This window comes from Lemur catta, chromosome 5 (genome assembly GCF_020740605.2).
Source record: "Lemur catta isolate mLemCat1 chromosome 5, mLemCat1.pri, whole genome shotgun sequence".
NCBI lineage: Eukaryota > Metazoa > Chordata > Mammalia > Primates > Lemuridae > Lemur > Lemur catta.
This window is the reverse complement of record NC_059132.1, coordinates 61,590,029-61,822,139: the sequence shown is the minus strand read 5'-3', so window position 1 is coordinate 61,822,139 and position 232,111 is coordinate 61,590,029. Positions and strand designations below refer to the sequence as shown.

Here is a 232,111-nt window from a genome sequence, read left to right as displayed (position 1 = left end):
TTATCTGTAAAGAGTAACTAGCTTATTATGTATCAATCAGGAAAAAACCCTTTTCTTCTGACCCTAGTAAAGTAATACTAAAAACAGGAGAAAATAACAAATAACGAGCCTTCTCAACTTCTCTAGAGGCAGAGTAGAGACTGGTGAAAAGGAGACAAGAGGAGGAATCAAGCTGAAGAGTAGAAAGTTAAATTAGAAACCAGGGAAAAGCTACTGTGACTAAGATGTAAGCATAAGGTGGGTATATACAGGAAAATAACAGGCATATCCCTACACAGCATTTCTGGATCACTCTCAGACTATCTCATTTTTCTTAAAGAGGTATGTATGCTAGCTGCATGGTACCCTACAGCACAGCAAAAAGCACATAGCAACACTGGTTTCACTTGGGTAATAATTATTGGCAGCTCAACTTACATGAATATTTTTAATTAAAAGGAAGGTTATTTTTAGGGGACCAGAAATTACTTAGCTATATTCCGTTATGAGTTGATAAGTCTAGGTGTGGAACAAACTCTGATGATATGTGACACTGTTTTAGTAAAGGTATGTTTTTCTCAGTACCGGATCTTTTCATTAGACGGATGCATACTTTCATATTGCTATCACCATATAAAATCTTGTGTTTAAACATGATCATTATTTACCTCAAGATTTATGTTTTTCTCAATGCCTGAACATCCCAGATAGCAAGCACCAGGCAGAGAAGGTTAAACTTAAAACCTATAAAGTCAAAGGCAAATTTTCAAGTTTATAGGATATTTAGCAATACTAACCCCATTGTCAAAAACAACGTAAATCATACTCCCACTGTTAAAGGTCAACCTATATAGCAAATATGTAAAAACCTGATGTACAGGAAAAAGAAATATTTGACAATCTAATGTATTATCCCAATAGGTGGACTAAATTTTCATTCTACTGAGTATTAACTATGTAGTTCTAAAGCATTGATTCCAAAATGCTTAATTAAAATGGAAATACTTTGTAGGGTTTTAATTTCTCATTAACACAAATCTGAGCATAACTTTAACTCAAATTTATCTTTATTTCAAGATTATCAGAAGACGTTTACATACTTGCATTTTCTGTCTATCTGCATATGTAACAACTTTCTTCAAGGTTTCAAAATCACAGTTTTATGCCTTTGTATCACAGACCTAAGAGACTAGAATGACTTGAAAATAGCTCAAGAACAAAACTCAGATCTCTGGAGTCTGCATTCCATGCACCATTAGATCACTTCTGTATACTAATGAAAGTGAATCCTAAATTCAAAGTGTGAATTTAATATTTCAATTCCAAAAAATAAAGCTGTGTACAACTCTTGGAATAACTCACTAAAATAAATAGTTTAATATAAAATTTGCTATTTATCAGTCTGTTTATCAAGAATAAAGCTTAGTGTTAATAGCATCCTTAAATGACATTTGTTCTGCCCACATTTCTTACAGGCCTTCCAACGACAGTCTCTGTTATACCTGACATGTCCAACAGGGGATATGTCTCTTACTTGCTCACATAACCCACTGTTTGGTCTTTTATCACCTTACCTTCAAATAGTAGTTACTGTGCTCAGTCTATTATTTTAGTTCAAAATTTAAAACCAATGAACTTCATATTTTTTTGGAATAGGCTGTTTTATCATTTATAAGTTTAATGTCAGAAGCATCCTGCAATCACAAAGCAGAACTAGCTGACATTCTGAAATCATACTTGATCTACAAATTTTATAAACTACTAGTTAATTCCCATTATCAGACTTCTGAGGTAGTTACATCATTTTCCCTTTATTAATAGACATGATTCACCAAAAAAATTATTTTACCCAAGTTTATAAACTAAGTAACAAGAAAAAATGACCACAGTTCTATCCTATGCCTGATCTTAGCTATCAAATTTTGCCTTCTGGGATTCTAATTCTTCATACATTACAGTTAAGGAGTATTTATTACCTTTATTGCAGTGATAACAGAAGACCAAAAATAGCAGAATATTCTGAGGTGTGTCAAAGTATTATCAAAGATAGTCTTGAAAATCATCAGAGATTCATAAAGCTCAGCAGTGCTATATATTTACATTCCACCAACCAAATCACAGGGCACATTCCTGACCCACCGTGCGCTGTGCAGAGGCTGCTCTGTGCTCCAGGTCTAGCCCACTTAGTTTCATGCCATTCTGTTCTCCAGCTTCCCTCCAGTGGCTTCTCATAACCATACTGTGAGTGGGGAAAAGTTTACTTGTAACTTCATGTGGTTTCTTTCAGATCAGCTACTGGAATAACATTATTCCTATCGCCAAACCAGCTGGAAAACGAACCCCTAAACTTCCTCATACAACATCACATTAAGGTAACTGGGTATCCTCAACATCCACAGGGTAGGCATATTTATCCTTTCATTACCACTACACTTGTCATGCAAGAGCTGCTCTGGGCACTCTAGAATCTTCCATGCATGCTAGGTTGGGTGGCAAGTTTAACTAACAGCCTAGTGCGTAACTGTATTGAACCTCCAGAAAATATTAAAAAGGTAGGTAAGATGTTAAGATAGCAGCTTTCACACTTACAATTACACAAATCTGATTGTGAAAACAAAAAGGCATCACAATTCTATCATTTATCTACCTTCTTGTTTTAGGAAGCCCATCTGTCAACTTTTGAAGTATAGCATAAAGATTAGCTAAGCAATATACATTTTCCTTTTTTGAAGGGCTTGGTCTCAAATCTGCACTAAAAATCATCAAATGAACAAAGCAGCTATAAAACAGTAACCAAATGGAAATACTTCCAAAGGCTCTAATTATAGCCAAGCAAAGAAAAATAGTTTCAGGAGTTAAGAAAGTGAAATCTTGATGAACTGCAATCCATGTAATGCTGACATTATCATTTTTTATTCACCTAATATATAAAAGGGGGCAAATACAAAAATAGAAGGTTACATCAAGGATTGATTTTTAAAGCACAAACTTCCAGAGTTCGTTTTAAGGTTAATAAATATACATATAATGCTAGCTTTTCAGTCACCTGAGATCAGGAAATTCACATGGACATGATTCCCTGTACTAATGAAGAACTATGGCTACCTATGTATCAAGTTCCTAGGCTTCATTCAGCATAAAACTGTACTTTTCTTGATATATGTAAATTAAATCTATGCAACAGTCCGTTCTTGTGTTAATCTCTCCACACCTTACATCATGTCTATAAAAACAGCAATTAAAGTTTTGACTACCATAAAAAATCTTCAGTATCCACTGGGTCGTTGCTAACGGCTTGTTAGGATACTTCTGCTTGATCCAAGTCCATCTGGTCTAAGGCTGTTTTTTAATTCCATGCTTCTATCTCCCAGAAGGGTCTTTTTAGGTAAAGAGGCCATCTAAATAAAGCAGGAAAATTAATTTCAGTTTGCATCTTTCTTAAAAGAAAAGCTAGAGTAAAATGATATCTTAGGTAACTACGTAGTGGAGGACTGTAAGTAGTATCAGTGTCTTAAATACTTATTCCAGGGATGTCTTCTTTAAGAACAAAGGAAAAGGAGATAAACTTTATATCTTTTCTCATGAGAGTACTATATAAATCTTTCTTACATGTTAATTTGGTTATGACAAAAACTTATACCAGAATTACTAACAGATGTTTAAATGTATAATGTTTGTCAGTGTTCTACACAAAATATATCATATTTCTAACTTATTAGCACTGTGCTAATAATAGCTTTATACATATTTCTCATTTTATTCTCCCAATAACCCTCTGAAGCAGGTAGTATTGACTTAATTGACAGATGGGGAAACTGAGGGAAGTTTAGAGAAATTAACCAACTTGTGACAGATCAAAGAGTCTGTGACAACTTGAGCCCAGGCTGTCTAACTTTAGAGCCATAGACTATGACCCTTCTGCAATGCTGCTGTGAACCACATCCTTCTTACCACGGGAGGCCACGGAGCTAGCTGTCGCCCAAGGAATGAAAGCAAGCGTCTCCAGATGAGTCCACTTCCCATGAACATAATTCCTGTAATCAGCCAAAACACTCTGTGGTCCTAAAAGAGAATGCAGAGTTAATTACAATCACAAAAGGCTGGGCTCCTTAGACAGAAAATTTCCTGAACTGTTATTGCCCCAGAGTTTAAAAGAAGCCTTATATTGTTTGTACAGCTCTTTCCTATAGAAAGGAACTAAGAACAAGTGCCTCAATAGCACCCAGGGATGAAGAGTTAAAGAATAAATCAGAAGGGAAACATGATTTTAAAAGTTAAATATCTAATCATCTATAAGCCAAACATAACTGCTTTTACTTTGTCTTTCTTTCAAATCTTTGTTTATATGCTTATGAATTTTAATAGTCATAATCATAGAGGACACACAATTTAAGGTCTTTGCTTATAGCCACAGCTCCTAGATGGTGAGCTGAGATGCCCTGGGCACCACAGCACCCCAAAATATTTTAAATCTTCAAGGGAAACAACAAAAGAATCTATAACATAGTAAGAGAAACTTCTGGCCTAGGGATACTGTGAAAAAATTACTAAGACACCAAGGGCATCGTGAACCATGAAAGTTTGGGAACTTCAGACTTACAGTAAACATTTTTCCTCACCATCATTTTCAGAACGTCAGAACGGTAATCTTCTGCAACGCAGTTTTTATTTAATGCATTATTGCACAGAATTATAGAATTTAAATTTAATCTCTCACAGAAAAGGAATCTGACCTACAGCTATGCCGTTAGTTGGTTATCATACATGGACTGATTAGCTCCAGTCATTGAGAGCTCACTTTCCCCAAGATAGCCTGTTACACAATTGATCAGCTATCACTGATGGAAATTCATGTCATTTACTGAGCAGAACTTTGCCTCCTTTTAAAAATGAAGTTAGATATTAGACATAAGAAATTAGGAAGGTGTCAACATGAGTTATTTTTGGATGGTGAACACATTTCCAGTTATCCAAAATGGGGATCCTAATTAAGTAAAAATTCTATTTAAATAAGGTTTGTTAGCTACCTAAGGAGCTATATAAAAAAAGAAAAAATATTTTTAAAAATATGATTTGACATACAAGGTTATTGTTGTTCTTCACGGTAGATAGGTTATGTAGCTCCCTACAAATCAAAACTCTGGGAATGTCACATGTGATAAAATTGAAAGGTAAGCTAAGTCAGAGGCAAACCAAGCTTAAAATACCATGTGCAATGAAACATATACAGCACATAGTGTGAGACCTCAGGGACAGCGGTCCCCAACCTTTTTAGCACCAGGGACTGGTTTCATGGAAGACAATTTTTCCATGGACTGGGATGGGGTGGGGTGGGGTGGGGTACTGGGGGTGGGTACAGGAGGGTGATGTGGAGCTTCGGCAGTGATGGGCAGCTCATTTCCTAACAGGCCATGGACTGGTACCAGACCAAGGCCCGGGGGTTGCAGACCGTAGCTCTAAGAAATCCTAGAAAGGGACAAGCTTCTCAGAGTCAGAAATTTAAAATGCTTCCTCTGCTACGGACATGCCCTGCAATACTGAGGGAAAGTGCCTTGTCGAGTGTTTAACTTTTTTCACTCTTGGGACCCTGTATCTCCCCCACTGTTTATCTATATCACCTAGAAATAGTTTGTCTAGCCTAGAACATCTGGATGTGCCAAAGGCTACAAAAGCACTAAAAGCTGATGGGGACATATGAAAAGTACCCAGCAGCCAGTATGAAAGGGATGATTTGAGCATCAAAATATTATTAGTAATAGATTATATAACTCACTGACTAAAACAAGACTCCATGAATCCATACTGATATAAATGAATAAATAAGTAGGAGAGAAGGCAACACTCTACAATACAATGTCAACTAATAAAGGTAGATGTGATAGAATTAGAAAATCACCATTTGGTAACCATCATAGTAATATTTGATTCAAGCATGAATTAATTTTGGATCACTTAGTGGATACTAAAACTAGAGAGTACTAATTTGATGAATAACAGGATTTTTACATAATCTCAAAGTATCTCCTTATAGAATGCTTAATTCCAAGAAAAAAAGAGTAACTTTACAGGAGAGAAAATTGGAAGACAAAATGTTAGCCAAATATAACCAAGGATAGTATTGCCAGTAATGGGACAAATGGACAACACGTGTCTCCTGATGGGATTCACTGTAAAGAACGTGCTGACAAAACGCATACCTAGAATGTAACGGTGAACATTACTGAGGGTCAAATAACTGACCTGTATTCTTTGTGCATGTCAAGGCCTTGAAAGACAAAGATTGAAGAACTGCCCTAGATGAAAGGAGACTGAGGAGACAAGACAACTATATGCAACATGTGATCTAAGATTTTCTTTCTGATAAACAGCACTACTGAGACAAGTGGCAAAATCTGAATAGAGTCTATTCTAATCTATAGATTGGAAAATAGTGTTTCAATGTTAACTTCCTGATTTTGATAACTGCACTATGGTTACATAAGAGAATGCCCATGTTTTTAGGAAATACATACTAAAACATGTCAGGGTAAAGGGGTGTGACATTTGCTCTTACTCTCAAATAGTTTAGAAAATAAAGTATATCTATATAGAAGATAAAGCAAATGTGACAAAATGTTGATGTTTGAAGAATCTGGTTAAAGGCTATATGGGAATTTTTTGACTATTTCTGGAATCTTTCTACAAGTCTGAAGTTATCTTAAAAATAACAAATTTAAAATTTTTCCTACCTTAGACTCACCATTATAAATATTAATAACTATATGAGAATAAAGACATTTGATGTCCATGGATTTAATGAAACTTGTAATTATTCTTCAGGACACCTGAAGATGTGTCATTTGTATTCTGACGAGGCACTGATCTGAATCTTGTTCACTCAGCTTCTAAGCCGGCCTAGCTCACCACCAACCACTCGTACCTCATTACAAATGGGTTGCTCTGTGTCTAGCATTACACATGTTGCAACTACCAGAAAGGAATTAAAAAAAAAAAAAAAATCCCTCCCCCTGTTTTGGAAAAAATAGGCAATTAAGTGAGAGAAAAATACTAGAGTACATGTAAAATAGCGTTAGTTTGTAGACTGTACTTAAAAATGATTCTTAAAAATAATCTGGAAGAAAGGAACTTGTACAAAAAGTCCTGTAGTCACATTTGGGTAATTTGTAAAGGTCTTTGGATTTATCTTTTGAGAATGTCAAGGCTTGGACTATATTGCACAAGATATTCTGGTTACTTCTGAACTTTCCAATGGTCTAAATTCAGACTCAAACCTCCAATGGATTCCCAGCACACTTAAACTAAATCCAAAGCCTTACAATGCTCTATACAATTGATACCATTTCATACTTGTCAGTCTTTGTAACCTCTTTTTCTACCATTCCACCTGACACATTCTCTTCTCAACACTCTGGCCTTCTTGCTATTCCATGAACAAGCTCAGATCATTCCTGCTCAGTCTCTGTATCTGTGGTTCCCTGCACTTGGAACACCTTCTCCTAGATCTCCCTACCTTCTCTTTTCATTCAAGTTTCTCTACCCAGATGTCATCTCCTTAGAATCACCTTCCTTGCCTGCCCCATGCCTAAAAGGCCCCCTGTCCCACCATCTAACATTTTCTATCTCCTTACCTGGCTTTATTTTTCTTTGTGGCACTTATCACTTAATGTACTGTATATGTTTTTTATCTCTCTCCTCTACTATAATGTAACCTTCACAAGAGCAGGGACTAAAGCAGTGCTTGATATATAACAGGCACTAAAAAACATTTGGGAGATGAATAAAAAATGTATTGCATTTTTCATTTACATTTTATCATTTATTAAAAATGACTAATACTGTCTTTGCCTCAAGGACCTTATGATCTTTTGTAGACTTTGAACAAGTAATTGAAATTTGAGGAATGTCACAGATGGAAAGCACAGAATTATTTGGGTACATACAATACAAACAAGGGAGTAATTTTTTTTAAATTAATTAATTAATTTTAGAAGGGAGTAATTTTAGTTGGCCAAGTTGGGGATATAAGTAGTGAAAGGACCCCTAAGTTGAGACCTAAGATAAGTAGGTGTTAACTAGGCAAAAAAAGGCGGGGAGCAGGCGTGGAAGCAGCGTGTCTGAAAAGGAACACTGAGGGAGCAACTGACAAGAGCGGCTGTGGACCAGATGGACATGCAGGAGCCGTAGGCCAGGAAAAGCTGCATAGGCCAAGGAGTTTGGTTCTTAAGGCAAATTAAAAGCCACTTAATAGTTGTATGCAGAAGAGTGACATGATAATCAGGTTTACAGATTTTAAAGACAGCTTTTTAAAAGCTCACAGTGGTCCTGATGAGATGATGTGGGCGACAGCCAGAACGAAAGCAGGCCTGCTAACGTAATTAGGACACAGAATCCAGTGCCAGAGCAGGCCAAATGCACGCTCAGTTTCATTTCTAGAAATCTTACGATAAGATATTCTCTGAAAATATAGTCAGTCAGCCCTCCGTATCAGTGGGTTCCATATCTGTGGATACAGAGGGCCAACTGTACTACACCATTTTATATCATACACTTGAGCATCCACACGGATTTTGGTATCTGCAGGGATCGTGGAATCAGTCTAACCCCCCTTGGATACTGAGAGACAACTGTACCACAAAGGCTACGGTGATGTGAAAAACTCCAGGAGCTCAGTGTTATATTGCCAGGTACATTGCTAGACAAGAATTAAAAAATAAAAACCCCTCATTAACACTGCTTCACAGTGTGACACTGTTTTATCAAAACTTTCCCATTTGTAGTTACGTTTTGGGAAACAAAGTAACCTAGGCTATATTTATATCTATGTTATAACATGGTCCAACAATACTGCCTGAATTGTGAGTTATATCTTATTTCACTGTGAGACTATACAGGTTATTAGACTTATTTTTTAAACGATTAAAAAATTAATCTTTAAAACATTAAAAAATAACCCCTAAGTTAGAGAAGTAATACATTCTCACCTCTTCAAGAGAAGATTCCAAATTCATTCCAAAAGCAACTCCCATTAGTCCAAAGAGTGAAAGAGAAAAGGTTCCCATGGTCAGCTGTAGGTTCAACCTCATCATAACATTACGGTGGCTGAAATGAACACATACTCGGATCAAAAGGGCCCACTAACTATACCATATACAGCCAATTCACTAAATCATCTATTAAACACCACATGGATTACGTAATGTACTCCTTCCTCTTCCAAAAATAGAAAAACCCACACACTTTCATGTTGTAGTTATAGATGGTATAATTCCTTCCAAAATGTCATTCCTTAAAAGCTTCATTATTTTATAAAGAAAATACTTATTATTTTATATAATGCTTTCTTACCTGTCCAGATTGATGAAAATAATACTTTGTGAATCATCAATCAGTACCCTAAGCTCCCGAGCTGCATTGGAAAGATCTTCGGCCAATCGGTAGTAGTTTTCCAACAGCAACTCCATCTCTTCTGCATGGTCAATCCCAGTACTGCTCTTTTCACTTCAATTCAAAGAGTTAACACAATTAACACGCCCCCAATGTGTGCATCATATATTTAGTACCAAAAACTTTCTAAATTAGTATATAATATTCAGCCACCAGTGGAAAACCTAGCCCTTGCCTTTTCTATTGTTGTGACTGAGGCCAATCTACAAGTAGCAATGCCAAATGATTGTGAACACACTACGCAGATAAGTAGAGGATAGAGACTAGTTAGCTTCACTGTATCCCATGGCCCCAATCCAAGAGACTCTCATGCAAATATGTGCTACCAGTTATAGGAAAATCCAGATGTGTGAATGCCTATGATTAGTGCAAATCCCAAACCACCATCAGGTAGAGCAAAACCAAAAATTAAAAACTGATACAGGCTGGCTGCGGTGGCTCACTCCTGTAATCCTAGCACTCTGGGAGGCCTAGGCAGGTGGATTTTTTGAGCTCAGGAGTTCAAGACCAGCCTAAGCAAGAGCGAGACCCCTGTCTCTACTAAAAATAGAAAGAAATTATATGGACAGTTAAAATATATATAGAAAAATTAGCCGGACATGGTGGCGCATGCCTGTGGTCCCAGCTACTCGGGAGGCTGAGGCAGGAGGATTGCTTGAGCCCAGGAGTTTGAGGTTGCTGTGAGCTAGGCTGATGCCACGGCACTCTAGCCCGGGCAACAGAGCAAGACTCTGTCTCAAAAAATAAAAAAAAAAAAAAAAATAAAATTGACACAAAGAGCATTTCCTTTCCAAGGTGCATATATGGCATTTCCATATATGAAGAAAGATGTTTTTGAACGATGTCTATAGTTACTTTGTTCCCCTTTATTTATACTCCCCACCCTACCAACGAGGAAGAGAAGGGGGAATGAAGCACCACGTAAAAGGTACTTATATCATCAAACATATTAGAGACAGATTGGCTAACGCAAAGTGAAAAAGAGTTTCTGCTACTATATCTGTTATCTACCAAACATTACATAGCCCTTTTTATCTAAATATTTCCTTATTAGAATATAAAGAACCCATTTTTCAAAGTGCTTTAAAAAAATCCGTACAGACTGTGGAAACTATACTCATTACAAAGATGTCTGTATTAACTTCTGATACTGCTCTATAAAGAAAAACAAAATATTTCCATCTGTATTCACCCCACCTTTCCCATCCCCCATGTGATTTCTCTCCCTCTCCCATACTCTACTCCTTAAGTACGTTATTTCGGTAGATGTGTGTGCCAATTTGGTTATCTTATTCTTGAAGATAAAGAATTGTAGTTGTTTGTTTATCTTTATATTCATCACATTCCAGCACAGTGTTGGGTATGCAGCATGCACACAATATATCCTCATTAAATTGAATTAGATGCAATACTGCACAGGAAAAAGGTGAAACATCTGAGGATGAAAAATGCTTACATTCTCTATTCTAGAAAAATGTTCTCTATGAAAAATCATCCCGAGGAAGAAAAGACAGAAGATTCACCCTGAGGAAATAAATGACAAAGCATGACTATATACTTACAAGACTTGTGGGTCACTCCATTTTGACAGACAGAGCTCTTCTAGTAACTCTTCTTCATCCAAGATCTCCAAAATTGACTCTTTGAAAATTTTAATATCTGTTTCTAACTCTGATAAACTGTAAGAACAGTTACACAGAAATGATCAATAGTATAAACTTATAAAAACATTTCACTGTAAGAATAGTGTCTTTTTAGGGTATCTTATCATAAAAATTAAGATATTTTTCTTAAATTCTGGAATGCATTATGATTTTAAAGAACAACATGGACTTCGGACAGACAGAAAAGTGGATTTAAATTTTGATCTGCCATTTACTAGCTATATAAGTTTAGGCAAGTTACTGAAACCACAATTTTCTCACCTTCAAAATGAGTACCATATCAACTACTGAACTGGGTTGCTAAAAGGATGGGATGAGATTACATATGTAAAAAAGCCTTACACAGCATTTCATGCAAAATATCTTTTTAATGAAGGTTAGACTGTGTGCCCTTTTTAGATCAACTTCTCATGTAGGCTACTTTCCTACTTTAAAAAGTTATAAAACACAAAATCTTAATACAAATTAAAATCAAATATGGCAATGAAGGCACTTAGTGTAATCATGGAGTAGAAAATGTCATTACCATTAGCAAGATTAGTTAGTATTTTTAAATACAAGTAATAATCGCACTAATTTTATGTCTGAATTTATGCTAAATATTTCACTGTTAAGACTGAGAGAATGTTAAGATATTTGTCTCTAATGCCCAACTTGGTACCTCATCCGTATTTACCTTTTGCCATTTTGCAGTAAGATGTGCAGTTTGCTTCTGTCTACAGAAGAGTGTTTGGGATCCACTAAAGCTTCCAGTGTCTCAAGGATCAGTGGCTGCAAAGTGCTAAGTTTCCCCTGAAGGGTGCTGATCTAGATAACAACATGACCTTTCATAAGAATTAAAACAATCTTTTTAGAATACTCAGTATCAGTGAACCCTCTGATTAAATACAGAAATCTGTAATAGCTAGACATCCTGGTAACATTTAAGAACATGGTCAATACTGGAATGTCTACTCTACATGTTCAAAAACTACATCTCCTGGGTTCAAAGAACTATGCATACTGTCATCACTAGGCTCAGATTTGGTTGGCAAGGAATTAACCCTCATAAAAGTCTTCCCCCTACAGACATTTATTATGAAAGGAATGGGTGGATTAATTAAAATAAATCTGCCATTCCATGGTTAAACACAAACTAATACCTCTATGTTCTTCATAAACAGAATATAGTTCAAAATTCCTATTAATACAAAGCTCTTTTGAAAACTAAAACATAACTTGGAATAAAAAATAAATCAGTGTAAGTCAAAAAGTATACTTACTATTCTCGTTAACAAAAGCATGATTTGATATTTAGCAGGTATGCACTGATATAGCCATAAATAAATAGTGAAACACTTCCACACCAGTTGGCAAACAGCTTAATACTAACTGAATTAAGTAGTAAAATTAATGATATAAATTCCAGCATATACTGTTTATCTCGGAGGCACAATGACTGTGAGGATGATTTTTTAAATTTGGGAATTGCAAGTCCAGAGTCTCGGTGCCTCTCCTGACATTACGTGTTTCTTGTATGGAGGAGATGATTCCAGGTTCAGAAATCCTTGGGTGGGAAGGAAGACTGGACAGCCAAACTGAAGCAGCCTACATTTTTTTCAGTATCTAAGAGACACACCAAATCCTCTGCCCAGCAAGGTGTGAACTCAGGTAGTAGATGGGGCAGCTGCTTAGAGTCACAGGTCATTTGTGAGGCATATCTACCCATGGTAAATCATGGTTCCTCAAGTAGGTTTGGGGAGCTTTCATTTGAAAACTTATCTCTTCTCTTTTTGGAGGGTGGCAGGCCTTGCTAATGTATAGTGTTCTTTCAGAAGGAAATCTTCCTGGGTCCCCATTTAATGGCAAGAAGAACATCTATCCCAGCCAGCAGACAACCTGAGCTCCCTTCTCCATTTGCCCCATGGCCAATCTCTTGGCAGGAGACCATGCTAGGCCAGCCCCTCTCCTTCTCTTCCTGCTCCCTTATTAAGAGCCCTGCCTTTCCCCTAATAGCATGAGCTCCTGCTCCTGAAAGCTTATCCGGCCTGTGCAGCCTGTCACTGACCATTGTTTACATCTTTTCTTTCCCTCTTCTGCTTTTTCCCTGCTTAACAACTGGGCTCCCACCACTCATCATTTCATTGACTGGTACTAGCTGGTGCTGTTGCCTCATTAACTTAAGCAGGGAATGTAGCCATCTACTCCAACAGAGCAAGGCAGACAAAAGGGAAGCTTACCAGGATCACCCAAACCCCCACCCACCTCATGTCCTCTCCTTCCACTCTGGCTGGTATGCTCCTAGCACCAACTCTTGCATGCAGCCAGTTCCTCAACAGTACTATCCTGACTAATAATGGGAAGAAAAGATAATGAAAGATTTGTGGGGTCCAGGAAAGCAGTTAACCACCCTTGTTCAGGGCCTGAAGGATCCCCAGACATCTATTCACTATCAATTTAATGTAGGAGTCATTGGAAGGATTGTGTGTGGTTCCTATGCCAATCTAGGCCTAAAACAGAACCATCATTTACCTGCCTCAAACAAACAAATGAAAGAATGATTTGATGAATGATTTAATACATTTATCACATATAAAGCACTTTTATATAGTTTAGAGAATAAAATGGATTGCATTTATAATTTTTTCATTTCTATATCAATTTATATATTTAGGACGTTCAGTCTTTTGAATTATCACTTCTCAATATAGTTATAAAACTGTGTAAAGTGTAGCCAACTTGCCATGTGCTTCATTGACTGCCATAACATGACCCTTAAGAAACTCTATGTATACCTAGAGTCTCTAGTTCTATTTGATTGGGTCATAAAATTTATAAACTAAGTACTTTCTCCATATAGCATCCTTAGAGATGTTTTTGTTTAGGGGAAAGGATGTGGTCCGGGAAAGTGCCACTGAAACAATACCAACTTGTTTTCCTACTCAATAGCATTTCAAAACCAGAATAAACTGAAGAAGCTAAATAAAAACAGACTTACCCAATATTGCAGGAGTGCTTCTATAGCTCTAAACTCAAAAGGTAAAGGGTATGTGACAAGTTGACCCTCTCCAGACAACTGTGAAGGGAGTTCCCGGAACAGCCATTGCTCTAAGTTTAAATTACGATAATCTAGTATCAGAAGACACTCTGGAGTTATCACAGCTTTCAAATACTGTAAAAAAAAAAAAAAAACAAACCCACAAATATATAAATATATATGTATACACACACGCAAGTTGTAGAGCTGTAAGAAAAAACAACATTCATAAAATAGGACTTAACACTTCACTAATTTTGGATTAAGACTAACTGAAATTAATGTTCATTTGGTTTTTCAAAAAAAAAAAAAAAAAAAAATCAAGGCATATCTTTTTCCAAAAGAAAGGAGACCTAAAATATATATAAGTCTTGATGCTGCTCACTCAATAGAATTGGATTTATTCACACAAATTATATATTTATTAAGAATTCCAGGGTAATCATTAAAAAAAAAACAGAAATAAAGGAAGAAGATAAGGTCTTCTTAAAAGTCAGGTATTAAGTAGACTTTTAGAAAAGATTTAATTATAATTAGTTTGGATCAAATGAAAAAGCTTCCTTTTTAAAACACCACCAAAACATATTAAGCTAATCTGAAATTAAAAAGATGAAACATAGCCTTACCTGCTCTAATTTAGGAGAATATAAAATTAGAAATTTTTCTAAAGACAAAGACTGGCATCTTTTATGTTAAAAGTATATAAACTAGCCACTTTGTTAAGGATATAGAAATTAGAGATGATTTTCTATGTTTAAATTTTCCATTATAAACATTTTTATACAGAAAAGATGAAAGATTGCACAGTGAACACCATATACCCACCATTTGGATTATATAATTAACACTCTGCTAAATTTGCTTTATCACGCGTACCTGTCTCTCTTTCTGTCAAAAAGATACTATCTTGAAAGATGCTAGCTACTGATAAAAAGAATAAAGAATGTTTTCTGGAGAAAAATCACTTGGAGAAGATTGTGTCCATTTTTGATGAAATATTTTTACTTATCTTTTTTTTTCCTAGAGATGGGGGTCTATGTTGTTCAGGCTGGTGGCTAACCCCTGCTCTTAACAGCAATCCTTCCACCTCAGCCTCCTGAGTAGCTGGGACTATATGGGCACATGCCACAGTGCCCAGCTCATTTTTTATTATTTTGACTAACCCTAGGTAAATGGACAAAACCCTGTCATTGAAGACTTTTTGAAGAGGGCAAGTCCCGTGCCCCCTGCAGGGCCAATATCACTGAGACGTATGTCTCCTCATCTATTTCTGAACCCTAAGCTTTAGCCCACCAACATAACTGATATCCATAGTAACTCTGAATTACTAAGGAAAATCAAATTATATTTTGTGTGCTCTGAGTAGGCATGGGAAAATATATTTTAAAAAGCTTTCTGTAAAAATAAAAATTAAGGTTATAAAATTTAATGGCTATTCCTGAGCTACTTGGAAAACCAGAATATGTTCTAGATAACTCAGGTTTTACTATACAAATAACTGCATATAATTGGAAATATATCTATTATAAATTCAGATTCTCTCTTACAATTACTGAAACTGGAGATTAAGTTCAAGTAGACAGAGTGAAGACAGTCAAAACTTTCCCAACATAAAACAGAGCAGTGTTACATCTGCTGAACATATGTATATAATCCACGTAAAGTGAGTCCTACTCATAACAACATATTAAGTTGAAAAATATCCTTTGTTTCATGTAGGTATTTGTATTCCAAAATTACTTTTAACCTAGATACTGACAGAGATAGTTATGAAGTAACCTTTATAAGATTGTACTGGAGAAACAGATGAAAATAAAATCCTTTACCTCCATTCTCACGATAATCCTATTGTTTCTGGTCGTGATACTCATTACATGCTGAAATCTTAAATCTCTGGCTTGAAGACCTAACTCTTGGTATAACTCAGTTTTCTTCCTTTCTATAAAAGAAATAAAGAGTAGGCTAAACTAATAAATTTGAGTTTAGATTTTTATATCTGAACAGTTCCCACACTACCATCAAGATAATTTTCTATTACTACCAGAAACAAAAGCTAAAATGTGTCTTTTTAATACCCATTTTTGCCTCAAAAACATAAGCTAAATCCGGTCAAACTAATGATTTTCTTCTTTTACGCATACTTCATAAATTTCTCAGTACTTATAAGTCCCTTGGGCCTAATATAAAAACCACAACTATGCATCATTAGAACCTATAATATCCATTTCTAGCTCCACGATAGGTCATCTTTCTTGAATGTGAATTATACAGAATTACATTTCCTATTTTTTCTCACTACATCATCTCCAGTATTTTAAATCTATGAACAAATTTGATTTACTTTGCTTTTTAACTAATACAAAATGACAAAGTCAGTTCTCACGTGAGATTCTCCTCCCTGAAACACTTATTACCTGAGAATGCACAACAGATGAAAGTCAAGAAATTATACTGATTAGAGTATCTGTAATTGCATACACCTGTGACAGAGCTGTGCGTAGAACAATCTTTTGAAGGCGATATCAAACAAAAAACACCCAAAATATTCCACTAGGATTTCAGTAATGGCACGAATAGGATCATGTGGCTCTAAGTGGAGATCTGAAACTCACATCTGAAGTTACACAGTGCAAACAATACCTAGTTTCATTTTTAAAAGTAGCTATTCACAGACAGCAACCAGCAGCAGACTTCCATGTGATTGCCACCAGTGACCAGTCCCTCGTCTTTCATCACCAATTGCAATGTCAGTGGTATTATGTGATTCTGCCTTAAGCATGCTTCAGGAGAACAAATATGAGGAGGGCAAGGGAGAGACTATAAGAAACAAAAGAGAAAAGAGTGTGTGTGTGTCTCTGTGCTCTAGCTCTATGCCAGCATCTGCTCTCCAAAATATCGCTTTAATATTCTGTTAGAGTGAAGTGTCTCCTGCCAGAAGAAAGCAATTCTGGGAGAATACGCACAGTCTGAGTATTGCCAGTTCCAATTAGGACTGATAGACAAATGCTGAAGAAAGATCTCCTTCAACACACCTGTATACACAAAGAATATTCTATTCAAAACACTACAATTTCTTGATTTCCATCAGATTCACTCATTCACTGTTTACAAAAGTGATTTGGAATAAAGATACTCACCAAAAGAAGTAACATTTCCCTTTTTGTCAAATTTTGTCTGAAGATAGAGAATAAAAAAAATTATTATTTGCTCTCAAATTAGTATACTCTTTATGATATTACAAGTAATATCCCCCAAATACTGAAATGCAGATATAAACCATAACTGACTTTCCTTAGGTTAAATCTAGTTATAAGTTAAGGGTTTTAGAAAAAAATCCCCTTTCCTTTGCTAAGACAAATCTGACCTTGGTTTAACTTTCTATCTTGGCTCTCCTAGAAATCTGATAAAAGAGTATCAGTCATGTTACAGTGGAAACATTGCTTATGGTAACAATGACCACTGACCGGTAGACTGCACTGGACTGGAAGAATGTGAACGAATTACAGATACCAGGTGGAAAGCAATAGCACTGCTCTTTCCTGAGAGTGGTGGCTCTTCTAGTTGGCCATGTTCGTCACGGAGGCCCTGGGAGCTGTGTCTCTGAGATGGTTACAAAGGATACGGGCACTACGGAGCATGGGGAATTATAAGCCAAGGTGGATCTCACACCCACTTAAGAATCTGTTTTGCACCTGAGCTGCCACTTAGGGGCCAGAGAAGCCCCTGGATGGCTGCAAGGACTTCTTTTGAAGAGGAAACACCTGATGCTCCCCTGCTGATTTTCCTGTCCTTTATCCTTCTGAGTAGACTAGAACCAAGGGTGGCCTGTCTCATGAATCTAAATATCTACATGAAGCTAAGAAGTCTCTCTGGGAGGCCTTGCAGAAACAATAAAGATTTACAGAACCTCTTTAATAAATCATTACGTTCTGAGCTATACTAATTACTATGAAATACACATTTTCAGAAAGATACTATGAAATACACATTTTCAGAAAGACACACTCTAAGATTACAGACTGGCTTTTATCCTTAAATTTATCTTACATATACATAAACACACTGCAGAAAATGTCAAAGATATGCAAAACTATTTTAATCACCAGAAATGACAAATTATAGAGAAAAGCATGTTAATATTTCACTGAATGTCCTTCCAAACTTTCCTATAAAACATGATGCACACATTGCTTTGCAGTTTCTTCTCCACTTCCAACTTAGCAACATATGCTGAATATTTTTGCATCTCAATATTTATCTGTACCATTTCCTCTTTAATGGGATTTTTAAAATTTTTTTAAAAAGATACAAACTGTAATTTTTTAAATGTTTACTTTGTAACCAGCTTACTTTCTAAACTCATTTTATCAAATAGCAAACTGAATTCCTGAAGTGTTCTTGGTAGATAACTATTTCGTCCACAAAGAACTTTCACTATTTAACATCTGACTTTGTATTCTTAACTGGCCAACTCTTCCAGAACAATGAATAACAGTAATAACTTTTACCTGCAATTGTGGGAGTTATCTAGTTCTGTATAGTTTATAAAGAAAAGCTCTTATGTTAACAAGCCTAAATAATCATAATAATAATGGCTAATTGGATGCTTAGTATATGTGAGGCACTATTTTAAAGGTCTACATATATGAGTTAATTTAATCCTCATAACAATTGCATAAGGTAGATTATCCTCAGTTTACAGAGGAGAAAACTAAGGCACAAAGATGTTGTCATAACTTGTCCAAGTCTACCTAGTCAACAGTGAGAGGCAGAGCCGAGAATGGAATTTAGGAAGACTGGCTCAGAGCAAACACACTTATCTTTTAATCAAACCTTTTCTTCTTGAAAAGATTAAAAACCTATAAAAAAAAAAGTTGCAAGAATATTACAACAAATTCCTACATAACTTTCACCTAGTTACCTTTGTTAACATTTTGCCCCAATGGCTTTCTCTCTCTTAAAAATGTGTTTGTGGCATGTGTTATTTTATTCTTTCATTTTCTGAACCATTTCAAAGAAAATTGCAGAGATTATGATCCTTCAAGGTATGCACTTTTTTTTTTTTTTAAAAAGAGAGTGGGTCTCGCTCTGTCACCCAGGCTGGAGTGCAGTGGTGCGTTTACAGCTCACTGTAGCCCCCAACTACTGGGTTCAAGCAATCCTCCTCCCTCAGCCTCCTGAGTAGCTAGGACTACAGGTGCAAGCCACCATGCCAGGCTAATTTGTTTTTATTTATTTTTTTGTAAAGATGGGGTCTTGCTAGGTTGCTCAGGCTGGTCTCAGCCTCCTAAAATGCAGAGATTATAGGCATGAGCCACCATGTCCCGCCAACAAGCACTCTTAAATACTACTCTGTGCTACCTTCAAGATACTTCTGCATATTATCTTGCAGAACACAGCTTCAAGCCCTTTATGGCTAATAGACTTCAAATATACTCACGGGGGAAATCTTGAGTGTTCCAGGAGGAATCACTAAACTGATCTGAATAACCTGTTCTAGTATTAAAAAGAGAACTCCAAAGTTGTTAAGCAAAGTTTGAAGAGCACAGTTAAGCAAATCTAGCAAGCACTCAGGTCATTGGCTAGGCACACACAGACAACATGACACATAACTATAATGATTCATTATAAAACTAAAAATAAGTAATATCTTGGCCAATAGCCCAACTCAATAAACTTAAATATGGGAATCACTTTCTGTAAGTTATCATACTTACCACAGTAAATACTGGGGATACACTGGCTAAAGTGGCTTGAGAGACATCATTAGTTCTAAACCGGTGTATTTCACCTGAAGAATGGATTCAGAGAATTCCTTTTAATCATATAATTGGTTTTCACATAGAGCTAAGATACAACTCCCATAGTACATGGAGGCCTTCAGACTATTTTACTACTTTTTGAGCTTTTTCCCTATAGGAAAAAGAAAAAATACTCTTATTAATTTTAATATTTGTGTATGATTATCTTAGGCTTGGCAGGGAATGATTTTTAAAATGGCTCAGGCAAGGAATTAAAATAATTTATGGATCCCGATTACCCTTTTCCCTTTCTAATTAGTATAGATACCTCAGAGATGTATGAACAAATGTATGATACAGTGCTCTAGATTTAAAAAAAAAAGTCTGGTCTTCCCTTTTGCATGATTTAAATGGCTCTTCATGCACATTATATTGGTAGATATACTTTAGAAAACACAGGTCCTAAGTACCACTTGAGCTTTCAGCATGCCAATATCATAACTGACTTACAAATTATGAAACCTACACATTTTACTTCTTTTCTACATACATACTTTATAGTGAATACTTTTATTAAATACCCCACTGAACTGGAATGTGGACAACAGCAAACTGGAAGGCAAATCTTTATCTGAAAATTAGTCTATTTAAAACACATGATTAAATTGAGTTGTGGTGGGCACTTAGGTATAATCAAGTAAATTTAATGACTGACAAATGTTACTGCTTTATGTTTGCAAAGCAATCATGCTGACTAGAGACTGTGTAGAAAATTCTCGTTTCTGATCTTATTCTTTCCTATTACATACATGCAATGATTCACATAATTTGTTAATATCTGAAGTTTTTTCTTTCCCTTTTACAAAACACACACTATTGCTATAAAAGTAATATGGATAAAGGTAAAAAGCATTTAAGTAATCAGTCACAGAGTTTAACCAGGATTGAGATTCTTAATTTCAATGCTTGTCCTAAAAGGATCCCCCTAGCTTGCTGAAACTGGGTTCCCAAGCATTATCAAAGGAGGGAACATGGGACGTAACCCAATTTGGAAAGGCTCTCTGAACTGGGAAAGTGTGGGGCAGAAGGTGGTGATGAGGACTGACTTTGGGACGCTTTTTGAGAGTACAACTGAGAAAATGTATTTGAAGGCTAGTGCTGTATTTTTCATAAAGTCATGTATTTTTTGTTTCCGAGCAATATTTGCACTCACATTTGTTAAAATCTTATCAACATGCTTCAACATTTGGTGAAAAAACAAATAACAGCAACTCAGGTTCCTTTTTTCCCACCACTCTGATCTCTCTAGCTATTTACTTGCACAGTACTGTATTTGAAAATAAAAGTAGCTCATTCTCAGAGGCAACTCTCACCATGTGGTCCCAAAGTCTTCAGCCTCCTTTCTAGGTGCGTCCCCACCCTCTGAGTGTAAATGTGTTCGTGAAGAAGAAACAGAAGACAGGGAAGAAAAATTAATACTTATAAAAACATCCCAATCTTGATTTCGGAACTATTATAAACAAGGATGAAACTCTTAAAAGAAAAAAAAAAAACTCCTCACAAGAGGACCTAGGTACGTGTTAACTAACGCCACTTGTGCACACTGCAGACGGTTCCTGTTATCGCTACTAATCTGCAGCAAAGGCGGTGGAGGAGAAGACGGAGGGCCGAGCGGCCCGGACGCTGGCAGGGCACAGAGCACCGCCACGTTCTGACCGGTGGGACGCAGGCCCGGCCCGCCGACTGTGCGAGTTGACAAGACGCCCAAGGACCGACGGGGAGGCCGAGATCCGTGGAGGGCGCGGGGCACGCACAGCCGCGCCGGGCCGGACGGTCGGGGCGGGGACCTCAGGTCACTGCAAGACCGGCGTCCTGGGGCTGCGGGGAGGGCCGTACCTGCCACACGGAGCCGGTGGGGCCCGCACAGGGGCACAGCCGGGCTCCTCCCGAGTAGGTCGGCAGCGCGGCCGCCGGCAGCAACGGGACACGCCGCAGAAGTCAGGTCCAAGGCCAGAGCACACACAGTCCGCCGGGGAAGTCTCGTCGTGCGGGGCAGAAGCCAGGGCAAGCTCCGCAGGCATTCCATGGCGCTGGAGCGAGGAGCAAGCAGCAGCCAGATCCCAGGCCTTCATGCCAGACGGCGGCTGCTCAGCAGCTCCACTAGAGCCGCTCTACCGTCCGACCTGAGGCAGCCGTGTACTGGGCATGCGCGGAGCGCGGCGCACCACGCCGCGCCTGCGTGCTATTTCCCACGCATGCTCGGAAGGTGACCTTGGGCGCTCCTCTTGAATGCGGCGGCCCCTGGAAGTTTGAGTTCTGTACGTGTGCCTGTAAAGTGGGGGCGGGCCCGGAGACAGGTGGGGCTCGTTCTCTGCACTAAGTGAGCTGTCCGGTGTAGGCTCTTAGGTCCTTGGAGTGTTATGGCTTTGCAGTTTCTCAAGCACTTTCATACATATAAAACATGCAATTTGAAAGTGAGGAAGTTAAGACCATTCTCAAATCACTTAATTTAAGTTTAATGTGGTGTAAGGGCCAAGAGGGAAAACTTTCCTTTCCGCCCTATGAAATTTGCTGGAATGAACTAACAATAGATGAGTAGGAGAAAATGGCATACAAAATTTACTTAACATATCTAGGGGAAAAATCACAGGAGAGTGATTATCCAATAACCCAATAAGGTCCAGATGTTAATATGCCCTTCTTTGTTGGGTAGAGGGAGATGGGAGTATGAATGGACCCCAAAACCACACGGGTTTGTAAATGATTCTCTTTGGATGCTGAATGAGACCAAAGGATAAACAGTAGCTTGTGAACAAGCTATGAAACTTCACTGTGAGCAAGGATTGTCTTATTATGCAGATAAAATCTCCCAGGTAATTTCTTGGAGCTGCCCTCAGAAGTAGAGATGAAAAGTCTATCTGGGCATGGTGATTACTTTTAGTCTATTCTCTTTTCTGGTGGCTATTTTTTTCTGGTTATTTAATGTAATTCCTAGAAAAGGAGTTTAAGACAATTGCATTTCTTTGGGAAATAAGTTTCCTCAATCAGATAAGGAAATTCCAGAGACAGCCCCTCCTGGTGCTTGGGGAAAGTAAGAGGATCAGAGAGACAATTGGGCAGGGGAAGTCAGAGAGAGAGAGACCTTGGTTTTGAGGATTATTTCTGAGACCCTTTTAATTTCCTTTAATTCAAAGTTGTCAGCCTGCCAAAAGCACCAAATGTTGAGGTATCATTGTTTGAACCCTTAACAGTGACAAAAATAATCAACTGTCATATGGAATGATGTATTAAACTTTTGCTAGTGAAGAATGAGGAACATAGACACACAAGATTTATATTTCATATTTAATAAAATGTAAAATAGCATCAATTGAAGGTACCATTATTTTATGTACCACCAAGAAAGAAAAAAAACACAGATAAACTATGCTTTCTAAATATGTCAATTGTAAGACACATCTCAATTTCACTCTTTAAAATATGAAAACAGTGAGTCTTGGAATTGATTAAATATGGTATTATGTATATTTGTAAAATGTGAGTTAATGGATTTATTGTCCCTTCCAAGGTAGTAAGGCAAGGGCAGACACAAGTTTCACAGATTGCCATTCAATCTGTACATATGAACATGAAATTAAGGAGGTACAGAAAGAACCATTTATTTTGCAGGTCTTAAGACTAGGAGTGGAGTAGGAGAAAAGAAGACAAAGAGAAGGCTTGACAGAAGAGAGGATATTTGACTTAGGCATTGAAGGGAAAAGAAAACTTCAAGCATTGCTTCTAGAGGGTTGAAGTCTGGAAAGAGTTATGAATATAGAGAACATGGCTGGTAGATTTTTCATTTTACTAAAGCTTTAATGATGAGATAAATCTTTGAAAAGAAGGAAAACTCTGAAACCTGTTCAGATGTATGGCCTTGTAATTAATGGCAAGGATTTGAAGTTTAATCTGAGAAGGGTTGGGGGGGACTTTGAGTAGAGAGGTAATGAGCAGGGAGGTAATACTCTGATTAAATTTAAATGATTCATTCTATAGGCTTTGGAGAGAGTATACAGAGGCAAGTATGGAAGTAGAGAGATCGTGGTGATGGTTTGGGCTAAAGTGGAGATGATGGAGAAGGGAAGATAAGATGGACTTGGTGCTATATATTGAAAGCTGAGTTGACAAGATTTGCAGATGGGATATAAGAGAAAGAGAGGCATAGATGTTGACTCCAAAATGTTCAGCCTGAACAGCTAGGCAATAGGGGTGCTATTTACTGAGACAGAGAAATCTGGAGAGGAGCAGTTTGGAATTGAAAACAGACTTCGACATGGCATTTGTTTTGGGACATGTTAAATTTGAGAGATTTACTAGACAGATATTTAAAATAGTTGCCAAGTAAACAGTTTGGAGTTCAAGGGAGATGTTGGAGCTAAATATATACATTTGAGACAGCATATAATATTTAAAGCCATAAAATTGGATAAGATCTCCTACGGGCCTATTCCTAGCACTTTGGAGGCCAAGGCAAGAGGATTGATTGCTTGAGGCCAGAAGTTCAAGACTGGCCTAAGCAACATAATAAGATCCCATCTCTACAAAAAATAGGAAAATTAGCTGGGCATGGTGGTGCATGCCTGTAATTCCAGCTACTTGAGAGACTGAGGCATGCGGATCACTCAAGCCCAGGAGCTTGGAAGTTGCAGTGAGCTATGATGCTGCTGCTGCACTCTTGCCTGGGCAACACAGCAAGACCCAGTCTCAGAAAAACAAAACAAAATGAAACAAAACCTAAAAGATCTCCTAGAAAGTAAGTCAGGCAACAAAGAGAAAAAGTCCTGTGATTGAACTCTAGATCCTTTAGCATTTGATGGTTAAGATGAGATGGATCCAGCAGAAGAATATGAGGAGTGGCCAGGAAGGAGAAATAACATCAGAGAGAGTGGGATCCTAGAAACCAAGTGAAGAAAGTATTTTGTTGGGGCTCAGAAACTGCTACCCCAAAATATGGCATTTTGATATGCTGAACTGAAGAAGAAGCGTCAAGGTCTCTCTGACTTCCCTTCCCCCACTGACACTCCTAAAGATGAAACTGAAGTTCCTTCATTTGCCTAAGATCCAGATCCACCAAAGAAGCAATTGTTTTTACTTTCCCTCCCTGTAAGACCAAAAATGTAACCACACTTCCCTAAATCCTTTCACAATATAATGTACAAATTAACCTCTGTTCCTGGATCCATTCATTCTCGCTAGTAATCCTTTATTGCCCCTCAACAGAATTCCTCTTCTCCCCTCTCCCATAACCTGTTTTGCCGGGATAGTATATAAGCTTCTGAACCGTGTTGTGGCAGGGGGATGGGGTGGCGAATGTGGGGTGGGGGGGTGAGTAATCCCTCTGTGGTTTTCCCTGTGTACACGTTAATAAAATTTGTATCTCTTCTCCAATTAATGTGCCTTTTGTGAGTTGATTTTTGGGGGAATCTTCAGAGTGAAGGGGGAGTTTCTCTTGGCCCTTATAGTTTCAAGAATGAGGAAGTGATAAATGTTAAATGTTACCAGTGGGTAAGATGAGAGAGAAGAATTGCCCATATTGGACATGACAGTGTGGAACTTACCAGTGATCTTCATAGGAGTAGCTTTAGCACTTGGATCATTGTTTTGCTTTTCATCCCAAGCCATGACAGGATCCCAGAAAATTTCTGCACCTACATAACAATTTAGCTTTAACATTCCTTAATTGCTTTCTTTCCTTACCTCTTTAGCTCCATGGCACATCAGTTACCTAATGTTACCCTCACACTCTGGATTGTGTTTTCATCCAAAACTGTTTCACCTCAAAAATATTATGGTACCAATAACCCACTCTGACCATAGGCTTACAGCTTTATACCCACTATGATTATATTCTTCCATCAGACCCTTCCTGGCTGCTCTTCTATCCAGCCAGGATTATATAACTGATCATCTGAGACCACTATGACTAGGACTTGGGACATGTAAGACTCATGGGGTGTAATCATAGAAGCCACTTTGTTTTTGTCCTTTGCAGTCCCTTTAATCCTGCTGAGTGGGGCTAGTCCTTTTCCTGCCCCTTGAAAACTTGGGTAGTTTCCATGTCTTTTCTGGTCCCTCAGTCCTGTGTTCTACTCCAGTGTCAATTCAGTGATTTAAAATGTCCAGTCCATATGCTAATTTCAATTCAGTTTTATAATGTAAGACCCAATATAGGAATCAACACTGCTATCTTCATTTAAAGGAAAGATTTGGCTCCTCTCTCCTTGTTGGGTTTGGAGGCAAATGGGAATTTTTGGTGCAGGTGGAGATTCTGCACCAGCTGTCCCCCATCCTTCCTGCCCCCTTTCTTACTCCGTGGCCGCTGTTTCTGACTCTGCTGGGGGAGTGAGGCAAACCACGATGAACTAGAGTTTTCACTGGAAAATGTCATCATGATGTCTGGGCAGGGCAGATTTTGAAGCTGACTCTCCCCTGTGGGCGAGTTCTATGGAGGACTCCCCCTTGCCTGCCCCAGGCCCACCGGGTTGCCATTCCCTTGGTAAAGGCAATGTCCCGCCTCATCATTTTGAGCTCTGCCCCTTCATGCCTTTAACTCTGCCTGACACACTGCTCTTCTGGGCAGGATCCTTTCTAAGACAACCCCAGGCTGATATTCCTACTGTCACATCTGCACGACAGGAATCATGAGCCTTTAGAGGAATGTGGTTACTTCCCAGTGCAAAGCTGCTCTTGCTTGCTCAAGTGTGAGTCTGAGAACGCTTCAAGCTCTTGGAATGGTCTTAAGAAGCTCCTCTCACCAGACTTCAAGTGAGTGGGCAAGCACTTCCCCCTACCCCTTCTGCTTGTTAGTGACAGGGGTTGGGGGAGGGGACTCAGACGACATAGTTTTTTCCACATTTTCCACATAATATCTGTCCCAAGTCTTCAGTCTTTTAAGCCTTTTATATTTCCCATCTGGGTGAGAGATCCAAGAGTTGTGTAATGTCTTCTCAGGTGAATTTCCTTTGGGATTTGCATCTGATACATCTGGCAACTGACTTTGATGCCTAATATCCTTTTTGGCACCTCAGTGGAAGCACCTACATTCCTTAACACCCTTGATTCTTTTGCACTTTTTTTTTTCCACCTACAGCTGCAGTATCTTTTGCAGTTCTTTTATTGATTTGTTAATGTAGTCATTTATTCCACAAATCTTCTTTGAAAATAAACTATATGCCAAATGTTATTCTGGGTTCTAGGGATAGAAGAGTGAATGAAACAAAGCGTCTGTCTGTAGTGGGTTGAACAGGGGCCCCCCAAATATATGTCCACCCAGAACCTCAGAATGTGACCTTATTTGGAAGTTGAGTCTTTGCAAATTTAATTAGTTAAGGATCTCAAGATGAAATCATCCTGGTTTTATAGTGGGTTCTAAATCCAAAGACTAATGTGTTTATCAGAGAAAGGAGAGGGAGATTTGGCCATTTGGACACAGAGAGATATACACCATGTAAAGACAAAGGCAGAAATTGGAGTTTTGCTGCTGCAAGCCAAGGAACACTAGAAGCCCCCAGAAGCTGGAAAAGGCAAGGAAGAATTCTCCGATAGAGCCTTTGGAGGGAGTGTGGCCCTGCCAACAACTTGATTTTGGTCTTTTGGCCTCCAGATCCATGAGAGAATAAAGTTCTGTTGTTTTAAACCACTCATTATGTGGTGCTTTGTTATGGCAGCCCTAGGAAAGTAAGACACTGCTTTCATGTAGCTTAAATTCTAGTTAATTGGGGCCCCTACAAATTCATAGCTCCAGCTCTGCCCTCAATACTGCCTGCCAATTATTTTCAACCCCCTCTTATTTTCCCCTAATATCACCTTTAAATCTTTACTAGTATCCTCAAACCCCTTTTTCCAGCCAAACTCTATTCTTTTTTTAGTAGATAATGTATTCTTCTGTTACTTAAGATACAAAATAATTTTACAGTGTTGAGAAATACAATGGTATAAATCAAAAGCAAATAAGACACATTATAGGTTCATGTTTTCTTCCAGCTTAACTCACTCTAAATTTTGGCTTTTATGGTTCTTTAATATTTGCCTTCAGAATTCAAATCAAAGCCTTCTTTCCTCAAATTCTGAGCTTTTAGAAGTAAATGCTCTTCCTTTGGGACCTCAGCTGGTTTTCTTGAAAGTATTCATGCATTCTGGTCCTTCTCCATTCTTTTAACCAATATATGCTAAGCACTGTATTTGGCTCTGGGAACATAGAAAAGAAACAAATGGTACTTAGCCTCAGGGAGCTTATATGTCAGGGACAGACATTAAAAACATGATTATATGGATAATTGTTTAATTTCACGTGTGATGAGTGCTATGAAAGAATAGTTCAGGATTTGTAACGACTTATAAGAGGTGAACCTAACATGGGAGGCCAGGGAAAGCCTCTCTTAGGAAGTGACACTTAGGCTGAGACAAAAAGGATGAATGAACATTAGTTGGATGAAGAGGAGAGGCTAAGAAAAATTTCCAGCCAGGGGAGAAAATGTGTGGGAAGACTAGTGTTTTTGGTGCTTTGGAAGAACTATCAGAGGTGGCTGTGCTCGGAGCAGGGTAGGTGAGGAGTTGGAGGGATTCTCAATGAAGTGGGAGAGGTAGGTCATGCTGGGTTTTGTCGGCCACGGTAAGGAATTTTGATTTTATTCTTTGAGAAATAGGAAACTCTTGAAGGGGCAAAGATTCTATTCTTTATTTTATTTTTACTTATTATTTATTGGTTTTTTTTTTTTTTTCTTTTTTGAGACAGAGTCTCACTCTGTTGCCCAGGCTAGGGTGCTGTGGTGTCAGCCTAGCTCACAGCAACCTCAAACTCCTGGGCTCAAGCAATCCTCCTGCTTCAGCCTCTCGAGTAGCTGGGACTACAATGCCCGGCTAATTTTGTGTTTCTATTTTTAGTTGCCTGGCTAATTTTTTCAATTTTTAGTAGAGATGGGCTCTTGCTCAGGCTGGTCTTGAACTCCTGACCTCAAGTGATCCTCCCGCCTCTGCCTCCCAGAGCGCTAGGATTATAGGCATGAGCCACCACACCTGGCCCTATTGTTATTATTTTTTGAGACAGGACCTTGATATGTTGCCCAGGCTGGTCTCAGACTACTGAGCTCAAGTGATCCTCCTGCTCAGGCTCCCAAATAACTGTGATCACAGGCTCATGCCACTGTGCCCAGCTATTCTCATTTTTAAATGATCACTCTGGCCTGCTTTTGGAGACTGGATTGTAGAGGGGCAAGAGTGGGAGCAGAAAGACCATTGGAAGGCTGTGGCAGCTAGCAACCATGAAAGATTTGACAGGGCTTGGACTAGGGCAGGTTCAATGGATATGGCAAAAATAGACTAAAGAGATATTTAGGAATTAGAGTGGGTAGGAAGAAGATATATTCATTTGCTAGGGCTACCATAATGTAATACCACAGACTGGGTGGCTTAAACAACAGAATTTATTTTCTCATAGCTCTGGAGGCTACAAGTCCAAGATCAAGGTGCTGATGGGTTTGGCTTCTTCTGAGGCCTCTCTTTTTGGCTTGCAGATGGCCACCTTCTCACTGTGTCCACAAAAAGTCTTTCCTATACATGTATTTCTGGTGTTTCTCTGTGTCCTAATCTCCTCTTAATGACACCAGTCAGATTGGATTAGGGTCCATTCTAACAGCTGTATTTTAGGTTAATCATGTCTTTGAAAGTCCTATCTCTAAATATAATCACATTGAGATACTGGAGGTTAGGGCTTCAGTTAGGGCTTTTTAGGGGGATACAATTCAAACCCATGATTCTGGCAGGAGCAAGACAGTGAATCATGATGCTATGTGCTGAATTAGGGAATCCTGGAGGAAGAAATGGTTTAGAAGGAAGATTGGGAGTTCTATTTTGAGCATGTTGAGTTTGAGGTTGCCAAGTAAATATCCAACGGAATAAACAGTTCAATGCATTGGTCTGGACCTGGGCAGAAAGTCTAGGCTAGATATATAATGTGGGGGTTTTGGAATCTGGCTAACAAGGGAGGCAATGGGTGTGCAGGAGTTGCCTAGGGAGAGCAAGAGAGAGAGGAGAAAAGGGCCCACAACACAGTCTGCAAGGCACCAACCAACACCGCTGTGGGGCAGGACAGGGCAGCTGAGGAGACTGATGAGGGCAGGTTCTTTGTTCTTAGCACGTACCTGCCTAAATAGCAGTGACCTCAAATAAAATAGTGAAGTCACCCTGAAACCACACCACTTTTGGGTATGTTAGTGGAGTGGTAACGGTCAGGCTGGTGAGGTGAGGGCTGGAAGTTAATATAGCTCTAATTTTCTTTAAGCTCCATGAGGAAACAACCTATAGGTTTCCTTAACAGAAACCAATGCAGACCCTCAGGGTTGCTGTGGGAGGAGGGTTCTCTGTGATGGGTTTACAAGTCTGGCCTCATGGTCCCTCTACTGTTTCCCTTGGGACTTTCTCCTTCCCTCCCCTCCCCTGCCCTCCCCTCCCCTCCCCTCCTCTCCTCTCCTCTCCTTTCCTTTTCTTTCTTTTGTCTTGCTTTCTCACCCAGACTGGAATGCAGTGGCAGCATCATAGCTCATTGTAGCCTCGTACTTTTGGGCTCAAGCAATCCTTTTGCCTCAGCCTCCTGAGTAACTGGGACTACTACAGGTGTGCGCCACCACACCCAGTTTTTTTTTTTTTAATTTTTTATCTTGCTATGTTGTCCAGGCTGGTCTCTACCTCTTGTCATCAAGTGGTCCTCCCACCTCAGCCTCCCAGAGTGCTGAGATTACGTATGTGAGCCACCGTGCCCAGCCTCTCTTGTGGCTTTCTGACTGCTGTTATCACCAGTCTGAATTTGGGGAGGTTCTACTTTTTTTAAAGTTCTGGCTTGGGCCAGATTATTTATTGAATTTATAATTATACACCAAGCACTGTGTGAAGAATTGCAAGTAGAAAACTGGAGAAACAAAGTCAGCACAATTTGTCTTACGGTTTTACTTTTCCATACTTATGCATCTTAATTGCTAGGTTTCCTCAGAGCAGTAGTTTTCAACTTTTGGTATAAACATTAAGGACTCCTTGTATTATTTTTTCCAAAGGATCTATAAATTTCTACCATGTTACATCAGATGAAATGAACTTCTATGTAATAGTGTCTACACTGAGTTTTTCATTTTAAGTGAGCCTAAAATATTTTATTGTAGATAACTGTTTCATTGTTATTAGATCATATTTGAAATGTTGAATATAGCTTTCAGACTCTTTTTATTTTCATAGAGCCTAAGGATTCAGGGATCCCAGGCTGGGGATCTTGGTCCTGAAAGAATTGCTTTTCCTCAGTTGCTGGAGGGATGACAATGTTGCAGTTCATCTGTTCTTCCTTTACTCCTCTTGCTCTCAAAGGAATTTTTGCTAGCAGGCATGTTTTCTAATGAAAATATTCAGACCCACCTGGAGTTAATTTAAGCAATTTCACTTTCCTCATATTTCTCTAAAGGACAAGAATATGTATCTGAATTTTTATCTCATAGTGGCTATCAACTAAAACACCCAAATATATTTTCTATTTTGAGAAAGAATGACTAACCATTGTAAGTGTATCATAAGACAAAATATATAACCTAAAAGAATGTAATCAGACATAAGACTCAGTTCATAAGAATCGTTCTTCCTAAATTTCTGATTTTATTGCTGGAATTTTAGTGAAAATGTTGCTTTTGCATTTAATAAATACCATTTATAAAGTTTAAAGTTTCGCACAGATCTGGTGTCCAAAAAAAAAAAAGTTTAAAGTTTATACATTGCACATGAAAAGTATTGTAGAATATTCTTTTCTTTGCAGCATAATAGAATGTCAAAGAAAGAATATTCTTATATCAGGGTTTCTCAACTTCACCTCTATTGACATTTTGGCCCAGATGATTCTTTGCTGGGCATGAGAGGTGTTCTGTGCATCGTAGAATGTTTAACAGTATCTCTGATCTTTACTCACTAGGTCACAGTAGCAGCCCTCCCAGGAGTTGTGACAAATATGTTTCCAGACATTGCCACTGTTGTCTGAGGAGCAAAATCACTCCTGACTGAGAACCACTGTGTTTTATATAATAAAAAGGAGAAGAATACACAAACCCCCAAGCCATTTTTTTTCCTTTTAGAATAGGTAGCCCTTTAAATGTTCATAAACATTTTTTTCATATATGGTAGACGTTAAAATTTGCAAAACTAATGTTACCAGACTTCAGCACTGAGTTAAATTTTATTTTTCTTTGTTTTTGTGACTTAAAAATGCATTCTGATATGTTTATGTCCATTATGTATATCCATTATCCCAAACTGAAAATTTAGCTTTTTGAATTATTTTCCTGTTTAAACAAAGCACCCACAGTGGTAAGCGGGCTTCTCTGGGGTCTCATGGGACCCATCCATGAGCCATCCAAGGATTCTAAGAGAAAGCTTTTCCCATGTTTGAAGTTTTTAAGGAGTTTGGCCACAAGAGGGAGCACTATTCCTATGTTTGCTTATTTATGATTAACTTTTTTTTCCCCAAAATATTAACAGGGTATAAATGTTTTAGGTTACATGGATCGCCTTCATAATGCTTGAGTCCAGGCTGATAATGTGATGCCTCCAGATTTGTTCTTTTTGCTTAAGATTTCTTTGGCTATTTGGGCTCTTTTCTGGTTCCAAAAGAAGTATAGAGTTTATTTTTCCTAGATCTGTGAAGTATGACTTTGGTATTAATAGTTTGATGGGGATTGCAATGAATTTATAAATCACTTTGGGTAGTATGATCATTTTAATAATGTTGAGTCTATTCATCACCCATGAGAATGATATGTTTTTTCATTAATTTGAATCCTCTGCAAGTTCTTTGCTCAGAGTTTCATAGTTCTCCTTGTATAAATCTTTCGCCTCCTTGGTTAAGCATATTCCTAGGCATTTTATTTTCTTTGTAGCTATTATGAATGGTATTGAGTCTTTGATTTGACTCTCAGCTTGACTGTTATTAGTATATAGAAAAGCTACTGATTCATGTGCATTGATTTTGTATCCTGAGACTTTGCTGAATTTATTTATCAATTCCAGGAGATTCTTGGTGGAATCTTTGGGGTTTTCTAGATACAAGATCCTATCGTCAAGGAAGAGTGATAGTTTGACCTCCTCTTTCCCAATTTGGATACCCTTAATATTCTTCTTTTGCCTGATTGCTATGGCTAGGACTTCCAGCATTACATTGAATAGAAGTGGTGACAGTGGGCATCCTTGTCTTGTTCCAATTCTTAGGGGGAATGCTTTCAACTTCTCCCTATTCAGTATGATGTTGGCTGTGGGTTTGTCATATATGGCTTTTATAATTCTGAGATCTCTTCCTTCTATGTCTAGTTTGTTGAGAATTTTTATCATAAAAGGGTGCTGGATTTTGTTGAAAGCTTTTTCAGCATCTATTGAGATGATCATATGGTCTTTGTTTTTGCTTGTGTTTATGTGATGAATCACATTTATTGATTTATGTATATTGAACCATCCTTACATCCCTAGGATGAAGGCCACCTGGTTATGGTGGATTCTTTTTTTGATGTGCTTTTTAATTCAGTTTGCTAGTATTTCATTCAGGATTTTTGCTTTATATTCATAAGGAATATTGGTCTATAGTTTTCTTTTTCTGTTATGTCCTTTCCTGGCTTTGGTATCAAGGTGATAATGGCTTTATAGAATGAGTTAGGGAGGATTCCCTCCTTCTCAATATTATGGAATAATTTCCATATTATGGATACCAGGTTTTCTTTGTAGGTCTGAAAGAATTCAGCTGTGAATCCATCTGGTCCAAGGCTTTTTTTTTTTTTTTTTTTTTTTTGTGGGGTAGGTTTTTTTTTATTACTGTTTGGATCTCACTGTTTGTTCTTGGTCTGCTCAGGAGTTCTATTTCTTCCTGTTTGTTTTGTGTTTCCAGGCACTTGTCCATTTTCTCTATGTTCTCTAAATTATGTGCATAGAGATTTATGTAGTATTCATGGATGATGTTTTGTATTTCTGTTGTATTGGCTGTAATATCACCTTTTTCATTTCTTTTCTTTCTTTCTTTCTTTTTTTTTTTTTTTTTGAGACAGGGTCTCACTCTGTTGCCTGGGATAGAGTGCAGTGTCATCATCATAGCTCACCACAACCTCACACTCCTGGGCTCAAGTGAACCTGCTGCCTCAGTCTCCAAAGTAGCTGGGACTGCAGGCATGTGCCACCACGCCCCACCAATTTCTCTATTTTTTGTAGAGATGGTGTCTCGCTTTTGCTCAGACTGACCTTTTTCATTTCTGATTGAGCTTATTTGGGTCCTTTGTCTTCCGTTTTTGGTTAATCTAGCAAGAGGTCTATCAATTTTGTTTATCTTTTCAAAGAACCAACTTTTTGTTTTGTTAATCCTTTGTATTTTTTTTTCCCAAGTGATTTAGTGCTGCTCTGACCTTCATGATTACTTTTTTTTTGCTGGCTTTGGGTTTGGTTTGTTCTTCCTTTTCTAGTTCCTTGAGGTATGACATGAGGTTGTTAATTTGTGATCTTTCTGTCTTTTTGATGTAGGCAATGATTAACTTTTAATACATGCTTGTCAGAAAGTTAAATGATACAGGGAATTCCTATCTAAAAATCAGAAAGACAACTAGACTATACATCAATAATCTGACCATATCTCCATTCTTATAATCTAAGCTCATGCTACCTGCCACTGCATTTCTTTTTTTTTTTCCTCCAGTTATAATTTTGGAAATCAGTAGCGTGAGCACCTGGAGATGAAAGATTGCTGCATCACAGAGCTGGTTTAAAGAATTTCTCAGAATAAACATGTTAAAACTAACATCTTCTACTTTGAAGAAAACACACGCTGTATGGTGACAGATGATAATTGGTGCAGCCTGTATATAGTATAGACAGGTATACTGAGAAGATGTTAAATACAGGACAGCATTTTTTAAAATAAGTGTTTAATCTCTGTCAAAATATTTTGAGATTTTTGCTTGTGAAGATAGTAGACTTTAACAAGTATACATCTGTATGCTTTAACAAATAAATCTAGCTGGGTATAGTGGTACATGACTATAATTCCAGCACTTTGGGAGGCCAAGACAAAAGGATTGCTTGAGCCCAGGGCAACATAGCAAGACCCTGTCCTTACAAAAAAATTTAAAATTGACTGGGCGTGTTGGCACATACCTGTAGTCCTAGCCACTCAGGAAGCTGAGGCAGAAGGATGGCTTAAGCCTGGGAGTGACAGGTTGCAGTGAGCTATAATCATGCACTGGACTCTTACCTGGACAACAGAGTGAGACCTTGTCTCAAAAATAAATAAATAAATAAATAAATAAATAAATAAAAATAAATCTACCTACACTTCATACTATAATATGCTTGAATTGGCTGTAGATAACAGCCAAGAATGATACAGCAAAGATGATGAGAAATGACCTTAAAGTAATTTAGATTGGAGAGATAGAGGTAAGTGGAGAAAAACTTTGTATGACATGGTGTACCATTTATTAAATTGCACCATTTTATACATTTAGAAACCCAGTTCATCATAGGATGTGCTACTATGCTTTCTACTCCCTTCTGCCAACACAATGTGAAGTCAGGTCCAGGTATGTCTTACCTAAGATGATGTGAGAAGAATTTAATTTTGCTTTTCTGGGAAGGTTGGAAATGGTTCTGGACTTACCCGGTTGACCAGAAATGGCAGTGAAGTTTTTAAACTGATAGAGATGTATCTGTACATTTTAATATAACCCTGATGTTTATGAAAAAGTCTCATAGTATCCAAACTTCAATACTGGATGGCAGAACTTAAGCTAACCAGAAAATGCAAAGAATGGGTTTCAGGTTTAGCTGATGGACAGTTAGCCCAATCCCATGTTTGCTTCGACCCCTTTTGTTGGGAATGTTTCTAAACTATATTATTCTTTTCTATAACCATAAACTAAACAGTGTTTCTTTGTAATCTGGACTGTTTCTAAATGTAATTGCTTATTTGTTAATACCCTAGAACTAGTTCTTATACCAGGTAAACTTACTTTTAGTTTCCATAATACCTTAAAATCAAAATTGGCTGATATGAGGACAGTCCCCAACTTTTATGATGGTTCAACTTAACAATTTCTCAACTTTACAATGGTGTGAAAGCAATATGTATTCAGTAGAAACCACACTTCAAGTACTCATACAACCATTCTGTTTTTCATTTTCAGTATGGTATTCAATAAGTTACATGCGATATTCAACATTTTATTATAAAATGAGATTTGTGTTAGATGATTTTGCCCAACTGTAGGCTAGTGCAAGTTTTCTGAGCATGTTTAAGGTAGGCTAGGCTAAACTGTGATGTTTGATAGGTTAGATATATTAAATGCATTTTCAACTTATGACTCTTTCAACTTGCAATGGGTTTATTGGGATTTAACTCCATCATATGTTGAAAAGTATCTGTAAAGGAAGATGACTGGATCTTGAGAAGGCAACCACCAGCTTTGCTTCCTCCTCTACTGGGAAATCTAGTCATTTCAGAGGTTGGGAAATGATAGTAGCAACTAGGGCATAGGGTAATTAGGGAAGACCAAGTGGTGGCAGACTCCACTTGTACATACATGTAAAACTGTAGGTGAGATTTGTCAGTATTTACTCTGCAGACTGGAATGACATTACTTCTTACAATCTAAGATGCCTGTGATTACAAGATGTGCCATTACTTTATGTGCCCTCAACAAAGTAAAACATTTTCTAATTAAATGATGACATAATACTTTCTTATCACATGGATTTTCAATAATTGTATACTTACTGAAATTCCTTCCTTCCTTTTCTTTTCTTTTCTTTTCCTTTCTTTTCTTTTCTTTTCTTTTCTTTTTTTCTTTTCTTTCATTTTTGGAGACAGAGTCTTGCTCTGCCCCTCAGCTAGAGTGCAATGGTGTCATCATAGCTCACTGAAACCTCAAATTCCTGGACTCAGGCCATCTTCCTGCCTCAGCCTCCTGAGTAGCTGGGACTACAGGCACACACCACCATGCCCTGCTAATGTTTCCATTTTTTTGTAGAGATTGTGTCTCTCTATGTTGTTCAGGCTTGTCTTGAGCTCCAGACCTCAAGCCATCCTCCTGCCTTGGCTTCCCAAATTGCTGGGATTGCATTCATGGACCACCATGCTTAGCCTGAAAGTATTCTTTTAGATTTGTTTAGACATAGATTTTTTAATCATAAAACATTCTTGTACATTAATGAGAGAATATAAGCAAAATATTGGTTAAGGCATTCCTAAAACTTCTTGTTTCAATACTAAATCATGGTATAATCTTAAAGAAATTCATTTTAAAGTCAATTAAACATAACATATGAGATACTAACCATGCATATATCCCAGCTAAAGTGGTGACAGTGTGAACAATGTGACCAAGTTCTCACATGTTCATGCGATACACCTATGCTGTGACTACCACCTGGCCAAGACAGTTAATTGTAAGACTTCATTGCCTGTCAGGTACATCCTGGCTTCAGAGATTTAAAGATGTGAAAAAAAATGTGCATCTTGGAATAAATGAAATGTGGTGACTTGTTTCTTCCTTCCTCTTCTCCTTCTTATGGTTTGAATAAATTCCTGACATTATTTACTTTGCCATTTGTCTCTTTCAGATTAAAATTGAGTTAATCATGGTTAAAAATCAATCAGGCAGGGTTCAGGGTGTGTTGAGTTTTTATTAGGTAAGATTTTACTGCATTTTAACTTAAGTGTTCTTAAAACCTTTTTATTTATTCACATAGATGCTTTAAAATGTGCTTTTCAAATCTACACCCAGTATGGTCTTACTACATTCTCTGAAAATGTTGAGAAATGATCGAAAATGTTATAAAAGCGGGGAGTTGAAAATGGTATATTGCACAATCACTAAAACTTCTGTAGTTAGTTTATAATTAAGGTAGAGCTCAATCTATGTGAGTAGAAAATATTAGGGTGGTCATGGTCTTATTGACTGACATAAATCTCTTAAATTAGAATTTTCAAACTTGAATGACACTAGAATATCATAGTTCATTAAAACAACTCTTTCCATTAATTCCAGAAACTGGACTCCAGTTAACTAATAACTTCTGTATCAGTGACATAATTTCCTGCTAAATTGTTATTTTGTAATGGTTAACTTTTTCTCTTAGTTGTTCACAGCAGGGGATAGTTTTCTTTCATCAGTCTGCTATTCATTATAATTCACTGTGACTTCAGACATTTTACCCTATAATAAAATAAAAACCTTCCGGATACGAAGAGATAGTACTGTTTCACCTCAGTAATTGTCAGTGAACTAAGAAAAATCCTTGAAAGTTACTAACTAAAAAACTGATAGTCCAAACTGGACTATCCCAGCAGCAGTCTTTTGATAATGATAGAGTTAGACTCATGGCCATTAAGCACAATTGTTGGTGTTAAAGGACAGTGAGAGTCTTTTGAAATTAAACAATAAAAAGAGCATTATGTTCTGAGGTTGAGTAGAATTAAGGTCAGTGGAGAAAGTTAGTCTGTTGGTAGGTAGTGTGAAAATATGAAAGAAGCCCTTGGAATATTTAAGGCGGGGCAAATCTAGTTTTCATTTCATTGTGCTGTTGCTCAAAACCTGAATTATAAAAGGATTAGCACAGTGTATCACAGTTAACAACAATAAAAAAAATCAGCAACCTCAGGTATGCATTACTGTAATTTTCATTTTTAAAAAATTTATTTATTTTTTAAAAACTCTATCCAGAGCACAATTTCACTTTAAAGAAATATAATAATTTGGATAGGCAGCAAGCCAAATCATAGACCTAGAGTATCTTGAATTCTTTAGGGGAAAAATAGACATTGACTGCTTGATATACTTTGGCTTTATTTTTTTAAACACCACTTCTGACTAATATAAGTGAGATATCTATACCTGTTTACTTAATGATTATGCATATACATAATTAGGAGCTAAGAGATACAAAAACTTAGTTTGATGCAGTAACTAGTACTTAATATCATTCCTGATATATTTACCAGAGTTTGTAGAGTCAAGCAGAAGAAAAAGAGTAACAATCTTGATTCCTAATCTAAGAGAGCCTTGCTCCTGTTAAGAGTGACAAAGACAATTTAATTGTAAGTGAAGGGAATGGAGAATTGCCTGAAGTGTTGAAAGGATTTTGGGCTTAGGTTGCCTAGTTTCCTGAGAGTTTTTTTCTCCCTATGGCTGGACTGTTAAAATCACCATGGAAGAGAAATCACTTTGCTAAATCACTTTGTTAGCTTTTCTGAAATATCAAAGTATCACAACAAACTCCTGGTGAGAGAGAGTATATTGTGCCACAAATAGAATTGCTCAAAGAAAAGTTTTAATATTGCATCTACTTCTACAGGCATGAAAAGTCAGTAAAGCAGGGTCTTCTACCTCCTATTGAGGCAGACATCATTTAGAAAGCCAGTCTCTTTTTTAGATTCCACATATAAGTGAGATCATACAGTATTTGTCTGTGTCTGGCTTTTGCAGTGATGAGATGAGCAAGTTCTGGGGATCTAACGCATAGCATGGTGACTATAGTTAATACTGTATGGTGGATTTGAAATTTGCTATGAGAATAGATTTTAAGTGTTCTCACCACACATACAAAGAATGGTAACTATGTGAGGCGATGGATGTGTTAATTTGATTGTGCAATTATTTCCCAATGAATATGTGTATCAGATCATCACATTGCACGCCTTAAATATATACATTTTCTATTTGTCAGTTATACCTCAGTAAAGCTGAGGGCGTGGGGGAAGAACAAGCCAAAGCCAAGTTCTTTGCTCTGGTCCTCACTTACCATAATGGGTCAATTCTCATGGGGTTCTGGTTTTCTGTAACTATAGTGTATACTTTATTCTTCAGTTTCCAGAAATTGGAGCATATGGGAACAAAACAAATTTGTGATACAAATTATGTACACTGCTAACACATACACTGAAACATATCAGAGTGAATGAATTGATGATCACTCTAGTCCTGCCTCCTGCCACATACCCCTCTGGTAGGTAGCTCATGCGACTGAACTCTCACCTAAAGTCTCCTTGAGACATCTGACGTTGGACATTTCTTCATTCACCACAAGCTTGAAACGCATCTTCAGTCCATTCAAGATCTGTAGATCTATCCACTTCCACAGAAAAGAAGTAAATGGAAATAACTAATAAATGTAAACTAGACGCTCTTTAGAACAAACCATGTGCAAAATGAAGAGGTGATGATTGGCTAGAATTGGCACTTCCAGAATTACAAATAATGGATGTTAGAGACTGACTTGTGTCCTCCCCCAACATTCATATGTTGACATCCTAACCTCCAGTATCTCAGAATGTGATTGAGATTTGGAAATAGAGTCTTTAAAGAGGTATTAACTTAAAATGAGGTTATTAGGGACTGGGTACAGTGGCCCATGCCTATAATCCCAGCACTTTGGGAGGCTAAGATGGGAGGATCACTTGAGCCCAGGAGTTCAAGACCAGCCTGGGCAGCATAGCAAGACCCCATCTATAAAAAAAAAAATAAAAAAAAATTAGCTAGACAGGATGGTGTGTGCCTGTAGTTCTAGCTACTCAGGAGGAGGAAGCAATTTAAGATCAATTTTGAGATCATCCTTGTGAAATAGATGCACATTTTTACTTAGTTAAGAGATTTAAACAGTTTGATAAATGCATTGTAATGTGTAGGCATGTTAAAATATAATGTATCTCTGGTCAGCAATTTTCTTAATTTCTCTCCTTCAGTAAAAGTCTATCACTACCAATAAATATCGAGCAAGTCAGTTTCAGAGGTCAAATTCTGTAAAAAGTTCTGAAAAAAGGACCCGCAGCCAGGTACAGTGGCTGAAGCTTATCATCCCAGCACTTTGGGAGGCCAGTGGGGGAGGATTGCTGGAGACCAAGAGTTCAAGACCAGCCTGGGCAGCATATCAAGACCCCATCTCTGCAATGAAAAAAAAATTAGGCGAGTGTGGTGGTGCATATTTATAGTCCCAGATACTGGAAAGACTGAGGCAGGAGGATCCTTTGGGCCCAGCAGTTCCAAGCTGCAGTGAGCTATGATTGCATCACTGCACTCCAGCCTGGACAACAGAATGAGACCCTGAGATCCTGTCTGTAAACAAAACAAACAAACAAACAAAAAGATATTCTGGCATCTGGAATATTTAATGTTTAATTTTTGGTCACGTTCACATGCTATATGTTATAAGAAAAGGAACAATCCTTCCAAGAGTAAAGTTCTGTTCCTAACTGACCTGTGGCAGCTACATGGTCCATCTGACATGTTTATTGACTCAAGTGAATTTGACTGTGGTTGAAAACCTCAGGCAATTTTTTCTTTCTTGCTGTGAAATAATTGTCTAGAGACAGGAGAATCCTCCAGGTGGCTAGTTAAATGCCTCCAGAAGGCCTGGGGCATTGATGAATCCCTCTGAGAATTTCTGTAGTTTACAAATGGCCTTCTTGGTCAAAGAATCTCATTAATCAGATCCCCCAGAATGGCTTCTCCAAAGTGGTGTGTTTGTGAAGGGAATTGTAAAGCAGATGTATTGCTGCACCTCAGCTTTTCTGGGTGAAACTCTCTAGTGCAGAGAGTGTCTCATCTTTAAAAAAACGCATATTAATATTTAAAATAGTTTCTAACTTGCATTATTAGGATCTATTAATTTTTTTGCACATCCCTCCCTCCCTCTCTCTCACATCTCAAACTCCTATATTTTCAGGATGGGGTAAAATAAGACAAAATCAATAAGCACACCTTGCCAGGCTCTTGCTTCTGTATGAAAAGTAAATGTGTATCCCATCCCCTCCCCCCAAAACTCCCCCAGTTATTTCTAGAAGTTCCAAGGGAACAGGCTCTTAAGACTGCACAGCTTCTACATTTTCCTCATTCTCTGCTCTAGTTCCTTTTGGTGCTGTTTCCGACTGAGGTCTCTGCTGCTTGTGCAGCCAGGTGCCGGCTCCTGGACACCTTTACTGCTGTGGGGTGACGCTGTCCCCTGCTGGGGACCATGCTGTGGTGCCACGCTAGAATCCTCAGGGCCCTGGGGGCCCTGCCAAGGTGACTCTGCTCCCCGCACCAGAATGAATACCTCTCGCCTCCCCCTCCCACTTCCACGTTATATTTTACACACAGGACAAAAGAAGGGCTGTTTGTGCTCAGTGCCTTACAGAATTTATTTTGAATACTTATTTCAGGTTTTCCTTATAGCCACATCCAATCCTCCATGAGTTAAAGGAGATCGGAAGCTGGCCAATGTGATGCTTCGTTTGAGACGGCTCTTGCATGGTCTAGGCTCTGTACCTGAGACCAGTTTTATTCTCTGACTTCTTTTTACTTCAGGAGGAGTATTTTTTCAGGAGATGCCTTAGTTCCCCATAAAAATATTCCTGCTGGGTCCACGTAACGGTCTGTCAGGCAAGCTCAGGCATGAGTCTCATACAGCTGAGACTCAAGCGGGGACCCACCCTCCCTCCCGTTCTTCTTTCCTTCCTTCTTTCTCCCTCACTCCTTCTCCCCTGCTCCCCTTCATATATCTCTCGTTTTACACACACACACACACACACACACACACACACACACACACACACACACACACACGTGGTATTCATTCATTCGCTGAGCGCCACCTGCCCGCCAGGCACTGCTCTAAGCACTGCAGATAGAGCAGCGACACGATAGACAACGACGTCCCACTTCCCTGGACATCGTGGAGAGTGATAAATGCTGGGACCAGGACATACAACAGGGTGCTGTGACAGACGGTGACCAGGGGCTGATTTATGTGGGTGATGAGGGAAGGCCTTTCTGATGAGGCAAACATTGAGCTGAGATCCGAATGACAAGAAAGATCCCATTACATAAAAAGCTGGCATTCAAGCCTCCCATGCAGAGAAAATAGCAGTATTGATACTTTATTTATAGTATATGTCATAATCTACCTCTGAGAGCTCCTCTTGCCCCTAAAGATATAAGGAGTGGGGTTTTGAAGAGAACCCATGCCTGGCTGGCTCGTTCCACTCACCCAGAGGTGACATTGGAGCCCATCTGAGCAGGACCCCATGCGAGTGACCCTGTCTCACAGGCTCTCAGCTGCGGGGATCTCCGCAGGTCCCTCTCGGGACACAGCCACATGCCCAAGTCACCACGTACTCTAATGGGGCCTCTGGGCGTATGGTTTTCAGGGTTTCTCACCCCCCTCCACAGGGAGGGGAGCTTCAGGGAAATCCCAGGCCAGGTGCAGAGTCACCGCTGAGAAGAGGGTGGTGGGAAGCTCACATTCCCTTTACGCCCGGGGAATTCCAGATCCCACACAATTACGCTCCAGAAGATGAAGAGCAGGGATTTCCCTGTTCACCACAGGACCTCTCTGATGGAGCAGGAGTGTGACACCCGTCCCTCCCCATGGGTGTCTCAGCCACAGCCACAGGCCTCCTCGCTGGCTCCTGGGTCGGAGACCACTCTTCGCCTTTGGGATCCTCTCAGGAGTGTCCCTCCAGATTGTCCTCGCTCATCTTCTGTCTCTCACTAGGACTCCTTTGATTTCCTCTCCGTCTCTTGACTCTCTCACACTCAGTCAATGCTTAAGGCCCAGCTCAAGACCCACCTCCTCCGGCTGGCCCTTCCTTCAAGTGCTAGGATTACAGGTGTGATCCACTGCGACTGGCCATTTTTCTTTATTTTTAAACGTAATATATTTTCCATTTATTACTTATTCATGAAATAATTATTTAGGACTTACTATATGCCAGCCTCTGTGCTAGGCACTGGTAGGATGCTGTTGAATAAAATAGACACAATCCCTTCCCTTAGTGAATTTATACATATAAACATGTAACAAAGATTAAATATACATAAAAATTTATAATTAAATATATAATCATACAAAAATTTATAATTACAATTGACAAAACCCAGGGAGGAAAAATATGTAACCTGAGGGAGGCTTATCCTGATTTGGGCAGTGGGGTTAGAAAAGGTTTCCTGAGAAAATGACATTTATCTATTTTTTATTTTTTAATTAATTTTCATTTATTTTTTCCCACCCTCTCCCATGGGAAGTGACATTTAAGTTGGGACTTGAAGTATCGGTTGGAGGGAGCCAAATAAATGTCTATGGGGAATATAGGGCCACAAAGTATTAATATATCCAAAGGGATATTCAAGGAAGTTGAAGGAGAAGTCTGGTTTTTTTTTTTGGAAGGGCATGATAGTTTATTTTTAAAAATTGTACCACATTGATCATGACGTGAAAAGACATGATAATGGCTTTTCTCTGGGGTATTAGCATTGCAGCATTTTTGTATACTGAAATGTTTCAATAGGACCAAGAACATTAGAGAATAAAGATCTTAGATGAAAATGAACACTAATAATTCTGGTGTCCTCCCCCACAGAATTTAAACCCCTTATGAGGCAGTGGCATTGTAATGTTCCATACTTACGAAGAATGAAAGTTCTTTTAGAAATAGGCAGCATGAACTTATACTTCTTTACCCTTTCATCTTTAGTTTTTATACTTTAAGTTATGACCACCCTGGTTAAAGTACAATCATACAAGACACCTCAGATAATTTCCATGCTACCAATGCACAAGTTCAGTGATTTTACTTTAAAAAAACAAAATGGAACCACCATCAAAATAAAGAGGCTGGATGAGAAGAGATGGGAATGGAGGCAAAAACAGCAGTATATTCAGGGCTTTGTGATCAATGTTGATGATACTGGATTTCCATTTTCAGAAAAGTTATGAGCATTTGAAGAGTTTTAAGCTAAAAAGTGAAATGAATAGATTTTTTTTTCAACGATCTTTCAGGCTGGCTTTTCTGTAGAGAATGGAGAGTAGGGAGGTAAAACTGAAGACAGGGTGACCTTTTGAGGGGATGATGATACCCTGAATTCAAAAAAGTGGCAATGGGTTTGGAGATAAGCGAATGCATTTAAGAACTATCTGAGAGGTAGAATTGATAGAACTTGGTGACTGGCTGAAGAACGCTTATAAACCCAGATGTGATGTAGTCTGGTTTTAGTATAGTGTTATATCAAAATAATTATTATTTCATCAGAAATGTATCAATTAAAAGCATTTCAGAGATTTATTCAGGCTCTTGAGGAAACATCAAATGCCTTGGTGGTATTATTATTGTTATTTTTTGAGACAGGGTCTTGCTCTGTTACCTAGGCTAGAGAGCAGTGGTGAGATCATAGCTCACTGTAGCGTTGAACTCGTGGGCTCAAGTGATCCTCCTGCCTGAGCCAAGTAGCTGGGACTACAGGAGCACGCTACCATACCTGGCTAATTTTTAAGAAAGTTTTTGTAGAGACAGGGTCTTATTATGTTGCTCAGGCTGGTCTTGAACTCTTGGCTTCAAACAACCCTCCTGCCTCAGTCTCCCAAAGTGCTAAGATTACAGGCATGAGCCACCATGCCCAGCTGGTGGTATTATTTTTAATGCACAGCAAAACTTCTTTAAGAATGCTCTTTGGCCATCTCTTCCATTCTCAATGCCTTTCACATACGTAGGAAGAAGCTTAAAAACAAAACTCTCTCTTCCTTTCCTCTGTGTGTTCTCAGATGTTCCCCAGCCTCCATCTGAAGTGGATCCTCATTCCACCGCAGCTGTTCATGATCAGGGTTTATCTAACATTCCTAGCTTCTTAAAACCTTCTTCCTTTGCTCAGTGTTGGGATTCTGTACAAGAGAGGAGAGCTCCAAAACCAATTCAGCAAGCAAAAAGAGGAGGACAAGAGACTGCAAATACACGACTACTTCTGTTGTTTTTCTGCAGCAGTTAAATGTGTTCTGTGAGGAAGAAAAATGTGTATGTTCCAGCTTTGAGCAAATGAGGGTCCGTTTGTGGAGATAGGGAACATAGGAAAAGAGGTTTTGAGAAAAACATGAGATCATGTGAATGTCTTGAGTCTAGGCTGCCTTTTAGATAGTCAGAGAAGCTATCCAGGGAAACAGTGTGCTGGGAGCTACCTTGTACTGGCTTGTTACAAGTCAATTGTGAGAGTCAACTGTTAAATTTTCAGAAATTTTAAATGTGGTCATTTTTAAAAATTCTGTAAGCATATAATTAAATAGATTGCATTGAAAACAAAGATAATAAATACTCAAAACTCATCCTTGCCTACATTTTACTACTGTCTGTGCTCTGAAAGTTATGTCTATTGCATCTGTTGGTGGTAATGCCATACAATGGCTTGCTACTGTGCAGTTCTTGCCTTCAGTGATGTCAGACTGGTAGCTGAAAATTGGCCATATTTGGAATAAACTACAGAGATTGTCAAATGCTATGAATCAAGACCCTCCCTTTTCCTCTGAGAGCCAGTTGTTAAACATTTATCACCACATCATGTCTAAGAGGCAGCTGGATAAATGAATTCACGCTCAGGAGACATCTAGGCTGGAGACACCATTGTAGGAGGCATTAGAATATAGATGCAGGTTGGTCCGAGTGCAGTGGTGTTTACAACTAATTGATCACAACCAGTTACAGATTCCTTTGTTCCTTCTCCACTCCCACTGCTTCACTTGACTAGCCTAAACAAAAAGGAAAAAGAAAAAAAGAAAATAGATGCAGGGTGGCTTCATGGGCTGGCGACAGGGTCCCACACCTGGAAGGATGCTGTGCTTGGTTTAATGCTCTGCTGTCGCCATCTTGAAATTCTTAATTTTTGAACAAGGGCCACGCGTTTTCATTTTGCACTGGGGTAGTATAAGATCATAGGGAGTTTTAGGCTGTTTTTGGTTGCTTCATTTATTGCCTTCCATTCCTCAAACCAGGTATTCTGTCTTACTTATCTGGTAGCACATTTTCATAGATATTTTACCCACCTATCCCTCAATCTGTATATTCTCCACAACCAGCATACAGAATTTCCCTCTTCTATTAGGTCATTAAATATGAAATGTTCGATTTTGAATCAAAAGTTTAATTTATTGTATCTCAAACAAAAAGCAGTACAATTAATCAAAGTATATGTCTAAACTATCAACATACTATCACTACATCTTAATGGTAGCTGTTTATGCCAGCAGCAAAGAAGCCTGGAGAGCAAGTGACAATGAAATCACAAAAGGTGTTCCTCACAGCTTGTTGTGAATTAAATATTATTTTCATGTAAGAAGTGGTCCAAAGCCTGGAAGAAGTGTTAGTCAGTTGGTGTAAGTTCTGGTGAATATGGTGGATGACAGAGAGTTTCCAAGCCCAGTCTTTGTAGTTTGAGCAGCGTTGTTTGTGTGACATGTGATTGAGCATTGTCTTGCAAGAGAATTGGCCTGTCTCTATTGACTAACCTTGGCTGTTTAATCACAAGCATCCTCATCAATTCATCCAACTGGTTGCAGTAGACATCCACTGTAATGGATTGACTGGGTTTCATGAAGCTGTACTGGATAATACCAGTGCTGGACCACCAAACAGTCACCATTAGCTTTTTTTGATGAATATTTGGTTTGGGACTGTGTTTCAGCACTTTATCTGATAATTGTGCAGAATGCTTGTGATTGTCAAAAAGAATCTATTTTTTATCACACGTAACAATATGTTGTAGAAATGGTTTGCCTTTATGTTGTGACAGCAAAGAAAGGTAAGCTTCGAAACGATTTCTCTTTTGATGTTTGTTTAATTTATATAGTACCCATCTACCCAGCTTCTTTACCTTGTCGATTTGTTTTAAATGGTCTAATATTGTTAGACTAGTAACATCAAATCTTGTCGTTACTTTATGCATAGGTTGAGATGAATTTGCTTCCCCTACAGTTTTTAGTTTATCATTATCCACCTTGGTTTCAGGTTGTCCATGTGGCTTGTTTTCAAGATTAAAATTACCAGAACAGAACTTTTTAAATGATTGGTGTACTGTATGTTCATTAGTCACATCCTTTCCAAACACTTTGTTGATATTTTGAGCTGTCTGTGTTGTATTGGTTTTATGATGGAACTCATATTTAAAAATAATACAGATTTTTGACTTATCTATGGTTGTACAAAAATTGTTCAAAAAATTTGCAAGATAATCACAAGTCAAAACGTGTGTTTGAAAGAATTAGGATGTACCTTTATAGTGAAAATAAAACAAGAAATGTCACAGGTATTAACTGTCAAACTTAGTACTTAAGGAAATCAGACAAGTATTTAATAACCCAATATTTTTTTTCTCCTTGTATTTCTTTCTTCTCTTTGGTCTTCTTCTGAAAACTGTTAACTTTCAAGGCATTAATGTATTATATGACTTTGATAAGAATGTTTCTGCCCCGATTGCAATACCCCACACATTAGCTTTCATGTTGTTTATGACACAGTGATTAAGGTGGTTCTGGAATAAGACAGCACTGGGTTTGAACTCGTGTGTGACCTGAAGTAACTTTCTTTGGTTTCTCTGCGCTTCAGTTTCCTCACCTGAACAAAGAATGCTTACCTCTGAAGGTTATTGTGAACATTACATTAGATAATCTACATAAATGCCTAACATGATGCCTCGTACATGGCTATGTGTTCAATTAATGGTACCTATTATTTTTATTCATATATGATGAATTATGAATTCCTAGGCACCCAGTAATGGAATTTGGACCTGACACATAGTAGCAAGGTCTTCAGAGGAATAAAGGGAACATTGGCAGAGATAAACTGCAAGATTTCAACTTTTTAGAGAATTTTCCCAGTCCCACAGTATGTATGTTCCACGCTGAGTTGGACAAAGCAACCTTTTTACTGAGGTTCTTAATATTCTCCTCTCCCCTATCTTGCTTCATACACTGAGCTAATAATCTACACAAATAGCCTGGACGTGGGCTCTTGGACACAGCCAGTCAGTTACCCATTTAACCTTGTGTCACTGACACGCTCACCACCCCACCACCCCGCGTAAAGCTAGGTTATCCTCTTCGCTGCTGTAACCCCAACGCCTAGCACAGCGCCTGGCACACAGTAGGCGTCCATTTATTGAATGACCGCGTGATAATACCACCTAGGCTTCCCCTTCACCCCGCAAGCCCCTCACTTCCTCCGCGCCTCTGCGGGAGGGAGGCAGCCAGCGCGGCCCCCGGGAGCCAGGCGCGCGCCCGGCCTAGTTCGCGGACTCGGCTGGCTGCGCGAGGCTGCGGTTGCTATGGAAACGGTGGGAAATAACAACTCCGTTCCCCACGGGGGAGGGAGGCCCACAGAGGTAACGGCAGCGGGAGGAACAGCGCTAGCGACGCGCTGCCCCCGCCCTCCGTCGCCGCCACTCCCCCGCCTGCCCGCAAGTGTCGGTAGGTACCACCGCGGCGGGCGCCTCCCCAGGGACCCTCCGACTGCCCCGACCCCCCGGGGCGCTATTGCGCGCCACTGCCGGGTGTGGTCAAATGACGCCCACCCGAGCTTCGCCACCTGGCGGCGCCGGTCATCGGGGAGGGGGCGAGGGGTCCCGGACACGCAACTCCAGCCAGGAACTTAATTGCTTTTAATTTGGGAGCAAGCGGGAGATTGCGAGGTAAGGGTGCAAGAAGGCAGAAAAGAAAATAAAGCTGTTTGGAAAGAGTAGCACAGGTAGGACGTTAGAAATTGGGTTTCACCCCATTTATAGTGTGTGTGTGTGTGTGTGTGTGTGTGTGTGTGTGTGTGTGTGTGTCCTCGGTCTCGTTCCCTCCTGTCCTAACTCAGCTTGCCCGGCGCGGCTCCTGCTCCGAGGTGGCACGCTTTGATTTTGCAGGTGGCCTGTGAAGCAGGCGTCGCGCGCGCACTGCGAGCGCTGATTGGCCGTGCGGACCGCGGTGAAGTGCTTGAACCTCCGCCCTGAGCCCCGCAGCCTACAGTGTCTCCGCGGGGGGACGCCAGGCGCACGGCCGTTACTTCTCTCTTCCCCGCGGATCTGTTAGTTTCCCATTCGTTTCAGGAGGCGATCCCGCGCTGTGTGTGCGGCGAGGCCGCCCGGGTAGCGGAGGTGCGTCCCCCCGAGAGGCCAGCTGGGGCAGCGTCCCGCGGGGAAGATGAGCGGCACCGGCGCCAGGTCCAGCCACCTGTCTCAGCCGGTCGTCAAGAGCGTGCTGGTGTACCGCAACGGGGACCCCTTCTTCGCGGGGCGCCGCGTCGTCTTCCAGGAGAAGAAGGTGTCCAGCTTCGACGTCTTCCTGAAGGAGGTGACAGGCGGCGTTCAGGCGCCCTTTGGGGCGGTCAGGAACATCTACACCCCCAGGACTGGCCACCGCATCCGGAAGCTAGACCAGATCCAGAGCGGGGGCAACTACGTGGCTGGAGGCCAGGAAGCCTTCAAGAAACTCAAGTGAGTCGGTCTGCCCCCTGCGCCCACCACGCCAGGGCGCACTGCGCCGTGTGGCTGCTATGACGAAATTCGGGACCCCCGGCCCGCCCACACCTCGGCGGGCTGAGGGGCTGCGACTTGGCGGCGTGACACCTCTCAAACTCCTGTTGCACTTGGGGACAGAGGTTGACCCTGTTACTGGAGAAGGAATTTCACTTGGGTAACAGTAGGAACAAACTTAAATTTGCGCATAAACAACAGAGATCTTTAAAAAAGTATCCATGCAAGGTTAGTGGCCAAACCGATACTTTTGCATTTTCTGTTTGGCTTTTTTTCTTTCCTCTCCCCCACCCTTTACTTTTTTCTTGGAACCCATCCTTTTAGTTTAAATGAGGATTTCTTAAAAATCCCTTCCAAGGTTTGAACACCATATTGTCACCAGAAGAGAAATTTGCCTGCCTTCTCCCATCCCCCCACTGTTTAATTTCTTTCAATCTTCCATTTCGAGTGAATTGACCGCACCCAGTTTTGTGACCCTACTCCCACCCCCTGCATGTTTATGCTATTCGCATAATGCTTAGAAAAGTTTCTTGGCTGACTATATTTGTCTACATGTCGTCTCCAGCAGCGTGATGGTTAGACCTTCAAGGGCAGGGGTCCTTATCCCCAGCTCCTGGAGGGGAGCTCACTCTCGGTAGATGTCTCGTGATCTAGCAAACTGGGCTTAGGTCTGTGAAGGGAACAAAGATGAACAAGACATGATCCTTGTCTTTAGGATCTTCCAGTCTAACAGGAGAAAGACTATGTGCACATCGATAATTTTAAGACAAAGTACAAAGGGATATGTGTCATTAGAGAAATAATTAAAGTTATGTGGGAGTTGAGAGTTGGTGGGTGGGCATTATATAACAGGTAGAACTTTATATTCTAGTTTTTTTTTACAACTTTATTGAGATACATTTCACTTAACATCAATGGTTTTCACTATATTCACAGAGTTTGCAGCCGTCACTACAAAGTAATTTCAGAACATTTCTATCCCCCCCAAATCCTATACTTCCAAGTTCCCCCTTCCCTCATCATCTGGTAACCACTAATCTATTGTCTCTATGAATTTGTTTATTCTGGAAATTTTATATAAGTGGAATCATACAATTCATGGCTTTTTGTGTCTGGCTTATTTCACTTACTGTAATGTTTTCAAGGTTCATCCAATTAGCATGCATCAGGATTTCATTCTTCCTATTATTGAGTAATATTCCATGATATACCACATTTTGCTTATCCATTAACAGTTGATGAATATTTGGGCTGTTTTCCTTTTTGGCCATTATGAATAATGCTTCTATGAATATTTGTGTTCAAGTTTTCATTTCTCTTGGGTAGATACCTAGGAGTGAAATTGCGGCATCATGTATTCCATAGTTTAATAGAACATTTTAATTGAAATTCATCTTGGTCCCCAGGATAGCCAAAAAAAAGAAAAAAAAAAGAAAAAAAGAAAAAGAAAAATCCTTACCATAATCTAAGCTTGTGAATTCACAAGCATAATTGAATTATTAATAATTAAAATTCAAATCCAGTTTTTAACTGTGTAGAAGTAATTTTCAAAGTTATCATTAAAGTTCTTTAACATCATCCTTCTCCTAAGTTTGTTTAAATTGAGTTCTAGGTGTACTATTTTTGTCAGTCTTTCTCTGCAAGGTGAGGGATACATTTGGATTTATTTTTCCCTTCCCTGAAACCTTCCTTAAGTATGTTTTGTTTAACTTCATAGAAAAGAGCTAAATGAAACTGTGTGTTCAAAAGAAATTTAGAACTTAAAACCAGGAGATGAGATTGAGCTGTTTATTAGTTCTGTGTCTTTGGGCAATTCACTTGACTTAGCTCGTCAGTTTCCCAATACAGAACCATTCCTCACAAGGGTGTTGTAAAATGTAAACGCTATAGATGTGAATGTGCAAACACCAAAGTGTTACCTAAATGTAAGGCATTTCTACAACCAGTTCCTTTTATTATATAATTTGTTTATTTTTTTATTAAGTGATTTCTACATACTATAAAAGAATTTCATGGGAATGGAAATCTGGTTTAGAATCTATGAACAGTTGAAAACTGTAGACTCACTTTAGTAATTCATGTTATCTTTTGTTTATTTGGCCCTAGAAACTCATAAGATAAAAAGATACAGCTGCAAGCCAAATAGAAAGTGCACTTCAAATCACTCTTTATAAATAAGAGATTTGCATAGTTATTTTTGCTTTTAATTAATACACAAAGAAACCCCTGAGTTTGTTATAACAGTGTCCATGGTTACTTTTTTGTGCTGACAGATGATTAATTTATTTTATTTGTGTTAAAGTAGTAGTATCTATGAGTTATAATGATAGAAGCCAAGAGTATCTAAATGCTGAATGTATTTGAAGCTCAGCACCTATAAGTTTCTATAACAATTGAAGCAACTGACAGAACAAAAGAAAGCCCAGAACGTATTGAAGGTAATTCATGGGCTTTCACTTAGATCCTAAATGATGCGGAGAAAGATGGCAAAATATTTTTCAAATGGAACTGATAAAATTCCTGCTTGAATTGCTTTCACTTAGATTTTTCTAATATTGTTGAAATGATAACTAAACTGCAGGTAGCTATTAAACCTTAATTTTATAGCAGAGAATTCTGGTGATTATTTTTCCCCAAAACTTCCCTTGTGCATTTTTGGAAGTTGACTCTACTACATTAATATTGTAGATCTGAGATCACTTTCCTGCACATGACAGTTAGAATATTTTGGTATTAAGTAAAAACTCAGATTCCTGCAGATTCACAGAAAACTCTTTTATTGCCAAGACAGAGGGAATATTTGTATTATCATACGTAACTACAGTTTATATAGGGAAATACATGATAGTTTCTAGAGGTATCAATTAACTAAAGTATTCCATCCCTCCAAAATAAACAACAATAAAAACATTTCAATAGCCAAAATTAACTGTAATGTAAACTTTTTTTTTTTTAGCAACTTAGCAATTATAGTAGTTGATGTAAAGGATCTAGCTATCTATTATTATAAATTAAATGCTACATTTTTACTTTTTTATACTAAAATGTTTATCTAGCACCTTGTATGTATGAAGCACAGCTTAGGGACCATTTAAAACTGGAACCAGATCACAGTGATGGACTTATAACTTGAAGTTGACAAAGGTATAAAGGTTTCAGGTTATGCTTATGCAACAGCTAAAGAATGATCACTACTAGTTAAGATCTGTAGCAAATAGTAATGAAATAATAGGCATCTCCAGAGGTTAACTAATCCACCCATCTGTCTATTAGCTGAACCAATATCTAAACCATTCCACATGGTTGAGCATTTCTGTGTCATTAAAGTGCTCTCTTGGAGAAAATGATTTCCCAGCTTTTCCTGGTTGTTACTCTATTGCATGCTGCCAATACCTCCTTTAACCTAAAGTCTGTGATTAATGAAATTCTTATGAACTCTTTTAATCAAATTCATATAAGAATTAGAAATACAGTATATAAACTAAGTAGTTAACTATTAGAAAGGGAAATTAATTCCTTAATAAAAGTATGTACTTCTAAGACTTCTGTTCCCTTGAAGTTTAGGGTAGACAGGTGTCAGCTCTGGTTGGCACCACTGCAAACAGTTCTACTATAATTGCTTTTAATTGGTAGCTATTGATTTTTGCTTTAAAATTAAATATTTCCTTTGACTTGCTTTACTTTTTAATGATTTTTAAAAAGGAATTTGCTGGCTTAAAACCTGTAAAAGCAAGCCTTATTGTTTTTTTTTTTTTTTCCTCAGTTACTTGGACATAGGAGAAGTCAAGAAAAGACCAATGGACATTGTTAATACAGAGGTAATGCAAATATTAGTTTGAAGGTTCAAATAAATAACAGTAAATAACAGTGCCCTTTTTTTTGTTTCTTATGGTGTGTCTTAGAGATTTGGATGGCATTCTACTTACAACAGATGAATTCTCTAATGTATGTAAATAGGACATTATATGTTTTAAGGCAAAGATAATCCTTTCTTGGGATCACTGTCAGAAATGAGGAGACTGAGTCCCCCTGACTCCCACCATCCTTGGAAAAATTGTCTTCCATGAAAGTTAGCAGCGGGGCAATGGGCAAGTGAGCAAAGCTTCATGTGTATTTATAGCCATTCCCCATCGCTCGCATCACTGCCTGAGCTTCACCTACCTCCACCCCTCGTCCCCTGTGGAAAAATTGTCTTCCATGAAACCGGTCCCTGGTGCCAAAAAAGTTGGTGACCACTGTCTAAGATATGCAGGATTAGACACAACATGTTCTTCTTTTCTCATTTTCTAGCTAGGTGTTCTGTGGTTGAAAATGTTCGCTGTTAGGTTAGAAGATTCTGAGCATTGTTATATAAGTCTTTACCAAAACTACATCCCCCATCCTAACTTCCATCTGATAGCTCAGGGTTTGAAATAGCCAGGATCACCCTGACTGCCCCTGAGGCTTTCAAAGGAGATGAATAGATGCCATGTTGGACTTTCTGTGACGTCAGTAAAACACCTCCATTTTAACTTGTATCAAAATTTACTTGAGCATAGTCAGCAAAAGCTTGCATGAAGATCGGAGACAAGTCTTGTGAAAATAGATATTCAGACTACCACATTCCACATAGCTTCTGAAACCCAAGTGGAATTTTCAGGTATTCTGTAGGATGTATTCCTTAGTTTGTGGATGAAAAGGTAGATTAAAAACAGAGTTGAGACAATATGTGTATATATATATACATATATATACATATATGTGTGTGTGTGTGTGTGTATATATATATAAACAAAAACCAAAGTTGGGGCAACAGCCTTAAATGTCCCAGTGAGACAGGGGAAATTGTACTTAGACCCAGACTGGGACTCTGTTCACCACCCCAGGCTGCCCTTCTTCCCGTTTGGACCCCACTTAAACAAGTGCTTCCAATGGGTGAGTCCTGTCAGTGAAGAAATGGCTCACAGGAAAAGTAGCTTTTCTTACTTACAGTCCAGAGCCCCAGAGAGACTCTCCTCAACTCTCACCATTTCCTCTCACTTTGTGTTTGCCCAACAGGAGCAAATAGGTCCTTCTAGGAGGTTAAATTCATTATTCAAATAATCTGTGGAAAGAGGTGCTCTTCCTAGACATTATTTAAAATAATTAGTATTTTTGTTTGGATTTTGGATTTTCAATGTGTGTTACATTGATTATTTATGAAGCTGATAGGCTTTATGGCTTAAAGTAGACAAAGGTATACATTTTTCAGGTTGTGTTTATGTAACAGCTAAACAATGACCACCAGTTGATATCTGTAATAAAGGATTAGTTCTGGTTATGATTTTGTCTGAAGGATACACACCTGCTTGAAGTATGCTATCTTGCATGAAATTGGTGACAGAACCTGGATTTCTACACTAGAATTTGATATGTGTGAATTCCTAAAAACTGTGAGCACAGTATATTTACTCTGGATTCTGGTTCTTTGATGAAGACATTGTCCCTACTAAACTGCAACAGGTGTGCAAAAAATTTATTGAATATGCTTTTTTTTTTCTTAAGGGATTTTAATAACAGAAGCATTCACAAGGGCTCTAGTTCATTTAATTTGCTAATTGTGCTTCCGTTTTGGGGACAGTAACCATTGTTTTCTCTTTGGGCCTATGCACGAGCCACATGCACAGGTTCTGATTTGTGAACGTGCATCTCACACGTGAGAAACCTACCTGTTACCTCCAAATAGAAGACTGCATCTCTTCCAGCCTGTGTGCTATTGGCGACTGCCTTCCCCTTACTCCTTTCCTCTTACTGCCCCATGGTAGACTTTCATTTCTTCTCAGTCCTTCCCCACAAAGCCTTTCAAAGGGGATGAAAAGAAAGCAGAACTTTTGGAATGCAAAGGAGATGGGAGGAGGTGATGAGAAACTGCCTGTCCATGCTCTTCCATGTGTCCCCCACCCACCCTTGCCCGACTTTCCCACTTACTCCCTTGAGTCCTTTCTCCCACTCTGTCTTATTAGCATTTCCTCCCAGGCTGGACAAGCAGTGTGTTCACATGCCCAGTTCGGAAAGACCCTTCTCCCCAAAATGTACACCATGGCCTTCACCGCAAAGCCTGCTTTCTGCAAGGGGAGCTTGTACTTTCATTGCCAGAAAGGGAGTTTTGGGTTCCTGGCATCCCAAAAAGGAACTCTGAAAGGATTTTCTCATGGAAATATCACCTTGGCTATGAGTTCTACGGTCTTATTATTGGTGTTTTAGGTAGAGCACAAGTGGAAAAGGCTTTTGTAGGCTGCATTGAGAACCTGACTATTGTGTGTGTTATTCTTACTATGGGGGAACTACCTCTTTCTTTACCACAACTGGTTTATAATCAAACTTTTGGAATTCAACAAGTTCATAAGTTGGAGGACTATCTGTGCTCAAAATTTGAATAGACACTGACCTTTCACAAAAATTATAGATTCTAATTTCTTGGTCTAAGCTGAGGACTTCCTTTCAACATTAGTGTTCACTGAGAAAAGATTGCACACCTTGTTAAGTGCTCTTGGTGACTGGTATTCTTTGGAAATATGATTGTATATAAGGGAGGACATCAGAGAATAGAGAATTATTTTTGAAGTGGATTCAAAGCATGCATATATCAAATTAGAGGTTTAGAGTTGTTTCAAGGGGAAGTTTCAGTACTGTAGTAGCACACAAAAAAATTTATTCAAAGATGTGTCATCAAGGATGAGTAAAATTACATATTCACCAAAATTTGGGGCATTTCTCTCAAATCGTAAGTGATTCCATACATTTTGAGTTTTCAGTGATGGACCTGCATAATAAAAGCCACCATACCAGTATACACAATTCAGTTTTCAAAATTGCTTAAAGTATATTAATTCTAATTATTCCCCATACATTTTACTATAAGAAGACCTTTGGATTTGGATGGGCTTATGCAGAACCTGTAGCATTCCACTTCTTTCCCCTTCCTCAGAGCACCTCACCCAAGTCCATGGTATGATCTGCTTGCTCTTTAGAAAGTTAATAATTTGGACAAGATGGTACCCACTTGCTGACTGTAGGTCATGGTAACTAGAATGTGCACATCACCTTAACATTTGAAATTCTTTTGTGGTTGGTGTCATTTCTTTTCTGTTCCTTGAGACTTACCTTTGAAGAGACACTGCCAGGTCAGCTGGTGCCATTCCTCTTCCTCTTTGTGGCCCTGTCCCGGGAACAGGGAATGGCAGAGCTATAATGGGCCTCTTCCACTAACCTGAAAAAAGCACAGGGTCTCATTTGGTGGCAGGAGGAAATTGGGGGTGGTGGGAGAAAAAGGGAGAGAAGAAAAAAGAGGAATAAGGTGACTGTTGTGGTGGTTTGCACCTGCTTCAAAGTCAGGCCACTGTGCGGGCTCAGAGCAGACCGCCCCGTCTCTGCACACAGGCCCTGCTTCCCCACTATCTAGATAAAGAGGTCTCCCAGACTGCCCGTGTGCTCTGGCCTCCGCTCCTCCATTCTGGATAGCTGTATTTTCATCTTTCTTCCCATTTTCCCTGTGTCAGTGGTGGTTTTAATGAAGACAGTTTTCTTAGCTTCTGACCTTGGCAGCTCATCTCCTTACTTATGATTTCCCAGCCCTCTCTTTGCTTCCTCCTCTCCCTCCTCTCAGCCTGGTTGCAGATCTCATTCTGTGCTTCCGTATTCTAAGCTGCCTTACCAGCTCCTTTCCTTCCTCCTTCTCTTAGCAATCTGTGGGAGTCCCCTGTCCTCATGCATCGGAGACCTCTGCTCCTGCAGGTGTGATACATTTACCAGCCCTCACTCTTTACTCTTTGGCTCTTACCCTTTGGCCTTATGTGACTGCTGCTTCCTTTCTTCTTGTTTTTCTGCCATATCCACTTTGCTTCCATGTGATTCAATGCTTATACTGGGCAGTAGGGTGGGCAGAGTAAGCAAAGTAAGCAGGACACGCATGACCTCTCACCTCCAGGAATTTCTAGTCTTGCTGAAAAGACAGATAGATGAACATCTCTATATCATGTAATAAGTGATTCGATTAGTAGATACAGTTTGTGTTGAACTGCTTAGTTCAAGTGCTTCTGGCTTTATCATGTTTCAGTGAAGCCATTTGTAGACCCTCCCAATGGAAGCCTCCTTCTGGTTTGACTTAGAGCTGTATGTAGGTCTTGCTGTTCATTCCAGATCATGTTAATAAGGTTTACTAATTTATTGAAGAATCAATGAAAATAAAGCCTACATTTGTAAATTCTTCCAACAGTAATTGAAGCCCTTCCCCAATCTTTTATTTTATACCTTCCCACTACCTCTCTAATATGACTCCTAAGTAAGAAGCATTCTTTTAAGGAAGCCAGTTCACATCAGTGACCATGGTGATTCCAAGGCGTCTATGACCTTGCTAAGGTTCTATGAAGAGTTTCCTGCTAAAGGACAACTGGCTGTATTTCACTTTTCTTTCATACTTTCTTGTTTCACCTTTTTTCAGAATTGAGCTGTGTGTATGTATGTGTATGTATGTATGGGTGTGTGTATATGTATGTTATATGTGTTTGAACAAGAGTGAGAAAGACAAAAGTGTTTATGTCAACATGTAAAATATTAGTCTAATGAAAAATATCTATTAATAACCTTAATCAGCTCTAATAAAAAGCTGAAAGATGGGCAATTTTAATTTGGCCTTTAACATGTATCATGGCATTTGTTGCATCTCCTCTTTGGCATTTAAACATGATTTTAGGAAATTTAGTATTTGTGAAATTGGCAGACAAGGATATTAGAGCATGTATAATTTCTTATTCTAGTAATAAGCTGTTCTAAACAAAGGGATAAATATAATAAACATTTAGAAAATAATTATCAACCTTTTAAGAAAAAAATAGAAAAAGTATCTAATAAAATAGTCAAATTACTAATGAAATGTGTATCTTTAAAAATACCACATATTTGTCTTTCTGTGGCTGACTTATTTCACTTAGTATAATGTCCTCCAGGTTTATCTATGTTGTTGCAGATGGCAGAATTTCCCTTATTTTTATGGCTGAATAGCATGTGCTCGCTTATATATGGAATCTAAAAAAGTCAAACTCATGGGAGTAGAGAGTAGAATGTTGGTTGCCAGGGACTAGGGGTGGGGATGGAGTAGGGAATGGGGAGATGTTTGTGAGAGTATAAAGTTAGACAGCAGAGATAAGTTCTGGAGATCTGTTGTACAGCATGTTGGCCATAGATCTGTGGTCCCCAGCCCCCAAGCCGTGACTGAGACCAGTCTGTGGCCTTTTAGGAACTGGGCCACACAGCAGGAGGTGAGCGGCAGGCTAGCAAGTGAAGCTTCATCTGTATCTACAGCCATTCCCCATCCCTTGCATTTCACCGCATAAGCTCAGCCTCCTGTCAGCTCAGCAGCAGCATTAGATTCTCATAGGATCACAAACCCTACTGTAAACTGCACATGCGAGGGATCTAGGTTGCACGCTCCTTATGAGAATCTAATGCCTAATGATCTGAGATGGAGCTGAGGCGGAGATGCTAGTGCTGGGGAGTGGTTGCAAATACAGATGAGCATTAGCAGAGAGGTTTGACTGCACAATAAATGTAATGTGCTTGAATCATCCTAAACCATCCCCGCAATCTGTGGAAAAATTGTCTTCCATGAAACCAGTCTCTGGTGTCAAAAAAGGTTGGGGACCGCTGCTATAGATAACAATAACATATTATATATTTGAAAATTGCTAAAAGAGTAGATTTTAAATGTTGTCACCACAAAAAAGTGATAAATATGTGAATAGCTTGATTTAATCATTTCACAATGTATACATATATCATAACATAATATTTTACCCCATAAATCTATATAATTTTCATTTGTCAATTAAAATTAAAAATACCGCTTAATTGAAGTGTCAACTATTCTCAATAAAAAATTTCATATAAGTTCCTGCTAAAATAGAGTCCTTTTGGAAACTCCAACAGCAAAACCCATTGAACAGAAAAGAGCTTGTTATTCCTATATTGAATATAGAAAGATGAAATTTTAGGAATAAATATTACAGCAAATCATTTGAAGTTCTGCCAAGGTATATCAAGCTTTTGGTTGATGGTAGTTTAAATACCTGTGTATATGCTAGAAAATCAATATTTAGATTAACATTTTAGGATGATTGCTTATATATATATATTTCTTTTTGTTCCCTATCATCCTGAACCAGAATAATTGTTGGAATGAGCTTGTTGAGTTTTCTGGTGAAGTCAGAGGAACTATTCTTGATGGAATAGTATGGTTATTTCCATATAATAGGAATAATAGGAAAACATGACCAGATAAATAGCAGTGTCTAGCCATGGAAGACAGATAAACTATGCTCAATTTTTTATTGAATGCTGCTCATGTATGATTTTACGTGTTCTTGAGAATGTTTACCATGAGCCTACTGAATGCCAGCCAGTGGTGAGATTCTCACCATACGGATATAGAAATACGCTTAACACATGCCAGCTAGAAGTTACAACAAGGTAATTGTTGTAGGAGGACTCTGGAAAGAATTTTTTTTTTTTTTTTTTTTTGAGACAGAGTGTCACTTTGTTGCCCGGGCTAGAGTGAGTGCCGTGGCATCAGCCTAGCTCACAGCAACCTCAGACTCCTGGGCTTAAGCGATCCTACTGCCTCAGCCTCCCGAGTAGCTGGGACTACAGGCATGAGCCACCATGCCCGGCTAATTTTTTTGTATATATATTTTTAGTTGGCCAGATAATTTCTTTCTATTTTTAGTAGAGACGGGGTCTCACTCTTGCTCAGGCTGGTCTCGAACTCCTGACCTCGAGCGGTCCACCCGCCTCGGCCTCCCAGAGCTAGGATTACAGGCGTGAGCCACCGCGCCCGGCCTAGAAAGAATTTTAAAAAGTGACATATATGGAAAAGAGGCCGAGTGCAGTGGCTCACACCTGTAATCCTAGCACTCTGGGAGGCTGAGGCAGGAGGATCACTTGAGGCCAGGAATTCGAGACATGGAAAAGAATAAAAAGATTGGAAAGTCATATCTGATATTGTTAACTCAAAGGAAGAAAATTATTTAGACCCAACTAATAACTGGCTTCAATGCTTATAAAAATATGGTGATTAGCTCTTCTCTGACATTGCTGGGTAACAAGATGGCAGAATCAAAATTAAGGTATGGTCGGAAGCTTGGAGAATTTAGGTCAGATTGAAAGAAAACTTATTTTTCAGAAAAATTAGAGAAGACTACTAACAACTTATTGAAAGAAAGTGTGATATCTCTTTTCTATCTATTTTTACATAGAAATACATTCTTCTGACTCACACATTTCAGTTGTATGCCAAGATGGTGGAGATGAATTGAGATTGATTTAAATTTCAAAATGCCTTTTAATCTAAGGTGTTGTGGGTCAGAGCCTTCCTGTAGAATCCTGGAGGTAGTGCTGCCCAACTGTCTCACTCCTTCATGGAGCAGGCAGCATGCAGGGAAAAACTGCTGGACTGACTGGCAGCAATCCTTGTTGGTAGCTCCTGTCATTTCTCAAGTTTCAGAGCGTTCTTCAATGTAGATAAGCATGTGGTGCTGTGATTTCCTGGCACTTCCAGTCAGAATTTTTTTTTAAAGTACTATAACTTGTAGCCACACCACGAAGGGAAAAAGTTTGGAGAACGTTCCTGTTTTGGAGGGTGGTTTCTGTATTTAGAATGGAAGATAGCATAGCACTCTGGACAAACATTTCAATCCGAAGAGATGTTTCCATTTTTCCCCACGATTGTATGTCCAGAAAAGAAAACCCCAGAGAGTGATGTGTTAAAGGAATAAGGGAGGTGAAACCCAGGGTAATCAGTTATAAGAAACCATTATATGAAGTCATCTGTGATAATACTTTCATGTTTGATTAGGATATAGAAACTTAGGTTAGATACTTTACATTTTATTTCTCTATAATTTAGAACAAATTTTGTGTGTGTGTGTGTGTGTGCGCACGCATGTGTGTATGTGCACCCGTGCACATGTGATCTTAAATATTTAACTTTTGGAGGAAGTATTTTTGGATTGTGGGAAACTTTGTTTCAGAGATGCAGAGTGGCACACAGCAGCAATAAATCTTTGAAGTTTCCCTGGTGGGGTAGTATGGTGAGAACACTGTGCCAATGAGGCCAAGGACTTGGGTTGGATCCCACGGGTCTCTTAGATCTGCTAGGTCCCTGACTCCATACTGTTCCCCAAAGAGCCAGCTGTCCTCTCAAGTGTGGTGCTGGTTAAAGGTTGTGAAAAAGTGTGTGAGTAACTCAGCTCTCATGTAGAGCTATGCTGGGAAAACAACTGAAAAGGTCCATGCTTCAAAAGTAGGAGCCTAATAGTCTTATCTTTATGTGCAAAATAAAACAAGTACCAGTGTATATGAGAACAGATGGATGGAGGCATTTTTTTTTAGAGGTAGGGCTCTTTATTTGCACTTGGTTGATTTCAGCATGAAGTATGGAGGTGGTGTGCCCTAGTGTCTAGCTTGGTCAACAATGAAAATTCCCATCTGTCACTGTGAAAGACTCCTTTATAAGCAGCTGGCCAGATCATGCTCAGATGTCATCCCATGATTACATAGTTTGGATGTTTGGTTTGTTGAAATAAGGTTGATTTCAGCCCACCTGTTAGCTGGAGGCAGAACTAAGTAGTGACTGATTGTGGGAGAGAGGCAACTACATTGACTTGCTATGTTTGCAGTGTCTAATATTTAACCTGGAACATTTCTCTCTAGGAAATTTCTAATGGCAGTCTATGCTGCTTTGTATTTTTTCCCCCTTTTCTAGCAGTAAGTATTTTTGAGTTTCAAAGATCTATGAACCTCCATGGCCATCTTTGCTATTTCAAATTATCCAGCCTTATGTAACTGGGCTGCCAACTTTTAGAAATTTTTATAAAATAATCCATCTCATATTACTCAAGTTGCATCTTATAAATTATATTCTAAATGATAAAACTCCATATTTGTGACCTGTTTTTCTAGAAGCAAGCATATAACTCAATTTCTAGGACCACAGATTTTGCATTAGCTAGTACAAGATCTTCCACAACTGCTTTTTAAAAACTGGATTAAAAAAAAAATGAAAATGTCAACTAAAACATATTTTTTTTACTATAGCAAAGAAAATTCTTTTTGTATGGCTTTTGCAGATGTATAGCTTGTTTCTCATGAATGCTCAATAGACTAATATAATTTAGTCAAATAGTGTATGCAAATTGGATTAAACTGCCTTTCCCCTAGCCTGTATTCCTAATCAGATTGCTATTCCCTTGTGTTAGTTCTATTTTAATTATTTTATCAATAATATTGATTAACTTGGGCTCTCCTTACCTATTAGTCTACAGCACAGATACTCGGGCATTTATGTAATGTAGGCAATGTGATTTGTCTCTGAGATTTTTCAGCATTTTAACTTAGTGACTTTTTAAATTTATTCCTAAACTTGGTTCCCCTTCTTTCTTCCCCAATTCACTTCCTTATGTATAACCACATTGATATTATAATTTCTCTGTTTAGGAATTCCCTTTGTTCTATCTTATGTTATCAAGTTAGTAAAGTTGTGTGCATCAAATTTGATGTCAAGAGAACCTAACACTCACTATAAATGTATTCATTCATAGAAAGACAATCTTGGTTAGATGTCTGCATTTTAATATGTAGCAGTGTTAGCTTAGCTTGTGTGTCCCAGATACCATGTAATTGCTCAGAGTACACAGACAGAATTATAAAATCATAATGACACTCTCCTAGTACTCCATCTAAATGATCCTAAAGGATTATAAAGATGGCTTTTCTGGCAGAGTCTGGAGAAGAGGAGTCTGCAGATGAATTGCTATATGTCTTTGTGATTATTTTAAACCTCCTTTCATGGGGGAAGATTTGGAGCCTCAGGGAATGACACTAATCACAAATGTATGGCTCTTCTTTTTTGGTCGTAAAAAATTAACATCACAAATTTTTTCATCAAAAAAAAAAAAATGTTTCAAGTACCTTTTCCATGCCAGGCATCATGCCAGTTAGATTTCCAATGATGAGGAAGCCAGACAAGGCCCCCGACTTCCCGAAGCTGGCTGTCTAGTGGAGAAGGCAGAGCTGTCCACAAGCTGTCCTAAGGAAGTGTGCTGTGTGGGGGGACACAGAAGGCACAGGCTGCTGGAGGGGTGGCTACCCTAGGCCAGGGAATCCTCTAAAGCTTCCTGGAAGGAGTGATATGTAAGTTGAACCTACAGGGAGTGAATAGATGTTAGCCAGGCAAACGGAGGGAAGAAGAGTGTTCCAGGTAAGGGAGGCAGCACGTGCGAACGCATGTCTGCAGCTGGGGTAGTGCCGCGCACATCCGAGAAACGGGCACATGTTCTGTTTGGCTGAAGCGTGGGAAGAGGTTGCGATCGAAGGGTGGGCTGGAGATAGGTGAGAGATGAGGCTTGTGTAGTAGAAAGGTACCAACCTTAAGGGTTTTTAAAAGGAATTTTGACTGTTTGGAAGATATGGAAGGGGTTTCAGTGGGGAATTGCCGGAGTCCCTCTTGTCGCCACAGCAAGGTTGGAGGCCGGGAGACCACGTGATGGAGATGAATGGGGTACTCTTGATAGGAGAGGCTGTGGGGATGGTAAAAGGATCGGATCTGCTAGACAGAACTTAGTGATTGGTTTGATGTGGGGGGTGAGGAAGAGCGATTAGTTGGATGATTCATAGGTTTCTGGCCTGGGCCACTGGGTAAATGGCATTCCCCTTCATGAAAGCAGGGGACACAGTTTGTTTGTGTTTTTGATAACAGTGACAATCAGAAATATTTGAAATGTGAACTGTTTGAACATTGAGGCAGCCCAAATATTGCAAGATAAACAAAACCAAAACCGACTGTGAGTGTGTGTGTGTGTGTGTGTGTATGGGTGTGTATTTATTTCTTTAATATGTGTTTAGTATTGTTCTAAGCACTTTACAAAGATTATCTATTTTAATCCTCACAACAACCTTATGAAGTAGGGATTGTTATTATTCACATTTTACAGGGGAGGAAATTGATGACTAAGACATGGTCCTGCAGAGCTCACGGTTAGGAGGGACTGCATGTTAATATATTGTGTGTTAGTGCATTTCCTACTAAATTAACAAAATTTAATTAAAGATGATCATTCAGTGTCTTTTTGCTCTTGAAAGAGTAAAGAAAGGGTTTTTAAAAAATTTATCAGACCTTGATTTGATGATGATAAGGAGAATATATATATATATGAATGACAAAAATTAGGAAGTGAATCCAGAAAAGGGGCACAATTTTCTTTTAATTTCCTTAATATTCTTCTTTGATAAGTCACTGTAAGTCAAAAAATCTTGCCTGGAATTATTTTAACTGTATTCTCAATTGACAATTTTTTTTTTTTTTGCCTTTGCTAATATTCCCTATAGGACAGGATATTTATGTTGAATGTTTCCAATACAGTGCTTGAAATGGCTTTGGCAGATCTGCTTGTAAAAAACTCCCACAGGAAACCCAAAATATTTTTACATGGAAATTTACTACAGAGTGTGAAGAGATCGGAGACACAGATATTGAGGCAAGAACCAATGATTGAATTGTTAAATTTTTAAAATGTTCACCGTGCTACTATCAAAGGGCCATTTCCTTTCTTTCTTTCTTTCTCTTTGTTTTCTTTTCTTTTTTTTTTTTATGACATATTAGTTGCTAGCAGCCAATTGGTTTCTTTAGCTCTTCTGGCCAGATGTTTTCAATAACATCTACCAAGTTGCCAGGCAAACAAAGCAATTTGAAGGATTGGAGGAAGATAATGGGGAAGAGCATCATGTGTTGGAGACAAACTATTATTTTTCCTCCAAGATCTCTTTTTTCATCTGAAATACAGAAATAATAATACCTTCTTTAAAGAATTATCGTGAGGATTAGGAACATGTAGATATATGTTAAGCTCCTAGCACTGTGCCTGATACACATTTAGAACTCAGTGAATGGAAATTATGTCAGTTGCTGCTGGGGTTAATAAAAGCCATGTGAATTGAGTGGCTTCTGAGTGGAATAAGACAGGGGTCACTGACATCATACTGACTGCTTTACCAAAAGGAGAAAATGTAAATGTAAGTGCTTGATCACTACAAAACCCTCTACGGAGGCTAGGTGGTACTTATTATTTCTGACTGGGGCGATCATAGAGCAGATGCTTGATAAAGGGTTGAGATCATTATTATATGAATACATGGAAAGAGAAATACTTCAGCAAATAAAGTAGAACAAGTTTATTGACTTCAGTGTGTGACTAGATCTTGGAGTTGTTCTTCAAATATTGAGGGTTTACATAATTTCACAAAGATTAAGATATACAGTGAAAAACATGCATGTGAATTAACCAGGACTTTAGCAGTAAGCAAAAGAAAATGTCAATGGCTTATTTTAGCAGAAAAGGAATTTTTGAAAATATCTGATGGGGCTGGAGAACTAAGCCCAGAGAATAAGCAGTTGTAAGGGAGTGAAGGCAGTGAGAATCAGATCACATTATATCACAGGACCAGGCCATTAAAGACAGTCCTGTCACCACCACTGAGCAATGGAGACATTCAGCTTGTTGAACCACTGCTCCAGACATTTGACAGTGGATGTTTCAGACGCTTCCTCCAGAAAGTGGACTTTGTTGCTGTTGATAGCACCATTCTTACCTTCTTTGCTTTGTTGGACCATCAGCCCTGGTGTAAAAGCCCTGGGTGGGACCACTGGGCCAAGAAAAGGTCTTGTTCTGATGGGTTAAGCTACAAAGGGCCTGATCAAGTGAATGTCTGGCCTTTTACCTTCTGTGAGTGGTGGTGGGATCTGTTTCCCTTCAAGATTCATACGGTGGGAATTCCGTTCAAATAGAAAATCCTTCCTCTTCTACTATGCATTGTTCTTCCCTTCTTACCTTTAATTAGTACTTCTTCTGCTTGGGATTCTTAACTAGTGGAATGGCCCAAATTTTTGTTCTAAAGGAATCTGAGCTCTTGATAGTATTGTCTGTATAATATTGCTGGAATCTTCCATTAATTTTATTATTTTTAAAAATCTATGAATCATGTTTACATATAAAATAGAAAATATACTTAAAGTTTATAGAACAAACAATAAAATTAACATCTATGTACTCCATCCAGCTTAAGAGATAGAACAGAACAAATACAGTTACAGTTGCATATGTCTTTCCTCAGTCCCATTTCTTGTTTCCTCCTAATATGTAAACACTATCTTGAACTTTATATTTATTATCCCTTTATCTTTCTTTATAGTTTTATCACATATATATGTAATCCAAAACAATATATAGTTAAGTTTGGAACTTCATGTAAATAGAATCATATGCTAACATTCTTTTGCAGTTTGCTTTTTTGCTTAACATAATGTGGTGTTGTGGGGAGCAGTGGTTCCCTCATTCTCCTTGCAGCACTCTGCTCAATTTTATGAACACCATACTGTTTATTCATTCACTAATTGATGGACAGTTGAATTATTTCCCATCATCCCTCCTTTCTTTTAGTATTAACAATACTGTGTGATTCTAATATATATACACACATACATACACATACACAGACACACTCCCCTGTGGATGAAAGCAATTTATCTGTCTAAGTGGGAACTGGTGTCTCCTAAGGGCCAGTGTTTGGTCATTCCTCAGTGGGCTGGGTATTTCATTCCCTACAGGCCACATCATATTTCTGGGGTGAATGGCTGCAGGTCTCTTTGAAACGATTTTGAGGAAGACTCAAAATATTTATCTGTGCAATTATTGTAGCATCCTCCTGCAAGGTTACCAGGCCTCCCCGTCAGTTTTGGGGGCTGTCAGGTTTGGTAATTGATTGTGGGGTTGAGACAACTGATAGTTTAAATCAAGCTTCTATTTACAAGATTGGAGATTTTTTGTTATGCAAATCAAGTAGTAAGTTGTACAACCCTTTTAATCCTAGAAATTCCATAATTTAGTCTCCATCACATCAGTTCATTGTGGTTACCACATTGGCTCTGCTGTCTCTTGTGGTTACTCTGCCTGCCTCATCCCTGGAGAATAAGTGCTGCCTTTTCTCTTCTACCACCCAGGATGCTGATACCTCATTGAAATCAGAAAGCCCATTTCAAATGCAGCATCTTCCACCAGCATGTCTGGTCTTAGGAGAAAAACCACTAGAGCACTTTCAGAGTTGGAGCAACATTCCTCACCAATGTGTTTCTCAAGGCCTTGTTGTGAAGGGATTGGGTTTGGGATCCTCACTTGAGTCATGTAGATAGGAGATTAGTGTGTAGAGTGCCCATGACAAGTCTGCTCCAAGATTTCTATCTCCTTCAGTCTTTGGATCCCTTCCTCTAAGTCAGTTGTTCATTTACCGTATACAGGCAGTAAATATCTTAGGCTTTGCAGGCTGTTTGGTCGCTGTTATAACTACTCAGCTCTGCTGCTGTAGCATGAAAGCAACTATACACAATTTGTGAGTTGAATGGGTGTAGCTTTATTGGAAACTTTATTGGAAAACAGAAGGCAGGCAGAATTTGGCTCATGGGCCATAGTTTGCCAACCTCTGCTCTGAATTACATTGAAGAAAATCTGGCATCTTAACCTCATTTAATCAGGCCATGAGTAAGTCCCAGTTTTAATCAACTAGCTAAGCAAAAATTTAGGGCTATTCTTAGCTATCCAAGATAGCATATTGTGTCTAGAATATGCAGTAAGTGTACCCATGGTGATAAAAGAATGATACTTTATCCAGTGTTAGTTCCAACTAAAGTTAAGATATTACCAGGAACTATGGAATTATTAAAAAAATTCCACTAAACATGCTTCAAAATTATTGTACTCCAGTTAGCAATACCTACAAAATAGAAGCTTGTTTTATTTGCAAGAGGTATCTTCCCTGCCCTTGGCTTTCCTTCCATATTCCTTCTCAGATACTGGTACCACTATCCATTCAGTTTTAACTCATAAACCTCCCTCATCCTCACTGTTTAATTGATTACCTCCATCAGTTATAACTCCTAAGTATTTTTGAAATACTGCCATCATGATTCAAGCTACTGTAATACCTTGCCTGATTTTCCACAGTAGTCTCCTACTCTTGTCTTCTGGCATCCATTCTGCTTCTGCATTCTCTCTTCTGTTTTATTTCAGCCAGAGTATGGAAACACAAATCTAGTCCTGTTACCAGTGAGATTAAAACTCTTCAGTGATTTCCCATTACTCTTAGCATAAAAATAAGTGCCTTAACTTAGCCTGCAAGGCCTTACATCAATGTTTTTAAGGTTCAAATCATGACTCTTTAATACACTGAAAATCAATTTAATTAGTTGTGACAAACATATACAAATATAAAATAGAAGATATCAGACTGCACAGTAGGTAACGAGGATAAGTACTGTTTTGTGAAACTGATTTTGATTAAGATTGTGTGTGTGTGTGTGTGTGTATTGGGTTTCAACATAAGATATATTCTTCGCTTTGAGTTTTGGTCAGCAGAAGTCTGAAAGTTACTGTTTTTTTTTTTTTGAAATTAAAAGCAACATTTAACAAAACTTTTTACATCATTTGTAAATAACTGGTAGAACATAACACCACAAAATACAGTATTACAAAGAACTTAATACTTATAGGAATAAAAATATCTGCAGTCTGAAAGTGAAGCCTCAGTCCTTGTGCATCTGGCCACTCTGAGAATCACCCAGAGCTGGGAAGACTTCTCCTTCCACTTGGTGTAGTATTGCACGACAAGCAAGCTGCAGTCCAGAACTCCAGAACCTTGATCAGAAGCATCTGGTCTTGGTAGTGGCAGATGCAGGCACAAGATACTTTGTTTCAGGAAGGAAAATGTGGCATCAAGTGAACTTTTACAAAACTATCCTTCCAGTTAAAAAGGCCCTTCAGCACAAGTATGCTGTAGCTTAACCTTTAAAAGAAGCAAAAGATGCTGAAGAAACACTTGCAGGTCCAAGATATTTGAATAAAATAACCTAATTCACAGTTTCAAAAGTACCAGTGGCACAGACACTCTTCCCACCCCCATCCCTGGCCCTTCTCCATGATCAAGTCTCTAGCTTGAGGCGGGAAGCTTGGACAGTTTTTATTGTTTTTGCTGTGTGTTTCCCAGCTAGATTGTTTGTGGCTGTCTGAGACTTTTCTTCAATCAGGCTGTCTTTAGACCCGTTTCTTCTCTGATGAACGGTGGAGCCACCGGAACCCTGAGCGTCCGAGGAACGGGTCACCGGAAGTGGTGGGACAAGTTCCGTTTTTGAATTCACTTCCGAGAGGACCGAGCGCTCCCCGTCTGAGCAGTGGGAGCGGCGGTGCTGGCGGTAACTGCGTGGCGAGTGCGAATGCCGGATGCGGACCGGGTCGCTTGAGTCTCTATTTTAGTGTAAGGAGTCTCTCTTTATTGTTCTTCTGACAATCCAGATGGATCTACAAGTTCCTTTTGAATATGCTTCCATAACTCTTCTTTTGCTTGGATGTCAGGGCTTCTCGAGCGGGATCTGTGTCTGGACCGCCTGTTGTTGGGGTCCTACCTGTTCTGATGTCTTCATACCCTTCATACTCTTCCTACACTTCCTTTTGCTCTATTTTTTCTGAACTTGCTACTCTCCATCAAGAAATGGAGTCTGTTTCCCCTCTCTGAGAACCTGCATGGGACTTTGGACTGCTTGGAAGATCGGAATGCAGTGGAAGTGACACTGCATGACCTCTGGTCTTCCTTCTGTCCATGGTGCACCCCGTGCTACCTCTTATCTCAGGGCCTTTGCACATGGCTGTTCTCTGAGTTTGGAACCTTCTCCCCCCTTCTTCCCTCTGCCTTTTTTGCTCATACTTACCCCAGCTCAAGTGTCATTTCCTCAGGGCAGCCCTCCCTGACCTTCCTGAGTAGGTCAGTCCCCCACTATTGGTACACGTCAGGCCTGTCTCCTTTGCAATACATGCTACAGCTGAATTTTTACCTTTGTAGGGTTGCGCAGTTGAATGAAGTCTGTCTCTCCCCCTAGATTGTAAACTTCAAGAGGTCAGGTGTCATGCCTGTTAATACTCATCTTTGTACCACCCGGCATCAAGCACAGTAATCATGCCACTTTCCAGCCATATATGAAAATGGCTATAGTCAGTTTTTTTTTTTTTTTGAGACATAGTCTCACTCTGTTGCCCAGGCTAGAGGGCCGTGGCATCAGCCTAGCTCACAGCAACCTCAAACTCCTGGGCTCAAGCCATCCTCCTGCCTCAGCCTCCCGAGTAGCTGGGACTACAGGTGTGTGCCACCATGCCTGGCTAATTTTTTCTATATATATTTTTAGTTGTCCAGCTAATTTATTTCTATTTTTTAGTAGAAATGGGGATCTCGCTCTTGCTCAGGCTGGTCTCGAACTCCTGAGCTCAAACGATCTGCCCACCTCGGCCTCCCAGAGTGCTAGGATTACAGGCGTGAGCCACCGTGCTCGGCTATAGTCAGTTTTTGCTTTAAATACTACTGTTCTATTATGTTTTATGTTGTTTCAATTTTTTGACAACAAGGTGTTTCAGTTATTAAAGCTTCATAATAAATCATCCCAAAACTTAGCATAAAACAATGATTTATTTTGCTCATGGATCCTGTGTGTCAGGAATTCAGGGAGGGCACAGCAGAGATGGCTTTTCTCTGCTTCACGGTGTGTGGAGCCTTAACTGAAGACTTGACGGCTGCATGCTGGAGTCATCTGAGGGTCGCTACACATGCAGGAGGGGTAACTAATGTCAGCTGTCAGCTGGCAGCCTTCACCTGCCTTTTCCATGTGGTCTGTCCTTGTAGGCTGGATTTTTCTTCCTCACAGAATGGTGGTGGGGTTCCAAGGAATGGGGGGCGGTGGAGGGAGAGAGGCAGAAGGGTGGGGGATGGATACTTGGACACCGTGCAGCACTACTTCCGTTGCATTCTGTTCTTCCAGGCAGTCCAAAGTCCCATCCAGGTTTTCAGGGAGGGGAAATAGACTCCATATCTTGAAGGAGAATGACAAGATTCTAAAAAAGGAGGTGAGCCAGAAATATTGCTTTGGCCGTTTTTGGAAAATACAGTCTACCACGCAGGGAATGTGTTTCAATCACAGCAGTTAGATATTTAGTTATTGCATGCCTTCAGATGTCAGTGTGTTTGATGGTTACTTTGTGAGTTAGCACATTAGCACACAGGCTCTCTTCCTTTCCATATTCTTATTTTTTAGCCTCCATTAATGAAGAACTGATTTTTCCCCTAATTGCTTCCAGAATTAAATACACTTTTAAAGAAATGGTTGTACAACTTTTTTATTCCAATCTATAAATAATTTATCATTCTTGGTTTTCTGGTTGCTGAGGAAGCACCACTTTCTTTTGGGAAATTTTTCCTGTGGAGTATTGCCAATACAAAAAAAGAAAAAAGAACATGAAGGGGCTATTTAATTTCATCTCTTGAAATATAATTTGTCACCAGAACTGACTAGAAATATATTATTACCTGTAGAATTTAACCTGATAAATTTGAACATTCACAGGGAGATAATCTAAAAAAGTGACTTTATATAATTATAAGAAATATTTAAAATCATTTAGACATTTATAAATATATCTGAATATTTCTGATGAGATCCAAATATAGATATAAAAATAGAGGTTAATTCTAAATATAATTATTTGATAACTTTTATGCTTTGTGATTGTTATCAAATAAAGGATTAGATTAAAAATATTATCATTAAAAAAATAAAATGAAAACATAAAAAAACTACCATTTTATGTATAATAAAAGGAAATAGGGTTCTAATAAAAGGAAATAGGTTTCTAATAAAAGGAAATAGGGTTTCCTGTAGCCAATTTTTAAAGCCTGTCTTGCTAAAAATACTTGGGGCTCATGTGAAAGAATAAAATCTATCCTGTCTAAGTGGAAGACATGAGATAGAGAATTCACTAGTCATTTGGCAAAAGTAATCTCTGCCTCCTTCAAATAGGATAGATGATGTGTATGATTTAAAAGTTAATACAATTTAAAATCTTCATATATTTAGTAAAAGTACAACTACAAGTAAGAATCTCTCAGTTTCATTTGTTATTTAAACCATATAAAGAGATTTTTTCCTAATTGATCTGAAGCATATTTTATTTTTGAAAAGCAGATACCTGTCAACAGTTATTTAAAGAAATTTATAGACTTCACATGGAATTGCAAAATAATCTCTTCTCGTCTTCCAGTTAGGAAAGATTTTATAGAATGGGTGAGATTTCGGTAGCTGTTTGGTTAATGATGGAAAATATATGGAAAAGCTGGGAACAAAGGAAAGTAAGTATGTATTTTTATCGTACTGGAAGGAACAGGGAAAGAGCATCCAATTTTTTTTTTTTTAAGAGACACGGTCTTGCTCTGTCTGGAGTGCAGTGGCATGATCATAGCTCATTGCAGCCTTGAACTCCTGGACTCAAGTGATCCTCCTGCCTCAGCCTCCTGAGTAGGTGGGACTACAGGCCTGAGCCACCATGCCTGGCTAATTTTTCTTAGTTTTTGTGGATATGGGGTCTTGCTGTGTTGCTCAGGCTGGTCATAAATTCCTGGCCTTACGTGATCCACTCACCTCGGTAGCTCATGCCTGTCATCCCATACTTCCTTTTATTCCAATATTCCTTTTCTCCCCCAATATTGTTGTTTTAGAGAAAATGTCCGAGCTACTTTCCATTGTAATTCATTTAAATGATGAAAATATCTGGTTTCTAAAATTGCAACTTAAGCCTTTTTGGAATACAACCAGGTACCTCTGTAATGGGTAGGAGTTCATCACAGGATCGAAAACTATGATTATACCATGGCTTAGCCTTCTCTTATTCAGATTGAATGGTGGCAGTTTAAAGCATCATTCCTGGTAGATCTTGTTCCCTGCCTCTCAGTTGCTGTGGCTCTCTAGTTTTTCCTCTCCAAATCCTCTCTGTCCATTTTGAGTTGTGGGGTCTTATGTGCACACAGTAATCTCGAAAGAGGTGGAACAGTGTTGAATGGAGAAGATAGTCTGTTTTACACATTAGCAAAGCAAATTTACAAGAGAAAAATTCTCAAAGTGTTCTTTGTGGTGGTCCATTTTTAAAAGGCCAAGTTTTCAGAGAGTTTTGGAGGCCAAATTCCTCCTCCTTTTGAAGCTAGACGGAATGACTTTTTAGTGCAAGGTTGCCCAACCAATACTGTTTGTACAAGGTGACCCTTTCCTTTGATTTATTATTCTACTCCCCCTGGGGGTGAAGATTGCAATTTATCTTTTGATGCATATGGCAGGTTTTAGAGTCTTTGGAACAGTATGTCTAGAAGTTACATTCAGCCCAGGGTTGTTTGGTAGTTGGTAACCTGGAAACCTAATTGCAATAACCAAGACATCCAAACACAGTTATTCTTCTGAGTGCTCATAATGAAAGTAATACCAGGAGGGATCAGCCAGGAATTGGCTAGACAGCCTGTGCAAACAAGGCTGGCTTCTAGTTTATGATCATTGCTAATTAGGGTACAGTAATTCTGAAGCATGTTTAGTGGAATTTAAAAATAAAATAATAATTCCACAATCCCTGGTAATGAGCTGACCGAAGATGTTAGTGGAGACTAACACTGGAGGAAATATTCTTTTTCATTTGAAGGGTAAAGTAGCTGTTTCTTCTCTGTATCCAAGAATGTATACTGTAAGAAACTTGCTTTCATAAATAAATATGTTTCTCACACTCCAAGTATTTCATATTATGTAAGTACTACAACTAAATGGAAAGGGACACAGTGTGGAAATTTGAACTTCTCCCTGCCTGTCTCTCCCCTTTTTAAAATTCATTCATGTCTTCATTTTGGTATTATAAAAATAAATGCTGATAGAATAGAAGGTAGTGCAGGAAAGACTCAATGTTTCGTGTAGAACTGATTTTGTGTCATCTCATGGATTCCTTGCATTATTTGTATTGAATGTAATTAAGGCACAAAGTAAGCTAGGCGTCTTGTTGGAAAACTTAGATTAATCTTGGAAATAGGTAGGTTGGTTCCAATTTTAGGGTGATGGAAGGACTCCTCCAATTCCTCATTCTGTTTGGACCATTGGATGGCTAATGTTAAGTTGTTGGCCAAGTTGTCTGTCTTGTATCCTTAGTTCCAAGTTATCACTATTCTTTCTTACCTTAGCTTTATAATTTTGGGATTGCAAGATGAAAATGAGGAGTTGAAATGAAGTAGAAATGTAGTGGCATTTTTTTTCCAACTAATTTTTGAATAAATTTAAGTTGATAAAAGAGATTTAATGGAGCTTGTTTTTCATCTTAATATTGATACTTTATGCTCAGGAAAACAAACAAACAAACAAAACAAGCAAATGATAAAGACTTTCCAGGAAGTCTATCCTCATGCAAAGTGAATGAGGGTAAATATTCCTCTTCAACTGTGTTATTTATTGTTTTGTATATGTCTCCCTGCTTACTACACAGCAACTAACATTTTGGGGACTAAGCTTATTCAGCTTGAATTCTCTCTCTAAACTTTAATTTATGTGCTTTCATTAGTAGGGAATTTCCATCTGTTTTTACTTGAATGCTTCAGTTTAGCATTGTCTATCATTGAGAGATAGCATGGCACAGTGGAAAGGGCATGAATTTTTGGAACAAAATAGACCTGAATTTAAATTCTGATTCTGGAACTTAAAGTATAATTTCCTCATTAGAAACTGGAAAAAAGTAGCATCTGTCTTAGAGCTGTAGTTATCAAGAAATATTAAGTGAATATCACGTATCAGATGCTGAACTATGTGCTTTGGACAAAAAATGAGAAATATGTGGCTCTTGCTTTCCAGGAAGAGCTTGTTGTCCAGCCAGAACTACAGATCTGCATACAAATAACAAGTAGTCAAATTGGGCAATTGCACCACAGTGTCTAAGTCTGATGTTGGTAAGCTTACCAAAGTGAATGCAATGAATATTATATGATAAGGGAATCAGGGAAAGGACACATCTGAGAGGAGCTGGATTTTGAAAAATCAGTAGTTCAGTAGACACTGGGGTTGGGTTAGGAAGGCCAGAAGCAAGGACATACAAGCATAAAATTTCATAGCAGCATTGGCTACTAGTCAATACACCTTTGGGGTATGATTGGCCATGCTCCTGGGTTTGGTCCTCAAAAACTTGACAGAAATGGGCTTTGGCTATAACAACCCCCAAAAGCAGTGATTTTCAACTCTTGGGAAATTCAAACTATACAAACTCCCCCTCTGTCCAAAGATACTCAGATATAAGTTATGGCCTCAATTAGTTGAATTCATAAGCATTACATTTTCAGATGCCCAAAGCCTAGCCAATTTGATGTCCATTACTTTACAGAAATCTAAACTCTTTATTACCTGGAGATTTAATAACTGTAAAAGTAAATCTACACAAGGGAATCCACTTTAAAATCCTCAGTTGTCAACAACTCAATGCCTGTAGGCAAGGGATTTAGAATTACCTGTGGCCTGAGTAGGATAGCTTGCCAAGTTTCTGTATATGCGGAGATGTATGCCCTTGGAGAAAGTATTCCTCTTTGGTTCTTGGCAAATAAGATTTGTTAGACATCTTTTAATGCAGGAACTATTGATGTTAATTGTCAGGGAATTTATACATCACTCAGAAAGTAGTCTATATTTTCTTCCTTGGAAATGGAAGAACATTAATCTAGACCTCATTTGTGTTTGCCATCTTTGCCATCTGTTGGAGAGTAACACATGTTGGAGGCCAAAGTGTACATCAAGCTAAATATCTATTAAGCAGGGATTAATAAGCAAAGGGAAAGAATACTAAACACATTCAGGAGACTTTTAGAAAATTCTTTAAAGAATATTCATTTTGTTTACTAGTAACACCCTGTATCTTCATTATAAGTTATAATGATCAGAGATTGACTAGACTTCACTACTTACATATGTGAAATTCAGACATGTGTGCTGTCAGTAGCCAAAGACCCTGAAGATATTGGAAGAAATTAGTTTCAAATAGGTAGAATTAACAAAGTGTCAATAGGAATTAAGACAAAATGCTTATGATGTAAAGGAGAAAGATCTCAGCGTTTATAGGCGAAAGTCCTGGGCTGGGTTGTCTTATGGCCTCAGTTTCCTCAACTGTGAATAGGTACAACAACAATACCTGGTCTAACCTAGGTTTCCTTGTAATTCAGTTCAACTCATCAAACACAAGCTGTCCAGTCGGTTGTAGCTCTGATAGTCCAGGAACCCTGACTAACTTGTTCATGGCCGTATGGAAGGATCCAGAGATGTTGCTGTTATTGTCTGCAGTGTGCCAGGTACTGAGCTGTGCTGAAGGAATGAGAATGTGATACAACACAGACCCCGGGCATGCAGAGTCAACTGTCTAGGGAGACAGTAGTCAACAAATACTATAACCAGGCCAGGCGCGGTGGCTCACGCCTGAAATCCTAGCACTCTGGGAGGCCAGGGTGGGAGGATTGTTTGAGCTCAGGAGTTCGAGACCAGCCCCAGCAAGAGCGAGACCCCATCTCTACTATAAATAGAAAGAAATTAGCCAAACAACTAAAAATAGAAAAAAATTAGCCGGGCATGGTGGCACGTGCCCATAGTCCCAGCTATTCGGGAGGCTGAAGCAGGAGGGGCGCTTGAGCCCAGGACTTTGAGGTTGCAGCGAGCTAAGACGATGCTACTGCGCTCTACCTGGGTGACAGAGCAAGACTCTGTCTCAAAAAACAAAACCAAAAACAACAACATGGGAGTGGGGAAGGGAGGCCTGAAATAATAGCAAGTAAATATTATGGTAGTAAGAATAGGGAGATTGTGAGAATGATAAACAGCTTTTAGTCCTTTTACTTTTATTTAAGAACCAGTGACATGGTAAAAGAAATGTGACTCATTTCCCATTTACATGTATAATATTTGTTTTTTTTTAAAAAAAAATAGGCCTTGATATTGTACTAAGGAATGACCCTGCTATGTAGGTTGAGATGTGAGTGTGATGATGAAGAAGAGAGAATGAGAAAAATGTTCTGGATTTTCTCTGGTATTTAATTTTAAAAAATAATAAAAATCCACTACACCTGCCTTGAAATTACAGAAAATTTTGTGGAACACATTTGTTGAAAACTTCTGGACTAAGAGCATGGTGCTAATATAACTGAAATCTTTGATTCTTCTCTGAGGAACCACCTCACAGAAATGGGGCACCATATCTCCCTTGTAATAATCTTCAGGATGTAGGGACGTGTAGTCTCTTAGAGTAGAGGACAAAACCCTCCCTGTCTTTGCTGGTGGGAGTCAAGATCTAAGTTAGTCTTCCAAGGTGGACAGTTGATTGAGACTTCAGGCCTCTCAGATTTCCTCCATAGGGCATAATATACTACATTCCATGCCGATTTTTCCATCACTGGGAGGACTTCATGATTTACTTATTTACTGATGTAAAAACTGCTCCTGGAGTAATGAAAGATAGTGGCCTGCAAGTGACTGCCTTTATTTGAGAAGAACCAAAGCAAAATGTGAGGAAGTGAACACCTTGCTCCCTCAGTCCTAGATAGAATATTTGACCACATGGCTCTGGAGATTCTGATTTTAGACTATTCCAAGTGGCAAGGTCCCCTGCAGGGGCCCCCTGATGCTAAGGCTTTCCCTGTGGGAGGCAGTTTGGGAGTAACACAAACATGGCCTTACTTACTTGCATTGACATGAAGTCCATTCTACCAGCTATTGTGCTGTCTTTGATGCAGTTGAAATATTTTAGGTGCCAAAGTGCTATTGCTTCTTAAGGAGCTACCTTCACCCAAACAATCCAGGTAGAGAAGGAAACAAAATATGAAAAAGGTAGGAAAAAGCAGGAAAACCTTAATTTTCTCACTAACAAACAGTGACAAACGAGCCACACAATATCATAAACTTTTTTGGGGTGGGGAGGACAGGCCTTAATGGCTCAAATGCAGATTTTATTTCTCTGTGTGTTTTCCTTAAAACAATTGTACTCCCATTCATTTTCTCTTCTTAGGTACATGTATTTAATTCAGGTAGGCTGGAGATAAGCTCACAGTGGACTAATTAGACAAGGAGGTGGTCACTGGGCCGCTGACAGTCTCGAACTATTACTTTTTGAGAATTTCTGATACTTTTAATTGAGAAAAAAACTCACTGAACCTTGAACATCAACATCAGGTGCTTAGACTTCCTAGATGGTGCAGTTTTGATGTGGAGGTGAGGTTCTTTTGACCTAGTTCTACCCTCAGGGAATGCAAATATTTTTCCAATTGAGCTAGGTTCACTGGTTAACAACAAGCCATTGTTTCTTATTGTTCTGAGCTAGTAAGCTTGGTACGTGAAAAAAGACCCCCCTCCCTTTACATATTAATGACAAAACCCATGACCAATCTTCAGGAGATAACTGCTTTCTCTGTTGTAGTGGTGCAAGAAATAATTACTTTAGTGTTAAACTGAGCTTCAGTATTTTTTTGTTCTTTTCAACTTGCCTGTTGGCTTAACAAAGCAATACAGGGTCAAGTTTCTTTGAAACTAAACCGAAACCCACATGACAGATGTGCTTAAGTTTAATCTAGTTATAAATGGAGACTATTGTTGGTTGACTGTTTGTTACATTGTAAATGCAGAGTTGTGCTTGAGTACTGGGAAAAGACAGAGTAAGGGAGGTGAAGACAGGGGAAGAAGGCCTCTTATGTAGTAGATCTTTATGTACATTAAGAGGTATTAAACATTGCATTTGTTTAACTTTTTCTTTAGAAATAATTTTAGAAAATTTGCCAAACCGTACAGAGAATTCCTTGTATGTCTTACCTCACCCAGCTTTCTCTATTAATGTTAGGTCCCGAGCTGAGGGAGAGACACTCGAAGCCTCATGTGTAGCAAAATGCTGTTTACTCGAGCATCTGGGTGCAGATGGGTGGAGGCCAAAAAAAGTGTCCACGAGAGAAAAGGGGAGAGCCTTGGGTTTTACAGAGGGTTTTTCCGACGGCAGTGAGCAACTGGGCCAGAACAGCTGTTGTAATAAATTCTCTTCAAACAACCGGGAAGGATAAGCATTGTGTTTATCAGGAGGGATAAGGAAAGTAAGTTCCCTTCTTACTTTCCTTTCCATTCCTTTATCATCCTATAGGTCTGGCAAAGGCTACATGCCTAATACACCCCTAGGAAGGGGAGAGTGGTGGGTTTTGTAGGAGGTTTGGATGGAAGTTTGGGGAGGGTGAATTCTTTAAGCCTAACAGTTAACATTTTACATAATCATAACATAGTTACTGAAACTAGGAAATGAAAATTGATACAATTACCTAATCTACAGGCTTTGCTAGAATTTTGCCAGTTTTCCCACTAATGCCTTTTTTCTGGCCCAGCATCCAGTCCAGGATCCCACATTTGTTTTAGTTATCACGTATTCTTTTCCTGGTCTTTCATGACCTTGACAATTTTGAAGGTCAGTTATTTTGTAGAATGTCCTTCAGTTTGGGTTTGCCTGATGTTTTCTTGTGACTGGGTTGAGATTATTCATTTTGGAGGGGCAAGAATAAGGAAACGATGTTGTGCCCTGCTCATCGCATTGTATCAGAAGATATTGTTGGGGAAACATAATTAAAACAAAATCTTTTCCCAGTACAAAAATCCCTCCACAAAAGATAATAGAGGAAGAAAACACTTTATTATTGAATAAGCATTAAACCAGAATATGATGCCCATTACAGGCAATCTGCTAAGAGATTGCAAAGACAGAAATCTCACTCTTTTAAATAAACAAGGGGATGCAATCCATTACATTCATGTTTTCAAGATAAACAATAACTAGTGCTCAAGTAAGAAGACTTGCCAGCACCATTTGTCACACATAATTCATTCTAACTGTACCTGGCAATTGGGGTGACTATCCGTATTAGCTAATTGGCTTTATCCAGAGACTTCTCATATCATATGAGAGGAGGTGGTTTTACAACTTGGAGGAAAATGCCCACCGAGGTTAGTTAGGTTCCTGCCTACCAAAGTTAGGATGCTGTCTTCCCACAGAAACTGGCAAATGCAGGTGCTCTTTCCCTGGTTGTTTACGTTTCAAAGAGATAACTCCTAGATACGTGGATAAGGCATCTCCATCTCTGGGTCATAAGGTTGACAAAAGGTCTATCTAGTGTTTAAAAGGATTATACATATTTCAAAAAGAGGAGAAAGTACTTATAATTTCTAGTTTTCTAAAGTAAATGCTCTGAAAAAAGGAGGGGAAGAAAAGCTCTTACTTTCACCAGGGAGAATTAAGTCTCTTATTTTAATTTATATCTATCGTTACAGTATGTGGTGCTGATCCGTCAGTATTATTGGTGATAGTAACTTTGATCTCTTGGTTAGCAAGTTCATATTTTTTTTTTTTTTTTTTGAGACAGAGTCTCGCTCTGTTGCCCGGGCTAGAGTGAGTGCCGTGGCATCAGCCTGGCTCACAGCAACCTCAGACTCCTGGGCTTAAGCGATCCTACTGCCTCAGCCTCCCGAGTAGCTGGGACTACAGGCATGAGCCACCATGCCTGGCTAATTTTTTGTATATATATTTTTAGTTGGCCAGATAATTTCTTTCTATCTTTAGTAGAGACGGGGTCTCACTCTTGCTCAGGCTGGTCTCGAACTCCTGACCTTGAGCAATCCACCCGCCTCGGCCTCCCAGAGCTAGGATTACAGGCGTGAGCCACCGCGCCCGGCCCATATTTTTAATAGTGTAATTTTAGGCTGGGCGCGGTGGCTCATGCCTGTCCTAGCACTCTGGGAAACTGAGGCAGGAGGATCGTTTGAGGTCAGGAGTTTGAGACCAGCCTGAGCAAGAGCAAGACCCCCGTCTCTACTAAAAATAGAGAAAATTAGCCTGGTGTAGTGGTGCGTGCCTGTAGTCCCAGCTACTTGGGAGGCTGAGGCAGGAGGATTGCTTGAGAACAGAAGTTTGAGGTTGCTGTGAGGTAGACTGATACCACGGCACTCTAGCCTGGGCAGTAGAGGGAGACTTTGTCTCAAAAAAGCCAAAAAAGTTTAATTTTAAAAGCTTTTATTTTTGTTCAAGACAACTTGCATTTTAGTAACACTTTAGTATGTTTGGATAATGTGAGAACTTGAAGAGATTATTGAAATGTAGTGTGTCCTCTCCTCATAGCTGAGCAGACAGATTCCCCCGGATTGGTGAAGTGACATGTCTCAGGTAACATGGTGAGGAGTTGAGCTTCTTGGGCTAGAAGTTGACTCCTAGTCCGGTGCTCCTGAATAAGCTGTGCTGCCTTATTCATTCCTTTGCCCATTTGCTGTCTGTCATCCTTACACTCACCCCCCACTTCAGCTCAGTGAGAGTAGGGACCCCATCTACCCTCTTTTGTTCTGAATCCTCAGCACACAGCATAAAGCCAGCACATTGTGGGTGAAAAACCAATATTTGCTAAAAATGTTAGCTTCCTTTCCCTTGGTGGGTTAATAGCTTTCTTAGCATTTATGAAAGATTGACTATAGATCATGTACAGTTGGCACATTCTTCAGTGGGAATCCTGGGGGCTAAAATGACTTATGTCTATGCAAGTGGAAGCTGCACTTTCCCACATGGGCTGCCCCCTGCATACTCCGGGTTGCTCACTTTCATCTTGGTGCTCTGCATTCTTAATGGAAAATTTACATTCCACTGCCCGGTTTGGTTTGGTAACCAAAAGCCCACTGGGGAAAAATAAAACAAAACAAAAAAATGACAGTGGTGAAAATAGTAAGTATTGTGTTGTAAGTGAGGAAGGGATACAAAAGAAAAGACAAACAATTAAAGAATACTTTTTTTTTTCAATGCTTGGTTAGTAGCAGTTCCCGTAACTTCTCCTGAGAGTTCTCTTGGGTTAATCAGTTATTTTTTAACTTTATGGGGGTCATATTATTCTCTGCAGCATAGCATTAGGAAAACCCATGTACACTTACTTATGAATGCCTTAACAAGTATTCAAGTACTGTTTAGTTTTCCTATAAGATAAAGTGCCTGATGCGAATAATTATTTTTAGAATGAAGTTAATAAACTTGAGGTTTAACATTATATGTTCAGAATGCTTTGGATTATCTGATCTTTTAAAATATTCCTCAGAATGCAATAAAGAGAAAACTAAATCAGAATGTCAGTAGGTTAAATATTTGCGATATGTTGGGAAATTGATTTGATGGATCAAAATTTGCTGAAAAGACTAAGCAATGTGAACATTTATTTAAAGCTTACAATTAAGAGTTTTCCAAGGAAGGAATTACTTATGATGGGTGTCTTATCTTCTGGGTCACTTTTAGGCAAAAAAGAAGTCTTTTACCTTGCTATATTTTAAATAACCATATCACTTGTTTGTTTGTTAATTTGTTTTGAATTTTTTTCCTGCGTCAATGAATGCAGGCATTCATTTAGAAAAGGGTTCAAAAAGCAAACATGCAGACTGATGCTATGGTGTTCATTATTGGCAGGAAAATAACCCTCTGAATAAGAAATGACAATCCATACTTGACAGATGAACCCTAACCTTCCTCTGGGAATCAGCCCCTAGACTGGGTACAAAAACATGGGGACCAGTAGAGAACCTGGGCAGAGATGAGTGGTTTCATCAGCTTATAGAAACTAATTGGACCCTTCTGGGAATGTTCTAAACAGCTTGTTCATTATAATCAGAGACATCTTCTATAACTAGATTCTCACTGGTTAGAATGGTTTGAGTTTTTAAAATATTATTGTTTAACAATGCCATGAAAATATTCTTTCTAAAATATTTCATTGGCTGGCCTGATTTTGCTGCCATGCCTGGAGACTGGAATATATAGCAGTTTTCAGGGTTAACAAGTTTCAATTTTCATTTCACTGGGGTTGTACATAAATTATACTGATAGAGTCACATATCTATAAGAATACTTAGTGTGTGTGTGTGAGTGTGTGTGTGTGTGTATATATATACATATGTGTATATATATATATATATATATATATATATATATATATATATAAAGAATCACGTAAAGAATATTTGACAGGTAGTAGCCAAGGGGAGAGAAACTTGAGTGGATTTGAGAAGGTATTGGGATCATTGAATAAAAGTGATCTAGATGTCCAGTGTATATAAATAGTTGCATATGTTCAGTTACATGCAATTCAAGAAAGATCTTATTTAAATGGGAACAAATATGTGTCTGCTAGTGGCCAGTTTCTGTCGTGAGCAGCATTAGCAGGCTGCAAGGCACAGCAGGAGGCGTCCTGGGCTGGAAATCAGAAGTGGATTCATGTGACAGCTTCTTTGCTTATGGTGTGATCTTGAAAGGCGGAGAGGCTCATCTTTTCCCATCTATACAATTAGAATAATCCGGCCGGGTGCGGTGGCTCACGCCTGTAATCCTAGCCCTCTGGGAGGCCGAGGCGGGTGGATTGCTCGAGGTCAGGAGTTTGAGACCAGCCTGAGCAAGACCCCGTCTCTACTGAAAATAGAAATAAATTATCTAGCCAACTAAAAATATATATAGAAAAAATTAGCCGGGCATGGTGGCGCATGCCTGTAGTCCCAGCTACTTGAGAGGCTGAGGCAGTAGGATCGCTTAAGCCCAGGAGTTTGAGGTTGCTGTGAGCTAGGCTGATGCCACGGCACTCACTCTAGCTGGGCAACAGAGCTAGACTCTGTCTCAAAAAAAAAAAAAAAAAAACAATTAGAATAATCCCAGCTCATAAGGTTATTTTGAGGAACAAATGTGAATATGAATGAAAACATTTTGTAAATTCTGTTGTGTTTTACAATTGTAAATTTGAAAGTAATTACCTAAGAAGGATATTGTGAAAAATCGAAGTACCATGTGGAAAATGTTTGATACAGTTCTGGACATGATATATGGTCAATCAGCTCAATCACAATCATCTCTGCATTTGACTTTGTTTATTTCCCTTGATAATGGGTTCTATTTTCCCCTTTACTTACATGTTTTGTAGCTTTTGTTTTATACTCATCATTTTGTATGAAATTTTGTATAACATTTGTAGAAATAGAAAGTGGATAATATTTGCTCCCCCCTTTGAAAGTACCCCACCCCCATCAGGCTGTTAGGGAAAGAGGCTGATCTCATCGTATAATCCATAGTTGAGCTGGGTATAGGCTGGGTTTGCAGCTTTAGTTAGTTTCAGTTCACCACTGGTTTTAGACTCTTAGAGGATGAAATTGTTGGGTTTGGCAGTCTTGTTCTGTGTTCTTGGTTCTTGGTGTGCTCTTGGCTGAAGAATGACCGGACACACCTACGTAAGGCAAGCACAAGGTGAAATTTATTGAGGGGGAGCAAGAACAAGAGCAAGATAATAGGTTTACAGAGCAAGATACACACACCACAGATCATGACTGGACCCCTTGTCGTAGCAAAAGAGACCTTGGTTATGGTTTAGGTCTTGTTTTATAGTGTGGGGATTGGACCCACCTTGTGGCTCAGACATCACCATGGAACCACGTTGATGGGACAGTTGGGAGTTATATTACTTGAGTCTTACTGCGCATGCAGATCTCCCATGAGCCTCTCTGAAAGCTCATTGTTCTAGGGCGCTTTTCAGACTCCATTGTACCTATGCTGCTTGGCCCATGGGCTAGAGTTCTCTGCATTCCTGGCACGCTAAGTTCTGATTGGCAGATTCATGGGGTGTTCCCTCCTCTCCCGGTATAGCAATCACCTACCTTGTCCCCAGGAGGGGCCAGAGGTCCCTAGTTGTCTACCTAACAAAATCAGGGCTTGCTCTCTCTCCAGCAGGACTTGGGGTTAATACTGATGTGATTTAGAAATCTCTCTCCACAGTTCAGTCCAGCTGTTAGCTGTTTACACCACTGAAGAGTCTTTCTGTTATCTCACCCCACCCCAAGTTTTCCACACCATGGCATTTCTTTCTCTGCTCTTTTGCCCAGCACTTAGCTTTTGTTACACTTCTGTGCACTTGAAGAAGATGCCATGGGGAAGACTTCATGGGTGGTAAGGACTTTCTCTACATCTTGGTCTTCTCTGTCTTGCTGACTAACCCAGGCTGTTTATGAAGGTTTGTTCCTCTGCCTTCTATGGCCCTAGGGAGGAAAGCAGCTGCAGATTTCTTCTCACTCACAAAGGGTTCATTCCTCTCTGGAATTTAGTTCACCTGCGCTTCTTTGCATCTTTAGCTCTTTAATGGGTTTCTGAAAACTATGATATTTAGCTTATCTCCTAGTTTTGTTGTTAGGGTGAAAGCAACAGTTTCTGACAATCTACTTTCTAACCAGAAGTGGAACTACCTCTTAGTTATCTTTTAGTGTGTCCACTATTCTTTTGGAAACATTGATTGTTGTTCTCAACTCTTAAATGTCTCTTTCAGTCCATGCATCTGGAGTATTACCGTGATAAATAGCTTCATTCCTTAAAGTTTAGGAAATATTCCCAGTATGAAATACCCTCTGACAGAGGCACTCTCCACTGTCAGTTATGAGAGGTACCATGGAGAACAGGCATGCTCAGTCTGGTAGATCAGACCATCACTACTCATCAGTCATCTTAGCCAATCTTTCTTCAATTTAAAAAATAGTGATATTGTAAAAAAATGAATGATTAGTTAAAAAAATCTCTTTAGAACAATCTATAGTTTGAATGTGTCTGGTATATTGACTCTTATATAAATTACTTTTTACTCTAGTGTCTTTTAAAAATGTTTGGCCCTTCTCATTTATCTAAAAGTGATGAAAATTGATTAAATATTTTGTAAAGGACTTTGCTCTTTGATGCTGTGTGCTGTTCTTTAAGTGGCAACAAAGTTTCCTCAAAGATTATCATTTTGAGAATGCGTTTTTTCTTAAATTCATACAATAAGGAAAATAGAATCGAAGCCTCTTTGTTTAGGTTGGTCTGTGTTTTACAAATAACTTCAGTGCATTTTTTTCTCTAAATGGATAAATTTATCTCATGGACAGTCACAATAATCTGATGTATTTTTTTAAAAGTTGTTGAAAATTGAGCTTTTAAATTGCATAATCAGTTATTACAAGAGGTCAGTGGTTATTAGATTCTTGTGATGTGTAACAGCATTGTTTCTTCACATCATTAGACTCAGTTTGATTTTCCTGGCCCCGGGTTTCAAGAAGGGGGTGCTGAGATTTGAGGCAGATGGATTCTTCAAAGCTTTGGTCCCCAACTCCAGGGCTATGGACCAGTATGGGTCTGTGGCCTGTTAGGAACCGGGCCACACAGCAGGAGGTGAGCAGTAGGAGACCCATTGAAGCTTCATCAGTATTTACAGCCCCTCCCCATCACTGGCATCACAGCATAAGCTCCACCTCCTGTCAGATCAGCCACAGCATTGGATTCTCATAGGAGCGTGAACCCTACTGTAAACTGCACATGCGAGGGATCTAGGTTGCTCACTCATTGTGAGAATCTAATGTCTGATGATCAAATGTGGAGCTGAGGTGGTGATGCTAGCGCTGGAGAGTGGCTGCAAATACAGATTATCGTTAGCAGAGACGTTTGACTGCACCATAAATGTAATGTGCTTGAATCATCCTAAAACACCATTGTCCACCCCTGATCCATGGAAAAATTGTCTTCCATGAAACTGGTCCCTGGTGCCAAAAAGGTTGGGGACTGCAGCTCCAAAGCATTCAGTGTAACAGCCCTAGGGAATGATACTGCCACTTCATTAATTAGTTCATGGACCATCCCTTTGGGCTACTTTAGCAGGATTATTCCATTTTTACAGGTCAAGAAATTTAGATATGATGTATTGAATTGATTCATGTACAAATTTTAAGGCAATCAGTGTTGGAATTCAGAATTTCAGACATTTAGTCAGCTACTCAACTACCAACTTTGATCTTGTTATTCTAAATATGTATTTTTAAAGCACCAATTTTAGTTTCAGACAGTTTATATTTCATAGCAGACAGATTCATGCTGATTTTAACTTAGATGTTGACCCAGTTGTGATATTGACCTACTAAATGTCATGTGGATTTGTGAACTGAAACTACTTACTTAGACTTACAGGTTCACATGAAGCATTTTATTTTTGTATAACCATCTGTGACATAAACATAGTCTAAATAAGACATCAGAGACAGAGTGATATATTGGAAAGAGCATGTGATTTGTATCCGAAGACTGGACTAGGTTCATGGCTCACCCCATTCTAACACGGTGAGCATGATTAAGTCACTTTTGCCACCTTTGACTTGGGAAATACTTCCAAGAATAATTTGGTCTATCTATCTACCTAATCTCCACTCAGAGGGTAGAAATGAGGGTTCTGCCAGCATCTTCAGCCTGTCTCCAGAATGACCCCTCTCTCTAATATGTGAGACTAACCTACTTCTCAATATCCTAATAAACTGGATTTTCCAAGACTGTGTTGAACCCAGCGCAGAATCAAGGCAAGAGGTCAGTCATCAGCATGTCTTACTATTACTCGGTGGTGATACCCTCACCAAGTGACTAAAGCCAACTGGGAGCATTAACTCTGCTGGCTCCAAAATGAAAGTTTGAGTTTTGCGTTGAAAACTTTTCATTTGATTTGGTTTCATTAACAGATGGCACAGTTAACACTGGTCAGCCCGCTCCCTCGTGAGACCCGTCCCCAGGTACATGGGGGTCTGAGTGGGAGTACCTCATACTCCATCCCTAGGGGTCCATCCCTTCGTAACTAGGTGTGTTGATACTTAACATTAGTCTCGTACTTGAAATACTGCTTATTTTCAAAGGTCAAGGGAAAGTGTGTGGGCTAATAAGAAAATTGATAAAATTAAAATAAATTGTAATTTATTATTGTATTTTCCATTATCAAAAGCTGTACTGTCTCAAGATTACCACTAATTGACCAACATTTTATCCCTGATTAGGGCTCTGGAAAAACTCCCCTTGTATGCAGTTAATTTCATTTAACTTTTTTTTGTGTGTGTGATTTATTATTTAAAATGCCAATTAGAAAAATGCATTTTAAATGAAACCTGTTTTTTTTTTTTTTCCAAAAAGTGCTAATTGTTTCATACATGGTCTTTCTTTCTTTTTTTTTTTTTATAATTCAGGTATATTTTAATACTTGAAGTAGTTTTTCAGATTATTTTATTAGTATATCTGAAAGTAATAATTTAGTTATTTTAATTATAGTAACTTAAAGAAATACATATTTAAGATTAGTCTTCAATTCATGATTAATCATGAACATTTGGGGACTATTTTTGCTGTGCTGAATGAAGAAAACAACCATTATTCAAAACAGATGGTTTGATTTCATTCAAGCAACAACTTCTATACTCAAAATAGAGTTATATAATTATTTTAACAATCGTATGTTTTTATGAATTTCTATATATTGTTTACAGCTATCTATGATCTAAAGCAAAATAGCATAATTTAGACAACTCAAAAAGATTGTAAAAGTTATTTGTTTATATAACTTATTTACTTTCACCTTTAATTCAACAATTCAACGAGGTGTTTGAACCATTGAGGTGAGTATGGTAAGGCAGATATACATTGTAACAATAGCATCGGAGTGTGAAGCATGTACTTAGTGCATTGCTAAGTGATATAGAGGTTAACCAAAAAGTAACAGCAGGAACAGGCAATTAAAAACCAAATAAATAAAATATATAATATGTCACATGGTGATAAATGCTAGGAGAAAAAACAAAATGAGGCAGGGAGGGGCAATAGAGAACCAGGGATGTGGGCAGCAGCTTTCAGGCCAATGGTCAGGGAGGCAGTATAGTTATGTTTAAGAGGTGGAGAGGCTTTTGAGAAGAAGAAACTGTTAGTAGAGATGTAGAATCATAAAAAGGCCTCTCCTTCACATGGGCAAAAACTCATTTGCAGTCAAATCATTCCAAGAATTAAGAGTAAGCAAAGCATGCTTCAAGAAGGATTTTCAGTCATCCAAGGACATTATGAAGCACAGCCCTGGCCTCAAAACTGCATTCCTTGTATGTAAATCTATTTTCTTATGCCATACTATGAACTAAATAAATCAGGAGACTCTTGGGATTGATCAAGAATAAGCTTACAATAAATTCTGTTAAACTAAAAAAATTGCTTACCCTTTGTTTCAGCCAATTCCCAATTCTAATAATTTATTCTGCAGATATATTTACATAGTTACGCAAATATGTATTTGCAAGGAGATCCATCATGGCATTATTTGCAATAGGCAACGTTGGGAAACAATCAAAAGGGCCATTTAGGGACAGGTTAAATAAATTATGGCACTTTTCCTGGAATGGAATATAGACAGCTGGTATAAAAAATAATGCAACTCTCACTCTAAGTACCAATTTGAAACAATCTCCAGGATACATTATTAAATTTAAAAAAAGCAAGGTGCTGAAGCAGGCTTTCAGTTGTGTTTAAAAATTATATGCATATGATATCTATATAAGATAATATGCATATGATATCTATATAAGATAATATGCATATGCAGAGAGACTATCTTTGAAGAATTTTGCTAACTCTGGTTGCAGCTTGGTGGTTACGGAATAGGAGTGGGAATGACACTTTCCTTTTACTACATGCCCCTTTTAATCAGTTGAATTTTGTCCAGGTATATACATCACCTGTTAAACATTTTTTAAAATGTCCACATCACTGTAAATGTCAGTGTTAAGATCAAGAACCTATGGGTTTAAAATGGTAAAAGCTGTTTTTATTAAATTTTTAAAATTTTACTCTAGGCAGGTGTGGTGGCTCATGCCTGTAATATTAGCACTCTGGCAGGCCAAGGCAAGAGGATTGCTTGAACTAAGGAGTTTGAGACCAGCCTGAGCAAGAGCAAGACCCCATCTCTACAAAAAATGAAAAAATTATCCAGGTGTCGTGGAGCGTACCTGTAGTCCTAGCTACTTGGGAGGCTGAGGCAAGAGGATCACTTGAGCCCAGGAGTTTGAGGTTGCAGTGAGCTATGAGGATACCACTGCACTCTAGCCAGGGTGACAGAGTGAGACTGTCTCAGAAGAAAAAATAATTTAAATTAAAAAAATAAATTTTACTCTAAATTGGAGTATCTTTTAAATTTCAATAAGCATTTATTGTGCAACTAGCAGGCATTGCCAAGTACTGTTTTAGGCACTGGAGATTCACAGCAAAATTCTGCCTTCTTGTTTCTCTCAAAGATGGTATAATTTTACAGAGGAGAGAGTTCCATACATGATTTAGAGCTAATATTTGATTTCTAAAATTACCAGCAGAGTGCATAGCAAATAGAGGTTCATTGGTGTAGGTTCACTAAAAACTGCCCCTTATTATGTGTGATTTTAGGCAAATTAATTAATTAAGCTCCAGCTTCATCATGTAGAATGGGGCTATAGTAATGATACTTCAGGGCATTGTTTTGATGATTAAAAGATATACAAAACATGTAAATTACTTAGTACAACACCTGCCATGAAATATAGTGCAATATATGTTAGCTTTTTTTTTTTTTAAATCAGTTCCCTTTACTTATACATTTTCCTTTCAGATCATATGGGGAAAAACTCTAAAAACTAAAGTGCTATTATCAATACTATAGTGGCAGTGGCAGTTTGAGACAGAAAGCTAAAGAAGAATGAGCAGGGAAGGATTGGTGATAACTGAGCTGGGGCTTGAAGAGCAGGTGGAATTCCAGCTGATAGAGAAGTGGGGAGGGCCTTCTAGACAAAGGGGCATGGTGAGCAAAGGCAAGGAGCGGATGCAGGGGTGTTTTGGGAATGGAGAGAGTAGCTGGTTCCCTGGCAGTGCAGCATGGGGGTCTGGGCAGAAGGAGTGTTGGGAGCTGAGGGCACCCAGTCAGCAGTGCTTGGTCTTTGGGGTTCTTGCCAGCCATACTTAAGAGCTGGGCTTTATCTTCCAGTGCTCAGTGTGGAAACCAGATGGCAGAGGACTGAAGAGAGAGTAGAGCTGGAGGAAGTAGGAATATGAATAATAAAGAGAGAGATGGGGGAAGGTGTACTCAAGAGGGCCATGGGTCCATGGAGAAATTGAAGACACCAGATGGAGGTGGAGGGTCTTAGAATTAATGGAACAAGTAGAGACAGGAGGGGGCAAAATCAAGATGGGGGATTGGCTTTGTAAAGGGATACAGACCTGAGACAGGCAGAAAAGGAGAAGTGGTGAAGATACAGATGAGGTGGGCTGTGGAGGGGAGGAAGGTTGAGGGGCTTCGTGCCTATTGGCTTTTATTTCCTTGAAGTTTGGACGCCGATGAAATGATCTGCTGAGAGTGTGTGTGTGGCTGGAGTGGGACTTCAGTGCTTAGCATGAGAGGCAAGGATTTTGACTATCCGTGGTAGGAAATGGAAAAAGGAATTGATTTGGGGGGAGTGGAGGGCTGGCTGAGCAGCACTGAGGGCCACCTGATGCCAAAATCCAGTCTCAGGCGAAGGCTCCCCACGGGACCGTGTGTGGTTCTAACAACAGCCTGGACCCTGGAAGCGAAAGAAGAGGGGAAGGGGATCAGACCGACCACATGCAAGGGCTGCGGAGACTGAGGGTGGCCGTGTGCGTGTGCCTGACGGACAGGGGAGGAAGTGAGGCCCTGAAACAGTGGACGAGGTCAGTCTTAAGAGGGTAGGGTGGGCTCAGGCGGTGGGGGTCATGGGATCAGAAAGCAGGTGCAAGGAGAACGGGAGAGGAGAGATGACAAAGCACAGTGTGCTGTGCCGCAGGCGAGGGCACTTCAGAGCTTGGGATTTTATAGGATTATTTTATTGTTATTTTTCAGCAAGCCTTTAAAAATTGCCTTAACATTTTTATAATAGTCCACAGTTTCTGTTTTGGGTCCAGATCATGAGCGGTACGCCCAGGGCTTAAGGGGAATTTTTCTTTTCTTGAGAACTTTGTTATGGGCATGTGATATTGGCAGAGGGTGGGCTCAGACTGTATATACAAGTGGGGGAAAAAAGCAACGGTTTTTACAAAGGCACAGCAAGTCTCAGCCTGTTCCTTGGAAACCTGTAGATTTTCCTCATAGGGGAAAAAAAAAAGCTAATATAAGCTTAGTGGTTTATATTTTGTTCTTTGCTTTTAAAGGTGAAACCAGTAATCCACAGCAAGATCAATGTGTCAGCTCGCTTTAGAAAACCGCTTCAGGAACCCCGCACTATCTTGTAAGTTGGACCGCTTTACATTTCAAGTTAAAATTGGCTTGATGGTTTCCTCTGTGTGTGGAATTTGTTGCGTGGTTTTAAAGGCATAACAGTTTCAAATGGTTTGGCTCCTTTTTTTCCAGCTTGATTGCAAATGGAGACCTCATCAACCCAGCTTCTCGCCTCCTCATCCCCAGAAAAGCCCTGACTCAGTGGGATCATGTACTGCAGATGATCACGGAAAAAATAACTCTGAGGAGCGGGGCTGTCCACAGGTATGGAAAAGCGAGCTTCCTGCGAGCTGGTGGGTTCTGGAATTGTTGGAGACATTCCCAGGAGGCTTCGGAGTCACTGGTCCCTAGATCTGAATTTTGGCTCACTACCTAGGCTTTGTATGCCTCAGTATTTTTTTTATCTGTAGACTGGATATATAATAGTACTTACCTCATAGGGTTGTTTTAAGGACCGAAGTAATACACATAAAGAGCTTAAAACAGTCATTGGCACACAGTAGCACATCAGCAAATATGAACTATTTTTATTCTTTTGGTTTAGAGTAAATAGGCAAGCATCAACGTTGCTTTAGTTGAGAAGGACTTTTTTTGAGTGAGTCAGCTTCTTAATGAATTGTCCTCCTCCCACCCAGGAGATGTTTATGATTATTTGATTGTCCAAACTATTTGGCTAGGGTAAAAAATCAGATACCTGGAACTGTTTAGTGGGATTAAGGAGGAGGCCGGTTAGAGAGAACAATTTAGTGGTGTTGTCTAAATGTAAGAAATCAAAAGTGTATTTTTTAGGTTCTGTAACTTAAGTGAAGATTAAAATAATGCTGTTAAAATGGGAAGCCTATGAAATTATCCCTTGATAGAAACTGACTTATTTATTTTCCTTTAAGTGGAAGAATTACAAATAATATATACATGTGCACGACATATTAAGAGTGTATATGTGTGTATACACACACACACAGACACAAATATGTGAAATCCAATCAAGAGTTTTCTGCTAGATACCTACATTTACCCCAGTCTCTCTGATACACTGCACTGTAGAATACACTCTTCCTTTCAAGTTCTTATGTTTTGTATATATATGTATAAACACACATGATAAAATAAGTTCTCAAATGATTAACTATTATGTCTTTCAGTTTAATGTATGAACAGATTAATGTATATATATTTACATATATTAATATAGTTTCATAGCCATTGAGATTCTAAATATAATTAGATGTTTTAATTGAAAGTAACACTTTTACATGTAGCAAAAAAAATCCAAAGAGGGTATAAATAAAAAGTGTTCCTCCCACCTTAGGCACCCCTGTCCCTTTCCCTACTACTTTTCTACATCATTCCAGAAATATTCTGTGGATATGCAAGCACATATCATATATCTTTTATTTTTTAAAAAACATAAATGGGAACACATACACATGTATAAATAAATAAATATGCACACACCCCACTTGCTTTTTGCCTGTAACAAATATTAGAGATTATTCTTGCCAGCACAAATAGGTCTATTTTATTATTTTTAGTGACTACAAAGTATTCCATTTTATGGGTATATCCTAATTTATTTTAACAGTCTCCTTTTGATGAAAATTTAGGTCATTTCCCATCTTTTGCTATTACATACATATGTCTTTGTATATAAGCAGAGTTTATCAGGGGACTGAATTCTAGGAGTTGAATTGCTGTGTTAAGTGGCAAATGCATTTAAAATTTTGGTAGATACTGCCAGTTGTCTTCCGAAGAGTTATACTAGTTTAAACTCTCACCAAAAGTTCATGATAGGGCCTGTTTTCCACGCTTTTATCTATATTGTAAAGCTAATAGAACTTTTTGTCTTTTCATTCATGTTAATAATAGTATTTCATTGTTCCTTGATATTTTATTTATGTGATATATGACATCTATTGATTATGTCTTAAGTGCCAGTCATTATTCTGACTGCTTTATAGTTTTTATTTAATTCACTCAGGGTCCCTATGAAGTAAGTAGTGTTATTATTTTCTTTTAATAGATATGGTATGTGACACACAGAGGGGAAAGTTACTTGCCCAGAGGTTATGCAGATTCTGAGTGGCAGAGCTGGGAATCAAGCCTAGGAGGCAGTCTGGCTCCAGAGCCTGTGCTCTTAACTACTAAGCTGCTCCCTAAATAAATGCCATATATTTATATTTCATCATATATGAACTATCTGTCTTGGCCTTTGCACATTTGTCTTATTGATTTATAGGCACTCTTTACATATTGGGGAAATTGCCTTTTCTGATGTGAGGTTTAAGTATGTTTCCAGTTTGCATTTTCTTTACATACAAAACTCTTGAATTTTGATGCAAATTTTCAACCTTCCTTTATGATCATTAAGTTTTATGAGTAGCTTAGGTCTTCCTCAATCCAAGATTATAAAAATATTCTCCCATGTTTTTGCTTTGTACTTTTTAATTTTATTTAAACCTGTGATTTTTCTGGATTTTAATTTGGTGTCAGAAGTGAAGTCAGATTTGAATAATTACATATTTTTTTTAGATGTATAGCTTTGACTTTTGACTTACACATAAATGTAAACCCACCCAATAAATAATATAAAGCACAGAAATATATATATAGATAATTTTATGCCCAGATTACCTATTCATACATATATTAACATCAATAAATTCACACAGAGAAATAAATGTATGCAAGTACAAATACAGAAGTGAAAATTTGGTCATGTCACCCATACACTTGAATACTTACAGAAATTTGATTCTTAATGTAATGCCAGATATAAATGAGTTTTGGTTGCTGCTCACATGGGACATATCCACTTAACAGAACATTATTAAGTCTTATGGTTGGACCCTTCCTATGCATCAATATATTTACATATAAAAAATCCCATAAAAATATATTTGACTGTGTTTCTTGTATTTGTAGCAAAAGAGGAAAGTAGATCAACAAGAGTTATATTAAAAGAGGCTAAAATCATGGGTTAAAATTTATTCAGTACCCTTTACCTACCCGCAGAGGAACCTAGTCAAATCCTATCTGTTTCCAGAGTCCACAGCTCTGCTGCCTTTTAGTTTCTAGCTGCAAAAGTTAACTCCTGATTCAGATCTAACTATTTTGCAAGAAAATGAAAGAAGAATGTCTGAGTCTAGGCCAGTGGTTCTCAACCAGGTGTGATTTTGCCCGTTGGGGACATTTGGCAGTCTGGAGCCATTTTTAGTAGTCACAACTGGGGACGGGGGTGGCCATTACTACCATCTAGTGGGTAGAGGCCAACGGTGCCACTAAACATCTTACAGTGTGCAAGGCAGCCTCCCCACCTCTCCAACAAGGAATTATTTGGTCCAAAATATCGATTGTGCCACTGTTCAGAAACCCTGGTCTAGATCAAAGCAGAAAAAACCAAAAATCTGGGGTAAGTGTTGATATTTAGACTTGTGAAAGTACAATGTTATAAAGAAAGAATTTGGTAACTGTATTCTAACTAAAAACAAATACGTTTCAAGAGTTGTGGTGGCTATTTTCATTGTACTTCGTGGCTCTATATAATATGGCTGTTTACATAATCAGTAAACAAGTCCACAGGTCAATGGATATCTTTTTTTCTTTGCCTTTGCAAATGTCACTAGCCTTTATTATAATAAGAAGACTGAGAAATTTTTTTGATGATCTTGAAATCCTTCTAGTTTCTAACTCTTGTTTATAACCTTCAAAAATACGCACTTTCTGGTTTGATTTTCTAATAGTCTGTTTTTTGCCTGTTATTTAAAAAAAAAATTCTATGGACACTTTAAATCATCTGGTAAAATCATCACTGTTCTTTTACTGAGTAACATATTAATTGTTGTTTGTAGCAGCAGTTTTACAGTAAAGGAAAGTTCTTGTGAAACCCCTTGATTCTGGGAAGATATAATGTTCACTCTCTTGCTTATGAGGGATGGAAAAAAAAGACAGAAGCACGAATGCTATGCAGTTCTGCATCATTAACACTAGGAATGGGTTCTTTTACCTCCTGCCCTCTCACCCCATTTTTCCCTGACCCAGTTCTGTGTGCATTGAGATGCACTGCTTTGGCTGAGGGCTGTTCTTACAGAGTGTGATCAGAAGCGCAAACAAAAAGTACTAGCAAAATATAAACAGAAGAATCAAACTTCAGTGGAAGCTGAGGTTTATTTAAAGCACCAGGTTCTGCACACTTTTTCTCCTCTAAAATCTTAATATGGCAACAACAGGGGATCTTTATGCTCTATCATCAGGCTTGTTGGGAGGAAACCCTGTACAGCTAGATAGTCATGGTATCTCCCATATGACAGTGGCATTTAGTGGAATCTAATGACTTTGAGGCACTTATAATTCAATCAATGAGAATAGTAACAAAATGAGCCAAATTAAGAACAGACTGTTTTTATTTACTTTATAGTTTTAAGCAGTTCTTTAAATGCTTGTTAAAATTCTAATTGTTAAAATAGGTTGGCATTCATATTTTCACAGACTTTATACTTTAGAAGGAAAACTTGTTGAGAGTGGAGCAGAGTTGGAGAATGGGCAGTTTTATGTGGCTGTCGGCAGAGATAGGTTTAAGAAATTGCCTTATAGTGAATTACTTTTTGACAAGTCAACAATGAGAAGGCCTTTTGGGTAAGTCTTCATCCTCATTTACTCACTTCTCATGCTTTAGTTATCACTTAAAATCCTGTTGGGTCTTTCGCTGACCACCATTATATTTTATGTAATTGATAATCTTATTTATCACTTAGAATGGAAAGTGCATATGATATGCATTGATCTTTGTTTTTATTGCCATGATAGGAGATTGAGAACTATTGCACAAAAATATAATTTGGGGGAATTTATGAAAGACTATGTAGTATTTTTTTTTTGACCATGCACCAAACTTAATAGTAAATACAAAGATTTATTCTTGTGAAGAAGATACAGGGCAATGAACTTTTCTATAGCAAATATTATTAGAAGTTTTAGTGTCTTAACAGTTGCTAGACCAAATAAGTTTTCAGTTGGTTTGGATAGAAATATCCAAGAGTATTAAAAGCAACTGTAATATTTTACAAGCCTTTTAATAACAACTGTAAAATAGAAAAACAATATAATTGCACTTATGCAAATAAGTAGAGAGGCTGGGTGTACCATTAATACATGCAAGATTTTAAGGATTATACTGTTAATTACCCAGAATGCACTGTGAGCAGTTTTTCTCTATGAAGTGTCATATATTTGCTCACGATGCTTTATTTCAGCGAGGAAGATGCGCTGCAGAGACAGTCACGAAGAGCTCTGGCCCAGATGCAGGACCTCTCAGCTTGCTCATGGTGCCTGTGGAGCCATCTCTGTTGCTTTTCACAGAGATTCTGCGACCACTTTGATGTTGGAAACTGACTTTTTGTGGTTGTCCTCTGCAGAGTTAAAGCAGAATGTCACCAATGTGTTTTTCATTAATTCATAATTCGTGTGGCTCGATGGAGAGGCTGGCTGAGAGTCTCTAAATGAGTAATAGATGAAATGGAATTTCAGGGGTGGGGTTTGAACTCTGCAAGAGCACGTGGTTTTCTAGCACTTTAGAATTATTTGCCAGCTGACTTACTGCTAAACATCCTTACCCATCCATGAAATCAAATCCTTTAGCAATCTCTGCTAAGCAACACTGCATTAACCTGCTGTGAGCTACAGTGTGTACTTGATGGTAATAAGAAAACCGTGACTCACATTGGCTTTTCTCATATAAATTAGTAAAATTTACCTTTATATGTAATGTGTCCTCCTGTTTTTGGAGAAGTTCAGTTGGGTTTCAAGACAAATCTTTCCCTAAAAATACAGACATCTGTGAAACAACTTACTCTTATAGTCTGCAAGAATTTTTTATTCTTTGGTGATAATGATTGGTTTAAAAACTTCCTGAATGTGAATGCCAGTGTTTTGCCATTCTGGTTTCCTATTAGAGGTAGACATAATAAAAATCACGGAAATTTATTGTTTTTAACTCAATCTGGCAAAGTCATTACTCAGATTGGGAAATGATTTTTTTGAAATGCAAATAGGAAATTTTGGGATTTGGATAAAAATGTTATAAAAATTAGAGTGGTACTACAAGTCAGTATTAATTAAAATAGTGGGAAACATTAAAAATCTTTTGGAGTGGAATTTGGAAATTTTGTGGGTTAGTCTTTGTGAAATTGAAAAAATATATAGTACCTTTTTTGAAACACAGATGTCAGTAAATAGTTGACTTCCAGGGAGAGATGACAAGTTGGGATGACAATTATCTTGCATTATATATTATTTGTAGATAATGTTCAAATTTCTAAATTACAATTTGTTTCCACAGTCAGAAAGCTTCTTCACTACCTCCTATTGTAGGATCCAGAAAGTCTAAAGGGAGTGTAAGTATCAGATGCTTTCCTCATTAATGTTCTATATTTTTATCTGATACAGAGAGACTGTCCTTTGGGTTTCAATTAAGTTCAAAGACATAAAACTTAGTCGCCTTGTGGTATATAAGCAATTATGTGAAACAACACTAGAATTTTAATATTACAATTAAGGTACTAAAAGAGAGCTAACATTTATAGAAAGTAGACTTCAAAATGTTTTTCCTTGTATGTATACCTGATATAATTTATATCACATTTAAAATTTGGGCTATAAAACTATAGTTTTATGTATTATATAATTCTTATACAAACCACTATATTAGGTCACATCAATGGTATGTTCAGTCTTGTGTTCTATCTCTGACAAAAACTAAAAGGGAAGTTTTGGTAAGAAAATGGTAATCCTCAGTTATATGCATCTAAAAGATTGAGAATCATTCCAAATATTTATTTATTCATTTTTATTTTATTATTTTTAATTGGGTCCCCTGGCTGAGGCTCCTGCTGTTGCTCCCGTTCCAAATCTTTAGTTCCTCATCAGAATATTTTCCATCTATCATTCATTCATTATTTGTTAATTCAGTAAACATTTATTAAATACCTATTCTGTGGGAACTGTGGCAAGCATTTAATAGGTAATTACTTTCTTGTTTTTGTTTGTTTTTGAGACAGACTCTTGCTCTGTTGCCCAGGTTAGAGTGCCGTGGCATCAGCCTAGCTCACAGCAACCTCAAACTCCTGGGCTCATGTGATTCTCCTACCTCAGCCTCCCGAGTAGCTGGGACTACAGACGTTCACCGTCATGCCTGCCTAATTTTTCTATTTTTAGTAGGGGTCTCGCTCTTGCTCAGGTTTGGAACTCCTGAGCTCAGGCAATCCTCCTGCCTTGACTTCCCAGAGTGCTAGGAGTGAGCCACTGTGCCTGGCCATGGTAATTTCTTAACCTACTTGTGTATTTAGTCTGTACTCCCTTATAGGGATGAAGTTCATGTCCTGCTGGAGTATTGCTTTGGCAGGTCTTTCTGGCTGAGGCTTCTCTTTCTTTTCTTTCAATTGAATTGCTTGTCAAGTTAGATCAGAACTGGTTTGACATCCCCCACCCACACCCCGAGCTAACTAAATGACACTCTTATTTTGGTGTTTTGTAAAATAAGTGATTGCTGGGCAATGATACTGTCTCCTAATGATTTAGATTTCCCTCCCCCCACCTTTTTTTGGTTATATCATGTGAAATTCTTGGAAAAAAGAAAAGTAATTTGTGTGGATGAGTAGTACTGAATTCAGCATAACAAAGACATTTATTAACCACTGATTCATTTAGACTCTAGTACTATTTTTGGCAGAGCTGTTGGCCTCAAGCAACTTACAGTCTAATTGAAATCAAGAAGATAGCTCGAACAGGTAACACACAAGCTAAAGCTGAAACCTTATCTGTGGTAAGATTAGTAAATGTCAGAGAGAGCTAAGGAATCAATGTAAACGGCAGGAGTTCACAGCGCAAGTTGAATTTGAGCTGTGCCTTTGAAAACTCTTTAAGGTTCAAGTCAAGGTAGATAAAGGGAAAGGGATTTCCGATGAAAGGGACAGCGAGGAAGGGAGCAGACACAGGCATGTGGAGAAATAATTGCGCTGGTTGATACGTAGTGAACACTCGAGGCTCAATACTTTGCCAAGCTCTTTACAGGAAAGATTTATTTAATCCTAATCCCTTAAGGCAGGTACCTTTGTGATCTGCATTTAAAAAGGAAATGAGGACCAGGAAGTGCAAAGAGTAGAAGTAACACATGCAAAGGCTCCTGGCCTGTGTGGCCCGCGTGGAGCTCCTGCACCTGACCTCCAGGGACAGTGAGTCCCTTGGGCTGCCCGGAACAGAGGGTCTTGGTCCATCGTAGCGTGGAGGGTGAAGTGCCTGAAATGGTAGGTGCTGGCAGTTCTTATACGACCTCGAACACCAGAATGAAAAGTCTAGTCTTTATCCTTGAGTAGACGGCAGCCCGTGATGGCTACTGAAAGGTGAAAATGTTCATCCCAGTCCATTTTAGGAATGGCAGATCTTTTATGTGGAGAAAGACTTCACACAGTGATAGGCCATAGATAGGTTGTCGGCTATGAAGCAGTTGCAATCGCCTTGGTATAAAGTGATAAGAGCCTATGCTAGGGAGGTGGCAGGAGGTGGTGATTGGATACATGGGGTTAACAGAGAGGTAGGAGCCGAAGATAAGTGCAGGTTTTTGAGCCTGGATGTCTGAGAAAATGGTAGTTCTATGGCCAATAAGAGGGCAGTCAGAGGTAATAAGGACCTGCTTAATATGTTAAGTCAGAGGTATTATTAGGAAATGTAGTTGAAACTGTGCATCAAGCAGTTGTAAATGGCAACACTTGAGGCCTGATGAATACATCAGGGCTAAAGTTGTAGATTTGACCATCCATGTAACCATCTTAGTCAAAGAGCAGAGGTAGCGTCACTGTGGTGCCCCTAGCACGGAGCAGGCCTCCTGGGTGCCGTCGAGTGAGAGACGAGGCGAGAGGTAGCAGAGAGAAAGAGAGAGAGAGAGAGAGACCTACTGTGCAGTGAGAACCATGGGGGGGGGGCCCAGGCTTGAGGCAACCCACCTTCACAGGTGTGTGGAGGGAGAGGAGTGAGCAGAATATTTCAGTAGGTGGAAAATACATTTCAGCCACTATTAAGCTAAAGAAAACCCATGAATTGAGGGCTTGGAAATTGTATTTTGTTCTCTTGTTTTTCCTAAGGACGTTGTAGCAGAATTCCTCCTGCATACCATGCAAATATTAGCCTGTTGATTCTCACACTATAGCTGGAGGGATGATGGTTAAACAGAGACCCGGTATAATTGAATAACTGACCTCAGGTCACAGGGAAGGTCAATGTCAGAACCAAGATCATGACTCAACTCTTTGCATTCACAATTACTGAACTTTGGAATTATGTGTTTACTATTCTGAAATTTGGAAATCTAAATTTTTCATTAAAAATGTGTCATGAGTTTCCTGCTTTAAAATGCATGTGCTAGTACACATATGCAGTTTTCTTTCTCGCCTGCTTGTTTGGAAGATTTTTAGAATCTGTGCTGTGAATGCTGATTCATCTAGATGATTGGACTTTCCTTGTGTCTGGCATGGTACTGAGCCCCCGGGAGACAGCGATAAGCAAAAAGGCTTGATACTCTGATGCTCATGGTTTACTTGAGGAACAAAGGTTAAACAAATCAATATATAATTAGAAAGTATGATAAAAATTAAAGAAAAGTACAGAGTGCTGTGAGAGACAATAAAAGGAGAACAAATTTAGATAGGTGTGTCAGGAGTGGCCTCCTTGAAAAGTCAGCTTTAAGCGGAGACTCAAAGTTATCAAACATATTTTCATGTTATGACTTAGAAAAATAAAATAACAGAGTTTGTCCCTCTTTCCACAGTGTTGCCACAATGCTCTATATTCATCCACTCAGTGTGTCTTTATTGAGCACTTACTGAGTGCCAGGAACTCGTCTAGGCACCAAGTAAGTGCGCAGTGGTGAATAGACAGAGAAGGACCCGGATCTCCTGGAGTTTTTGTTCTTGTGCGTGTGTGTGTGTGTGTGTGTGTGTGTGTGTGTGCGTGTGTGCAGGTGGCGGGAAGAGTGGGATTAGACAGACAATCGAATTGTAAACAAGTGGCGGGAAGAGTGGGATTAGACAGACAATCGAATTGTAAACAAATATGCAATAATGTCAGATGGTGGTAAGTGCTGTGGGGAAAGTAAAATGTGGCAGGGCACACATTTGTGTAAAACTCTCTGAGACTGAAACCGTGATGATGTAAAGGAGCCAGTTATGCAGGGCTGAGGGGGGGCTGGGGGTGGGGAAGGAGCACCCGAGGCAGAGCAAAGGAAGTCACACACGCCCTTAGTAAAGAGCCTGGCCCATGAGGAGGGCAGAAAGAAGGCCCGGGTGGTCGGAGCTGAGACTGGAGAGGCAGGCAGGGCCCAACCGTGCAGGCCATGCAGGGAGTTTGGATTTTATTTCTCAGTGGGGCACCACTGGAGGGTTTTAAGGAGGAAATGATGTCGTTTGATTTACATTTTGAAAAGATCATCCCGGCTGTGGGATCTATAGAAGAGTGGGTTAGGGCAAGAATAGAAGCAGGAGACAGTGGGATGGCTGCAGTCCAGGTATGTGATGCAGGTGATTTGGATAGGTGGCCGCAGGGAGGAGAGTGTCTGTTAGAATCTTCTTCGAGTATGTTGTTGTTGATTGGTTCATTCATCCAACACCTATTTATTGAGTGCATATTATGTCCTGGGCACTGTTTTGGTTCTTCTATGTCCACATATTCCAAAATACTAAATGCACGGAAGTTACATTCTAGAGGAAGAGATAGACACATACACAATATATTTGATAGCAATCAGGGATAAGCTTGAAGAAAAATATATCAAGATATGGGAAGAGAAAGTGAGAAAGGGAGTTATTTCAGCTGGGTGATCTGGGAGGGCTCTTTTAGGAGGTTACATCTGAGCAGAGAAGAATAAGCCCTGGCACTGTGGCTGGTGCCTGACGGGTTCTCACTGTACCTGCTTAGGGGGTGTGCAAATGCCTGGCAGTGAGCTGCACAGAGATGACATCCTATGCTGGTAAATCTAAAGTCACAAGCTTGATTTTTAACAAAAGGATTAATTTACTCCTTTCCATTAATTAATTGATTCCCTGGAGAATGCCTGAATTTTATAGATCATTAGCTGCCCGGGATGGAGAGGAGGGGGTGTGAGTGAAGGGGCTGTGTGGGGAGGGCTTAGTTTCCAGCTTCAGAAACTACTGCCTGATCCACCGGGAAAGTGTCCTGAACTCGTGATGCAAATCAAAGGGAACACAGAACTAGAGTTTTAGAAATTTGTTTTTCCCACACAGCTTTCTAGGAATTGTTCTACTGTACAAAGAAGGGAGTGTGGGTGGGGGCCTGATAGAACTGGAAGAAAAAGAAACATGAGTGAGAGAAAGCTGCGTAGTCTGCACAGGGACCCCTGCTGCAGCATCAGCGAGGCAGCACAGCCTCACCCTGTGGGGGCAGGGGTGGGTAGCCAGGGCCTCTGGGGGACGAGCAGACCCTTTCTGAATAGCCAGGGGAATGGCTTGTGCAGAGCAGGACAGTGCCAGCAGCAACCACTTCTGTAGGCTCACTGTGGGCAGAATCACAGACATTAGCAAGTTGAGAATAATTTTAAGTTGTGATTCTGGCCTTGAAAACGAAAGGAAGATATAAGTGAGTTACCTTAAGTTCTACTGAGCTCAAAAAATAAACCTACCAGTGGAAGGCTGCCTTCTAGCTTCCAGGTGACACCACGTAGAATGAAAGCACCCTCTAGTGGAAAAGATATAAAATTAGAGAAATATTTGAAAGTTAAAGACTAAATGATGTTTTGTGTCCTTATAACCATTTAGCCAATGCATCTTGTGATTAGTAGTTTATAGGATCAAATATTATGACTTTTAAGGTTTTGATTAAAAAAAACTGTATGATTATCCAATTATTACGAAGTCGCTGTGAAGCAAGTTGTAAACATATTAAGATAATTTCCTCATACTCCCAGAACTCCATTTTGCCATGGGGGAAACTGAGTCCAGTGTGGGTAAAAGGGCTTCTCCCTCTTGCCATCACCGGGTATGCAAATGGGAGAAAAGTCAGCTGGAGTCTCCATCTGGGCCCTGCTCATGGCGTTTCACGGGTGCACGGCTGAAATACACACATTGTGATGGCCGCTCAGTTAGGCAAGGCTCCCACAAAATTACTGTAAACTTGGTATTTCCGTGGTCTGTATGTTTCTGGCACATTTTCATGGGGGCTGGAAATGGGCTTATTAGGGTAATGAAAGAAACCTGAATTAGTTAGCTCCTGTTGGAAAAAGCTTAGGGAACTGTTGACAAAAATCCCGATCTTGGTAGAGTGAGGAGTGATTAAGGGCTGTGTTTCCTTTCTTTGAGCCAGAGGTTTGCTCTTCTTGTTGGAGAGGCTGAAATGCACGTGAGGCAAGAGGCAGACAGTGGTTGAAGCATGGCACGGGGGCTAGTTTCTTTGTAGAAGCTGTAAAATTAGGCTGCTTCTTGATTCCTTCCCCTATGAGATAAAGCCGTAATTTGCTACTTCTGGAATGTCTGTTTCAGGGAACCAAACTATATAATAGATGTTTCTGGTGCCTCGGGCATTAGAAAGCTTTAGTGTAGTAAGAAAATCAGACCTTGAGAAAGTTAATTCTTTATATATAAAATGGTGAAAATAATACTTATCCATAAATGTGGTAAATACTTGTGTTAATGTGCATATAACACATAAAAGGTACTCAATTCTATTGTTCTGTGTACTGACATAGCTGTATGAGATGGCAGAACTCCCCTGTCTCCTATGCCCTGCAAATAGCAATGACTATCTGTCCACTTATTCAAGTTACAAGTCATGTGTGGAAGCCTTGGGAAAAAAAAAGATGATCCCTTCATCTTTCCCTCTTTGTCACTAACCATATATAATCCATATAATTATGTAAAACAAGTATATAAATTATGTAAGTATATAATCTATATTATACAATTTACATTATGTAATTTATTTTCATTTTTTTAAGAGACAGGGTCTTTCTGTGTTGCCCAGGCTAGTCTTGAACTCTTGAGCTCAAGCAATCCTCCTGCCACAGCTTCCTGAGTAGCTAAGATTATAGGTGCATGCCACCATGCCTGGCTATTTTGATATTATTAACACTTTAGATGAATCAGCCTTTCTTTCTTTTTTAAAAAGAAAAGCACACATTTTTCTTTTTTAAAAGGAAAAGCATGTAAACTAATTTCATTTTTTTTTTTTTTTTTTTGAGACAGAGTCTTGCTCGGTTGCCCAGGCTGGAGTACTTAGCTCACTGCAACCTCAAACTCCTAGTCTCCAGTGATCCTCCTGCCTCAGCCTCCTGAGTAGCTGGGACTAGAGGTGCACACCACCATGCCTGGCTAATTTTTCTATATATTTTTTTTTTATAGAGACAGGGGTCTTGCTGTGTTGCTCAGGCTGGCCTTGAACTCTTGGCTTCAAGAAATCCTCCCACCTTGGCCTCCCAAAGTGCTGAGGTTACAGGTGTGAGCCATCACACCCAACCTATTTTTCAATTATCTAATTACAAAGCAATTATTATTTTTCCTCTTAGTTTAGTTTACTTTTTACTCACAAACTGCCTGGAGATTAGTTATTATTGGGTAATTGAATATATGAGTGAGTGTCAATTGCCAAATATATGTGCTGTGTAGTTATTTGAATCAAGTTTTCCTTAATGCTCCAAAATTACCCTTTCAAGTGCCCTTGTCAGAAATGTGATATGTCAGAACTTTCCTGTATATTCAACAAGAAAGGACATTTTTAAAATTATATTAATCCATAGGCACTCTGGAGTGGGGATGATCCTTCTCTCTTGTTATACTCCTTTTGTGAGGAATCCTTTCCCAACGAGCTGGAAAAAATGATCTTGCTGAACTCTAGAATTTCTCATTCATTTGGTTTCATTCTAGTCCTAGCAAGTTCAGCAGCATCTCTGAACAGTCTAGTAGGCTTGCTAACTGCTTGTGAAGGGTTGCTCCTTTTATTCAAAGCTTTTACAATTTTAAAATCTTGGGGTGAAAAAACTCCCTTGAAAATAAACTGGAATATGAGACTTGGCTGATGGTTTTGGAATCCCCACTATAATCATATCTATTTCCTTTGCCAGACAGTGTATGGCAGAACTTAATATTCTTAAGAAAGAATCAGTGGAGAAAAGAAAAGGAAAAACCTCTGGTTGCAGTTACTGCAATAATTAAATGGAAACTGTATGTTTAAATTGCAGTTGGAATAGGTAATTAAATTACACAAAAAGTGTTATAGATTTGGACAAGTTTTCATACTGTTAATAAATCTATGCATAATTCATTTTCTTGTAGGCTATGATAAAATAGCATAAATAACTTCATTTGTAAGGCTGTGAATCTTTCTATTCCTAATTGGGTGATGGCTAAAACCATTTAGATGCTTCCGGATGACTGAATATGTAAATGTTTAAAATGAACAGTTATAATAGTTTTCTAGGCAGATTTGTTTGTTTAATATTACTGCATTTATTTTCAGACAGTAGCATAGTACAGATGTTGCATAGAGATTACATCTAATATGGTGTGCATTTGATACAATTTTAAAGAAAAAGACATTAACTCTGCTCTTGGAGAAAGCACTCTGATACTTATTAAGCAAACACTATATGTCAGGCACTGTATTAGTCCTGTTATACACTTTCCCATTTCATCCTTATGATACATCTAAAGGCAGGTGCATTGATCCCATTCAAATGATGAGAAAACTGAGGCTTAAAGAAATTAGGAGTTAGCCTATGTTCCCATGGATGGTTAGTGGCAGAGCAGTAGCTGAACTAGGTATTTTGGGTCTCTAAAATGTACATTCTTTCCGCTACCTGCAGCCTCACTTACCTCTCAGGTAAGTTTAGCACCTGAGCATCTGAGAGCTAAGACTGCCTTAGGAAGAGGGAGTGTCTTGCGGTAGCAGTGGCCAAGCAGCAGCTGAGTATCAGCACAGCTGTTCCTGGCAGCAGCCACCCCTGTAGGGGCTATCACGTGGCTACCCAGGAGCTGTACTGGGGCAGTGACACCAAAACTCAACCTCACTCTCGTACTTAGGAGCCCACTTTTGGCAGCTGCAAGGTGTTCGTTGTGAGAGGCATGTGGGGACCAGAGGCAGCCACTGAAGGCATGATTGCCCGTGGCTGCCTTGCATGGATAGGGAGCAAGCACGCTGTGCAGCACCCTCGGAAATGAAGGGTCCTGAGCTGCTGTGGCTGCGTGCGGCTCTTGGAGACCATGGAGGTCTCTAAGACCTTAATGTTGGAGGATTTCTACAAGCACGGGGTATGTCTACTTGTATGATGATATCCATTCCTTCACAGGGACATCCAGTAATAGGTACGAAAGCATTCCTAGATTAACTGATCAAACTCGGGGCACTCACCATTCCTCATCCAGTAGACACCTGCGCATTCTTCGGAAAGGTGCAGGAGTGAGAGGGCAGGGAAGGCGGTGGATTTACAGTGGTTCCAGAGGCTGCTGTCTGCTCCTGAATGGCTGTGGGACTTACCCTCTAAGCCTCCCTTGCTCCTGTATACAGCGCGGTGGTAACGGTACCTGTCTCACAGGGCTAGCCTGAGGGTTGAGTGAAATACAGTTTTATAGAACACCTGCTGCATATTAAATACCCAACCATTGTTAGCTATTGTTTTTATTCTCCTTCGTCTGCTAGACCCTTCTTCTGCCTCTAGAAAAATAAATTTGGAGTTAACGTGGGTGTTAAGATGGACAGTCGCAGAATCAGTGTGATACATCCCCCGGCCCTGCCTGTTTAGTACCTTTCTTTAGTTACTGACATGTATTTACTGGGAATCCCTTGGGAATTCATTAGCCAATAAAAGGGCCTTTTGCCATTTAGGGAAATGATCGCCAATCTAAGTCAACTGTTGGATCCAGCGACAACTCATCTCCTCAGCCCCTCAAGAGGAAAGGGAAAAAAGAAGAAGCAAATTCAGAAAAACAGACAAAAGTGAAACAAAATGTAAAGTTAAAGAGTTCTCAACAAGCAATTCCAAATAGTGGTAAGTTTGTTATTACTATTATGTTGCTATTACTAATGATCATCATCTTAAGACTGTGATACAATTTTAATTCTTGAATAGATCTGTTTTTTATGCTGGACCTACAGAAGATACTGCTTATTGTCATATATGAGAGTTTTCGAAGAAGACTTTTTGTGTATGAGAGATGCCACTGTTTTTCATGCTCAGTTTCTATTTGTGATTAGTTGTTGTGTTATGAGTGCACTTGTTTTGAGATCAAATATTTTTTGTCATGGTCTTATATAAAAGGTAAAATTTGCCACCCTCTGCCCCTACTGAGAGTGTTTGATTAACATTTTTACCAACTACTCTTTCTATCGGTCTGTCTCGTTCGCATGTCTGTAACACTTGTCCTCACTCATTATGATTCACAGATCACCTTTCCTGAAAAGACGTTTTGTTAATTTTACTGCTATCCAAGAGAACACTAAACACACACAAAACTTTACCAGTAAACAATAACATATGCACCAAAATTAGTTAGGTGGTTTTATCTTGCCCTACCAGGTGAGAAATGGTATAAAATAAAAAATTTAAATTTACGTTAGTTCAAGATTTCATTAGTATGAGACATAAGCGTGGTGAACTAAGGAATATGCAATGAAAATTGTGAACTTCCACACTAGGTTTTTGTGGAGAGGATTGGGTTTTGGTTTCATTCCAAGCATGTTCTCAGAGGCGAGTGATGCTGCGGGCAGGGAAGCTTGGCTGGGAAGCAGACCACTGCAGTGACTCTCCCTCCTCCTACCCTGGGATCCACCCTCACACCCCACCAGTGGGATGGGAAGGTGTCCGCGGAGAGGATGGGTGGGATCAGGTTTCAGATTTGCGGGCAGAGCTCCTTCTTCCACCTGGGAGCTCCAGCTTATTTCAGAGTGGATATGAAGAGTCACATTAGAATTACAGCTAATGTGGGCTTCACAGCTAAGGAGACAGCATGAACTCCTGTGAGGGTTTAGAGGAAGCTGCACAGGTGATTAAAGAGTCAGAAGAAAGGTGTGTGAGAGTAGGTTAAAAGAACAGGCTAAATGGATGAATCAAATCCACAGAGAAGGAGTGGAAGGGGTCTAAATCATCAAACATTTCAATGATGGAAATTAGCTGGAAATCAGGAGTCCTAGGTTCTTGTCCCAGTTCTGCTGTTGACCTTGGGGCAACTCACTTAACTTTTTTGGGTCTCCTTATCCATCTGCAAACTATGGGTTCACATTAAGATTTATTTTTAAAGTCTTGCTTATCTTTAAATTTGTACGATCCTTTTCAGTGACCAGGAGACAAGGGGGCCGGGGTGAAATAGTCAGCCAATGTTCATTAAGTTCTCCTTAGGTGATAGGCACCAAATAAAAGAAGGTGGCCTGGAAGAACATGCCATATCTCCAACATTAAAAAGAAGAGAGACTTTATTTTAATTAATACATACTAGATTGTGAAGCCCCCAAAGCCTTGGGCTATGTCTTACAAATTTTTTTTTTTATCTCAAATAACTGGCATGGGTATGATAGATGAGAGGCATTTAATAGATGCTGAATGAATGAATGATGGAAGGTAAAAAATAGTTAAGTCTATGATACTTTAAAACCCACTAAACAAAAGGACCCATTTTAAACTTTTCATCAACTATTTTTGATTAAAGGGCTTTATAAGAGGTTATTTGCATCGTTTCTGTGAGGCTCTTATCAGTTTACAGAAATTCCAATTTCTACTTCAAGTATATTTTTTAAAAGTCTTTGGATTTAATAGACATCCCTTGGAAGAAAGGGAATGACCGTCCTTTCAGGTTATCTCATTTGTAGAAACTTGGGAACATAAAAGGCTATGTCAACATATCCCTCGTTCAAAGAAAAGTAACCTTTGTTAAAAAGTTGGATAGTTGGTATTTTTGCTTTTGTAGAAATTCACAAATGGTTTTCAACAACAGTTGTGTCTGTGGGCATAAAAATAACAGAAACATATTTAACATTGAAGCAAGTCATTTTAAAAATGCTAGGAGAAGGTAAAAAGCCCTCAGCTGTTCTTTCCTTGTCTTTAGAGAATACTGCAGTTGTTTTAGATAATTGCCCATTTTATGTGTATCTTTTCCAATGTGGTTTTATAATGTGCAGATTATAGGTTTTTAAATTGCTGGATCTCATTGTTACGTGAAACAACTTCTGGTTGCCTTTTAAATGAAAGTTTTAGGGACTGAATTTTTTTTTCCCTCAGTAAGAGGCTTGTACCACTGATCCAGATGCATATTTAAGAATTTAGATGAAGCATTTTTATCTTTTTGTCTTGATAGAAAGAGTATATAACCTGGAATATGAATCATGGCTTCCAAAAGCAACTTTATTCAGGAAAAATGGAAAAAGATTTTATGCAGTTCACTGGATTAAACTGTCCCTTGATAAGTGTAAGCATATTAGCTCAAATCCATACTATTGAAAATTGAGCTATTTCTTCTTAATGGATCTCCCTGCAGATGTCTTTGGCTATCAAAATTTTCCAGAGTATAATATCAAAATTCTCTTTTTGAGTTACTCCTTAATTCAGACTTCATATTCATTTATTGCTGAAGTTTCTTTTTTACTTTAATGTCATCTATTTTAGTAATCAGAGCCAAGCATGTGTTTTTGGATACTCATGTCTCAAGGGGTCTCTTATTCTTTAGAAAGGTAAAAACAATAAGGCTTTGAAGCAAAATCAAAGTGAAGGGTGTGACGACTCAAGATAATTAAAAAATGCAAGAATTTGGTTTTAGAGACAAAATCTACATAGATTTTTCTACTGAAAATATGTTTTAAATCTAATGTTACATAAGCTATTCAGTTTTATTTTAAAGTTAAATTTTAGGATTGGGGTGAATATTTATAATTATTTTCCAGCATATGTTAAATTGTGCAAATGTTTGATCTACTGTTCTTTATCTATATATTGTTCTCATCTTAATTAGAAAAAAGAGACGTCAAGGGCTATCTTGACTTTTTTATAATTAAGATTGTATTTAATATCTACACATTTTGTCCTTTTTTATTGCTGATATTTACTGATGTTCGGGTATCACTTGCTGTATGAATGAGCAGTGCTGTTATCAGTCTGTAGATGGCAACCTGGGTCTAATTTTATTTCCTTTTCCTTTTTTTTCTTTCTTTTTTTCCCCCCTTTGACTCTGTTTCTCTCTGTAATAGTAATGCTTAATAATTCAAACACAGCATTGACATATTTCTTCAGGGAAACAAATCCCATTTTCTTTTGGTAGCCAAGATGCAAAGTAAGATTGGTTGGTGATTGATGAAGCTGGGTGTGAAATGCATTTTTAGTGCTGCATTTAAATACCAGCTTAACTGGCCACCACGTGTTTTTGTTACACTTTCCACTTGAGTTGCAGTGCCTTGAGATATGTTTTAGATGCTAGTAACTAGCTGAATTCTCGACTACGATCAAAACAGTAGTGACGGTTGTTTTGAAATAGCATTTTGGACGATTGGTGATATTCACTGGTATTATTAATATTTGGTATGTGAAAATATTTAGTGCATTTAGAACCCTTGGAACACAATATAGTGAATTTAGGGCTCCTTAGAAACATTGGAAAGGCTGCAGAGAATGTATTAACAGCTTGGTCTCTATGACAATGATTTATGTTGTATTGGTAATTATAAGTACTATTAAAAGGCAAAGTATTGAAATGTAAGCAGAAATGAGGGCCGTCTTTGGAAGGACGTGGTTCTTTTTCCACGTGCATGAGCGGACATGGTTGTGCTCACACACACATGGGCCAGTTTCCTTCTTGATGCAGTTTCAGGCTTATTCCCCATGTCATTTTGTGATAGTTCCCAAGGAACTTGTGATATTTCCACTCCTGATGACTGACTGGGAGCAGGTGCAGTGCCGGCAGAAGGATGTCTGAATGTTATGACCTTGTTGGGTGACTGCCCTTGAGCAGTCATGCTCTTGAATTTCCTAATAGCTACAACCTGCACGTGGTTCGCCTTCATTGCCCCAAACATGAAGCATTACTGCAATCCATCCGGAGAGTCACAGGACACTGAAATTTGAGATTCTTTGGATCAGCCATGAACCAGTTCAGGCACTTGCATGGTTCCCAGTCACAGGAGACTCTGACGATAAAACTGGAAGCACATCAGGAAAATGTGCTCTCCCAAGACTCACCCTCTAAGGGGTATCTCATACAGGAAGAAAGTATGCAAGAAGGCACCAAGATGCATTCACAAAGTGGCGCACTGGTTTTGTTTAATAAACCGAGGTAAGATTTATGATTCATTGGTGTCTCTTGTCACCACACTCACCTTATGACAGGGAAATACAGGTTTCCTATTTCATCGTTGATCACAACTTCTCAACTCAATGACAATGTGTACTGTGGGCTATGGGTCAGATTTTATAATATTACATCAAGTACTAGTGTGATAAAAATTTGTAAGACCAGCATTTTTTCACGCCTTGATGATCCACTTATTGGAATGACATATTGTGCAACAAAATTCTAGTACAGCAAGAGGTTTTATTAATTTCTTGAAGGTTTGTTGTGGAAATCAAATTCTATTTATTAATAAAAGTTAGTTTCAGAATGCATACTTTGCTATCTACTTCAGTACTGAGAGATTGAAAAATTAAAGGCTGGCTGAATACCAGGAAGATGTGTATCTCAGTTTGAGTGGAGTACAATACTAGCCCTTTTTAGAAAAGGATTCTTTTCATATCCTGCCCTCTTACGTACTTTGTTCATTGTACAGAGAAGCATGGTGAGAGAAGCATTCTTTTTACAGCTGATGTAGGGCTGAGGCCTCTGCAGTAAATTCCTTTGGGGTTATTTTTTATGTAGCCCAGGGTTGGGGTGTGAAGATGCTTTTTGTTTGTGTGATATTGAATTATATAGATATTTCCAAAACTCTGGAAGATTTTATTCTAGAAATTCATTTTAAATAGGTACTTTTGGTACTCAGATTACATTTTCCATACAGCATCCCATAAAATTCTACATAAGCCATAATTCATCTTAATTTATTGCATTGTACTGATGATGCCATGTAAGAACCTACTGTGTGCAGTAACATTTATACTAGGAAAATGAATGAAGAGCTCCATTTCAGATTGCCAAGAACTCATGTTACTCTTCCGCTGAGGGATGTAGAACTGCCCTAGGTCAAATTACCGGTGTAGGCTGAGCCTTGAGGTCAGGGATGCTACTGGGTTTGGGTGTGAGGAGGAATGCAGAGGTGGAGGGGCCAGACCAGGAGCTCCAGGGTGGGGACACTGAGGGGCGGGCCGAGGTTCTTTAGCTGATGTGATGCTCTGCAGGAGGATTGTGTTGGCGCAGTCTCATCTTCATTTCCACCTCCCCCCCCCCCAGCTCCAGGGTTTGTCTTGGTAGTCTTCCTTTTCAGAGATGCCATTAATACCCATTACTCTAAGCAGAGTCTCTTTGCTCCTTGCCCCACCAAGGGCCCCAGTAGTTTCATAGTCTTTCCTTAATTCTGCTGCCCCCAATGTCAGGTCCGTAGCTTTCTGTAGCTTACTGGAGACGAAATATGGATCCACACCACTGGTGAGTCTCTGGCACACCACAGACTGAACCTGAAATTGGGTCACCCTGGGCATTTCATCCTGGGATCTGAGGGAGGGCCCAGACTGAGGCTTGGTTGGGCAAGGGTCTGATGCCATGGGGTTTGTGAGGTGCTCATCATAGGGGGTGACAGGGTGGAGGAGGAAGACCTTGCCATGGGGTTTATTATCCTTCTCCCTCCCCAGCTTGCTCTTTCCTCTGTCAGGCCTGGGGTGACATAAAACCTGGATGGAGCCTGGTCCATTAAAGTATCAGCTGCTTCTCAGCCATCATTCACACGCAGAGGACACTGATGGACTTTCAGCAGAGTGTCTAGGACTCTGTTAGTGTTTGTTGAGAAAGTGTGTGTGCATGTGTGCGTGTGTGTGCGTGCGTGTGTGTGCGTGCGTGTGTGTGTGTGTGTGTGTGTGCGCGCGCCTATGTTGGTCAATTACACTTATATTGTGGTAACAGTTGAAATTAAGGGCTACAAATTGCAAGCACTGAGCAATGGCACAATGCTGATACCCATGCTTTAGAACATCTCAATGCTAAATTTTAATCTGATATTTCATAAGCTTCATTTACAAATCCTTAGAACAAACAGCATTTCCCTAGCTTTGCAAATGGGGAGGAAAGAGGAGAAACCAGTTCACCCAGAGCCAAAAGATCTATCAATGATTAGTGATTTCTGGAAATGGCTGGCTCTTAGCCAGCCAGGCAGGAGGACGTGCCTGTGATTGTTTGTAGGGGTCTGGGTGCAGGAGTGAGGGAGTGTATGTGCTTTGACCTGTCTGCCTTTAGTGATAAAAATGTTGATGTGTCACAGGAGACCCTGAAGCTTAGCTGAGAGATCTGGGGACTTCCTGTTTTTCTCCTCTTCCATTTTTCAATATTTTATATTCCCTTTTTAAATGGGGATAACTGATTGGAGCCCTTTCTGTTTTGTAGGTGGTAGGAGTTAGGTATTACTCTTAGCAGTCTGGTGTAATAACGGGTCTTCTCTGCTCTCATCCATCCCTGGCAGGGACCGAGTCTGTCTTCAGCCTTCAGACCCACTTTTCCAGGATTTGGGAACTTTGAAGAAGGTGGATATTTTTGAGGCTGACCCCTAGTTTATTTATCAAATGACCAAATCCTATTTTTTTTTTTACAGTTATTTGAATGTCCTAGGACTTAAACTCTTACAACCCAAGCCCGTCTCTGCGTCTCAGTTTCCTTCCCTGTGTTTCATGATTAGACTTATGAACCCCACTCCCTTTCCTAGGTCACCACTTTCATTTTTCAGTAAATATTTATTGAGTGCTCACTGTGTACCACACACTCCGCTAATCACCAGGGTAACTCCATTTTCTCTCCTTTGTTCTGTTAATAATTGCCCAACACTTACAAATTTTCTAAGAATATTCATAATTATATCTTTAGCAAGAAATTTTCCTTGGTGAAGTAGGAGCCATTTACCTTCTCCATTTCAATGACCAGACTCCATTCGCCATTCCTAGATACCAAAACGTGTTTTATGTTGTAAGCATCGACATTCTTTGCCTTGCTGATATAAGTCATTTCTTAGTCCTCTGTATCAATTTTGTCCGCGTGGTAAGTAGCAGCACACTACGCGAGAACAAAGGCATTTCTGCTTAGATGTGTGTCTGGGACAATTACTACATACTACTTGGTACCACAAGACAGGGAAGGGACATTTCCCCATTCACATAATATCCTGAAACTGCTTTGAAGACTGTGGCCTATTTTATATATGAACTCTATTTTTATTGTTCTCTGTTGCCCTAGTTGTTTTCAAAATAAGATATAACCTTTATTGAAAATCACCATGCTGTGTACTATCACAGTGGAGACAAAGATAAAGATAAACTATCTGTAAAGTACTTTTGAGCATCATAGGTTTAAAGCTACCCATTTATTCTTATTTTATACAGTTGGATGATAATACCAAATTGCTTCTGTGAAATTGGGAAAGATTTCATTACCTTTAACATGACATAATAAAATCCTCTTTTCACTGGGAGACAGGCCCCCTCTGCCCACTTTACAAAATATGAAGATGTGTGTGTCACCTTGGACTGACTGTAGCTGGCTTTCTCCTAGGCCTTGTGTTGCTTAATGGTAAAGGGGCCAACAAAAGGGGGAGGTCATTTTATGAATGGTACTTGCATGTGTGAGAAACAAGAGGCCTCCACCCAGATCACTGAGCACAGTTCTTAAGGCCTTGGACGGGCAGGCTGGGACCTACACTGCTTCGCAGCCCTTTGGGATCGAGCGCAGCCTCTGGATGGTCTTGAGGTGAAGACTCTGACCCAGGGAACTACTGTCATTTCCTACAGTGGGTCCCATGAACAGTAGTTTCATGTACTTTTAATAGATGCTTCTAGTAAGGAGAGTTCCATGTCTAAATATAAATTTGGGAACTGTTAGATTATAAAAACTTAAGCCATTTTCTTTGCTGCAGGATCTCTCAGAATCTCTAATATGGAAATAGTCCATGGATCCCTGATACTGAGGAATGTCTGGTGGGATTTTTGTTCTCTAGAGCTGTGGGCCCCAACCGCTGCGCCCAGGACTAGTACTGGTCCATGGCCAGTTAGGAACCAGGCTGCACAGCAGGAGGTGAGGGCAGGCAAGCAGGTGAAGTGTCCTGTGTATTTATAGCGGCTCCCCATTGCTCGCATTTCACTGCATAAGCTCCACCTCCTGTCAGAGCAGCAGCGGCATTAGATGCTCATAGGAATGTGAACCCTACTGTAAACTGCGCATGGGAGGGGTCTAGGTTGCACCCTCCTTATGGGAATCTAATATCTGACGACCTGAGTTGGAGCTGAGACGGCGATGCCAGCACTGGGGAGTGGCTACAAATACAAATTATCATTAGCAGAGAGGTTCGGTTGTACAATAAATGTAATGCACTTGAATCATCCTGAAACCATCCCTCCCACCCCTGGTCCATGGAAAAATTGTCTTCCATGAAACCATTCCCTGGTGCCAAAAAGGTTGGGGACTGCTGTTCTAGAACACAACTTGAGAAGCATCAGGGTACTCAGAAACACAAAGGGTTTCCACATGTTACCTGACGATTGTGGGGCATGGGGAATTTCTGACTAAAGTTAAGTGAGACGCTTTCTTTTTGTGTGGTTCTAATCAGATCAGTAGCTAACATGAACAGCTAACATTTTCTAGGTGCTTGCTGTGTGCCAGGAACTAGACTTTGAGTATATAATCTCATTAATCTTCACAGTATCCCTATGAAGTAGGTGTTGTTATTATCCGTATTCCCATTTTACTGATAAGGCAACTACAGCACTGAAGGGTTAAGTTTGCCTGTGGTCAAGCAAGCAGCAAACAGTGGAAACCTGTGTAGACCTACGTGAACTCAAACCCAGCCAGTGTGATTCTGGATCCTGTGGTTTTCAGGGCTATAGTCTACTGTCCCATTGATCCACAAACAGTACATTAATTCATGATGGTGTGTGCACATAGGGACCAATAATCATGTTTATTAGGGATGAGGAAAATAAAAGAAAATTGACAGCATGCATTTGAGAGCCCCTATGTTCACGTAAATTGAAGAATTATAGCAAGAGGCCAGGCCACTGTTTATTTTCTACTCTGCCTCATTAAATTCATGTTCCTTTAATGGTTGTAAATGAACTTAATAAGATTTTGAGACAGTGGGAGAGAAGGTAGAATAAGATAGGAGATCCAGGGTCAAGGTGAGGAAAACCTCTTGGGTCCTGCCTTGGGTCTGGCACCTCTTCTACTGAGTAGGCTTTCTTTACACTTTTTAATCATACCACACCACACACACGTACACACACACCACACAAACACACTCACACACATACTACACTCAAAATACAAACACATACATGCACCTCCCACACCACCAACCACTGCCACTCTTAAAAACATCTTATTTAGCACCTTGTCTTCCTCTAGGTTGAATTTGTATATAGAGACCACACAGCCATTGGCAGATAGACATATATGTACAATTTGAATTGTTAAGTTTTAAATTATCAGAGCAAGATTACACAGCATTCTCTCATGCTTGGTTAATGGCTGAATCAAGTCCTTTCTAAAAAGAACCACAAAAATGGCCGAGCACAGTGGCTTAAAACCTGTAATCCCAACACTTTGGGAGGCCAAGGTGGGAGGATTGCTTGAGCCCAGGAGATTGAGACCAGTTTGGGCAACACAGTGAGACAAATAATTTAAGAAATCAGGTACTTGGGGAGGCTGAGGCAGGAGGACTGCTTGAGCTCAGAATTTAGAGGTTGCAGTGAGCTGTGATTGTGCCACTGCACTCCAGCCTGGGTGACCTAGTGAGACCCCCACCTCTACAAAAAAATTAAAAACATTAACCAGGCGTGGTGGTGCATTCCTGTAGTCCCAGCTACTTGGAAGGCTGAGGTGAGAGGATCACCTGACCCCAGGAGTGCAAGGCTGCAGTGAGCATAATTGCACTACTATACTCCAGCCTGGGCAACAGAATGAGACTCAGTCTCAAAAAAGCAAGCAACCACAAAAATGGATCTCTTTTGTATAGGCCATCTTGAGAGGCAGGATCTGGAGCATGGAGCTGTTGATGCTGCCATGTTACAAAATACACAGGGCAGAACTGCCTGGCTATTAATTAATGAAGCTCATCAATGTCATTAATTGTTTTCTTGGAACCTTCTCTTGTACAGGAGCCCTCAGATCTTTGGTTCCAGTCTGCAAAGGTTGCTCTCTAGGCTTGTAGCACATACATTGTCTTAAATTACCTTTCACCATCATTCTGGGAATTCCTTTTGTTTCTCTTCTGTGTAGATCCTGTCTCCAGGGTCTTTTGTCCACCTATTTCTTTGCTGAATCCATTTTGGCAGAATATAGTCTCCAGTAGTTTCTAGATGATGGCTAGAGAGATGACCATTATTTTTTGAGACTCAGCCAGTCTAAAAATGTCTTCATCATACTCTCACATTTAATTTTTAGTTTGGATAGACATAGAATTCTTGGTTGGAGATACTTTTTGCTTGGATTTATTTATTTATTTATTTATTGGAGACAGAGCCTTGCTCTGAGAATGTTGAATAGATTCATATTGGTATGTAGAGAGGATAATGAGAGAGAAAAGTGAAAATGTAATAAAAGTAATAACATTAGTTTTTGGTGTCTACTTATAGCACTTTACATATATTACAAATCTTCATATTTCTCAAAGAATCCTACCAGGTAGATATTGTTTTAGTGATTTTATAGATCAAGAAAGAGAGGATCAGAGAGCTTAACTGACTTGCTGATGGTTGCAAAGATTATAAATGATGGGGATACAATCCAAGTCCAAGTTTGGATGGTCCCATGGTCTGTGTCTTTAAAACAATTTCATCAGGCTGTCTTAGTGGTAAGGGCTAAAATTTCAACTGTGAGCTTCAGAAAGCCCTGGAAGGGAATGATAATGCCCTTGAATTTTGGAGATAGAGCTGATGATAGATTGTGTGGATTGTGAATGAGAAAGGAATTTTCTGGAGGTATGAAATCTAGATAAGTAGATAAGGAAAGGAATCATGATGGGCTCAACAGTCTTTGACAGTTGAGACAATGACAGAGAGGAAAGGACAAATTTGGGAAATATGTAGGAGACCGAATATAACCTAAGATCCTGTGGGAAGGCATAAGAGAGTATGGGGTCCTTACAAGGGAACACTGAGTATTTTGGCCTGGGTAACAAGGGAGACAGGTGGTTGGTGCCATTAACTCCCCGTGAGTGCATCCATGAGTAGAGAAAGACTGTACATGTTGAGCTAAAGGGACCTATATGGAGTCCAGTGGAGCTGTACTTGGATCAGCTGGAATTATGAGTCTGGAGAAAGACTCTCCTTGCAGGTGTAGGTCTGTGGGTCACCAGCCAATAGGTTTGAGTTGAAGCTGAGGTGAAGGAGAAGCTTCCATAGGGAGAGCCCATAGACTAGGAAGGGAAGGATCAACCCTGACCCTTAAGGAGCAAGTATAGGAACAGGATGCAAAGAGGTAGAAATTAAAAATATCTGAATAGCCTTATGCTTCTAATCACATCACTTGTTTTATAGAACAAACACCAAGAGGCAGGTATTAATAGTACTTAATATTTCCATTTGACAGATCGGAAGACTAAAGTGCAGAAAGGTCTAGTATCTTGCAGTCAGCTACACGCCAGAGGCATTTAATAAATGGCAGCCGTTTATTTTCCAAGGTGTCACAGCAAGTGACCCAAGGCCCTTTGCCCCCCAAGTTTGGAGTTTTCCCCATGACTTTAGTGACGTTAATCAGTAGTTGCCTGTAGCTTAAATGTGCTGGACTGATTCTGCGTACATTTGAATAAAGCTACAACCAAACACAGGGCACCAAATGTGTGCATAATGTCAGTAAAAGTAAAAAAACATTAACATCTCAGATCAAAAACAGAGGTGGAGTCATTCTGTAGAATAGTTGAACATCAAAAAACAATAGCAAGAGAATTGATTTAAAATGTATTTAATGAGGGACATGGAGAGATGATAGCTGAGGATTCTAAATTACTTTTTTCTGTATAAGGTGAAAATTTTGCAATCTTAAAATGAATGACTATTCCTCTCTAACTGTAATACTACCAAAAAGATCCAATTAAAAGAATAGACAGTTCCCATGTCAGACTAGACCAATAACGTATTAGGAGCAAAAGGGAACAATGGCTGTTTTTATTAAAGAAAAGAATTCTATCACTCACCATTCACTGGTATCAGAGTTCTCAGTAATTCAGTCCCATTTTGGAATAAGTGGTGTGGGCTGTCATTATTCTGGGAGACAAGAAGAGTAGCCTCCTGGGACAGAAACTTAAAAAGAGCCAGTGAGCATCATCGCTGACAAATGGTCTCCTTATTTTCTCTGGCCCTTTTTGCACCGGCACATTTGAGATTTTTTTCCCCATTTTCCATTTGGGAAGGTTTCCTAACTAAAGCAGAGTTCCAGATCTGATTAGAACAGCACTCTGTAACTTTTAGGTGGATGAGTTCACCTCTTAGGAATTTTTATTTTCTGAGCAAGCTGCAGACAGAAGAGACAGAGGAATAACATTGCTTTGGTAGCTAGATGGATATAAGGCAGCTGTTCAACTGTGAAGCAACTTGCTTGTTTAATTTTTAGAAATTAGTTGGGAGAATAATCAAATTCTCTCTAGACTTTAGTCCCAGGTTCACCCTGAGGTTATAATTTAGAAGCACGATTATGGTTATTTAGCATTTTTATAATAAGGGAGTATTAATGAAAATGAATGAGAAAACACTTTTCTAAAGTAGAAAGTGCCAGAAGAGGCTATTGGTGAATAACAGTTATCTGTGAAAGGAGATATGAGTTAGTTTGGACTGGTCTCCAAGTCAGAGATGAGAAACTTTAGTGCCAGAAATGAGAGAGCCAGAGATGAGAGGTGGGATCACTTATTATTGATTCAAGGTTCCCAGGTAGCTGCTTCATAGCTTTTCTCCCTCTCCCTTCCAAGACTTGGTTGCCACGCTAGTCTGAGGCCAAAAGCTGAAGAAGCCTCTTGGAAGAAAGCTAAGGGAGTTAGAGAAGGTCAGTAGGAATAGAAAGGACTAGAAAGAGAGAGAGAGAAGAAATAGTTCGGCTGGGCAAACAGAATCATTTCCTGTTCTAATAAAAATTTTAAAAACTAAAAATCACCTTAAGCATTCATTCTCTTTCATGCTGGTTAGCTTCTAGGTTAATCTGTTTACTCCCAAGTTCCACCGCATTTTATCGGCGGCATGGAGAGTACTCTCCTCAGAGGAGAGGCATGAAAATGGGAAAGAAACCTGTGGTTTGTTTTCTTCTCATGAAGCTTAAAATTGAGTTGGAGACACAGAAGTACTTCTACGTCAATGCGGGATATGGCAAGTAGCAGAATAGAGTATCTGAAAAAGGCTTTGAGGACACAGGGGAAAGAGGTTAAATCTTACGGCTGAGGCTGGGAATTATTTATTTGAGAGGGGAAGTTCTGGGCATAGAATTTGGAAAACAAAGAAAGAAAGAAAAGAAAATTAGGACCGATTTCAGCATTTAAATCTCAATGCATTTTAAACCAAGAGTAGTTAAATGCTAATTAACCCTTCAAATTAGAAAAGTAATTTAATTTAATGTGAGCAGGAAAGGGGATCGTTCAGAAATTTGTTTATTGGACAATATAGAATTTCTAGCTTTTAAAAAAATTTTTGGTGTTGAGGATGCTTTTCCTTGATGGCTTAACTTCATAATGTTATTTTCGTATCCTTTCTCAAATTAGCTCAAAAGTGTTTGGGCACTCTTCTAAAAATCATAATAATGACAGTGAACATCACCATTTAAAGGCCACTGCTTATAAAATAATAAAAATTGTCACTTTTCCTTAAAGTGATCAATAGACTTTTATGTTTCATCATTATGTATCCTTCATTAAAATGCCCTTGACACCTTCTCAACAACCTCTTTCTAGATCTGACTTAGAAATTTGTTTTTAGGCTTAATCACTTTTCTTAGGTAAAAGCTCACATTTCTGACTACTTGAAATTTCTACCTTGATTTCTCACATGCCCCCTGTGTGAATACTTAAAAAAAAATATTCTCCAAGCCCTGGGTTCCCCCGTATACTCAGTTTTTTCCGCGTATGCCCTATTTCCATTTTATCACCCAGCTAGAAATCTGAGAGTGCCCCATGTGGGTGGGGAGGGGGCAGAGGAGAGCAGTTCACAGCTTCTGTGTTGCAGCGATCACTTGGGACACTAGCAGTCCCTGTTTTCTTCCTTCCTAATTCTCTCCATGTCACTCCTTACACCATTTTAATCCTGTTAACTTCAGAGTCAGTCTAGACTTTTCCACGTCCCTCATTCAGAGCTCAATCAGAGCTAATTTTCCTTGATTTTACCTTGGCAGAGTCTCTTGAATCCAGCCCTTCCTGGTCATCCCTGGATTAAGCTCCTTTTTCATGTAGACCCTGCTGAGACCTCTCCCCATCTGTCCTTCACTACTCTGCCAGAGCCATGCTCTAAAAACAAAACTCTACTGATGAAATTCCTTCGGAAGCTTCTCACCTTCATGGTCTTTCTTTCCCAACTTCATCTTCCACCGGGCTCCCCACATGACATTGGGCATACCGAATGTTTCAGAGTTTCTCCACGGCATGTCTTTTCCATGTCTCTCTGTAACTGCTAGGATACCCTCCCAGTTCCTGTACTTCATTCCCTTTAAGGCTCATGGTAGCATCATCTCTTCTGTATGATTTGCCCTGAGGCTCCCACAGTTGAGCTTTTCCTCTTCCCTGCCTTCAGTACTGGGAGGCGACTTTGCAGTAGTGTGTATCACGTTGTAACAACCATTTTTGTCATGTTCTTCCTCTCCACTGGTTTGCAAACTCTTTGGGAGCCAGGACTACTTGTGATCATCTGATTTATTTTTGAAAGCCCATTACCTGGCTCAATTTCTAACGCAGAATTAGGTCTCTGTAGATTTTGATGAGAGAATGAATGACTGAATTTTTCTGAACATTGTATAATTTTTGCCATGTTTTATTAATAATTTGAAGTTAGCCATTACAATTATTTATGATATTTCTTAATCAAGGTTAGGTTGATTGAATCAGATTTGCTAATCAAACATCTCCCAGTGGCACAGAGATTAACAAAGTCTCTGCCACAATGTTGAGGCAGAGCAGATATATATCAACGTAAGTAGAGGCATTTTATTCAAATGTAAGGAGAAGTAATAGGTTAGAGAAAAGACTGCTTATTTGACTTAAATCAATATTAGAGCTTAGGTGCAATATATGGCTCTGTGTAGGGAAAACTGGAAAATTAATCTTGTTATAATTTTATAAAAAAGTCAACGTGGGCAGATGGCCCCAGAATTGGTGCACTGCGCTGTCAAGATAACAGCCTTAGGAAGATATCAGTAAAACACGGAAGCTATTAAAGCCAAACTGAATTGATGAATTTTCCTCAATTTATAATGTAAAATTATTCTTTGTGTAGTGCTGTCTACATGATATCGGATTTTCCATTATTAGAGGACTTAAAAGCCACTTTGGACTGAAGGTTATTTACATTTCCAATATCTCACATTAAATGATGGGGCGTAACTTTAAATAGTGGTCTTCCAAACAGAATTTTGTAATGGCACAATCATTAGCCTCCCGATGAATCCCTCTCCTGTACACACACAGACTCAGGCTGCTCACTCTCCCCTGTTTATTTTGTTTTATTTTTGGTGTGGTCTGTTCTCATTGACTCTAACTAGCAGAGATGCCCAGCTTTTGAGAGAATCTTCTTGTTATCTGAGAATCCAACTGTCTGCCAGAAGAATGAGCATCCAGCTGTGCACACAAACACACATACAACAGGGGCACAGTTGAAAAAAACTAAGCTTTTCACTGACATATAACGTACATAATAAAGAGTGCTTAAATCATAAGTATAATAGATATTTTGATGCATCTTTACAAATGAAATAGACCTATGGAACCAGCAGTGAGATAGAGAAATAGAACACGTCCAGCAACTCAGAAGCCCCCCACCCCTCCACTTTTCCAGACATTGCCCCAGGAAGAAAACCCTTATTCTGACTTCTGTCAGCATAGTTTTTTGTGTTTTTAAACATTTAAAAATAAAGTTGTATGCTGTGTTGTAACCTTCTTTTTTTTTTTTTGAGACAGAGTGTCGCTTTGTTGCCCTGGCTAGAGTGAGTGCCATGGCGTCAGCCTAGCTCACAGCAACCTCACACTCCTGGGCTTAAGCAATCCTACTGCCTCAGCCTCCTGAGTAACTGGGACTACAGGCATGCGCCACCATGCCTGGCTAATTTTTTTTTCCATATATATATTTTAGTTGGCCAGATAATTTCTTTCTATTTTTAGTAGAGACGGGGTCTCACTCTTGCTCAGGCTGGTCTCGAACTCCTGACCTCGAGCGATCCTCCCACCTCGGACTCCCAGAGTGCTAGGATTACAGGCGAGAGCCACCACGCCCAGCCTGTTGTAACCTTTTATGGTTGCCTTCATACACTCAAAATTAAGTTGGTTGAGATTTATCCATTCTGTTGCACCTTTAACAATCCTCTGTTATTTTCCTGGCAGCATGGTATTCCATCGTGTGCCTATACCCTCTTTTATGCACTCCACAGTTGATGGACTTCTGTGTTGTTTTCAGTCTGGGGCTTGAGTGAATGGTGCTACTATGAACATTTTTCTGTTTTTCTTTGGTGAACGTATCATATGTATTTCTGTTGAATTGCTGGGCCACCCAATAGGCATATTTCATCTTTAGGAGGTATTGCCAATGTTCCAAAGTGTACCAGTTCACACTCCCACCAGCCGTGTATGAAAATTCAAGTTGCTACACAGCCTCATCAACATTCATTATTGTCAGTTAAAAACTTTTAGCCATTCTAGGAGATGAATGGTGGTATCTCGTTGCTGTTTTAATTTGCATTTGCCTGATGACTAATGAAGTTGAATACCTTTTCATATGTCTCTTGGCTGTTTTGAAAGCTGTTTAGTAAAGTTCGTATTCAAATCTTGCGTCCATTTTTCTGGTATATTGTCTGCCTTTTTTTTTTCCATGTTGATTTGCAGGAGTTCTTTATATGTGATTCCTTTGTTAAATACATGTATCAAAAATATCTTTTCCCGGCCGGGCGCGGTGGCTCACGCCTGTAATCCTAGCACTCTGGGAGGCCGAGGCGGGTGGATCGCTCGAGGTCAGGAGTTCGAGACCAGCCTGAGTGAGACCCCGTCTCTACTAAAAATAGAAATAAATTATCTGGCCAACTAAAATATATATAGAAAAAAAATTAGCTGGGCATGGTGGCGCATGCCTGTAGTCCCAGCTACTCGGGAGGCTGAGGCAGTAGGATCGCTTAAGCCCAGGAGTTTGAGGTTGCTGTGAGCTAGGCTGATGCCACGGCACTCACTCTAGCCCGGGCAACAAAGTGAGACTCTGTCTCAAAAAAAAAAAAAAAAAAAAAAAAATCTTTTCCCATTCTGTGGCCTATCTTGTCACTTTCTTAATGATTTCTTTTGTAGAACAGAAGTCTTGAATCTTAACAAAGTCAAACTTGTATTTTTTCTTTAGGATTAGTACTTTCTGTACTAAATCTTTGCCTATTTCAAGGACAACTCTGTTTTCTTCTGGAAGCTTGATTATTTTACCTTCTACTTTTAAAATGGCAATCTGTCTGAAGTTCATTTTTATACTTGGTATGAGGTAGGGGTCAAGATTAGTCTTTCTCCATGTGGATATCTAGTTGGTGCTGTACCATTTCTTGAAAATCCCACATCACTTCCTCTGCATTGTGGTGTCACCTTTGCCTTAAATTAGGTGTTTATCTATAAGCGAATCTGTTTCTGTTCTCTCTATTCTGTTCCATTGGTCAATCATCTGCCTTTGGCCCACACTGCCTTAATTATTTTGGCTTTTAAATCCTTCAATATATTTAGTTCTTCTTTAAGATTACCTTCTCCATTCTAGCTCCTTTTTATTTCATATACATTTAGAATCAACTTCCTAATATGCATAAAAACACTTACTGGGATTTTGATTGGGGCTGAGTTGATTCTATAGATCAATCTTTAAAATATTGAGTCAAATAGTTTGTAAGTATGGTATGTCCCTCTATTTATTTATTTCTGAATTTTTCTCAGTTATATTTTATATAAATTCTGTTTTCCTTATCTTTTATTTTTATGCTTTCTGGTACTCTTTTAAATAGTATTGTTTCAAAATTTGGTTTTCTGATTATTTGTTCTGGTATGTTGAAATATAATTGATTTTTTAATATTTAACCTTGTTTCCAGTAATATTACTAAATTCATTTATCATTTGTAATAGTATCTGTGATTTCTTTTGGATTTTCTAAATATAGTATCATTTCACTTACATATAATGAAAGTTTTACTTTTTTTCAGTCTTATAGCTTTTTTCCTTATTGTTTTTTTGTACTTATAGTACAAAATTGAGTAGAATTAGTGATGGCAGACATTCTTATCCTATTCTTGATCCCAGAGGGGAAACATTTAGTATTTTACCATTAAGAATGATGTTTATTCTAAGTTTTTGTATATACTTTTAAATCAGATTAAGAAGGGTCTATTTGTTAGGGATGTTTACTTTTTTGTTTGCTAAGATTTTTTTAAATTGGCATGGATATGGAATCATATTAGATGCCCTTTTTGTATCTGTTGAAATGACTTTTTATTCTTTAATTCTTATGGTATAGTGAATTACATCATTTTTCGGATGTCAAACTAACCTTGCATTTCTGGAATAAATCCAAATTGGCTATGATGTTTTATCTTTTTGATTGCTGACTGCTGTAGCCATTTAGGCCTGGAGTTTTCTTTACATGAAGGTTTTAATTTCAGGTCTAAATTACCAACTTAGCCCTTTGTAAGTCAAGGAGCATGCTGAGTGGGTATCATTTTCATACCATGGAAAGTTGAAAAATTCTAAGTTAAACCACTGTAAGCTGGGGGACTGTCCGTACAGTCATCACTGTATAACAATCTTTTGGTCAACAATGGACAGCATATATGATGGTGGTACCATAAGATTATAATGGAGACGAAAAATTTTTATCACCTAGTGATGTCATAGGTGATCATAACGTCATAACACAAGGCATTATGCATGTGTTTGTGGTGATGCTGGTATAAACAAGCCTAGTGTGCTGCCAGTTATATAAAAGTATAACACATACAATTATGCACAGTACATAGTACTTGATAATGATAATAAATGACTATGTTACTGGTTGATGTATTTACTATACTATCTTTTTTGTTATTTTAGACTATACTCCTTCTACTTATACAAAAAAAAAAAGTTTAGTAGTAAAACAGCCTTAGTCAAGTCCTTCCTCCAGAAGACGGCATTGTTATCACAGGAGATGATAGCTCCATGTCTGTTATTGACCCTGACGACCTTCTAGTGGGACAGTATCTGGAGGCAGAAGATAGTGATACTGATCAAACTGACACTATGTAGACCTAGGCTAATGTGTGTAAGGGTTTGTCTTAGTTTTAACAAAAAGGTTTAAAAAGCAAAACAAAAACAAAAACAAAAAACCCAGAAAAAAGGCCTATAGAATAAGAGTATAAAGGAAAAAATATTTTTGTATAGCTGTACAATGTGTTTGTACTTCAAGCTGTTATTACAAAAGAGTCAAAAGTTAAAAAAAATTCAAAATTTATAAAGTAAAAATATTATAATAAGTTAAGGTTAATTTATTATTGAAGAAAAAAATTTTTATAATAAATTTAGTGTAGTCTGTGTACAGTGTTTTTGTAGTCTACAACAGTGTACAGCAATGTCCTAGGTTTTCACATTCACTCCCCACTCACTCATTGATTCACCTAAAGCAACTTCCAGTCCTGCAAGCTCCATCCATGGTAAGTGCCCTACACAGGTTTACCATTTTTTATCTTTTAAACAGTATTTTTTTACTGTACCTCTTCTATGTTTAGATATGCTTGGAAACACAAATAGTTACAAATATGTTACAGTTGCCTGTAGTATGCAGTACAGTAATATGCTGTAGAGGTTTGTAGCCTGGGAGCAATAGGCTATACCATATATTCACGCAGCAATGAAATTGCCTAATGACAAATTTCTCAGAACAGATCCCTTTTGTTAAGTGATGCATGACTGTATATTTTTGCCATTGTCAGTTTTGATAAGTTTTTTTTAAAGCTCATTTTACTTAAATTTTAAAATTTATTGGTATAAAGGTGTTCCTTATATCCTCTTTTTAAAAAATGTTTGTAGGATCTACAGTAAGGTACTATTAATTCCCCATATTAGTATTTTATGCTTTCTTTCTTTTTTTATAATCAATCTTTTTTTTTTGAGACAGAGTCTTGCTCTGTTACCTAGGCTAGAGTGCAGTGGTGACATCATAGCTCATTTTAGCCTCAAAGTCCTGGGCTCAAGCCATCCTCCTGCCTCAGCCTCCTGGGTAGCTAGGACTACAGGCACCCTCCACCACACCTGCCTAATTTTTCTATTTTTAGCAGAGACAGGGTCTTACTCTTGCACAGGCTGGTCTCGAACTCCTGAGCTCAAGCAATCCTCCTGCCTTGGCCTCCCAAAGTGCTCAGATTACAGGCATGAGCAACCGTGTCTGGCCTCAGTTTAACTTTTGACTTTGCTTTTTGTCTACTGTATGTTTGTTTAATTTTTCGTTTAATCTCTGTCATTATATTTATTTCCTTTCCTCAACTTTCTTTAACTTGTTTTTCTTTTTCTAACTTCTTGAAATGGATCGAGTATCAGTCTTTAGCCCTTTTTTTTGGTAATATATACATTTAAACCTATAACTTTCTCTCTAAGCACAGTTTGAGCTGTATTCAACATGTTTTGATTTGTCTTATTTTCATTATTCATGTAAGATATTTTAAAATTTCCATTGTCATTTTGTCTTTGACCTAGGGTCATTTAGAATGGTATTACTTCAAAACAGTTTGACATTTCCTAGGGGTTTTTTTTGTTGTTGTTGTGGATTTCTAGCTTTATTATACTGTGTTAGAGAACATATATTAGTCTCTTTAAATTGTTAAGACTTGTGACCCTGAGCATAGGGTCAAATTTGGTAACAATTCCAGATGTTCTTGAAAAATGTTTGTGTGTCACCACTCCTGTGTGTTGTGTCAGTGTGTTTGTCAGTTAGGTCGGGTTTCTTTAATTTTGCACTTGGCCTTCGTTATGGCTCCAGGCTCGTCCTCTCCTTACTGTCTGCTTTCCACTTTCTTTCTCATTAAATCCCCTTGCTCTCTCATTTGCTTTTACCATAGCTGCTTCTTTTGGTTTAGCTTCTTTTGGATTCAAATATGTTTTCATGTGGTTTCATTGGCTCTGACCTATCCTCCGCTTAAAATTCTGGTTTTGGTCATTGCACCTTTTCCCTTTGGTTCTGTGGCTTTGCTCAGTGGGTCAGCATGACCTTCTCCCTTTTCCTTAGACCTCATTTGTCAAAGGAGCCAATCAGATGGCTCTGTCTGTAGGCATTCATTGGGTACAGGTTGTGGGATTCTAGAAATATTTGACATAGTCCATGTGCTCAAAGGGCTTTTGATCTGGCCCCTTCATACAGAGATTTAACAGTACAAGGAAGCATATAATATAAACTATATGGATATAGTAGGGAAGAAGAAGGAACAGTCATTATGGGCTGGAATGGCATGGTAGAGAACCTAGAATTTGATCTGAAGTCAAAAGATGGAAAAACAGGGATGTGAATCACAGGGGATTTACCTGAATGAAAATCCAGTGGTGGGAAAGCTTTACTACTTTGTGTTTGTATTTCATAGATCATACCGGCTAGAAAGGACAATGTGAGTTAGCAAAATAATGTTGCTTGGTTCATAGAGGTAGGCTGGGGCTTGATCATCAGGAGCCTTAACTGCTAAGTCAATGCATTTAGCTATTATCCCGCAGCTACAGAGGCAAGTTATTGGAGATGATGAATATGTACATGGGGTTTTGATGTAGTGAAAGTAGTATTTTGGGGAGAATGGTCTGACAGTTGTGTGCAGGATAGAATTGGAAGGAGTCCAGTAAGGTCCTGGAAAAATTATGTGATTTGAGATGCTAATATGCATTAGAAAGGTGGTAAAAGAATAATAAAAAGTCTTAGGAGAAGGGAGAAGATAGATTCACTTAATTCTTAAGAAATCCAGCCTAGGTTTTCAAAGCATCAGTAGTGCTATTGATAGAAATAGGGACATGAGGATGCAGAGCAGAATTTGCACACTGGGTGCCGAAGCCCAGAGAGTTGGAAGCTGTGCTGCAGAGGTGAGGTTTAGGCTTAGGTAGGCTCTGTGAAGGAAAAGAGCATGGTATTAACCAGGTGTTGGGAGGTGTCCAAGGGAGCTAATGTAACTTCACATTGCTATCCAAATTTATAATCTCTGAAGTAACAGACCAAAATCGATTAACAGTAATAGTTGCACTAATGAGGAAATATGCAACTCTCCCAAACCACAAGTGAAATTCATTTGTGACCAACTGGAGTTCAGTTTTAAAGGCATAATCTATTCTGCATGTATCCTCCTGTCCAGTTTTGCCTTTACAAAGGCTATTGGCTAAGAAAATAGGACAGAATTCTGAACTCCAATTAGCCAGTGCTATCAGAGATTAATAACACTTTAAACCTGCTGGAAGCGACTTCACATCTGAGCTTCTTCCTACTGTGTCATGGCAACAATTTACAAATTTTAATAATAGATGTCCTTTTTGAGAAATTGCCTTTCCTTATGCTATGGGAGGTTTTATGATTAGACCATACCTCTTTCCTTGCAGTTGTTTTCAAGGCATTTATGTTACCATTTTTGCTTATCAGTAATGGTTCAAAAATTTTCTAACACAGAGCAATTAATATCTGTCAGTAGAAATAAATTACATTTTTCATCGCTTGTGACATTGCTCTCAAATGCTGTTTGAAAGTGCCATAATTATGCATCATCATGCTATGTAATTTTGGTGCCTGGTGTAGTAGTGCTTTAGGGGTATGATTTATATTTTCTGTTTTTTTTTTTAAGAACTGAATTAATAGGATAGGTGTAAGGATTGGGATATAAGTTAGGAAATGACATTTTGCAGAATACTTTGTATTATCTCTGTCCTAAAGCACTGTCTTTAGAATTGTTCACATATTTTATATATATTTGTCTATGCAAGTGGTGTATACTATGATTTTACAGCCAATAAATTTTGCCTTATAGCACTAGAAGGAACACCATGCTTTTAGAAATTGAATGAATAGAATGTATATATGTTCAGAACATATTTTTCATTGCCAAAGGAAGAAGTGTATATTTGCAAAATTGTTACCTTTGTAAGGGCCTTGCCTTTTCAGCACCACAGGGCCACCCTGGTGCTGCATGCCAGCCATAATTACTGGTCACAGGTGAGAGTCTATGACAGGCCAAGGACCCAAGGCACCTCCTGTTTCTCCTTGGCTCTGTTCTCTTCTCCTTTGGCCCTGCAACCCGGACTTGACAATCTGATTTCAGCCTGTTGCTTTGGTGTTATCTGTTTGCACTGCCCTCTGGCTTAAAAGATTTCAGCTTGCCCAGAGGCTCTGGTGTTCTACCACTCACCCCCACCTCTTCCTCAGTCCGGTGAGAGATTATCACATGGGTCAAGAGGGTGGGGAGGAAGGCTGCAAGGAACTAGGGTAAAAACCTGGCAAGTCACAAAGGACTTGTGCCTTACTAATTAAGCCTCTCAATTGCAGTTGTGCTTAAAGCACTTACTGCTCTCATCAGTCGCTAATTAATGAGCCCACTACTGGGTCCAGGCATTGCTCCACGGCAGCCATTCTTAAAGTGAGCAATTTGTTTCATCCTGCTAGACTACAATCAGTGATCCCATTCTGAAACAAGAAGAGCTTTAACTCATAAATTTATAATTAAAAAAATATTGCAACTTACATGTGGTTATCATAAAGAGAAATGGGGTTGGGGAGGGACCACACTCACTCACTCAACAAGTCTTTGCAGAATTATCTACTATCTCCAAGGGCTGAACTAAGGGTGTGATATTCCCCAGGAATGCAGTTTGGAGATGTGGTTTTCAAAACAATCTGACAGTCATTACAATGAAATCTGTGCTCACTCCTCATCTCTTAACATTTTTATTTTTAAATGTAACACTTTTGGTTGGGTTTATTTAGGTTTGGATAAAAGACACACAAGAGAACAAGGAGATAGAAACCTAAAATATAGGAATTTCGCAACTAATACATCCCCACTTTTTCTTGAAACTTCTGAAATTATTCCTTCAGCAAAGGCTCCATTACTGTATGTCATATCAGCACAACCGTGAGCAAAGCTGGGGCTTTACTATTTTAAAATTTTAGAAGAGAAGCTGTATTGAGTTTCTCAATTGAATTTTAAAAAAAGTATCTTAGTGAATAGAGAATTGTCTTCCTACGTGAGACTCAAACTATTAGATCCCCAAATAGAATTTTATCAATTTATACTATAATAGTTAAATGGGTTTCAGTAAGTCAAACCCATCTCCACAAAGCTGTGATTGTAGTATATTTTTAATTATGGGAGCACTGAAAGCAATCAGCTCACAATAACTTTCTTTTAAATAGAATCATAAAGCGGAGCCTTTCACGCTACTAATTCCTTTGTTTATGGAGTCACCAAGTATTCTTATGTGAGTCACTTTAGAATGAACAGCTTATTGTGGGATGGAGTTTTCATATATTGAATAAGAATAACAAATCAAAGTAGAAGGAACCTTAGAGATTATGGTCACCTCATTTTACACCCTTCTATTTAATTTCTAAAACAAATACCGAAAATGATTTAATGCAAAAGAGGAACTAAAGCTGCTCTCTGGATGGCAGGTTGGTAATTGGTAGTTACGGTTTTAAAGGAGTAAGGGCATTAGGTTAATTGGCATAATGTGAAAACAGGTGCTTTGTATTTTCAAACATATATTAATGATTCCCTACTGAGCTCCCATTTTAATTTAACATATATGCAGAAGTTCATATTTGGAAAATGGTTGTAGTCATTTTTATTTGTTGTGTCTTTTATATGAGATGGGTCAGCACATCTTTTTATATAGGTAAGTCATCAATTAATATGTGGAGTACCTGGCATGTAGTAAACAGATGTTTCTGCCTTCCAGGGAATTACAAAATTAAAATTCACCGCTTTTTATCTTAATATTCCAAAGATCTTACAGTGACCTTTGTTTAATTGTGTTATCTCCTGTCAGTTAAACTGGTTTTTAACAAATTGTTCCTAAAAATAATAATAATACCTGCAACTGATTAAGGGCTTCCTATGTGCCAGGCAGTATACTAAGCTCTTTGCACATGTTGTATAATTTAATTTTCATAACAGGTCCATGAGGCAGACACTATCTCATTTTTATTATAGATAAGGAATCTGAGACTTGAAGAGTGTAGACCACGTAACTTGAGTGTGAAGTTCTAGGTCTGGTAAGTGAAGGGGTTGGTGTTTGAATCCAAAGCCCTGCTCCCCCAAACTACACCTCGCAATGCCTTGGAGTAACAGTGATGGCTAAATTTGTTGAACAGCCATTTGGTGGTGGTGTTCTAGTGAGCACTTAACAGCGTATTTTCATTTAATGCCTGCAGCAATTTTAGGTATTTTATTTCCAACCTACAGATGCAGAAATGTTAAAGAACATACTTAAGATTACATAGCTACTAAGGGATATAGCTGAGTTTCAAAACAGATGGCTCTGGCACCAAAACCTATTGCTGTACCTATATTCCAAGCTGTCCTTTTTTAAACATTTCTTTTTGTGCGTGATAAGGACACAAAACCAATCCTTATTTGAAGTGAGCCAAGCATGTATCTGTGAGTGACTGAATAAGGTTTTCTTTGGAAAGTTTGTTTGGAACCCTATCCTTATTCTCTTTCAGTACATGCTTCCCTTCTACAGCTGACAAGGGTGCCCAACCATCTCTTGTTCCTTACTCTTCTTCCGGTAAAATTACACATTGAGAAGACCACAGTAAGCTCAGTTGCACTGAATTACAAATAATAATGTTTGTTTGTTTGGCTCTTCCCAGAGTTATGAGCATTGGCTGGGATACTTTTAGCAGAGTTCCAGGTGGTAGGCACTGGCTAGAGATTTTTCACGTGGTCTTTTGGGATTCTGCACAACATAGTAGTAGCTGACTCTCTTTATTGTGTGTTAAGACTAGCCCGAGCCTCAGTAAGCTGCTTTACAAGATGCTGTCATCGCTTTTGGGGTTACCTTTTTCTTTCTGATTTTAACAATGAAAATTAGTGAGAAAATGAGACTCATTTCACAACACTTCCTTTTTATTTCATTATATATGCTCTATGAAGCAAAACAAGGGGAAGCATATATGTGGATATGGCAAGGATAAGAGTTAATTAAAACAGCAACAACAACCCTATCTCTCCCCCATTTACCAAGGTATAAGACTTGCTGACATAAGACACCTTACAGTGAGGTTCATTAAGTGAATACCTCTAAAATAGCATCTATTTTACATGGATTAAAGAATTTATTTTCTCTAAAATTTCACCGCTAGAAGTTTAGTCATTTGGGAAAATAAACTTTTTTAAAAATAGAAATAGCCCTCGGAGAGTAAACATATTACATCGTTTCATGATTTATACCTACCTTGTAGAAAAATAGCTTGCCGTGTTAGAATTTGGCTAGGATGGGATTTGATCTCTCATATTTTTTACCTCTTTTGTCTGATGTGTTCTAGTGATTTCTTTAAATCTGTCTTCCAGATCACTAATGAGTATTCTCTTCAGCTGGGATTATCTATTTAATCTGTCCATGTGGTATTTATCTGTCCATTGAATGTGTAATTTCAGTGACAATATTTTTCATTTCTAGCCGTGCCGTATGATCCCTTTCCACACCTGCCAGTTTATGCTTTTCTTTCAGCATTGTTTCTATTGTCTTGTCTCTCTAATCATTTTAATGTATTTTTTAATAATCTCTTTAAAATTGTTCTATTCTTTACTGACCTCTAAATGCTAATTCTCTTGTTGGTCATGTCTACTGACTCTTCCTCATGATGATTAGTTTCTATACATCATTTGTAGATCTTGACAGTGAGCTAATCTTCAACTGGAAGTGTTGTTTATTTTGCTAAGACACTCCTGTGTGTCTAGGATTGAGGAAGTATCCCTTCAGGGTGTTTTGCATTTGTTTCTGGGAATTTTCCTGGTTTGGAGCCAGTTTTATGGTTAATGTCTTGGCTAGAGTTTTTTTTTTTGACTACTTGAGTCGTATAAATTTAGATCTTACAGCCTTTCTCATAGTACATGGTTGGAATTCTTATTTCTCAACCATCCCAGAGAGATGCCAAGCTTTCTTGCTACTTTCTGGTTTTTAAAGTCCACTTTTCAGGAATTGTGAACCCTTGGAATGGTCCCAGCTTTATGCTGGGGTCTCAGTTCCAGCACTCCACCTAGCTCCCACACCTAGAGTTTCAACCTCTGCGTCCTTCCACTTGAAGCATTGAGATTGCCCTTTCTTTTGAGCTCAGATATAAGTAAAACTTTTGAGTTCACATTTTATCTGCATTCTATGTGTTTTTAGCAGGAGAGGGTCTGGGTCACCTCGGCCTATCATGTTATTTGAAATTTTAGCTATCTTAGATTTGCACTGAAGGATGTTGTCAGTGTTCAGGAGGAGGAAGGACTGATGTGGAACACAGAGCACTGCCAAGGCAAGTCAGGTTTTGGGCACCCCGAGGGGGCTAACAGGAGCTGGGAAAGGGGGACAAGAGGCATTGGCCTTTAGGGTGGGGGTGGAGAGGAAAAGTAGGAGAGGGCAGAGAGGAGGAGGCTGGGAGCCAGGAGACCAACTTCACACTCGTGCCTAAGGGTGGTTCTGCCCTCACCCTCCAGATACAGAATTTGTTTTTCTCGTTGAACGCCGTGACATTTACCCAGCCAGATCAAAGTCTTAAGGCCTCAGAGGCAGCTGCATGATCGTCCTTTGCGGTTGAAAGGTCAGGGTGATTTCTACCCATCTCTGGTAATTTTACAGTGGGTACATTTTCTGTCCTTTTCCTACCATCTCTGGTTTATTTTTTAAAGTAATCTTACATACTTCTTTAAAGAAAAATCTATTGATTAGGCTTTTTGGTTCTGAATCATTTAATACTCACTTATATTTTCAACTGGACTGTTAGAAGCAAACTCAGAAGGTCACCATTTCTTAATTTTCCTGTAGAGATGTTCGGAGCAGAAGTAGATTTTTAATTATTATCAGCAACATGTTCTATTCATTTTGAAGTCTTCTGGATTTTACCTTCTAGATTGAAAATTTTCTGTTTATGGCAACTATTTGCTTCTATTAGACGCAGAAACTGGTTCTTTAGAGATCTCTTGGATGATGCTGTATATGTTGCTTAGAAGGTGAGTTCTCTTTAGCAGGAAGCTGCACAGTAAGCCTTATGAATGATCACTTTTGATGTAAGTTCTGAAATGAAAAATAGGCATTGAGACTAGAAGGAAATATTAACCCAGACCATGAAGCAGGTGGTGAAGACATACTGCGTTTCAGCTCTACACCCTCGTGTCGTTCATCTCTGTCCCTCTTCTGATCTCTCTGCCCTGTCTGCTCAGGCCCCCATCCCTATTCCTACAGTTTTGCGGTTGCCTCTGTCTGCTTATCTGATCCTGCGGCCAGATCCACACTTACTTACCTCAGAAGTGTGGGCTTCCTGCCCCAGAGCGTTTCCAAAGCTTGGCACAGCCAGCCATATGGCCGGTGACAACTTGATTCAGTTTACGGCCACAGGTCCTGTCTGGGCCTTCTTTCCAAATCAGCCCCTCAGCCCCATGTCAGCTGCCATCCCTGGAGCAGTGGGTAAGAGGGGGGTTGTTCTTCTACTAACAATGAAATGATAATAATAATAATAAAAATAATAGTAATGATAATAGCCAACATGTATAAAATGCCAGGTATTGTTCTGAGCACTAGGTACATTAATGTAATGACGGCAGGAGGTGGGACTCTTATTAGCCTCATCTTACAAATGAGGGAACTGAGGTACAGATTCGGTAGTCGCACAGCAAGCAGGCGGCAGAGCCTGGATTAAATGTGCTCCGTCTGGCCGTCCAGAGCTGTGCAGCCTCATGCCCAGCCTGGCCTTGGTCCCCATCCCGTGTGGGGTGAGACTCGTGACCTGCTGGGGTGGGTTACCTGTGTCACTGCCTTTCTCTAGATGAGGCGCTCATATGCCCAGGGTTTCAGCTCTGATCACCACTTTGTTTCTCTGCTCTGCTTTTGATTCCTGACAGGTTTAGCTTGTTTCTTAATCTGACTGTCTGCTTCATCTTTCTCTTCTATTTTTTCTCTCACTGCAATGTGTGTGGACAGAGGAGATACCGCAGAGTGTGGACTCCCAGACTGTCTTGCCTGGAAATCTCCAGGGCCCTCTCAGGGGAATGTGCTCATTCACTCGCTCATTCTTTCATTCCTGCAGCATCGACTGCCTGCCTGTGTCGGGCTCCCTGTCAGCTGGACAAAGTGCAGTGTCTGTCCTCAGGGAGCTCACGGTCTCCTGTGAGCAGATACAGCCTTCTATGCCGTGGTAAATGCTGACCCCGAGGCTCCACTCTGCCTGGGGGGAGGGGGGGAGGACAGGCAGAAGTTGGGGGAGACTTTACAGAGAAGGTGACACCGGAGCTAAGGCTGAAATGTACCTTCTCCCAGTATCCCAGGCAGAGAACCAGCATGCACCTGGGCTCTGAGACACGGCCATCAAGGTGTGTCGGGGACCGCGTACGCAAGTGCATGGAAAGGGGACCAAGTGTGGAGCCCAAAGGGCCCTGGGGACCTGGCTAAAGTGTCTGGATTTTCCTTTTCATGTGATGAGCGTGCCATTTAATAACAACAAACTATTAATCTACTATTTAGATGATTTCTTTTTGAGAAAATTGTATTTTCTATTTGAAAAGCCAGTAATATATGAAGTACGCTTATTTATTCTACTATCCTTTAGGCATAAATAATTAAAATATGAAATACATAAAGCAAACAATCACCAGTTTGAAGAACTTTGGGGAGGGTGGCCTGTTGCAGTAAGTTCTTTGGAGATTACTCTCTGAGTGCTTTGTGAGTCTTTAAAAACACTGCCAAAAGACATTTAAATATTCTCTCTAGTGAACTTTTCATGAATATGGAAAAATAGTGGTTTTTTTTTGGATCTAGAGTTTTGTGTAGTTAGGGAATATTTTAGAAATGGTATTAGAATTCCAGAGGGTATATGTATTTTTAAAAAGTGATTCACAGCTTATTTTTTCTCCAAGTATTTTAATTTTTAGTTCTTCATTGAAATCTTCTCACAAAAGTACCAAGAAAGCTAGTGGGTTGGACCTTTTATTGTAATATGCAAATGAGCCCTGATCTTGAGACATAGTCAAATTTTGACGGTGAGTGATTATATGAGATATATTTACGTAACATGTCCTGTGCTGCTGGAGGCTCCGTGTAGAAAATGCAGCATCCTAAGATTTTAAGGCTCAGAGGTCCTTTTTTTTTTTTTGAGACAAAGTCTCACTCTGTTGCCCAGACTAGAATGCCATGGCATCAGCCTAGCTCACAGCAACCTCAAACTTCTGGGCTTAAGCGATCCTCCTGCCTCAGCCTCCCGAGTAGCTGGGACTATAGGCATGCGCCACCATGCCCGGCTAATTTTTCTATATATATATTTTTAGCTGCCCATATAATTTCTTTCTATTTTTAGTAGAGACAGGGTCTCACTTTTGCTCAGGCTGGTCTTGAACTCCTGAGCTCAAACGATCCTCCTGTCTCGGCCTCCCAGAGTGCTAGGATTACAGGCGTGAGCCACCGCGCCCGGCCAAAGCTCACAGTTCTTTCTATCTTTTTTTGGTCATGGTTTTGGAAAGGCCTTTAGAAAACTACAGAGTAAAACACAAAGGCCATTTTTTTTTCTTGTTATGTGTTTATCTTGGTTAATAGTACATACACTAGGTGTAGCTGCAACGCATCATCAGGAGGCTGTAAGCCCAGGGGGCTGACAGTCACGGGTTTGATAAACCAATAGTGAAACTTCAGCCTGCACTCTATTGCAGGGAGTGACAGGTTCTTGAATCCTGCAACCAGCAAAAAATGAGTTGGCCCGAGAAAGCATGTATAAATGACTTTCATCGTTCCTGGTTGTCTTGATATCAATATCGAGCGCTTTGTGAACAGACATTCTGGCTTTACGCAAGTAGTTGTGCACAAGCAGGAGCCCATTATCTTGTTATAATATTCAATTTTCTTCCCATTCTGTTAATTGAATTGAAGCTGCGCTCCCTGCTTTCTGGGCAGTGGAAGCGTTGTGAATATCCTAAACTTTGAGCTGTATAAGGGATTGATTCTTTGTCTTAGCCAGCTTTATCTGTGACTTCTCTGTGTGTGCTACTTGTTGTTTCTGTCCACAGCATGATGCTGTTAAATGTGTGTTCTATGCATCCAGCCTGTGATGACAGAGCACTGATTAGCCTTTTTGGATTACTTTGATTTTGAAATTGACTAGCCTCCTAGTCTGTAAATCATTTATTCCAAAATGCCTGGTAATCAAAATAATAACATTAATGATTTTCTACTGCCTAGGCCCGCAGTGTAAATTAACTGGTGGAAATAGCTTTGAAAAGCAATGTGGTTGAATAGATCTGTTCTTACCTTGTTGACCGAATAATTTTGTAAAATCCACCAATTTCAAATTTAGCCTTAAACCACCGTGGAAAGAACTCTGCAGTTCAGTTAGCAGGAGATAAATTGCATGATGCTTGTAATCAGAAAAACTGGCATAAACTCAATGTTCAATTACTACCTCTAACCTCTTCCTACTTTCTGATGTATCTCTTCAAAGCCACTGAGGATTCAAGGATGATAATTAACTTTTAGGGTGAATTTAAAGAAGTAATCTGACATATAATCAGGGGCGATTTTCAGCCCGTACCTTTCAGTATGGCCAATAGCCATGGTGGATTTTTACGATTTTCTAACTGGTCAGTCCCAGTGTTCATTGGACTGACTTTTTACCCTGAAAATAATGCCAGGAATGATTTTGAGGTATATTTTAACTGTATTACATTGCCTGCCACATTGTCAGTCCTTAGTTGAACAAATGGAAACACATTATCTCTTTTCTTTTTATCTTTTGTACATCTCACACCAGCTTGGATTGGTGTGTTATTTTCTAAGTTTTGTTTTATAGAATGATCTTATTATATATATTTTTTCATTCAAAGTGACTTTGAATATTGAAATATGTAATTTACAGAATCAAAAAAAGAATGTTAAGGCAAAGCCAGAGACTTCAGAAGCTGGAACCAGGGACATGAACACCCACACAATTCTCTTTGCATCGTACAGGTCTAATTATTCCAGCCCCTTGGCTTCATTCTCCTTTAGTGTACACAAACTTTCCTCATGGGAGGGGAACACAACTGTAGGCAGCGCCTGGATTATATCCTTTTAGCCTAGGAACATGAGGGTAAAGAGAATCTTTCTCTTTTAGCTGTAGATTGAAGAAAGCCACGGGGTAGGATTCTCATCGGCCCAGCTTAATATCATGTGCTCATCCTTGGACCTAACACGGCTGGGAAATATTATAGTGATTTATGATTAGCTGGGTCGCATGCCCACCAGTGCTTAGGGGCAGTGTTTGCTACCAGAAGAAAGAGGATTGCTTGTGAGCCAGGCAGTCAGCCCAATTTGTGCCTATCACAGCCTTATCAGATTTATAAACCAGACTTATAAAATAAAACGAGAAAAGACTGATCTAGGTGGTCCAACTCTGATTGAAAATAAGATAATGGTGCCCGGAAGAAGTGTGTCTCTATTTTCTAGACCTTGGGTCTAGCAGGAGGAGGATAGTATCCTATCGTTCTTCCTTTCAGCCCAAAGGTTCAGCCCAAAGGGAATGCCATTCCTGGTATCCTCCTCCAGGTGGGTGTGGAAGTTTGTCTTTACCTCCATTGTATTTATCACGCACACTCTAATAATTGCGTACAAGTCTGCTTTCCTGACTGCACTGTGAGCTCCTTGAGGCCCAGGACTGTGCCTTATTCATGTTTAGCAAATACTCATGTTATTAAATGAATGCTTGACGCTTGTTGAATGAATAAATTTTGGGAAATATAGCAACCTACTACAGAGTTAAAGCACTGAATGACAATATAGTTGGATTATGCATGTCTTTTACTCTAGATCTGAACCACAAAGCTTTTAAAGGCAATACACTTCTCTACAGCAGGGAGAGTTGCTTGCACACTTTGAGGGAGCTCATGTCCTTGTGTTTCTGTTGCTCTGAAAGTGCGTCAGTCCCTTTTTGTGTTTTCTTATGATCTACTTCCTTGTAATTGTCACCCTGTGCTCCTGATAGAGCTGTCAGCGGAACTGCAAGAACACATCTCTTCCACTTGATGGCTCTTTAGATATTTGGAGACGGATATTGATACTCATCTTGGTTTTTCTCCAGCAAAACCATCCCAGTTCTTCCAGCCATTTCTTAATGAGAAGGATTTCTGGATCCAGCCCTCTTGGTCACAGCCCACCTATAAACCTTTGGGTGTTCAGTGGCCACCTTAACTGAGATGCCCAGAGCCAAACACAAGCATCCAAGGTGTGGTCTGACTTGTGCAGAATTTACCATGGGCTGATGATACTCCAGGATCACAATCAGCGGTTTTAGGAGTGGAACCCTTTCCTTGAATGAAATTTTATGCAAAATCCACTTTGTATAATATATGAAAGAGGATATTTTCTAGTTGAAGGGAGTTTATTGGGCAAGGGGGAAGGCCCTCCCACCCATGTTTTATCTTCCCATTCACCGTGGTGGCCACTGAAACATTCTGATGGAACTCAGGGATCTGTGGCCCACCTCAGTCTGAAAAAGGTATTGTTAAAAAATGTGTTATGAATGAAATTCAAGTTTTCAAAACTTATATAGTTAAGTATTAAGCTTAAATGCTACTAGAATTCTCATTTATTTCCACATGAACAGCTGTTAAATCATATCTTCCCCTCCCACATTGCAGAATGTTTCATGTTTTCCTATTCAATTTAATTTTGTTCATTCATATTTCAGCCTGTCAGGATCATTCTGGGTCTTGATTTTTATCCTTTCCACCTTACCATAACCTAGATGTTTGGCAAGTTGTGCTCTCTATGTGGTATCCAGTTATTATAAGTGTATTGAAACAAATAGGGGTCAGTGAGAGAGACCCTTCTTCAAATTAATACTTGGACACTGATGCACATTTTTTTTGGGTCCAAAGACCTTGTACCCAACATTTCTAAAATTAAACTAACCCTCTTCCACCCCAAAACATTCTAATCTCTTGATTGGTATCACTATTTGCCTATATCTGAAATCTAGTCACCATCTTGATTTCTTCCTTCCTCTTACTGCATATTCCCAGTTGTTCACCAAATCCTGTGGATTTTAATTAGTAAATGTAGGAAATTTCCCCATCTTTCTAGAACAGCTTTTGGTTAAGTTCTCCTTTTCTTTCTACAGGCAACACTAACTTTCTAACAGGTGCCCTTTCTTCTGGTCTTCCCTCCGCCCCTGAGGGGTCTGTCATTTCCAATGTTATCTGTCTAAACAAAATTTGACCACGTGGCTCATGTGCTTCAAGCCCTCCAGCGGCTCCCACACAGCGCTCGAGTTTATGATCTGACTCTTTTGCATCATCTTCCCACACTCCCTAAACTGGGCTCGAGGCTCCCACAGCGTTAAATGGCTTGTAACTTCCTTCGGGCCCCATGTGATTTCTTGGTTTATTTTTTGTGGTCTCCTTTGAAATTCTCCCCGCTCATACATCACCCCAACTTCCTGTTGTCAAAACTTCCTTGTTTTTAAGATTCAGCTTAGATGTGACCCTTCCCTAGGATATTCCCCGAACCTTTTTCTGTAGCCTGCCTCCTTGCTTCCTTCTAAGTCTGGTTTATCAGTCTTTACATTTATGCTTTTGTGCATAACTCTATCCACATTTTGTGTTTATCCCTCACAAGATGATGAGCTAGTTAAAGTAGCTAGGACTACAGGTGTGTGCCACCGTGTCCAGATAATTTTTCTATTGTTTGTAGAGACAGGGTCTGCTTTATTGCTCAGGCTGGTCTTGAATTCCTGGCCTCAAGCAATCCTCCTGTCTCAGCCTCCCAAAGTGCTGGGATCACAGGCGTGAGCCACTTTGCCTGGCCCATAATTTGCTTTTAATCTTATGTTTAGTAGATACTCAGTAAATGATTGTTGAGTAAAATAATGAATGAATGAACCTGCTTAAATCCACATAGTCATCTTATTTCCCAAACCAAATTTTACCACCATAGGTACAAAGATGTGTGGACTGGTGAACCCACTAGCTATTAGGTTGAAGTGCAAATATTCTATATGTTTGATGTTTTCTTCATCTAGCAAACTAGTGATCCTGTTAAAAAAAAAAAAAAAAGGAAAGGAATTTTCTCTTTAAGACATCCTAGGTGAACTTATTTTGGACTCCTTTCCCTTATTGGATTCTTTCCTAAATGCACCTAAACAATTCAAAAAGGAGTGGATTTCTAATTTAACTGCCTCAGTGGAGAACACTTTTACATGGCACTTTCTTTCCAATAGCTTCAAACAATTAAACCTGAGGTAAAATAACATGGATTTATTGACTATTCACTGTGATGTTTTAGGATGTGGTTCCTGACACTAAGCAGTTTGTAATCTCATTGGGGAATGAAGACTGATACATAAGGGTAACATTAAAATACAGCCAGGAGTAAAGTATCAAAAAGGATGGTGCAGATGATAAGTGTTTGGCATTTTTATGAAACAAAAACCAAATAACCACACACCACATAATGAATGGGCAGAGGCTATAGGTAGAAAGTATAAATTATTTATGTATAATTAGGCAAAGGTCCAAGAAACAGAGCCTCCTTTGATTTTGTGTTGAACTATTTGTGAAGCCAATAGAACTATTCTAGAAATGAACATAACAGTACAGCTAAATTTAGAAAATATATAACATTTGGAATAAGGGTGGACTATTTTGTTAGAACTTTCTGATGAAGTCTGATAGCCATTGTAATCAGATAAGACACCTCACCTACAGAGTTTTTGCCCCCCTTGGAAACATATTAGACATGGGAAACAAAGAATTCAACTTTGGGAAAACCATTGAGTGTTGCCTTCCGTAGATAGTCATTGTCTATTATGCTTCAGATTGGGGAAGCTGTTTTTTGTTCCAGGTTGCTCCTAGGCAGATAAGGGAAGGAAAGTTGGCTAGGCTTTCCCATGCAGGAAGTACAGTTTGAAACAAATATTTTTTTTTCAAGAACTTCATTTATTCCTTCATTCATTCACTCACATTTTTTTTTCCCATTATTTATTGAGCATTGACCCTCTGAAAAGCACGTGTCAAGTTATAGGGATAGCTCCATGATCGCTAAAGCAATATTATGAATTTGATTTCCCTTGTTCAGCCCTTCAAAATAATATTTTGTCTATGAACCAGATAGAGCCTATTGTAAATTAAAGAGCATCGCCTGTGTAAGTGAGAAACACGGGTCTAGTCATGCCTTGGGCAAATTATTCAACAATTCTGTTCTCAATTGTAAAATGAAAGGGTAGAACCATTTACTTTCTAGAGTCCTTTGAGGCTTTAAAATATAATGATCTAATTAATTTTGATGGCCTTCTGGCCAAAATACTAAATACTTTAGTATTTGTAGTTTGTTTAGCGCCTGAACGTGCTGATTGAGTTGACTTTGTGAACTCGCAAGTAAGACAAAGTTCTGAAACATAATGACAGCAGCGTGCTCGTTAAACGAGAGAATGTCCTTCTGTTTGTAGGGGATGTACAAACTTTCATTCCTTAGGTATTTGAAAACTTAGTGAACTAATATTTATTATGCGGTAGTTGAAATATATCTATGCCTGGTTAATTGAGATGTGGTGCTTTGATTTTATAGTATTTTATATGAATAAATCTTCAAACACACTGCTTGAATGCATGGATATTACTGATGTTTCAGACATGACATAACTGTATATCTTTTTATATCTGTTATAGTGGATTAAATTGCTGTATAAAGTTTAAACTGCTCCAACAACAAAATTGAGTGTTTTAGTTACACACATACACACACACACACACACACACACACACACACACACACAATTACCAAAGGCACGTGACAAATATTATCTTGAAGTCATTTTTGAAAGGGAGTATTTTAATGTGCTCAGTGAATAATTTCTCTCTGCCTGAGAGCTACCGTTGTATCCTGGGAAATATTCAGAGGAGAAGATGAAATTATTTAGATTTGCAGCTTCTTGTCATGGGAGGTGAAGGCCTTGTTATTATTATTATTAATGTGATGGGAATAGTTCCATCACATTGTGTCTCTGCACAGCATCCTGAGAACCATCTTTTCATCACATAATAATTATAGTTCTGTTTTTTTTTAATGCCTCCTGCCATTACTTTCCTCCCCCTCTGCACTCTCCATTTGAGTGAGGAGGAGAGCATTCGTTTCCGAGAAAGGTTTCCCCAAGTATTGACAAAAGGCAGGCACCTGGTGACAGTAGTGAGTGTGTGTGTGAGTGTGGGGGGGGGGTGTTTCTTTGTCCCAACAAGACCCAGGTCTGACCTGGCTGGAAGGACTGTGTAAGGAAAACAGGTGTGTGTTCTTTTAAAAGGAAGCTTCATGCATATGGAAATTGCAGTATGTTTTTTCCAGAGAAAGAATCAGCTTCCGGCCTGCTACCGTGTCCTCCTTCACCAGTGTGATTCTGCACACAGGGCTCCTGGCCTGGCTCTGCAAAGGAGCATCCTGCATATGAGGGCACTCAGGGCCCAGACTGAGCCAGAGTCGTCTTGGTGATTTAGGGGTCAGCAAGTCAGGTAAGATCCCTGCTCTCAGGGAGCAAACATTCTCATGAGCGAGACAGACGACAAACCAGGAAACAGATACAGAAATAAGACAAGGTCCGACAGTGGTCATGCTGAGAAGGAAACATGGAAGGAAAGAGCTGTTCCCTGAGTACACCTCTTCTCCTTGCTCCCGTTTCTGCCTGCATGGAAGGCAAGTCATAGGTCACAAGTGTGTCTTACAGAAGCTCCCCTTGCCTGCACATTTTTGTCCCTCAGTGATGACTTCTTCCAATGTCTTTCAGGACTCTGGTGCTGGCCCCTGCCATTAGTAGACAGAGCATGGCCTGTGCAGACTATTTAGTGATGGAAAGAATGGACCAAACAGAACCTTAAGATGAAAAATGAATATGGTGGTCTAGGAGAATTTTTTAAAAATATCAGAATCTAGTTTCTTTGCATTGAAATGAATTTTAGGGCTTGTTTTTATAGTGAAAAAATCTGTAAAAATCTACCTAATACTTAGTAACTTTTTCTATGTCTGTTCCAACCTCAGGGCCTTTGCACTGGCCATTCCCTCTGTCTGGAACTATATCCCCTTGGATATCCACTCCTCATGCTTTTCAAGTCTTTACTTAAAGGTTATTTTTTCACTGGGGTTTACCCTTACCACCCTAGTTAAAATTATACTCTCTAGCACTTCATGTCACTTAAATGATACAACATTTGTATTTCCCCCCTCTCTCCATTGGCCCTTCTCCTCCCCAAATGTAAGCTCCATGGGGCCAGTGGTTTCTGCTTGTTTTGTTCACTTCTGCATTCCAATGCTTAGACACATTAGTAGGTGCTCTGTAGATATTGTTGAATTAAGGGAAGATTTTTAATAACTCTGAAGTATTTCTAATAGTAAAATCCCTTAGAAAACTTTCACAAGGGCTGTTTGCTTTTGGGACTTAGAGGTTGGGAGAGAAGTTCTAAAAGTGTTGCAGTCCAGGGAAGGAGAGGGAGCCTGGTACAAGCAGCAGGCTGGGCTGGTAGAAAGGGAAGCCCATGGCCAAACCATGGGCCTCTCAAAAAGAAAATGGTGTGTGGGATTTTTTTTTTTATCATATTAGAATTTGAGCATTCTGAAGGGACAGCTCCCACAGACTAAACTAGCTTTTCTATTTGACTAGCTGATTTACTTTAAAAATGTTTACTATGAAAATCTTTTGCACTTTTTTCCTGAGAGATGTAATGGGAGTGTGGCAGGCAGAATAATGGCCCCCAAAGATCCATGCCGAAACCAGGGTCTGCGTGTGAATGTCACAGGGCAAGGGGACATGAAGGCTGCTAATGAGCTGGTCTTAAAATAGAGGGATGATGCTGAATTACCTTGGTGGGTCCAATGTAATCATGAGAGTCCTTTAAATGTGACAGAGAGAGCCGGAGGAGTTCGAACCAGAAATGACATTTTTAAGAAAGACTTGACAATGGGCTGTGGCTGGCCTTCAAGATGGAGGGGGCAGTGAGCCAAGGAGCCCACATGGCCTCTAGAAGCTGAGAGGGCAAGAGATAGATTCTACCACAAAGCCAACGCCTTGATTTTAGCCCAGCGAGATGCATAATGCAATAAATTTGTGCTGTTTTAAGCCACGAAGTTTGTGGTGATTTGTTATAGCAGCCGTAGAAAACCAATACAGAAAGAGCAAAGGAAAACGTGTCCGCGTGTTGTCACCACATGTCTGCTTCGCAATGCTATGACTTCCAGTATTCTTTGAGGGAAAATTAAAAGCAACGTACAGAACCACAAAGCACTTTAGAAGTCTGTGATTGCCAAACCTGGCAGAGGCCTTGACAGGACTATTAGAGAACCAGCCTCCCTCAAGAGATTGTGGTCCAAGACCACCCGCTGCTTCACTGCCACTGTCTCCCCTCCGAGGCACACCCTCCCCTCTGGACAGGTGACCGAAAGCTCGCAAGGTGAGACCATGCTGGCAAGGCCTTGAGATGTGATTACTCCACCAGCACCTGGGTTAGAGAAACAAGGCAGAGACGGGAAAGTTAAGAGTTAGTGCGCAGTGCTGCTCTTGGAATTCTTCATTAGCAGATGTTTAAAAGTCAGTGCTCTAAAATTACTTGCAGAAGCTTATAAATATGAATTTCCTGTAATTCACATTTTATAAGAACGCCTATCAGCTGTATCACAGCTTGAAAAATACCAAAAACGCATTAGAAAAATCTGTTTAAAACTAGATTGATCCCACATTTACATGGCAAAAGAAGGCCATTACTCGGCAGGCAGTAAAAGCTTCATTTCAGAGGGCTTGAGAAAAAAACTCAAAATAATTCACTTCTACCCAGGCCATTTGACAACTGCTAGACGTTGCCTTACAAAATAAAATGAAATCCTACCACCTGCTGCTTAAAAATCTCCAATTAATTCTATAAAAAGTTCCTTCATTAAAAAAGCCAATGAGTAAATTTCTCCAAGCTGAGTGCAGATATTTCTTCAAATTCACTGTAACCTTTTGCTCCTGTCTGCAGCAGGAAGAGCCTTCCAGAAAAGAAGCCAGAACTGATTTTCTCCTGATTATTTTAAGAGCTACGTTCTTTTCGTTCATTAGGTTCAGTTATATAAGATAATGATAGTTCACATCTAATCTGCTGCTATGTGTGTTTAGTATCGAAGCTTGCCAACATCCCACCTGTGAATTACAACAAGGGTATTTTTGCACGAACCATGGAAGGGAAGGAGGGAGATGGCAGGATCTTTTAAGATAGAATTGGTGGGTATGAGAGTCCCCACCTTGGAGCAATTTGAAAGCAGTGGGAAAGTCCAGGTCTTTAATCTCTTCCTTCCTGTCCTGGTAGGTTAATCAGAATTTCTGAGAGCTAAGCCCCTGGGCACCGTTGACATGCCCCTTTCTGTTTACCAGATTAATCAGGGGACAGTCAGCTGTGAACATGAGCAGGCAGGGTCAGCTGAGAAAGGGGAAGGCGGTTGTCATTTGCGGCGTGTGCTGATGGCAAGACCAGCAGGCAGGTTCTGTCATTCCGTCATCCTGCCCAGCCAGCTCTCAGGTCAGAGGCTAGTGTGGAGATAGTTGCCAAGGAGAACTTGGGGTTATTTGTGGTCAGATATTGCTATGGAATGGGGAACTCTGGGCAGACAGGATGTATGAGCATAGCCATGGCTGGTCTAGAACTCTCCTGACGTCCCTGTTTAGTTCCTGTTTCCAGTTCCTACTTGGAATGTCCTTTTCCTCCGTTTTTCTTTTCCATAGTCTATATAGAAAAGCCCAGAAGGAATACAACTTCCCCTGCACAGCCTTTATAATCTTCTCTCTCTCTCTGATCTTAAAGTTTCACATTCACTTACTGAGTAACAAAAGCTGTCATGCCACATGGGGGTCTGTTCTCAAAAAGGTATCTGTGTTATTTCACACCTAATTAAATCAGAACATGACGCTGACATTTCTTGGGTACCCTGCTATCTTCTCCAATGCTCTTCCCTCAGTTCCCATGATAGTACTGTCTGCTCTTTTCCTTCTATCTTTCTGTTCCTTTTCAGGCTGAGAAGAAAGAGCAACCCCCTTCTCTTTGTATCATTCAGAATAGCGTTCTTGTTCTTAGAGTTACATCATAGAATCTCTCTCTTCTGTCTAGCCTCTGTATCTCCCCGAGCACTGGTCTGACATCCCAACTGCCTCCTGCAGGTGTGACCTGGTGTCACAGGATTTTCAAATTTAAGAGAATCTAAGTCAAACTCATTCTCTGTGGATCCTTTCCAATTACGTCTCCCTTGTATATTCCACTTAGATGCCTAAGTGAGAAACCACAGGGTCATTTTATGTTTCTTCCTTGTTACATCCCACAGTATACTGTTTCCAACATACCTCTGGAATCAGTTTCCACCTCTTTGTCCTAGATCAGGGATCCCCGACCTATGGTGAGCTGTATAATTACTTCATTATATATTACAATGTAATAATTATAGAAATAAAGTGCACAACAAATGTAATGCACTTGAATCATCCCCAAACCACAAATTATTGCTCTGAAACAGATGTGATCATGACTCTATCTTTCTTAGAACCTTGGGTGGCTTCTTGTTCACAAGAGTGGGCCTGTCTCTTTTGCATGCAAGCCTTGCCTTCATCTCGCATGCCCATACAGGGGACGGGCTGGCCACAGCAGTAACCACACTGAGCTTGTGCATGCCTTGCAAGAGCCTGGTCAGATTTCAACTTCTCTGTGAAATCTTTACTGAGCCTTCAATCAGAAATAATCTCTCTTTTCTTAGGTTACCATTAGCCCTTTGTACATACCTTCATTATGGTATCTATTACCTAAAATATTATTATGAACATGATCTACTTGAGGGCAGGGACTATGTCTTTTGTTAATCTTTGTATCCTGAATGTCAGCACAATACTTGGATCATGGGGGTGGAGCATAGATATTAATGGAAGTTTGTGAATCAATGGACGTTCACTTCCAATTAGAGTACAAATCCACCATGGGCAAGTATTATGTTTTAAACTTCTTTTATCCTCATACAGTGCTGTACACACATATAACAAAGAATAAATACTTGTTGACTTCTTTGTTATTAAGGATGTAAGCAAGAGAAAGTAGAATGGTAGGGGATAGGCTAGAAGGCTAAAATATTAGGTGTAAATGTTTTACAATGATGTGCAGTAGCATATAATTGCTGCATTATGACTTGATGTCACATATAACAGATATAATGACTGTTTTTACTGCTCTGGTACTAATGACAGCACATGATTTTAAAACAAGAAATTGATTGCCAGGAATTTTTGGGAATATTTATTTAGGTTGAATTAGGTAGTCAAATTAAAAACAACAAGTGGATTCAGACCTACCAAAGGGCTATAGTCTCAGGACATCATAGTCAGACGTGTGTGTGTATATGCGTGTCAAAACTTCTCAGGCTCTTTTTATGTAGTATATAGAATATGAGTAAATTATAGGCTTGCCAACATTAGAAATTTCACACCACTTAAATGAAGAGTTAAAACAATCTGACTGCCTGGTATTGAGGACTGGTTGTGAAGAGGAGCTGGTTAGTGTATTCACTATGGTTGACTAACTTAGTATTTAGAGGTTAATGTTCAGTTTTTAGTGCCTGTTTTAAAAAAAACTCAAACAATTTTTCCTTTGTTCTCATACCACAATAATCAACACAGAAGAAGACTTCTCTGGACAAATGTGAAGGTTTTTTTCCCTCAGACACCAAGCAGCGGACACCAGCTGGGTGTCCTCTAATTCAGTTCTGATGCTGCCTACCTGGAGATGGCGTCAGATCCTGCAGGGTGAGGGCTCAGTGCCCAAAACTGTCATCCTGTCCCCTTCAAACACCAATCGCAAGTCTGGGCCTCCAGAACTCCTAACCAACAGGCTTCAACTTGGGGTTCCCACAACCTCCTTTGGGTTTGGTTAATTTGCTGGAGTGGCTCCCAGAACTCAGGGAGACACATTTACCAATTTATTATAATGGGTCTGACTAAGGTTCCAGATGAAGAGATGCACAGGGCGAGGTATGGGGGAAGGGGTGCGGGACTTCCACGTTTTCCCCGGGCACACCACCCTCCAGGCACCTGCACGTGTTCGGCTCTGCAGAATCCTCCATGCTCAGTTCTTTTGGCTTCTTATGGAGGCTTCATTACATAGGCATGATTGACAACTACGTAGAAATGTGATTGGACAAAAAGTGCATGGCCTAAACCCAGCGAGACCTGTCTGTTCAGATTCTTTCTGGCCTCTCTGTGCAGCATTTCCTTCTCTAGGGCATGGGGCAGGACCCTCTCTGGAATAAGGGTCTTTTGATCCACAGTCAGATCAGAAGAGTCCTGCCTTGGACACGTGGAAGAGGACAGGAGAAGGTCAGAGAGATTCTGTTTCCTGAGGCTGCTCCTGAGGCCTAACACATCCAACATTATAGCAAAACACTAATAAGGGCTATGGGAGTTACGAGCCAGGAACTGTGGATGAAAACCAATGTGTATATCGTAACACCGCAGTGCTCCTCTGTGAACTTTCCATCCATCTCTATGTCTATATATAGTATGTCTGTGTGGATGCAGATATGTAGATATGCACACATGTGTGTGTGTATGTGTGTGTGTGTGTGTGTGTGTGTGTGTTTATCCAGTTTGCACATTTTTTTCAGTCAGGGACAAACTTGTTTATTTATTTGTGTCTACTGCAGCTGATTCTAGGTTGATCACAACTAATAGGTTGTTCAACATATTGCAGATGCTGAGGAGTTACTGACAACTTAATTATCTTTGCATATCCAAGTGAAATGGTATAAACATTTAGTTCCATTTTTAAAATTTAAAAAGCACCCAGAGTCCCACAGCAGCTATGCATTTCCAAATGTATGCTAGGGCCACAGACTCAGCAACCACTTATAAAAATCTGGGCATGTAACACCGCAGTGCTCCTCTGTGAACTTTCCATCCATCTCTATGTCTATATATAGTATGTCTGTGTGGATGCAGATATGTAGATATGCACACATGTGTGTGTGTATGTGTGTGTGTGTGTGTGTGTGTGTTTATCCAGTTTGCACATTTTTTTCAGTCAGGGACAAACTTGTTTATTTATTTGTGTCTACTGCAGCTGATTCTAGGTTGATCACAACTAATAGGTTGTTCAACATATTGCAGATGCTGAGGAGTTACTGACAACTTAATTATCTTTGCATATCCAAGTGAAATGGTATAAACATTTAGTTCCATTTTTAAAATTTAAAAAGCACCCAGAGTCCCACAGCAGCTATGCATTTCCAAATGTATGCTAGGGCCACAGACTCAGCAACCACTTATAAAAATCTGGGCATGGGAGGGACCCCCAGATTGGAGGGGGAGACCTGTGTGTAGAAAAGTTGTGAATGACTTAAATGTTTTCATTGTCATTGTTCTTAATGCCGTCTTTCATGTGGCTCCAAGAGTAGTATTTCTAAAGCACAAATCCGAGGGAAACACCCACACAGTTAATATTTTCTTAATTGATTTCATAAACTCTGCTAGATGCTAAGTTTACAAAGATGAGTAAGATGTGGTCTCTTCCCTTGAGACTTCCTATCTAAGGCTCTTTTTAATGTAATTTACAGGAGCTACATGAACCAAGGAATTCACAGATGAGTTAATTTAGTCTCTGTAGTCTGGGTGGTACGTGCTACCTATAGAGAGGCAGATCAGGGTGCTGTGGAATCACAGGAGGGGACATGGGAGAGGCCAGGGTAGGTGTCCTGGAGGGAGGAATGCTTGAGGGCTATTGTGAGCTCATCTTCACCAGTGGTTCCTTGGGACAACACTCCCCAGAGGGGCTTGCAAAACCTTCCACCTTTTGGTTTCTGCTACCCCGGTTTCAAGCCCTGATATGTGCATGTGCAATAGCGTTGTTATTATTATCACAGCCCTGGGAGTATTAGTTGAGTTAATGTATGTGGAGTACTTGGTACAAAGCAAGCACCATAAAGTGTTGTTGTTATTTAACTCTTCTGATCACTCTTTTTAGAAAAGTTATTTCTATATTGGGACTTTGACAGACCTCTTTGGTTTTCTTCCTACCTTTCTCACTATGTCTTCTCAGCCTCCTTCCTTAACATGGTTCCTCTAGTTTATTCTGCCTCCCCTTAATGCTAAGCTCTTAGGATTTGCTCCCTGACTTCTCAGGCGAACACACTAATCCTCCTTCATGGTTCTACTGCCTCCCACATTTTTCCAGTACACCTCAAATCTAACTGCTTCCAGGGTGGTCCTTCTATTGCTCAAATGTCAGTGTGTTTCTCCTCTGCTTAAAACCCCCCCAGACACTCCCCTTTTCAGGATTTAACTCCTTTACTTGGTTTACAAAACTTCTTCTGCCAACTGGCCCTCACCCACCTTTTAGGCCTTTTCTCTCATGACTGTCTCCCTCCCTTCCAGTGCTTTGCACCTGGGGAACCCTTTAGAGTTCATCAAATGCACAGGGCCAAGTTCATAACCTATAACCTGCACAACCTTGCTTATGCTATTCTTTCTTTCACGTCAGCTTAGGCATCATCTCCTCTCATGCCCTTCACCTTAGGTTTGCAGCGGCTCTGTCCTCTGTGTGCCATTGTACCCCAAGCACGTGTCCATTAGGCCACTGGAAAACGTAGTGTGCTGATTTGCATACATAGCCATTTCCCAGAAGAGCGAGGACACTCTCTGATTCTCTGTATCCTTAGCATGTAAGGAGCAGCCACAGTAGCTGGTACAGAATTGGTGCTCAGAGAAGGAACATGTGAATGAATGAACTAATGAAAGTGTTTATAAACCCTGGTGATGCTGGTTTCATGCCGCCTCCGACTGTCAGGGAGAAATTTTCCTGAACTCTTCCTTTTTTTCTTTCCTGAGAGGGTTGGTGGGAATCTATGTGCTCCATGGGCATCTGCAGATGATCTACATTGTCTCAATTCTCTGTGTTAAGACAAAGGCCAATGACGAGATCGGGGTCATTTAATGCATTAGAAAAAGCAACTTCTCACTTTTATTTCCCACCGCTGGGAAGACCCAGTACAGTGAAGTTTAAGAAGTTTTAGCTTTTAAATCCTTTCAAATAGATAGTGGTCATAGCCATCATTTTTTGTCTGTGTCAGTTTTGCTTTTCTTTGCAAGTGCCAGTTTGGTGGTTACATTGGCAAGTGTGGCAACTGTTGCCAGCTGCACATCCTCAGACATAGGATAATTTATAAAAAGCCTGGTTGGCACCATCCCTATGCAATGCAATTTATGGCTTCTTTTTATAAGCTAACAAATTCAAGGAGGTAAGTCAGATGTGCAAAAACGTTTGCATGGATTGCTTATTTAACACAGAAATTTCTTTTTGGGATTGTCTGTCATTTATGCATTTATTCAGTTATTCATTTGCTAGTGTGGACCATCTCTGACCATTCAAAGGCCTTTCCAAAGTTAAGGTAAAATTACTACAACCTGTATGAGTCTCATAAAATAGATAAATTGAGAAAGTGAGAGTGGATAACTTATACAGAAAATGTGGGTTTTTGGATGCTGTTTCAAGCAGGAGCTATGCAGCGCTCCTTGTGTTTGCATAGTTAGCCCTGCTCACACATGTGCAGAAATGCCAGCCTCTCCTAGGGCTCCTTTGTGACCACCTGAGACCATTGCATGTGGTTTCACCATCTAGCTTTAAAGTGTGCAGCTCAAGATGTATTTAAGAATAACGTGGTACATTTAAATGTAAAATTGGACTGTGCGAATATTCTTAGAATTGTATTCATAATGAAGTCAACTCAGTTAGACACAGTATCAATGATTTGAGCTCCTTCTTTACTTAATAGCTTTTCCCAAAAGTTTTCTGATAGAGGTTTGCCAGATTCCATTTAAACCCAGCTGTGGAATTCATTAATGTGTGTTAAGTTCATTTGGCCACTGACTTTCTGAAAAGGAGAAAATTGATTTTTTTAATACACACATACCCATATAAAATTATATACTTTTTCAGTCTTTTTTCATGAAAGTTCAGCTTTTGCTCAAAAAAGGGAAAATATATTCAAAAAAGCAAATGTGATTAGAAATAAACGTGGCTTTAATTATGATAGAACTTTGTAACCACTGTTTAAACAGTTATTCAATTTTTTTATTGTTTTTATTTTGTATTCTAGTATATTCTAGTGCCTTCTGGATATACTATTATTATATCTGTAGCTCAACTTGTTATTCTCTCCTTATTTTTAACTCTTCTTTCAATGTAAAAGATTATACATAAGCTTGAGGAACATCTAAAGAAAACAGATGGTTTTTCAGAATTTCTTTACCCTGAAATTAAACCTCTTGCTTTTCGCTTTTGAGCTAAGAATAAAAATGTTATGGATGTTCTCATACTGTGTATTAGTGCATGTTACACTCATATCCCACATTAACATTTTTATTTCCACTGAGATTTCTGATATAATCAGGTATTAAACCTGTGGTTATTTTGGCAATTATGTCTTGTACAGAAGGATTCCAACAGCTAAACCTTAAGTAAGGAAAAAAAATATAGTTTTACTTCATCTGGGAGAGAAATTATCCTAAAGGATGGTTAGAAGATTCAATGATAGTTAACATTTTTAAAGAAAAGCTCACAGGTAGAGTTCTCAGCTTTCCATTCATTAAACAAAAAACAAATGAAACTTTTTCTTTCTCCAAACTCCCTCCAAAGCACACACTAGACTTAAACTCATACCTTGCATTCTGTGCCAAAGTTGTTCATGATTTTGAAGTTGATAGCTCTTTCTTTGTTCTCTCCTCTGAAATTTAATTTCTTACACTGACCTAAACATTTGATGTTTTAAAGAATATTCTCTTTTTCTCATCTCTTTTCCCAAAATAAGCCCATCACCATCCAATCCCTTTCCCCCTCCCCTCCCCACCCAGGCCTGCTATTTCCATTTATAATTTTTGAATTTGCTTCTTCTCACCCATAACTTAGGAGGAGGCAGTCTAAAAATTCAAAAGTTAAAATAGCTTTCCCCTGTGACTCTTTAAACATTTGTTCAGGTTTGGTCTAATTGGCATGCTTTGCAGTTGATTGCCTTAATAGTGCTGATGCTTCTCCCAGGTTCTGTGGATAATGATGAGTGTAATAAAAGGTATCATGGTGAGAGAAGCTTGGGCCTGGGTCCTGGCTCTGCTAATTCCTACCTATGCAACCTCGGGCCAGTTATTTAGGCTTCAGGTTTCTTATCCATAAAGTAGGATAAAAATACCTACTTCACAGGGTAATTGTGACGACAGTGTTTAGCACATGGTAGACATGCCATAAAAAACTAGAGCCCTTTCCCTCTCCTAGCTCCATACGGGGAGCTATATGTAGCCTGCCCATGTTGTATGTTATGGGCAGTGGGAGAAGCGAGTATGAAGAGTATGAAACAGTCTCATCTCCTGTCTGTAGCAATATCTAAATTGTCTGTCACGTGGAACTGTTAGGGTATACAGAGCAGGATACAAATTTCAGAGAAGCGGAAGACTTCTGGGGAGTTGGCCCTCAAGTTGCGTCTGGAGGGGAAGAATATGGCTGCGAGGAGACGGCATGTGTAGAGGTGCAGAGGTGAGGAGTTGGGAGTGGAGGAGGGGAGGACAGGCAAGTGAGCAGACATCGCGGTTCCCTTGGCATTGAGGGGTCTCGTTGCAGAAGTGTGGGACATGTTGTTAGAAGGTGGAAGTTAGGCCGAGTTATGCTGGCCTTAGAAGTTGGGCAGAGGAGTTTAGACTCAACGTAAGACTCACCAGGAAGCTGATATTCAGGTAACTATGGTGCCTCTCAAGTGGATTATCTTTCAGGGTGATAAAGAGAGAGGGTTTGTATGCCTTTTGTTTTCTCCATTGTAGAGAAGTAGCTTTAAAACTTTCTAACCATGATCTGTAGCATGATAGACATTTACGTCATGATCCAGTACACCCACATATGCTTGGGGGCGGGTATTTGTTTCATGAAATAAAAGTTTCATGAAACAATAGTTACCCTTACTACGTGTACTGCACAGGCCTGGCTGCAAATTTGCAGGGTCCAGTGCAAAATGAATATGTGAGGCCTCATGTTCAAAAAGTGCTGCTAAAAGTGCTTAAATATATCTTTTTCCCCTTCTTCCTTGGGCTTTCTCCTGGACCTGTCATGATTTTTTTTTTTTTGCTATTTATTGTCATTCTAAGTAAAGAAGAATTAAATTAAAAATTTTAATTATTCATAGGAATTTTATGATTTATCTTTATATCATGTAATGTTGGTTTTAAATGCAAACTATAAGAGAATTTAACTCATATGAAACTAACAAAATTGGCCAACTGGCATTTCTTACTTTGTGCCCGTATATGCATTTTGTTCTTACCAGAAGAGTGGAAATACTGCATAAAACAAACTCAAGTGTTTTTATTTAACTTCTTTGATATGTGTGCATTCTACTAATCCTCTCTGCCTTAGGCTCTCTGGTAAGTAAGGACAAAAGAAAAGGAAGCTGGGGCTGCCTTAAGTTTCCCTCTCCTTCTATATTGTCATTTTCAGTGTAAATGTTTGGCTAATATTGGGAAGTAACACAAGCAGGAAAGAATAGGACAGGACATCCTAGATCATTCTTATTTCTTAGAATGCCATTGCTTTCTTTCTTCCTTGGAAGCAAGTTTTGGTGTTAATGGTAAGTGTGGCCTCTGGGGCTGTCAGCCCCCCTGCAGTCTCTCAGATGATGACATAACATGCTTGGCTTGGGAACCACAAACACGCATATTGTGCATATGTCCTCCTCTCATGAGCATGCGCTATGGTTTCATTGGACTTTACTTACAAAACACAAGTTCAAGGATAAAATTGAGAATTTCAAGATGGAGTCAGCAGAGCATTAAACCAGTTGGTGGAGCCCTTCATAGAGTGGGTCCTATGTGACTGAAGAGTCACATGCCCAGGAAGCCAACCCTGGCGCTGCACTCAATTTTCTGTTTTCTTTTCTTTTATTAATAATAACTCCAGTAGTTGCCACTTATTAAATTGATGTTACCATCACTAATGGCCCATGATTGGCAGATTAGAAAAAACTGGTAAAGCCATTAAAAGCATGTAAGTCCTGTGTCAGATTGTTACAACTAAATCCTGCTTCCACTACTTGCTGTCTGTGCACTTGAGAGTATCTCTGTTTCTCGTATGTAAAATATGGATAATAATAGTAACTACTTCATAAAGTTGTTATGAGAATTAAATGAATTAATATGTGTAACATGCTTAGAGCAGTGTTTATCATATAATAAACACAATATTAGCTAATCATCATAATTATTAATGTTATTATTGTTAATCTACATCCTGCTGTAGGTAAATGCTGAAGAAAAAGTGTTTCTTGACTATATTAGCATTTCCACTTATCCTAAAACAGATATGTTCTTAGGATTATCAATATTTGTGTTTTGTTGTGTCTGGAAGTATATGAAATATAATAACCAAATAAAAGTTAATTTATACCACACTTAATGCAATGGAAATATTTTAAAAATTATAGTTTAATAATAAATAATTAATTTACCCTCTATAATTTAAGTAAAAATAATAATTAAAAAATTTAATGACAAAATCCAATAGAAGATTACTTTTTTCTACTTCCCCACACATTAGAACAAGCAGATAATTAGCATTTCTCAATTACCTGGTAGGAAAGAGCAACAATATCTGAAAGATACCATTCCTTAAACCTAAGGAGTCAGAATTATTTGTTTTGGAATGAAATTTTTAGATGATGAATTATAGGTAAAAATGCTAGAGGAGAATTCTTCCTTTTTTCTTTTTCAAAGTTTTTATATTTATTTATTTTTTAAATTGACAGATGGAATGGTATATATTCTGTCTTTTCTTTTCTTTCCCTCTCTTTGTATTATGCTTGGAAACGACCTCCATACTGTCTTTTCTAAAACGCAATGTGCATGGATTTTTGTTATAGATACAAGCCAAATGCCTAAGTCGTAGCACTAAATGAAAAGAGCACAGAATCTGGGGGACACTCAATCAATATCTTTTGGAGCAACATTAAATCAAAGTGAGAAAAACGCTGGCCGATTTGTTTTGCTCTGTTTTGAATTTCCTTCCTTGATAGTTTTGTAATAAATAGTACTATTTTATGGCTCATTTGCGTATTTCCCAGCATTAATTGAGGCTATTGAGATCTCTTTTCCCAGTGATGGTTTGGCATTTCATGTTGAATTGATTCTTTCAAATTTGGTACTAAATTAATATATAGTCATTTTATATCTGAATGTTTATGTTAATTGCTGATACATGGGCATATTTGCAGATAGGTAATCATCTTAAAATGGAGTTCAACAGAATTATTTAAATGGACATAGGCTATTTTAAATAAAATTTGGAACATGGTAGATATTGCAGAGAAAAATATCTTATGGAAAATTTGTTTTAATCAGCCATTTATTGATAGCCATTCCTTGAATTGTAGAACTTTATGCATAGCCAAAGCAGATATGCTAAACTGAGTATGTTGTAACTTCCATTTTAGCATAAAATGGAAGATTAACCACCAATTAAAGTGAAGTTGTATCTTTAGTAAAGCATCAACTCTGATAAAAATCTGTCATCCTCTTCAAAAATTACTGTAGATCAGATATAAACACCTGAAATGCTAAGATTCAAGAGATTTCACTTTGATTGTTAAAACACGTAGAAACATACTAATCTGTAAATTGCTGAAAGAATTAAATTGAAAACGCTTAGATTTAATGAGTAACTTGGGTATACTACATGTGCTAATTACATTAGATAAAATAATCCAATCTCTTTGTTCAGGACGACTGATTTGTACATTTACCCTGTAAATCACTTTATCTTGAGTGAGGACCACAGTTCCCAGAGCCACTAGCACCTCAGTGTCTCGGAATTAGATTAGCTCTGAATGTGGTTGATACTTGCTTTATGTTTATAGTAGTACTAACATTAAATACATTTTATAACATATTATTGTTAGTAGTTGAAAGTGAATGTTGGAACTTTAGATTATTAAAAGTGTTATTCAGTAATAATTGGGATTAATAAATAACTTTTGAAAACACATATTTAGTCCATTTTTATTTTCATATTTGATCTATATATTTAATCCCTTAAAAGTATATAATGTGTGTATAATTTGGAAACAAATATTTAGAGAATGATTTAATTCTTCTACCTTGGGTTTATCAACTGCAGATAGATTTGGAAAATTTATAATCCTGGTTTCTCTTTAGCCTGTGTTTTTTTTTTCTTTTAGGTTCCTTGTATGAATTCTTAGTAGTCTTCTGAAGCTAAGAAATCTTTAATTTCTCTGTGGGAAATGATTGTTAATGACTGTAGGCCAGGTGTGCAAGTAGAAGGTACTTTGTTGCCTGGATGGGTGCTGCCCTATAGGTTTCTCTTCTTCTTGTCCTACCTCCTCCCCCGCCAACCTGCAGTGATCACCATGTTGTGATTCATTTAGGTATTTTAGCTAAGGTTCAAACTCCAGTAAATATCCGTATAGCAAAAATGACCAATAGATTCATGAAATATATAATTCTAGTTACATGTATATTGTCAAATGAATATGATCTGTTTTGGTTTAATTTGGCCACGAGTGAATGGGAATTGTTTGAGTTTCTGCTCAAATCAGACATGCTTGTGCATTAGGGACATAGGTTTAGCAAGAGCTTTACGGTGCTGACATCTGTGATAAATTCACTGGAAGGCAGGAGTCGAGAGAGATGGGATTTAATCCCCTTTCATCCCTGCTGCCTTCCTGGCCTCGGGCCTCCGAGTTAGGTTTGGCAGGGCTGTGGTCTCTCTGTACCTCACAGCCAGTCATAGTGAAAAAGTGGTCTGCTTATATGGCCTTCACTTCTTTACCCCCTTTTTATACCAGAGCCCAGTGTAATCTGGTTTCCACACTCCACTAAAATGACTCTCACCCAGGCGACCACACCATGGGGATGCCGAAGCTGCAGGACACTTCAGTACTGATCACTCCTTCATTGTTGACTTCAAGTTTCCCACGGCTTCCTTGACAATCTACTCTTTTTTTTCCCTGTTATACCTTATTGCTATTTCTTTTCAATCTTTGTGAGTTTCTCTTCTGCCAGACTTTGTATGTTGTTTCCTAGAATTCTGCACCCAAACGTCTTCTATTCTCACCCCAAGTTCTCACCCAGACCCACGACTTATCTGTCATCTATTCTGACTGTTCCCAAGTCTATGTCCATCTCTGAGAACTTTATCCTAATTAACAGACTTGCATTCCCAACCACTTACTGGACATTTCTATCAGGATGCTTAAAAGCGAACTCACATCAATATTTCAGAATCAGAGCCCATCACCTCCCATCTAACCATGCCCATTCCCTTACTTTCTTTGCTTGCACAGTCTTGATGAATAGTTCTACCAAACCACGTCGACATCCAAGCCATAAACCTGTGAATCCTCCTTCACCTGTTCTCTCTCTTATCTCCCACATCCTGGTGGTCACGGAGTGCTGTCATCACAGCCTTTCAGTGTCTCTTGTATCCCCTCCTGTCAATCTTCCTGCCGTCGCATTTATCCAGGACCTGCAGTGTGCAGTGCAGTGCTCACCCCATGACCAGGATGGTGCTGCATGCACACTCCTGACCCATCATAGCGAGCTTTATTTCCCCTTTCTTTGAACTCTCCTGGCTACCAGCCTCACTGCTCTCCTACTTTAATACATTTTGCCTTTTGTGGCTTCAGTCTTACCCACATTCCAGGCATTCTTTTCAATAGTCTCAGTCTCAGCTAGTCTCACTCTGTCTTGGTGTCTCCACTTCAACAATATCATTCTAGGTGGTCTTGAGTAATAATACTTTCCACATCTCCTCCTCCACACACAGCCTGCCATGAATCCTCACCCACTTCTATCTAGGCAACCCTACTTCCAGGACGCTCCCCTAGCCCCGTGTGCCCCACTCCCAGCTTAAAATCCTTCATTTGCTCTTTGTCATCTTCACAATCAAGTTCACATTCTTGGTCATATCAGACAGTCTCATATCCTGCCACTCCCCAGCCCTGCAGCCTGGCTACTGATCTGCCTAGATTCCTGGAACCCAACATGCAGTGCCTCTAAGCCTTTGCACGTGCCAATCTTTCCATCCAGAATGCCTTCCTCTGCTCTTCAGTGGCTAACTCTGCTTGTCTTTCCATTCGCACCTTCTGTCTCTCACAGGCCTTCTTTGACTGTCCCCCCGACCCCTGTCCATCTCCCTTTCTTACTTCTATGTGCTTTCTTAACAGCCTGTGTAGGCTTGCTTGCTATGCTTGTTATTCTGTGCTATTGCTTTTTCCATTTAACTCCCCCAATAGATAATAAAATTCTTGAGGTCAGTGCCTAGTTCATCTTTTTGTTTTTGAGATAGAGTCTTGCTCTGTCGCACTGGGTAAAGTGCAGTGATGTCATCGTAGCTCACTGCAACCTCAAACTCCTCATTCAAGTGATCCTCCTGTCTCAGCCTCACACACCACTGCACCTGGCTTATTTTTCTATTTTTAGTAGAGACAGGGTCTCACTCTTGCTCAGGCTGGTCTTGAACTCCTGAGCTCAAGCAATCCTCCTGCCTTGACCTCCTAGAGTGCTAGGATTACAGGAGTGAACCACCATGCCAGCTTAGTTTGTCTTCCTATGGCTGGTGTCTGGCATGTGCCTGAGCATGAGGAGGCTCAGTAAATATTTGCATAATAAACAATGAATGAACAAAAAAATTTTAAAAGAATATAAAAGAATACTAGTGTTTCTGTTACATGTAAATACTCCATTTGTTGCCATGATACATTTTCTAGAGTACAGAAGTGTGGCTCTTTTATAGATTGACATATGCAAGGTCATTTGGAGGTAGTTGGACCAGCCAGAATTAAGAACAGGAATTGTGAATTTTAGGCCAAGGAAGTAACTCCAAGTCACTGGGGTGGAAAGAGGAACACTTCAATTATTCTGATGAACTAAAACTAATTTGCAATGTAAATTTTATAAGAGTACAAAATTAGAAATGAAGGAGTAAAGCTATATATACTTGTCGGTTTATGTAAACCTGCTCAGAGGCACTTCGTTATTCTCAATCCTATGTATCTGATATAGGCTTTAGAAGTCATGTCAAAATTTATATAGGTTATAAAATAATTGAGCTATGAATTATGCATATTGTAAATATGTGATTTAATCTTTGTACTCTGAATGTTTTTGATTTTGATGAAAATTTAAAACATTTGTGTCTAAAAAGAATAAAATGGAAATGCAAGGATAAGAACAAAATTACCTGTGATCTGGGGAAATCAATGATAATAATCCTACTTTTGTTTTCCGTCTACACTTAAAATATTTTGTTACACATTTAAAATTTAGCTAAAATAACTTTGGTGGTTAAAATCAATTCTATGCAAATAGTTAATAGATTTGTATATCAATTGTATAACAGATGATATTTAATACTCTTATTTAAAAAACGGAGTTGAAGAATAGAAAGAAACCAGCTATTTCAAACTGGGCAGTTAAGAAAACTCAGCCCATATAAACATATGGGTAAAATTATTTTTATGTAATATTATAAGTTGCCAAAGAAAAAATGACTTATGTTCTTGTTTCTGTAAAGAGTTTCCATTTGACTTGATGGGACATAATGAAACGTGTGGAGATTAGTGATTAGAAAACCTTTGGGTTATATCACTACTAAATTAGATGCACTCAGAACATTAGCTATCATTTGATTAGTTTTTCAATCGTCCTTACGATGATATATTTTAACTCAGAGGGGTGGTGTGAGGAGGGATATTATATAAGTTGTAACAAGGATCCGAGGAGAATTGGCTAATATCCTTTCATAAGGAAGTGTCATTACATGTGAATCTGCTCTTCATGTCTCTCTCACTACTTGTTAAACTTCATGAAGACTGTGTTCTACTGAGTCATCTTTCTGGAAATGCTTTCTTTAATTTTCAATAAGATGTCATGATGACAACAATCTATATCTATGAAGAATTACATAAAAATTCAATATATGTCACATATGAATGTAGTTCACAATAACACTAAGCTAATGAAAATTATTTTTATATCACCTTGTTACCAATTCTAATTTTTTTTCTGGGTCTGGTGACTGATGTGACATATAAAGAGTATTTCCTTATAAATAGAATTCTTTTCTTCTTAGGATATTATTTTATATACTCATTGCCATAAACTCCTTTCCTACATTTTTTTCTAGTAAGCTACTGGTATTAATGAGCTACTTTTTGAAATTAACATTTTCTTTTAAATTTAATTTAAAATTTTTATCAGGCAGTCTCAGTAGTAAGTCCTAGTAAAATGTTTATAGTCACATTACACTTCCTTGCTTACATATAGAGCTCCCAGTTAATAGATACCTAAGATTTCCATAAAGTATTCAGAACTGGGCATTATGATGCTATTTTTTTTATTTATCCTGAAAAATCTGAATCAATTTTGAAACACTAAACATGTTAAGATAAGCTTTATCATACTATTTAAGAATAGTTTTTAATAATTTTGGTGAGAAAGCAAGAATGTGGGCCTTAAATACTGATTATCATCAATTACTTGAATGTACCATTCATTTATTATTTGGAAAGTTTATTTGAGAACATTAAAGAATTGTAAAATTGTTAAGCTGAAATACTGATGCATTGAAACAAGGAAATGCTTTCGTTTTAGCTTTTCTAGTTGCAGAAAAGCTAAAAACACACAAGGATTTAGTTCATGTTTCAGTAGGGGAAACAGATTCATATTTATTATGAACAACACAGTGATGATGTGACTTCCCTACCTCAGCAGCTCTGCTTTCATTTCTGAGGCAGTAAAATTCATAAGGGATAAGTGAAAAATAATTGAGGAGCATTTTTATTTTTACTACAGTGTTCGTTATTGCTTCGCTGTGTAATATACACTAAAATGTCTATTTGCGATTCAAAGAAAAAAGATTAGAGCTGAATTTGGGTGTAGTGTGCATCCAAGCATTGAATTTGATCCTTCGTGTAGTAATTGAATGAGAGCAGTACTGTGTATCAAATTTATCCTTGCTGTTTACTTTGTTAGCAAATGGCTTTTATAACAAAGGTTTTAGGGTGGGTAGGACTTAAAAAATTGAATCCCTTTTCTTCTAGCAGATGTGTGGGTATCTGGGGATGGTGGTGGTGTTTTGTTCCTTTTAGGAGAGTGAGAAAAAAAAGTAATAACAGTTAGGGAAGGAAAACAAAAGGAAGAGGGCTCAAAGGAGGTTTTTCTGACCGCAATCTTATTAGCAGCAGGAGCAGAGGGTGTCTGAGCTGCTTGCCTTCACCCAGCAGGTATCTGCAGGAGTCAGAAAGGGGATTTGTGGAGGCTACTGCTCCAATGTTCTCTCTAGACCATAATTTTTGGATACATGTTGTAATAGTTTTCCATTGCCATTGTAACAAGTTACCACAAACTTTGTGGCTTAAAACAACACACAGTTATTATCTTATAGTTCTGGAGGTCAAAATTCCAAACTGGGCCTCACTGGGCTAAAATCAAGGTGTGGGAAGGGCTGCATTTCTTCCGGAAGCTCTAGGGAAGAATTTGTGTCTTTGCCTTTTCCAGTTTCCAGAGCTGCCTGCATTCCTTGGCTTATGGTCATTCCATTTTCAAAGCCAGCAATGGCGGCTCAAGTCTCTTTTATACTGCATCACTCCAACTCTGATGTTCCTACCTCTCTCTTTCACTTACAAGGACCCTTGTGATTACATCGGGTCCATGCAAATAATCCAGGATTATTCCCTATCTCCAGGTCAAAAGATTAGCAAGGTTACTCCATCTGCAACCTTAACTTCCCTTCTCCATGTAATGTAATGTACTCACAGCTTCCGAGGATTAGGATGTGGACGTCTTTAGGGGGCCATTATTCTGCCCACCACACAACAGAGTTTGTTGATCCCTTTGTAGGTTGTACTCCAGTCTTCTTTCTCTTCCAGTCTCTTTGTGCCCCTTCCCACTCCCCATCCAAATGGTAACTGCCAAGTGTGGCCAGATTGGGGCAAAAACCCTGTAAGAACACGAAAAATTAATGCACAGGGCTAGTTGTTGGCTCCTTACATTCCATCTTAATACAGAAAATATTTTTGAGTGCACACTCTTCATTTTTCCACCAAAGACCTTCTGAACACCCTCTATGTGCTGAGCACTGTTAAGTCCTAGAGATGGAGCAGTGAACAATATGGACAAGCTACCTACTTTCTTGGAGCTTATGCTTTGGTGGAAACTGATCAACATTAAATTGACAAAAAACCCCCAAAATATCACCCAGCACTAAGTGCTAGGCACAGAATCAAAACAGGGCAATATGAATGAGTGAGTGGCTGCTGGAGTTGGAATGAGGGAAGTTTCCTGAGATCTGATGGACAAGTAGCCAACATGTGAAAAAGGGGAAAGAACATTCCAGGCAGAGTCTAAGGACAGAGCCATAAGATAGGAATGAGTTTCCTTCTGGGGAACAGAATGAAGGTCCATGGAGGTGGAGTTTAATGTGCAAGGGGAAAGGGATATGAAATGTGGTCCAAGGAGGAGTTAAGTGCCAGATCACATCTCTGCAAGCTGTAGTGAGGAACTTGGATTCTGTATGGGATGCAATGACATTGGAGAGTTTCTAAGCTGTAGAATGAGTTAAATATTTTTAAAATAATCTATACAATCTGTTAATAACATTTGGCTGTTTTGCAGAGGATGATTATAGGATAGCAAGAGTGGAAAAAGAGGGAAGCTAATATGTAAACTATTGTACTAGCCCATCCAACAGATAATAGTGATTAGACCAAGTTGATAGTGGACACGGAAATAAATGAATAAATTTGGGATATATTTAAAAAGGAGATTGAATTGACAAGATTTAACAATGGAACTGATATAGGAAGTGAGGAAAGGAAGGAAATAAGGGAATTCCCACATTTTGAGATTGAGTAGAAATGCCCTTTCCTGGCATGGGGAATGTGGGACGAGCAGTTTAGGGTGGGGAGCCAGAGTTCTGTTTTGACTATGTTAAGGTTGAGATGCCTGTTAGACATCCAAGGTGAGACGTCAAGTTAGGCAATTAAGTAGGTATATATGTTTTGTGATCTCTGAAGAGGTTGGGGCTGAAGACATACATTAGGGAGTCGTTGACACATTGGTGGTATTCAAACTGTGGTCTTGATGAGATTGCCTAGCATGAAGAATGTGTAGATGGAAAAGTAGACCACAGTGCAGGTTTGGTGTGGTCCAACACTTAGAAGTCGAACAGAGGAGGATGCGTTAGAAGAAGCTGCTGGTGATGCTGGTTAAATGAGTAGATTGAAATGAGGAGAGGGAGAGAGAGAGAGAGAGAGAGAGAAGAGAAGAGAGACAAGAGCAGAAGAGAAATATCCTACCTATGTTAAAGGTTGCTAACAGATCAAGTAAATGAGAACATAAAGATGATCATTATGGTCATTGATAATTTTGGTAAGAACTGTCCATGTGGGGTGCTGCTGTGGAAGATGGATTAGAAAGAATCGGGGAAAGTGTGGGGGTGAGGATGAGACAGTGACTCCAGACAGCTAAGCACCGGGTGCTCTGCTAGGGCAGGGCATTCCAAGATGATGCACCATCCCATTATTACTTTACCCAAGAACCTACTTTTCCTACCTATATAAGTTTGCTTCTATATGATGAAGAGGCATTTTATTATTATACTTACTGTGTACAATTAATTTTAAAGGAAGCAAAATTGCCAAAACTCAAACAAGAAATTTCATGAGCAGTTGAAAATTATGCTAATGCTCACTAAAAGGGGATTTAAAAGAATTTTTGAGTATGTACACGCCAAGAGTTCACAGATGGTAAGTCAATGGCAAAAAGGGTCACTTACCTGTTGATACTGGTATGGAGTAAGACTAAATTCCTATTTCTATGAAGACCTTGAGTGACACTAATGCTGCTTCTGTGTCTCACTGAAGGCTAAAGTATCACTGCTCTAGGTGGTATGTAACCTTCATGAGTTGTGGTTAGATTGTATGATGTTGCTATGGCAATAACTGTATAACCATTGCACATAATAATTGCTATTATTACCTAAATCCACCAACTTATGATGCAAGTTTAAATTAGCAGTAATAATAAGGGGAAAGTGGTAAGGTTTTGAAGTGCTTGAATAATATTGCCCTTGATAAATAATGTAGTACTTTTGTAATTTTCTTATGGACTCTATCCTTGCAAGCAATTGTTTTAAATTTTCAGTGTTTTGTCTTGGGCTTCTTCCGTGGAATGTGTCTTCAGTTGCTTTTTACCATGGCATTGTTAGAAGAAGAACATATTCTTGTTATATCATTCAAATTCTTTTCTCTTGTAGTTTGGCCTTGTTGGCAATTCTTTGGTGTCAAGTGATTTCAATTTTCTGATTTAAGGCTTGATTTACTTTTGAACATTCACATTGGCTCACTGATCTTGGCCCTGGATGAAGTATATACACATACTATTTCTTATATATAATACTTCTAGACAATGCCAGAAGTTTCATGTTTATGTAATTCAGTTTAACAAACATCTCAAAACCTGTTTTGAGGCTGACATTGTGTTAGTCACAGGACTTACAAAGACAAAAATTGTGGTCTATGTCTGACGGAGCTTGTGGTCTAGCAGGAAAAGGGACAGAATTGGTAAAAGAAATTGATAAAATTAAGCGTGACTCACGAATAGGCGAAGTATGTGAGATAGAGGAGTAGTGCATAGGAGTAAGTTGTGGGTTCTGTTTGGTTGGGGGTTAGGGGATAAGATTGGAGGCACTTTTTATAGAGATGTTGGCAGCTGAATGGGACTTGAACCATGAGCACAACCGCCAACGGGCAGCCAGCCGGGACCAGGGCAGAAGTGGTGGGATGGGACATGAGCTAGCACAGCGGTACCATGACCTACAAGTTCTTTGGTCCTGACTGCACACGGGATGCTACTGAAGTCACTCCGTGTGAGGAAAAGGACGTGTGGTAAGGGGGAGTTGAGGGGGTGCCAGTGGAGTGAAGAGTCATAGCATTCAAGTCAGGGTGGTAGAATGGCCCATCACTTGGGTTTTGAGGCTATTCTGATGGTGAGATACAGGATGGGGAGACACATGGGTTGACGATGTTTCCTTTCAAATGAGGTAGAAGAAGCATTCGAAGAAGAGGCTGAGGATGTATTTGAGTTAATTGTATCAAAACCAGGAAGCCAGCGTGCCCAGGGGACTGTTTTGGAAGGGAGGGTTAGCTACGGGGCAGAGTGGGTAAGGGACAGGGGCGTGGGGGGGCATAGAGCAGGAGGGCGTCAGCACAGGGGAAAGAGGTGACCCAGGGGACTTGTCTTTTGTCTCATATTTCAGTCGACATTAACTAAAGGCTTTGTGTAGTGCACCATGCTTACTCTTGGAAAACGAGGACTCCGGGCAGGAAACGAGCTACAGGGTGTGAATGTGGAACGGTAAAGAGCCTGGGGCTCTGTGATCTCTCCCCACGAGATCCTGCCTATTTCCCAGGGTGACTATTATGCTGTGGGTTATCATATGTATTTACCAATAGATCAAATGAATAAAATCTACTCTATGCATTAAAAATTTCCTGTTTTTCATTATTCAGTATTGTTCATTAATTCAAGTATGGGACCACTACATGTAGCAGTTCATTACATTTTCAAGTAACATTTAATGGCATAGCAAATGTTCATGATATGGTTTTAAAGTAAAAGATTACTTTTAAAATTGTATATATGTCTAATAAGGTCCCAGTTATATGAATGTGTGTGTGTATCTTTGAGAGACAGAGACAGAGAAAGAGAGGAAAAGAGTTGTCAGAATATTAGTGTTGGCTGTCTCTGGGGCATGAGTTAGAAGGACATTTATTTTCTTCATCTTCCAAGTTTTCTAAAATACATATGTATTATACAAACCATTTATAATCAAAAATGCTATTTAAAAATATTTTTTCTCCTGAAACATTATTCTACCTTTAATTTTATATGACATTTATAGTAAAAATTAAAATCCTAGTAGGCTTTCTCCTGTCACAAAATCACTTTCTAGCTGTTCTCCCTCCTTTTTTTTTCGTCACTGTTTGTTCCTGTCAATTCCTTTCTGATCTTCATTTCTTGCTCCATGCTGCTAATGGAGATGGCTTAAACATCTTGGTTCATTGATGAACAAAAGCCTCCCCCTACATCCAAGGAAAACATTTTTATCTTTGTATTCTATCTTTGTGCCACTGTACACAGTGTTGAGCATTGCTGAGTTGTCTCATTGCTGTTTATGTCCTCATGGTTGCCATTTTCTATTCCGCTGCCCTTTCGATTGTATTTTACTTGTTATTATTGATTGTATTCTTTTTCTCTGGTGGCATGCCTATTCTAAAACAAATCTGCAAACAATTCATAGCTCTGCGTAGATACAGTTAAACATTTCATTGAATGTGAGTATTAAGTCTATATTCCTTTGCTATCTATAGATTGCTCTTTGTAGTCTCTTTGTAAGCAAGTGCAACATTTGGATGCAAAAATGTCATCCAAAAAGTCATGTACGTAAGTCATAACTGTAGTCTACTGAGTCCAGCATTTGACTGTGATTGTTGTCTTCTAAGGTAATTTCAGAAGTCAGAAATGAATGTTAAACATGCCTCCATCCTTTCTTTCCTTCCTTCATCCCTTTCTCATCTGGCTGTATCTTCTCAGCTTCCGTAACACTCTGCTATGGTCCTTACTATAGCACCTGCCTCAGTGCACCTTATTGGTGGTGTATTATCTCTGTCTCCTCATCGGACTGCAGGCAACTTGAGGGAACAGCCCACATCTCATTCATATCTTAGGCTGTCCCATTGTCTCATATTGTGCCTAATATAATTGGTCCTCAACAAATGTAAAAATATATTTTACATTTAATTAAAAGTGACTTCATAACTTTAGCAATATAAAGTATTATTATGTGAAATGTGTTAAATAATTGTGCTCTGGGAAATAAGTTTCCATTAGAGAAGTAGAAAGGGTTTTAAGACAAAAGATAAAAACATAATTTCTAGGCTTAGGGGTAATCAAATACTGTAATAGATTACTAGGGAAGGAGGTAAAATCTCCATCCCTGGAGAGCCTTAAAAATTGGACAGGGAAAACATCTGTGAGGGTGGCTGAAGCGCCGAACCTCCCTTGAGGCAAGTAGATAGACAGAATGACAAATGGTTCTGTGATTCTTTGATTACTTGGCCTGGAGAAGGGAAGGCTGAGGGGAGACATTAAAACTACTTCAAATATGGAAAACAGCTATTATTGCTTTCCAGAGGGAAGCATGTTGAAGGAGCTTAACTTGAAGTCTTAGAGATTTAGGTTACATTTTATAGTTAGGGATTTAAAGTCATAGGTTGTGAAAATCTCATGGAAATCTGCATAATCAATGGTATTGATCTTTTTGTAAGATGTGGAAAGTCAGCTTTATGATTCTGTTGCATTAAATTTTTTATAATACTCTAAATAGAGATAATTATTTCAGTACATTATATTGAATGTATAGCATTCTCTTGAGTCAGGTAAATTTCTGAAAGTAGTATTTTAAAGCACCAAGAATCATTGTTTCATATATAGGAGGGGAGAGCTGAGAAAATAGTTGTGAAGTTCTTCCCACTTCAATAGCTGTACAGGCTGTTATGAAATCAATAGCCAAAGAAGGAACAGGAATTTCTCCAGAGCTTTTTATTCTATTGCATCAGCCTTGTTCTAACCACTGAATCTTTTCTCAATCAAAAAGTAGAAGAACTGGGGGGCGGGGAATGGGATTACAAAAATCCTATCACTGAAAAGGAAACCTGAATACCTGTTAAAAATGATCAATAGGTATTTGATTGTAATTTCAGCTTTCAGCCACAAGATGTCACAATTGGATTTTGATTGTCACTGTGTATTTGTCTCAACAGATGAAGGCATTTTCAAAGCTGGCGCAGAGAGGTCTGAAACGCGAGGGGCAGCAGAAGTCCATGAAGACGAAGACACTCAGGTTGAGGTTCCAGTTGACCAGGTACTCTCCATGCCTTTAAAATATGCATAAGCCAGTTGTTCCTGTTTTTAGTTCAAGTTGGTGTCATCAGCTACATACCCTTCCTGTTCCTGTATTAGTTAAACCCTCTCAAGTGCCATGTGGCTGATTGAACTTAAAAATATAACAAAAAGCACCCTTCAGTTCTTCCTAGTGTTCCTAAAAAGAATAGCCATTTGAACTGAGTCTGTTTTCAAATATAGAAAATGGCCTATCTTTGAAAACTGGCACTGAACAGCAAGATGGGATGGAGTTAGGGATAAGATAAGATGAAGAAAGTTCGATACAAAAAAGAGTATTGGCTTGGGGTTTTTATCTAGGAAAAAAGTCCTTCTCCATGTAGAAAAACATTTTTTGAAAATGCCATGATAGTCTCTCCTTTAGGGTCCTTGAAGTTGTTGTGGTTGGAATTTGTTTTTCATAAAGAAACTGCTTATATAAATGCAACTCAAATATTTGCTATGTGTGTATTGATTTTCTTTCTTCGGCCAGTGTCCCCCTGTACTTTCAGGAGTGTGCATGTGTACATGCACACACTTATGTGTGCTTACAGAAGGGACTCAGTAGTGTTAATTCTGGCTAACTGATGCAAGAAAGAAAAGGCAGTCATGCTTTTTTAATAGAATTCAACAAGCTTTCTTGCAATTCTCAGTGGAGGGTTAGAATTTAGAGAAGAGGGGGAAATGATAATTCCAGACTCAGGGGAAAGGGAGAGAAGTCACTAGGAATCGCTACTTGTCCTCTGACCATTATGTGATATTTCCTTTTCTAAAAGCAAATTTCACAATCTGGCAAATTCCATAGATGATCTTCTCAATTGTATTTGTCTTAACAGTGCAGCAGTGAAATTGCTGCTTGATTATTCCACAGGCATTTTCTGCGAGTCTCACCTTCCTGATGAAGAGCCTAACATGCTAAAAATCACGCAGATTTCACAAATCCAATTTACTATCCAGGATTAGCTATAACTAATAATTTTTCATAAACTCCAGTTATAGGTATTTTTTCCTGAGGGAAAATGGAATTTTAAGTCTTCTGTGAAGCTATAATTAAATATTATACTTTAAGACAAAGAAGAGTAACCATCATGTATGTATAAAACCAAATAGCTGCAGAAACCAAGACTAATTTATATTCTAAAGTCAAAATGCCAAATATTAAGAGAGAATCATAGCATTATTAGCAAAAGAGAAATCTGTCTGTTAATCACTTATTAAACAACTTGCAAATCCATAAGAGGTATTTCTTTACTTGTAAGTTTGATGAGCATAAGGGGAGGAGAGTTGGGAGGGAGAATTGATCTCTGATAATACTGGCGCAGCCTTGGGTACATGTTTGCAGAGCTTGGTTTCATATTGGACTTGTGAGTGCTAGCTTATGAAAATGCAAGAATGCAAAGAGATACTGACAAACAGGTTGCTAAAGCCTGGGCAATATCAGCAAATTGATGTTGGCTTGAAAGAAAGAAAGTCAGATAGTGAAAGGTCAGAATTACTTTCTTCTTTGACTCTTCTGGTCATAGTGTTGAGGTTGTCTAGTACTTCATTTGATTGGTATGAGGTGCTTATAAAATAAGGTCTTAGAGCCATTCTCTCTGTGGTCTGGTGACCTTTGTCCTATATCCTAAGCAGCTGTGTTATCAATATGATGAAAAACTGAGTGTGGAGACATTAGTTTAAAGGCCATTAGCTGTATCACAGTAAGAACAACCTGAGGACATGCCCCAATGGTGATGTGAGTTAAACAGCAGCTACTGAGTGCCAGGCGCTGGACTAGGGATTTTTATCTCATATAATTGTGAAGACAACCCTGTAAGATAGGTCTTACCACTCCCATTTTATATTTATGAAAGATATAACTTGCCCAAGATTGAACCATTAAGTGGAGGAAGTAGGACTTAAGTGCAATCTGTCTCTCTAACGTCAAAGTAGAGGAGTGATCTGGGGGCAGAGTATTAAATGAAAAAACAAAAAGCTGATGATTAACTCAGGGAAGAAAAAAAATTCTTAAATAAGAAAGGAAATGTAGTAGTCATCATATACTACTTGACTCAGCTATGAAAGATATTTACATACACTCTCTCGTGTGCCATTAGCTAACTTCTTTGGACTGGTTTCCTATCATCTAAATGGTCTGTGTTGTAATATTAGTCAAAGAGCCTTGAAGAAGGGTGTGTGGGGGTGTATTTATGTGTAAATATCATGTACAAATTGGCCAAGTAATTTATTTATTTCTGAAAATCGGATTACGTTTTAGAAGTCAATCTCACGGCCTCTGTTGGAAGGTAGGTCTTCGTGGATCTCTTGTCTTTCTGCACATCTCGTGAGCAGAGGCACTGCAGGCCTTTGTTCTGGATTCCCTTTTCAAGGATGTTTGTATAGTGAGTGGCCGTGAAAGACAGAGCCCAACTTTGTCTTGAGCCATCACTCTCAACTGGAGGGGATTTTGCCTCCAAGGGGATATTTGGCAATTTCTGGGGCACTTTTGGTTGTCATAACTAGGGGAGTGCAGCTGGCATCTAGTGGGTAGTGGCCAGGGATGCTGCTAAATAACTTGTAATGCACATGACAATCCTCACAACAAAACATTATCCAGCCCAGAATGTCAGTGCTGAGATTGAGAAACCCTGCTCTGGGGCAAAGGCCCGGTTTGTTTATTGTCCAGTTTAATGAAGATGATGTCTCCCTATGATACAAAGGCTCAGGCAGGTTTATTACTTACTCATTGTAAAAGATTTGATGCCATTGAATTGTATGCTTAAGAGTGGTTAAAATGGTAAATTTTATGTAATGTGTATTTTACCACAATAAAAATATTTGAAAAAAATTTGGGTTCCCTAAGCTTGAGGCTCTTTCTCTGAATTACAAGCCACTGTGTGTACCACCTAGCCTTGCGTTGTCATTGTGGGGATGGGGCCTTGGGTGCTGATGCTGATATTCTGGCTACTGCTAATGCAGTGAGCAATAAAGTCCTTTGTCTCCAACCCAGTCTCATGTCTTCTGCCCGTATCCACCAAACTGTGGCAGGCTAACATGTTCTCTTGCTAGTAGGGTACAACTTCAGACCTTTCACAGTCCTTGATAGCCTCTACTGGTACCATCTAGCATGTGTGTTTCTATGTGTGCATGCAGATGTATTTGCAAGTGTGTATGTTAAGGAGCATTGAGAACTAATTCCAGCTAAGACTCTGAGCTCATTCCAAAGTCCAGACTCTTTTCATTAGTTAGAGACAAAGTAATGATGATGGACCTAGTGCTGCTTCCAAACCCATGAGGAAACTGAAGAATGTTCACATTTTTAAACGTATCTGGGGAGGCCAGAACAAATACCTTCTCCTAGGGGAGAATTTAGATCTAATAAGAAAAAAGTACTCTTTTAAAAATTACTTGTTTTTTGCATGCACATTCCAAATCCATCTGAGGTTGGCCATGAGCAGTGGAGCAAGTGCCTGATTAGCTAATACCTGTGATTACACCCTGACACTGATGACCCATGTGTCGACATGCTCCATTTATAAAATGATGCTTTTCTAAGCGAAGGAGTCAAGAAATGAGCCTGCTCCATTTTAGTTAAGTAAACAGCCCCTAGTAATTAAGGATCAGGCAAGAGAATCCACCATCTCAGAAACACAGGCAAATAACTATTAAAAAAACCAAATAAGCAATTGTATTTTGGATTTTGTTTCATTTGACAGAAGAGAGCAGAAGAGGAAAAGATAGTAACTTTAGAGTGGTTTTGGATTGTTTCATTGCTTTTCCCATCAGTTTGTAGGTGATTCTGAGTAGTAAAATAATGAGAATTGCAAAATGTTTTTATGCTAAGTAGTTCCATTAAATGGCATTTCAGCCAGCATCATGAACATTGGAGAAGTGAAATTTTTTTAATTGGAGGTCGTGATACATACCATTTTCTTATTTATTTTAAATTTGCTTTTTAATCAAAGTTATGCACATAATATTTTTAAAAGTTAACCAGTTAAACAAGGATTATGACAAAAATTGTAATCCCCTGTCCTACTCCTTCCAACCTCAATTCCTGTTCCCCAGAGGTAACTGATTTAAACTAATTTAGCAATTTCCCATGGAATGCAGTGCTACAGTTCTAAAACTACCCCCCATTTTAATACCTCTGAGGTGCTTGGTTCTTACAAGTGATGGCATGTCATAGTTTAATTGGCACTTAAAAAATCTTTTATTTTTAAAGGTACATAAAATAATAGCGACCCCTTTAATTGGCATCTCAAATTTAATAAAACAAATCTCTTGATTTTATTTTTCAAATTTACATATTATTTATTAGTTTTCTATGTAGTGACTATGGAAGATGATTATTTAGATGTCTTACCAAACCCTCCCCATCACCAAAAACAAGCTCACATACACACAAACAGACATGCCTTTCCCCTTCTTTTTTCTTTTCACTGTAATTTTATGATGTTTTTGGCTAAGTTAATATTCAATCTGTATGTTTTTCTCACTATGTAAGTATTATTCTTAAGTTCTCTAGTTACATTTCCTTTCTTGTGTAATTCTTTTTTCCTCCTCCCTAGGTTAGTACTTGCCTTTTTTTTTTTTTTTTTATTTGCTTTGTTTTCTTTGTATCTGCTCCCAAGTCATCTCCAAACTCTGCCAGAACTGTTAATCTCCTCTTGGTACATGCAGACACATCCAGGGATGGTGAAATCTTAATGTTATCTTTTTCTCAACCCTCCCACCCCAGCCACCTGTCTCAAGCTGGTGAGCTGTTCTCTAATCTGCTTTTCACAGTTATGCTAGTATTTTTCCTCACCATTATTTTGAGAACTGCCTTTTCTTCTCCGGTGGATGGATCCCCTATCTCTTGGATTCCACGTCTTCCTCTTTCTCAGTTACTGCTTCATTTTTTGTGGAACTCAACTCCAGTTGCCTCCAGAGAAAAGCTTCATGGGAGGCACATTTGTTTGAGTCTTTGCATGTCTGAAAATGTCTTTTTTTCTTTACTCAAATATAAGTATGCGTAGGTATAAAATTCTAGGTTCGATATAACACTTAGAATTTTGAGCATTGCTCAATTTTCCTTCCCATCCAGAATGGCAGTTGGAAATTTGGATGCCATTCTGTTTCTCATACATAACTCTTTTGCCCTCTCTGGAAGCTGGTAGACTTTTTTCTTTGTTCCTGGTGTCCTGAAAATTTCCTATTATGTGCCTTGGTATAGATCTTTTTGGTTTTTGGACTGGGTACTCAGTGGGCTTTTTTATTCTGAAAATGTTTGTTTTCAATTTGGAAAAAAAATTATAAATTATTTATTTGATAATTTCCTTCCCTACATTTCTCTACTCTCTTTTTGGAACTCCAGGTATTTGTATACAGGACCTCCTAGACTGATCCTGTAATTGCCTCTCCTAAAAATCCATCTCTGGATTTTTTTCCTACTTTTTTTCAACATTTTTAACTTCTTTCTTTAATAAAAAGCCTTAACTTTTTCTTCTATTGATTTTTTTCCTATTCATCATATTTTTAACTTATAAGAGCTCTTTTGTATTCTGTGAATGTTCCTTTTTATAGCATCCTATTCTTGCTTTATGAATGTGATATCTTCCTTATCTCACCAAGGATTGATGCTCTATTATTTTAAACTTTCTTTTCCTGCCCTATCTGTATTTCTTCTGAGTTTATTTTTTGGTTTCTTTGTTTTTTTCAATGTTTTGATTTCTGTCTCCATGTTAGAGGCTTTCCTTGGCTGTGTGGGTAGATTTTAGAGTGAGACATTAAGGAAACGCTGTGTGCATAGGCAGAGCTCATCAGGCAGGAAGAGTTCCACTGTAGGGTGATTGGTTTTGGCCATTTCATTGGCAGACGCTCTCCAATTTTTAGTATCTGTAAGTATTGCTATTTGGGCTGGTCTGTTTCCTTGGAGGGAGTCTTTCATTCTCTTGCCTGGGTGACATAAGCCTGGCTGTTAGCATTTTGAGATCTGACTATGGGAAGGGGGCTTGGGGACCTTGCCCTTGAGTCGAGATTTATTATCCTTGGTTCAGTACAGTGCCCTGTTCTCAGCTGTGCCTGAGTCCAATGTCCCTATAGTTCAACATCTCCAGAGAATATATCTCCTATATTTCTCAAGGAGAGGATTTTGGAGGGGTCTATTTGCTTTTTTTAAAGACTTTAAGCCAGTCTACCTGTTTCAGACACACCTGTCTATGCCCCTTATTTCAGAGACAGATGGTGCCTCCAACCCTGAGCCTTCTATAGGTTTTTAAGCATTCAGAGGCTTGCGTCTTGACTTCCCCTTGCTGCAGCCTCAGATTTTAGCTTCTCAGGTCTGCTGTCATTGGCCCCACATCCATTTGCTTTACTGTTTCCCAAGTTTTTCAGTTGTTATTTCCTTTTCAGTCTTCTGTGTCCTTATGTGTTTATCCATTTTTAAATTGCCTTTACTGAAACTTAGAGGGGCATCAGGAGGGAGCTAAGAAAAAGAAAACAACACATTTGCTCAATCTGCTGTATTTAACCAGAATTCACTTTCATACTAATCTGTCAGGGGGAAATTAAGCTGTCTTCATAGACTCTATACCAGGGATAGCAAATCGCAGCCTGTGACCAGATTCTCTGTAAGAGAATCTTCTTCAGCTGGCACAGGGTTACAGTATCTGAATCTCTTGAGTAGGCCATGTATTCTTCAGTTTACCACTGGCTGCAGCATACATTTCTGCTTATCTTCGGGGATCATTTGAGCGTGTGACTACTAGTCTACACTTTTAGACTATAATGCCATTTTAAAGAATCTGCAGCCTAGAGGCTATAGAAACAGGAGGTTTGAAATCCAAACACTGCCATTGTCATGGTTTTGTTCTCCGTGCCTGACTTGGTCTCATCACTGACTCTACCTGCCACTTATGGTGCATTGGCAGTCGCTTGCAGCTTCTCTTGGGAAAGGCAAGCAAGATGAAAGAGCTTATTTATATTACTTTTTTTATATACAGTAAACTACCCAGAAGGGTAAAGGAGGCTGCTTCCTTTGACCAGACCCCCAAATATACTTCAGTGAAATGTATTTACTAAATAGAGTTATAAAATGTTTAGAACTAGAGTGGAACCTGGTCCAAACTCCTTATTTTGCCATTGAAGAAACAAAGCCCCACAGTGGGGAAAGTCATTTTCCCCACAGCCTGTTTTGGGGGAGCAGGGGGAAGTCAGCATAGGAGTCCAGGGGGCCTGGCTTCCAGTTTGGTGATCTTAATGAATCATATTTGTGTCCAAATAATGGATCTAAGCATTGCACACAGCTGGAAGAGTTAGGATGAGAATAATCAGGGTTCTTGATCTCTCTGTGTATCATCAATAAGGTTTTTTTGTGCCATCATATTTGTAGATTTGTGTTCAATTGTTAGAAATAGTACTAAACATTAAAATATAGCCCTCAGGGATTTTTTTACATAAATGAAAGAAAATCAACATTTACTTCTAAAGTGAGAAAATTTAATGGGAATTTTTTTCTAATGATGACTAAATATTCTCATGACATCTAAATATAAATTTTCACTTTATTATATATTCTCATATGGTGTCACAGGAATTTGTGGGGCTTGAACGGGCCTAGTCAGCCAGCTTCCAGCAGGTATCTGGCCAAAGCATCACTCTACTTCTGTGCGTACAGGGTCATGTCTCTGAATATAACCACCCTTTTTGTAGGTCTTTGTGCCTTAAAACCACATCTAAACCTTTTTTTTTTTTCCTGTGAAAGTAAGCCTCTGAAAGCTGAAAACAAGATGTGATACTTTGCTATCATGAAAAATTGAAACTGATTATTTCAAAACACCTCATTCAACTTGGGTAGGACATGATTTTAGTTTCCATGGGAACAGAAATAAAAACTAGTGTGATAACTTCTGTACTTTCAACATCTATGCCTGAACTCTGCCATAAAATCCACAGACATTCCTTCTACCCACAAACTTAAACAAATCCACACACTTTCCCAAATTCAAAATGTAGCAAACGTTCCATGGAAAAAAACGGACATCTAAGGTAGTCTTCATTTTTGTTGGTTTTGATCTCTAATTTCTAAGTCTCTATTTCAGGGAGAGAGAACTGAGAGGTGAGAATGGGCAGGACGGCTGGGTGCCTAGATAAGGTAGCTTGACTAGAAGATTATAACTTTTGCTGTTGTTAGATAGCAAAGGTATTAAACATTAAAATATAACCCTCAGGAATTCTGATGTAAACATAGGAAATACCAACATTCACTTCTAACGGGGGCTGGGCACTAGCTGTGGTCTTTATTTAGACACCTCTCCCCATTTCTGATTTTTGGTGCTGCTGTTACTGTCAGAGGTGTGATGTGAGTTTAACGTGTAAGTGACTTGGGCAGCCCCATCTGTCTGTGGAAATACCTTCCAAGTAATTGATGCTTTCAATATTTTGTGCTTATTTCCATATGATTTCCATATCCCATCATTTTTCTCCTTACCACTCAAGAATCCCGAGTTAACCTTAGTAACTGCATGCATATTTTCTAGAAAACCTGAGTACTTAGGTTTCTCCTGAGCTGTCCCTGCTAGGATGTAGCCAGTGATAATAACTATCAGACCTTTTCTGTCTTGCCATACAAATCAACCATTTTCTCAGAATGTCAGTTGCAAAATAAATAGCAAGATATGCAACGGAGGCAAACTCAGTCAAAATGCACTCAAAATGCCAACACCAGTGTCATGTTGAGGGGAAAATCTGGTATAGCTTTTCTAATAACAAATATTAAGAGCAATTACTTATAATAAATAGTGTGCTTTTTAAAAGGTAAAAGCCCAGACTTTCTTATAAAAGCCTCTCTGTTTAAGGGGACATATTTTCTGTAATTGTACATATATGTGTAACATGTCCATTAATCTAGTTGCATTCTGGATGCATGCCAGAGAGGTTGTGAGGCTGGAATCATCTAAGTTTAAATGACTTCTGTGATCATTGTTATACCATTATGTACATCAGTTCAATGATTATTTTAAAGTATAATGAATGCCCCTTTTCAACTCCAATGAAACACAAGAATTGTGCTTTATATAGAGTATAGTATTACATAATTACTCATAGGCATGAGCTATTCCTGAAATTTCAGAGTGTATGTAGTCCTTGGAGAAATAATTTCTACTTGAAAACTTGTTCTCTTAAAATTTTAGTCACAAATTGACTGAAATTTGATGTAAATATCGGGGGAGAAGACTTTGAGCATAGGTAAAAATATCTTCCTGATTTATGGCTTTGGCAACGATGGGCTTCTTTTTTTATAACATGACTCTTAAACAGTGGCGTGGTGATGTGATTAGAATAAATCTTGTAGAACTGTCTTGATGGCCAAAAATCATTCTGTCAACAGTCAGTCCTGGTCCTTCCATTTTCTCCCAGCTTTCAGTGAATTGACTGGTAGTTTTTCAGATAAAAATGCAACCTTCATTTAAAGAGGCATTATTTCAAGGCATTATTACAATTAGAACTTTTAACCAAAAATGCTTTTTCTGAAGTGGCATATTTATGACCGTATTCTGTTACGTGTAGTTTAGAGCCCTACCACGCACAGTGTCATCTGGGGACCTGCAGCATCAGTCTCACCGGGGGATGTTAGAAACGCGGAGGCTCAGGACTCCTGACTCAGAATCTGCATTTAACAGGACCCCCAGGTGATGGGGAAGCACTAGCTTAGAAGACGCAAGGCTGAAAGTAACTATTTGCCATTAAATTGAATGCTTTCATTCTGTACATTCACTGTCTTGGGAAAATAGTTATTGTAATCCAGCTGTCAAAAAAGAATTCACATCCCTCTGGCACTACTTGTGGGATTTGGGCAAGTTTACCTGACTCCCTATGCTTCAGGTTTATTTTTTTTAATCAGCAAATTGAAATAATGATAATATTTTCTTCAAATAGTTGTGGTGAGGTCGGGTTAAATGTGAGCACGCCTGTGAGGTGTGCAGAGCGTAGTGCCAGGTACCTGCGGAGAGCAGGAGATACACGAGCCTCCTCGTCACTAACACTTCCCTAAGGCGCATGTCATACTGACTGTCACCTGTGGCAGACACATTTGTATCTTATTTAAGACAATGAATAACACTAATCTGTGATGATGGGAACAAAGATGGGCAAGAAAAATCCCTGACTTCAAGAAACTTCCAGAAGGCCTCCATCAAACCAAGCCTGCTATTTCTCCATTATTGCATGATCATTCCACATAGTTTGGGGGGCATGTACTTGATAGCAATTTATGTTCACTATTTTCATGTCCCACATAAATAGAGAATAGCTGCACCCTGTGATTAGAGTATACTAAAATAATCTTAATAAGCATTATGAGGGCCCAGGCAAGTTGTGACAGCTCCCTACCTGGAGCCAGGGTGGTTTCCGGGAGAAGGTGACTCTAATGATGCGGGAGGAAGAGCGCTATGGCTAACAGTCTCGCGGGCAGTGTGTGCAATGGTGTGGCATAGACAAGTGGTCAGGGATCTTCTCAGTTCCTTTCATGGAGGACTCTCCCCACTCCAGACTTCTGTCTGGGAAGGGCTGGGTTTGGCTCTCCTTCCCTGCTATAGCCAGCCAGCCCTCTGGCTTTTGTTGAGGAACCTGACTTCCCTATTCCTTTAAGGAAATAGGGGAGATAGGAGGGCGAGCAGGGCAGGAGAGAGGTAGAGAGAAGAATATGAATGTGAATGTCTGTAGCTTGGGAGGGAAGGTAGAACTTGGTGAGTGTAGCTTATTAGGGCTGCCATAACAAACTACCACAGACTGGGTGGCTTAAAACAACAAAAATTTATTTTCTCACAGTTCTGAAGGCTGAAAGTCTGAGATCTGAGATCAAGGTGTCAGCAGGGATGGCTTCCTCTGAGGCCTCTCTCCTTGGCTTGCAGACAGCCGTCTTCTCCCTGTGTCCTCACATGGTCATCCCTCTGAGCGTGTCTGTGTCCTCATCCCCTCTTCTTACAAGGACGCTCGTCATGGTGGATTAGGGCCCACCCTAATGACTTCATTTTAACTTAACTACCTCTTTAAAGACCCTCTCTCCAAATACATTCGCATTGGGAGGTACTGCGGGTTAGGACTTCAACATATGAGTAGGGGGAGTGCCATTCAGCCCAAAAAGTGAGGAAATGGGGTTTATCTCTGATTTGATGCTACTTAATAGATCAAAAGGATAATATTCAGGGAGTGGAGCCAGCTTTTAAAGTCTATGTCTGTAAAAAACATGATCAGCGATTGCTAGAGGGAGAAGCAGAGACCTGGAACCCAGCTCAGCCCAGCTAGTCCTCCTGCCTCATTGGTCCATTAGTCACATATTAGGGGTGAGCCTTGGCTAGGTGCCTGGTCACCATGGTAACCAGTTTTTAAACCACTGAGGGCCACTGTCCTTCAGTAGAAGCATATATATATACATATATATATATATGTGTGTGTGTGTGTATATATATATATATATACACACACATATATGTTTATATTTTTTCTTTTTAATGATGCTGATGAAAGATGTTGCCACCAACTGACCATATAACCCTTGGCAAGTTGGTTGACTTTTCCTCTGGCTCAGTCTCCCATTCTATATGATGGGGATAATCATGTCTGCTTACAGGTTGGGAAGATGAAACAAGAAACTATACATAAAAGTGTTTTGAGAAGCATAATATGTTACCTAAATGCTCTGCATTGTCATACCCATACCTGGCTACTGCCAACCTGTCACTCCAACCGAAGACAAAGTCACATGTTACTTAAGTGCTTGTGCTACTTTATGGAAGGCATCTTTGTTGAGTATCTCTTGTGGCACCTTTATATAATTTTTGAAAGTGGATAGCAGTTCAGAAACTTAAAAAGCTATTGGATGGTAAATTTGTTGTGTAAAATGCATGGGGAACTTGGAAGCAAAAAATAAACATAGTTAAGAGTGAGGATGGTTAGTCTATGTAAGTCAGATCTAACACTTTCAATAGATCGGAAGTTGCCAGAGTTGTTGCTAGTTCTGAGTTGTATGAGGGGTACCAGATTTTTCTTATAGTTTTTCTACAGTGAGAGAGGAGTGAAGGAGATTGAGGGAGTGTGCAACTTGCTCCTCCTTTGTCCCTTGTATTTTTTTTTATCCTAAAGAATGTCTGCTTCCCACCCTGGACACCCACCCTCATGTAGAAGGAGTGCTGTCCTTCTTTGCAGACCCTCGCCATGGTATGGATTTTATCTGTGTGTGTGTGTGTGTGTATGTGTGTGTGTGTATGTATGGGTATAAAACCCAGTGTTCCTTCTGGGAGTGATTTGATTGATGTATACACTGGAAACATCTTTAATAATTTAATGCTTGCTTCAAAGGAGATTACACCAAAAAGCACATTGCTTTTCATTTATTCATTACAGATCTGTCATAGCAGCATTCTTTTTTGGGGGGGGCCCTGAATTGTAGTGTCATTGTAATAATAAATTTTGTTCCAGACTCGGGATATTTTAATGGATTATAAACCTTTTAACTAATGTTATCGTCTTATTTAAATTGATCAAATTGCTATTCAGCACCAATAATCTTGCATTTCTTAAAGTTGCGCTAACCAGATGTGGCTTCATTTGATGACTACAAAAATACCTGTGCTGGGAAAGTCTAATAGAAATAATGGGATGAAAGCATAATACCGCTTGTTAGCAGTGCTGGTGATAATGGCTAAGAGAATAAGGCCTGCATTTAGGGCTGGATGTCTTCTTTCTTAAAAAGAGATTAGGGCACATACCAGCCCTTTGCATTAAAGGGAGAAAAAAAATGTATATGTATTTGGGAATCGAGGGTAAAGAAAGGGATAAGGCTGAGAAATACAAAACTAAAAACTAAAAAAAAGTTATCATTTTTCAATTTTTAGATGTAAATCTAGATGTCAAGAAAGAAATTGATTTTCCCACTTAGAAGTAGTCACCTTAATAGACTTTATTTATTTATTTATTTATTTATTTATTTGAGACAGAATCTTACTCTGTTGCCCAGGCTAGAGTGCCGTGGCATCAGCCTAGCTTACAGCAACCTCAAACTCCTGGGCTCAAGCAATCCTTCTGCCTCAGCCTCCCAAGTAGCTGGGACTACAGGCATGCACCACCATGCCTGGCTAATTTTTTTCTCTATATATTTTTGGCTGTCCAGATAATTTCTTTCTATTTTTAGTAGAGACGGGGTCTCGCTCTTGCTCAGGCTGGTCTCAAACTTCTGACCTCAAGCGATCCTCCTGCCTCGGCCTCCCAGAGTGCTAGGATTACAGACGTGAGCCACCATGCCCGGCCCTTAATAGACTTTAGCAAGCACTTATAATGTAATCTCAGAGAGGCAAGGACCATATCTGGATTCCTAAATGATTACAGTAAATTATGAGGGATTTTTGTTATTATTATTGTTTTTTAATTAAGAAATGCTATAAAACTTCTCTTTAAAACTCAAATCAAAGTTGCTCTGAATAGGCACAGTAAGGATGAAAACAATTTCTGTGAGAGTGCTTTATAATTATCCAATTTCCAGAGATAATTTAAAAAGAAATCTGCTCTTATTGGCCGTTCGTGTGGTGGTATTTCTGGGGTTGTATTAGGTATTATCACTGCTTTAGGTACGCTGCCTGGCAATCCATATAAGGTTCCCTCCTCAGCTCATACACAAAGTCTTTGATGGAAATCCAGAAATGTTTTGTTTTCAGGTCGGTAGTTCTTTAAACAGTGGAAGTCCTGTTGCCTACTGCAGAGGTCATATTTTCCGGCCATTGGAAGTGTCCCTACAATAGCGAATCAGTGAAGCATCAACTTCTTGTGTTATTTGTTCAAGGAAGGATATACCAGGACTTTGGGACAAGACCGCCTTTGGTTCACACGCTGGCCCTATTTGTCACCTGCCACATGACATTGGAAGTGTTGAGTGATTTCTCATTTTCCTTATTCGGGTAATGGGTATAAAAAAGCTGCCCAGAGGGCTACTGTGAGGGTTGCTGAAATGAGGAGCGTGTGAGTGTGAGTGTGAGCGTGTGGCTGGCACAGTGGGGTGCTCAGCATTTGCATGTCTGCATGCCCCTCCTTTCTTGCCTGTTGCTTTTCACCCACCAACACTGTTGACACGGCCTTGTAGAAGTCTCTGTTTACAGCCAGAACTCGTGAGGTTGGGCAGCAGCCTGCCACACCCCACCCTGAAGTGCCCCTTTCCTGACGCACGTCTTTCTGCTTCCCTCCTCATGCCACATGGTAATATGATGTGTTTACGAGTCTTTCCGGCCCACTGTGCCCTGCGCTCCTTGATGCCAGCACCTGTCTCTGGATGCCTGGCACCCAGAATACTGCCTAACACAGACAGGTGCCCCAGGCCAAGTTGCTGAAGTCATGATAACCGAGAGTCCCTGGAAGGTCTCTCTGGGTCTCACAGTGACCATCTCCCCCAGTTCCTGCAGAGTCCCCAGGAAGGACACTTGTCTCTGGGCCGGAGACCCCCAGGCTCTTTCCTCACCACTTCTGCCATGTTAGTGGGGAGCTACCCCAGAGTGTTTTCTCTGAGCCGCCCCCTCACAAGTGCCCTCTCTGTCAGCCCCTCCGCCTCCTGGCACAGGCTCCTTCCTGCACTCCCTAGAAGCCCTTGCTCTTCAGTGATGCAGAAATGTATGTAATCTTTGGCTCCGTTCATTTCCTCTGCTCTGCTTTATTTTGTTTTGTTTTCTTTCTTTTTGTGGTGAAATACACCTAATGTAAAATTTACCATCTTAACCATTTTTAAGTTACACTTCAGTGGTATTAAATTCATTCATCATGCTGTATAGCCACAACCACCATCCATCTCCATAACTCTATTCATCTTGTGAAACTGGAACGCTACATCTATCAAACAGTGACTCCTCATTCCCCCTCCCCCAGCTAGCGACCACCATTCTGCTTTCTGCCTCTATAATGTTGACTACTCCACATATCTCATGTAAGTGGAAGCATACAGTAGTTGTCTTTTTGTGACTGGCTCATTTCACTTACCATAATGGCTTCAAAGTTCATCCATTTTGTAACACGTTTAAGAATGTCCTTTTGTAAGGCTGCATAATATTCCATTGTGTGTATGTACCACATTTTACTTGAGTTGCTTCCACATTTTAGCTATTGTGAATAATGCTGCCATGAACTTGAGTGTATGAATATCTCTTCAAGACTCTGCTTTCACTTCTTTTTGGTATGTACTCAGAATTAGAATTGCTGGATCATATGGTAATTCTGTTTTTAATTTTTTGAGGAACTGCCTTACCGTTTTCTAGATGGCTGTACCATTTTACATTCCCACCAACAGTGCATAAGGGATCCAATTTCTCCACATTCTTATCAACACTTGTTATTTTCTTTTTTTTTTTTAATATTAGTAGTAGCCATGTTAATGGGTATAAGGTAGTATCTCCTTGTAGTTTTGATTTGCATTTCTGTAATGATTAGTGATGTTAAGCATCTTTTCAAATGCTTATTGGCCGTTTATGTATCTTCTGTGCAGAAATGTCTATTCAAGTCCTTTGCCTATTTTTGAATCAGTTTGTTTTGTTGTTGTTGTTGTTGAGTTTTAGGAGTTCTCTGTATATTCTAGATATCAATCCCTTATCAGATATATGATTTGCAAAAATTTTCTCCTATTCTGTGGGTTGCCTTTTTATTCTGTTGATATCTTTTGATGCACAAAATTTAAAATTTTTTTTCTTTCATTGCCTGGGTTTTTAGTGTTGTATCCAAGAACTGATGCCAAATCCAGTGTCATAAAGCTTTTGTCCTATGTTTCTAAGAGTCTTATAGTTTTAGGTCTTACATTTAGGTCTCTGATTCATTTGGAGTTAATTTTTGGCTGTAGTGTTAGGTAAGGGTCCCAACTTCATTCTTTTGCATGTGGGTATCTAGTTTTCTCTGCACCATTTGTTGAAAAGACTATCCTTTCTCTATAAAATGGTCTTGGTATACTTTTCACAATTTGACCATAAAAGTGAGGGTTTATTTCTGGAAACTCTGTTTTATTTCATTGGTCTATTTATCCGTCTTCATGCCAGTGCTGTACTTATTTTGATTACTGTAGCTTTGTAGTAAGCTTTGAAATCAAGAAGTGTGAGTCCTCTAGCTTTGTTCTTCTTTTTCAAAATTGTTTTGGTTATTCAGGGCCGCTTGAGATTCCATATGAATTTTGGGATGGGTTTTTCTATTTCTGCAGAATCACTGGGAATTTGATGGAGATTGTATTGAATCTGTAGATCACTTTGGGAAGTACAACATCTTGCCAGTATTAAGTATTCAAATCCATAGACATGGGATGTGTTTCCATTTATTTATGTCTTCTTTCATTTCTCTCAGCAGTGTCATGTAGTTTTCATTGTACCTGTCTTTCACCTCCTTGGTTAAGTGAATACCCAAGTATTTTATTGTGTTTGATGCTATTGTAAATGGAATTGTTTTTGTAATTTCCTTTTCAGATTTGTTCATTGTTAGCTTATAGAAATGCGGCTGATTTTCATGTATGATGTATCCTCCTCTGCTCTGTTTTTATGTGAAAATGCCTGCCCCTCTCTTGCCAAACTCTCCTCCCCTCATCACTGGGAGTGTGTGCCTCAGTCCCAGCTGTGCTTGTTCTCTTTGGAGACAGGGTGAGACAAGGGTCTGGTGGGGAGATGGGGAAATACTACTCTCTCCTTTAGAGATTGGAGACTTTTCTCACCCTTAGTCATTTAGGTATCATACATTAAAGACCAGAAATCCTTGCCAAGCATTGTGGGTTACATTTTATAAATCTTTTGCCTTTTTTTAAAGCACCATCTAGCAGATCCATCCCTCTCCCACTCTGAGTTTCCATCCAGCATTCTACCTTCCTAAGGGCCTCACCCTGTGTGACATGCTTAGAAATAGCTAGGACTCTCCACTACTTGACATTAGCATTGGAATGAAAATTTGAACAGCTCAGCCTGCTGTGTTACTTAATCTACATGATGACAAGCACTATGGTTTTTGCAATGCCTTAAGAACAACTAGTTTTTACCTTCATTTTTAAAGTGTATCTTTGGTATCATATAATTAAATTTGGGACTTTATTTTTGACAGAATATAAGAATTCACAGTTCCAACCCTTTATTCTTCAAAATAATGTTGTGTGGAATTTTATTCTAAACTTTTAGTCTACTCCCTTTCATTTTCTTCCTTCTTTGCTCCCCAAACTGAAAGCATTTTGTTAACTTTTATTAGACAATACTAACGATCCCATAGCAGTTGTTCGGTCAGTTAGAAGAGAATGGGCTTCCAGAGCTGGAAGGGAGGTCAGGGCTAATTGAGTCCCAAACCCTCCTTTTACAGAGGCTGGAGGATTGAGTGACCTGTCCAATGTCGGGTAGCTAGAAAGAGACGGTCTGGGATCCTAACATAGAACAAATCTTGTATTCTTTCTATCCTAACATTTTAAAAAACTTATTTTATTGATGGCTGTGAAGAAATATGGTAGCTCCAGGAAAGAATGTATCCTAGCTGGGCATAGTGACTTGTGCCTGTAGTCCCAGCTACTCAGGAGGCTGAAGTGGGAAGATTGCTTGAGCCCAGGAGTTCAAATCCCAGTTGCTGAAGTCATGGCTCTCCACTAAAAAATTTAAAGAAAGAATGTAGCATAACAAATGGGAAGGGATTTCAGTGTTTTTTAGGATCTGTGTTGTGCCAGTTGCTTGGCACTTTATATAACTTTATGCGTTTAATCCCCATGGAAATTTTATTATATTCTTATTTTATAATGGGGAATCTGAAACTCACAGAAGTAAGGTAGCAGCCAGTAAGAACCTGGCTAGGACTTGAACCTGGGTCTTTCTCCAAAATCTTGGCTCTGGAACTCAGAGCTCAGGTTCCTGTTCTCTTTTAAAGCAGATTCGTGTGTATCCAAATAACAGTAAAATGCTTAATTAGAGTTTATAAAATACTTTAGCATTTATTATTTTTATGGAGAAGACTTATAGTTTCTTGGCCTTGCATCTGCATGACAATTGATTTTTATATTTAGAGAAAAGCCTTCAACTCCTTTAGACATTGTGTGGAAGCTGTCTACATTCCATGTCAGAAAATCTGAGTTCATATGCTGGTGCCATCACCCTCACCCATAGCACTTAGGATGATAATCTTTCCACAAAGAACTTCTTTTACCTCCTCCTCTGGTCCAGACGTTACACAAGACAGTAGCCAATGACTCTGCAGTTTAGTTTCCTTGATTCTGGAGTCACATGCTTAGTTCAAATTCTGGCTCTTCCATTGGGACTTTGGGCTAGCTACTTGGCTCTCTCTGACTTAGTTTTCTCATCTGTAAAATGGGAATGATACCAGCCTCACAGGAGTTGTGGGGATTAAGTGAGAAAATACTTATGAAGTGTGGCATATGGTAGGTACTCAGTAAACATAAGCACATTATATACCATGAAATACTATGCAAATATAAGGACATTTTACTTGACTATAATATAATAATTATTACATTGCTATGATGTGCAGTGGAAAATCTCTGTTATACTTTTTACTTTTATCCATTATTCCCTTTGGTCCATCAGAGGCCAGCAGAAATAGTAGATGAAGAAGAAGATGGAGAGAAAGCAAACAAGGATGCAGAACAGAAAGAAGACTTTTCAGGAATGAATGGTGACATTGAAGAGGAAGGAGGTGGGGAGGATGCAGATGCCCCTGAGCAAGTTGAGGAGATCCTGGACCACAGTGAGGAGCAGGCAGCTCCCGCGCGTGTGAATGTTGGCACTGATGAAGAAAATGGGGAGGAACTGGACCAGGTCCATAATGAGCTTCAGCCAGCAGTGGAGGAGGAAAGGAAGTCTCAAGGAGCTGGCAACGAACAAGATGAGGTATTTCTGTTGCTTTTGTGTGCATGCATGAATGTGTGTGTGTGTGCATGCGCATGTGCATGCGTGCGCTTAGGGAATTATTTAAGAACTTAGAACTTGCATTGAAACTACTTATGGTTGAGTAGGAGAGATCCAATACCATTTAATTCATTTCATTTACTATCAATACTAACTTTAATCAGTTAACAAGTACTGCCGTCTACCTATCTGATAGTCCATATGTCTGTCCTGCTGTCCGTACATTTCTCCATTCATCCATCCATCCATCTATCCCTCTCCTACCTCATTTTACAAAAAATCTACAGAGCCTTCTAAGAACATACATAATAAAAGCAAGCAATATAAAAAATGAAAATAAGCTAAGACTGGAGGAGATACAAACCAGAAAAGAATATCGAGACCAGTGAGACCTAGACATGAGCTGAAGACCACCATTTTATTATGGGTGACTTCTTTGTTTTCTAGAAGTATTAAAGTCTAGTTTGTTTGGTCTACCTTAAATGGATTAATTGAATTAAGTGCTCAACATGCCAAGTACTTGATAATATATAGTTGTATATATTATACAGAGAGGATAAAGAAATATATGGTGGAGGAAAAAATGAACAAAGAAAGAAATATGTAGTAAAGCCTCTCTTTCTAGCCTGTTCTCTGGCCCTGGAGCCAGATACTCTCAAGTCCTGGTGTTCTTCCATGGGACAGATGTCCCATAGGATAGGTTAATTTCCATGGTGGTGAATATGACCTGGTTGCTACTAGGCTCAAGTGTGCTGCACACATTCTCACCATCTGCTGTTGCCTCCCTTCTTGTCCACCCAGCAGATCAAAGTCCACCTCCCTCAAGGCTATACCCTCTTCATGGGCCGTGGTCTACTTATATTTCTGATATTCACTTTGATGATTGGGGTCATCTTGATTATTTTTTATTGACCTGTTTTATCTTGCTTAGGGAGAGCAAATTTAGCAATGGCAGAATGCAAAATGTTCTTGTGGCCAGGTTTCAATAACAGTACAAAGTTACCTGTAATCCACTGTGTGGCTTACACAAAACATTCTTAACATCTAAATGAAAGCACTCAGCATGTCTCTCATTTCATCTTTTCTCAAGGTGAGATAATCACAGTCCTCTTCTATAAGAAATTCCCCATATGTAGTTCTACATAGTCCTCAGTGTCATTTATATGGCAACTGCGATAGTAGGTTTCATAAAACTGTTTGTTGTAGTAGCCTTTGATGAAAGCTTACAGCATGAAATCAAAGTGTAATTGTATGTGGGACTAGATAGTAAGATCTAAGTACAAATTTTTCCAACGGTCTACCTTAATTCAATGTATGCCCTAAATAGATTCTGCAGAAATGAATGGTTACCTGTCCTTCCATCTTTCATCAATATATCTTTTAAAAATAATCCTGTTATTTGTAACAACATAGATGAACCTGGAGGACATTATGTTATGTGAAATAAGTCAGGCACAGAAAGACAAGTACCTCATGATCTCACTTATGTCTGGAATCTAAAAAAGTTGAACTCATAGAAGCAGAAAGTAGAAGGGTGGTGTGAGCAGGGGCTGGGAGTAAGGGTTGGAAAGATGTTGGTCAAAGGATACAAAGTTTCATTTATTAATAGACAGGAAGAATAAATTCAAGAGATCTATTTAACAACATGGTGACTATAGTTAATGACAATGTATTATATTCTTGAAAATTGCTAGGAAAGTAGATTTTAAGTGTTTTTACCACAAAGATGATAAATATATGAGGTAACATGTATGTTAGATTTGGCCATTCCACAATGTATACATATTTCAGAACATCATGTTTTACATCATAAATATATACAATTTTTGTCAAATAAATATTTTTAAAAAGGAAAAATAGGGGGTTTTGATAGGAATTGGGTATCCATCAATATAAAGGTTATATAATTTGGCAAGAGCCTGAAGTATAGGTGTTTGTGGTATGTAATGAGGGTGAATCCAAATTCTTGGGAACTCAGATGAGCAAGTACCTGATTTGTGACTAGTTAGGGATTTTAAGGACTATAAAAATGCCTAAGACAGAGAAGTTACTCACAAAAAGATTTAATCTTACTTGATTCAGCTCTTTCTTATAATGATGATATCTTTTCTCTCCATTCTCCCTAATGTATCAGTATAGGTATTCTTTAAGCATACCAAATATGTGAAAAAGCAAAGTTATATGAATTATAAGTTAGAAATTAATAATTAACTTTTACATAAAGATTTTTTTTACTGATAAAATGACTAAAAATTCAGTTTACCACGTAGCATTTTGTTTCATGTAACAGTTCTTGTGCAAAGTGAGATATGATTATAGGAAATCAGCAGGGAATATGGACAAATGCACAGTAAGCAACTGACATTTATTGAAATTGAGCTTGTATTATGTATTAATATAAGATACTGTTTGAGACATTTCACAAGGTAACAACATAAAATAAGACATAGCCCCAGTAATTTTTTTTTTTTTTTAGAGCATAAATTATGGCCTGTGGGATTTGGGGCATCTGGAGCTGCTCTTGTTGTCTCCCAGACTGGTGGCCCTTGTGGGGGCTGTGGAGCCTCCAAGATTTCATAAAGCAGAGTTTGCAAAGCAGCTAGTTCTAACTCCCTCAGTTTTCAGTGGAGTGGGGGAAAGACGAGTTGTACATGATAATGACATAGGAGAAATCCAAGTGGGAGGAGTGATAGTTGCTGTTGAAGAAATGCTGCCTCCGCTTTTGATTTTCTGTCATGCTCCTCTCTATTTGATACTTGATGGTGCGCGGTACTGGATTCACAATGAATTTGTGAGTTCTAGGAGAAAATGAAAATTAGGACAGCACCAGGGATGGGGCTGGATTAATGTGGCATGAGGGTAGAACTGCTGCATTTTTCTCTTCCCTTGTCTCGGAAAAATGCTAAAGTGAAAAGCATAAATATGCTATTGAAAAGAAAAGCTCAAAGGGAAATAAAGAAAAAGAAAATGAGAAAAATAAAGCTTGCAGCATATGAAATGAGTCTGTGCCTTTAAAGCACAGAGCGGATTATTGTCTCCAAAAGGGCTTTTGTAAGGAAGGTGTTCAGAACGGTGTATCCACTGGGTAATGATAAACGAAAAAACAATGAGAACCCCCAAAACTGTTTTTAGTTGAATATTTAGATGATGAAATAGAATATTCAGTAATTTGTTTCTTTGTAAATGTTATTGCCTTTGTAAACCAAAGAACTGAGTATCTTTGTTTTGATCTATTTTCCTCCAGGCTGAATTAGATCCTGAAAGACCAGCAAGGCCAGAAGTAAAAATTACTAGTCCACAAGAAAATGAAAACAACGAACAAAACAAGGACTATGCTGTTGTGGCATAGATGAGTTTTAAAAAGAGAATATATGGATTGTAAGAAAAATTAAGGGTGGCAATACTTGAATAATAAGCGCATAGTTATTGCTAAACATAATGTGACACTATGGTTGAATACTACCTACTGAATTTTAACATTAGAAGCCTAATGGAAAGACTCTATTAACTTTTAGTAGCTACTGAAGGAGAATAACTTATTTTTATGGCACAGTTTTTGAAAGTCATATAGAGAAATTAAATAAGAGAGACAGCGTAGAATTTTCACTGGAAGACAATTGGCCGCTTGTCTTTGTAAGGGATCAAAAAAAATAGGATCACTCCTATTGTATACTTTATTATAAATTTAGAAGTGAGATTATTAGATAGCAGCTTATTCTAAAGCACTTATCCAAGAAGGCAGAGAATTTTAAAGAATTGGTAATAGGAAAATATGTACTACTTTCTTTCTTAAAGCAATACATTCTTGAATGAACAAATTACAGTTTAATTTCAGAGATAATTTGGTGATGGCAATAGATTGGAATGTTTCCATGACTTGTTGGCATGCCTTTCTTTATTCCTCCTTAGCCAAAATATACCTTAGCTGAACTAAAAAGACAATGCAAGGGTGGTCATTTTGGTAGGAGGAAGCATTCATTCAGGGTGTTAGTGACTAGTATTTCATGCCCTCCCTTAAGTGCTTTTAGGTTTCAGTGCTTGTGGCTGTGGTGGCTCATACTCAGGAAAGAATCGTAAGGGAGTACCCAGTTATGTTACCAAGCCTGGCTGCATGATTTGCAAACACTGGAAATCCTATGGATTTTCACTGATCCAGTTGACCTTTACCAATACTATCCCTCTCTTCTCCCTCATGTTATTATATTAGAAAACTCCATATTGGTTATTCCAAAGAGTGTATTCTTCCCAAATAGTTTTTTTTTTTTTTTTTTTTTTTTACAAAAAATAAGACAGTGTAATAGGAAAAAAGAGTAGGCTATATGAAGGGTTGGTGACTGCTCAATTTCACTTGCTTTTAGCCTTATTTCTGTTAAGACTTTCTTACGGTATTTTTGCCCCTAAGGTTGTCAACAAATATTTATTTTTCCTAGTTGGATATATTTAGACTTTCAAGCAAATTCTTTTCTATATAATTAGAAGCCATCCGATAGAAAGAAATTGTTGAAAAAACTTTAAAAATTGTCATAATGAAACCAGTTCCTGATTCCAGTTTTGCAGACTGATGAAATTATAGTTGCCTTGTGAGGTGTGTATGGGGGAAGAATGTAATTGCATTAGTTTTTTGGATTCTTAAGAGATGATGCTATTCTTCCTAAAACACAGAAGTAATGTATTTTTCTCATATTAAAGAATATATTTTTAATTATGTAGAGTTGTAAATTTGAAAATCTAACTTCTAGTGCTTTCATAGAGTTCATTATGAATCATAAATTTAAGATTTTCCCCTCCAGGTTTCATAACCAAGCATTTAGAATCAAAATAATTGGTAGTTATGTAAAGCACTTAATAATACTGCAGAAAATAGATGCATTGTTTTTCCTAAGAGCTATTTTGGTATTTTCCACAAATAGGAAGTATAAGCAGAGATTATAATGTAACAGTATTTGAAAGAGATAATGACACAAGGATATAGTAATCTGGGAGAATGAATTATAAAATGGGTACTATATTTCTGGTGTAAAAGCTAGATTGTGCTTTCTACTAGTAGGCTTACTCTTTCAAATGCTGGACTACACCGTGGACTACAAGCAAGTCTTGTGTTGTTAGGGAAATAGACCCACTGGGTTTTTAATAAATTCACACACTATTCCTGGGTCTGGGGTCAATGATTTTAGATAGCTTATAAAAATAAGGGATTAAATGTAAGAAATTCTAACTAATTATCAAGGTGATTCTTTCTCTTTTCTTTCTTCAATGAAGAGTTTCTCTTTCTCTTGTTCTTCTTTCATAAAGATATTTCTCCTGTTTTTCCTTCTGTCCTTTTCTTCACTATATTATAAAGCTTTAGTTAGGTTTTAGGGAACTCCTTAGCATCATTTTAATGAAGCACAACACTGATATTTTACATGAAAATGACATTTGGTATTTTAAGCATACTTCAAGAAGGTAATAGGCCACAATCACTACAAGCAAAAAATTAAAAAAATGGGGACATAGTCTTCTCTTATGTGTACCTATTTTAACATCTGTTGACAAGATATAATTGTGATCTACCTTGAGGGGATGAGTAACAACTTATCATTTTAAAACACTTTGCATACATACCTTACTAAAAAAAAAAAAAAAGAAACATGTCATCTAACCCAGGAAGAAATTCTCAGAGAATTAAAATTGTGGGCAACAATTTGGAGATGACTTTAGCATAACTGCTGAAAGTTCATTTACCTCACAATTGTGTCAGTTTTCTCTGTGGGGAATGGTAGTCTCCATGGCAGACTAGCTCCTCAAATTATGCGAGACTTACTGACAGATCTGGGGCCATTTATGTGAGCGGATGGAAGAGGTCTGGCATAGGCTTCATGTATCATTTTCTAGAGAGAAGATGCTATGAAAAACTTACGTTGCCTTTATGAGATAACCAGTATAATGCTTTGAGATGTTCATTCTTTGTGATGCTGAATACATAGATTTCATAGTTTTAATTTTATGAAACTACTTTATTAAACTTAACTGGATTTTAAGACACTTGTAAACAACTGGTTTGTTAGTGAAATTGGAACATTAGGAGTTTTGCAGAGCAAATAAAGAAGACTTTGATTGAAGTCATTTTCAGGCTAAGGATGTTTTACCTGACTAAGCTTCTGTTAAAATAACTATTGAGGGCCCATTGACATCTCGTTATAAAATAAGGTAATATAACCATAAGATATCTTTCTACTCATTATTTTTTTCTATGGCCCTAGGATGACTTTTTATTTATTAAGCTTTTTCTCTTATGTCTTTTGGGGAATATTAGAATGCCAGACTCTGAGGAAGGGTATGATACTATTGTGCCTCCTGTTTTATTCTGAAAGTGTTAATTCTTGCTGTGGTGGGTGAAGACAGAACCATCCCATGTATATGTGGCTGAGAATCAGTCAGATATCTCTGCAGGCTGACAATTGTGAAGTCATACTAATATGAAATTATGCTAACTCTTCTAGTTTATATCTCATAAACTACCATCCTCAAAATTTTCATTAAATGACCTACCTTATACACAAAGGGTGAAGTTCATTCACCTAGAAAAAAAATCTGTGTATTTACAATTGTGAGGGGTGTTTGTTTTTTTGCTCAAGTAGCAAAAGCAAAGTTTAAAAAGTAGATTAATTGCTAACAGCACCACCTGTGAACTGTTGCCAATCTGAACAGAAATATATAGATGCAGATATAGATATCAAATACTTATACAGATGCACTCACACACTTTAAGACATTAAAGAGGCCTCCTCAGACACAGCGTTATTAATAAAATAAGGCTCTTTTGGGTGAAGTTGAGAGAAGCAATGTGTAAAAATGTGAGAGGAAATGCTAAGAAGTGGTATATCATGGTGCTTTAAATCTTGGTTCCCTAAGACTTCAAGAGATTTAAAATTCTTCTCCAAGTAAGAAAGCTACCAGCATTTTAATGAAAAATTTATTCTAGGGAGGGGTGTTAGACAAATTTGCTTGTAAAAATGTGATATATCACATCAAAAAACAAAACAAAACAAAAAACCAAGACACATATATCTTATTTTCCTGAAGTAACTGCAGAGTATAGTTCTTTGTCATCAGCCTTAAGTACTATATACTTCAGGTGCAGAATATTTCATACCAGTGCCGCCTCTGTCAAAAGGTTATTACTATTTGTGAATGTGTGTGTGTGATTTACATGAATGTAGCAAGGACTCTTTTTGGTACCAGTTAGCTAGGTGCATTACAAATAGAATGAAAGACTGGCTTATTGTTCCACTAGTTTATATAATGTTTAGGTTCAGTGCAGAAGCATTTTGGCACTCTTGCATGAATGAATGTAATGTCCTCCTGGAATGGAATCGTTTTTTTAAGGTTAGTCGGTTTTTCTAAGATAATGAACACATACAGTTCTTTGTTATTAATTATCATTTTTTATAAATGCCATAGGATTTTTTATTTTCAAGAAATGTTCTTGGATGTAGATAGGTCTGATTTTTATTCTCCCCACTTGAAATGTGTGTGTTTTCTCCCATGACGTTTGGGTGACATGGATGGAGAATGAGTGTTCCCTTATGTTGATAAGGAAAAACTATGTTTTGGATGAGGCATAACATCCTGTTGGAGACAGGGAATTTGGAAAGAATTTATAAAGTCTGAATAACCATAAAGCATTTATAAAATCAGGAGGTAACAATTGGAGCTCCATTGACTTAAGCCAACAATGACTTAGCTTTAATCTATGACTGGGACCAAATGAATTCTCTGTAGTTTCATCAGCTCAAACCATATAGTTTAACGGCGTGTTGCAGTTATTGTCACAAAAGCAATGATGTGGAAATAGAGAATGATTGTAGTCAATCTTAGCCTATATTTTTCTTCAATGTTTTTTGTCCTAAATTTTTAATATATACAGTGCTAATGGGGGATTATTGGTGTTGTAAGTAAAGATTAAATTGAACTCATTGTTTTTATATGATTTACTGTGTATAGAATGTTTCTTTGTTAGGAAAATTATTTTTGTTTTGATCTAATTATTAGAAATTAGATTTTTACTTCTGTATTAGTGTACACTCTAAAATGCAAAAGTTTCTCTTTTGAGTAAAAAGATCTACATTTTATACAATTAAAATGTGTTTGGATGGTGTATTGCTTGTTCGTTGTGTTGCTAATATTTCATATACTAATTCTTTTCATGTCATTTTTCCACAAACACAATAGAAACATTTTGATCTAAACCATGTAGAAATTCAACACATTAAAAGGTACTTCTCTTTCTATTTGGTATGGATATTACACTTTATTATGTAAAGAAATTTTTTTTCACAGTTTTATATGGATGTTGCTTATTTGATAAAAATTTTAGGTATATCTTAAAAAAATCATTTTTTTTCTTTTATGGAAGAGTTTTATAGAAACACAGGTCCAGAATTTTTATGATAAACAAAGGTATCTTTAAAAACAGAATAGGTTACACACATTTTGTGCACATATATCCAAAGGAATAAATTTACAATTTTACAAAGAGTTTGGCTAAAATTCTGCTTCACTGCTTTCATTCCATTGAATTAAATAGTTTTGTTTTTCCATCCATGTGTTAGAAACGAAAACAGTTAAGCACAAGCATTTTGTTTTCTTGATATATAACAACAAAATATGTGTGATTTAGATCCCATGACTGAGTGCACATTAACGTAATTTTTTGTGCACATGACTAGTTTATCTTTGTTATTCTGTAAGAGCAAAAAGGGCAAACCTCAGCAACAAAGGAGGCATCTAAATTGCCACAGTCAAATCTCGTTAGACTACATTGTTAATTGACATTAGAAACTTTCCACAACCAACAATGACTGTAATTTCTACAAGGTACTGTAAAATCGCTAGCATGCATTTGTTATAAAATACTTATTTATGAAAATAAACATACAGCTTTCCTGCAGGTTTCCAAGTGTTTTTTTCTCCCCCTGTTGGGATTTTAGTCTATTAACTCATTGTACAGGTCTCTCAAATGCCCTCATAGTCAAACTCAATCTTCCATTAAAAAGACAAATAAAGGGTTTGCTTGGTCCCTTATGATGTAGCAACAAAAAAAAGGACAGGGGAGATCAGAAGATGGCGGAGTGGAGCTGACCTCCTGGATTTGTGCTCCCGGAGAGGAAGGCGTGGATCTCCACCTGCCACAACGCTAGAGGATTGCTTCTCCACAGGAACGGCGGTGTGAACCCACGGAGAATCACCGTGGGACACGGGGAACAGGAAAAAACAGAGGCGAGTGAGAAATCAGACCGAGATAATTTGGAGAGTGCGGGACGGAAAACAGACAGCGGAGTGCGGGACGGCCGTGCCTGCCTCACCGGCGAGTGGGGCGGGTGCAGCCCCACAGCAGAGCGGCTTGATCTCCCCACTGACCCCCACATCCACTCGGTCAGGGATCTGGCTGAAATTGGTGCAGAATCACCACGGGAGACGTGGAGCTCCGAGGACAGGTGACATAGGCGGGAGAGAGCTTGGACTCGGGCGGGTCTCCGTGGTGCCCTATCTCTTAAAGGGACAGACGCGGACCTGCACCGAGGCGAGGGGCCGCGAGCGTGAAATATTAAAGCGGGACTTTTTTGCTTTTTTTTTTTTTTTTTTCTTTTTTCCCGTACGGCAGCTCTCCGGCTGGGGAGCCGCTGCGGGCCCTGGCGCCTGCCGAGCTCTGAACGCTCTCGCGTGGTCGCCATCTCGGTTCCCACAGCTAAGCGGAAAGGACCTTGGACTCTGGCAGGCCTCTGCGGTGCCAGTGCCCTATCTCTTAAAGGGACAGACGCGGACCTGCACCGAGGCGAGGGGCCGCGAGCGTGAAATATTAAAGAGGGACTTTTTTGCTTTTCTCTTCCCGTACGGCAGCTCTCCGGCTGGGGAGCTGCTGTGGGCCCTGGCGCCTGCCGAGCTCTGAACGCTCTCCCCTGGCGCCTGCGACCGGCGGACGCGCGGTGGCCATCTCGGTTCCCACAGCTAAGCGGAAAGGACCTTGAACTCTGGCAGGCCTCTGCGGTGCCGGAGCCCTATCTCTTAAAGGGACAGACGCGGACCTGCACCGAGGCGAGGGGCCCCGAGCCTGAAATATTAAAGTGGGATTTTTTTTTTCTTTTTTTTCTTTTTATCTCTCTCTCTCTTTCTTTCTTTCTTTCTCTTTTCTTTCTTGTTTTCTCTTTCTTCTTCTTGTTATTCATATTGTTTCTCTCCTTTTTTTTTTTTTTCTTTTCTTTTTTCCTTTCTTTTTCTTTTCTTCTTTCCGGTGTCCCTCCAGCCCAGGAGCTACTGTATACTCCTGAGTGCTCCAGACCCCCAGCTGTGATTCCTATCGGACCCTGAAAATTACCCCCCAGTGCCAGTGATCTGCGGGTGGGCAGGAACAATTGTGCGGGCCAAGGTCTAATTGCTGCAGAGCCATAGGGTGCCAGGCGACTCCTCAGGAGGCTCCATCCCCTGATCCATAGACCCTCTCCAGGTCCCCTTCCCAGGTGTGAACACTGAGTGCTTCCCCAGACGCAAGAGTGTGGAGCCCGGACCTTGGGAACACTGGGACAGTGTAGACCTTTGCCCGTGGGAGCTGCAGCAGCTGGGGCACTGAGGGAGTGAGGGCACTGCCTCCTCGGCCTAGCCAGTGTCTTTCCTGCTGAAGGAGACAGAAACCACACATCCAGAGGAAGAACCAAAAAGCCAGGGGGAGGGAAAAAAAAAAAAAGAGAGGGAGAAGAGGCTTTCTGCTTGCAAATCGTGTGAATCCTGCCTACTAACTGAAAGTCCGCAACACAATGATTTAACTTGCCAAACTGGTCTTAGGTCAAGCCAACCCTCTGGGGGTGGACCCATCAGAAGCAGTCCCCCAACTGAGATAGAAAAAAGAAACTCTAAACAGCACACAACAGTCTCCCCCTATAGATAAAGGAAGCAACATTCCTAGACTGTTCCATAGCCTAAGAACAGAGTACAAGACGTGCTGTTAACTAGACTAAAGCTGTGAGAAAAGATCTAACGATAGAGCCAGATGGGAAGGGCTCAGCGGAAAAATATGGGGAGCACAAAAAACCAAACGGAAACCTCGCCCCCAAAGAGAAATACCAACTCTCCTCCAATTGGCACAAGCCAGTTTCAGAATACCAATATGTTACCAGAAGAATTTCAGTCTTGGGTTATAAATAAGCTGAATGATATACAAGAAAAAATTGATATCCACCGCAAAGAAACCGCAAAAAAATTCCAGGATTTGGAAGAAAAATTCACTAAAGAAATAGACGTATTGAAAAAAAACCAAACTGAACTCCTAGAAATGAGGGATTTATTCAGGGAGCTACAAAACACAGTGGAAAGTCTCAAGAACAGGGTAGATCAAATAGAAGACAGAATCTCAGAAATCGAAGATAACTCTTTCCAATTAAATAAGACAGTCACAGAGATAGAGCAAAGAAATAAGAAAAAAGACCAGAGTCTTCAAGAAATGTGGGATTATGTGAAGAAACCTAACGTGAGAGTTATAGGCATCCCTGAAGGTGAAGAAGATAATAAGCAAGGGCTGGATAAACTATTTGAAGACATAATAGAAGAAAATTTCCCAGGCCTTGCTAAAACTTTAGATATACAGGTTCAAGAAGCTCAAAGAACCCCTGGTGGATTCATAGCAAATAGGAAAACACCACGCCACGTAGTCGTCAGACTGACCAAAATATCCACTAAAGAGACCCTTCTTCGAGCTGTAAGGAGAAAGAAACAAGTAACATACAAAGGGAGGCCCATTAGAATTACGCCAGATTTCTCAACTGAAACTTTACAAGCAAGAAGAAGTTGGGGCCCCATTCTCACTCTTCTGAAACAGAATAATGCCCAGCCTAGAATCTTGTACCCAGCTAAGCTAAGCTTTCTATATGAAGGAGAAATTAAGACATTCTCGGATAAACAAGGACTGAGGGAATTCACCAAGACAAGGCCACCCCTCCAAGAAGTACTCAAAAGAGAGTTACACATGGATCATCACAACAAAGACCCACGAATGTAAAACCACCCAAGAGCTAAAGATCAAATTCTAGCCACCACAATGGCTCAAGAGAGAAAACATAGCAATGAAGTTCTACCCAATAAGATAAACAGAAATCTATCCCAATTATCAGTTCTCTCACTAAATGTCAATGGCCTGAATTCCCCACTCAAGAGACATAGACTGGGCCAATGGATAAAAAAACACAAACCAAGTGTCTGCTGCCTTCAGGAAACTCACTTAACCGGCAAAGATGCATTTAGACTGAAAATAAAAGGATGGAACCTGATATTTCAAGCAAATGGTAGCCAAAAGAAAGCTGGTGTGGCAGTTTTAATTTCCAATAACTTAGTCTTCAAACCAACAAAAGTAATAAAAGACAAAGACGGTTACTACATACTGGTGAAAGGCACAATTCAACAAGAAGACATAACCATACTTAATATATATGCACCCAATCTAGGTGCACCCAGATTCATAAAGCAAATCCTACTCGATCTAAACCAAATCATAGGCAACAACACTTTAATAGTTGGAGATTTTAATACCCCACTGACAGCACAGGACAGATCCTCCAAGCAGAAAATAAGTAAAGACATAGTAGACTTAAACAGAATGCTAGAACAAATGGGCCTGACTGACATCTACAGGACATTCTACCCGAAAACCACTGAATATACATTCTTCTCATCAGCTCACGGGACATTCTCTAAGATTGACCATATCCTAGGTCATAAAGCAAGTCTTAAAAAAATTAAAAAAATAGAAATCATACCCTGCATCTTCTCAGATCACAATGGAATAAAAATAATAATGAACCTTAACAGGAACTCTCATTCCTACGCAAAGTCATGGAAGCTAAACAACCTTCTCCTGAATAACAATTTTGTAAAGGAAGAAATTAAGTCAGAAATCAAAACATTCTTTGAATTAAATGACAAAGGTGACACAACTTATCAAAATCTATGGGATGCAGCTAAAGCAGTCCTGAGAGGAAAATTCATTTCCATAAATGCCTATTTCAAAAAGACAGACAATTTACAACTAGACAACTTAATGAATAGACTCAAAGAGCTGGAGAAAGAAGAACAGACTGACCCCAAACCCAGCAGAAGGCGAGAAATTATTAAGATCAAATCAGAATTAAATGAAAAAGACAACAAAAATACTATAAGGGAAATTAATAAAACAAAAAGTTGGTTCTTTGAAAAGATAAATAAAATAGACACACCACTGGCTAGACTAACCAAGAGCAGAAAAGAAAAATCTTTAATAACTTCCATCAGGAACATGAAAGGAGAAATCACAACCGAAGCCACAGAGATACGTGACATTATCTATGAATATTACAAAAATCTTTATGCACACAAATTGGAGAATGAGGAGGAAATGGACAAATTTTTAGAATCACACAGCCTTCCCAAGCTCAATCAGGAAGAAATAGAATTCCTGAATAGACCAATATCAACAACTGAAATTGAAACAGCAATAAAAAACCTTCCCAAAAAGAAAAGCCCTGGTCCAGATGGGTTCACACCTGAATTTTACCATACATACAAAGATGAACTGGTGCCCATCCTACATAAACTATTCTTCAATATTGAGAAGGATGGAATTCTCCCCAACACATTCTACCACGCCAATATTACATTAATACCAAAACCAGGAAAGGATGCAACAAAAAAAGAAAACTACAGACCAATTTCTCTCATGAACGTAGACGCAAAAATCCTCAATAAAATCCTAGCAAATCGTATCCAAGTGCTGATTAAAAAAATAATTCATCATGACCAAGTAGGCTTCATCCCAGAGATGCAGGGGTGGTTTAACATACGAAAATCTATAAATGTAATTAACCACGTAAATAGAAGCAAAAATAAAGACCATATGATCCTCTCAATAGATGCAGAAAAAGCATTTGACAAAATTCAACACCCTTTTATGATAAAAACACTTAACAACATAGGCATAAATGGGACCTACCTAAAAATAATACAAGCCATATATGACAAACCCACAGCCAACATCATACTGAATGGGGAAAAACTGAAAGCATTCCCACTCAGAACTGGAACCAGACAAGGCTGCCCACTGTCCCCATTACTTTTCAACATAGTATTGGAAGTCCTTGCGAGAGCTATCAGACAAGAGAGCAGAATCAAAGGTGTCCAAATAGGGACAGAAGAGATCAAACTCTCACTCTTTGCTGATGACATGATGTTGTATCTGGAAAACCCCAAGGACTCAACCAAGAGACTCCTGGAATTAATTAACGAATTCAGTAATGTCTCAGGTTACAAAGTCAATACACACAAATCAGAGGCATTCATATATGCCAATACCATTCAATCGGAGAACCAAATTAAGGACTCAATACCTTTCAAAATAGCAACAAAGAAAATAAAATATCTAGGAATATATTTAACTAAAGAGGTAAAGGACCTCTATAAAGAGAACTATGAAACGCTAAGGAAGGAAATTGCAGAACACGTAAATAAGTGGAAATCCATACCATGCTCATGGATTGGAAGAATTAACATCGTTAAAATGTCTATACTACCCAAAGTAATCTACAGATTCAATGCAATTCCTATTAAAATACCAACATCATTTTTCACAGATTTAGAAAAAATAATTATACACTTTGTATGGAATCAGAGAAGACCCCGTATAGCAAAAGCAATCTTAAGCAATAAAAACAAAATGGGAGGTATTGATTTGCCAGACTTCAAACTATACTACAAAGCTGTGGTGCTTAAAACTGCTTGGTATTGGCACAAGGGCAGGGACACAGACCAGTGGAACAGAACAGAAAACCCAAATATAAAACCATCCTCATATAACCATCTAATCTTTGACAAAATAGACAAAAACATACTCTGGGGACAAGAGTCCCTATTCAATAAATGGTGCTGGGAAAACTGGATAGCCACATGTAGAAGACTGAAACAGGACCCACAGATTTCACCTCTCACAAAAATTAAATCACGGTGGATAACAGATTTAAACCTTAAATGGGAAACAATTAGAATTCTAGAAGAAAATGTAGGAAAGACTCTTACAGACATTGGTCTAGGCAAAGAATTTATGAAGAAAACCCCTAAGGCAATCGCAGCAACAACAAAAATAAACGACTGGGACCTGATTAAATTAAAAAGCTTCTGCACAGCCAAAGAAATAGTCATGAAAATAAACAGACAGCCTACAGAATGGGAAAAAATTTTCGCATACTACACATCAGATAAAAGACTGATAACAAGAATCTATTTAGAACTCAGGAAAATCAGCAGGAAAAAATCAAACAATCCTATCAAAAAATGGGCAAAGGACATGAATAGAAATTTTTCAAAAGAAGACATAAGAATGGCCAAAAAACATATCAAAAAATGCTCAACATCCCTAATCATCAGGGAAATGCAAATCAAAACCACAATGAGATACCACTTAACTCCGGTGAGAATGGCCTTTATCAAAAAATCCCAAAACAACACATGTTGGCGTGGATGCGGAGAGACAGGAACACTCATACACTGCTGGTGGGAATGCAAACTAGTGCAACCCCTATGGAAAGCAATATGGAGATACCTTCAACAGATTCAAGTAGACCTACCATTTGATCCAGCAATCCCATTATTGGGCATATACCCAGAAGAACAAAAGTCATTCTTTAACAAAAACACCTGTACCCGAATGTTTATAGCAGCACAATTTACAATCGCAAGGATGTGGAAACAACCCAAGTGCCCATCAATCCACGAATGGATTAGTAAACTGTGGTATATGTATACCATGGAGTACTACTCAGCTATAAGAAATAACAATGATACGACATCTCTTTGGTTCTCCTGGAGAGAGCTGGAACCCATTATACTAAGTGAAGTATCCAAAGAATGGAAAAACAAGCATCACATGTACTCACCAGAAAACTGGTTTCCCTGATCATCACCTAAATGTACATCAGGGAAGGATACCAATTGGATATCAGACTGGGATGGGGGGTGGGGGGAGGGGATGGGTGTATGCCTACATGATGAGTGCGTTGCACACCCTCTGGGGAATGGTCATGCTTGAAGGTGCAGACCCGGGGAGGTGGGGGGGGAGGGGATGGAGGTATGACTACATGATGAGTGCCAGGTGCACTGTCGGGAGAATGAGAACGGACGCGCTTGGGACTCTGACTCGGGGGGATGGGTGGGACATGGAAAATGTATATAACCTAAACTTATGTACCCCCATGATGAGCTGAAATAAAAAAAATATATATAAAAAAAAATAATAAATAAAATAAAATAAAATGAACTGAATTTTGAAAAAAAAAAAAAAAAAAAAAAAAAAAAGGACAAATGATTTAGGGATGTCCTGCATTTCACTTTCCACTGATTTAACAAATTCATTGGTTTTTGTAGTAAGAAAAATCATTTAAAATACAAAAAAAAAAATACACATTAAGTTCAAAACAAGGTGAGGCAAACTCCTTGCTGGTTCCACTGTATTTGTTCTTTTTTGGCTACAGATAAGTGTTAGGATTTTCCTGGTTCTCCATTGATTTTCTGGCTGCTGATTTAGTGGCTTCTCTTTCTTTTCTTTCAATCCTCGAAGTCTCCCTGAGCAATCTCATTCTCGGTCGTGATCTAAACAACTACCTATGTGTTTGTGATTCCCACGTCTGCATTTCTGGGTCAGGATTCTCCCTGGGAGCTCCAGACTTGTGTATATGACTCTCAGTTGGATATCCCACAGTGACCTCAAACTTAAATGTTCTAATCTCTTCAAAATATATTTCTGTTCCTACATCCTGATTAAAGATACCAGTCACCACTCAACCTAGAAACCCAAGTCATCTTAAACTCCTGCCATTCTCTCACTCTCGATATCAGTTATTAAGTTCCATTTATCCATTTATCTGAGGATAAAAAATTCTGAGAAATGTTACTTTGTTGTTTACTGTAATAATAGGTGCTTTCCTGATCTTGTTTATTGGCCATGAGGGTTCCTCTCTATGGATTCATTTGCTTGTCTCATTTTTTCTAGTGGATTGTGGACTTTTTGTTAGTGTAGTAAAGGACTTCTTTATATTTCTTTATAACTTCTGCTGGTTATATGCTTCACAAATATCTCTGCCAGTTTATGGTTTATCTTTTTTTTTTTTTTGCTTTTCTAAAAATGATATTAGTCTAGAGAAGTTTTTAGTATTAACTCAGTCAAATTTATTAATCTGTCTCTTGGTGGTTTGTTTTATGTGCTTTATTTAAGATATATATCTGAACTCTGAAGTCAATTACAGGTGCTTCTTTACTTATGATGGAGTTACATCCTGATAAACCCATCATAAATGGAAAATATTGTAAGTCAAAAATGCATTTAATATACCTAGCCTACCAAACATTAAAGCTTAGCTCAGCCTACCTTAAACATGCTTAGAACGTTTACATAGCCTACAGTTGGGCAAAATCATCTGACACAAAGCCTATTTTATAATAAAGTGTTGAATATCTCATGTAATTTATTGAATACTGAAAGTAAAAAGCAGAATGGTTGTATGGGCACTTGAACTATGGTTTCTACTGAATGCATATCACTTTTGCACCATCATAAAGTTGAAAAATTGTAATTTGAACCATCATAGTCAGGGACTATCTGTATGTCTTATAATTCTTTCTAATTTTTTAAAGTTTTATTTTTCATATTTAGGACTTTATCAACCAGGAATATATTTTTGTGTGTGTTGTAGTTACAGATGTAATTTAACTTTATTCTTTAGTATGGATACCAAATTGTCTTAGCATTACTTATTGAATATGCTGTTGTCTTTTTTCCATTGGTTTGTAATGTTGCCTTAGTCATTTGCTAAAATTTAGAATATTTGTAAATAGAATTGATTTCCTTTGATTGTTTTTTATATATCCTCTTTTCTGATTATAGTATTGAGGTTGTGGTAGCTTCATAAAACCAGAAGGAAAGCTTTCCATTTTTTTTTCTACTCATTAAAAACTTTGTAGGTTTGGGTCATTTGTTTCTTGACGGTTTGATTACTGGTAAAACTACCTTAGCGTGGTATTGTGTGTGTGTGAGATTAAAGTAGTTTTTTTTTAAAACAATCCAATTTCTTTACTGGTTACATGTCTATTCAGGTTTTCTGTTTATTGAATCAAATTGGCAATCCATATTTCTCTAAAAATTGTTCATTTCTTTCATATTTTCAAATTTATTTTTCAAAAGTTATTTTAGGTATTCTTTTAGAACTTTTAAAACCTGTGGTCTAAATTTAGTCATGTTCTTTCTGTTTTTCATTTCTAATATTGTTTATAGCTGCTTTTCTCTTTTTTGTTCAATATCACCAGATATTTGTTTTTATTATTTTTTAACAAAATTTTGACCTTCTATACTGCTTATTTTTCTATTTCATTATCTCTCTCTGTTCTTAGCACTAATATTTCCTTCCTTCCACTTTGTGTGTGTTTTCTCTAACCCCTTAAGTTGAATGCCTTGCTACTTACATTTTGGCTTTATTCATAACATATGCTTTTGAGGCTATAATTTATCAGTATGTGTCACACTAGCAATAACCTCAAGTTTTGATATAAATGATCTTTTACGGTCATTTGGCTTCAAGCAGTTTTTGTAATTTTCCCTGTTTCTTTGTTGACTCATGCATGGGTCAGTGGGTACGTCTAGGGGGTGCTGTTGGTGTCCCACCCAGATCCCATTTTACTCAGTTTGTGCACCCATCCACCAAATGCTGCGGGTGTTGACTTTCTTCAGAGAATTGCCCTTAGTCAAGCAGAAGCTTCCGTGGCCAGAAAGTTCCCTTGTTGCATTAATAACTCACAGTCAACAACTGACTGACTTTGGAGGAAAAACGTTAGCACCTTTGCCTCAAGGTGGGACTAACTGTGGTGCAATTGGTGCTCCAGGGCTCCCTGTGGGATCAGGCTGAAGCTACTTTTAAGCTGGGCCACAGCTTGCTTTACTTTCCCCTTTGCCCTATCCTTGATGAAAGAGGGATTGGAAAATGTAGACCTTAGCTTGGCAGACACTTCCCAAATCTACTTAATGAAAGGGGAATTCATCACTTCAGAAGATAGTGAATGATCTGTCTCTATAAGTTCATATTAGTTGGGATATTAGCAAGTTCAGCATTTTCCTGTTTGATAGTGGGTGACCAATCTTTGCTGAAATGGGTAACATGGATTTAAATAACTATTCTTTAAGATAGTGCTAAGGGGCATCGGAGAAATAAAGATGAAGATATTCAGGGAAAGGAGATGGATCATTTCTATGTGAGAAAGCAGCAAAGACTGTGGAAGAGGTAGCATTTGAACTGAGACTAGATGGAGGTGGGATTTGGACATGCCAGCTCTGGTTAAGCACTAGGCAGCCCTTTTCTAAGACAACTCAAGTAGTACGGATGCCATGAGCAGACAAACCTGAGCTTGACTTTTTACAATCTGTCCGGAGTCAGAGAGTCTCATCAGCAGAAGCCCCCGGGCTTGCCAGCTGCTGCTACCTCCTCTGCTCTCTTCCTCTTCCTCGGGCACTTCCACTGTCCCCAGTGCTTGAGTATGCAGGCTTCGGCGTCAGGCATAGCTGGTTTGAGTTTCGGCTTGGACGCTTACTGCGTTACTTAGGTAACTTTTTCAACTTCTCTGAGCCTCAGTTTTCTCTTTTATTCATAATAATAATAATAATGATATGCTACTCTGTCCACCTGTGAGGATTTAAAGAGAATGTGTGCACAGAACTCAGCACAGAGCTGGCATGAGCAGCTGTGAGATATTATGATTACTGGCTTTCTTATTTGGTTTTTGGCACCTTCTTTCCAGACTCCTGGCAACTTTCCCTGGTTTCCTTGCATCTCTCTGCTACCTGCCTTTGAGCCAGAATTGATTCTTTCTTGGTGCTTTTCCATTATTGACAAAAATACTCCCCAAAGCTCTATTTTCGGGCTTGCTCTCTCTCTCTCTCTCTCTCTCCATATATATATATATTACATATTACCTTGGACCTGCTTGGTTCATGGCTGTTTTTTTTTTTGTTGTTGTTGTTGTTGTTCCTAAAGCTGCTGATTAATTGTTAGGCTGTCCCATATACTCAGGGGGATGGGCGGGACATGGGCAATATATATAACCTGAACTTTTGTACCCCCATAATAAGCTGAAATAAAAAAATAAATAAATAAAGAGAGGGGAGATGGTGCTGGCCACGATGACAGTGTGAGTGTGTACTTATGAGGGTGGGACGGACCAAGGCTGTTTTCCTTGATGTTTGATCATCTTGGCATTAGCTTTGGTAAGCTTCACAGCATTGAACACGCATTACAGTTTGTGTTCATGGCTACCTTAGAATCTTGATATGAATGGTATACTGGACCGTTTCTATTATGTAAATATGGTTATCTGTGAACTGGTCAAAATGTGAGGCTTCTGGTGAAATACTAGTGGGCAGCCAGACATCTGTTTGGACATCACATTAGTGTGAAGTTTTAAAAATTGTCATCTTCATCATCAATAAAATGTTTACTGGGCTCTCTGCACTGTGCTTCTCGCTGCCAGAGAGTAAACCAGGCTAACCGCCTAGCTCCGAATCCTGGCCTCGCTGTTCCTGTACACAAGTGACCCTGACACAGTGAGGAAGTCACCAGAGAGCCACCCACCCTCCAACTGCAGCATCGCATCCTTCTGCGTTTCTCTCAGGCAGCCTTCAGCTACAAAATAAAACTGTGATGATGATTTGGGTTATTCAGATGAGGAAGTGCAACTCTGCCCTTCATTTCTACAAATGAAATGACTTTGAAGTCCACTGAGATTGTTGCAAGGTCTGTGCTCGTTATATCTAGTTTCTGAAAGTTTCCTAGGGAGAGTGTCTGGTTACTCGCCACGGAAATTGCTTTCCTCTCTTTGTCTGGAGACCGTCATCCTCAAGCTAATTTCCTGTTTAGTGTTCAATATTTGAAAGCAGGAAATAGTCTTAATAAATAGGAAGCTCGAGATAATGGTGGAAATACATTTAGAAATTTGGTTGCTAGGGAAATCATTTTTGCTTACCTTAATTTTAAAAACCTAGATCTTATTTGGCATTTTTTCCTCTTATTGTTAGTCTCATTATTAGGCATTATCAAAAGAACTTTATTGTATCAGTCTCTGCTTGGCAGTATGAATGAGTGATTGGGCCCTGCCCAGCAGGAGCTTGTAACAACAACAACTAGCTGCAAGAAGGACAAATATTAATAGTTGCAAGAACAAAGATGACAGTATTAATGTAATTCTTTACTTGATAGACACTCTTCTAAACCCCTTACATGAGCTTAAAAATTTTCTTTTACTAGAGTCCTATGAAGAAGGTACTAATTTATTGCTTCCGTTTTATTGATTAAGTGTGTGAACATGGAGTAAATAATTTGCTTCAAGTTGCACAACTCGTATTAATACATTGAAGAGTAGGATTCACTCCTTCTCAGTTCATAGTATTAGCCACTATGCTCTACCGCTTCTAATATAACCAGAAAAGACTAGACTGGAAAGAATAGAGTATGCACATATAGACAAAAATTGTAAGTGTGGATTTATTATTGCCCACTAGGGTTAGGTATATTTTGCAGGATGGGAGCAAGAAGGGAATATTGGAAATTTCTGCTGTCTTCCAAAAAAGCGAGCGTCCTCAGAGCAGATTATACATTTGCAACTTGCATGTAAAGTGAGGGTGAAGCAGGTGAGGTTGTGACTGAGGTTATGTTTCCAAAATGCAAACGGTGTGATGGGCCAGCTGGAAAGGGGGGCGGATGAGCAGGACGCGAATGGGCGCGAGGCGAATGGGCGCGAGCAGTGGGTCAGCAGGAAGCAAGGACAGTCAGTGCATCATAGACGCTCGGCTCCTTGGACCCAGCGTGCCCAGCCCCCTCGGCCAGCTCCACTCCATAGCAGGAAGCAGGATATGGTGCCAGCCGGGTGTGGCCTCACTGTGGCACATCAACAGCCTTTTTTATGTCACCACAGGCAGGTGGGTCTAGATCAATCCCCACACTTGTTGACGCTTTGGATCCTAATGTTGAAGCAACATGAGCTGGTGATGGAGCTGTGGTCTAGGAAGTCCATAAAGTCAGGTTCTATTCTGAGTCTTTCCTGGGATAAGTAGCTGGCTGGATGTCGCAGTCATTCTGAATAGCTGAAAATAACTAACACGACATTTTAATGAGTTAATAAATCTTTCTTACTGAACTTCGTGGAAAGACATGAAACCTCACACTTTAGCTACTCACTAGCCTTAATTAAACTTGATGTTGAAAAGGTCAGTGCCCTGTCTAGCAGGTTCCAAATCACTTCAGACTCAACAGCAGGGGTGACCGTAGGGGTGAAGGCAAATGCGTGCACAGGCAAATAGACGCCTCACTGGTGCCTTAAACAGGTACGTTTTCAATGGGCCTTGCCCCGCTATCACAATTAGCATTTATTAAGTGTTAAAAGTCATTGCTCCAAGTGCTTCAGATGTGTTAACTCATTTAATCCTCAACGACAACCCCATTAGGTACATGCTGTTATAATCGTTGATAAATGAGGAAACTGAGGTACGGGGAATGTTAATGATTTGGCTAAAGTTCTACCATCTGCAAAGGAATAGAGCCAAGACTTGAATGCATGGAGTCTGGCTCCAGAGCCTCATGTTTTTTTGTTTTTTTAAGACAGAATCTCACTTTATTGTCCAGGCTAGAGTGAGTGCCATGGTGTCAGCCTAGCTCACAGCAACCTCAAACTCCTGGGCCTAAGCAATCCTACTGCCTCAGCCTCTCGGGTAGCTGGGACTACAGGCATGCGCCACCATGCCTGGCTAATTTTTTCTATATATATTTTAGTTGGCCAGATAATTTCTTTCTATTTTTAGTAGAGACAGGGGTCTCGCTTTTGCTCAGGCTGGTCTCGAACTCCTGACCTCAAGCGATCCACCCGCCTCGGCCTCCCAGAGTGCCAGGATTACAGGTGTGAGCCACCTTGTCCGGCCCAGAGCCTCAGGTTTAACCACTATGCTATCACTACCCCCCTCAATCAGCGGTGGAGCTGTGCTCACATAATTAAAAATGAACACACCTCCATGGGCTTCAGGTCACTCCTACCTTCCAGGAATTCCAGCAAATGTATTTTAGTACAGGTCAAAGCATGCAAGGCACTCAGGTACTGCACAGGAAACATGATTCTCACGAATATTTTACCAAATTTAATTGTTAGAGGTCACCAGGAAATCTGGTTGGCAAGAGCAATTATTGCAGTTTCTTGAACTCAAACACCTCAATTTAGCAAACATTTATTGAGCTTCTACTAGGAATTAAATACTGTACTAGGTGTTTAGGAGAAATATGGGTACAATATGGCACCAACCTTCAACAAGCTCACAGATCAACAGATTTGTCCTTATAAAATTTCTGGGGAAACAAAAATGTCAGTCTGGACCAATCTTTTGTTAGTTCAGCACTCAAGTTCAGTGGAATCTTACTTTTATTACCTGCCATGGTTTATATCGAATTCCCATGTAGTGGGTATATATATATATATATATATATATATATATATATATATATATTTCTTGCCCATTTTTGGTACCATGTAAAAATGCAGAGCTCTATGATAAAGAATGAGTTAATCTGGGATGTTTTAAACAGAGATGCTGCTACTTTCTGATCCTTTCTAGCAGAATCTGTTCACAGCGAGGGAAGGCTTTAAGTCAGGCTACCTGGATTTAAATGTTGGTTTGATCACCTTCCAGCTGCATGACTTTGGGCAAGTTACTTCATTTCTCTGAGCCTAGATTTTTCTTATCTGTAAAATGGAGGAAATAATAGTAGTCACTCTTATAATTCTTTCAAGGATAAATTATATTAAATGCAAACATGCATAATGATATTTAACATATTACTTGGCACAGAGAGCTCTTGACACATCTTAGCTATTTCAATTATTTTCTCTGCATTGTTCCATTTCTGAGTTCCATCTCATTATGCAGTATTCTAGAAGAGACTGGCTAGCAAAACACAGATTGTAGACCCTCCTCCCCATCCTCTTCCCTCCATCCCCGTAGAGCAGGTAGAAAATTGGCTTAGGGGCAGGATATAGAAGTGACATTTGCTAGAGGTCACCTTCTGACAAAATCCCAGCATTTCTTGCTGACATTTTCTAGTTCTCAGAAGGCAAGGGAAGTGACAAGGGAAATGATTCCTCTGACTCTGAAGTTGGTGATGTTGCAGAGATAGGGACCTGTTAAATATCATTAGGCACCAAATGAGGACATAACTAGAAGGCACCATGTATGAAGCAGAGAGCAGCCCTCACCAGACACCAAGTCTGTTGGTGCCATCCTCTTGGACTTCCCAGCCTCCAGAACTGTGAGAATAACATCTCTGTTGTTTATAAGCTACCCAATCTATGGTATTCTGTTATAGCAGCCCAAACGGACTAACACAGCTACTTTTGACTCTTCACTAACTTAGATGAGGATGTTAGTATCCCTACATTTCTCTTTTCCCTTTTGCTTTCCAAATTTCACTGGCCCTACTTTTATTTTTACATCGTCTGATTTGTTACATATACAGTCCATTTCACAACCATAATTTAGATCTTTATTTGAGCTCTAGTTTGATTCTGAAAACTGAAACCAAGTAAGTAGAGTTTGCATTATTTTGGCTTTGAAATGTTAGCCGTTGCAGAACTACTGGGGCAACAGTGTCCAGTTTTTTCTCTGTGGGTTCAATGGTCCCAGCTCCTGTTCTACTAGAAATAGAATGTGCCTAGTCGGAAGGTCAAATTTCGAGTGGCTTCTCTTTTCTTACACTCTCTCAATTCTTCCCCATCATGTCACAATCACGACCATGATTTCCTTGCACAGTTTATTTTTAAATTTTCTTCCTGGAGTTTCTATTGCCTTTCTTTTTCTTTTCAATAACAGTAACACCTATTTTCTGTAGGCTCAAACTTACCTTACTATCTATTGCATGAAATCACACCTCCTCTTTCTCCAGTCTGATTTTTCTTATTTTGTAGGTGGCCTGTTGTTCTCTTTGGAAGCCTCTTGGATACTTTTATTTTTTATGTCCAAAAATTTCACAGACATTCGTCTGATTTTTTTAACCATTCACATTACTAAATATTTAGCAGGCACTTCCAGTTTGAATATTTCCATATTCTACCGCCTTAAGAAATTTTCTTCTATTATTTTATCAATAATTTCTTCTCTGTTATTTTTTGTTATTTTTTCCTCCTTGATTGAGTCTGTATGTCTTTACCTTTTGCCTCTGTTTTTCATGTTTTTAAATGGAAGGGGGTAATTTTACTTTCTATGACATGCTTTCAGAATTTGTTTTAAGGTATTTGATGTTCTTTACTGTAGTATTCTATTTTTATCCTATTGATGTAATTTCTTCCCGAAGACTAATTAGATTTGTATTTAGAGTTCTCCTGTGCTTTCTGAAATACTTAGGTTTCTCACTGAGTCTCTCATTTCTTATGCGTATCCTCTTTCAAAGTGCTGGTTTTCCTCAGATGTCAGATGATTCTGGTTGTGGTTTCATATTCAAGGATGAAAGAGCAGGTTGTTTATTCAGGACTGTTGGAGACAATTTACTGTACTTTGACCAGGTGTTTAGCTCTTCCATTAGTCCCTTGCTGGAATGGCAAGTATGGCTGGTAGCTCTGCGTCAGTGGACAAGACTCCTGGCTGGAGGATTTTGCTTTCAGATGTGTAGTAATTGTGCGCGAGCCATCAGACTAGGCTTCCCCCAGCTGGATGTTACATTGAGGAGCGCTTTGCTCTGGGGAACCTGTATCCATACTCCAAGTCTTAGTCTTCCCCAGAAAACCCATTATTTTTTGCTTGTACATGCATGCGTGCATGCACACACACATTAGGTATGCAAAAACTTATGTGGCTGTATTCATCATCCCTTTGTTTCCAGTCGTGCTAGCCGGGCTCTGAGTAAGAATGCAATTGTTTCAAATGACCATATAATAGTAACACATAGCTTTTATGTATTTGCTTCTGAGGTTCACCGCTCATTAAGATATGCCCTCTGTACCCAAGCAGTTAATAGTCTAGCTTCTAATGGAAGAAACAGATGTGTAAACAAATCACCATAATAGAGATAAGTGGGATAGAATGTGTTTGTGCAAAGTGCTGGATATATTGATGAAGAGACATTAAGTCTGAACCAACGTGTGTGTGTGTGTGTGTGTGTGTGTGTGTGTGGGTGTGGGTGTGTGTGAGAGAGAGAGGGAGGGAGAGAGAGAGATGTCAAGGAGGTGCTGCAGAGCGAGGCTGAAGAGCATCTTGGCTGAAAGTACAGCCTCTGGAGTCAGGCTGCTTGGATTGGGATCTTGCCTCTGTCTCTTACTGGTTATCCTTGGACAAGTTATCCTCTTTTGGGGGGTTCCCTGTAAAATGAGCATATGATAATAGTCCTGACAGCACAGGGTTTTTGTGAGGATCAAATGAATTAATATGTGTAAAATGCTCCAATGATGCCTTCCACCCAATACATGTTAGTTGCTATTATTTTAGCTATTATTTCTTGTTGTGGCCTCGGATGATAAGTTCATAGCTGGAGAACGGGCAGAGGGTTGTTGCCGGGGAAATACGTGCTGTGAGAGAAGGCACGGTGGCATGAAAGTGCAGGCACAGTTAGAGAGTGGGGAGTGGTTGAATGTGACTATACGACTAGAATGCAGGGTTCCAGGGCTTGTGCCAGGACAAAACCAAGAGGAGCCAGGCGGACCCCAGGAGGCCATAGGAGCACACGGAGAAGCTGTTTGTACAGTCTCCCGTCATGGTACTCCAGCACGATTGTGTGCATACTGAGTAACGCTATTAATGAAGTTAGGGATTCTTTAACGTATACAATTTTGAAAACTTCTGGAAGCCCCGTTTAATAGGTGGTGTGAACAACTGGGAACAGTAGGGACACATAGAAATGTCTCTCTGAGGAAGTGACGGGATTAAAAATAATTGAATGAGAAGAGGTGTAGCCCAGGGTGAGGAGAGGGGTTAATGAAGAGGGTTAGACTTCTAGGAAACGTTGAACTATGGAATCTCATCCAGTGTGCGGAAGGTTTAGAAAGGCAGATTTTGGAAAGACAGGAGGATGAGATTTCCAACCGCATAGAGCCACCAGAAGATGTAGTGGCTTGCCCTGGGAGACAGCAGGCGCCCAATCACTGGACAGGCTCGTGCCAGTGGGGGCTGCTGGGTGAGTGTTGACAGAGGGGTGGGGGAATTCTGCATGGGGTGGGTCCATATTATCTAAGATTCCTTTCAACTCCGAGTGTGCGTGACCTCCAGGCCAGAACCCATTTCTCAGTTTCTCCAGCTGTAGTCTCAGCATCTTCTCCCTGACTCCCTCACCAGTTCCAAGCATGCGGTTTCACTTCGTTTTAGAATTTGCAAGACTGAAGGGGAGGATTGGTTAGCAAGAGCAATCAGGTTGGCACTAAGGCTCTAAGACCACTCTTGTTTGCCATACCATTAGTCTGTCTGCCCAATCCAGGCCCAAGGATAGCTTTAAAAATTCTTTAGTCAACTGCTTCCCACCCTCTGATTACACATGGCCTGCACTGATCTTTCCCACGATCAGACTGTATTTCCTAATACCGCTCAGCCTCTTCCCTCTGCTTTGCAATAATTCCCAATCCCTGCCTTGTGGGCCGGGAGGGTCCTTAAAAGCATCTACCTCCAAAAAGCCTGGGCTGACCGGGAAACTGGGCCATGCTGAGTCCTCTGCAGACCCAGCTCCTACTTTCTCCCCCTTGGCTTCTTTCAGGCCTTCGTCTGAGGAATGGGGCTGCTTTTTTCTGGTTCCTATCCTGCCTTTACCTAAAAGTTCCCAAGCCCCGAAAGCCATTAGTTTTCATTCAGAAGGCTTTTACAAGTCAAGTCTCATCCTTAAATATTCATTGGTACCACAAGCCAGAAGCAAGCATGGAAAGCTTCAAACAATGTTGCCTTGGACACATGCTTTAGGGCTTGTATGAGTCTTCAAAGGATAAAATTAAAACGATATTTCCACAGGAAGGCAGAGAACCTGAGGAAACTGAAACAATTTCTCTAAAATCTGGCCAATGATCCTTTTTGAGGACGCTGATTTGCCCTGTGTTTTATGCAATACTGTGCAAAATAAACACTGCGCACAAAGAGCACTAATTGTTTCATTTATTCTTCCATTTAGCCAGGGAAATATCAGAGCTTATTCAGCCCCAGAATGGAAAATTACATGTTGAAGAGACAATAACCACACTGAAGGAATGACAATGCAATTCAGGTTCCGCTCGTTCACATATTTTATTTATCCAGTGAAGGAAGGAAAAAAAAAAAAAAAAGAACTCTAAGGTGGCACAATTCTGAGCGAATACCAAGGTCACATTTTCCATTTTCCTCAGTCTAATTTAAATCCACAGATTAAATAAAAGTGCAAGGGATGAGATGAACATCTTGCTGGGGAATAAAACATCTTGTTTGACAATGAAAACCTTTTTTAAGGTTAATATCTGCCCAGGTGTTTCTTATTTGAGGATGGCTTACTTTTGTCTTTATAAAAATATGACAGCATTGTATAAACTGCTGGAGTTGGATATTTAAGGGTAGGGAGTAAGAAGGTTGCTGACTTGGTGACTTCCCAGGAGTCTAATTCTGAAATTAGAGTCACAAATTTCAGAGGTGGTGAGAGCCACAAAAATATCATTGAACATCCGTGGGGGAGAGTCTAGATGACATGTGGCAAAACAGGAATCTCAGATGTTTGAACAGGGAAGGCCCTCAGCGATCACAATCTAGGACTCCCGTTATACAGATGGGAAAGTGAGGCCTGAGAGGTTAAGTGATTGCCCCAAGATCACACAGCTAGTTGGTAGAAGGAACTTAAATTTCCTGGTTTCTAATTTAGTGCTTTTGGACACTGTGTAAATACACAGTCTTAATATTAATTTTTTTGCCAAGATTCTTAAGACAATTTTAGCTTTAAAAAAAATCTGGGGAAAACAAAAAGATTTGTGGCGAATGCTGATAACTTTGTATCTAATCTCAGGAACCTCATGTCAAGATATAGTTCAAGGGACTAATGTTTGGGTTAAAATCAGAGAATCCCATGTTTCTGTGAACACACATGACAATATCTTACACATCATGAGACAGGCATGGAAGACAGCACCACGCAGGAAAGATTAGAAAAATCAATATTAGAAAATAAAACGGTCCACGTTAGCCATTGGTGGGCTGGCCTAAAGTGTTCAGCACTTTCAAATAACACGGGAAACAACACAAAGTCACGCTATATGAAAGAGGTGTTGCAGAGGGCTCCTGGCGGGCACACAGAAACACCCTTTGGAAGCAGCTAGATGCACGTGCATAGGTTGACACACGGCATCAACCTTCACTGGAGCCACCTGCACTGAACGAGTGCGAGTTCGCCCATTCTGCCGCCCACGGCTCAACACGGCCCTGGGGCAGTTGACATCAAATCCTTGTCACCTCAGAAACTGGTCTGCTCCTTTTAACCGTGTGCGTAACTCAGACAGGAAGGACTGGGATGGGGAACGTTTCAGGTTGCCGATAGAGGCTGGACATTTTGAACCCTGGACAAAGTGACTGGAATCTTTGTTTCCCCCGGGCCCGGAGCTTTTGTAACCGGCTGGGTGTGGGCCTTGATGTCTGCAATTCGCTCTTTAAACTTTTGCTGAAGGAACTTTTCTTCTTTGGAGTAGCTTTTTGCAAACACGGACATCAGCAGGCACCCTGCCATGGACATGCCCCCAATGCAGAAGAGAATGGCTCCCGCCAGCTTGTAGATGTCGAGGGCACCGTTAAACTGGATGGCATGCGTGTCGACCACCACGAAGTCAGCTTCGCCAAATGCTTCGATTTTGGGGGGCACAAGAAAGCCCACCGCCAGAACAGTCAATCCGAGAATCACGAAGACTGTACCTGAGATGAGTCCGACCTAGAGGAAGAGAACAACAGGAGCAAGATGGAGTAAGCAAGGTGCGGCTCTCCTCTGATCCCTCGGGGGCAGGAGCTGTCCTGTTTTTGAGAGACGTGAATATCTCTAGGTCTACCAAATGGACATGAAAACCAAGAAGGTGAAAGGAAGACCTTTCTGACTTTAATGCTAGCCAGAAACTGCAGCTAGCCAGAAACTGATTTTTGTCTGTATGTACAACGCTTTTCAGTTGACAAAACCTGCTTTTGCTTACATTGTCCCATTTGGTCTTGAGGAAGAGATATAAGTGGCCTGATACCCAGGAGCTGGCCTGACTCCATCCCCCAGGCCTTTGAGCTGTTAGAAGCTGGTGGGGAACTCACGCAAAGCCACGCTGTTCTCCCGTCAGGCACGTTCCATCTCACAGAACATTCACACCAGACAAGCTTATTCTGTGGCCATGATGAAGTAAGACAAAACAATGCCCCTTTATAATTTTTGTCTAAGCAAAGACAAAAACAAAGCCATGGTGCAAACCACAAAATACCAAATGACACTTTCCCCTGACTAATATGAATGACTGCCACTTTTTTACCCATTATGGCTTTAGTCTCACTCTAGTCTGCCTTCCCTATATTCAATCATGGCATTGTCCCTGACAATTCACAGTGAACTCTTGCTTCATTAGACCCCCTCCCAAATCACCCAACCAAAGCCCACATCCTATAATACTTCCTTTTTCACACTCGCTTGCTGAAATGCCCCGTAGTCCTCTGTGGTGTCATTCTCTCTCACCGCAATGAGTAATAAACCCAACTTGTTCAACATTATAGGGTACTTGTGCTGATATTGACAAGTGTTAAGAGTAGCAGATTGAGGTTAAGCTGCATTAGCTCAAATTCTAATGAACTGTAACACACTGAAGATGGAAACTGATGTCCCATTTGATGGTTGAAGCACACAGATTTGGAAGGAACAGAATCAAGCTTGGATTCCAGCACTGCCACCTAGCACTTGAATTGTAGAAGGAAAGTTACGTAGATGTTTTCATTAATTTCCCCATCTACAAAATGACAGGTGGTACTAGTACCTACCTCATAGAATTGTTATGAGGACTAAATGAGACCATGAATGAAAGCACTTAGTCTTGTACCTGGCTAAGTAATAAATTGTAATAAGTAGATATTATTATTATTATTATTTGGAAATACACCTCTCATAAAATTTTAATGCTTCACTGGCAACAGTATTGCAACAATTGCTCGGTATTTGGAATAACGAATAGCAAATTCTGTTATTTATTTTTTAAACACATTTTTCACTTCCTCCTGCTCCTAATTGCATTTAGTTAGAATAACAAGGCTGGGAAAATCACTTAATATAAAACACCATTTAATCTTCAATATTTAAGGTATATTTGTTTAATTAACTTATTTATTAAATTTTAGGGGTAATGCACTAATAAAGGAGGCTTCACTAACAGAAGGAAAACGTATGCATGAATCTATCACCCTAGTAAAAGGGGGGAAAGGGACAACTGGTATTACTGAGCATCTATTATGACCTAGCATAACACTAGATGTGTTTTTCATTAAATCCTCATAAACATCTTATGAGAGATAGGTGTTTTTATTCCCATTTCACCTATAAGAAACTGAGGTTTATAGGGCCAAAGAGCATAGTTCAAGGTCCCATAGTTAGGTGGCATGACTGGGTCCTAATCCAGACCTGTGTGATCACTCTTCCAACCTTTCTTCTACCCATAATACTTCACCAGTCACTCTTTTGTATATTGCCTTCCATAATTTTTTATTTGAACTTCAAAAGAGTTTAAGCCACCATATATGGACAGGTTCCTTGATGTAATACTGTAAAGACACTGAAAACAAACAAACAAAAAAAACCACAAAAAGAGTCAATAGGATGTCTTCTGGAAAAAAAATAGAAGTTATTCTATATAAGATAAAAGTACTACAGGAAAAACTGGGCTGCAAAATATAACATTTTAGATTGCTTTTTACATTTTTCTAAAAATAGTGGCAAGTACATTCACCTTCCAAGACTAACCATTATTTATAACTTAAGAAATGACTCACAGCAGAAAATTCTGAATGCACAAGCTAAATTAATTTAAATATCCATGGTGACATGCTTCCTATGTGGCTAAATTACCTCCCTCCTCAAGCACTGGCACTAATTCTCAAAAATTGAGGCCAGCAAAAATGTATCCCTCTTAGTTTCTGTGATTCTGCAGAGCCAGGGGGGCCAAGCTCTCTGCCTTGTGTTTCTGTCTTCCCTCCTCACTGCTCTTGTTGCAGCGTGATGCTCAATAAATATCCCAACTGACTAACTTAAACCACCAGACTGCTGAACATGGAGCCAGGTGATTGATGCTCAGAGCAGTCTGCTCCTCAGCTGAGCCGTGCTTTCGATGAAAATCCACTCTTGGACTATCACTCAGAAGCTAAAAGGCAAACCGTGGCTTGCAGATGGCAGAACTCCTGCTCACTTTAAGAACTGGAAAGTGGCTGGCCTCACCGAGCCTTCTCCCTTTTCCTGTTTACATCAGCGTGTCAGAGAAAGGCCTGCCATCAGTGGTGAGGAGGACAGCGTAGTGAACAGCTGACCCAAGGACTTTGAAAGTGCCACCAATGCAAGTCTAATGAGGATCTCCCAGAGCTGCGCTTGCCGAGGGATTCCAAACCTGTTAAAGCGTGGGAGGGACAGCTTGGGACAACAGGCCTGAAGGAGCAACAACGGAATCAAGAGTAGGTTGCTTCTTAATTTCTCTGAGAGTGGGATGGAGGTCAGGAGGCCAAGGGGTATACTTCAGCTTAATCCTGGTACCATGCTGGAGTACTGGAAGGAATAAAAATTTGGGGAGTGATTCCATACTGTATCATAAAAATTGTCTCTGGACACAGTTCCGAGTTGAAGTGGTCCTAGATCTAAGAGTGAGAGGGCTCTATTAAATTGAGAGAATAAAAAAATTGCAATGCAGAAGTTGTTTAAGGGCCCGAGGAAGCAAAGCAGCTGTGTTGAGCTGGAGTGGTGCTGGGAGGGTCTTTCTCCAGCCACAGCCGAGCAGCTTGAGACCCTGGGGTGGCGAGGTCAACCCCAGCGGTGAAAGTTTTGAAGGATCTCTCTAGGCCACGACAAACCCCCAAAGCAGCAGCAAGGACAGTTTTTGTGATGTGCCTTCTGATGACTCTGTTGGCTGCGGTGAGGATGTGTAAAAACTCGGTCTCTGCTGATGGAAAGCAGAACTGGATGGGGTGGGGTGGGGGAGCTCGGATTCCAGAAATTCTACTGGTGGGGGTTATAGGCCAGAGACAGCTGTTGTTTTGACCAGCATCCCCTTCCTTGTAGCTCAGTGGGCTGATGAGGTCTAAAAATGCAGTTGACTCCAACAGAGCTGGCAGCAGTGGCGATGCAGCTGTTCGGGCAGAGAGGAGGCAGTAATGACTGTTGGAAGCAAGCGCCAGCATGGCAGGGAGGAACAGCGTGGGGTGTGGGGATTGCTGCATGGAGCGACACGTGAAAGGCGCCATCTGGGTTAGAGGAAATTCAGGCGAAGCACATTAAGAGTGAAGACAGGATTTTCCTTCATCAGTCCCGAGGGCTGCGCTGACCTCTCCTTAGCAGGACCCGAGCTCTGAGTGGTGACGTTTGCCAGCAGAGGGGGCAGACTCCGGCTCATCTGGCTCTGCTTGCCTCAGATCCACACTGAGCTTTACAAAGCAAGACCCGATGCCCGGAGATGATCTAGGTCCTTCCATATGCCTGACCTCACAGTCCTCCCAGACCCCTTCCCCTGGGCAGTGAAATCACATCAGCTCTTCCACGTTGCAGAGACTCCTTCCCTCCAGCATGGAAACATCCAACTGCCTCCATCTCCAAAAGCTATTCTAGAGCCCTGCGCCCCTCTCTAACGACTGCTAGAGCGCATTCCCACCCTTGACAGCCAAACTTAGTCCTCCACAGTTTCCTTGAAACGGCCTTCTCTGAGGTCACTACGGACCTCTTAATAATCAAATGCAATGTGATTTTTCTTTCTTTATCTCACTTAAATATTCTATAATTATTGATATTCATATTAAACACTGATGCTTTCCTGAAACCCTCCCCTATGGTGATTTCTGACACACTCTCCTGCTTGGGTCTCTACCTCTAAACAATTCACCCTCAACCTGCTTTGCCAGATGTTCTTCATAAATTGTTCTTCCCCAGGGTTCCACTCTCAACCCCCACCTCTTCCTATTCAATACGTTTTCTCTAGGGTTTAACGTGCAGCCACAGTCTTGACTCACACCTACGACTTCCAAACCTCCAGCTGCAGCCTGGACCACTCTCCTGAGTGTCAGACTATATTTCTGATAGCCAGTAGGAGGATCTGTACAAAAATGTCCTGATACTTTCTCCAACCCAAAATATTCAAAATGGTGCTCTGTAACTTCCTTCCCAATTTCTCTATTTTTGTTCCTTCCATCCACCCATTCACAGAGTCCCTCCTCACAGTCACAGGCACAGAGAATGTGTGTAGTGCTCTGTGTGTGTGTGTGTGTGTGTGTGTGTGTGTGTGTGTGTGTGTGTGTTTACATGTGACCACGAGGCACCTTTCCCAGGAAAATTTAGATTTAATATCTTGCCCCTTTGCTGTATTCAAGCTGAAAGGCTGTGGAGAGATTACCCAGCCTTTCAAAGTCTTCTGTGATCTGGCTCTTGTATGCATTCCCAGGTTCAACTCCTAACCCCTCTTCTCCAACTTCTGAACATTCACCCCAGGCATACTGGACTATCTGCAGTCCCCTGAACATGCCACACTCTCCCACAACTCTCAGCTCTTGCAATGCTTTTCTTTTTACTGGGGTGCTTGTTCACAGGTATCTTCTCTGCGGAACCACTTCTTCCTCAAGCTGCATCAGATACACACTCCTCCCTCCCCCTAATCCCCATGCTCCCAGTAAGTACTGTGACTACTATTACAAGAGGGTTTAGCACGCTGAATTGTAACAATCTGTGTGCATGTCTATCTTCCCTACTTGACTCTGAACTCCTTCAGGTCAAGGACTGTATCTCATTCAGAGGTGAAGACTGGCATCTTATTCACATCCGAATCCCAGAGCCTATCACATAGCCTAGTGCATGGTGGACAAAAAAACATTTGTATAAAGAAAGAAAGAATAGCACTGGGAGATAGATGTTATGTAGATGCATGTGACAGAGCAAAGATCTAAATCAGACCCATTTGATTCCAATCTCTGTTCTCATTAAGCCCTGCCAAGCTGCCTGCAGCTAAGGAGCTGGCTCAAGGGCAGAGTCCTACCAAAGCACTGTGAGCATGGCCCCCAGGGAGAGACCAACATGGCCCCAGCAACAGTATAGTGGAAGAGGGAAGAGGGAAAGCCAGCAATTTGAACCACCTACAGATGCTATGTGAGTGAAAGAAAAAACATAAAAAAGAATTGCAATAGAAATGTAAGCATAACTGGCACCTTTTTCTGTATTGGTACAAAACGCTTCCTAAACTCACTGGAATGAATGCACTCATATTCCCTAGGAGGAAATCCAAGAACAGTTGGCTTTTCCCTTGGTAGAGATGAAGTCTCTAAGAAAGTGAATTCTTAGGCTATTCAAGGTTGACACAAGGCTTCTTGTGTTCTATGGTTAGGATGTGAATCTAGGACTTGGATTTTGCTGTATTATAATCTCTATGAGGCCATGGATTTTTGCCTGCGTTTTTCTCTGAAGTAGGCCCAGCACAATAAGGAATGAATAATTTTTGGATCTTGTTCGTGTAAAATAGAAGGGAGAAAATACTGAAATCTGAATTGTGGAGCTGGTAATTTACTGTGAGTCTTTGTTTTAAATCCATAACTATGTTTTATTTGATGGGTTTACAGCTTCACAAATCACATAACAACTAGTGCTTTGGATACACCTGAATGCTTACAATATTCTGTGTGTCAGTGGCATTTTAGGTTCTTGGCACAATAGATTTGTCAGGCAAATTCCTTTTTTTGACAAATAGGGAAATAACCACCCACTTATCTGGGTAAATACAAGATGTGCCAAGCTTGGCTATGCATTTCATTGGCTCAGGCCAGTCAGGACTCATCAGAGGTGAGATTTCTACAGGGCAAGGATGCTGACTTGACCAATTCTGATACAGAGTACGTAACAATAGTATGATTTTGAATTAACACAGGTCTTGGGAAATCCATGTTAACAACTGTGTTACCCAATACTTCATTTATTAACTAGGTTTCTAGTTTTATTTCCATTTTAGAATTCAGTGCTCCATACAGCATCCAGTAATAGTAGCTAGTACAGCCAATGCTTATTGAGTACATACCCGACGTTATTTTAAGCTCTTTGTAAATGTTATCTTATTTAATTCTCACAACTTTTATGTGGCAGATACTATAAATATTACTTTTAGAAGGCCCATTAAAGTAAATTAATTTGCCCAAGGTTACAGAGCTATTAATAAAAGAGCTGGGATTTGAACTCTCGTAGTCTGAGGTTAGAATTCATGCTCATAATTATTATGCTATACTACCTCCTGTTACACCATATTGCCAATAAATTGTGCGATTATGTCAACATCAATGTCAAAAATTCTGGAAACTTTTGGGAGAAGCACAGAATGTTAGGGCTGGAGGAGAACTTAGGCACTATCTAAGGCTGCATCTTCTCAGTATCCCTTCCTCAAGCCTCCTCCTTTTCTTGGTTTCTAAACGTTGGAATGTCCCAATGCCCTTTTCTGTTCTATGCCTATATTCTCTTATTGGATGATCTCAGAAATCTGGTGCCTTCTATAGATTCTATGTGTCAGTAACTCCCAATCCATGAGCTTCAGATTGGTATATTTAAATTGCCACTAGAGTTCTATGCTTGGATGTCTAACAGGCATCTCCAATCTAACATGGCCAAGGTCAAACTCCTGGTTCCCCACCCATAATTTCATCCATCCTAGTAAATTATAAAACCATTCACTAAATAGCTTAGGCTACAAGTCTTGGGGTCATGCTCGACTTCTCTTTATCTCATATCCCATATCTAATTCATCAGTGTGCCCTAACAGCTTGGCATTCAAACTTTATGCTAAATCTGACTACTTTTCACCATCTCCACTAACACCACCCTAATCTAAGCCACGAGCATCTCTTGCCTGGGTACTTTAGCAGCCTCTAAATTAATCTAGCTGCTTTTGCCCTGTCCTTCTATAATCTATTTTCTGTACAGTAGAGAATGATCCTGTTAAAATACTGGTTGGATCATGTTACCACGCTGCTGGATAGCCTCAGGTGGTTCCCACGTCTCTCGAGGTAAAAGCCCAAGTTCTCACTACTGTCTACAAGGCGCTACATAAATCATCTGTGCCCTGTTATTTTTCTGAATTCATTGCCTGTCCCTTTTCTCACTCCACTCCAACGAGACTGGACTTCTTGCTGTTTTTCAAACATACCAGACTTGTTCTTATTTCAGTGCTTTTGGACTTGCTATTTTCCCAGCCTAGATAATTTTATAGCCCGTTCCCTTAGCTCATTCTGGTATTTTCCCAAATGGCATCTCCTCTGAGCTTTTACCATCAGCATATCTGAAGGGAGTCTCCATCACTCCCGTCCTCTTAGCCTGATTCATTTCTCTTCATAGCACTTGTCACTACCTGACATTCTGTCATGTGGTTTCTTTGTTTACAGTCTGTTTCCCATGATAGATTGTAAGCTCCATGAGGAGAGGGACTTTTTCTTCTCCTTTTTACCGCTTTTTAATCTCTGGCACTTTGGACTCCGTTGGCACAGAGCTGGAGCTCACTACCTGCTTGCTGAATGACAAAATACATGACTTAGTGAAGCGCCTTCATTCGAGGAAGCTGAGGCTCAGAGAGCCTCGTGAGCACACACTGGTGGAGGCAGCCCTGAGACACCGACCATTGCACCATATCTCAGCATTAACTGTCTCCGAATACCTAATTATTTGTTTTTACTAATTGTTGCAACTTGTCACATGATACTTACCAAGCCTGTAAGGGAGGCTGAAAGAATATAATGTTTTGCCTATGGATACTTTCATAGTTAGTGAACTTATTGGCACATTATTAACAGTAGCAATAATAATAGTTAACATGGCAAACGTACCTATTTATGTTTAACCTACTCATCAATAATTACGCTGTGTTTAGAGGCTTTCTTTGGCCCAAGGATTAGATTTTCCTTTCCCGAGGGAAGAAAAATGCATTTAGTATCATCAGAAGTGATGCACACACAGAGAGTACCAAACCTCTCAGTTCTCTATAGCTACAGTATTTACGATGCCCAGTAACTTTTCTATTCCCTGAGTTAGACATATGCTCTTTCCTTACCTTCCAGAATACTGAGCTCCACCTGTTAGGTGATCTCTGGATCTGGAAATCATCCTCATACTCCCAGATTGAGGCGGTACAGTCCTCATAAAACTGGTGTAGGTAGGACCGGACTCCGTAGCGCTGGTACCCGCCCTCCGCTGCAGCCTGTGCCTGCTTGGACCCGCAGACATTACTGCAAGAACTCATCCTTCCCAGCTGGAATGACAACATCCACACGGATCAGCCTTGTGTATGCGCTTTGGCCTCAGGATCAACAGACATGAAAGACGAGAATCAGGCTGGGTAGTGTCAGCTTACTACATTTTTAAAGACCTGTCTTTCTTATAAACTGCTCTTCCTTTCTGTTTAATGCAAAATTACCTTAAATACTTGATGACTAGAACCAGTTCTCCATAAACGAAATGAGATACAACAGCACAGCTCGCTTAAATTATGCAAAAATTTAAGCATGAGAAGTGGCAACAAAGAAGCTGAGATTTTCATTGACTTGACAAGATAATCTTTAATCTTTTAAAAGCCAGTAGTCTTTGCATTTACATATTAAAGAATTAGGCAGGCACTCTCATTTGCTAGAAGCGGAATTTGTCTTGGACTGTCCCCTCAGATTCTTAACTGTGTTCCCTTGTGGAATCTACGTGGTGTTATTCTTTTAGCAGTTAGTCTTGCCTTCAGTCTCATGTATCTTCCTCTAACATTTTAACTAATTGTCAAGTTACACAGAAGCTCTATCAAAAAGCTGCTGAGCAATTTACGCCTTGTGCTTTATTAATCACAAATGGCTTGGCCAATAATTTACACCTCACTAAGTCTAACACTGTATACTTCCATCATTACTTGTGGATACATCTGTCCATGTGTGTAGCTAGAGTATAATGTGAAGAGTAGACCCAGCCTTTTATTATTTTTCAAGAACTGTCTAGTATAAATAAGAATTCAGAGAATTGTTGATGAAACTATGCCCTGGGTGGGTTGCTTGGGGCTCTGCCTTTTTAAGATGGAAATTTCAACTTCATTTGACTGAACTGATACCCTTAGAGAGAGGCATTTATATGGATTTGGTTATCAATTCATGGTTTTTTAAAAAAAGGAATTACTGAGAGACAGTAATTTCGGTGAGTAAGGGAAAG

The 232,111-nt window shown here is 39.2% G+C and overlaps 3 protein-coding genes across 8 annotated transcripts; 1 reads left to right on the top strand and 2 right to left on the bottom strand.

Moving 5' to 3' along the window:
- Positions 1 to 1,774: 1,774 nt before the first annotated feature.
- MRS2 (magnesium transporter MRS2) lies at positions 1,775 to 22,014 on the bottom strand. Its single transcript, XM_045551890.1, has 12 exons — positions 21,741 to 22,014; positions 19,821 to 19,894; positions 17,241 to 17,277; positions 15,930 to 16,042; positions 14,065 to 14,238; positions 11,764 to 11,894; positions 10,986 to 11,102; positions 9,325 to 9,477; positions 8,961 to 9,078; positions 3,931 to 4,041; positions 3,234 to 3,377; positions 1,775 to 2,218 (listed from the first exon to the last, which is right to left on the bottom strand). The coding sequence occupies exons 1-11, from the start codon at positions 21,928 to 21,930 to the stop codon at positions 3,267 to 3,269; spliced, it is 1,329 nt and encodes a 442-aa protein (XP_045407846.1). The 5' UTR covers positions 21,931 to 22,014; the 3' UTR covers positions 1,775 to 2,218; positions 3,234 to 3,266.
- A 27,038-nt stretch (positions 22,015 to 49,052) lies between these two features.
- On the top strand, positions 49,053 to 200,787 carry DCDC2 (doublecortin domain containing 2). Of its 6 annotated transcripts, none has more exons than XM_045551884.1 (12): positions 49,053 to 49,136; positions 49,760 to 50,146; positions 53,949 to 54,003; positions 93,175 to 93,251; positions 93,374 to 93,505; positions 97,727 to 97,873; positions 99,576 to 99,630; positions 103,056 to 103,139; positions 109,115 to 109,277; positions 173,688 to 173,788; positions 192,342 to 192,644; positions 195,907 to 200,787. In XM_045551884.1, the coding sequence occupies exons 2-12, from the start codon at positions 49,854 to 49,856 to the stop codon at positions 196,009 to 196,011; spliced, it is 1,515 nt and encodes a 504-aa protein (XP_045407840.1). In that variant the 5' UTR covers positions 49,053 to 49,136; positions 49,760 to 49,853; the 3' UTR covers positions 196,012 to 200,787. The 6 variants fall into 6 exon arrangements, with proteins under 6 accessions (XP_045407840.1, XP_045407842.1, XP_045407839.1 ...); XM_045551886.1 differs by lacking the exon at positions 49,053 to 49,136 and adding an exon at positions 49,146 to 49,357 and having other exon boundaries at positions 49,763 to 50,146; XM_045551883.1 differs by lacking the exon at positions 49,053 to 49,136 and adding an exon at positions 49,146 to 49,357.
- A 21,381-nt stretch (positions 200,788 to 222,168) lies between these two features.
- On the bottom strand, positions 222,169 to 231,170 carry NRSN1 (neurensin 1). Its single transcript, XM_045551881.1, has 2 exons — positions 230,982 to 231,170; positions 222,169 to 222,634 (listed from the first exon to the last, which is right to left on the bottom strand). Exons 1-2 carry the CDS (start codon positions 231,168 to 231,170, stop codon positions 222,236 to 222,238), a joined length of 588 nt encoding a protein of 195 aa, XP_045407837.1. The 3' UTR covers positions 222,169 to 222,235.
- Between the last annotated feature and the right edge of the window lie 941 nt (positions 231,171 to 232,111).

Coding starts and splice junctions, on each gene's coding strand:
- NRSN1 (XM_045551881.1), bottom strand. CDS start 231,170: ATGAGTTCTTGCAGTAATGTCTGCGGGTCCAAGCAGGCACAGGCTGCA. Junction 222,635..230,981: donor GGAGCTCAGTATTCTGGAAG/GTAAGGAAAGAG, acceptor CTCTTCCTCTAG/GTCGGACTCATCTCAGGTAC.
- DCDC2 (XM_045551884.1), top strand. CDS start 49,854: ATGAGCGGCACCGGCGCCAGGTCCAGCCACCTGTCTCAGCCGGTCGTC. Junction 109,278..173,687: donor ACAAGCAATTCCAAATAGTG/GTAAGTTTGTTA, acceptor TTGTCTCAACAG/ATGAAGGCATTTTCAAAGCT. Junction 173,789..192,341: donor TTGAGGTTCCAGTTGACCAG/GTACTCTCCATG, acceptor TTGGTCCATCAG/AGGCCAGCAGAAATAGTAGA.
- MRS2 (XM_045551890.1), bottom strand. CDS start 21,930: ATGGAATGCCTGCGGAGCTTGCCCTGGCTTCTGCCCCGCACGACGAGA. Junction 19,895..21,740: donor CCACCGGCTCCGTGTGGCAG/GTACGGCCCTCC, acceptor TCCATTCTTCAG/GTGAAATACACCGGTTTAGA. Junction 11,103..11,763: donor TTACTGCAAAATGGCAAAAG/GTAAATACGGAT, acceptor CTGTTCTTACAG/TTTATCAGAGTTAGAAACAG.